The 245,673-nt window shown below is 41.4% G+C and overlaps 5 protein-coding genes across 9 annotated transcripts; 1 reads left to right on the plus strand and 4 right to left on the minus strand.

Annotated features, from left to right (window-relative positions):
- Window positions 1–6,126: 6,126 nt before the first annotated feature.
- Window positions 6,127–47,545, minus strand: tmem68 (transmembrane protein 68). Of its 4 annotated transcripts, none has more exons than XM_072363579.1 (9): window positions 47,428–47,545; window positions 46,850–47,004; window positions 45,946–46,119; window positions 34,193–34,292; window positions 32,408–32,575; window positions 24,282–24,475; window positions 24,138–24,198; window positions 21,192–21,331; window positions 6,127–6,694 (listed from the first exon to the last, which is right to left on the minus strand). In XM_072363579.1, the coding sequence occupies exons 2-9, from the start codon at window positions 46,907–46,909 to the stop codon at window positions 6,590–6,592; spliced, it is 1,002 nt and encodes a 333-aa protein (XP_072219680.1). In that variant the 5' UTR covers window positions 46,910–47,004; window positions 47,428–47,545; the 3' UTR covers window positions 6,127–6,589. The 4 variants fall into 4 exon arrangements, with proteins under 4 accessions (XP_072219680.1, XP_072219678.1, XP_072219679.1 ...); XM_072363577.1 differs by having other exon boundaries at window positions 46,850–47,019; XM_072363578.1 differs by having other exon boundaries at window positions 46,850–47,049.
- Window positions 47,546–47,839: 294 nt separating this feature from the next.
- Window positions 47,840–93,218, plus strand: tgs1 (trimethylguanosine synthase 1). Its single transcript, XM_072363576.1, has 15 exons — window positions 47,840–48,053; window positions 48,687–48,754; window positions 54,071–54,177; window positions 54,317–54,407; window positions 63,138–63,218; window positions 63,433–63,984; window positions 65,433–65,553; window positions 69,203–69,289; window positions 70,727–70,850; window positions 75,966–76,338; window positions 76,455–76,616; window positions 86,289–86,435; window positions 91,088–91,304; window positions 91,990–92,068; window positions 92,557–93,218. The coding sequence occupies exons 1-15, from the start codon at window positions 47,941–47,943 to the stop codon at window positions 92,671–92,673; spliced, it is 2,439 nt and encodes an 812-aa protein (XP_072219677.1). The 5' UTR covers window positions 47,840–47,940; the 3' UTR covers window positions 92,674–93,218.
- A 2,530-nt stretch (window positions 93,219–95,748) lies between these two features.
- cntnap2b (contactin associated protein 2b) lies at window positions 95,749–172,296 on the minus strand. 2 transcript variants are annotated; one of them, XM_072363714.1, is made up of 26 exons: window positions 171,844–172,296; window positions 155,279–155,389; window positions 153,055–153,248; window positions 147,112–147,259; window positions 138,188–138,391; window positions 137,857–138,041; window positions 131,371–131,514; window positions 126,103–126,361; window positions 125,292–125,441; window positions 124,279–124,441; window positions 119,803–119,909; window positions 109,725–109,844; window positions 109,357–109,472; window positions 108,708–108,792; window positions 107,426–107,582; window positions 107,161–107,288; window positions 106,850–107,020; window positions 105,945–106,163; window positions 102,874–103,110; window positions 102,523–102,756; window positions 102,307–102,440; window positions 100,733–100,826; window positions 99,731–99,961; window positions 99,570–99,644; window positions 97,246–97,471; window positions 95,749–97,161 (listed from the first exon to the last, which is right to left on the minus strand). In XM_072363714.1, exons 1-25 carry the CDS (start codon window positions 171,923–171,925, stop codon window positions 97,272–97,274), a joined length of 3,948 nt encoding a protein of 1,315 aa, XP_072219815.1. In that variant the 5' UTR covers window positions 171,926–172,296; the 3' UTR covers window positions 95,749–97,161; window positions 97,246–97,271. The 2 variants fall into 2 exon arrangements, with proteins under 2 accessions (XP_072219815.1, XP_072219814.1); XM_072363713.1 differs by having other exon boundaries at window positions 95,749–97,471.
- A 27,858-nt stretch (window positions 172,297–200,154) lies between these two features.
- ccr12a (chemokine (C-C motif) receptor 12a) lies at window positions 200,155–209,983 on the minus strand. The gene is made up of 2 exons (XM_072364200.1): window positions 208,884–209,983; window positions 200,155–203,069 (listed from the first exon to the last, which is right to left on the minus strand). Exon 2 carries the CDS (start codon window positions 203,053–203,055, stop codon window positions 201,967–201,969), a length of 1,089 nt encoding a protein of 362 aa, XP_072220301.1. The 5' UTR covers window positions 203,056–203,069; window positions 208,884–209,983; the 3' UTR covers window positions 200,155–201,966.
- Window positions 209,984–223,790: 13,807 nt separating this feature from the next.
- Window positions 223,791–243,407, minus strand: coa1 (cytochrome C oxidase assembly factor 1). The gene is made up of 5 exons (XM_072363581.1): window positions 243,324–243,407; window positions 232,972–233,079; window positions 230,797–230,948; window positions 230,374–230,450; window positions 223,791–226,661 (listed from the first exon to the last, which is right to left on the minus strand). The coding sequence occupies exons 2-5, from the start codon at window positions 233,063–233,065 to the stop codon at window positions 226,559–226,561; spliced, it is 426 nt and encodes a 141-aa protein (XP_072219682.1). The 5' UTR covers window positions 233,066–233,079; window positions 243,324–243,407; the 3' UTR covers window positions 223,791–226,558.
- Between the last annotated feature and the right edge of the window lie 2,266 nt (window positions 243,408–245,673).

Raw genomic sequence — 245,673 nt, forward strand, 5'->3', positions numbered from 1 at the left:
ACCTGGAACCCAAATTCACGGAGCTCAGCGGTCCGCTACTGAGAGCCTGTGGGGGGGACAAACTAAGCCTGCACAAGGCCGAAAAAAATACTTTATATATGAACTGTGTGAAAAGCATCCACAAAACAAAACTGTGCAATAGAGCTGAGAGCGTGTGGACAGAAAGGCTGAGTGGACTGAGCCCGCAGTGGAGAACTCTTTATAAACCTCCCTTAAAAAAGAGAACTGGAGCTCTCCAGTGGAGGATTTTACATGGTGCAATTGCCACCAATGCTTATTTATCTGTTTTTACTCAAAGTGTTTTAAATGAGTGACCTTTCTGTTGTTTGGCCGAAAACAAAAGTAGTAAGTTTTTTTATTGTTTTAACTCGTGTTTTTAACCTATTTGGTGCTACTTTTACTGTCTCTGGTTTTATCTGTGGTGTCAGATACAAAAAGACAAAAAAGCAAAAGGGTCAACTCCTAAATTTTCTTGTAGGAGAGGCAAAACTGTCAATTTATCTGACCCGCAGAGACAGACTGCGGGGAGGGTCGACCCTTGATGCTGTGACTCTGTGGAGTTAAAGCCAGACTGAGGCTGGAGTTTTGCTTCCACAGAGTCACCGGCAACATAACTGACTTTGCACATCACTGGGCTCATGAGGGGCTTTTGTGCCAGGTGGCTGGCGAAGAACTGCAATTTGCACCTTTTTTATACTAATTGATTGATCCTTTTTTTTATTAAGTAAATTGTGTGATATGTTTTGATACAAAGTGTAAATAAAGTGCTGTTAAAAATAAAAAAAATCTTCTACTTCTTCTTCTTCTTATTATTATTATTATTGTCTAATGTACAATCATTGTAAATATTTATAATCTTTTTATAACTTTTTTGAGCTACTTGACAAATTTAAATTTCCCACACTGGGGCATGAATAAAGTATTTTTCTATTCTGTTCTATAGACACATCCTGAATACTTTTTTCTATTTTTTTTCTACTTTTTTCTTTTTTTACTATTTTCAACTACATAATCACTACTTTTTGTCACAAAAAAGTATGACCTTTGTAAGATGATGAGTGGAGACACACACCGCTGATAGCAGCCAATTAATTCAATCAAGCAAACCTTTATAACCAAAAGATAAAGTAATGGCATGAGAAACATCAGTAAATCAGTAGTGTAGGATGTGGATGGGAATGAAGATTAGTGCTCGAGTGTTGTAGTGTGCAAACGAAACAGAAAATCAAACGGAAAGCACCAAAACCAACATTACCACAGGTCTGCCTCCTGCAGGGAGAGAAAGACAAGAGAGGTTAAAAGCAGCCAGGCTACATAGACTTGGAACACTTGAACCCAGGTGTTCCTAATCAACACCTGATGGACCCACCTAATACCAACCCAAACCAAACAGTCATTACAGGATGGCAAGGGCCGTCACATGAACAAGATTCTGAGATATTTCAATTCTGTTACTTTAGGCCCATCTCCAGCATGTAAGGAGCACTCCACCCTGCTAAGAACCATGGCCTCAGACTTGGACAGGCTCAGTCTTATCCCAGTCAAATCACATTCAGTTGCAAACAGCCATAATGCCTGCTGAAGGTCATGGTTTGAAGAAGCCAACTGAACTCATAATGAGTACAGATGCAGCCCTGAGGTTCCCAAACCAGACACCCTATTCTCCCTTACTACACCTTGAGATCATGTCAATGAAAACTGCAAACAGAACCGATGATAAGTGGCAGCCTTGGCTAAGTCCAACATGCACAGTAAACAAGATTGTGTTGAGGATGGGGACACTTTTCTTGCGTTGATTATCCAGAAACCTAATAGCCTGCAACAGCACTTCCGGTACCCTGTACTCCAACGGCACGCTTTATCCACACAGCTGCAGGCTGTCTGATGTACAGAATGTAATTGCTCAATTAGAAAGCATTCAAAGAAAGTAGGGGGTTGATAATAATATTAAAAAGTAACAGAAACTCCTTAGAAGTTTGTGTATGTCATTATAGTGACACATGTAGCGTGATGTAATAAGATATAAGGATTTACCAGAATGTTCTCACTATCTAAATAAGCCTTTCTGATCCAGGCACATGGACCACCTCTGAGCAGTCTGGATACAAAGGATGTATGCGCCTTCTCGCATGTCCTTGTTAAATGTTCTCATTTTCTGGACAGCTTGTTTCAGTACATCGGTTGCTCCCTCTTGGTCTACAAATAACAGGTGTTTTCCCTCTTAAAGGTTTTAAATCACTTCCATTTGGCATCATCAATCCAATTTGTATCTAATAAAATGACAAAGATCAGATTATTTTCATGTATTAAACATAGGCAAAATGAAAGACTAGAAATCTCTGTTTCCCATTAATTATGGACAATGTGGTGTCCCTGCATCGTCTGTGCCACCACAGTTTCATAGTGAGCCGAACATGTCTTTGTCACTCTCCAAATCGTTAGTTTGCCTAAATACTTTTTAGCAAAGCATCTCGCCCTGTACAAGCTTTTCTATGAGCTTTTGATACAGATCAATTTCTGAGTTACCTCGAGCCAGAAAGTGGAGTATTGATAAGCCAACACAGTCAGTACAACTTTCCTGGAGGTGTTTTCATTCTGTAGCCCGATGTCTTCCTCTGGGCCCGTAGTTAAAAGACTGACGCTCTTTAGTCTTTGAGCTTCTGTACTCCAGGAACTATTTATATGATGGGCAAGGTTTTTCTGCTGAAATGAACAAAGCTCCATTTCAAAATAAAAAATTAGCGGCCTTTAACCAGTGTTGCTATTCACTTTCATTCACATACTTCAGATAGCGAGGGTTATGCTGCACTTACTTTGTTTAGCATTTGTCATGTCGTGTTTTCAGGTTTTAGGTTTTGCTATGCTTTTCCTTGTCACGTCATTAGGTTAATTTAAGTCACCTGTCTTTGTTTCCACAGCTGAACCCCATTACCAATCGCCTCACCACAGTATTTTAGTTTCCAGGTTCCCTCAGTTCCTTGCAAAATCCTCACCTTTCCTCACCTCACTTCATGCCACGAGTTTCACGTTCTTCAGTATTTTTCAGGTCAGGTTTTTGCCTCTCGTTTTTCCACGGCCATAGTCTTGTTTTGTTTGTTCCACAGTTTAGATGTCTTGTTATCCGGCTCCGCCGCGCTTTTGTTTCTTGTGTTAATAAATCAAGTTTATTCCTTTATATCTGCATCTGGGTTCTCCCTCCACCACGTCACGAACAACCCCCATACACCGGTTGTGACAGCATTATCCGACTGTTGAGATGCCCCCTGTGCCTTTTGTCCTTCTGTCTGGCCTTCTGTTTTTGTCATTTCGCGTCTTGTTAATTTGTTTCCTTCAATGTTAATTTCTTTTCCGAAATAATCATTTTAAATGTTACATTTTTTTTTTATGTAACTTGGTCTTTTTTTAATTTAAATTTGTTTTCTGAAATGTAAATTTGTTTTCTGAATTTTTTTTAATGTAACTTTGTTTTTGTTTTTTTAATGTAACTTAGTCTTTTTTAAATTTGTTTTCTGAAATGTCTCTTCATGGCAGCACTATAGCTTCAATGCGTACAACACTGGACAATGTTGCCCCTCTGAAAAGGAAGGTAATCAGTCAGAAGAGGTTGGCTCCTTGGTATAATTCACAGCTGCTTTAAAGCAGACTGCAAGAAAGCTGGAGAGACAGTGGCGTTCCTCTAATTTAGAAGAGTCTCAATTAGTCTGGAAAGATAGTTTAATAACATATAAGAAAGCCCTTCGTAAAGCTAGAACTGCTTATCATTCATTATTGATAGAAGAGAATAAGAATAATCCCAGGTTTCTTTTCAGCACTGTTGCCAGGCTGACAAAGAGTCCGAGCTCTGTTGAGCCATGTATTCCTTTAACTCAGTTGTGATGATTTCATGAGATTCTTTATCAACAAAATTGTTTCTATCAGAGAGAAGATTAATGGAATCCTTCCCACTATTATCACTGATGTATAATCAAGTAGAGCAGCTTTAGAAGTATCTTTCGAACCTGAATTGTATTTAGACGGCTTCTGCCCAGTTGATCTCTCTGAGCTAACAACAGCAATAGTCTCTTCTAAACCATCAACTTGTATTTTAGACCCAATCCCAACCAGACTGTTCAAGGAGGTTTTCCCCTTAATTGACACTTCCATATTGGATTTGATCAATCGGTCTTTGTTGACAGGATATGTACCTCAGACTTTTAAGGTTGCTGTAATTAAACCTTTACTTAAAAAACCTACTCTTGATTCAGAAGTGTTGGCTAATTATCTACCTATATCCAATCTCCCTTTTTTGTCTAAAGTTCTTGTAAAAATAGTTGCAGCTCAACTTTGTGATCATTTACAAAGAAATAATCTGTTTGAAGAGTTTCAGTCAGGAGTCAGGAGTTCTGTTCTTGGACCAATTCTTTTTACTTTGTACATGTATTTCCTTGGCTTCTAGTTCTACAGTGAGGAACCTTGGAGTTATTTTTGACCAGAATTTATCATTTGACGCACATATAAAACTGGTTTCTAGGACTGCCTTCTTTCACCTTCGTAATATTGCTAAAATCAGGAACATCCTGTCTCAGGGTGATGCAGAGAAACTAGTCCATGCATTTGTTACTTCAAGATTGGACTACTGTAATTCCTTATTATTGGGCTGTCCCACATATTCTCTGAAAAGCCTCCAGCTGATCCAAAATGCTGCGGCCAGAGTTCTGATGAGAACTAACAAGAGAGATCGTGTTTCTCCAGTTTTAGCTTCTCTTCATTGGCTCCCTGTTAAATTCAGAATAGAATTTAAGATTCTTCTCCTCACATATAAAGCTCTTAATGACCGAGCTCCATCATATCTTAAAGATCTCATTGTAAGATATTTTCCTAACAGCGCACTTCGCTCCCAAACTGCAGGTTTACTTGTTGTTCCCAGAGTTTCTAAAAGTAGAATGGGAGGCAGAGCCTTCAGTTATCAGGCCCCTCTCTTGTGGAATAAGCTGCCAGTAAATGTCCGGGAAGCAGACACCCTTTCCACTTTTAAGATTAGGCTTAAACTTTCCTTTTTGATAAAGCTTATAGTTAGGGATGGCTCAGGTGATACTGAAACATCCCATAGTAAAGCTGCTATAGGCTTAGACTGCTGGGGGACCTCATCTGTCACACCTTTCCTCACTTTGCTCTCTTTTTCCCCCTGTTTAATTTCTCAAATGATATTATGTACATGTGACATTATTGTGGTTATTAACTTGTGTTTCCCTGTTCCAACAGATATCCTTTGAATGGTGTTATGGTGTTTTCCCCCCTCTTTTCTGTCTTCTCGAACCCTAGCTGGTCGAGGCGGATGGCCACCCTTCCTGAGTCTGGTTCTGCCAGAGGTTTCTTCCTGTTAAAAGGGAGTCGTTCCTTTCCACAGTCGCCACAGGCACGCTCAGGACGGGAGATTGGACTGAAGACAAGTTTCGGTGCAATCTGTTGGTTTCCTTAGCTAGGATCTTGTTTTTTTAATTGGCTCTATATGAATGAATTGGATTGTGATTACAATGAATTGAATTCCAATTGGCTTGAATTGGACTATATTACTTAAGTGCCTTGAGATGACAATTGTTGTAAATTGGCGCTATATAAATAAAACTGAATTGAATTGAATTAAAATTTGTTTTTTTAAATGTAAATCTAATTTAAGGTTGTATTTCCCTAATTTTAAGACTTGGTAAGGACCAGATTATCTTTTATAATACATAAAACCTTAGAATTGAAAGGGAGTCCCTTTTTTTTGACAAGACATTACATATTGAAAGTCGTTTTGTGTCAGTGAACGTTAACTGAGGCATTTCATGTGGTCATATTTGCCTTTTCATAGTTATTAATTGTTCTAATGAAAAAGTTCCTATATACTTTTTTTGCATTTACAATGAGAGACTCTCTCCATCTCCACACACTCAAAAACACACGTACTGAGTTGAGGATGAATTTGATTGACAATATTATTTTCAAATGTTTGATAATATTGTCATAATGAATTCTTTTCAGCATATATGTGTTGTAAGATAATCACATCAAACACTGTTTGCTCCTAATTTACTGAAACATATAAAGATGATTAAGTTACAATTAAAAAAGCTGTTACTTATAATCATAATCATTTCAATTAAAAACTGGACAATAAAGCAAATTTATTGATTAGCCAACATGAATCTCTTGCATGATCTTATGTTTCATAAATAAACTGCATACAAAGCACTTTTTCAGAATAACTCCAATAACTTATCTGATGACATGAGAATAGTTTGTGCAAGTGTGTACAAAAAAGTATTTTCCTTTCCATCCTCTTTGAGGTATAATAACTGTTAAGTCCAAAATCACTTCATAAAGTCAGAGTGGATGAAAAAGGGAGTGAACATACACAAAATTACATATCAGATGAGCAGTACAAAACAATACATTTAGAGGGAACTTTAGTTGGAGCCAGTGGTGTTTGGGGGTAGTGAAAAAAGACTGACTGTGCAAGCACTTCAGCATGTTAGGCCACCAATCCTTTACATACTGGTGTCATCTGGGCCAATTTAACATGCTGACTTGGTCACAAAATGGACATTTGTTTTCTGTACTGCCGATGTTAATGGTCTTTGTGTTTGGTGTGGAATCTCTCCAACAAGGCTCTCAGGATACTCCCTGGTATCTTCTGGTGCTTGTCAATCAGAGACTGGACTGCCTGCTGCACCTGCAAAATAAAAAACAGAATTAACAAGGCAGCATTTTGTACATTATAAAAGACTGATGCTTTACGGAACGATTTACATAAATGCAAACATGTATAACAACTCAGAAACTTGCATTATTCAATTCAGTTTATTTATATAGCGCCAATCACAACAAATGTCACATCAAGGCACTTCGGGGTCTACATTACAGTAGTTCTTGAGATAGGTGACTTGCACTCACAGAACAGGTTATTGGGATGTTTGGTTGTGCTCCATGTAAAATGACTTGCAATCACTTTTGGTAGTGATTTTCTCTACAAAATAAAAGTATGTAACCTGTACACCTGGCATTAAACGTAAAATCCTGCAGACACATATCAGAGCTTTCAGACTGGATCTTTAGCTGATGCTGAAATCAAAAAATGCATTTCTAATGAATGATAGCTGCACACAGACTGACGTGAGTGTTTCTAAAACTGCTGATCTGCTGGATTTCTAGACATTGGACTTTTAAAAAAAACATCCCTATCCCTGTTCGGACCAGACAAGTGGGAGAAAACAAGCAAGAGCAAGAGCAAAACAGTCAGTTAGAGACAAGAGGTGATGTTACACTGAACAAATGCTGTAACGGAGTAAAGTTTGTTAAACATAATATGCCTCAAGTGCTTTCAAATTGCAGAAAACAGAACAGAAACAAAAAGAAAAGCATTATAAAAAATGGCCAAGAATTATGTCTGAGCTATGGCACAGTAAAAGAGCCAAAATTGGGACTACAAAGCAGCCACTATTCTAAACCATTTCAACTGTATATTGCAGAGACATCAAATTATGCCAATAGCACCTGTAGACAACTAATAGCTTACTATAGTGCCAAATTGCTAAATAGTCAAAAGACTATTTTGAAAATGACCACGGGACATCCAATTAAACCTTGTATTAAATACATGCCATGCTCACGAGCCTTCACCTTGTTTTAAAGAAAGTCAGAAATCAGGCTATGAAGTAATATTTTCAGCAATTGGGTTAACTATTCAAAGGTTCAGCTCAATTAAACCAGCAGTGTGAATGGTGTTACCAGCTGAAGGTCGCCTCGTGACTCCAGACAACAGATGGTTCATGTGTGAGAACACGGAATAATGCAGGCTATGCTATGAAACAGTTAAGTACAAAAAACATTTACTGAGAGAGTTAGGGAGATCTAATTTACTAACTTTTTCAGCCATGAGCTGCACAGCTTGGAGAAATAAAGGCCTTCAAAGCTGTCAGCAGGCTAGAAAATGGAAAACATTTAACAGAGTAAAGGTGGTACAGTGTAGAATGCAGTAGATCTACATATGCTGTTTGCCAGCCATGCCGGTTGATATGTCTTACATGAAGAAAAGTAGTTTTTTGTTCTATAGCAAAATGTAAATTACCTTAATATCAAACCACCTTTTTAGAACTGTAATGAGAAGAGTGTCCTAAATGAGTCCTCCTCTGCATTTCCTGTAGAGGTAATAGCTGTTATCTCCGCTGGTTCTTTACCTGACATCAACCCCATATCATTAATGATGGTGATGAAATGTGCTTCTTTTATTAAAGCAGTCATCTTTTTATTGTTTCAGTGGTCCTGCAGTTCCAGCATCATCTCCTTGTCCAAAGCAGATTGATGAATCATCACTGATAGTCACTTTCATCCAACCATCCACAGTCCACGACTGCTTCTCTTTAGCCCACAGTAGACTTGTTTAGGTGTAAATGATGGTTTGGCTTTTGAAAATTCATAGGGGGAGCTAAAGAGCCATTTTGCTCCAGCAACACACGATATTCTTCACATACGTACAAGGTCGTCAGTGTGGACGTGAGTGCCAAGTTTCATGACCTTGCCATGACAACATGGCTTTCAATCCACAAACACCATCAACGATCTTCACCGCCTGGCCACGCCCACACCGTTTAGACTTTGGAAAACATTCTCGTAACTTTTAATCCCCCATGGCAGAAGAGTAATCTGACCAAGTTTAAAGCCGTTAACATTAAATCTGTAAGAGGACTTCGATCGTATGCGAGGTGTGGAAACAGAGGGACGTTTCCAGCCACCAGCAGGTGGCGCTATAGATGAGTGTCACTATGCATATATGTACGCAGTCAGGGCAGAGTCCCCGGCAATGTATAGAGAAGTCATAAGTGATAATTATATAATTGTTTAGTTATAATTGTGCAGTTTCCCCCCACGACTGGTGCCCCTGGCAAAACTGGCATGGTTTCATAAACAACTGCTGTTTCACAGCTCGGGCCCTAAAAAGTATGACAGCTAACTTAAAGTTAAGACTTCTTTTATTTTCATCAAGCCTCTGCCTCGAGTGTGCTGTTCATTTTTCTTTACTATAAACGCAAGATGTACAACAGGTCCCAAGACACTCCTGCAGCAAACTCAAGTGTGGAATTTAATACAAACTTAAGACTTTAAATGACTGCAACATTCTTTTGTGGGGATGGTCAGTGTGGAAACGGATCCTCTCAGGAGAGTATTGTGGAAAACCAGAACAGGACACTTTCGACCTTATCTGGACAAAGTAAACAATGGTGACATTCGCCCTGACTCTGATTCAAGCCAGAGACAGTCGCTGCATGGACCTTTCAAAAGGATCTCACCCAGAATCACTTTTTAGCTGAATCTTGAAACTGTATTAAATGTGCTCTATATCTTTGTACAAGTTCTTTCATGTTCTCAGTGATATCACAAGCTGCATTTTAATACCTTTTTCATGACCGTACGTGGAAGAATAACGAAGAAATCTTTATTTTGGAAAATGAGTAATCGGTCCCCGAGTGGTCCGTAGTACTGAATAGTTAAACCCAAAATGAAGTCTACAACTTTTATATGACATGTGACATTTATATGAAATAATGCAACTGTTAACCAATGCTTCCTGTTGTTTCTTACTGTATTCCATGTTGTTAGAAAAATGATAAAATTATATAGTTATACTATGAGAAAAGCTGCAAGAATAAGAGTTTCTGTGATGTGGGGAGGCCTCCTCCTGTCTTTTGGTTCTCATAATACTATGTAGCAAGCAAAAGTGTTTTGAACTCCATCCATCCATCCATCATCTGCCGCTTATCCGGGGGTCGGGTCGCGGGGGCAGCAGCTTGAGCAGAGAAACCCAGACGTCTCTGTCCCCGGCCACTTCCTCCAGCTCTTCCGGGGGGACCCCGAGGCGTTCCCAGGCCAGCCGAGAGACATAGTCTCTCCAACGTGTCCTGGGTCTCCCCCGGGGTCTCCTCCCAGTGGGACGTGCCCGGAACACCTCCCCAGGGAGGCGCCCAGGGGGCATCCTAACCAGATGCCCGAGCCACCTCATCTGACTCCTCTCAATGCGGAGGAGCAGCGGTTCTACTCCGAGCCCCTCCCGGATGACTGAGCTTCTCACCCTATCTCTAAGGGAGAGCCCAGACACCCTGCGGAGGAAACCCATTTCGGCCGCTTGTATTCGCGATCTTGTTCTTTCGGTTACTACCCACAACTCGTGACCATAGGTGAGGATGGGAACGTAGATTGACCAGTAAGTAGAGAGCTTCGCCTTCTGGCTCAGCTCCCTCTTCACAACGACGGGTCGGTGCAGAGCCCGCAACACTGCAGAAGCCGCACCGATCCGCCCGTCAATCTCCCGCTCCATTCGTCCCTCACTCGTGAACAAGACCCCGAGATACTTGAACTCCTCAACTTGGGGAAGGATCTCATTCCCGACCCGGAGAGAGCATTCCACCCTTTTCCGGCTGAGAACCATAGTCTCGGATTTGGAGGTGCTGATTCTCATCCCAGCCGCTTCACACTCGGCTGCGAATCGCTCCAGTGAGAGCTGAAGGTCACGGCCTGACGACGCTAACAGAACCACATCATCTGCAAAAAGCAGAGACCCGATTCTGAGGTCGCCAAATCGGACACCCTCAACGCCCTGGCTGCGCCTAGAAATTCTGTCCATAAAAGTTAGGAACAGAATCGGTGACAAAGGGCAGCCCTGACGGAGTCCAACTCTCACCGGAAACGTATCCGACTTACTGCCGGCAATGCGGACCAAACTCTGGCACCGGTCATACAGAGACCGAACGGCCCCTATCAAGGGGTCCGGCACTCCATATTCCCGGAGCACCCCCCACAGGACTCCACGAGGGACACGGTCGAACGCTTTCTCCAAGTCCACAAAACACATGTAGACTGGTTGGGCGAACTCCCATGCACCCTCCAGGATCCTGCCGAGGGTATAGAGCTGGTCCACTGTTCCACGGCCAGGACGAAAGCCACACTGCATCTCCTGAATCCGAGGCTCGATTATCCGACGGATCCTCCTCTCCAATACCCCCGAATAGACCTTACCAGGGAGGCTGAGGAGTGTGATACCCCTATAGTTGGAACACACCCTCCGGTCCCCCTTTTTAAAGAGGGGGACCACCACCCCAATCTGCCAGTCCAGAGGCACTGTCCCCGATGTCCACGCGATGCTGCAGAGGCGTGTCAGCCAAGACAGCCCTACAACATCCAGAGCCTTGAGAAACTCAGGACGGACCTCATCCACCCCCGGGGCCTTGCCACCGAGGAGCTTTTTGACCACCTCGGCAACCTCAGCCCCAGAAATGGGAGGCCCCGTCTCCGAGCTCTCCGACTCTGCCTCTTCCGAGCACGTGTTGGTAGGATTGAGGAGTTCCTCGAAGTACTCCCCCCACCGACTCACAACATCCCTAGTTGAGGTCAGCAAAGCCCCGTCCCCACTGTAAACAGTGTTGACTGTGAGCCGCTTCCCCCCCCTGAGACGCCGGATGGTGGACCAGAATCTCTTCGAGGCCGTCCGGAAATCGTTCTCCATGGTCTCACCGAACTCCTCCCAGGCCCGAGTTTTTGCCTCAGCAACCGCCGAAGCCGCAGCCCGTCTGGCCCGTCGGTACCTATCAGCTGCTTCCAGGGTCCCACTGGCCAAAAAGGCCCGATAGGACTCCTCCTTCAGCTTGACGGCTTCCCTCACCACTGGTGTCCACCAGCAGGTTCGAGGGTTGCCGCCACGACAGGCACCGACCACCTTACGGCCACAACTCCGATCAGCTGCCTCGGCAATGGAGTCACGGAACATTGCCCATTCGGACTCAATGTCCCCCACCTCCCCCGGGATATGGTTGAAGCTCTGCCGGAGGTGGGAGTTAAAGCTCCTTCTGACGGGGGATTCTGACAAACGCTCCCAGCAGACCCTCACAATACGTTTGGGCCTGCCAGGTCTGATCGGCATCCTCCCCCACCAGCGGAGCCAACTCACCACCAGGTGGTGATCAGTTGACAGCTCCGCCCCTCTCTTCACCCGAGTGTCCAGGACATACGGCCGCAAGTCCGATGATACAACCACAAAGTCGATCATCGAACTGCGGCCAAGGGTGTCCTGGTGCCAAGTGCACATATGGACACCCTTATGTCTGAACATGGTGTTCGTTATGGACAGTCCATGACCAGCACAGAAGTCCAACAACATAACACCACTCTGGTTCAGATCGGGGGGGCCGTTCCTCCCAATCACACCCCTCCAGGTCTCACTGTCATTGCCCACGTGAGCATTGAAGTCCCCCAGCAGAACGAGGGAGTCTCCGGTAGGAGCATTCTCCAGTGCCTCCCCCAGAGACTCCAAAAAGGGTGGGTACTCTGAACTGCTGTTTGGCGCATAGGCACAAACAACAGTCAGGACTCGTCCCCCCACCCGAAGGCGGAGGGAGGCTACCCTCTCGTTCACTGGGGTAAACCCCAATGTACTGGCACACAGCCGGGGGGCAATAAGTATGCCCACACCTGCTCTGCGCCTCTCACCACGGGCAACTCCAGAGTGGAAGAGAGTCCAACCCCTCTCAAGAGGACTGGTTCCAGAGCCCAAGCCGTGCGTCGAGGTGAGTCCGACTATATCTAGCCGGAACCGCTCAGCCTCGCGCACCAGCTCCGGCTCCTTCCCCAACAGAGAGGTGACATTCCACGTGCCAAGAGCTAGTTTCAGTAGCCGAGGATCAGACCGCCAAGGCCTCTGCCTTCGGCTGCTACCCAGCTCACATCGCACCCGACCCCCTTGGCCCCTCCCACGGGTGGTGAGCCCGTCGGAAGGGGGACCCACGTCATCATTTCGGGCTATGCCCGACCGAGCCCCATGGGCACAGACCCGGCCACCAGGCGTCCGCTGCCGGGCCCCACCCCCGGGCCTCGCTCCGGGGGGAGGCCCCGGTGTCCCATATCCGGGCAAGGGATCACGAGGTCCAAATTTTTTGTTCATCATAAGGAGTCTTTTGAGCTGTTCTTTGTCTGGTCCCTCATCTAGGATCTGTTTGCCTTGGGTGACCCTACCAGGGGCTTAAAGCCCCGGGCAACATAGCTCCCAGACTCATTGGGGCACGCAAACTCCCCCACCACGATAAGGTGACAGCTCAGGGGGGAGGTTTTGAACTCGTCTTCCCATAACATTAAATGGCTAGTAATGCCTTTTCCCATAACAATGAATGTCCCTTTTCCATAACATTGTGTGGCTAGCAAGCATAAACAATATAAATAGCAGTAGTACCATTTTGTTAGCAGACAACTCTGAGCCAGCTTCCTGACAGGTTGTGCGGACTTGTCTCTTTCTTACAAGAAATAAATGTTTAGTGTTAATCGTATCCAGCGACTCTGAGCCTGATTTTGAGAGAATTTTTCTGACACGGTTAACACAGGAAAATAACATTGTTTGGTTCGTTATTCATACGTCATAACTTTACAGATATCCATCTGAATTTTGAGACTCATAATCATTACCTATGTTATGTTATTTTTGATGTCTTTATATCCTAAGTTTATGCTATATCTTTAACCTTTATATCTTAACAAGTTATGGTGTTTTTAGAATCCTCTGAACAAATGTTTATGAAACAGAGGAATGAAGAAAACAAATTCCTTTGTTTAATCCAAAGTCTTTTACAGATGGGATTAGCTCGTATTACAAAAGACGCCCAGGCAGACGTCACAACAGGCTCAGACATACCATTGGCTGAAAGAGTAGCGTAAGCCTACGTCATGCCCCGTCTCCGCTAGTCAAAATACGGAACCCGCGAGGAAAAGTCAGAAGAGGATAGTTTTGCAGAGTTAAGAAATGAAGTAACCAGAAAGATGGCAGGAGGGGGTGATGACAAGGAAGAACAAGATCCGAACAAAGAAAGAACAGGGTGAAAGAACAGAAAGGCAGACGCTTTTGTGTTTGTCGTTCGTCCGTCATCATCCTGTCTCCTGTTTATGTCGCACGTTTTTTTCCCCTCCACTCCTCCTCATAAGCAACCGGTTGGTAAGCAACCAAAACCAATTCCAACACTTCCACAATTTTTGTCACTTTGTGGTGAATTCCTCTACACCCCGTCCCGCCCCCTTTGCATGGAGAAGCAGCGACCTGCCTCAGACAGCTTGAATGTCCCTAAAGTCACCCACGACAAAAGAAGGCTGTGAGACGTGGAGCTGAGAGGGACCCACTCGGACCCGCTGCCAATCACCTGGTGTTGAGCTGGCTTAACGGGACGGAGGTGTCAACCAAGTAAGATCTGCGCTGTTCTTACATTTCAGACGGTATGCGGTGGGTGTCGAGAGAATTCACTGTTAAAATGATAAATTAACCCGAGCTGTCAGCCTTTAAATTCAAATAGTAACAAAGCTCGACTATTTGAATGATTTCTGTCTCCATCCATCCCCTCCCCTTAGTTCTTTTCAATTCACTAAGTGTTTCTTATATAATCATCCATATTCAAAGCATTTCTCCTGTTGTCTTAAGGTTCATGTCTTTGGTCATATCATTGTAATAAATGGTTCATATATATATATATATATATATAAAAAATCAACTGATTTTTGTGTATGTGTTCTTTATGTATGTGTGAGTCCAACAAAACGAGAATTCACGAGTAGCGACTATATGAGACTGGAATGTATTAGTTATTAATTAATAATTGATTATTAATTTAACATACCAGAATGGTAAGATTCTGTCTTTTTCCTTCGATTGAAGGTGGTGCCCTAAAACAAGGTTAAATAAGGCTTATTCAGATAGTGAGACCTTTCGGATAAATCCTTATATCTGATATATATTTAAATATTTTGATGGTAAACTGATGTAAAACGCACATTCAGTTCTATACATTACAATGTTTTTATTGAATAACTTCTCACGTTATCCAGAAAGAAATTTCAGCAGAACATCATAATATAGCAGAACTGAAGAAACAAACAACAGCACAACACATGAACAGAAGCCCCATGAACACCACACACACACAACACAGAGGGAGCAACCGCACCCCAAGGCCGACAGGACCATGGCCAGGACCCACAACTTTCACTCGTCGTTCCCTAAATTCCGTAATTTTTTACTATTTTGATGCACTCTCCTCCAGCATCCGCTTCTGCTTCATTCTGGCTTTTTCGGCCCCTCCTTTCTCTTCTTTCCCTCCATCAGGTGTAACACAGAGCAAAACTAACACGCAAATCCGATTCCTCTTCAACCGTTTTGTTTTTGTTTATCTGGACGACATTTTAGTTTTTTCTAGCACACTGGAGGAACATAGCAAGCACGTCAGATTAGTTCTCCAAAGATTGCTTGAGAACAGATTATTTGTCAAGGCTGAGAAATGCGAGTTTCATGTCCAGTCAGTCTCTTTTTTGGGCTTTGTCATTGAAAGAGTTCAGATTCGCTCTGATCCAGCCAAGGTAAGGGCGGTGGTTGAGTGGGCAGCACCTGAGAACCGCAAGCAACTTCAGCATTTCCTTGGTTTTGCTAATTTTTACGGGCGCTTTATTAGGAATTTTAGTAAGGTGGCTGCACCACTCACCCAACTTACCTCCACCTCCAGCCCTTTTACCTGGACCTCTGAAGCTGCCCAGGCATTCTCAAGACTTAAAGAGCTGTTTTCCTCTGCGCCTGTTCTCATCCACCCTGATGCCTCTAAGCAGTTCGTAGTGGAGGTGGATGCCTCTGACAGTGGTGTGGGAGCCGTGCTTTCGCAGGTCTCACAACAGAAGTTGCATCCGTGTGCTTATTTTTCTCGCTGGCTTTCTCCGGCTGAGCGCAACTATGACGTGGGTAACCGGGAGCTTTTAGCAGTCGTTCTGGCATTAGAGGAGTGGAGACACTGGCTGGAGGGAGCAGAAATTCCATTTGTGGTTTGGACGGACCATAAGAACTTGGCCTACCTTCAGCAAGCCAAACGTCTCAATTCTCGACAGGCCAGATGGGCACTTTTTTTAGGCAGATTTAATTTTATAGACCTGGTTCCCGTAATTTAAAGCCTGATGCCCTTTCCCGTCAGACAGAGAGACAACCATTGACTGATCCTTCTGAGCCTGTGCTCCCTCCAAGCTGTTTTGTGGGAGCGGCCCATTGGGAGGTTGAGCAGCAGGTTAAGAGGGCCCTTTCCCGTTGTCCCCGTCCAGAGATCGGACCACCTAACTCTTTGTTCGTTCCAGAGGACGTTAGGTCTCAGGTGCTGCAGTGGGGGCACTCCTCTAGATTGGCCTGCCATCCTGGGGCGGCACGCACACTTGAGCTTATTCGACAGCGGTTCTGGTGGCCCACGCTGGTCCGTGACACCAATCAGTTTGTGGCAGCGTGCTCCGTCTGTGCCCGAGGGAAGGCCTCGCACCAACGGCCCGCTGGCTTGCTGAACCCTCTCCCCATTCCCTCAAGGCCGTGGTCTCACATCGCGGTGGATTTTGTCTCTAGTCTGCCTCCTTCTGCAGGTAACTCTGTCATCCTTATTGTCGATCGTTTTTCTAAGGCTGTGCATTTTGTACCACTGTCGAAGCTCCCTTCTGCTCTGGAGACTGCTGAGCTCTTGGTTCATCATGTTTTTCGTCTCCATGGTATCCCCATGGACATCGTTTCTGATCGGGGACCCCAGTTTTCTTCCCAGGTTTGGCGAGCGTTCTGTGGCGCATTGGGGGCGAGGGTTAGTCTATCGTCTGGGTACCATCCTCAGTCGAACGGCCAGACAGAACGGGCCAACCAGGACCTGGAGGCCACTTTAAGATGTGTGTGTGCACGTAACCCATCCTCCTGGAGTGTTCAGCTACCGTGGGTGGAGTATGCTCACAACAGTCTCTCCACATCTGCTACTGGTATGTCGCCATTCATGGTAATGTATGGTTTTCAACCCCCTTTGTTCCCTTCCCATGATGTGTCCGTCCCTTCTGTTCAGGAACACTTGCGACGAGTTCGCAGAGTGTGGCTGGAGGCTCGGGCTGCTTTAGTTAGGTCCGCTGCCCGGAACCGACTGTTGGCGGACCGTCGGCGTTCGCCCGCTCCTAATTATCAGCCTGGGCAGATGGTGTGGTTATCCACCAGGGACCTGCCTTTGCAGGTAGATTCCCGTAAGCTGGCCCCTCGTTTCATTGGTCCTTTTCCAGTGGTCAGAATCATTAATCCCTCGGCTGTGCGCCTTAAGCTCCCAGACTCCCTTAACGTACACCCCACGTTTCATGTGTCCCTCTTAAAGCCAGTCACCTCTTGTGCACTTGGTCCTCCAGCTGAACCTCCTCCTCCCCCCTGGTCGTGGATGGCCATCCTGCTTTCTCAGTTGATTGGATTCTGAATGTCAGACGTTGTGGCAGGGGTTTCCAGTATTTGGTTGACTGGGAGGGTTATGGGCCGGAGGAGCGTTCTTGGGTTCCACGTCGGTTTATTCTGGACCATGCCCTCATCACAGACTTCTACAGAACCCACCCTAACAAGCCTGGTGGGCCGCCTAAAGGCGGTCGTCGGAGGGGGGGTACTGTCACACCTGGTTCGTAACTCACCTGTGTTCCATCTTCCCTTGATTGCCCCGTTAGTTTAAATACCTGGTCTTCTCCGCCTTTCTTTGCTCGTGTGTTAATGTATTTGTTATGCCTGTTTGGTTCACTACCTGGATCCTGACCCTTGGTGTTTTGTGGATTATTTTCAGTTCTTGGATTACCTTGGTTTTTTGTTCCGGTTCTGCAGGCCGACTTCCCTGCTCACCAGGCCAGGTTTTTCCTCTGTGTGAGATTTTCTGTTAACCAATAAACTTTTGTTTGAACTAAGAGTTCTTGTTCTCCTGACTCTGTGACCGCACCGGGGCCCGCACTTCATTACGGTGTGACACCATGTATCACAAGATAGCAGACATTTACAAAGGCTGCAAATTTCTGAGACTTTGATGTTGACTTTGGAAAAAACTTTATCAAACTTGAGAAAAACTCATTTCTGTTGGTGTGACACTGAACTGAAGTGACTAACTGAAGCTTCATCTGTGAGGCAGAGATTATAATGATAAGGCTATCACTTTCATTTCAACCTTTGATATATAGCATAACACAGATTAACCTGATGCTGTTGCAAGCTTGTGTATTTCCAATTAGTCTATACTCACTAAAGTAAATGTCTCAAATACATAAACATGTTTAATTTGGCCTGATGATGGACTGGCGACCTGTCCAGGGTGTACCCTGCCTGTCGCCCAAAGACAGCTGGGATAGGCTTCAGCCCACTGCAACCCTGAATTGGATTACGTGGGTATAGAAAATGGATGGATGGATGTTTAGTTAGTTTTGTTACAGGAATCAACCACAGCTTCAATGTCCTCTGATTTACTGTATAAACAGATTAGAAAAAGTAATGATCAACTTCACTGACAGAGCCAAGAAAATCAAACTAACTAAAAAGTAAAATCAAGCTAACTCTGCATTCATCTTCCTTTTTTTTTTTACTAGGAGCATTCTGCAGCAGTAAAATCCAATGATGCGACAGTGTCTCTTGTTATTTTTTCATATTGCTCATTGTGGAAAAAGTGTGTTGTTATTTAGTTGCTCGTGCATCACGTGGTACCATAAAGGAAAACAGTGTTTGTTTGGTAGCAAAGCAAAGTTGTGAGGTGCAGTATCCCAGAAATGAGTATAAAAAGGTTGGGGTATGTTAAAGTGGGTTACAAGTACACAGTTTAAGGTTCACTGACTTTTCTAGTGTTGCTTTATAAGACATTTATTCATAGAGCAGCTGCATGCTTGATTACCGTAAAGAATAGATTTATCATAGCTAAAAAAGAAATAGGAGATTAACATTTAAATAACTTGAATTAAAACACCAGAGCACAGAGAATATGGGACTGATTTAACAAACCTGAAAGAAAATAAGTGGGATGTTAGTTGCTATGTTCTTGCTGATTACCACTGTGGTTTCCTGTTGAATATCTAGTATGGTCCAAATTAGGGTTAGCTAATCACACAAAATGGTGACAGGCCAGATTTCCCCGAAGGAATGTAATGAGGTGGAAGTTATGATTACACATTAAGTAAGGGTACTCCCATGTCCTCAAATTATTATGTCTATGCTGATACAGATGACAATGTTTATGGATTCATATCTTAAGCTGCCTTTCACTCTTTACTGGCCTTTGTTGATGTCACCTTTGCATTGTTGATTACAGGATGTTTAATTGATTATTACTGTGCTCTGCTTGAATCATGCAAATCCCAAGATGGGTCTGATCAAAGCATTTGGTCTTAGTGCCTTAAAACAAAAGAAAAAAGAAAGAAAAATGTATTCAAGAAAAGAAAAAAAAAGGGAAAATCTGCACAAGCTACTACGAGTGCCACAGCCATGAAGGTGGCCACCTGACAGAGGCTCAGTTTTAGTTTTTGTGTCTTGTTGATTGACAGTTGTAGCAGAAAACTCTTGGTTTTATGGAGACCTAGACTGTTGAATTTATGGTCCTCATAGTTAAGGGACACTGGAGCAGAGCCTACGCATCCTACAGTCAAGAGCTGAGCGGACCCCCAAGAGTAGACTTTCAGTTCCTGCCATTCCCCCATCAGTGATGGGTCCTCCATGTAGGGTACAACCAGCCATGCACAAGTGGTATCCACCTATTGTCTAACTAATGCATGCGGATGGAGGACCAGGACCAACAGGACCAGTGGTTTGAGGTGGCTTTTTCCTTGCCTTAGGTCTGGGTGCCCGGCCATGTCTCTGTCTGTGTGTGTGCATGTGTGTGTGTGTTTGTCTCCATGTCTCTCTGGGTATTTATGGGGGTGGGTGGGTGGGTTGGTATTTGTGTTTCTTTTAAAGTATGAAAGGTGCCATATAAATAAAATTTAATTTGATTTGATGATTTGAGGGCCAGACAGATCGCAACAGATGAATCAATGCCCAGGACCCCTTTGCTACATCATGCCAGGACAGATGAGATCCAGTGGAGTTACCAGCATAAACCTAAGTCCATAAAGATGCAAACTGCCATCTCATCTACTTTGAGAACGGACAACCCACATTTGACACCCGAACACTCATGCAGGTAATATCTATAGGACACAGACATATAAACGCACACACAAAACCATTTATATGTGAGAAAATCTGTTCGTTGAGCTTCACCTTTGCCACCCACATCAAATTCAAGTCACTGATGTTAGCCTACAAAGTGCCTCTACTTGAATGCTCTGGTAAAGTCACTCCGGTCGTAAAATGATTGTCGTCTGGCAGTGCCTATACCACGCTAAAGACAATCCAGACTCTTCATGTATCGTTCCCATGGTGGTGGAAAGACCTACCAAGTGCTACAAGAACAGCGGTGTCCCTGTCTATCTTCAAGAAACTCTTGAAGACCCAGCTCTTCTGAAAGCATCTCCTACCCTAGTACTTACCCTGAACTTCCCTACCCCCTCTACTGCACTTTCTCTTTCTGTTTGATTAAGTAATAAAGACAATAAAAATAGGCTACATCATAGGCCTGATACTGTATGACAAGACAGCTAAACAGTTATTGCAATATTTCCAGAGAGAACCAGGGTGTTTTCTGAAAAAAAACAAAACAGGTAAAGCCCACAATAAGCTCATCCTAGTTGAATTTTATAGAAAGGGGAGCTTGAGAGCACCGTGTTCAGTCTCTCTCCAAAGAAGATTGTGATTTTTCTCTGTGTGGAATAAGCTATACTACTATTGGTAGCCTGATCACCTCCAACTACCTTTTCTCAAATACTTTGAAGAAACTCTCCTTTTATGATTCCAAATGTTTTTTTAAGGAGCTTTTTGATAAATATGTTTATATAGGACTGCAGAGTCCTTTCCTGGCCCTGACTTGGTTATTTTACTTAACATTTAACTGGTGTAACGCCAGCCAGGAGAGAGGAACACAACTGAGGATTCTGTCAGGGGGGAAAAGCATACGTCTCAGAAACATTTGTGACCACGATAATGTGGTTAAGCAGAGATATTTCATTCTGATGAGTGAATGTACCGACGAATCACACAGAAAAGAGACCAATTACATAAAAAACCACACCTATGTAAGATAATAGCTGCAATAGTTATTGCAGGATGAAACACACAAAAATCATTACTTCATATTCAAATTACAAGTCATGATTAGATTTCGATTAAATAATTTTGATTATATGAATTTTGCTTTCGGCAGATGTTTGATCATTGTCTCGTGTTTGATCTTTGTCCCTAAGAAAGAAAAAGAAAGAATGAAAGGTCAACGCAAACTCACTCTCTCTGCTAGTTCTGCAGCATTTAAGTCAGGGTCATATGGAATGGGATCACCAAGGAAGGTACGAAATTTCACAGGAAATCCACCATAAACAGGAGCAAAAGGAAGACGAAACCTTTCATACAGCCAGCGGAACAATCCTGGACAAAAAGAGACAAAAAAAGATGAGAATTACCAAAAAAAGTTCAATTGAAAACTCAATGACAACTATGTAAGTCATAATCAGATATACACTAACTGGAATTAGCACAGTTCAATAGAAAAGTCACTATAGGGATGGTGATCATTTCAATTCAATGAGACAAACCAACACAAACTATGCCTATACTGACTGTATGTATAAAAGTCCCTTTTTGTCAGAAGACTCTACCACAGTCTAAAAACTATTATAAGAACATCTGCGATCCACACTTAAGCATGGAGTAATATGTATATCCACTCCTATGAATACTCACTTTTCATTCTGACTCAATCCAACTTCAAAATGAACACAACTGAATTTGTCTTCGTTAGGTGGATTTCTTTTTAAAATTTCATTGAATATGTTAACAGTGCAGTGAGTGTAGAAATTATTTAAAATATAGTGTGTATGGAATGGCCTGTGCTGAGTGACTGTGTCTTCTAAGTGTGTTCCACGAGTGTTAAAAACAAAGGCTGCACACGTTTAAATGCTTCAAAACACACTTCATGCTCACATTTATGCTAATAGTAGTTAATTTAATTAATTTTTTTACAGAAAGGGAAAATGTAGAGATGTCCGATATAAATACATACATAAGTAGGCCATCTTATAGATAAGGAGATTTAACTATTTCAAAGTACAGTATGAGAAGACATTTGAACAATATTTTCCAAAAACCTTTTGATAAAGAGAAGGTTTTTTTTTTTTAATAAATAAATCCACGGTATCAAAACCATTCTGTAAAACAATGTAAATACTCCTCCTAGATACATACATACATATATAGTGTATATATATATATCCATATATGGTCCATCTTCATTCCAACCCTCACCTTCAAGATTTGGGGAGTGACTAAAAGAATGAGATCGTAGATACAAGTGGCTGAAATTACTTTTCCTCTGAGGCTGACTGGGCTCAGCCTTAAAGAAAGGGTGAGGATCTCGAGCACTTGGATGGAGCTTGGACAAGAGCCACTTCTCCTCCACATCCAAAGGAGTTACCAGAGGTGGTTTGGGCATCTGATTAGATAAGCCGCCTCAGATAAGCAGTAGAAAATGCATGTAGAGATGAAAGACAGCCAATCTCAACAAATGTGGTAAATGGTCTACTCTCACATAGTGTTTTTTAACCTTGTTTAGGTTGTACAAAGACCTTTACCATATGTTACTCTTTAAGGAGTTCACATTGATACACTGGCTCCAAAGGGGCAAAATGCAGGACTTTTATTCGCCATTATTTTTATGGTGACTTTGCATACTGAATTTCTGTAAAGAAAGTGTTGTCCTGATGTCCTTTGATGTATCACCTTTGAAAATTTCACTGTACTGATGTGGTATTTCTTACTTCATTTGATGTTATCAGACAAGATCTAAATTATCTTAGTAACACAAATAATGCCATTACTAATAAGATGCAGGTGTAATATTTGCAATGCGAGCAATGTGACACTCAAGTTGGTATGAGTCAGCTCTTCTTGTTGCCATGCTTTATTTAAACCTTACCTTGTTGGTGGCTATTTTTATACTTAGTAAAGTGAAAGCTGTACATATCGTGTGGGCTTTGTATAACTCTTATAACTCTGCATTTATGGCAATTTTTTTTTTTTTTTTTTTTTTTTTTTAAAAATCGGTGCTTTTGAGATATGTTGTGTTGTGTCACCATTTACGTTCTGTTTCATGTCTTGTCTCGTCCTGTTTTATTTTGAAGAATCACTGACCTTCTCCTCTCGTTTCAGGTATCTTGCCCTTCCTCCCGTGTCAAGCGTCTGATTGTCTTCCCTGATTCCCAAGTGTTTTCACCTGTTCCCCTTGGTCCCTCATGTGTTCAAATAGTCTGCGTTTCCCTTGTCTTGTGCCAGTATGTTGTCTCTGTCCATTACCAGCCATCTCCTGAATCACAGTCATAGTCTTGCCTCGAGCCTGCAGTCGAGCGACTCTCCTGCAGAGCGTATTTATTTTATTTATTTTAATTTTTTATATTCAATTTATCCATATTCCTAGTTTATGTATTTATTAAACAACGGTAAGTTTCATAGCTTTGCTTTGTTCCTCCGTCTCTGGAGAGTTATTGATTTGTAACGTTTCATAGTCATCTCCGATTAGCGGAGCTCTACGTTCGGTTAAAATAATGTTTCATAGTTTCTCCTCTAGTGGAGTGTTTTCGTTTTCTTGTAAGATCTGTCACGTCTCCGTTAAAGGAGTGCTTTAAGATTATAGTTTTAGTTTCATAGTGCCTCTGTCTTTTGTTTAAATCCGCCTCATCAGGAGAGCGTGAGTTTATGTTTGCTATTGTCCTTAGCTTTTCTGTTTTCCTCCTGGCGAGAACTTGTTTAACTTTCATAGCTGCACTCATCCTCAGCCATAGTTACTGAAGAGAGCGCTTAGGATCTTCACAGCCTGTTCTTTTGCTCTGTGAGGAGATCCTCATCCTGCCTTGCTGTGCTGTGTTTACAAAAAAAAAACCTCTTTGCTTTTGAACTGACCCTGCATCTGTGTCCTGAGGCCCTGACATATTGATCTTTGACATATCAGTGGATGTTTCTTTGTCTGAGATAGGAAACTTTAAACAAAATTTAACTTAATTTAACTAAATTAAAATTTAATTTAAGGAACATTTAATTTTGAATTTTTTTTTAAAGTTCCTATGATGTCATAACTCAAATATCTTGAATGCATTAGCATCAGAGTGCAGCCTTCATTTTTAAGATGATGTATTTAAGTGACTAAAATACATATGTATGTTATCCAATCTTCTACACTTACTGAGTGTTCCCAGAGATCTGAAGCCTTCCCGAACATTCTGAGTAAACATGGGAATTACTGGCTGAAAGAAATGAGAGACAGAGCAAGATAAATATAGATATATATATATATATATATATATATATATTAACTGAAACAACGCACCACTTGAGAGTCAATGGCAACCTGTGCGAAGCCTCTACGTTTGCCCCACAGAAGAGGGTAGGTCTCGTCACTAAAAAGAGCTTCCCGCACTCCTCCTGGAGAAATTCCGAGCAAGTGACCATTCTTCAGAGCCCGCACACATTCCTCTTGAGGACCATGGATTACACTGAACACCTCCAAAAGCAATTTGAAACCTGAAAGAACAGGAAGGGTTAAGATAAAGCAGGAATATGAGAGGAAAAGACAACAGGTAGGAAAAGCGATCACTTCAAATGAGACAAAAAGATGATCTACACCAGTTACCTAAAACAATGTACTTCATACTGTAGGTATGACAATATGTCAGATAAAACTTTTAACATGAAAAAAGTTTTCAAAAGGTTCTGAGAGAAACTCAATTTCTACTGACAATATGACTGCAGTTGCTTTTAGCTTCATGATCTCAACAGAAAAACTATTTCGTAGCCTCCTCAAAATAAGCAAATTTCAGTGAGCATGTATACTGGCGTTTACTGAAACTAGGCTTTTGCATAGAGTCTCAAATGCTGAAATATCCATTGATGGATTTGGTGCACCGGTCTGCCTGGACTGGGATGCCAGCCTCACTGGCAAATCACAGGGCGGGGGCGTGTGCCTGTATATTAATGAGAATTGGTGCAAAACGGTCACTATCAGAGAAAAACTGTGCACTAAATACATTGAATTGCTGTCCGTGTCCCTGCGTCCCCACCAGATATTCGTCCCTGTTGTGTATATCCACCCGAGAGCCAACAAGGAGGAAGCCTCAGTGTCTATACTTAAGGTGACCAGAAGTTGCAGTCTCTATCTCCCGCTGCTCCTGTCTTTCAACCACTGCTCTTTAAAAAGAACTCAACTTTTTTTTTTTTTTTTTTTTTTTAATAACAATAAGTCACCTGCCCCACCAGGCATAACAAGATTCTGGACCCGTGTTGTGGTTCTGTCAAATGAGCATCTAAGTCCCTCCCCCTTCCTCCATTGGGTGGGGTTGATTATAACTGCAGTTTATGCCAGCTTATCGCTCGGCCCTCAGGAGAGGTAAAATCATCACCAAACAGATCCCCAACTGGACTGATGATTTCAAACTGATCTTAAAGGGTTTCTTTGATAAAACTGATTGGGCCATGTTCAAGGAATCATGCAGCGATATTGATGAGTTGACTGACGTTGTTAGCAGCTATGTGACTTTTTGTGAAGACTGTGTGATTCCAAAAAAGTCCATAAAAATATTTCCTAATAGCAAACCCTAGGTGTCAAACTCTTTGAAAAACTTGTTAAACAAAAAGAGAGAGGCATTCTGAGAGGATGACCTTATGGAGGAGAACCTGCTTAAAAGTGAGATTAAGTATGAAATAAAGAGGGCAAAATTATATTACAAGAAGAAGCTGGAAGGAGAACTTGCCAACAACAGATTGGGCCCTGTTTGGAACGGTTTAAAAACAATTGTTGGTTCAGAGATCAAGCGCAACAAAAAGGTGGCTCTTCCTGGTTTTAATTCTAGTAACCAATTGGCACACAAGTTTTACCTTAGGTTTGACTGCCTTGATTTTAGCAATGAGATTTTAAATGTGAAGAACAAACTTTTCTGTTCTGGTCATACTCCTTTTGATGTTCCAAATCTTTTAAATACTCTAAAGTTGGAAAAAGCCCAGGTCCTGATAATATAAGTGGTCAACTGCTCTCCTCCTGTGCAGAACAGTTCGCTCTCATCCATCCATCCATCTTCTATACCGTCAATCGGGTAGCGGGTGGGCTGGAGCCTATCCCAGCAGTCATCGGGCGAAAGCCGGGGTACACCCTGGACAGGTCGCCAGTCCATCACAGGGCCACATAGAGACAAACAAACATGCATGCTCACACTCACTCCTAAGGACAATTTAGAGTCACCAATTAACCTGACATGCATGTTTTTGGATGGTGGGAGGAAGCCGGAGTACCCGGAGAGAACCCACGCATACACGGGGAGAACATGCAAACTCCACACAGAAAGGCCCTAGGCAGGGATCAAACCTGGAACCCTCTTGCTGTGAGGTGACGGTGCTAACCACCACACCACCGTGCAGTTAGCTCTCATTTTTTTTGTTATTTCTTCCAGCTGTCATTTAACCAACAGAAGGGGCCAAGGTGCTGGAAGCAGTCCATAGTGATACTTGTGGCTAAGACCAACCACCCTAAAGCTTTTAATGATTTTAGACCTGTGGCACTGACTTCCCTTGTCATGAAATCCTTTGCAAAAATGATGAGAGATCTTCTTATGAACTGCTTTGTATGGGCTGCTACTGATGTTATTTCAGCACACTCTATCCCTCCCTCTTAGACTTTTAATCATATGTCTTTTCTTTTTTACTTGCTGCAACACTAATTTCCCTACGGGAACACAAATAAAGTTGAATCTGAATCTGAAACTAAAAGCAGCTCTCAAGTCTAACAATAATTAAAGCTGCAAGCAGCGATGATTGGGCTCGAGTATGTGCACCTCAGGGAAGGCGCTGGATGCCGGGCAACGTGCAACTCACAGCATAGCTGTCCATCAAGTGTGGACGTGTGTGCCAAGTTTCATGACCTTGCAATGATGATATGGCTTTCAACCCACAAACACCATTGCACAACATTCACTGCCATGCCACAACCTTCAGACTTTGGAAAAGATGCACAATTTTGAATCCCCCATGGTTGAAGAGTAATCTGACCAAGTATGAAACCGTTACCGAAACATCTGTAGGAGGACTTCGATCATATGCGAGGTGTGGAAACAAAGTGTAGTTTCAAGCAGGTGGGTGGCGCTATAGGTAAGTGTCAGTATGCGCATATGTACGCGGTCAGGGCAGAGTCCCGGGCAAGCCTATGAAGTTTGGTGAAGATCGGACAATGTATGCACAAGTTATAAGTGACTTTGTGTTTTGTTGCGAGCAGTAGAGACTCCTCGAAGACACCCTTCAGACTTTGGAAAAGTTGATCACAAATTTTAATCCCCCATGGCAGAAGAGTAACCCTGAGTAACCCAAGTTTGAAGCCGTTAGCATTAAATTTGTAAGAGGAGTTCGATCATGTGCGAGGTGTGGAAACATTTTCCATTCAAAATGGCCGACTTCTTGTGGACCTTGCACCATGACGTCAAGAGGATTTTTTGTGTGCCCGGGCATGACGAAGGCATGTACCAAATTTCATCCACCAACGCAAAACTAACCCCAATGGCAGGGGTATCTAGTAAATTTCTAGGGGGCACTACAGAGTAATTTTGAAGAAACTCCACTAAAACATAAAGGCCACCATGCCTGACACACCTGGCAAAATTGGTGAGTTTTGGCGCACGGGAAACCAACGAAAAGTGTGAAAAATGTGGAAAGCAGGGACCTTCCCAGGTTATGCTTGACCTGGGAGGAGAACTGCTGACTCGAACTGAGGATATTGTCGTACGGTGGAAGGAGCACTTTGAGGATTGCTTCAATGCGGCTGGCATGTCCTCCATTGAGGAAGCAGAGTCTGAGAACTTAGAGGAACGCTTGTCCTCAAAAAACTTCCTGGTGGCAAAGCGGGATCGTCTTGGCTGACATGCCTCTTCAATGTTGCACAGAGGTTTGGGTCAACGTCAATGTCAATGGAGTGGAAGGCGGAGGTGGTGGTTCCCATTTTTAAGAAAGGGACTGGAGAGTGTGTTTCAACTACAGGGGGATCACACTACTCTGCCTCCCCAGAGGGGATCATGGGAGATTGATAATCCAGTCTACATGTGTTTTGTAGACTTGGAAAAGGCTTACGACCATTTTCACTGAGGGATTGTTTGCAGGGTGCTGTGGGAGTATGGGGTACTCATCAGGTCCCTGTATAACGAAAGCCAGAGCTGTGTCCGAATGCTTGGCCCTAAGTCGAATTTTTGTTTACAGTGCATGCCAGAACTGCTGCTTGTCAGCGATCCTGTTTGTGATTTTCATGGACAGGATCTCAAGGTGTAGTTGTGGAGAGGATGGCTTCTGGTTTGGGAACTTCAGGATCGCATCTCTGCTTTTTGTGGCTGATGTGGTTCTGTTGGCTTCTTCAAGCCAAGACCTTTAGCACACACTGGAGTGGTTCATAGCTGAGTGTGAAGCGGCCGGGATGAGGACCAGCTCTTGCAAATCTGAAGCCATGTTTCTCAACTGGAAAAAGGTGGCATGCTTTCTCCGGGTTGAGGATGACTCGTTGCCTCAGGCGGAGAAGTTTAAGTATCTGGATATCCTGATCATGAGTGATGTCAGGTTAGAGCAAGAGATTGACTGACAGATCGTGGCTTTGTCAGTGATAATGAGGGCGCTGCTCCAGTCCATCGTGGTAAAGTAGGAGCTGAGCCGGAAGGCAAAGCTTTACGATTTATCTGTCCATCTTTGTTCCAACCTTCACCTACAGTCATGAAATCTGGATAGTAACCGAAAGAACAAGATCGTGGATACAAGCAGCTGAAATGGGTTTCCTTCGGAGTGTGGCTGAGCTCAACCATAGAGATAGGGTGAGGAGCTCAGCCATTCAGAGGGAACTCAAGGTAGATCCGCTGGTCCTCTGCATCGAAAGGAGCCAGGTGAGGTGGTTTGGGCATCTGGCTAGGATGCCTTGTGGTCCAGCAGGTCCTACTGGGGGACTCCAGGGCAGATCCAGGACTTGCTGAAGGGATTATATTTTATATGTCCCTTCTGGCCTGAGAATGCTAAGGGATCCCGCAGGAGGAGCTTGAGTGTGTCGCTGTGGAGAGGGATATCTGGGCTTCTGTCCTGGACCAGTTGCCTCCGTGACCCAACCTCGGATAAACGGACGGACGGACGGACGGATGGATGGATGGATGCATGCATGCCGGGGTGGAAAAAAGAGCAACTGTGAGTGATAGGGTTACGAGACTGCCATACATCTTCAATACCATGTGTTTCAAGGTACACAAGAAAAAATGGACCAGACTCAGTGAATAATTCCCAATAATCCCTATATAGACCAGTGAGCAGTGCTGACCAACATGTCATTGGGGTCATCAGATGGTAACCTCCTTTCATCAGTGTTTCATCTGGTTGGGCCCACGACACCCCCAGGAGGCTAGACAGTGGTCACTGGCGTCCCAGAGTCACTCCCCTATTCCCAGCCATCACTGCTCCTCACAGCACAACAACCATCTTCTTTTCTTTTTCCCACAACCACAAGCTACCCCAGCCTCCCACCAACTGCACACCAGTCATAGCAGGATGGGGATACAAACCCTGGTTCGGGTAGGGTGTAGAAATAGAAGAGGTAAAGAAAAGTAGGAATGGGATTCAAACCCTGCTTAGGGGGTAATGAAAGTATAGATGGTGCGAGAGGTGGAGGCAGGACCAGACATACTAGCAGATTAAGCAGACAAACTCACCTAAACAGTCCTACAATCATTAAAAATGCCATCAAAAATAAGGCCATACAGGCCAACTCACCTAAAATGGCTGCCTGGTTTCAAAAGGCTCACATGGGCCACATCCTCCTTAAATACCCTGGATTTCTTCATTGTTCTTCCAAGAGTCTGTTTACTCTAAGTGCTCCCCCTGCTGGGCCCCCAGCTACTATTGCTTCTTCTAATCCAAATCCTAGACTAGACTTTACTGCCTCATCTGACACTTCCATCACTAATTTCCTCACACTCAGTCCACTTACACCCAACTCCCTCAACAATGAGACAACAGACTTTGCAACAAATCCTCTACATCCTACTTCCACTGGACAGATCCTAACTTTCCATCCTTGCTACTCTGCTTCTGCCCCTAACTATACAGACCTAAGCTTTTTCCTTTCATATGCTTCTGCTATTAATTCCTCCCAAGGAACAGTCTGCTCTATGAAATAGACTCTCATTCTACTCCACAAGACTATATCAGGCCTTAGTTTTGTAGAGACTATTTCTTGGGGAACAACAAGCTTTCCTCCTAAATCTACCTGCATTTCCCAATCACAAGCATCCTCTAAGCTGCCTTGCCTCCTTATTATTAACTTTCTCCCCCTCTTGAACAAACTGAATTGCCACTCTCTTCACCTTAGACCCTCCTAAATTTACCTGCCTTTGTTTATCTTCAATACCTGTGGGTTCTGTGCTTGGTCCGATTCTTTTTACTTTATACATGCTTTCATTAGGTAACATTATTAGACAGCATATGGCATAAATTTCCATTGAAATCAGCTGAACATCCTGTCTCAGGGTGATGCGGAGAAACTAGCCCATGCATTTGTTACTTCAAGATTGGACTACTGTAATTCTTTAATATTGGGCTGTCCCACATATTCTCTGAAAAGCCTCCAGCTGATCCAAAATGCCAGAGTTCTGATCAGATCTAACAGCAGAAATCATGTTACTCCAGTTTTAGCTTCTCTTCATTGGCTCCCTGTTAAATTCAGAATAGAATTTAAGATTCTTCTCCTCACATATAAAGCTCTTAATGACCGACCTCCATCATATCTTAAAGATCTCATTGTAAGATATTTTCCTAACAGAGCACTTCGCTCCCAAACTGCAGGTTTACTTGTTGTTCCCAGAGTTTCTAAAAGTAGAATGGGAGGTAGAGCCTTCAGTTATCAGGCCCCTCTCTTGTGGAATAAGCTGCCAGTAAATGTCCGGGAAGCAGACACCCTTTCCACTTTTAAGATTAGGCTTAAAACTTAGTTAGGGATGACTCAGGTGATCCTGAAACATCCCACTTTGCTCTCTTTTTCCTCTGTTTAATTTCTCAATTGATTTTATGTACATGTGACATTATTGTGGTTATTAACTTGTGTTTCCCTGTTCCAACAGGTATCCTTTGAATGGTGTTATGGTGTTTTTCCCTCTTTTCTGTCTTCTCAAACCCCAGCTGGTCGAGGCTGATGGTCACCCTTCCTGAGTCTGGTTCTGCCAGAGGTTTCTTCCTGTTAAAAGGGAGTCGTTCCTTTCCACAGTCGCTACAGGCACGCTCAGGACGGGAGATTGGACTGAAGACACGTTTCGGTGCAATCTGTTGGTTTCCTTAGCTAGAATATTGTTCTTAAATTGGCTCTATATGAATGAATTGGATTATTTTTAAATTAATTAATTGGATTTAATTGGATTATGATTACAATGAATTGAATTCCAATTGGCTTGAATTGGACTATGTTATTTAAGTGTCTTGAGATGACAATTGTTGTAATAATTTGGTGCAATATGAATAAAAAAATTAATTGGGAAAGCAGACATGGGACTCAGCTCGTGACTTGAGGAGCTGTAGCATTTGTTCCCGTACTTTGCAGCCTAAACTGTACATTCGCTGCCAGGCAGACTGTCTGTCACTGCTAACCTTCGCTGATCCGAGCACATGCGCAGTTCTAAGCAGGACATGCACGCATACTTCATTACTATGTGACTCCCTCCCACACACAGTTACTCCACTAGCCCTCACAGAAAGCACTCACTCTGAAAGGGCCCATTCCATTCTCGTAATGCTTATAAGTATCAGAAAAGTCTCAAGCAAACATAAAAAACGTGCAAATTTCTGATATTTCCATATCCTCACAATCCTTTCCTTTGATCATGAAAATGAATAACGACGCAATAACAGCAAAAATAACAGAAAGAGTGAGCAGCCCTGTCAATAACTTAATACCTCCAGAGGAAATAAAAGTTATTCTAATAATGTGTCTATTTTAATGCCAATGTGAATGTTGTAGTAAAAGTATAAAAGCAGGTCAAATATCTACTATGGGCAGTCTCTTTGTTGAAATGTTGCGAGACTTATAATGTAGATGTATGTCTGTATATCATATAGAAACAGAAGAAGATCATACCATATCCAGTCTTTCTGTTTATTAACATTAACCCTTTTATATCCTGCACCACAATTTGGTAGAGCAAATCTCACAAATACTGTATCTTATCAAATATCTTATCAAGTTTGTAAAAGAAAACCTGCATGAGACATCGCTAGGTATAGGTATGTAATGCTAACAATTCAAGTTTAAATTTTTTTAAATTTATTTAAACTTGCAGCCTATGTATTTGAGCAAAAGATAGTACTGAAATAAGACAGCACAGCATATACTGCATATATTGCAAAACAATCAGTACAAACTGTAGTGTGTCTTCTAGTGATTGTGCATGTGTTAAACAGTGCAGGTACCAGGGATCTTGAAGATGAAGTGGTCAGCTACAGAGTGGCAGGTACGTCCTTTCTGGATAATAACATTGGCCAGGAAGTAGTAGTAGTCAATTGGAATGGCTCCATGATAGTACACTATCAGGGCTGGTCCTTTGTTAGGGATCTTCTCCATTCCATGGATTTCATATCCTGGCACACAGGTCAGAGTACATGAGGCATTAATCTATGAGATACTAAACATGCTGGTGCATGCAATGTTTTGCTTGTTTGGGGAAAACATTGCTTCCTTTCACCATAACACAACTGCTGCTGTAAAACAGCTCACATCATCCTATATGAACCATTGCACACTGATAAAGTTAAAACTTAACCTTCATGTTTGAGGTTCAATAACAATATCAATGATAAATGTCAAAAGCCCACCCCAATAATAGACAATAAAATGTCAAACAGTCTCATATGTAAAACCAATCAGTCATACCATTATGACCACTGATAGGTTAAGGGAAATCATTAATTATCTTGTTACAGAGGCACCTGGTAGTGGGTGGCACTCAAAAGGCAGCAAGTGAACATTCTGTCTTTGAAGTTGATGAGTTGGATGCAAAAAAAAAAGGTAATTTTGATCGCTGTGTCACAGTATCTTATGAGACGTTCCTGGTCTGAAATGGTCAGGACCTTTTAAAAGTGGTCCAAGGTAGAAAAAAAACGGTAAACGGGTGACAGGGTAAAAAGGACACTGATGGATGTGAAAAGCGAAGAACAGATCAGTTAGGGTGCTAATGCTAACCCATGTCTACTGCAATGGGTGTGTAAGGATAATGTCACGATCGTGCTTGGCTGTGTTGTTTAGCTGTGGTTTCTGAGTCTTAGGTGGGGCTGTGCAGGTTTCCTGGGAGCCCAGGGCGGACTCTGGATTGCTCCTGCTTCCACACCTGTTCCTCATCAGGACCCTCTTTTTGGAGCTACAGGAGCAACCAGTCTTCGCCAGATTGTCTCACCACTCTAGTGGAACCTCAGTAATCATCTCCCTCCTTTCTCAGAGTTCCACATCAACATGGATCCTCCCTTTCGACTTTCAACACCCACTACTTGTAAATAAACTCTGTCTAACTCTGATTCTCCCTGAGTCTTGTGTCTGCTCTTGGATTCGTTTTTGTGAGGTAGCTGGACACCTAGCCGTGACAGATAAGAACTGGACACTTGAGAAATATAAGGAGGTGGTTGATAAATCTTTTCTTTTACACCATGTGTTGCCTTCCTGAGAAAGACATGGCAACAGCATGCATTCAGGAACAAGGGAAGCCAGCAGGGGTAGTGCAACATTTTGGTAACTATTCCGCTTGTAAATTTGGTCCAATCAATATATGTAGATATTATTTTGACAAGTATTATTTATCTAAACTTACCAAGAACTCCCCTTCAAGAAAAAGATATTTCCTGATGGCAGAAGCCTCTTTCAGCAGGATAATGTGTTCTGCCATACAATAAAAATGGGATGATGATGGTTTTAGGAACACAGGTTTGGGGTGTTGACTTAGCCTCAAATTCTTAAAATCTCAAACCAATTGAGTGTTTGTGGGAAGTGTTGGAAAACCAAGTCTGAAACATGCAGGTCCAACCTCGTAACATACAGGACTAAAAGGATCTGCAACCAGATATCAAAGCATACCTTCAGAAGTCTAGTGGTGTCCATGCCTTGATGGGTCAGGGCTGTTTTGACAGAAAAAGGGGGACCTACTCAGTATGAGATGGGTTGTCATAATGTTATGACTGATCGGAGTATGAGGGATTATGCAATCTTACCATGCCATATGGCTCCATGTCCATCCCACAGAGTAGCCAATGTCTTCCTGGCTCCATCCCACAGGTTGTTGCAGTATGCTTCCCTCAGCTGATTTTTCCTCTAATCGCAGAAAGCATTAAACAAGCTAAATATTGGGTCACACTTCAATTTTTGTCCAAAACTCAAATGCTAAACATTTCTGTATGAATCACAAATGGGCATGATTAATACACATGTAATATATAATGGTAAAAGAGACATTTAGATCATGAAAAATAGCATAACTATAATGTAAGCATCATCATTTACAAATAAGCAAAACATATATGATATGCATGTTTGGCAGACTTACTAATTGTGTACACAACTTGATGTAACCAGCCTTTAAAATGTGCTCACTTCTGGCCAAATCCATACTTTCGTACCACTCTTGGTTGTACCTCATCTGCATTTCTTTCACTAAGTCATCAGCAGTGTTAAAATCTACGCATAGAACACTTGGCACTCGTCTCTTGAAGTGCCTTCTTTGACCTGGTCATGTGTCCGTAATGTTTGGAGTCTTATGTTCTGCATTTTTTGTCATGTTCTGTGTTTTTGCCTCAGTCTTTCTCCTGCCCTGCCATCAGCTTCACTCCCTTCACCTGAATTCATTGTCATCAGCTGCACTCACTCACCAATCAACCTACTCAGTATTTAGTCTCCCAGTTGGTTCATGTTCATTCTCAGATCCTCACCGTCATTCATGTCGTATCTGGTTGGTCCTTGTTCATGTCAGGTTTAGTCGAAGTTATAGTAAGGTTTTTTGTTTGTTCCTTAAGTTTTGTTTTGTCAGTTTAGGTTTTTGGTATTCCGGCTCAGCCGTGGTTTTGTTAAAGACTTCGGAATAAATCAAGTTTTCATGAATATGTCTGCATTCAGTTCCTCTCTCATCACGTCCACACCACACTTTGTGACAGACTTATGCAATTTGTTAAAAATTAGAAAATAAAAAGATCCAGAAAAAGTAGTTTTTTACAGTAATTCTTTATTTGTGCCGATATGTGTTTCGTTTTTCTCAAAACATGCTGCTGTGCATTATGACTAAACATATCTATGTTGGTCTGGTCTGTCCAAAGGACATTGTTTCAGTCTTTCAAACAAGTTACTGGGCTCATTTTGTCAGAATGATTGGTTTAGTATTTGTACTGTTTGTACATTAAAGTTGGGATAAGGCAAGGGATGGGGACTCTCCTACATGAAGGCATGTTTTTGATTTGTAATCTGTAGTGAACTGAGTGTGGAATAAATAGATCCTGCACCGAGAGACGCACTAAAAATGTATTTGTTGGATTATTTACTCAGACCTGTCCACAAGTTTATACAGATGGCCATAGACTCCAGTGGCCAGGAAACAACAAAACTCACTACTCTTAAACTGGCAGTTGTAGAAGAAGAAGTTGATGAAATGGATCATTCTAACATGGAAATACATTGTCATCTAGTGGTCAAAATCAGTGAGCATTAGTCTAAATGAATGATTAATTGACTAGTACTTTTCACTTAGTTAGTAATCTGTTTTTATGTCATCATATATGTTTCTTCAGTTTTGATATGACAAGATAATGTACATGATTTTTTTTCATCTATATACCTTCCTTTACAGGAATTTGGTACAACCTAAATTTAGGATGTGTATCATTTGCTATATTTTGATGATATCTACATTTGAAACATGATAAATTTACTCGACAGATTTACATACACACAAAACTGTTCATTTAATGTAATACTGTTCCTATTATCTATTTTAACACCATAGCTATAATCGTGACAATGGCTGCCGGTATTGTTCTTTGGATTGTGAGTATATTTTACGGACATCTGAATCAAGTTGTGTTTCTAGAAAAAAAAAATGGAAAAACAGGTGTCATTTACTTTAATTCAGTTTATCACTTGGGAAAATATTGAGCTGAAGCATTGTGTTTCTCAGACAAAAGTAATAAAACTTCAATCATTCCTATTGGCTGAAACTGGAGGAACTACGTACACCCCGCATCCAGCCATAATGAGATCAAAACTGCCCAGAGCTCAGTTCTGAAGGAAAATTAAATTACCTTGTAAAACCATGAACACAGTGGCCTCCTCGCTCTCCATATTAGCTTCTTGGTGGTGTTGTTTTCTTCTCTCCTTACTTTTCTCGGGTTTTGTTTTGTTGTTGTTTGTGGCACTAAAGTAACACGTCTGTCGCAGACGGTTGCGTCACATCAGTCCCTGACTCATGTGCAAATGTAAAATAAAACAGTTCCCCTAGGGAATGGCAGTTCTTATCACGAAATTTGAGGCAGACAGTTCTTAGAACTGCGTTCTTAGAACGTTTCTGTCCGAATGTGGCTAATGCAGAGTAGTAAGGCACCTGGCCCAGATGGCTACCCGATGGAGTTATTTCAAAATTCTTGAAACAACTATCTACCCTTTGTTTCTACCCTTCACTGCCATGAACACTGACTGAAGCAGTAATAGTCCTTCTGCCGAAGCCGGGTAATTCAAAGTAAACACAAGAAATCTGTGCTACAAAAGAAAATGGACCCAGTGAATAATTCCCTAAATTCAACAATTAATCTTCTAATACTGGCTCAGGACCTAATGAAGAACCTCATGATCCCTATAATCCCTGTATAGACCAGTGAGCAGTGCTGACCAACATGTCATTGGAGTCATCAGGTGGGAATCTCTTTTAATCAGTATGTCTTGTTGGGCCCACGACACCTCCAGGAGGCTAGACAGTGATGACTGGCGTCCCAGAGTCACTCCTCTACTGCCAGCCAACACTGCACCTCACACCACAACAACCATCTTTTCTTCCACAACCACAAGCTACCCCAGCCTCTCACTAACTGCACATCAGTCATAGCGGGGTGAGGATACAAACCCTGGTTCGGGTAGGGGGTAATGAAAGTATAGAGGGTGCCAGAGATGGAGGCAGGACAAGGCACACTAGCAGATTCAGAAGACAAACTCACCTAAACAGTCCTACAGTCTCTAAAAATGCCTGTAAATACAAGGCCATACAGGCCAACTCACCTAAAATGGCCACCTGGTTTCAAAAGGCTCACATGGGCCACACCCTCCACTTAAATACAGCCTGGATCTCTTTACCCTAAGTGCTCCCCCTGCTGGGCCCCCAGCTACTATTGCTTCTTCTAATCCAAATCCACTGACTGGACTTTACTGCCTCATTTGACATTTCCTTCACTATTTTCCTCACATTCAGTCCACTTAAACCAACTCCCTCAACAATGAAACAACAGACTATGCAACAAATCCTCTACATCTTACTTCCACTGGACATATTCTAACTTTCCATCCTTGCTACGCTGCTTCTGCTTAACTCTACATACCTAAGCTTTTTCCTTTCATATGCTTCATACCTGAACATAACGAGTCTCCATTTACCCAGAGTTTTAGGTTGGCAATACATCATATGTTGCCCCTATCAAAAATCTAATACTCCTTCCCTCCATACTCCACAGCTCTTTCCAACTAAGCTTTTTCTTCTCTACACTTTCCCAATTCAACCACTGTCCCTGCTTAGCCTGAGCCGCTGCCTTTGTACCCCTTAACATTTCCTCCTGTCTTTGAACCTGCTCAACAACTAGCTTTCTATTCTCCTTGGGCATCTAGGAACGTCGAGCCACTTCCTAATGTAAAACTAATCTTTCCATTTTTTCTGCAACAGACATTGGAATCTCATACACAGACAGTGGCCACATCAACCTAGTAAACAATCCAAACAGCAGACACCACAGCTTCAACTTTCCTGGAAGCCCTGATTTATCTATTCTATCCAGTACCTCAGCAACATCTTTGCAAAACTGCACAGTCTGCTCTCCATCATTTAAGTCTGTCTGGTACCACCTACTTAAACTCTTTACTGCCTTTTCCCTAATTATTGGAATTTTTCTTCATCTATTACAAACTTTCTATCACTTCATTTCCCTCTACTTATTGAGATACTTCTAGACTTTGTAGGTTTGATTTTCATACCAGCCCACTTTAGATTTTTATTAAGTCTCTCAATTATTCTCTTCATACATGGTACTGTTGTAGTAACCAACGTCATCATCATCCATGTAGGCCCTAACTGGTGTAAGGCACATGCCATCCTGACGTCTCTCCATTTACAACCCACTTGGAAACTCTAATAATTATCTCCATCGCCACTGTAAATGCTAATGGAGAAATTGTACGCCATAATGCCCATTTCTCGCCTCTGCCCACCTGTTGTGAAACCTGCTGTACTTGTGGGAGAGCAGAGCCTTAACACTGCTCGATCTGCATATTACGTCTTGACACTGCTCAAATAACATGTTGTTTAAGGTCAGAATGAAGCCTGTCTAGATAATGACAAAGATGCAGTAGCGTCCTCAGACAGCAGACGCCGAATAGAGATTGGGTTTGGGCCACGTACACACTGAATGATATAGAAAGGTATAAAGAGGATGTCACAAACTGAGGTCACTGGGAATTTCCAAGCATGTTGAAATACACAGGTCTCTGTGCCAGTCTGTTCAATAAATTCTCAATAAGAGGCTGACCACGACAAGTCCGACTACTCTTTTCTCCACAACATAATGGTGACCCCAACATCCAACCACTTCACATCCAGAACCATAAATAGCTACATCAAGCAGACACGAAGCACCCCAGCCAGACTCAGAGAGACAGGGAGAGAGACAGCCACCACAGTATCAAAAATCACCAGTTCAAAAGGCATCTTTTGAGGAGGCAGAGAGACAGCCCACACAGTATCAAAAATCACCAGTTCAAAAGGCATCTTTTGAGGAGGCAGAGAGACAGCCCACACAGTGTCAAAAATCACCAGTTCAAAAGATCATTGAAGATCCTGAGAGTGCTACAGCTTCAGCAACAGCACATTCCTCAGATCAACAAAAGTCACATCACACCAAAGTTTTAGACTGCTATGCAGGATTTAACAATAAACTACTAGGAGATTCGTACTGGGTAGAGCTTGAGCATCCTATGCTTGATTTGCAGCAAGAAATAAACCAAGCAGAGAAGCATGATTTGAAACAAAAATCAGAGACACAACATGAAGATGTCAAAACCAGTAAAGATAAAAGTTATGATCTGAGATACAGACCCAATATTCACCCACCAGATAGATATACTGATCCAGGGCAGTATCCAATTTTGATAAAAATGGACCCAAGGACATTATGTGCCATGGCAGACGCTCGACCTTGCAAGGCTGGTTGCTAGATTGCCTGATATTCACGAAGGTGCAAGCAAATGGATAAGAGCTTTCGAAGAAGAAACTGTGGGCAAACTGTTAGCTGTGGGAGACATTAAAGCAGTGTCAGCACAGTGTTTTGGAGCCTCTTCCATGGAGAACATTTTGAGACAATGAGAATGGTTGGATGTTGAGTCACCGAGCAGATGGAACTGAGTTTAATGCAAATCGAGCTGCATTGTGGGAAGCACTGCGGGCTGAGTATCCTGCAAGAGTGGACCTGAAAGCATTAAAGGGTGAGCCACTGTTAGATACGGAGAGTCCAACTGCTTATGTTGCGCGCCAATTGAGAAAATGGACACAAGAAACGCAGGAAGAAATTGAAAAATTCCTAGTGTTAAAGACATTGTTCAGAGACTGCATTCAAGAGGCTCTGCCCAACCCAGTTCGGAGGAGGCTGGAGGATGTGGTAGGATTGAAGTCAATGCCACATGGGGTATTCCTGGATTATGTGGTGCATGCAGTTGAACAATACAGACAAGATGAACGGAAACTGAAGGAGAAGGACAATGACATCCAAAGGAAACTTGCACAGTTGCAGTTGGGAGAACTGCAAGGGAAGCAAAAGGTAAAAGGTCAGGCCTTGCTGATGCCAGGGGCCACTGAACAGGTACTTCCACCCTCAACTGCAATGAACCTCGCACCTTACACACCAGATGTCATAACACAACCACCTTACACACGTTCAGGGGGACAAGTCCCATATTGACAACGTTGAGGGTTCAGGAGAGGCCCACCGGGAGAACAAAGGTCCATGGGAGCGTGTTGGGGTTGTGGCGAGCTTGGACACTTTGCTGACAGATGTTCCAGAGCACAAGGAAACCCAAATTTCAGCATGATCATGACCAGTCCTGCGGGGTGGAGTAAGGGGCCCGGCAGATCCATGGGTGAGTCCAAATTTTGGTTATTAGGGGTGCCCACAGAATCCTAAAGGGGAGGGTCAGTTCCCGGTTGTAATTGTGGGAGCTGATGAAGAACCGATGCTGCAGGTTCTAATTGAGGATGAGCCAACTCCGATGTTGGTAGACACTGGAGCCACATACACTTGTGTAAGTCAAGAATATGCTACATACCTCCCCATGTCAAACAAATTTGTTGAGACCATAGAATTCTTGGGAATTTAGTAGCTAGTACAAATTACTGCCTCAGTGCGTCTGTCCACAGGAGGAAGCGAAATTAGAATACCAATCGGGGTATCTTATCAGATTCCCCTTAACTTGCTGGGGAGAGAGGCTTTGTGTAAACTAAAAGTTAAGATTAGGTGTTGCCCACAAGGCATCATTATGGATAAAGAAGGTCTGGAGTTTCAAGAGTTAACACAGACAGACACAGCAAGAATCTAGTGGTTGGGGGACATTTCTGAGACAGTAACAGTTGCATTTAACAAATGGGAAAAATACATTCGAGTGAGTAGTAGTGAGTAGTAGTAGTGACTGAGTGTGTAGCAGAAACTATGAGGTACACTAACCTAAGACCTGACTTAGAACCAACTCCACTTGTACAGGCCAATGATACCTATTTTGTGGATGGATCATGTTTGAGAGATCATTTGGGTAACCATGCAGGTTATGCAGTTGTTAAACAAGAAGGTGGAGACTTTGTGACAGCGAAAGCCGAGAAGTGTGAACAACTATGTTTGGCGCAGTTGGCTGAACTGAAGGCATTAACGGAAACATGTATACTGGCAAAAGGTAAGGTTGCAAATGTGTACACAGATTCTGCATATGCTCATGGTATTTGCTATTTGTTTGGAGCAGTTTGGAAGCAGAGAGGGTTCAGAAGGGCAGACGGAAGTCCAGTGCGACAAGAGGACCAAATAAAGGAGTTGATTGCAGCCATGACGCTCCTCTCGAAACTTGCAGTGATAAAGTGTCAAGCTCAGCGTAAAGGTAATGAGATGGTCAATCAAGGTAACAACGCAGCTGATGAAGCAGCAAAAGTAGCATTGCCAGCTGAGGTGCCAGCTGACTGTTCTGGCGCCAATGATGTCACTGGAGCCAGCTGTCACTCCAGAAGACATCATTTTAATGCAACAGGAAGCAGGTGTGAGAGGGCATAATGTGTGGACGCAGAAAGGTGGCACAAAGAACGAAAAGGGATTGTGGAGATAACATGATGATCTTCTGGTGGCACCGGTGGCTCTGTTGACAATGCTGATTTCTGATGTTGACAGTGTGCATGACTGTGCCAGGGGACAGGTACTGAAAAAGGTAAAACAACAAGGACATTGGTCACCGTACATGCATGCAATGGTTGATGAAGTACTGGGTCATTGTGAAATCTGTGCACAGAACAATGTGCGAAAGGGTGTGAAGACACCAGTGGGACACATTCCGGTGCCAGAAGGACCCTTTAAATCATTGGTCATAGACTATGTAGACATGATTAAAACAGTACAGGGCAAAAGATACATGCTTGTGGTGATTGATCGTTTCAGCTGACGGCTAAAAGCAACTCCATCCAAGGATTTGGGAGCTGAGACAGTGGTAAAGTTTTTGGTAAGGGAAGTGATTCACAGGTTTGGCATTCTATCAGTGATTAGCTCAGATAATGGCTCAGCGTTTGCGCAGAAAGTTGCAAAGGGCATTTTGCAGCAGCTGCGGATCAAGCAGCGCTGTGGGGCCATTTATCATCCACAAAGTCAGGGGATGGTTGAGAGAATCAATAGAACCTTGATAGTAAAACTGAATAAAATCTGTACTTCAACTAAACTAAACTGGGTGGATGCTTTGCTGCTTGCACTAATGAGCTATTGTATGCAGACCCATAGAGTCATGCAGCAAACTCCGCATGAAATGCTAACGGGTCGACCCATGCCGGCACCTCAGTTGAGGGGGCCCTTTAAAGGGCCCCCACTTGAGCAGTTGCAAACAGAGTTGAAAGCTTGTATGAGACAACTAACTGCTATCCATAGAACAATCTATGTGCAGGAGAAAGCCAGAGATTTGGATCTCGAACAGCTGGTTGAGAAACCTGTGGTACCAGGCAACCAGGTGTACATCAAAGTGTTCCGGAGGAAGTTGCACGAGACGAGACGAGAAGGACCGTACACAGTGGTGCGAGCAACGCCAACGACAGTTCAAGTGGAAGTTTTGCAAAACATGGTACCACTTGAATCACTGCACTAAGGTTCGGACTAAAAACACAGACAAGGTTAAGTCCGAGGGAAAGGATGAACATAATGAATGTGTTAAGATCTCGGACACTGATGAGCATCCAGGTGTGGGTGTTGGCAAACAGCATTCGTCCAAGAGAGCAGAGTCTGGAGATGATGGACAGGATCCCACAAACAGGAGGGTCTGGAAGGGGTCCCGTGATGAAGCCACCCCGGAGGGGAAGTAGCCAGACTGGGTCAGATGAGTATGATGCAACAATACACCCCCACTCCGACCATGACACACCAGAAACTTTGCCAGCAACACAAACTAGAATTAAATGTGAACATGCATATGAAAAGTTTAAATCACTGTACATTGATGGGGAGGAGATGACCAAACGACTGCCTCTGGACACCACTACAAAGGTGCAATCTGGTAAGACCATGTTGTCCTCAAGTCAGAGAGCGTTTGATCAGAATGGATGTAAAGAGGGAAAGTTGTGTCAGGATAGTCAAGGGGGACTTGATACCATTATCACTGCAGGACAGAACAGTCACGTTAACCCAAGAACATATGGAGCTTACATGCACATGTATAGACAGAAAGACTGTAACTGTGGAAGATCGTTTATGGGGGAAGGCAGCACAGAATATGTGGTATAGATGGGCATGGTACACTACAAGAGAACTGACATCGACAGAGTGTCTTATATGCACAGACGCTCCAGGAGCATTGCCTATTGTTGTTCCAGAACGACACACTTTCAGGTTTTAGGACTGTGCTGCGGTCCAGCAACGGGAATGCAGATTAGGTAGGTTCACATTGCAAAAGGATAAAGGGTCAGTGTTTGAGCTTCCTATGTGTGGTATTAAGTTCAGATTACATTACATCATTTTTTCGAGAAAGAAATTTTTTTCTTCCTGTGCTGAATTTAATCTTAGTACAACACAGGATGAGCCTCCTACTGATTATAGAATCAGAAAATACTTTCTTAATCCCCTGAGGGGGAAATTCATTTTGCAACAGACAGCTTGCAGCTAACGCACATGCGCACAATTAAAGAGTTGCAACGGGGGGTGGGGGGCAAGAGGAGAGGAGAGGGGAAAAAAACACAGCCACCAGACTATGCTCCTTGGGGAGTACAATGTGGCGCCGGGGAAAAACCTCAGTAACATCAAGAATAGCAAACATAAGCTCACCATCTAACATAGAACTCAAAACATAAGAAAACATTTGCTCGCTTCACACATAAAACACAAAACAACTTGAAGGCGTGGGATAGGGGTAAGCCAAGAGATTTGCTACGTCTGGCTCTCAACCAATGACTCAGTTCACAGGATGTCATCGTGATACCACATCAGGATGCCATGGAGAAGTCCTTGATTGGGTGCCGTAGTAGTCGTATTTCAATGGACACGACTTACTCTGTAAGAAAAAAAAAATCCATACGCCTTTGCAAAGCCACAAGCATCTCCAAGATGTTTTCCATATTGCGGTTAATGACCACGTAGTGAATCGCTTTGAGTGGTCAGTTAGACTAGAAAAGCGCTATACAAGTACAAGTCCATTTACCATTTACCACAATCTGAGCGCCAACTGCTCTGCCCACTGCTTCAATCATGTCGGACAGCTTGTGGCCTTTGACCGCTGTCTCCGACTTCCGTCTTTGTGCACTTGTGAGGATGAAGACATCAGTAGTGTTAGTGTGTGACAAAGTAAACAAGATGCTAGGATTGGATGTTGAGAAAGGGAGAGTTAAAAGATTTGGATGCAATGGCGCAGCCAAGAGGGATTCCTTTTGAGTTCAAAGCACGCAGTGAGATTGCAGCAGGGTTTGAGTCTATTTTGCCATGGATCACAATTAACAAAAATGTGGGTTGGATTAACTACATATACTACAACCAACAGAGAATTCTTAACTACACGAGTGAACGACTTGTAGCCTTTGGAGAACAACTGCATGAGACAAGTAGTATGGCTTGGCAGAAGAGAAAAGCCTTAGATTGAATATTAGGAGAGAAAGGTGGTGTTTGCCACATGCTTGGGGAAAAATGTTGTACATTTATACCTGGAAACACTGCATCTGATGGGACTTTTACAACGGCTATGAGTAAAATCAGAAATTTGAAAGGGAAGCTGAAGGGGAATGCTGGTGCAAGTGACTAGTGGTGGAATGATCTGGATGGGATTTGGGGAGCGATGGCATTTGAGATGGGAATGACTGCATTGGTAATACTGATAATGATCTCCCTATTGGTGTGTTGCATTATACCCATTCTGAGGAGGTGGGTGCTGCAATTGATGTACAGACAGAGAGTGGAAGCAGCCAGGCAACAGCTGTCCTATGCACTGTGAACAGTAGACAAATTTAATGGTAATGTTTAAGGATTTAAATGATGATTGTAGGATTCAGTATTATTGGTACAAAATGATGAGCTTTTACAGTGTTTAATTTATTGATTCAAGGTGAAAAACTCACACTGTATACGTTTTTCAGTTTAATTTCTAGTGGAGTCATTTTATTATTCATTCATTTTATTATTCATTCATTATTAGTGTGTTACTGTGAATTCAGTGAGCTCTCATAATCTTAACCTTCATGTCCGCAGCCACAGGGAACCATTCGGGCAGAGAGCGCATGAGAGATTGAACGGCACTGGCACCTTCCAGTACCTCTTTCAGTCCAATAATGCGAATATTACACTGCCTTTTTCTGTCCACAATATCCACTAACTTCATCTCCAGTTCTTGAGAGACGTGACCGTGACTCTCTAGAGTACTTGTGTTGCTTTCTGTCGTGGTTTTAAGCTTATCCACATCAGGTCTTATCGATGCGAGGCTAGTAGTTATCGATGCTAGTTGTGTATGGTTAGCACTTGCTTCTTATCATTGCCGAGCTCCACCTGTTGAATCCAGATGAAACGCGGTACAAGGTAGCTTCGCTGTTTTTCCACTAAAGTCTCTGCAATGGCATCAATGTCTTTGCCTTTGCCCAACATACTGCATTAACGGTCTTTCCCAAGCACAAAAAAGTAAAGTTGAAACTAGTAACTTTAATAAATCAACTATTTGGCAAGGATGGGCTGGGAGCTGAAAACTTGAGCTGCCGTCTTCGTCCAGTTGATCACATCACTCCTGGAGGTAGCCTTTTATTAAGTGTCTTTATGTCTCCCTCAAACCTTCTAGATGCTCAGTTAGCACACCCTTTGCTTGACAATTGTGCTATGAAATTACTAATACTATTGTTATATGAAAATGTTAATAGTGAGAAATATATAACTATCAACCTCTGAATTCAGCTATTACTACCAACAATATTGCCTGAAAACATGAACTACAGTTCACTGTTCACAGAGTGCAGAATGTTGACAGATTGCTTACATACCTTATAGACGTGAAGAAACAGTATTGAGAGATAGAGCAGGATTACAATGAGGAACGGCACAATGAAGACGATAACTAGAGGGGTGAAGACCCACAACAGGTACTCCAAAACACTGAGGTAGTCCTCCACCTGACCGAGGCCTGCCCATTCTTCCCACACATGAAACAAGCACACCTGTGGACAAGGCCAAACAGGTCAATAAGTATGCCCAACATTTTGGCACAGCATTAAACTTCTCAACACATACAATTTAGGGGATTAAGTCAATAAAAATAGTAAGAGTCCGATTTCAGTATAGTATAGTTATATAAGTTGACATACAGAGAAGAGCAGAATTATTGGTATCCTGAATTTAAAGCAGACAATTCTGAATAAATTCAGAAATAAATGCAAATTAACCAGTTTAGCAAATAGGACTCTTGCAAACTTACTAAAGACTGAACACTCACAAATGGAGGCAGGGCAACAACTACCTACACTCAAACACGTTAAGCCTGCCAACAGCCCATAATGGGGATTACGAAAACAACTTGATTAATTATTTATTAATACCTGCTGAGCACCAAACACTTGTCTTAAAACTTCACACAAAATACAAACACAAATCTGTGCCAGAGGTCTCACTCGTATTCCCTGGATTTTGATTGCTAGAGGGACAGGTGTGCAACCATTATCCTAAAGATAAGCATATTGAACCACTACCCATGCACTTTCAAACATTACAAAATACTCTGACACTAGAACCATACTGGAAAAGCTGGAAAAGAAAGATGTGTCTCCCTCAGAAAATCTCAGAACATATGATTGCATGTTTTCCTTATAATTTATATATCATATTATATATAAATTGCACCCCCCACACACATGGTTGTAAATGCCAGAAGGAAGTGGAAAGGATGCATACCAAAAAGGAGACAGTGTCCTCTGATCCCATTAGACAAGACTGGTTCCCGCTGTCTGCCATCCTGCTCTGCTGTAACCAGCAGCAGCTGTAATTCCACCAGTTGATGACAGGATTAAGCAGACAGCCAGCCTCCGCAGGAAAGAGAGCATCTGCTGCTACACACAGGGGGACTAATGGAGAGGAGAGCACCCACTTAGCATCTAATTAGGACAAAATACAGAGAGATAAGGATACACTTGTTCAAGTGACTGTCAGTAATATTTGGTTTACCGACAGTTTAAAGAAGTATTGTTCAGAAAAAAACGTACGTATCTTCAGAGTGACATCATCCCTTTCTGTTGCACTGAATGAATGATCCTTAAAGTTTGACCTAACCTTACAATCTAGTTTTGTGGAGCAAGAAGAAACTAAACGCGGCAATCATTATCATCTTAACAATAGACCAGAGATGCAGTCTAACTCGATTAACTTGTGATGAATTAGCAGAACTCCAAAATCTGACAGTTGACGGTACGCGTCAGCAGCTAAGGTCAGAGTCGAACAGAAATCTACAACATATTAAATGGAGAAGACGTTACCTTGAAGTTCTAATGGCTACGTCGTGAAAATGGTGGCTTAAAACACACCACTGTATATTCTATGTGTCACGAGCACGACATGTAAATCTGACAGCTAACATCTGTACTGTCCCCCGGAACACTTCTGTCCCCTGGAACAATTTCAGTGTGACACAATCAATGTCAGCGATGTTCATTGCCCCCGGAAACTACTGAAAGGAGAGGACGTTCCCCTGATTGGCAAAACTATTAGTGTTACTTTTAGTTACTGTTGCAAATAAAAGAGATATATGCATATAACAGCTTATATATAAGCTTATATCATCTCGTCCCGTTTCCCATTTTCGCATGTGGGAAATGGGAAACGGGAAATTTAAGCAGCTTTTATTCTGAAAGAAAATAAATGAGCGGAAGCTACAGTGGTTTCCTTTTCACGCAGAACCCCGGAAGAGTGTGTGTCGTTAAAGTGAACCTGTGGCGTTACTGTGACATGAGCATGTGTCTTTGTGTTGCAGTGTTCCTGAACTAACCGTCATGATGGTGGAGAGGGACAGAGTGGCCGTAGTGGCTGAAATCACCTTCAGTAGGAGACAGCCGCCTGAGACAGAGGAGATCATTCATTGTTGCTGCTCCAGAGCCTTCGTAAAGTGAGCCAAGAGTGAACTTGAATGTTTTCCTAAATGTTCTAGTATATTTTCAATTCAACTTGTCGCACACTGATCGCGCAATATTGCAAATTAAATCATACATTATTTATATAAATCTATCTGACATTGCTCTTATATATATGTATATATTTATGTAATTTGTCCAGTTCATATTTATTTCGAATACAAAGCGTATTTTTTTCATGTTTCATTTGTAGTTTCCAGGCTTTATGGATTGAAATGTTGTCAAATGGAGATCAGGTTCAAACAGTTGAAAGATATGATAAATTCATTTTACTGTAAAATATTAGCTGCTGTTGGACTTGTAGGCTTTCCTTCAGAGTCACCTGTAGGTACATCTTGAATGACCACTAATGTAACTTTTGGATTGTAGTAGTGGAAAATATTTAAAAACAAACCCCTTCCATTCATTCCCTTTTTTTTTTTTAATGGTTGGAGAAAAAAATGTACTTGATAATTCATGTTCCACATTTTCTCCGGCATCAGTCAAATTTATGGACATTCAGTAGCACATACTGGCCCTGGTGTGTGATGAGACAGGACTCTTGGTAAAGCTTTGGACTACTTGGTGCTCATCTGCTGTTTCTGTTTGTGCCTTCTGCATTTGAACAGGGATAGAGAGCTGTATCGATCTGACAACAGAATGCTTTCTTCTAACACAGCAAACACGGAAGTCCTAGGTACTGTATGGTACACATTTCATTATATTATTATTTTATATTATATTATATTTTTTCTTTAGCACAAGTTTCTTGTGTATACCTTAAATTCAGATCTAGTCTAGCTAGTGACTGCTGTGGATAGCGCAGCTGACAACAAGGGAAAGACCATGTGACAGATTGGAAAGACAGCTGACAGGAGGCAAAGACCCCAAAGGTGCTGCCATGGTCTAGCAATTCATGGTAGCAGTAGTGAGGCCTAGCAACTTTGTTACAACCAGCATAAACTACAAGTAAATTAAGGAGAATACCCCTAGGGTCAGCGAGAGCAGGGGCGGAAGATGACCCACAGGCAGACTACATGGCAACTTACACTGGAACGAACATGACTATGAGGTGGAGATGTGACTCAGTGAAGAATAGGGGCACAGACCTATTCTCTAGGGCTAGAGCTGGGCAGAATAGTTCTCAGAGGAAAAATAGCGTACCTGGAGAAAATAAAAGTGATAGACTACAGGGAAATAAGCTCCAGGTTTGTCTTTGTGGCTGTCAGAAAGTAACGTCAGTTAGAGGCCTTATAATGCATCAGAGAAGAAAGAGATGTGTGCTAAAAGCAGGGCAGGGTGGCCGCATCGATCAGTACTTTTTACGAAGTCAGTCGAGTAAGTCGGATGAATTCCAGCGGCAGGTAGAAAACCACAGTCCGAAGGATATCAATAACACAGCTACGGAGGTGGAGGAGGAGGTTCTAAGAAGGGATGCAGCTGATACTGAGGTGAATAGGCCAGTTAGAGAGAGAAATCTGGAGCAGAAAGCTAGAGTTAAGTGGCCTAGGGCAAATAGCAACAAAGAAGTCGATAAAGATTTGTCAGCAATATTAAGTAAGTTATGAGGAAATGCAAGCGATAGGCTAAAGAAGATGGGAGATATAATTTACTCCTATGGTGCAGAAAGAATTGGGGTGCAAGATAGGAAGAAGGTTGAAAGAATACAATTAGTTAAGTCTAGACGGCAAAGAGAGATGGAGAAATTGCTTCAGGAAGAAATTTAAGAAAGCAGTGGAAAAGATCTACAGAAGAAGAGGGAGGGAATTAATGTTTTGCAGGAAGACTTGAGAAGCAGGCTATCAATACTCAGAAGGGCTGGATATCTTAGGAAAAAGAGAAAGAAGAAAGAATATGTAAGGACTACATTTTACAGGGACCCGTTCAAGTTTGTTAAAGGGTTGTTTAAACAGGAAAGGGGAGGGCAGCTGAAAGCAACAAAGTTAGAGGTGGCAAAGTATCTAAGAAATATATATTCAGATCTTGAGCAGTGTATAGTAGTAGGCCTGCCACCTGACATGCCACCATTAGGAGAGTTAGCTCATAAGATGGATGTTAGACCACCTAGCTGGAAAGAGGTTGAGGCGGTAGGTAAGGCTTCGTCAGCCCCAGGGCCAGATGGAGTCCCCAACCGTGTTTATAAAAGTACACCTGATGTCCTAAAGTTTTTATGGAGGCAATTAAGAATAGTTTCAGAGAAACGGTTTAATCCTACAGCATAGCATAGGGCAGGAGGCGTTCTTACTCCAAAGGAGAAAGAGTCCTCGAACCTAAGTCAGTTCCGGATGTGGAACTCTCCTAAATGTAGAGGGGAAGATTTTCTGTAGTGTAGTTGCACAGAGATTAGCGAGTTATTTAGAAAATAATAGCTTGATAGATACTACTGTGCAGAGGGCAGGAATACCAGGTTTCATAGGGTGTTTAAATCTAGTGTGCTTCAAACACACAATTTGGCATCAGATTCAGGCAGCCAAGATTGAGAAAAAAGACTTGCATGTTATATTTCTGGATCTAGCAAATGCATTTGGTTCAGTGCTACATAGCCTTATTTGGAAAGCGTTTGAGTGCCTGTAGTAGTTGTTAACTTAGTAAGAGCATATTTTCAGGATATTAGACTGTGCCTATCTACAGCAGGTTTCACAACAGGTTGGCAGAGGCTAGAAACAGGCATTATGGCAGGGTGTACGATTTCACCATTAGCATTTACAATGGCGATGGAGACAATTATTAGAGCTTCCAAGTGGGTTGTAGGTGGAGAGAGACGTCAGGATAGCATGCACCTTACACCAATTAGGACCTACATGGATGATATGACGTTGGTGACTATGTATGAAGAGAATAATTGAGAGACTTAATAAAAATCTAAAGTGAGCTTTTATGAAAATCAAACCTACAAAGTCTAGAAGTATCTCAATAAGTAGAGGGAAATTAAATGATAGAAAGTTTGTAATAGATGAAGAAAAATTCCAATAATTAGGGAAAAGGCAGTAAAGAGTTTAAGTAGGTGGTACCAGACAGACTTAAATGATGGAGAGCAGGCTGTGCAGTTTTGCAAAGATGTTGCTGAGGTACTGGATAGAATAGATAAATCGGGGCTTCCAGGAAAGTTGAAGCTGTGGTGTCAGCAGTTTAGATTGTTTCCTCGGTTGATGTTGCCACCGTCTGTGTATGAGATTCCAATGTCTGTTGCAGAAAAAATGGAAAGATTAGTTAGCTTTTACATTAGGAAGTGGCTAGGTGTTCCTAGATGTTTAAGTACTGTGGCACTGTATGGGAAAGGCATACTTCAGGTCCCAGTATCTAGTCTGGTAGAGGAGTTTAAATGTACTAAAGTTAGGACAGAGCTCCTGTTAGCTGGGAGTAAAGATGTGGTAGTTAGTAAGGTGGTTCCAAACCCAACAAAGGGGCGGATATGTAATCCAAGAATGGCAGCTCAGGAGGCAGAAGCAGCTCTGAGACATACAGAGATTGTGGGTAATGTTCAAATAGGCCGGGGAGGCTTGGGGCTTGGCCCAGGCAAACCGGTGTGGAGAAGAGAAAGCTAGTTGTTGAGCAGGTTCATAGACAGGAGGAAATGTTAAGGGGTACAAAGGCAGTGGCTCAGGCTAAGCAGGGACTGTTGAATTGGGAAGGTGTAGAGAAGAAAAAACTTAGTTAGAAAGAGCTGTGGAGTATGGAGGAAAGGATTATTAGATTTTTGATAGGGGCAACATATGATGTATTACCAACTCACCAGAACCTAAAACTCTGGGGAAATGGAGACTCGTTATGTTCAGGTACTGCAACTCTGAAGCATATTTTGTCAGGCTGTAAGGTTAGTCTGTCACAAGGCCAGTATACATAGCGACGTAACCAAGTATTAAGAAGCTTAGCTGCAGGTATTGAAGATAAACAAAGGCAGGTAAATTTAGGAGGGTCCAAGGTGAAGAGAGTCGCAATTCAGTTTGTTCAAGAAAGAGAAAGTTAATAAGACAATAAGGAGGCAAGGCAGCTTAGAAGATGCTTGTGATTGGGAGATGCAGGTAGATTTTGTTGTTCTCCAGGAGATAACCTCTACAAATCTAAGACGTGATATAGTCTTGTGGTCAAGGAGTAGAATGAGAGTCTATTTCACAGAGCTGACTGTTTCTTGGGAGGACTTAGTAGCAGAAGCATGTGAAAGGAAAAAGCTTAGGTATGTGGAGTTGGAGGCAGAAGCAGAGCAGCGAGGATGGAAAGTTAGGATCTGTTCAGTGGAAGTAGGATGTAGAGGATAGGGATATAACGATTTGGAAAATTTGATGTCTTGATTATAGTGACCAAATTGTCACGGTTAACGATATTATCGCAGTATTCTTAATTGCTGTACAAATGTCCAAAAAACACATACATTGAAATAATTTCATGAAATCTTGTGATTCTCTTATCATACTAAAACATTTAATGCCAAAATCTTATCAAAATTAAACTTTCACATTAAAGGGGCAAACAACTGGCACAGAAAGAGTTTATTTTGTGATTTGTATCTAATTAATTACAGAGTTGCTGTGAATTAGTTTTAATTAATTGCATTCCTAAATATCGATGAAAATTTCACATTTTCTGTGTATTGTTGTTATAACAGAAAGATAAATGACAAGAAGCGGATATAACATGTCTTTTTTTAATAAGATTCAGAAAAAAAATAAATTCAATTCTGAGCAATTTTGGCGATTTACTCATTGCTCTTTTTCTTTGTAAATACCGAATAAGTGAATGGAACTTTTTTTGAGCAAACACCTCTGCAAAGTGACGCTCTTCTGTTTTCATTACGGTTAAAGCAAATGACTTAAGTTCCCAGTTAGTGATGTGGTGTGCCGTCACACCCAGATAATTGTTATTACTCACAAAGGTCCAGTGGTCTCCTGTCAAAGCAACATATTCCGCTGAAGCCATGCATTTTAAGAGGATAGATATTGCTCGAAGCTTGGCAGACTTGGATGAGGCTGTTATGACATATCCCGATAATCCACCGTGATAATGAGATCAATTTAAACATAAATGTAATCTTTATCGCGTAAACTTTCACCGCTCTTTACCGTAACACCTGTAACCGTTACATCCCTAGTAGAGGATTTGTTGCAAAGTCTGTTGTCTCATTGGATGTAAGTAGACAGAGTGTGAGGAAAATAGTGAAGGAAGATGAGGCAGTAAAGTCCAGTGAGTGGATTTGGATTAGAAGAAGCAGTAGTAGCTGGGGGCCCAGCAGGGGGAGCACTTAGAGTAAACAGACTCTTGGAAGAAGCAAGGAAGAAATCCAGGATGTATTTAAGTGGAGGATGTGGCCCATGGGAGTCTTTTGAAACCAGTTGGCCATTTTAGATGAGTTGGTCTGCATGCCCTTGTTTTTGGTGGCATTTTTAGCGACTATAGGACTGTTTAGGTGAATTTGTCTTCTGAATCTGCTCGTGTGTCTTGTCCTGCCTCCATCTCTGGCACCCTCTATACTTTCATTACCCCCTACCTGAACCAGGGTTTGTATCCCCACCCCGCTATGACTGGTGTGCAGTTGGTGAGAGACTGGGGTAGCTTGTGGTTGTGGAAGAAAAGATGGTTGTTGTGGTGTGAGGAGCAGTGATGGCTGGCATTAGGGGAGTGATTCTGGGACACCAGTGATCACTGTCTAGCCTCCTGGAGGTGTTGTGGGCCCAACTAGACGAAACACTGATGAAAGGAGATTCCCACCTATCCCCAATGACATGTTGGTCAGCACTGCTCACTGGTCTATACAGGGATTATTGGGAATTATTCCCTAAATCTGGTCAATTTTTTTCTTAAGCACAAGTTTCTTGTGTTTATTTTGAATTTACCACTCTGCGCTGGGAATGAGTTGAGTTCAGAATGATCCTGGATAGTATATGTTGTTCAAATTCCCTAGCTGCCGCTGAAGAGTTTTCTGACTCTGTGACATATTCATACCATAGGGCTACCTGCACACTTCTTATAGAGTGTGAAATCAAAGACTTTTTGAGATATATTTTCCTTAAACTCACAGAAACGGAGGATGAAGAAGAGGAGGAGATCTTGGATGTAGAGACTCAGCTGATGGCTAGCATGGGTCTGCCTTTGACTTTTGTCTGCTCCTCTGACCAGAGGCGAGCGGTAAGTAAGGCTTGTTGGTGGGCATTCTCTTCAGCGTCAAATCTTGTAGTGCCCTGCTGCTTCTGTCATCTTAATGAATTAATAAAGTCAACTGAAACATTTAGAGCACTTTCTGCTGCTACTTTTGATTATGTGACAGAGAAGGAGCTCACACAGGAAGCCTGTCACATACTGGGAAGACCAACCTGGAGAGGATAAGGGAGAAAAAAATCGACACATTTACAACAAAGGTAATAAAATGAACTTATTGTCATTATTGTTATTATTAATTATAGGAATTTGTACAAATGGTTACTGAGGACAAATATCAGGGCTTGTCTAAAACAAAAATTGTACTAAACTGTGTAGTTTATCAAGAATTCCTTAGTGCTGATCAGGTTGGGGCTTATTTCACAAAAATCTTCTCTACTCTGTGAAACACAAATGAATTACACATGGTGATTGTAGATCAACATGAGTTGGGCTGTCCTGGTGTACAGCTTCATGCTGTGGTGTCTTAGGCAGAAATAATGTTTGAAATTGTTTTTTGGATTTTATACACAAGGCACATTGAACATTAGTAAAGCAGCAAACAACATTCTTAGGAAAGTATGTCACAGTCCAGCCGTGTGTGTTTTTCTTTCTTTTTTTTTGGTAGCTAGCCCAGCCAGACATGCATGTTTGTCCATGTGAGTCTGTACTTTCGAAACATTTGTCCCTCCTATCATTCATAAAGGTGAAGGGTAAAATTGCATTATAAGGGCATGGTGACAGAGAGGAACAAAATAACATTCCAGATTTATTTTTTTTCTCAGTAGTACACATTTTCCAGAATATTTACTGACACATTACATTGTCTCACATGCTACTGTTCTAAGGACTTTTCTTGGAAGCAAATGATGTAGACATTTTGTTTTCTCATATGCCTCTTCTGAAATGGAAAGTCTAACTCCTCATCCTCAGGGTAGCTATACTCAGCCCACGTAACGCTCACATTAATATGCTGCAGATATGCCTCAGTACCATAGCTTTCCTCGTCTAGGGAGAATCCACATGAGTCCCAGTCCCACTATGATAGCACAGGATCCATCTGCATCACACATTCCAGCTACGATGGTTCCTCTCTCTCAACATCAGGGCACAGGTGCTGCCTTATCAATGTACGCTGCATCCTCTGCATCGCTGGCTGATGATGTGGACCAAGCTTCTTCTGCATCGCTGGCTGATGATGTGGACCAAGCTTCAGATGCTGAATCGACACAATCTGCTCCCATTTCACAGATAAGACATGTGGATTCTGTAACCTCTCTTCCATCAGAAGCTACTGACCAGGTACCCACTGTATCATTGGCCCCGCCTGCACAACCAGTGCCTCCGGTCAGCATGACGACCAAATCCTACTACCTCACTGGTGCCACCTGCAGTTTCTGCAGTTCCAGTCTGGCTGGTCCAGACTACACCTGCTCCATCACCACCAGCATACAGTGCACCCAGTTATTGGCAGCCTCCTCATCAACAACATCCCACTCCTCCTGTCCTGCACTACTATCTGCAGCAGCCCTTTGCACCTGTGCGGCCACCAGATAACTCCAATGCGCCAGGTGTTTTGGAGATGGTTATTGCTTCATCATTTGGCATTCCCAAGCCCAAATTGACTGTTTTTAGCTCAGGGAGGGAAAGTGACTTCCTACTGCTTAAAAGGGACCTGGTCAGCGTTCTTGGTCTCCACAGACACTTAAGCGAAAATTACAAATACCAAATCCTCCTCGACCACCTCAGATTCTCAGCTGCACTCCAAATAGCCAACGGGTTAATCAACAGTCTAACGCCATACACTACTGCCATGCAAGCTCTCATGCAAAGATATGGTCAGCCCAGACAGCTTGTGCAGGGAGAACTCAATGCCATCCTGAACGCTCTACCTGTTAAGGCCAGAGGTATTGAAGATTTTTCAGCATCAGTTGGAACATTCATGGGCATGTTAAGCACAATGCAAGACCCCTCATCTCTAGAGCTACTATGTGGTTCTCACATCGACACACTGCTCACTAAGCTGCCTGCTAACTTCAGAGATTTATTTGCTGAATACTGCTTCACAAGGGGAATCATCCAGAGTGGCAGTGACAGAACATATACTCTTCCAGATCTTGCTGAATGGCTTGAGATGAAAGTCCAGACACCGCAGGTATCCCGTCAGATAAGTACATGTCCACCAGAACCTACACACACTGACAGCCGGGAGCGCAGATCAAAGCAACCAAGAGTGAAGTCTGCAACTATTCTACTAGGTAACCAGCAGGGGGCTCGGCTATCTAATCCAGCTCCTGGATCAACCCCCCTCCTTCAGTCTAAGAAGCGTGACAGGTTTAAGCCCTATTGCCCTCACTTTAACAACCAAGAACATTACCTCAATGCCTGCGATGACTTTGCTAAACTCACAAGCAATGCAAAGGCTGACTGGATAAAGGAGAAGAAAAGATGCTGAATGTGTGGGAGAGGACACATATCTGACAATTGCACTTTAAAGAAGCCCTGTCCAACTTGTGGAGAACAACACCTATCTGTGCTCCACGATGTGACACAAACAGAGACTGTCCTGACTGTGTGTGCATCCCCTAACATAATATACATGGACCAAGTTAGCCATGGACCAGTGATGCTGAAAGTTGTCCCCGTACAATTGCACAATGGGAAGAGTACACTCAGTACTGACGCTGTTCTGGATGACGGATCTGAAAAATCATACTACCAGCTGCTGTGCATCACCTCGGTCTCAAGGGAAATTAAGAAATCTTGTCCCTGAGGACAATCAGGACAAGGCACAGGTAAAGGGAGCCACAGTCTCACTCAAAGTGTCACCCCTGATTAACAAAGGGATGAAACATGACATAAAACATGCCTTCACTGCAGCAGAGCTGGATCTGGCTGAACAATCATGTGCTGCTGAAACCCTGAAACAAAGTTACCAACACTTGAGACATTCCATTGCACTCCTACAGTAGAGTTCAGCCTATGCTACTCATCGGTTCTGACAACCCTCACTTGATAACACCAGTATGCCCAGTCCGGTCTGGCCCAATCGGCGGACGTGTAGCTGTGTGCTCGGTTCTGGGATGGGCTGTGCAGGGACCTGCAACCTTCCTATAGCATGCATCAGGTGAGAACAACTGTCTTCATTCTTCATTTCCTCTCCCCTGCTGAAGAGCTACACCAAAATGTTGAAAGACTCTAGAAGCTAGACACGTTGCCATTCAGAAACAGTAAGGAGGTGATCCACTCTGGTGAGGATAAAGCAGCTATGGAACAACTGGAGCAGAAGACCATCAGAGTCACAGTTGATGGTGTGTCCCGCAATGCTACTCCATTGTTGCATAAATCAAATGCACCCACTCTCCATGCTCCATCCACGACTGTGATGGCTCTCCTCAGAGCAACAAAGCGCGGCCTTGCTACCAACCATGTACAATCTGCAGTGTACAACGAGGAGATACATAAATTAGAGAAAGCTGGATATGCTGTCAAGATTAACGCTGATGAGGTGAGTCGATCAAAGGAATCATGGTTCCTCCCTCACCAGCTTGCGTGTCATAATGGTAAAGCCAGAGTTGTCTTCAACTGCTCATTCAACTATCAACAAGACAGCCTTAATAACAACCTGCTGCTTGGCCCTACCTTGAGTGCACCACTGCTTGGTGTCCTACTGAGGGTCAGGGAACACGCTGTAGCCATCAGTGGAGTTATCCGTGGCATGTTTCACCAGGTGCGCATCCTCCCTGAAGACCAGCCACTTCTCCGATTCCTGTGGTGTGATGGTGAGCAAGAGCGCAGCCCAGATGTCTACGAGTGGCGTGTTTTGCCATTTGGGACTACCTGCAGCCCATGCTGTGCAACCTATGCTTGGCAGCGTCACGTACAAGAACACAGTAAGGACAATAATTCAATCTGTGCTGCAAGCGTTTTATGTAGACAATTGTCTCCAGCCTCTGCAGTTCCAGGATCAAGCCAGACAGCTCATTGACAAGATGAGAGCTCTCCTTGCCAGTGGAGGCTTTGATATGAGACAGTGGTCCAGCGACATGCCTCAGGTTATTACCCATCTACCCTTCGAAGCCAAATCAACAGGATGTGAGTTATGGCTGACTGCAAATAAGACTGACCCACAGGAGTCAATACTGCAGACATGACACTCTTGGCTACAAAACGAGAACCATCCCAGTGACTGAACCGACTATGAGATATGTCCAGTGTGTCCAGCCAGTCAATACGACCCTCTTGGCTACCGTATACCACGTGCCAAGGTTCCGGTTCAAGCCCTGTGGAGGAAAGAGAGGATGAGCCCATTGCAGACGGTCTCCTCTCTGTATGGCAAATGTGGGAGAGTGAGCTCTCACAGCTGCAACACATCAAACTACCACATTGTTACACCGCTAATGTTCCTACTGATACTCCTGTTGAACTACACATCTTCTGTGACGCCTCAGAGAGAGCCTATGGTGCTGTAGCTTACATGAGGATAGAAGACAGGCATTTCTGATGGCAAGCTCTCATGTAGCACCAAAGAAACAACTTTCAATACCTCGCCTGGAGCTATGTGCAGCCCTGGCAGGTGCACAGTTAGCTAAGGTCCTACACACAGAGCTGACACTGCTGGTAAAGAAAACAACACTGTGGACAGATTCCACAACTGTTCTGCACTGGATCCAGTCCGAATCTCAGCAGTACAAGGTGTTTGTGGCGACACGGATAGCAGAGGTTCAAGAGCTAGTTGGATCAGACAACTGGAGACACATTCCCTCCGAAGAGAATCCTGCTGATGATATCACCCATGGGAAATCTCTGGCAGATCTGGTGGTGCCCAACTGCTGGACATGCGGCCCGACTTTCCTCCTCCAGCCTCCAGCAGAGTGGCCAACGAATCCTGCTGTAACGTCCAGACCTACACCAGCTGAAGAAACCCGTGATACCTTCTTCTGCGGAAACATCACAGTGAGCAGCCTTCCAGTCACAGATGCAACCCAGTTCAAATCATGGTCAGAACTAGTAGATGCGACATTCCAGTCGCTACACGGGACGGCTGCTCTTCCCATGACTGCAGCCGACAGAGTTAATACAGAAGTTGTCATCTTGAAAAAAAGCACAACAGGAGAGTTTCCCAGCTGAGTTTACTGCACTACAAGCAGGTAAACCTCTCTGCTCTAATAGCAGCGTGCTGTCTCTATCCCACATACACGACAAAGATACGGAGTTGATAAGGGTCGGAGGTCGCCTTCGAAAGGCAGAGAATATAGAAGAGGACACCATCCATCCTATCATCCTGATGCCAAACCACCATGTCACGCAGTTGCTCATAAAGGACTGTGACAACCGATTGCTTCATGCAGGTCCTGGATTTGCCAAAATAAGGACGACATACTGGATCGTCAAGCCGTCAGGAAACATCAGCATATCTGCCCAGAGTATTGCAAATGGCACAGCAAACCTGTCATTCCTCGACCTGCCTGCTGCATGGTTGCGCATCAACCAACCACTGGTCTACAGGAGTAGGTTGTTTTGGCCCATACACCATCAAGATGGGTCGCAGACATGAGAAAAGGTGGGTTATTATCTTTAAGTGCCTCACCACTCGGTGTGTGCATCTGGACCTTTTGTACAGCATGGACACCGACTCCTTCTTGTTTGCCTTACGTTTCGTAGCAATAAGAAGAAAGCCTTTTGAGATCCTTCGTGACCGAGGCACTAATTTCCAGGGAGGAGACAGAGACCTTCAAAAAGCCTTTGCTGCACTTGAGCCAGCATTAAAGGACCAGCTAGCTGAGCAGAGTATCAGCTTCAGATTCAATCCACCACTTGCACCTCATTTTGGTGGGGTTTGGGACAGAAAGATTAAATCCGTTAAAGCTCCAATTGCAAGTAGTCCGAGAGGAAGTCCTCATGACAGTCATGATAGAAGTTGAGGGGATTCTCAACTCAAAGCCCCTCGGTTATGCCACATCAGACATCGCAGATCCTGACCCCATAACACCAAATCTCCTACTCATGGGACGGCGGGATGCATCACTACCACAAGCCATGTATTACAACAGTGACCTGCTTGGACGTCGCCGCTGGAAACACATCCAGGTATTGACAGGTCACTTCTGGCTCCAGTTCACCAAGAACTATCTCCCCAACCTTCAACACTGTCGGAAGTGGCATAGTTCTACTGTGGACCTCACTCCAGATCAGATGGTCATGATCATTGACCCACAACTGCCAAGAGCACTGTGGCCATTTGGACGAGTCACCAAAGTGATCCCCAGCCAAAAAGGCCAGAGGAATGAGACTGATCATACAGGACAGCAGGGACCTTTGTGATAATGGAAATACATCATGTGTATTTGGGGGCAGTTGTGCAAACTTCCCTGCTCTGCCATGCTCTGAAGAAGCGTGACGTCACCGGAAGGACCCGAGTAGCCGAGAAAACATGAAAACGGTGGCAGTTAAGCTATGAGCACACCTGTGGAGTACTGTACACCTCTACGGTTATGATAGTGTTAAGTGGCGTACTGCCATAATTGCCCACGATCATAACCATCCACGTCGTCACTTTGTGTCTGTTGTACGTGAGTGCAAAGTAAGTCAACATCGGGTGTGTGTTGTTCCGTTTTTCCTGTGTGCTTGGCGTGGAGCCTAACGACCATGTTGTGATCCAAACTTGTTTCTTTATATCTCCAGAGATTGGTGATATGTTTGTATTTCTTTATATACGTTTTAACATATAATACCTTTTGAGTGTGATGCTGGTATTGGTGATATTCACGTTTATTTACAGTCTTTGTGTGTTACATAATGATGTAGTCTGAGGCGCCCCTGCACGGTCATTTCAGTGTATTGCTCTGACCTCAGATGTTTATTATATTATTCGTGCAGTATCACATGTTTGTTTATGTCACAGTGATATGACTTTATTTTTACGCAATAAAGAAGGGTAAAGAAGGGTAAAAGAAACCTCTGGAGTCGCTGCAGTTTTTCTGACAGAAAACTAAGGCCAGACTGTGTACACCTGCATCCAAAAGATAATTTACAGTTTCCATTTTTAGGAAGGGCGACCAGAGAGTGTCTTCCAACTATGGGGATCACACTACTCAGGCTCCCCTTGAAAGTTTACTCCTGAGTGTTGGAGAGGAGGCTCAACTATCGAACCTCAGATTCAGGTGGATCAGTGTGGTTTTTGCCCAGTTTGTGGACCAGATCTTCTGGACCAGAGCTACTGAGGGGGTCATGGGAGTTTAACCATTCTGTCTACTTCTGTTTTTATGGACTTAGAGAAGACTTACCGTCATATCCCCCAAGAGATTCTTTAGGAGATGCTGTTGGAGTATGGGGTACTGGTGTGGCTTTTGTGGGCTACTCCACCCCTGTATAACCAAAGTAAGAGCTGTGTTCGCATTTTTGTCTCAAACTCAAGACTCTGCCAGAAGTGCCCCTTGTCACTGATCCTGTTTGTGATTTTCATGGACAGGAACTCGAGGCTTAATTGTGGAGAGGAGGTGGTCTGGTTTGGGAACCTCAAGGTTGCATCTCTGCTTTTTGCAGATGATGCGATTCTGTTGGCTTCTTCAAGTCATGACCTTTAGCACTTACTGAAGCGGTTCGCAGTTGACTTTAAAGCCAGCAGGATGAGCCCATGGTTTTCAACTGAAAGACAATTTAATGCTCTCTTTAGATCAGGAACTAGTCTCTGCCGCAAGCAAAGGAGTTGATGCATCTCATGATCTTGTTCACGAGTGATGGAAAACTTAAGCAAGAGATAGACAGGTGGATTGGGTCTTCGTCAGCGGTAGTGAGGGTGCTGCTTTTCAATTTACTACAGAATCTTCCTTCCAACCCTCACTTATGGTCATAGATCTGGGTAGTGACTGATAGCATGAGGTCGCAGATATGACGCAGATGCTGAGAGGACGCTGGCGTGTGTGTTGCTACTTCTCAGATCCAAACTACAGGTTACCACTACTCAGTTTGAACTGGCTGGTCTAGTTGAACTTTAAACAGTTGTGACTGTATTTAGTCATTTTAATAACAATGATCTCAATGGTTTGTTTGCCATTCTGCGTAATCTGCAACAGTATAGCCTCATCATTTTATGCTGCCATCAGCTGTTAAGAAACTGATTTTTGTGGAATACTTACCCTGACCCCAGTGCTCTGGACGTTCTGAACTACTCCATCTGACCCCTGCCTACTCAGAAACACAGGAACTGCACTGGATATGCAGATCTGCCTATTCCTTAGTCTTGCCGTGGGCTTTCATGTCTGTAAACTAGCAGGCAAGCTAGAGTGCTCTTAGCTTGTCTTCTGCTGTAAATTTCAAAAAGTGTTCCATGGCTTAACTCTCAAAGCTCAGCATGTTCATCTCCCCTAGTTGCCTGGAGGTGATAAAAATCTCTTTGTCTTCTGCGTCGCCTGACCCCTATGTGCACAGGGCTGTCTGTCATAGATTATTTTTTACATTGACATGGCTCTGGCTGTTCCAGCGGTTAGGGGCCATACCTGCGGCACAGTCATTAAAACGAAACAATGCTCGCAACCTGTCAATTTGCGACCCCTGGCCTGTGTGGATATCACAGCTTCTGTCTCTGCACTCAGTTCAGTTCAATTCAATTTCAATTCAGTTTTCTTCAGTTATAGCCCTAAATCACAACAAATGTTATCTCAAGGCTCTTCAATGATGCATTTGAATTCAAACCAATTCGAGTCCAATTCATTATAATCATAATCCAATCAAATCAAATTTATTGAATTCAATATTTGTCCAATTCATACATGCAGTTTCCTAGCTGAATTCACTGGGAAGCTTTTCACATGCACCTGAAAGGGCTTAATGCTTCCTAGCTCACCAAGCTCTGGCAATGGTCTCATTGGGGTGGCACAGAATATGGTATGTTATTATAATTTATATATGTTCATTCTATTTGGCAGACTAATGTATTGTTTTTGCTTTAGGTGACGGAACTGAGAGGGAAGTGTCTAACGCATTGGATGTTGAAGATGGGACTCAGAATGCTGGCTGGGAAACCTACTGGGGTAAGAAATGGCCCACAAAAAGTACATTCCTTTTCTTGTACAGTTTTATCGGCCGCTTGTTTAGTTTTTATGATACTGGTCAGTGTTTAGCCCGTTTATGGAACTTGACTTGAAATCAGATCACTAAATGAGTGGGAACAAACCATTCAATACATCAAGCTGTTTTCCTTCAATCTTTTTTTCTTTTTTTTTTTCTTTTTTGTATACACTAAAGCTCAACACGGAGAAGTTCTGCTGTGGAGCAGCTGGGTGGAGAAACATCCCGAGACTTGCCTGCTTTCTGCAGAGGAACCTGAAACAGTTACTGCTCCTTGGGATAACCAAGATACAAAGGTTGCTTGGGACAAGCATGCTACAGAGACCTACTACTCATATTGGGAGCGGTACACTTATTGGTCAGCACAGGGCTGGACTACTGACCATTCCGAGCATATTGGGAACACTGGTGGAGAAAAAGCAGATGGGATGATTGACAGAGACTTACTGATGGTCTCAAAGGAACAGAGCAAGGGAAAAACTAGAGCTGAGAACCATGAGAGAGAAAACAACTTTGAGGCTTTCAGTGATCTGTTTGGACAGAGCTGCACATTACAGACAGGTTGGAGGTGTGGGACAGGTTCAGAGGGAGGCACAAGCTGTGGTAGTGTAACTGACATTGGAGGGCCGTTAGAGGGAGAGTTCTGTGGTTCTGAAGGCCCCTCTGATGGTGGGAATGATCATAAGAGTCCTGCTGCCACCTCACCACAGGACACTGCTAAACAAACAGGTAATATACGTCACTGTCAATATTGCAGATTGCTACTAGCTCATGCAGACTGCTTCTTACAAAAATGGTATGAAAATTGGTCAATATTTTTGTAATATGCCCTCATTCAATAATGGCAACCTATGTTCAAAATTAGGTTCTTGAGTATGAGGGAATCCTCAATCTGGCACACTTTACAATGCTAATATTTATGATAAGAAATAATAATCAATACAAAGAGATGCATGAGGTCCTTCATGCCTGCAGCAACAAATGTTCATAAGAAAAGCTTATGATTTATTAATTGAAAACAAATTAACAAATTACTGTAAAAATATAAATTCCCGTTGGGATACAGTATTTTTTCATTTAATTTCATAACTGATGATGAGGCTTTATGGTGTACAAGAGCTTCCAACTAAAATCAATATACTTCCTAAATTAAAAAAGAAAAATTCTACCACTGAATGTGGTCAGTGTGAGACAGAAATTTAGCTCCAAACCACTGCTGACTTGTACTAACACCAGCTCTTCTTAGATTACTTCACATACCTAAGATGCTCTGAGGCAGTCTAGTTAGCTGTCCTTTATTGGGCACTAAATGTATGTGATAGAACATACTGACCCTGTGTGTTCTCTCTACTCAGTGAGCACCGAGCATGAAGAAGTGATGATAGATTGATGTCAATATCTACACGAACCACCCCCAGTAGCCTACTAGCAATTTGATGTGATGTGCTGCCCACTACACAGAGGTCTAGCATCCCATCCTAGTAAACCAAAAAGAATTCCATAACAAAGTATTTATTGGCTGGAACAATTCAAACCCTTAACTCTATATGGAGATGGCTGGATGAGCTTCAGAACAGCAACAGTACAGAGACGGGATGTGCCTCTTTAGGTCCTGATGTAGCTATGAATGATTTCCCCACCTAATCGCCAGTAGAACATAATTCCCATCATCATTTCCACCTGCCAATGCAGTCTGAGCAGGAGCAGTGAGACTTTGGACATGAACAGTTTTCCAAAAAAAAGAAACGGTATGTGTGCGTCACGTGCAGCTGCACTGTATCATTGCAAGAAATACATCCTCCTTGACCCGCTGCTTCTCCTTTGTTAATTAACACTTTCCAGGCAGAGGAGATTCAGTTTACTTAAACATATCAAACCAGTGTCGCAAAATCAATTGAGTGATGGCAGCATTGTGCGTTAGAGGGACATATTCCACTATGCCAGCTCTCTCTTACACACAATACCTAGGTGCCAGCTCAGACGCGTACTAGCAGTGGATCCATTTTTGCCAGGGGTTATTTCTATATGTATGTATATATTCTGGATGGACGGATGTATGTATGTACGTAAAGATGTTAGCGTTTTACTGATGTGGTCAAATGTAGAGTTAATGCTAAGTGAATTTCTGTTTGGTATTAATTGTCCTATAATCTTTAATATCTATTTTTTTTTCTCAGATTTTCAGCAAGCTACTGACATAATCACCAAAGGTCATAGTTCAAGAAATAAGATGTCAGAAAGAGAAGATGATGACAATGAAGACGAACACCCAAAACGACGAGTTAAAGTCAAGCGCAGGTCAGTTTATCCAACATATGGGTTGATTGTCAACAAGTTTTGGGTTCCTACAAACATTCTCTTCAGGGAATTTTCTTCCCTTTATTGAAATACAGGAGTCTGACAATGAGTTGCAGCCTGCTGAAGTTTTTATTTTAACATAAATTTAGAATTCTGAAATCCCAGCAAGTGATGTTCCATGCACAACTGAGCACTTCAGATCTTATGAATAAATCCGATCTTATTTTATTAATTGTGAGAATGCTTTAAGGCATTCAACTCTTCCTCCTCTTTCCAACCTAACTACTCCTGCATACTTTCAGCCAGAGACACCATTCAAACTTTAAACGGGTCACAAGATACTCAGCTATTACCAAATGGTTCAGCTTCTTCAAATATTAAGCCAATTTTGAAATATCAAAAACATGAACATTTTTGCTCCTTCTTGATTTTTATGAGTGAGCAGCCAGCAGACATACTTATTTCCATTTTTTTCTGATATTCAAACAAATTCCTCTAACTTTCATTTAGTTCAACTCATTACTCATTACTTTAACAAATTATACTTTAAAATGTAGGAAAAGTTGTCCTCTTTCAGCCGATGTAACTACTAAAGAGCTCACATTTACACAATTTCAGCTATGAGCCTTGAAGCCAGAGAAACTTTAAAAAATCTCTCACGAACTCCGATGAAAAGTTTGGTATGACACCAGAGACGGGTTCAACTGTGTTCAACTCGCTGACACATTCATGGTCATCTGTGGAGTTTCCAACAATGTTTCCCTTTCTTCTAAATTTGAATTTTCTAGCTCCGCTACAGAAAATAAAAAGGTTGATAAATTGTAAGAGATGCATAAAGTTCCTCTGCCTATCCTTTGGGAATATCAGACTGGTGTCTGGTTCATCTCACTTCCAACCATACACCCACTGTTCAGTGGCAACCTGTGATCCATAAAGAGTTTAAGGAAAGCTAAAGAACTCTCAAGCAATGCTTTGCTGAAACAAACTGGTATGAACTCTGTGAGCCACATGGAGGTGACATTAATATTATGATTGAATGTTGTCAGGCTATATCAACTTTTGTACAGAGATTATCATTCCCCACAAAGACAAATTCTTTGCCAATACTGCACCCTGGATCACAAGGCAAAAGTGGCTGAACATAAATAAGAATACCTTCAGAGAGGGAGACACTGAATTTTTGATGCATCTTTGGAAACAGTTGGAAATAAAGAGAAAAGAAGGAGGTGTACAGAAAAAAGCAAGAGAGCAAAATCCAGCAGAGCAGCATGAAAGATATGTGGTCGGGAATGAAACGTATTGCTGGGGGAATCGGACTGGTAGAAGTCTGGACTGAGTCAATGAACTGAGCATGGGTTTAGCTCTGAACAGTGGTCAGCATTCTCCTGCTGTGGAAGACCTCCTGCCTTGTTGTAATGCTTAAAAAAAAATCTGATCCATCGAACCTCAATCACTGCAGAAAAAATGCCACATCAAGAAAGTCCTAGAGCTACAGTTATTTGCTCACCTCAATAACCAAGTAAACATCTTTTAGGACCCCAAGAATTTGCTTATCATCCAGGGATTTGATGTAGAAGGTGACACAATCAACATGCCTTAATAAGCTCACTGTTGTCTGGATAAAACAAGCATCACTATGTTCTTAGATTTCTTCAGTACACTGCACTGTTATATGAAAAGCTCCAGAAAACAGAGGTCCACGCCTCTGCAATTGCCTGGATTACTAACTACCTGACAAACAGATCAGTTTGGTCGAATGTAGGGGATCAAGCAGGAGCTTGCTTAGTTATTAGCAAAAAAATGTGCCCAAGGACAGCTATTGATATTCAATAAAATCGATAATTACACTTACGAGGCTACGAGGCACCTCTGATAGAAGTCTGATGCTAATAACTAAAACCCAGTATCAGTCAAAATACTGTATATTGGTCTTTACTTGTCAATCTGGAACAGATATGACATGTGATAGAATGTTCAGACCTGCAAATACCTGGGAGTGGTGCTGGATAATAAACTGGAGTGGTCTGCCAACATAGAAGCAGTGTACAGAGGGGCCAGAGCCGTCTCTTCTTCCTGAGACGACACAGGTCCTGCAATGTCTGCAGTGAAATGATGAGCATGTTTTATCACACTATCACTGAGAGTGCACTGTTCTATGCTGTTGTCTGCTGGGGGAGTTGCTCTACAGACAAAAACTGTAGATGTCTGGACAAACTGGTAAAAAAGGCCAGTTCGGTTGTAGGCAGAAGACTGGACCCTCTCAGTGCTGTGGTGGAGCAACGGGTGAGGAGGAAATTATTTTCTGTTTTGGAGAATAATAGACATTTGGCCCAATGTTTAGATCAATGCTACTTTCATGAATAAACACTGTTGTCTAAACTACGGCACTTTGTACAAAATAAACACGCAATGGGAGACAGACCATTAGTCTGTGCACGTGTGTGGATTTATGTATGGGAGAAGAGGAGAGGGACCATGAGACAAAGTGTCGGTTGATTGTGTGATGGTAAGGGCACAAGGTGGTGGCCGTGACCATCTGCTCAGTATAGTGTTAGCCAGAGAAGCTACAACAATGGCAGAAATGTAGCACACATGTTAGCTAAAGCTCTCTGGGCTTTTTGTGCGTAAGCATGTGAAAGTGAGCAGCGGATGTGGTACAGCATGACAGAAAGCATGCAAAGTGGGGACTTCTAATCTCTGTCTGTATGTCTAGTTCTGGTTAACAAAGTCTTCAGGTGTTAGTGTGTGACTTACATTTAAGGTGCCAGGTTAAACAAAAGGATAGTTTACATGCAAGATCACAACTATCATCAGCTTGACTCAAATTAGCCTTACTGTAAACATTATCACAACAAAACTTAAAAAAGACAACTCAATACAATACACTTTCGGTACAAAGGATTCCCTATACTTAGTCAGGTGGTGCTAACGTTAATGCGAATGCCCAGTATGTTCTGTTGGTCCATGGAAACTCTTTAGTCCTTGAAGGTCTAGTTTAGATTTGGGCTGTCTTGTAAAGAGAATCCTTTACAAATATTCGCTTCAAACACTACACACTGTAACATTAAACTGTATTCTATACTGCAGGTCAAACAGGTAATTGAAATGGTAATAAATAATATAATACATATGAAATATAAAAATATACATATGATATTAATATATTGAGCTCACTGGAAGAACGTTTGTGGTCGCTTCTTCTAGTCTTGGTGGAGTTGGCACTCAAGCATACACTTGCCTTGGGTGGGTCAACTGAGGAGGGGTGGTCCATGCAGGCTTTGTGTGGCTGCGAGCGAGAGAGGGATCGGGGCCACTGGCAGGCAACACCAGTCCTGAAAGCATTGACAGCACATCCACATGTAGTACTGGGAAGCCATGAATTGAACCACTGATCTTCGGATTGGCAGACTGCTACTGCTTCCCCTGAGCTACAGCCCTCCTTGTGTGTTATAGGGTGGTCAGCAGCAAAGAAGCACCATAAGGAACTGTGTTCTTATCTTTTCACTTCACTCTGTACACCTCAAACTTACAGTAAAACTGGAAATAAAAGACAATAAAAAATCTCACTTAATATTAAGGCTTAATGAAGATGAAGAATTGTAGAAATGAGATATGAAAATGATATAAATTATTATGTGTTTGCCTACAGTCATGAGCTGGATGTAGAAGAGTTCCCACAGCTTACACCTGAGGAAGCTTGGTGTGAACTTGGACTCAAACGCAACCTGAAGCCCCAGTAAGTCTGGTCAATAAAAAACTTTCTATTTGATTTATTTCTATATTTCTCTATCTATATATATATATATATATGTATAATGTATTATTTTGTATTATATATGTTATATATTTGATGAAATATACTTTTTTTTCCAAAATTGAAACAAAAACATGGAAGTTGCCTAGGCCCATTTGAGTCTACTAGAGTCTATACATGCAGGAGTGATTCAGTCCCAAACCTCATTATCTGGGTGTGTTGGTCTGCATTGTAGAAGCAATATTTTGTACAACTATGGTCAGACTCTTCCTCCAAATTAAAATTTAACTGTGATTATTTGTAAAAATAATCACACTTTTTCTATATGCCCTAAATGCACCCTAAAGGGACATTTCTAAATACTTAAGTTTTTATTGAACTTTTAATTTTGTTTTCACTTGTCGTCTAGACAGATAGCCGCTTCCCCTCTGTCCCGCTGTGTGGGGCTAGCGTACTTGGTTCAAGTAGAAGTATAAAACTAGCCCTTAAAGGTAATAGGTAACACAGTGTAAAGGATACAAAGTCATCGTTTAGTTGTTGGACTGCTGATGATTAGCTAGTTTTTGCACATAATGGGAAAGGCCTCCATTGGCATGTTTTTGCAGGTAAACCGACATTTAGAAAAAGCAGTGAAACACTCCAGTTTGTGTGTTAAAGCTGTACTGTACACATCTCGGTCAGTGGGGTTACATGAGTGCCATCAGATTGGATTAATGGCCAAATTACAATAAGATTGAGTTATTCAGTTCATGTAGACACCTTAATCTGACAAAAAAAAATAATCGGATCGGGTTACTTGCAATCGGATTAAGACCCCAAGATAACTCGATCCAAACGTGCATGTAGACGGCAGAAGCACTTTGTGGATTGGATTGAGCATTCTGCGCATGCTCGAGATTTTTTCCCAGGATTGTCACACGGAAGTCGAAGGAGACGATATTACTGTTGTCGCCGCCGTCAGAAAGAAAGAAAGAAACAACATGATGGAGAATGCGCCGTTGTGCATCGTCTGTGCCATAACCAGCTCATCACAGATGGAGAGGGACGCAGCTTCATCTCGCTCTGCGTTCGCCATCTTTCTGAATGCCTGAGTTTGTTGTTGTTGGTGGTGAAGACGTCAACAGGAAGTGGCTCTATTAGCGATAGCTGAAATGGGGACAGCGCCACCTATGGTACCGGGGTATGACATGCTTTGTGCCAGTGATTCGATTCATTCACCGCCATATAGCCAAGGATAATTACCCTCAGATAAGGAGCAGAACCCAACTGTAGCTATAATCCAGTTAATCCCATCATGTAGACCCACTGATAGTAACACAGCACAGGCCAACCGCAGAACCTATATTTCCCAAACTCTTTTACCATTACAACCATTAATGTACATTTGTGTTTTGTTTTTTGTTTTTTTTTTCTACTTAGGTTTGACTGTGTGTTAAGCTTTAAAGGCAGTGCAGGTTCAAAGCAGAAACGACATTGGACGAAGAGGGCAGTCTGCAGCACTAACAAACATACTCAGCCACAGATCAACACCTCCCTTCACAAGGTACCCCCTATAAACTGTTGATAGGTTCACGCTGTCTGTAAGAGTGGGACAGGGATACCTGCTGAGAAAGAGAAACACAAGTTAATGACATTTTCTGCTTCCTGAACCCAAACTAGCAGCTGGTTACACAGAGAGAGGCCTGATAACTGAAGGCTCTGCCTCCCATTCTGCTTTTAGAAACTCTGGGAACCACAAGGAAACCTGCAGTTTGGGAGCAAAGTGCTCTGTTGGGAAAATATCCAACTATGAGATCTTTAAGATATGATGGAGCTCGGTCATTAAGAGCTTTATATCTGAGGAGAAGAGTCTTAAATTCCATTCTGAATTTATCAGGAAGCCGTTTCTAATTTTGGCAATATTACGAAGGTGAAATAAGGCAGTCCTAGAAACCCATTTTAATGCGAGTCAAAGGACAAATTCTGTTTTTAAAAAAAAAAAAAAAAAAAAAAAAAGCTTCAAGGTTCCTCACTGTAGTACTAGAAGCCAAGGAAATACCATCTAGAGTCAAGCTATATAATTGCTTGACAGTGTATATCTTAGGCACTTTGGTCAAGAAGACAACCACCTCACTTTTGTCTGACAGGCAGATATCTTCATATCCTTCTACATGCAGTGCAGGTTTGAACATGTCACCTCTCTCAGCTTTGAATTTGTGATTCTGTTCCTCATCCATGCATTCATTCTCAGCCTGTAGAAGCTTGAATATGTTTGGTGAAAAGTTTTTGTCATACTGAGTGGGGATCACAGAATATGATGTACAGAGAAGTACATTGGTTGCCAAGGGCTTATGCATTTTATGGTATTGCTTGAAATTAGATAATTCTAGAAAGAGCATTACTGTAACCGTATACAAGGAGCTGACTTATGAGTTTTCTGTTTGAATGCCACACTTTGCTCACACCTGCACCTAAAATGAAACCAACAAGATGAATCAGGCTCATCAATCATCAACATTGTGAAGTCCAGAGATACTCTTCACATGCAAAGTAGAGTACAGAGATTTAAAAAAGAAAAAAAAAGCAAGAACCATTTCAACTGCAGAGGAAATGGTCAGTAACACTGCACACATTTACTTTGCACTGATTCATACACCCATTTACTTAGCATATGAACATTCGTCAGTTGAAATTAGGCGTTGTTTTATCATTGTTGACAGAGGTAAAAATTATTTTTGAAAGACAATGATCTATGCAGAACAAATCTACCCTTATAGTGCCACATCATAAATTAAAAGGAAAATAAAAGATACAATAGGAATTTATATTTTCCTGGTGTTTATCTTCATTAAATGCAAAAATCTGCAAGTACATCACAGCAAAGATGTGATCATTTATGGTTATTAATTGGTGGATACATAAAATGTAATCACAGAAAATTGGCTTATTCTCATTGTAACAGCCGTGAAAGGTATCTGGCCTCTATAAACACAACAGTAACAGTGATTCATAGAATGACTTGATTATTTCATCATCATTAATTTGACAGACTTCTGTGTTGTCTTATCAGATAGATAAGTTTCTCGGTTTGAATTAAGAACTTTTAGCTTGTGAAGTTACTAAACATGATCTTGCCCAGTCAGCAGAGTTTATAAATTCTGAGAAGCTAGACAATTTAAAAAAAAAAAAAAAAACTGCTTCAAAAAAGGTTTGTTTTGAGAAAACACTGCTTTAATGTAGTCATTGCACTTAGAATATACAAACAATGAGGATACGAGACATATATTGACACTGCTTACATCAAAAGACTCGTCCATCACCTTGGTGGAAGTCGTTAGAGTACTGAAAAATCTTCCTGCCGGTAAAGCACCGAGGGTGGACGAGATTCACCCTGAGATGCAAAATGCTCTGGACATGGTGAGGCTGTCGTGGCTGACACACCTCTTCAATATCGCGTTAATGAAGGTCTGGGTTAATGCCTGTGGAGTGGCACATGGGGTGCTGGTTCCCATTTTTAAGAAAGAGGTACTCCAAGAGTTTACTCCAGGGTGTTTGAGATGAGGCCTCTACTGATTGTCGAACCTTGTTTTCAGAAGGAGCAGTGTGGTTTTTGCCCAGGTCATGGAACAGCGGACCCTTGCAGGGTTACTGAGGGGATTCATGATCATCCAGTCTACATGTATTTTGTGGACTTAGAAAAGGCTTGTGACCGTGTATCCCGAAGGATTCTGTGGGCATTGTTGTAAGAGTGTAGGGTATCGGAATTGCTTTTGCAAGCTATTTAGTCCCCGTACAACCAAAGTAAGAGGTGTGTCCACATTCTTGGCACTAGGTCGAGCTAATTTACAATATGTTTTAAACTCCATCAGGGCTGCCCCTTGTCACTGAACTTGTTAGTGATTGTCATGGACAGGATCTTGAGGCATAGTCATGGAAAAGAGAGCATCTGGTTTGAGAACCTCAGGGTCAAATCTCTGCTTTTTGCAGATGATATGGTTCTGTCGACTTTGTTAAGCCAAGACCTTCAGCGTGTGCTGGAGCGGTTTTTTCGCTACAGTGTGAAGGCCAGGATGAGAGTCAGAGTCAGACCAGCCATGGAACCTCAAGCAGAAAAAGCTGGAACACTCCCTCTGGGTCAGAGATGAATGTCTCTGTCTCAGGTGGAGGAGTTTAAGTAACACTGCTCCTGCCTGTTTTGGTAGAGAGTGAGCTGAGCTAGAATACAAGTGGCTGAAATTGGTTTCCCCTAGAGGGTGGCTGGGCTCAGCCTTAGAGATAAGGTGAGGTGTTAGGTCATCCTGAGGGAACTAGGAGTAGAGCCGCTGCTCCTCTGCATCAAAAGGAGTCAGTTGATGTTTTTTCCAGGCATCTGGTTTGGTTGCCTCCTGGTCGCCTCCCTTTGGAGGTTTTGTGGGCACGTGCAATTGGAAGGAGGCCCCGGGGCAGATTAAGAATACACTGGCGGGATTACATATCACACCAGTATTTATAGTAGTGTGATAACCCCTTTGTCCAGTTAGTCCAGTTCATACAATGGCAATTGAAAACAGAAAGAATAAGAACAAGAAAAAAACCTAGCTAAAGCTAAATAGCTAAAGAAACCAACAGATTAAATATAAACTTGTCTTCTGTTCAATATCACATTGTCCTAAGCATGTATGAGGTGACTCCCTCTTAACAGGAAGAAACCTCCATCAGAACTAGAACCAGGAAAGGTGGCCATTGGCCTCGACCAGCTGGGGGCTGAGAGAACAGGAAAGAGGGGACAACAAGCACCGTAACACCAGGCCAGAGATACCTGCTGAGAGAGAGAAACACAAGTTAATGACAACAATGATGTCATATGTACATGGAGAGTAAAGAGAGCAGAGGGAGGAGAAGTGCATCATGGGAGGTCCCCCAGCAATCTGGGCCTAAAGCAACATAACGATGGGATGTTTCAGGGTCACCTGAGTCATCCCTAACTATAAGCTTTATCAGAAAGGAAAGTTTCAGCCTGATCTTAAAGGTATAGAGGCTGCTTCCTGAACCCATACAATCCTCTTGTATTTCTGATTTATTGAATTTGGGTGGTCTGGGGGCAGATAAAGTCATAAAGCTGCAGATGGGAAGCTGCAGAGAAGACTGAAATTCTGCATCCTGGTCTCAACTCTGGATTGTCACGTTTTTTAATGAAACTTTGAGACTTTGCTAAATCTGGGTTCAGGTGCAAACATGATGCTTATGCACAGAAACTGTGTGAAGGCACTCTGTTGTCTCTCCTCTTCAGGCCAGGTTTTCTCCAGAAAGATTGCCAATTATCTATGTAGCCCACGTAGTTTGCTGGACACCATCTAGACAACCAGCGATTGAAGGACGACATGCAACTAAACATGTCATCACTGGTCAGATTTGGCAGGGGTCCAGAGAAAACTACGGAGTCCCACATTGTTTTGTCAAAATTACAGACAGATGCAACATTAATTTTAGTGACCTCTGATTGGCGTAACCGGGTGTCATCACCGCTGACGTGAATAAGTTATCAGGGCCTTCAGTTATCAGGCCCCTCACTTGTGGAATAAGCTGCCAGTAAATGTCCGGGAAGCAGACACCCTTTCCACTTTTAAGATTAGGCTTAAAACTTTCCTTTTTGATAAAGCTTATAGTTAGGGATGGCTCAGGTAATCCTGAAATATCCCATAGTTAAGCTGCTATAGGCTTAGACTGCTGGGGGACCTCATCTGTCACACCTTTCCTCACTTTGCTCTCTTTTTCCCCCTGTTTCATTTCTCAAATGATTTTATGTACATGTGACATTATTGTGGTTATTAACGTATGTTTCCCTGTTCCAACAGATATCCTTTGAATGGTGTTATGGTGTTTTTCCCCCCTCTTTTCCCTCTTTTCTGTCTTCTCAAACCCCAGCTGGTCGAGGCAGATGGCCACCCTTCCTGAGTCTGGTTCTGCCAGAGGTTTCTTCCTGTTAAAAGGGAGTCGTTCCTTTCCACAGTCGCCACAGGCTCAGGACGGGAGATTGGACTGAAGACAAGTTTCGGTGCAATCTGTTGGTTTCCTTAGCTAGGATATTGTTTTTTAATTGGCTCTACACGAATGAATTGGATTATTTTTAAATTAATTAATCGGATTTCATTGGATTATGATAACAATTAATTAAATTCCAATTGGCTTGAATTGGACTATATTATTTAAGTGCCTTGAGATGACAATTGTTGTAATTTGGCAGTATATAAATAACAATGAATTGAATAGTGAATACACAATTCATGCATTCACACTATAGGTTGGAAAAAGAAAGTAAACCTATTGATTAAATTTATTGCTTAAACTGAAAAAAAAAACGGATGCGGTAAACGAGAATATGTTTGCACTCATTTACTAAGGTTTAAATCCGCTCACCCTCTTTATAAGTGTAATGATTATTTCACCTTATGGGTAGGTAACTTCTATACTGACCACAAGGACATCTTAATTTTAATATGAGCACTGTTAGTAGTTTCATTTGTTTTTCTTTTCCAAGTGCAGTTATTTTATGATTCATGTTCTTGGAAAAATGTAATAAAAAACAATAAAATAAAAAAAATCTTCCTATCAGATGCCAGCTGCAGAAGGAAATTGAAAGTAGCATGAGAGACCATTGATTTTTGGAATGCTAAATAGAACTCTAAAACTCTGTTTCAAGGTACAAAATTTCCTTGAGAAGGTTCAGAAGGATACACAGATGAGTCAGTTTGACCAATGTGAGGAGGGAGGAGGAAGCATAATGGCAGAAGAGCCCGGATTTCTGGCAGAAATGACACGAGACCAAGAGAAGAAGAAAAGTAAGGAGTTGAAGAGCACTAAGAGAGAAAATGAAGAGGCTGTGGAAGAAGAGAGTTCTAAATCTGGGTCCAGTTTAGATGCAACAGCGATGATGAACACTGATTTTAAAAATACCTGCACCTTTGCCACTACGTCTGTGGAAGGTGAGAGGGAAGAGGCACAAGAAGAGCTTCCAGGGAGAGCGCTAACATGTCTACAGATACCAGACTTTCTCTTATCTGAAACACCCGAAGGTAAGAGTGCCCGTCACATGATAATGATGTAATGTGCTTTTGTTTGCAGAAAATGAGACTACACTGAAATTTGGTTCACTCAATAATAATAATCAATAATGTGTATTTCTGTGAAGGATTGAATGTGAATCACGTGAAGAAGCCAAAAAAAAACATTAAGAGAAGAAAGAAACAGCAAGTACCAGCAGAGATGACAGCTGACTCTGAACTTGCTAAATATTGGGCTCAACGCTACAGACTATTCTCTCGCTTTGATGAAGGGATCAGACTGGATCGAGGTCAGTCTACATGCTATGTTCACAGAAGAGTCTTTGTAATGTTATAAAAAACGAATAAATACATTTGATGCATGAATGCAGACCTCAGCCTTCAGGTCTTGATGGGGTTTATTTTCAGCATTTCTGACTTTTTTGGCCCAATACTATTCCCCCCTTTGCCCCTACCACTGAGCCCTATCCCTTTGTTTTACATGTTTACGCACAGGGCTGTAATGTCCCAAATCTTTATGGGACTGAGTGGGATGATTAGGTGACTCCCTGGGCCAATGAACAGTTTTTCAGATTTTTGCCACACCAGAAAAGAGTGTTATCAGAACTTTCATCACACTATTAGCACACAATTCAGTCAAGTGAACGTGTGTGTATAACAAAGTGTTGATCCAACAAAAGAACACTTAAGTTGGTAACTTTCATGTGGCTAACTCCAACAAAATTTGTTTGCTGTCTACCATATAAGCATATTGAGGATATTATGGTCATTAATTCGATTTGCTGCCTATAGCCGACAAGAGATCACAAAGACGCCTGCTTACATCAAAGGAATCTGCAACAACTGATGTTGTATTGGCTGCTTGAAAGGGTGTCACATTCTGTGTGGAAATGTTTCAAACATCATGCCCTGTAACTCAGTTTCATGATGTAAGGGGACACTCAAAATGAAGAGGTAGCCCTTACAAAGACCTAGTTGAGCCTTATTATTGACAAGTGGCAGAAATGCTCTGATAAGTCTTTGTAAGTAAAACTGTTAATACCTCATTGTAGAAATATTTTAAGAGAAAGATGTCTTTAATACATACAATACAGTCCACGCCAAACTTCAGACTTCTCTAATTCATGTTCTTGTTTGTACCATATCCTTTAAGCATCTTATTAGTATTTGCTTTTCAAAATGTCTTGAAAGAACATACTCTTGAAATACTTATAATCTTAGTTCAACAAACTGCTGAAAAACAATTATAGCATTAATTTTAGTTTGATAAAACTCTCTTGTCTGGGCTGCACGGTGGTGTGGTGGTTAGCACCGTCACCTCACAGCAAGAGGGTTCCAGGTTTGATCCCTGCCTGGGGCCTTTCTGTGTGGAGTCTGCATGTTCTCCCCGTGTATGCGTGGGTTCTCTCCGGGTACTCCGGCTTCCTCCCACCATCCAAAAACATGCATGTCAGGTTAATTGTCCGTAGGAGTGAGTGTGAGCGTGCATGTTTGTTTGTCTCTATGTGGCCCTGTGATGGACTGGCGACCTGTCCAGGGTGTACCCTGCCTTTCGCCCGATGACTGCTGGGATAGGCTCCAGCCCACCCGCTACCCGATTAACGGACTGTCGGTATAGAAAATGGAAAACTCTCTTGTCTTTGCCATTAGGGATAAGAAACTTTTATAGAGGGACACTCCCGCGCTTTGTTTAATTTAGTTCATGTCAACTCTATTATTAAGCATCTGTGACTTGTGACTTGGTTGTGTTTTTGAATCTTGATGATTTTCGTTTCTCCCAGTGAGCTTATACATAATAGTGGTGCTGTCAGAGTGAACATGACATATGCTGCGCTGGGTTCGGCACGCTGCTGGTAGCTAGTCATTTGTTGGTGAAGACCTCCCACCTTGTATAGAGTGTAAATGTAAAAAAAATCTCTCTTGTATGCCATTCTGCTTTGCAAAGCACAGCAGAACTGTGACAACAGAAAGATGTCCTGTGGGAACAAGGAGGATCACAGAGTTATGTCGTACAGTACAGACATTTCAAACACATAATCAGTTGTCCTGCATTTTGGGTTCTGTGCCTGGGTGGATCCCTCTTCTTTATTGGCTCTGAGCATTACATTCCCACTGAGCGCACGCTGCACATGTGCTTTGCTTGGTGCGGCAGCAAATAATTATTGTGTTCTCCAAGACATTGACATGAAAGATATCAAAGAGCCAGGATAGAGTAGACATAAAGCAAGACAAATACAAGAAAGCTTAATATTGTCAAATCCTTGTTTTTTTTTAGGCATCCATGTTTACGTCATGGTATATTACCATGGTATATTGTCAAAAGTATTCACTCACCAATCCAAATAATTAAATTCAGGTGTTCCAGTCACTTCCATGGCCACAGGTGTATAAATTCGAGTAACAAGGCATGCAGACAGCTTCTTCAAATATCTGTGAAAGAATGGTTTGCTCTCAGGAGCTCAGTGAATTCCAGCGTGGTGCCCTGATAGGATGCCACCTGTGCAACAAGTCCAGTCCTGAAAATGCCTCACAACTAAATATTCCACAGTCAGTGGTATTATAACAAAGTGGAAGCGATTGGGAACGACAGCAGCTCAGCCAGGAAGTGGTAGACCACTTAAAATGACAGAGTGGGGTCAGAGGATGCTGAGGCACATAGTGCACAGAGGTCGCCAACTTTCTGCAGTCAATCTTTACAGACCTCCAAACTTCATGTGGCCTTCAGATTAGATCAAGAACAGTGCGTAGAGAGCTTCATGGAATGGGTTTCCTTGGTAACTGCATCCAAGCCATACATCACCAAGTGCAACGCAAAGCGTCGGATGCAGTGGTGTAAAGCACGCCGCCACTGGATTCTAGAGCAGTGGAGACGCGTTGTCTGGAGTGAGGAATCACGCTTCTGCATCTGGCAATCTGATGAATGAGTCTAGGTTTGGCTGTTGCCAGGGGAACGGTACTTGTCTGACAGCATTGTGCCAAGTGTAAAGTTTGGTGGAGGGGGGATTATGGTGTGGGGTTGTTCTTCAGGAGCTGGGCTTGGCCCCTTAGTTCCAGTGAAAGGAACTTTGAATGCTTCAGCAAACCAAGAGATTTTGGACAATTTCATGCTCCCAACTTTGTGGAAACAGTTTGGGGATGGCCCCTTCCTGCTCCAACATGACTGCGCACCAGTGCACAAAGCAAGGTCCATAATAGAATAGAATAGAAATGACTTTATTCATCCCTCAGTGAGGGAAATTCAAAGTAGTGGAGTAGCTCAAAAAATTATAAATATTTACAATGAGTCCAAACGTTTGGTGGCTACTTGGTGGGATGAACTCTTCAAATCAGCTTTTCATTCAGTTGGGGTGGAGCGCTTAGCTTCGCCGTCCACCCTTTTGTACACATGTGGATAAAAATTTGTTTTTGTTCCACCATCATCTTGGCATGATGGGCCCCCTTCCAGAATTCCAGAAACCTGGTCAGTTACCTGACTTTGAGTCCTGTAGTGGTTCTGCTGCTGATGCAGTTAATTTAACCAGTGGATGAATGTTAGCAGGAAAAAGCAACATATCATCTTTACAATGTTCTACATTCAGGAATTGCCTTTTAATAGGTCCAATTCCCATGTTCATTGCTCTTTCATATGAACTCAAAAATAATCATGAAATAACTCATTGAGAATTCACTCGGGGTCATGCAAGGTACTTTGAACTTTAAATGTTATCTGTATCCTCGTCTCCATCATCTACGTGTAGCTCGTTGTCATCATCACCCTCTACCTGTTGATACATTATGCTGGTAAGGATGGTTTTAATCGGTTTTTGGGACAGTTCTCTCAAACATGTGATACAACAAGAAGCAGAGATGACTACTATGGCTGTTACAACAGACAAAGACCAAACCACTTCTCCATCATGTCAGTGAAGGGGTCGTTGATCCCGGAGTTCTCTGTCAGCTCTGCAGAGAGTGATGCGAGTCCCTCTGGGGCCTTTGTGATGCTGCCATCTGGGGAAGTATTGTTAGGAATAAAGGTGCAACAAAAAGTTCCAAACATTTTACACACCCCTCATTTTTCTGCCAGCAACATATCCAAAGTCATCCTATTTTGCCATGCCATAAGGGACATGGCATGGCAGACACAGCAGCTGCTTCACCACCACTTCAACTAAATCTGAACTAGTCAGTGAAACATTACTCGTGTCGTTACCAGCAACATCAACACACCAGCAGCTGCTTCACCACCACTTCAACTCAATCTGAACTAGTCAGTGAAACATTACTCGTGTCGTTACCAGCAACATCAACACACCAGCAGCTGTTTCACCACCACTTCAACTCAATCTGAACTAGTCAGTGAAACATTACTCGTGTCGTTACCAGCAATATCAACACACCAGCAGCTGTTTCACCACCACTTCAACTCAATCTGAACTAGTCAGTGAAACATTACTCGTGTCGTTACCAGCAACATCAACACACCAGCAGCTGTTTCACCACCACTTCAACTCAATCTGAACTAGTCAGTGAAACATTACTCGTGTCGTTACCAGCAACATCAATACACCAGCAGCTGTTTCACCACCACTTCAACTCAATCTGAACTAGTCAGTGAAACATTACTCGTGTCGTTACCAGCAACATCAACACACCAGCAGCTGCTTCACCACCACTTCAACTAAATCTGAACTAGTCAGTGAAACATTACTCGTGTCGTTACCAGCAACATCAACACACCAGCAGCTGCTTCACCACCACTTCAACTCAATCTGAACTAGTCAGTGAAACATTACTCGTGTCGTTACCAGCAACATCAACCACACCAGCAGCTGTTTCACCACCACTTCAACTCAATCTGAACTAGTCAGTGAAACATTACTCGTGTCGTTACCAGCAACATCAACCACACCAGCAGCTGTTTCACCACCACTTCAACTCAATCTGAACTAGTCAGTGAAACATTACTCGTGTCGTTACCAGCAACATCAACACACCAGCAGCTGCTTCACCACCACTTCAACTCAATCTGAACTAGTCAGTGAAACATTACTCGTGTCGTTACCAGCAACATCAACACACCAGCAGCTGTTTCACCACCACTTCAACTCAATCTGAACTAGTCAGTGAAACATTACTCGTGTCGTTACCAGCAACCTCAACACACCAGCAGCTGTTTCACCACCACTTCAACTCAATCTGAACTAGTCGGTGAAACATTATTCGTGTCGTTACCAGCAACATCAACACACCAGCAGCTGTTTCACCACCACTTCAACTCAATCTGAACTAGTCAGTGAAACATTACTCGTGTCGTTACCAGCAACATCAACACACCAGCAGCTGTTTCACCACCACTTCAACTCAATCTGAACTAGTCAGTGAAACATTACTCGTGTCGTTACCAGCAACATCAACACACCAGCAGCTGTTTCACCACCACTTCAACTCAATCTGAACTAGTCAGTGAAACATTACTCGTGTCGTTACCAGCAACATCAACACACCAGCAGCTGTTTCACCACCACTTCAACTCAATCTGAACTAGTCAGTGAAACATTACTCGTGTCGTTACCAGCAACATCAACACACCAGCAGCTGTTTCACCACCACTTCAACTCAATCTGAACTAGTCAGTGAAACATTACTCGTGTCGTTACCAGCAACATCAACACACCAGCAGCTGTTTCACCACCACTTCAACTCAATCTGAACTAGTCAGTGAAACATTACTCGTGTCGTTACCAGCAACATCAACACACCAGCAGCTGTTTCACCACCACTTCAACTCAATCTGAACTAGTCAGTGAAACATTACTCGTGTCGTTACCAGCAACATCAACACACCAGCAGCTGCTTCACCACCACTTCAACTCAATCTGAACTAGTCAGTGAAACATTACTCGTGTCGTTACCAGCAACATCAACCACACCAGCAGCTGTTTCACCACCACTTCAACTCAATCTGAACTAGTCAGTGAAACATTACTCGTGTCGTTACCAGCAATATCAACACACCAGCAGCTGCTTCACCACCACTTCAACTCAATCTGAACTAGTCAGTGAAACATTACTCGTGTCGTTACCAGCAACATCAACACACCAGCAGCTGCTTCACCACCACTTCAACTCAATCTGAACTAGTCAGTGAAACATTACTCGTGTCGTTACCAGCAACATCAACACACCAGCAGCTGTTTCACCACCACTTCAACTCAATCTGAACTAGTCAGTGAAACATTACTCGTGTCGTTACCAGCAACATCAACACACCAGCAGCTGTTTCACCACCACTTCAACTCAATCTGAACTAGTCAGTGAAACATTACTCGTGTCGTTACCAGCAACATCAACACACCAGCAGCTGTTTCACCACCACTTCAACTCAATCTGAACTAGTCAGTGAAACATTACTCGTGTCGTTACCAGCAACATCAACACACCAGCAGCTGCTTCACCACCACTTCAACTCAATCTGAACTAGTCAGTGAAACATTACTCGTGTCGTTACCAGCAATATCAACACACCAGCAGCTGCTTCACCACCACTTCAACTCAATCTGAACTAGTCAGTGAAACATTACTCGTGTCGTTACCAGCAATATCAACACACCAGCAGCTGCTTCACCACCACTTCAACTCAATCTGAACTAGTCAGTGAAACATTACTCGTGTCGTTACCAGCAACATCAACACACCAGCAGCTGTTTCACCACCACTTCAACTCAATCTGAACTAGTCAGTGAAACATTACTCGTGTCGTTACCAGCAACATCAACACACCAGCAGCTGCTTCACCACCACTTCAACTCAATCTGAACTAGTCAGTGAAACATTACTCGTGTCGTTACCAGCAACATCAACCACACCAGCAGCTGTTTCACCACCACTTCAACTCAATCTGAACTAGTCAGTGAAACATTACTCGTGTCGTTACCAGCAACATCAACCACACCAGCAGCTGTTTCACCACCACTTCAACTCAATCTGAACTAGTCAGTGAAACATTACTCGTGTCGTTACCAGCAACATCAACACACCAGCAGCTGTTTCACCACCACTTCAACTCAATCTGAACTAGTCAGTGAAACATTACTCGTGTCGTTACCAGCAACATCAACACACCAGCAGCTGTTTCACCACCACTTCAACTAAATCTGAACTAGTCAGTGAAACATTACTCGTGTCGTTACCAGCAACATCAACACACCAGCAGCTGCTTCACCACCACTTCAACTCAATCTGAACTAGTCAGTGAAACATTACTCGTGTCGTTACCAGCAACATCAACCACACCAGCAGCTGTTTCACCACCACTTCAACTCAATCTGAACTAGTCAGTGAAACATTACTCGTGTCGTTACCAGCAACATCAACACACCAGCAGCTGCTTCACCACCACTTCAACTCAATCTGAACTAGTCAGTGAAACATTACTCGTGTCGTTACCAGCAACATCAACACACCAGCAGCTGCTTCACCACCACTTCAACTCAATCTGAACTAGTCAGTGAAACATTACTCGTGTCGTTACCAGCAACATCAACCACACCAGCAGCTGTTTCACCACCACTTCAACTCAATCTGAACTAGTCAGTGAAACATTACTCGTGTCGTTACCAGCAATATCAACACACCAGCAGCTGCTTCACCACCACTTCAACTCAATCTGAACTAGTCAGTGAAACATTACTCGTGTCGTTACCAGCAATATCAACACACCAGCAGCTGCTTCACCACCACTTCAACTCAATCTGAACTAGTCAGTGAAACATTACTCGTGTCGTTACCAGCAACATCAACACACCAGCAGCTGTTTCACCACCACTTCAACTCAATCTGAACTAGTCAGTGAAACATTACTCGTGTCGTTACCAGCAACATCAACACACCAGCAGCTGTTTCACCACCACTTCAACTCAATCTGAACTAGTCAGTGAAACATTACTCGTGTCGTTACCAGCAACATCAACACACCAGCAACTGCTTCACCACCACTTCAACTCAATCTGAACTAGTCAGTGAAACATTACTCGTGTCGTTACCAGCAATATCAACACACCAGCAGCTGCTTCACCACCACTTCAACTCAATCTGAACTAGTCAGTGAAACATTACTCGTGTCGTTACCAGCAATATCAACACACCAGCAACTGCTTCACCACCACTTCAACTCAATCTGAACTAGTCAGTGAAACATTACTCGTGTCGTTACCAGCAACATCAACACACCAGCAGCTGCTTCACCACCACTTCAACTCAATCTGAACTAGTCAGGGAGGGGCAAATGGCTGATCAAATCTATTGAAGAACATGTTCAGGTAATTTGCCCACATTTGGTCCCCCACCACTTGGGAGTTGGGTTTCTTGTAGCCAGATATGGTTTTCAGGCCTCTCCAGACTCCACTGGTGTTTTTCTGCTGCAGCTGATCCTCCATCTTCCTCTTGTAGGAGTTTTTCCCCTCTCTGATCTTCTCTGAGCTTCTTGGCAGTCTTTGCACAGGCTTCAGCTCATCCTTATGTCCTGACTTAAAGATTCAGATTCATATTATTTTTATTGTCATTCAACATAACATCAGAGATACACCGCTAAACTAAATTACTTAAATAGAATAATAATTAGAACTAAATTACGATGCATTTTGGCCACGACAAAACAGTTGGATAAATACCCTAAGGGAATATAAAGAATAAAAAATAAAGATATAAAATAAAAAATGAATATATAAATTAATAAAAAACAGGTCAGAGAAAGGAGGCAGTATAAATATAAATATATTTGTGCAAAAATGTCTGTGCAAAGAGTAATGTGCAAATAGATAATAGAGGTAGATAAAATAATGTTAGAATCTGAGGTTATTTGCAGGTGTTCAAAAGTCTAAAGGCAGATGGGTAGAAGCTGTAAAATGCCCTCTTCTTCTCCTTTAGTAGGTCCTTTAGTTCAGGTTTAATCCAGGGTTTGATGTTGTAAAAACACTGTTCTGTTGTTAGCCCGATTCTATCATTGAAAGCCCAAGAACAAGCTGGAGAAATCTTAAGTTAAAAAAAGTATTTATTAGTGGTCACATGTAAAGTATATGGCAGCGCTGGACTCGGAGTCCATTCTTCACATTTATCTCACAGAGGTTGTACTTACACTCGATCAGGTATAATTGGCCAGTTATTAGTGATGTGAGCAGGCCAACCACTGTCCTTTTCATGTTCTTTGGATGTGATAAACAACGTGTGTGTGTGTGTGTGTGTGTGTTGTTTTAGGCGTGTATCTAATGTACCAAGATAGTGAAGCTTCATCTGACCCAGTTATTTAGTCTAGTTATGTTATCTTAAAGTCTTGGACCAATCAAGGACATACATTGTGTGGAATGAGTGGAGTGGAAAAATACAAACTAGGAACATAGATTGTTTAGTGAACTACAGAATATGAATACATAATGTATAAGAACAAAGCCAATTATAACATTGTCCTGGTGGTTACGGTGTTTTCCACAAAGAAGTTAATGTAGTCGGTTACAGTTTGTTAGACTGTTAATGTCCTCAATATCTCAATACTTTTGAAGATGTAGTGTATCATCCATAACATCCTGACTTCAGACCCTTGACTGTGATGAAAAAGAATTCCATTAATTGGAAAAATGGAAGCATGGATGTAATGAGAAATTGACTGAAGGTTGCTGGAATTCAAGTTTAAATTTGACTGAAACGGGACATTTTTTAATTGTTTATAATGTCACGATTGAAACTAATGAAAAATGAAATCACGAGTTTATGCTCCTGATTCTGTTGTTATATTCTTTCAATATTCAAATGTATGATTTATAATTTGTTAGCATGGTGACTGCTTTTCATGAAGGTGATGTGGTATGCATGTAGTTTCCACAAACTTCTAAATGCTTTTGTTTGAAAAATGTGCACTTCCTTTTGTCAACCACACATTACTTAATATTTATGTTGTACTTTTCATCCACAAAATTCTCACACTGTTTCAGAGGGCTGGTTCTCTGTGACACCGGAGAGGATCGCTGAGCACATTGCTCTCAGAGTGGAACGCAACTTTTCTGACTCTCAGCTGGTCATAGATGCCTTCTGTGGAGTGGGAGGAAACGCGATCCAATTTGCCCTCACTGGAAAAAGAGGTACAAAAAATGAGTGTGCGTGAAGGTGAGAGTTTCTGCACTTTCATTCACTTCTTAAGAGTGTAATAAATCAGGAGGCTGACACCTTTTTCATTTTGTGTATTGAGTCAAGAATGGCAAATCAAATGCAGCGTATCAAGGGCCTTGTGTACAAAAAGTGGCGTACGCATTTTTTCACATCAACGATCAGATGTATCAATACTGAAATGACCGTGGAAATGTGCGGTGCCTCACGCCAACTTTAGGGCTGTCGTACGCATTTTTCTACAGCTGTTGATTCTTTGGCAACACTTAGAGGTGATGTTGGGAAACTGTTATAATAAATAAATGTGAACACAATTTCTCCTCAGACTAAGCGATGTGCACATCTGAGACACATGAACAATTAACACTGATTAACAATTAATACACCCATGTGTCTGCAATTACAGTTAGAGTGAATATAAAAGCATGTGCAAAGTGTTGCAATGCATTCCATTGAAAACAATGGCTGCTCTAGCGGTGTTGGAAGACATAGGAAATGGTGCAATTGGAAGAAAGTGTGTGTTCAGAGACAGACAGGATTTGCTGGCACATGATGACAACTGGCTCATCAGCCGTTTTGTGAGCAATCCTCCTGGAACTCTGCGCAGAGCAGCGGCTGCTGCTGGAGCGCAACCCAGCGAGGAGCCATGCGCTGCTTGTGCCACAGGTGACGTGCACACTGGGGTTTAAGCAACCGGCGCATTCCAGAGGGAGCTGGCCAACCGATTGGGACTGTGCCAGTCGACCCTGAGCCGAGCCATGCCAGCCGAGTGGGACGGAATTATCTGCATCTCAGCAGGTATATCAAATTGCCACAATGCAGTTGAACAGGCCAACATTGAAGCATAATTTGCAGCGAGAGACGGTTTTCTTAATTTAAACGGAGCTATCAACTGCGCACACATTGCTATAAAAGCGCCATCACGTGATGAATTTATATATCAATAGGAAACATTTTCAGTCCATCAATGTACAGATTGTATGTGATGCGCAAATGCTTTGTGGGGGGGGCCTGGTTCAACGCACAATTCATACATTCAGTAACAGAAATGTTGGGAACAGACTACAAGCTGGTTCTGTGTGCGATGGGTGGCTTCTTGGTGAGTAACTTTATTCATGTAATTGTCCTAATATTATTCCCCGTGACGTGCATTGAGCATGTGCGCCCCCAATTTCTATCCCGTCTTCACAGCATCACAGTTGGTGGTTAAAGTTAGTAACTTCCTGGTTAAACTACAGCTTAAGATCTTTATAACAAGCCCCTGATCGTCTCTGTGTGTAAATGTTAATAACCCTGTGCGTAAAGTGTTAAATGTCTTAATCAGCCTCACTTTTTCCCCGGCGCACTTCTGCACTGGTTACTGTATGAACAGTTTGTTGTGAGTTACACAAATACAGGTATTTACCTTTTAATCAGAGTCACCCACACTCCCACACCCACCACCCCTGAGAGAGCAGTGTCACCCATAGTTGTGCCGACTCTCTGTTCAAACAGCCCCCCCCCTCCCCCGCCTGTTTTGGCCACACTTCGGCGGTGGGCAGCCAGTCTCCGCTTCACATCCACCTTAATATCGGACCACTTCTTCTTCAACTCTGCTTGTGTGAGCTTCTCAGACCTCACAACATTAAAGGCCTCGCTCACGCTCTCCCACACACTGCTCTTATGTTTGCTGCTTATATCGTAGGACAGCGTGCCAAAGAGCACATTTTTACAGGCCTCCACTTCAGAAAGTAGCACCTCCATCTTGTTTTCTGTTAAGTTCTTCTTTTTCCCGTCTTACTCATTCTTTTTCTTTTCAAAAAATAATATCCTAGCTAAAGAAACCAACAGATTGCACCGAAACTTGTCTTCAGTCCAATCTCCCGTCCTGAGCGTGCCTGTAGCGACTGTGGAAAGGAACGACTTCCTTTTAGCAGGAAGAAACCTCTGGCAGAACCAGACTCAGGAAGAAACCTCTGGCAGAACCAGAACCAGGAAGGGTGGCCATCCGCCTCGACCAGCTGGGTTTTAAGAAGACAGAAAAGAGGGAAAAGAGGGGGGAAAAACACCATAACACCATTCAAAGGATACCTGTTGGAACAGGGAAGCACAAGTTAATAACCACAATAATGTCACATGTTCATAATATCATTTGAGAAATTAAACAGGGGGAAAAAGAGAGCAAAGTGAGGAAAGGTGTGACAGATGAGGTCCCCCAGCAGTCTAAGCCTATAGCAGCTTAACTATGGAATGTTTCAGGATTACCTGAGCCATCCCTAACTATAAGCTTTATCAAAAAGGAAAGTTTTAAGCCTAATCTTAAAAGTGGAAAGGGTGTCTGCTTCCCGGACATTTACTGGCAGCTTATTCCACAAGAGAGGGGCCTGATAACTGAAGGCTCTGCCTCCCATTCTACTTTTAGAAACTCTGGGAACAACAAGTAAACCTGCAGTTTGGGAGCGAAGTGCTCTGTTAGGAAAATATCTTACAATGAGATCTTTAAGATATGATGGAGGTCGGTCATTAAGAACTTTATATGTGAGAAGAAGAGTCTTAAATTCTATTCTGAATTTAACAGGGAGCCAATGAAGAGAAGCTAAAACTGGAGAAACATGATATCTCCTGTTAGTTCTCATCAGAACTCTGGCTGCAGCATTTTGGATCAGCTGGAGGCTTTTCAGAGAATATGTGGGACAGCCCAATAATAAGGAATTACAGTAGTCCAATCTTGAAGTAACAAATGCATGAACTAGTTTCTCTGCATCACCCTGAGACAGGATGTTCCTGATTTTAGCAATATTACGAAGGTGAAAGAAGGCAGTCCTAGAAACCAGTTTTATATGTGCATCAAATGATAAATTCTGGTCAAAAATAACTCCAAGGTTCCTCACTGTAGAACTAGAAGCCAAGGAAATACCATCTAGAGTAACTATATAACTAGACAATTTCTCCCTGAAGCGCTCAGGTCCAAAGAGAACAACTTCAGTTTTGTCTGAATTTAAAAGCAGACAGTTCTGAGTCATCCAGGTCTTTATGTCTTGAAGACAGGCTTGTAGTCTGACCAACCTATTGGTTTCATCTGGTTTCATAGATAAGTACAGCTGAGTATCATCAGCATAACAATGGAAATTTATGCCATGCTGTCTAATAATGTTACCTAATGGAAGCATGTATAAAGTAAAATAAATCGGTCCAAGCACAGAACCCTGAGGAACTCCATGACTTACTCTGGTGTGTGAGGAAGATTCTTCATTTACAAGAACACACTGGAATATATCAGATAAATATGACTTAAACCAGCCTAATGCAGTTCCTTTAATCCCAATAACATGTTCAAGTCTCTGTAACAGAATGCTGTGATCGATCGTATCAAATGCAGCACTGAGATCCAACAGGACAAGCACAGAAACAAGTCCGCTATCAGAGGCTAAGAGGAGATCATTGGTAACTTTCACCAGTGCGGTTTCTGTGCTATGATGCACTCTGAATCCTGACTGAAACAGATTATTTCTATGTAAATGATCGCAAAGTTGAACTGCAACTATTTTTTCAAGAACTTTAGACAAAAAAGGGAGATTGGATATAGGTCGATAATTAGCCAACACTTCTGAACCAAGAGTAGGTTTTTTTAACTAAAGGTTTAATTACAGCAACCTTAAAAGTCTGAGGTACATATCCTATCAACAAAGACCGATTGATCAAATCCAATATGGAAGTGTCAATTAAGGGGAAAACCTCCTTGAACAGTCTGGTTGGGATTGGGTCTAACATACAAGTTGATGGTTTAGAAGAGACTATTGCTGTTGTTAGCTCAGAAAGATCAACTGGACAGAAGCTGTCTAAATACAAATCAGGTTCTAAAGATACTTCTAAAGCTGCTCTGCTTGATGATACATCAGTGATAATAGTGGGAAGGATTCCATTAATCTTCTCTCTGATAGAAACTATTTTATTGATAAAGAATCTCATGAAATCATCACTGCTGAGAGTTAAAGGAATACATGGCTCAACAGAGCTCGGACTCTTTGTCAGCCTGGCAACAGTGCTGAAAAGAAACCTGGGATTATTCCTATTCTCTTCTATCAATAATGAATAATAAGCAGTTCTAGCTTTACGAAGGGCTTTCTTATACGTTATTAAACTATCTTTCCAGACTAATTGAGACTCTTCTAAATTAGAGGAACGCCACTGTCTCTCCAGCTTTCTTGCAGTCTGCTTTAACGCACGCAGCTGTGAATTATACCAAGGAGCCAACCTCTTCTGACTGATTACCTTCCTTTTCAGAGGGGCAACATTGTCCAGTGTTGTACGCATTGAAGCTATAGTGCTGTCAACAAGAGAGTCAAGTTCTACTGGAGTAATATTTAGCCGTTCTCTGTCATATCTGACACTGAGAGGCGATACTGAAAGATACTGAACCCCACATTGCTTTTGATGCATACAGCACTGTGTGAAAGTGTGGCATAGATAAAGCTCTGCGTAGCCTGTAACACTGTGTAGACTAAGAAGTACTGTGTGTGAGACCCTCATGTTTCTGAACTGCACTAACATGTATACAAATACATGTTTTTCCTGACCTTTCAGTCAGTCCAAGTTTATAAGTGTATTCACAGGCTCTCCCCTGTGTCCTGTTCTGTGATGCTCTCAGTCCTGGCCATTGATATAGATGCAGTGCGGCTGGACATGGCTCGACACAATGCTGCGGTTTACAGTGTCGCCGAACAGATCGACTTCGTGCAAGGGGACTTCCTTCAGCTGGCACCCTGTCTTCGTGGTGATGTAGTCTTCCTGTCGCCCCCATGGGGAGGACCAGACTACCTGAACGCTGACGTGTTTGACATTAGGACCATGATGGAACCTGATGGATATCCTTTTACAGAGCAGCATTTCAGATACATGAGTTACATGTGAGAGCTAAAGAAAAAAGAGAAGACTTGTTGCATGTCTGAGCAACTAAACTCAAACTGTGTCATTAAAATGTACATATATATATATGTTCAAACCTTTAATGAGTGTTCTCTCTTCCCTCCCTCATTTGATAGAATCATTATAATATATAATATAATATATATATATATATATATATATATATATGTATATGTATATATGTATATGTATATATGTATATGTATATATGTATATATGTATATATATATATGTATATATGTATATATATATATGTATATATATATATATATATATATATGTATATGTATATATATATATGTATATATATATATGTATATATATATATATATATATATATGTATATGTATATATGTATATGTATATATGTATATATATATATGTATATATATATATGTATATATATATATGTATATATATATATGTATATATATATATGTATATATATATATGTATATATATATGTTTGACAACGTCTTTTGATAGTTGTTCTAGGGTCTTTAGACGCATCTCTCACTAGTTTTATTTCCAGAGTCTTTGAAATCTTTCGCTTCCTACCTCTGCCAGACTTGTTCTGTACTGTGTGGCTCTCTTTGAATTTGTTTCATCCTTAACTGTATTCACATTTGATATTTTCAGCAAGGCCAAACAGATCTCGGAAAATATAGTGTTCTTCCTGCCTCGTAACGCCGATGTGGATCAGGTATGTATGGACACACGAGTGCTTTACAATCTAACAGTAGTACCATAAATCTGTTTCCAGTAGATGTTGGGGCTCTGACTCAGTATGGATTTTGTAAATATGAACAGAATTTAATTCTTTTGAAGATAATTTTATGTAAAGTAATTCTATTTATAACTGAAAAATATCATGAAGCTGAAAGTTCTTTATTTTAATGTTATTTTTTTCATTTGTATGTATAGTTTCCCAGTCCCTGTGGTTGCCGAAGCAACCAAAGAAAATTTGCTGTCTACTTGAGGCCAGGAGATTTCCGAAAAAAGATCAGACATATTTTTTGTACCGTTAGTCTTCACAAATGCAGTCAAAGCTGCTTCAGAGTTTTTGAGTCGCCCTCAATAAATCCCTGGCTTCCTAAATTGTCCCGCTTAGTCAGGTTATGGAACACAAACATTTCATAGAAAAGTGATTATAAGGAAAATGAACTTTTCTCTGTGTCCTCTTTGACACAGATCGCCTCTCTGGCAGGTCCGGGAGGGAAAGTGGAGGTGGAGCAGAACTTCCTCAACAACAAGCTGAAGACGGTGACTGCTTATTTCGGCAACTTGATAAAGTCAGACGGTTACTAAGCGTGGAAGAAGCAGATTTTTTTTTTTTTGGACCACAAATCTGCATTTACCCAAATTCTCTATTTCTTTGAATTCATCTTTGCAAGGATTCAAGAAATTCAAGTGTTTTTAAGTTTGGTGTATGTTGGTTGTTTCACTGTTGATATTTGATCTTTTTTATTGTACCTCTGGACTCAATGAAGGTTTTTAGGATGATGTTTTAGACAGATCACTCATTGTGTTGAGGTTTCTTTGCAGTTTGATATTCATTGTTCATAATGATGTCTAGATTTGTGACAAATTAAATGGGGAAAAAAAATTGTGTCTGTTACTCTCCTCCACATCCTTCACTGTCTTCTGTGGTGTTGCAAAAGTGTTAAGGTACTGATGAGGACTTATGGAAAGATGACTGCGCTACACTCATCTGACCAGGATGGGATTTAGGTCCGCAGCACTGAAACTACAGATGTTTCTCTTTGCTCTCCATGTACAGTGTCTTCCAGAAGTATTCACCCCCCTTGGCATTTTTCATGTTTTGTTGCCTCACAATCTGGAATTAAAATTGATTATTTGACAGTTTGCACCATTTCCTTTACAGAACATGCCTAAAACTTTGAAGATGTATTATTTTGTTACTGTGAAGCAAACACCAAATAGGACAAAATAACAGAAAACTTTAGCGTGCATAACTATTCACCCCCCCTAAAGTCAGTACTTTGTAGAGTCACCTTTTGTGGCAATTACAGCTGCAAGTCGCTTTGGATAAGTCTCCAAGAGCTTGCCACAGGGATTTTTGCCCATTCCTCAAGGCAAAACTGCTGCAGCTCCTTCATGTTGGATGGTTTTCACTTGGGGACAGCAATCTTCAAGTCTAACCACAGATTCTCAATTGGATTGAAGTCGGCCATTCCAGCTCATTTAAATGTTTCCCCTTAAACCACTCGAGTGTTGCTTTAGCAGTATTCTTCAGGTCACCGTCCTGCTGGAAGGTGAACCTCCATCCCAGTCTCAAATCACAGGCAGACTGACACAGGTTTTGTTGAAGAATATCCCTGTATTTAGCACCATCCATCTTTCCCTCAACTCAGACCAGTTTCCCAGTCCCTGCTGCTAAAAAACATCCCCACAGCATGATGCTGACACCACCATGTTGAAGCTCATCGAGAGAATGCCAAGAGTGGGCAAAGCAGTAATCAGAGCAAAGGGTGGCTATTTTGAAGAAACATGTAAAAATATAAATAATATTCGCTCCCAAACTGCAGGTTATAATATAATATAAAAATATAAAACATGTTTTCAGCTATTTCACCTTTTTTTTCTTAAGTACATAACTCCATGTGTTCATTAATAATTTTGATTACTTCAGTGAGAATCTACAATGTAAATAGTCATGAAAATAAAGAGTGCATTGAATGAGGTGTGTCCAAACTTTTGGCCTGTACCATATGTTAAATTCTCTTTAATCCGAGATGTGTGCCAATAAGATGGATGAAGAAGAAAAAGAAAGAAACTTACAATGCAAAAAAAGTTACTTTTCATGTATACTTTTACTTTGTAAAGTTTTATTGTGGTAGGAATAAAGGAAAAAATTAAGCCCATTTGGGGCATTTTCGATTAGTGTATATCATTCCCGTATTCAAATTAATTTTCAAAGAAACGTGTAATACAAAAAATGTTACTTTTCATGGGTACGTTCATTGTATAAAGTTTAATTTTGATAGGAGTAAAGGAAAAAAAATAGCCCCACTGGGGTGTATTGTTGTCTGGCCACACATCTCGGAATAATGAGAATTTAACATATTTCCTCAACTAGGATTTCTTAAGACTTTTAGTATGTTGTTCTGGACACCTCACAGAAATGATCTAAGCTGAAAGAATTATTTTACAATTATTCTGTGGTAAAACGCTACTTTGCCTGGACTATAATGGTACAGCTTTATTATCAATCGTTCAGATTTTGCTTCAGTTTCCTTTGGTTGGCTGAACTTTTACTGTCATGATATCATTAAAGAAATTAGTTTTTGCTGAACACGATTTTGTATGACTGGCGACCTGTCCAGGGTGAACCCCGCCTCTCACCTGATGACCGCTGGGATAGGCTCCAGCCCCCCCGCGGCCCGACCGATGAATTAAGCGGGTACAAAAGATGGATGGATGGATGATTTTGTGTGAATTTGCCTGATCCTTATCCTCCTGCAGGTCTTTTGTGAGGGATTCTCCTGTATGACAATTTACTCACCGTGTTTGTTTCAATCACTAATTTCACCTCTTGCTTGGCAAAGCCTCGATGAGGAGGTCTGGCTGTTTCTTATTGGAATTAATATATTTGATCAAGACAGAAAAAGAAGAGAAAATAAATAATCCTTCACCAAAGATTCACCTCGTGCGACCGAAACAGGAGTTGCAGGTCCACAGAACGTGCTTTATTCTGCTAGATGAAACTTGCAGGCTGCATACAGCTAAGAAATGTTTAAATATTATCAAGTCATTGGTAATACGCTGATAAATGGATCATTTTTTGCTTGAATCTTTTCTCAGACTATGACTGAGGATAATTCTCAGGTGAAAATTTAAAAAAAAAAGAAAAAGTGCTTCACATCTAGCCAAAATATTCTAATATAGCATATAGCTAATTCCTCAAAGTATCATCATGCAAATGTCTTTTTCTGTCATAACCTGGTGGCATTTCTCCCATTTTCTTTCTTCCAACACCTCATCTTCCTTTCAATCTCTCTGTAGTTTCTTAAAAATGAAACATCACTCAGTGTAGGATTGGTACTTCTCTTTTACTGGTCTTTCATTAAAGAGGCATATTTTTCAGATAATGACACAAGCACAAAGAATGAGAAATCAGCTATTAAAAGAACAGTTTGGCCAAGTTTTCTACATAGAACATAAAGAAAAAGCAATGTGATGCTACGATGGCTCATCAAACAGTAAGATCTTTGTCATTCAGTGTCAAACAGCATGCCATTGCTCAGTAGTGTAATCAAACTAATACAAATGCAGTACAATCAAATGTCAGGAAGTAAGCTATAAGTGAGTATGTTGGTAACAAACATTCTTTTGAAGAAACATCTTCATTAAATTCAGGCATTTTTACAAGAGTCTTTTATGTACATCTGAAAGATATTAAATGTGTTTGACAAGAGTCTCATTTTCAGTCAACAGTTTATGCACAATTTGATTTTCCTGGGAGGTTTATGCTACCGGTAACATTAAAAAAAATTCTCAAGATGATGGTTTAAACATTTGGACAGTTAGTTTCAGATTAACTTGACAGATGTAAGACATCAGGTAAAACCTGGTCCAACACGAGCAAACAGTGCTGTTATGCTAACGTCAAACAAGGGGAAGAGAAAGACTACGTTACATAAAAATAAGAGATGCTCTGTAAGTGGGGGGACTAACCCTTGGTGTGGTTCCATCCATTTGGAAAGCTAATCTGAAATTAACTTTTAAAAGTCCGCTGAATAGAAATTGTGCATCTGTAAAAACTCAATCAACTGCTTTGAATAGTCTAAGAAGTAGGTGTAGACTATGTTATGAAATAAAAACAGAAGTAGCCACGAACTTTGAGAAAGAACTAAAGAAAATGAGAAATTAGGTATTCTGTGATTATTTTTTCATGTGAGCTCCATGTGTAGCCACAATTTCTTTGGGAAAACCATAAAATCCCCTCTAGTGAGGGTAGAAACATTTCTTACTCCCTGTGCTAAGCCGTGCTGAACTTCTCCCTACCCGTGTTCCTGTTCTAGTCTCGGTTAGAAGACACATGAGAACATACCCAACATGTTCCTGTGTTTATGTTGAAAGGGTATTTTTGAAAAGCGGATGTGTAAACTAGGGTTGTGTTACCAGTGGCAGAAAGTCATTAACAACTGACAACCTGAGATAAGAACTTGAAGGACGCCGCTGATTCCTAAGCAGAATTCACCCCCGAACCCCTAAATTTGTCAGGAAAACAGTGAAAAGAGCCAATCATGAAGACTTTCAGTTCTATAGATTCAAGAATAAAAAGAAGACTGACACGGAAAGTCATGTCCTACCAGCAAACCAGTGCACACACACACAAAATGCTAAATGTCAGCCAGAAATATTAAAATGAGGCAGATGATCAAACAGAATTTCAACAGAAAAAGTCAATCATGCACATTGCTACACACAAATTTCATCATTCATTATTATCAATCATTGGCGTCATAATTTAAAAACACAAGCATATCACACTAAACCATAAAGACATTAATGTATGAAAATAGAAATAAAAAAAGGGTTTTTATGAAAATACATTAAAAATGAATAAATTGAGTTCAACGGAAATTGTATTCACAACGATATGCACAAAATTCTGAATTGTGAGCTGCTGAACACGACTCATCCAAGCCTATAACATTATGGCACCGTCTCTCGAAGGTTGTCGCTGCTTCCTCAAATCAGCAGAACACACTCCACGTCATGACATGAGCTCTGCCAGGTAGCCCTGTGCCTTGTGCTATCACACCCTCTCTGTAAAATAAGTTGCTCATACATCATCGAGGCTCCACGGCCTCACTAATACTCCCTAAGCATAAAAAACTACAAATATCTCACCGCCGACTCGTCGTCTTTTCCAGGGTTCAGATGAACCACTCTTTCTTGCTCTCGTCAATGGTTTCGGTGAAGGCTGGGTCATTGACAATGATTGCAGCGTCGGCACAGTCTGCCGACTCTGCTCCCTTGGCCTCATTAGTGTGGTACGAGCCTTTATGACGGAACATGTGACGGATCACAATCACCATGATGCACAGGACAGTGAAGATCACCATGGAGATGATGCCTGAAAAAGTAGGTCAGTAAAGTCAGTAGGAGTACAGTGAGATGCTGTTTCATGACCCATAACAAATCATATTGTCATTTATCACCTGTCCCCATCTTATAGTTAAAGTAGCCAGAAACTGGAAGTCCTGCTGTAAATAAAGTGAACAATCGACATCAGATCTCTGATTCTTCGTATTAACTCTGCCACAGGTATTACTGTGGAGTTGAACCTGCTTTTTGGTTCCGGGTGTCCCTGCTGCTGCAGCAATTCAGCTTTATTTGAGATGAAACAGTCTCTTTGGCCTGCCTGAAGAAGTGTTAACCTAACTGATCGGAGTGAATTCTTTTTATTCAGGATTAACTTTGTCATCAGTTACTGAAATGCTATTATTCCTATGAAGTTGTTAGCTTTCAGATGTTTAATGTCCATTCAGTGTTCAAACTGGTCAAGTACTGATGTAACAACAACACAATAAGCATGGAGTATGGAAGATTTAGTTTGGGGCGTGAAGAAGGTGACTCCTGGAAGGCGACAGCTGCCAGGAGATGCTGGAGGTTTCAGGCTGACGCAGCTCTCCTCCACGGTTTCATCCTGTAGTAATTCAGCTTTTGTCTGGTCTCTGAGTAAACAGATGATTGATGTTGGTAGTTTCCGTCTTTCAGTAGTTTTGTTTTTAACTTGTTCAGGCAAATTCCATCTGTCTGTCTGACACCAAGAAGCTGTGCCAGAAAGGATGAATGATCAAAAGTTCCACCTCAGTTAAACACCTCAGCCTTTACAGAGCAAACTGTTTTTAAAAAAGAAATGAAGATAAGACTGGATGTGCAGCCAGACAAAACTGAAGTTGTTCTCTTTGGACCTGAGCGCTTCAGGGAGAAATTGTCTAGTTATATAGTTACTCTAGATAGTATTTCCTTGGCTTCTAGTTCTACAGTGAGGAACCTTGGAGTTATTTTTGACCAGAATTTATCATTTGACGCACATATAAAACTGGTTTCTAGGACTGCCTTCTTTCACCTTCGTAATATTGCCAAAATCAGGAACATCCTGTCTCAGGGTAAAACTTTCCTTTTCGATAAAGCTTATAGTTAGGGATGGCTCAGGTAATCCTGAAACATCCCATAGTTAAGCTGCTATAGGCTTAGACTGCTGGGGGACCTCATCTGTCACACCTTTCCTCACTTTGCTCTCTTTTCCCCCTGTTTAATTTCTCAAATGATTTTATGTACATGTGACATTATTGTGGTTAATAACTTGTGTTTCCCTGTTCCAACAGGTATCCTTTGAATGGCGTTATGGTGTTTTTCCCCCCTCTTTTCCCTCTTTTCTGTCTTCTCAAACCCCAGCTGGTCGAGGCGGATGGCCACCCTTCCTGAGTCTGGTTCTGCCAGAGGTTTCTTCCTGTTAAAAGGGAGCCGTTCCTTTCCACAGTCGCCACAGGCACGCTCAGGACGGGAGATTGGACTGAAGACAAGTTTCGGTGCAATCTGTTGGTTTCCTTAGCTAGGATATTATTTTTTGAATTGGCTCTATATGAATTAATTGGATTATGATTACAATTAATTGAATTCCTATTGGCTTGAATTGGACTATATTACTTAAGTGCCTTGAGATGACAATTGTTGTAATCTGGCGCTATATAAATAAAACTGAATTGAATTGAACTGAATATCTGGTGTGATAAATGTCCTTGGGAAAGCAGACCACTTTGTGCTCCTGCCGCTTCCATCTTTTACAGCTAAATCACCCAGAATTAAAGTCTGAGGCCAAGTCAGCATCTTTCCCTGCAGCCCTTACTGCCTGATTTCCTCTCTCATCTCACTCTCTGGCTTGATGCTGAATGGCCACTCAGGTCATCAGACAAGATTTCAGTGGAAAAACCCTGAAAATGTTGCTTTCTCAACAAAAGATTAGTCCCAGTGAGTTATAAGTTTCCAGAGGTCAATACTAACAGGCCAACATAAAAGAAAAAGCAAAAAAAGAAAGGCTTGGCCTGAGAGCAAGTCTCTAACTGCAGATCAGCTTAGTAGCATCACAGTAGATAATGAATCAAAGATTCAAAGTTGTTTCCCCAACACCATTCTTTCAACATGGAGAACCTTTAAATCATATTTACCTCCGATTACGGCCGAGTTGCGATCGACACCATCATCACTTGCCTTTTCTTCTTTGAAGGGGAAAACAGCTCCAGCTGTGGACAAAGTGAATATATGTTATTCATATGACCTCTGAGAGGCACTGTTTTTTTAAAACGTGTGTGTGTGTGTGTGTGTTTACCAGCTTCTATGTGCCAGGGGTCATTGACAGAGGCCAAGGGTGAGATGGTCAGGGGTGAGGCGCCACAGTTGGACGGGACCAGTATTCCATGGGTGCTGACGGGAGCCGTCATGCTCGAGCGCAGTGCAGCTTTCAGTGGTGCCACACTGTTCAACTGAACTCTGGACAGGCAGCCCACAAAACCCGGTGTGTTGTAGCGTTCAATTAGGATGGGGTCGATCTGTCCCGTTTCTACAAGAAAAAAGACACATTCAGACCAACTCATTTCAAAATTGTACAAAAGCAACATCTCAAATGTTAAATGTATTTTCATTTTGAAATGGATGTAGGCAGCGATGGGCGAAACATAACACTTCAAAAGTTGTGTCAGTAAAATGATCAATAAATGATCTAAATGCATGAGCAGCAGGTCAGTAACATCAAAGTGCCCCACAGGTGCTGAGTAGGAACAACTGTCTGTGAACATGGCTCATTGCTTCGCTGCATTAATGTCAGCTCAAACTCTACGGAGCAAAGAGAACACCATATCAATAGGATCAAATTGCTGCCACAAACTCCATTCTAAATGGATCCAAGCACAATTCAAATGCACTGAGAATTATTTGAAATGCTCTGACAAATCAAATTTTGACTGTTTTGGCAAAAAAAGTTGAAAATAAAATGAAATCATAACTAAGGCCAAATGATAATCAGAATTAATTTTTTTTATTATTTAAAGTAGATATATGTAGAATAGTATCTGGTTTACATCCACAGTGAGGGCTGTCTGACCAAGAAGAAGTGTGATGAAGTGCTCCAGCAACTCAACTGCTTCTGTGCCTTTTCAGCACATCTACATACAGAACATTGTTCTAGTTTAATGGTTCTGAAAAACAGGAAGGTTTTGTTCATCACTGGCTTTTCAGTTCTCACACATATGATTTACAATACAGCTGTCACGTGGTAATTAATCACAAAACAATGTGCACACACACCCACTACTCATCTACTTTACATGCTTACCAAAGACTTTTCCAAGAAAGATACTTTTGACCAAGTTGAAGTGAGTGTCAGAGGCCTCGGGCAGGGTGTACGTGAATAAGGGGTAGTGATCAAGCTGAAGAACATAGACAGAAGAAAGAAAAAGTTCAATATTTCATTTCCATCAGTGTCGCTCAAACTGAAGCTGAGGAGCGGCTTGTTGGTTTCACTGAGCCTGAATCCAACTTGATTTAGAAATAGATGGAGTAAGATGGACACAAGCTAAGCTAGTTATACCTAAATGCAAAAGAAAAGAAAGTTTCTATGTTCTCATGTCTGTGTACGTTTGATCAAAGCTTTGCATTTAGTGGCTCGGATATTTATAATATCTTCATATTTTATCTTCTATACTGTGCTTCTAGTCTTGGGAGTGCAGTTAGAAATGAGCCAGTAGTTCTGGTAGAAGTGTATCTGTTATCTAATAAGATTAATGTTGTTGTTGTTCACGTCCCTTATAAATAACACAACAAACAGTGATACATATCAAGTCCTTTTCACATATGCAACATTAATAGCTTCATCAATCTGCTATACCATTTTTTTGCCACATGATGAGGCAATGTAGTCTCCGGTTGCCACCAGAAGAAGAGGAAGCAGTTTTCTGTTGCAGGAAGACGATTCAGCTCAGGAGTGAAGCACGAAAATTAATTCAACTGTCAGTGTTGTAGTGCGGAGCCCAGTAAGGAGGTCCTTACGCTGTTTTTTTCAGTCCCATTCACATTTAGCTTAAAGGGGAAGTTCGCTTTTTTTAAACCTGGAGCTTATTTCTGGCATGAAATACGTTCATCTACTCACCGACAACAGTTTGGTGAAAGTCGGATTTTATGCCAGAAGTTTAAAAAACAAACTTTCCCTTTAAATAATGCTCAATAAAGTATATCACATGTAGAATAGATACAGTAACACGTTTTTTCCCAAATTATTTTATGTAACAGTTCCCCACAAAATATTCCAAATAGTTTCTAAAAAAGATAAACAAAGTAATGTGTGTTCATCCCTTTTGCTTTTAAGTCCTAAATAATTACTTGGTGCAAAGAACTACCTTCAGAAGTAAAAGTCACGATTAGTGTCACGATCTCAGCATATATATATATATATATATATATATATATATATATACACACCTGTTGTGAAAGAGTTGGTACAGCACATTGAAGACCAAAGAGGTCTCAAAAAAGATCAGGGACAAAGCTTTGGAGAGTTTAGGGTTTGGTTAAAAGCAATATCAAAACTCAAATTATCCCTTAGATCGTGCCGATCAAAAGTATTACTCGAAAATGGAAAGAATCTGGCATTACAGCCAACTTGACAAGAAAGGCCAGATCGCCAAAAGACACCAATAAGGCAAGTAGAGCGTTAATCACAGAGGCACTCTACAAGAAAAACTGGAGTGTTTGTACATGGGACCACTTTAAAGCACTTCATGAAGGGCTTCTCTAGCCTTGTTGAAGCCTCATTCACATAGATTCAGATCAGATACCTTCACTCAGACACAATTTTCAGCATAGATTCTTATTATACAGATATTAAGCACAGAACGAGCTGGGGGCACTAACCTGCAGTCTTATCTCCCTTAAGTTCCTAGTTATATTGACAGAGTGTGGCTGTCCATTCGCCATGTTACGATGATCAACATCTATGGTGTAAGGTTCTGTCAGTCCCCCAAGACTGTAGCGAATCTGGAGAGTGCCTACTCGAACACACACACACTTACATTATATATATATATATTTATTTGAAAATTGAATAAGATACAATGCAGATGACGTCACCATTGTGTCTGAGCACCACAGCTACATAGTCCTGGGTCCTAGCACTAATGTAGACCAGGATGCTAGGAGCACTGTAGGTGCTGAAGCTGAACACCAGCACCTCCTGAGTAAGGTTGGCTTCACTTGGAATACCAACACCAGATGAGCTTTTCACACCCCCCAGCAAAGATGGTCCTGCATCTGGCAGGAAGTCATAACGCACAAGGGTTCCCGTTTCAAAATAGCCTCCAACATCTGGCACACATAAGCATCCATATGTGCACACCCACAGCAGCAGGAAAAGAAGAAAGAAGAACAATTACTAACCATGCAACTGAACTTGATGTAATCAAATTTACTCATACTCCATACCATCGGTGCAGAAGGGTCCATCATATGCAGTGAGGGAGCAGTCACAGGAGTATCCATTATATTGCTCCACACACTTCCCTCCATTTCTGCAGTGCATCCTGTAACTGCTGCAGTGGCCCTGACAGCCTGGATTCACCCCTGGAGTCATCTTTGCTCTCTCTTCCAGGTCATAGATTGCACCATTTATCTTGAGAGCCCGCATGCAGCCCAAGACACCTCTCTGACCACTGGAAGCACCTGGCACACAAGGCATGAAGCATATTTTCAGTTTTTAGTAATCAGACCTCACCTGTATCATGGAATCTTTATAAACACATATATATGTACAATATAAATACAGACTCATTAGGAACCATGTGCGAATCATATTCATGCTGGTGAACAGCGCAGACATAGCTCACCCATGCCATGTCTGAGCTGATTTGACTCAAACCCAATGCTCATGTACATTTGTGAAAGGCCATGGCCATTTCATAGAAGTATGTCTCAGGAAATTAGAAGGAAAAGTTTTTTCTGTAACAAACCTGTTGCTGACGATACAGTTGCTGTTTCACCTCGTGTTCACGTTAGCAACCATCTCCATTCTCCAGTGAACGCAGGATACGTGAGGTAGCCATGATAAACCCATGTACACGTAATAATAATAATACACTTTATTTATAACGCACTACATTTACAACAAAATCTCAAAGTGCTACAGTGGGATAAAAGGAAACTAATAAAAATATAAACCGGGACAGTAAAATGCAAATAAAATGCACAAATTAAAGTAGTGAGGCCATTAAATAGAAAAAGAAATAAAATCAGAACAGAGCATTTAAAAGGGAGATCATTACAAACATTGGGTGAAAAGAAAGGGTTTCAGGCCTGTGGAGGCAGCGTGTTCCACAGCCGAGGGGCAGCGCAACAAAAGGCCCGGTCGTAGTGAACAGCAACTGTATTTGACGCTTAAGTTGCAGCAATTGCATCATCTGACTGAGCACACAAAAGGTCAGCACAGTGTGGAGTCAAAGGATCATGAAAAGTCACACACACATAGAACAATGGCGGTAGAAGAGGCCTCAGGAGCTTCTGTGATGTGCGTCTGAATATGGCTTGACTTCACATCTGGAAATTTACAGGAGGTTTGCATCTGTATATAATGGGCAAAATGGGAGCATCTAGATTATTTGTGGATTGGGTGGTCGTGGTGGTCCAATCCCCGGCTGCTTGAACTAGTTTTTGGGACATTAAACATCACTTCACTGGTGGGGAAGAAGCCCAAGCTTGTGTGGCAGGTTGAGAGATACCAGCTAGATATAGTTGGGCTCACCTCGATGCACACCAGAGGTTCTAGAACCAATCTTCTGAAGAGAGGCTGGACGTTATTCCACTCTGAAGTTGCCCTGGGTGAGAGGTGGTGGCTTACTTAAAGCCCCATGTCTCTGCTCAAATGTTGGAGTTTTCCCTGGTGGACAAGAGGGTGGTCTTCCTGTGCTTCCGGTCAGGGAAAGGGCTCCGACTCTTATTTGTTTTGAGAATGACACGTGGATTGGGGCAGCGTCTGCAGTGCTATGGATGTTGTTCGTAGTGGTGGAAAGAGAGCTGAGTCGGAAGGCAAAGCCGTCATTTACCAGTCCATCTATGTACCAGCACTCACTTGTGGTCACAAACGGTTGAGTAGTGACAGAAAGAATGAGACTGCGCATACAAGAGGTGGAAACAAACTTCCTCTGAAGGGTCGCTGGGCTCACCTTTAGGGATTAAGGTGAGGAGCTTGGTCATCTTTGAGGGGCTTGGAGGAGCGTTACAGTTCTTCTGCATCAAAAGGAGCCAGCTGAAGTGGTTCAGGCGTGTGGTCAGGATGCCTTCTGGACACCACCCTGATGAGGTATTTTGGACATGTCCTACTGGGAGGAGGTCATGGGGAAAACCCAGGACCTGCTGCAGAAACTATATTTCTCAGCTGGCTTGAGAATTTCTCAGTGTTCCCCCGCAAAAGAGCTGGAGGAGGTGGCTGGGGAGAGGGAGGTCAGGGGACTTCTGCTTAGACTGTTGTCCCCACGACCTGGATAAGTGGCAGAAAATGGATGGATCTAGATTCCACCATTTTAATAATGAGGCAGTGTACATGAAGGCACAAAAATAAATTATACCTCTTGAGGATGCCCAAGCTCTTATGTCAAAGTGTTCTTGGGAAAAAGACTGAACCCTACTTTACCCCCATAATACTCATCATTGTGTGACGTAGAGCTAGAGTTCTGCATGTATAGAAAATCAGATATACAGTATGTTTAAAATAAGAATTCCTGTATGACTGTGTGTGTGTGAATTGGTGATTGACAAACACTGTAAAGCACCTCGAAGAACCTAATCAAGGTTTAAAGGCACTAAGTAACCATGGACTATAAAGTGTGAACCATTCCTTCAATGTTTACAGCTAGATGTTGCATATCATCTATAGGGCTGGGTATCAATCAAATTTCGATTTTTATCTTCACTTCGATACCGGTTCCTGAACTATACTTTTTTCAATACCTATTTTATAATATCAATTCTAACAAAAAGGAAATTACATTACACATAACAGCACAAATCTTCAGTTTTATTTTTCAGCTCAGTATTTCAATTTCAATTTCCTGGAGGGAACCTGCCAAAGGGATTAATAAAGTCTATTTTTCCAGTCCAAGCAATTTTCTTACAGAAAAAATGAACAACAAATAATTTCCAGTGCCAAACAGTTGCAAACAGGTGACAGGTTGGTGTCGAACACTACCCTACATACTGATGATACTTTTTAACTGAGCAGTTTTTCTTTAGAAACATCAACATGTCTGCTTTCTACCGTATTAAGCTGCAGTAACATTGAGATTACTCCTGGATTTCTCTGAACATTAATTTACCTAGTAAAATATGGGGCAGCAGCATCAGAGACTCAAAAAAAACCCAAAAACAAACTGATAAAGAAGGCTGGCTCTGTGCTAGGAACTACTTAAGAACTCCTGGAGCAGATTGTGGAAAGAAAAATGCTGCACACGTTGCTAAACACAATGGACAACATCTACAAAAATAGTGTAAAATGTGTTGCTTACCAACATATAAATCACTGTAGAAGTCCAATTTTGCATGTCCTTGTGGTGGCATGGGTCTGACCTCTCTGTACTGACCATTAAGCTGCAGCACGGCCTCTTTGACGTTCTTCTCAGCCTCCACACGATGCCACTGATCATTATTCAGAGGTTCTGGTGAGCGGACACTGAGCTCTACTCGCTCACTGCCCACGTCAAAGGAGAACAGGACCATTGAGCCTCCTGTGGAAACCAGGATAAAAATTCAACATTGGTAGTGCTTTTCAGATTTTCCATTCTCCATCGTTGATTTTGCATTTAGTTTAAATAAAAACTTAACTTTGGAGTCTTGAACTAGCTCTATATCACATAGTGTACTCGTGTGAAAAATGTATAATTATACGTCAACGTTTAACATATGGGGTTCTCTTACAGTGAGTTTGAAACAGAGGTTATTGCAGTTTAAGGAGACACTACAAGAACACATTTTCTTTTTCTTTTTATGTAGTGCAAGATTTTTGGCTAATTTGCTTCCATAACTCGCTACCGTCCCTGTTCGGGACTGGGGGAGCTGCAACCTCTGCTGGCTAACACTGGGCAACAGGCAGGGTACACATAAAGCAGAGCATCTCAAGATTCAGGGATAACAGAGAAACCCCAACAAAAGGTTGAAACCAGGAGCAGGAGCACAGCTGTGAGGCAACCCATTGATCTTTTATGAGGTTAGGGTTAGGGTCTTTTAATCTTACCTGTAGTCGCATCATCTGTGATAAAAATGTTGTTCAATATGGCAGGAACATATACACGGATTATATGTTTCCTCACAAGCAGAATGGAAACGATAGTACATCTAAGACTCTTAATAAAGCCCTTTAACTTACTTTATGATTTGGAGGGGGGGACAAAACCTTATGCACACAAGCACACACCTCTGAGTTCGATGTGAAGGAGGTTGGTGGTTCCCAGGTTCTCCAGGAAGACTCCATGGTTGGAGGATGTCTTAAAGTAGAAGGAGATGTCAGTGCTGGTTTCTCCTCTAAAGGACTGGAAGTGGACGTAGGAAGCAGGGCTGGTAAAGGAGGCTGCATTCCAGTAGTTCCCTTTGGAAAACAGCATTGCACGGATTGAAATAGCAACATACATAATCTTGTGATAGCACACGTGTATGTGTGAAAGAAAGTGAGTGAGAGTGAGAGTGAGAGTGAGTGAGAGAGAGAGAGAGAGAGAGAGAAACACTCACGGTCTCCGTGGCATTTGAGAGGCCCTACTGTCAATTTGGCCTCAGATCCAGCTCTGGTTGTATCACCAACTACAACCTGAGTGACTGGCAAATGGTCTTTATAGACCAACAGACCTGCGTCCTCCTTCCTGCACATGTGCATATACCATTTCAATTCAGTTTAAATCGCAATTACTGAAAAGAGAATTACAAATATGGACATTTCAATCGAAGCTTCTGATTGGGTTTGTGAGACAACTATAAAAGAAAGCAGCGGCGCACTCACCAGGTTCGCAGGTCAGCATCACAGTTACAGTAGTGTTTGGTGTCAGAGCAATTGTTTTCAATACCACAGGCACACTTCTGTATGCCAGGTCCTGATCCTCCCCAGTAAGAATGCCTCTGATTGGCTCTTCCCATCCACCAGGTAAAGGGATCGCCATCTGTGAGCAAACCAACAAGGTTGCATTGGATTCATTCTTTTTTCAGTAACTACACAACTTCCTTTGAGGTTATCCTGCTCAATAATCTACCAGACTTGTTTAGATTATTGCTGGTGTCTTTCAAGTTGTGCCTCTACTGGATTTTCCATTTGGGAGGCACATGCTTTGTTTATTCATCACCCGATTCCTTCAACTACACAGCTGTTGGGTGGCAACAGACAGTCTCACATTTAGAGGATGGCAGATGGAGTTGCATAGGGGAAATAAAAACAGAAACAGTTGCTCAACATAATGGAAAACTGCACACCTTCTGTACAACATAGTAATTGGCAGGAGAATGTGTTTAGTCAGAGGCTTCTTCAGCTCCGCTGCCACAAAGAATGGTCCAGGATGTAATTCCTGCCCACAGCAACAGCCCTACACAATGACTGCTTATTAAGACTTATGACTATTACTCCTTTAGTTATACTGCAACAATTTAATTTCCATTTAGTAATTAATTACATTCCACTTAGTTCATTTTAATTCAGTTCAAGAAATGAAGATAAAAGAGAAAAATGTTGGAGAAAAGTAAATGGACTTGTACTTGTATAGCGCTTTTCTAACTGACCACTTCATTACATGCCGCATTCACCCCACTCACACACACTCATACAGATACACATAACTACGTGCTTTTTCTAATCATTCACACACATTCATACCCCCAATGATACACTGGGGGGGCAACGTGGGGTTCAGTGTCTTGCCCAAGGACGCTTCGACATGTAGCCCGGGGAAGCCAGAGTCGAACCACGACCTTCCGATTGGTGGCGACTGCTCTTCCTCCTGAGCTATGACCTGTCATGGTCTGTGAGATCACTGAGCTATGGACAAGCTAACCTCTGTTAGTGTAGAACAATATAATGTTTTACAGAGTAATGCCTTTACGGATCAGTCCAGATTCTACTGTTATCACTGACATCTTTTGGGGGGTAAGGGAAAATTTACATTAGGTTTTAGAATGTGTTTTCAAACGTCACCTTCCGTCTAAGCCAATGATGAACACAGACAAACAAAGCTTCAACTGTATGACATCAAAATCAAATGTTTTGAGGATGACGGCAGCTGTGATGAATACTTCACCTGGACCGTTAAGCAGACGAGACATTCGGCAGGCATAGGCTACATACTGTTCACAGTTTTTTGCTCTTCTGATGACTGACAACATCTGACACAAAAGGGGACAAACAGAGAAGGACAACCTATTAGTAACATTGTAACTTTATATCTTGTGTTGTTCTTATTACATCTCTCGTACTCAACTTCTCTTCTTTTTATTGATTAGTTCCTAATGTTATATAACTCTACAATTCCATTATGAAATGACTATCATGATTCATCTGTGTGGAACTGAACCTTATTAGGTCTTTAGGATTATAGATCAGACCCATCCTGGGCAGAATAAATAGTAATAAAAACAAACAGAAATAAGCGGCTGTAAGGAACTTGTGAATGGACAGCCTTGGCACTTCAAAAGAAACTAAGTCCAGAACAATGAATATATAATTAATCTTGCAGTGGTGTGGACATCACGCAGAATGCATCCTTTGTGTGCAATAAAATAGGCTTCACAAATGAAGGAGCTTGTTCCGGTAGCCCAATTCTGAATATCATTATGTTAGTGTAGTATTACAGAAAGCAAAAGACCTCTGTTTGTAGCTGTATCACTTAACTATTACTTGCAATCCAAAAAAAAAAAAGATGTACCAGTCAGTAAGTGCTCATTATATACCTGTTCATTAGTGACATTGTAAGTGATCTGCAGCACTGCTTTCCCGTCCTGTCCTGCACTTGAGACTGATGTCTGAGGAGAAAGGTTGTTCCTCAGTGTGGTCCAAACCATTTCCTCTAAAAGTTCAAAACAAACGAAAAACACACTACCTCAATGATATCAAGACCTTTATCAGATATGTTTCACCTACATTACAAAGGGTATTAGCTGCTGAATATCAACTCATACAACAAAGCATATATGACCAATTTCTGCTTTCCTACGTCCCTAAAAAATTCCTGATTGTTTTACAAACAAACTGTGGAAGATAAAGTAAGTCAAGTAAGTCAAAGGCATTAACTCTGTTTTTTTTAACAGTGGTGCCTTACCTGTCATGTAACAGCTGACTCTGAAGGGAGCAATAGAGCCACTGCCATCTGGATCAATCCAGTAGCCTCCTGAACTCTTCCCCTTAGCCTTATACTCCTCACAGGACTGCTGATACAATGCTACAGAGGAGATGCAAGTCAAATCTGAGCAAACACAAAGTAATGTGTGCACATAAATGGGTTTATGATAGACAGACAGGGAGGGCGTCACCTGTATGCTCAGAACTGTATGTTTGTGAGTCTGTGTGTAGTTGGTACAACTCATACGTGTGCATACGGGTGTATCAGGTGCAGCCACAGGATGTTTTGGTGCATATCCTGTGACTGCACCTGATATTGACTGCTAAAACTAAAACAGATTTTCCTCATATATTCTGGCCAGCTTCCAGAAATAACATGTAGATACCACCGCATATGACACTGAGACTCTACGTCTGTGTTTAGGGTCTATACTGGACCTAAAGCATAGAGCACACGCACATGGCAAAATTGTGTCTCTTTTCTATTTTGTTGAAGAACAAGCTGGAATTTGAATGCATGCTTTGAGATTTCATGTAAAGGACTTACACACAAAAGTCTAAACACATGAAATGAAATAAAAAAAATAATTCAAACAAAGACAAATTAAAATTGATTGGTCACCCCTAAGATCCACTTCCCTTCAGAAATGACATAACGTGATACACATGATCTCATTTATAACTGTTGGAGAAGACGCTAAAAGACTTTGGCAAGGAGCACCACCAGGTAAGGAGAACAGTGAAGAACAAGGAGCACCACCGGGTAAGGAGAACAGTGAAGAACAAGGAGCACCACCAGGTTAGGAGAACAGTGAAGAACAAGGAGCACCACCAGGTAAGGAGAACAGTGAAGAACAAGGAGCACCACCAGGTAAGGAGAACAGTGAAGAACAAGGAGCACCACCAGGTAAGGAGAACAGTGAAGAACAAGGAGCACCACCGGGTAAGGAGAACAGTGAAGAACAAGGAGCACCACCAGGTAAGGAGAACAGTGAAGAACAAGGAGCACCACCAGGTAAGGAGAACAGTGAAGAACAAGGAGCACCACCAGGTTAAGAGAACAGTGAAGAACAAGGAGCACCACCAGGTAAGGAGAACAGTGAAGAACAAGGAGCACCACCAGGTAAGGAGAACAGTGAAGAACAAGGAGCACCACCAGGTAAGGAGAACAGTGAAGAACAAGGAGCACCACCAGGTAAGGAGAACAGTGAAGAACAAGGAGCACCACCGGGTAAGGAGAACAGTGAAGAACAAGGAGCACCACCGGGTAAGGAGAACAGTGAAGAACAAGGAGCACCACCGGGTAAGGAGAACAGTGAAGAACAAGGAGCACCACCGGGTAAGGAGAACAGTGAAGAACAAGGAGCACCACCAGGTAAGGAGAACAGTGAAGAACAAGGAGCACCACCAGGTAAGGAGAACAGTGAAGAACAAGGAGCACCACCGGGTAAGGAGAACAGTGAAGAACAAGGAGCACCACCAGGTAAGGAGAACAGTGAAGAACAAGGAGCACCACCAGGTAAGGAGAACAGTGAAGAACAAGGAGCACCACCAGGTAAGGAGAACAGTGAAGAACAAGGAGCACCACCAGGTTAAGAGAACAGTGAAGAACAAGGAGCACCACCAGGTAAGGAGAACAGTGAAGAACAAGGAGCACCACCAGGTAAGGAGAACAGTGAAGAACAAGGAGCACCACCAGGTAAGGAGAACAGTGAAGAACAAGGAGCACCACCAGGTTAGGAGAACAGTGAAGAACAAGGAGCACCACCAGGTAAGGAGAACAGTGAAGAACAAGGAGCACCACCAGGTAAGGAGAACAGTGAAGAACAAGGAGCACCACCGGGTAAGGAGAACAGTGAAGAACAAGGAGCACCACCGGGTAAGGAGAACAGTGAAGAACAAGGAGCACCACCAGGTAAGGAGAACAGTGAAGAACAAGGAGCACCACCAGGTTAAGAGAACAGTGAAGAACAAGGAGCACCACCAGGTAAGGAGAACAGTGAAGAACAAGGAGCACCACCAGGTAAGGAGAACAGTGAAGAACAAGGAGCACCACCGGGTAAGGAGAACAGTGAAGAACAAGGAGCACCACCAGGTAAGGAGAACAGTGAAGAACAAGGAGCACCACCAGGTAAGGAGAACAGTGAAGAACAAGGAGCACCACCAGGTAAGGAGAACAGTGAAGAACAAGGAGCACCACCGGGTAAGGAGAACAGTGAAGAACAAGGAGCACCACCAGGTAAGGAGAACAGTGAAGAACAAGGAGCACCACCGGGTAAGGAGAACAGTGAAGAACAAGGAGCACCACCGGGTAAGGAGAACAGTGAAGAACAAGGAGCACCACCAGGTAAGGAGAACAGTGAAGAATAAGGAGCACCACCAGGTTAAGAGAACAGTGAAGAACAAGGAGCACCACCAGGTAAGGAGAACAGTGAAGAACAAGGAGCACCACCAGGTAAGGAGAACAGTGAAGAACAAGGAGCACCACCAGGTTAAGAGAACAGTGAAGAACAAGGAGCACCACCAGGTAAGGAGAACAGTGAAGAACAAGGAGCACCACCAGGTAAGGAGAACAGTGAAGAACAAGGAGCACCACCGGGTAAGGAGAACAGTGAAGAACAAGGAGCACCACCAGGTAAGGAGAACAGTGAAGAACAAGGAGCACCACCAGGTAAGGAGAACAGTGAAGAACAAGGAGCACCACCGGGTAAGGAGAACAGTGAAGAACAAGGAGCACCACCAGGTAAGGAGAACAGTGAAGAACAAGGAGCACCACCAGGTAAGGAGAACAGTGAAGAACAAGGAGCACCACCGGGTAAGGAGAACAGTGAAGAACAAGGAGCACCACCAGGTAAGGAGAACAGTGAAGAACAAGGAGCACCACCGGGTAAGGAGAACAGTGAAGAACAAGGAGCACCACCAGGTTAGGAGAACAGTGAAGAACAAGGAGCACCACCAGGTTAGGAGAACAGTGAAGAACAAGGAGCACCACCAGGTAAGGAGAAAAGTGAAGAACAAGGAGCACCACCAGGTAAGGAGAACAGTGAAGAACAAGGAGCACCACCAGGTTAGGAGAACAGTGAAGAACAAGGAGCACCACCAGGTTAGGAGAACAGTGAAGAACAAGGAGCACCACCAGGTAAGGAGAACAGTAAAGAACAAGGAGCACCACCAGGTAAGGAGAACAGTGAAGAACAAGGAGCACCACCAGGTAAGGAGAACAGTGAAGAACAAGGAGCACCACCGGGTAAGGAGAACAGTGAAGAACAAGGAGCACCACCAGGTAAGGAGAACAGTGAAGAACAAGGAGCACCACCAGGTAAGGAGAACAGTGAAGAACAAGGAGCACCACCAGGTAAGGAGAACAGTGAAGAACAAGGAGCACCACCAGGTAAGGAGAACAGTGAAGAACAAGGAGCACCACCAGGTAAGGAGAACAGTAAAGAACAAGGAGCACCACCAGGTAAGGAGAACAGTGAAGAACAAGGAGCACCACCAGGTAAGGAGAACAGTAAAGAACAAGGAGCACCACCAGGTAAGGAGAACAGTGAAGAACAAGGAGCACCACCAGGTAAGGAGAACAGTAAAGAACAAGGAGCACCACCAGGTTAGGAGAACAGTGAAGAACAAGGAGCACCACCGGGTAAGGAGAAAAGTGAAGAACAAGGAGCACCACCAGGTAAGGAGAACAGTGAAGAACAAGGAGCACCACCGGGTAAGGAGAACAGTGAAGAACAAGGAGCACCACCAGGTAAGGAGAACAGTGAAGAACAAGGAGCACCACCAGGTAAGGAGAACAGTGAAGAACAAGGAGCACCACCGGGTAAGGAGAACAGTGAAGAACAAGGAGCACCACCAGGTAAGGAGAACAGTGAAGAACAAGGAGCACCACCAGGTAAGGAGAACAGTGAAGAACAAGGAGCACCACCAGGTAAGGAGAACAGTGAAGAACAAGGAGCACCACCGGGTAAGGAGAACAGTGAAGAACAAGGAGCACCACCGGGTAAGGAGAACAGTGAAGAACAAGGAGCACCACCAGGTAAGGAGAACAGTGAAGAACAAGGAGCACCACCAGGTAAGGAGAACAGTGAAGAACAAGGAGCACCACCAGGTAAGGAGAACAGTGAAGAACAAGGAGCACCACCAGGTAAGGAGAACAGTGAAGAACAAGGAGCACCACCAGGTAAGGAGAACAGTGAAGAACAAGGAGCACCACCAGGTTAGGAGAACAGTAAAGAACAAGGAGCACCACCAGGTAAGGAGAACAGTGAAGAACAAGGAGCACCACCAGGTTAGGAGAACAGTGAAGAACAAGGAGCACCACCAGGTAAGGAGAAAAGTGAAGAACAAGGAGCACCACCAGGTAAGGAGAACAGTGAAGAACAAGGAGCACCACCAGGTTAGGAGAACAGTGAAGAACAAGGAGCACCACCAGGTTAGGAGAACAGTGAAGAACAAGGAGCACCACCAGGTAAGGAGAACAGTGAAGAACAAGGAGCACCACCGGGTAAGGAGAACAGTGAAGAACAAGGAGCACCACCAGGTAAGGAGAACAGTGAAGAACAAGGAGCACCACCAGGTTAGGAGAACAGTGAAGAACAAGGAGCACCACCAGGTAAGGAGAACAGTGAAGAACAAGGAGCACCACCAGGTTAGGAGAACAGTGAAGAACAAGGAGCACCACCGGGTAAGGAGAACAGTGAAGAACAAGGAGCACCACCAGGTAAGGAGAACAGTGAAGAACAAGGAGCACCACCAGGTTAGGAGAACAGTGAAGAACAAGGAGCACCACCAGGTTAGGAGAACAGTGAAGAACAAGGAGCACCACCAGGTAAGGAGAACAGTGAAGAACAAGGAGCACCACCAGGTAAGGAGAACAGTGAAGAACAAGGAGCACCACCAGGTTAGGAGAACAGTGAAGAACAAGGAGCACCACCAGGTTAGGAGAACAGTGAAGAACAAGGAGCACCACCAGGTAAGGAGAACAGTGAAGAACAAGGAGCACCACCAGGTAAGGAGAACAGTGAAGAACAAGGAGCACCACCAGGTAAGGAGAACAGTGAAGAACAAGGAGCACCACCAGGTAAGGAGAACAGTGAAGAACAAGGAGCACCACCAGGTTAGGAGAACAGTGAAGAACAAGGAGCACCACCAGGTAAGGAGAACAGTGAAGAACAAGGAGCACCACCAGGTTAGGAGAACAGTGAAGAACAAGGAGCACCACCAGGTAAGGAGAACAGTGAAGAACAAGGAGCACCACCAGGTTAGGAGAACAGTGAAGAACAAGGAGCACCACCAGGTTAGGAGAACAGTGAAGAACAAGGAGCACCACCAGGTTAGGAGAACAGTGAAGAACAAGGAGCACCACCAGGTTAGGAGAACAGTGAAGAACAAGGAGCACCACCAGGTTAGGAGAACAGTGAAGAACAAGGAGCACCACCGGGTAAGGAGAACAGTGAAGAACAAGGAGCACCACCAGGTTAGGAGAACAGTGAAGAACAAGGAGCACCACCGGGTAAGGAGAACAGTGAAGAACAAGGAGCACCACCAGGTAAGGAGAACAGTGAAGAACAAGGAGCACCACCAGGTAAGGAGAACAGTGAAGAACAAGGAGCACCACCAGGTTAGGAGAACAGTGAAGAACAAGGAGCACCACCAGGTAAGGAGAACAGTGAAGAACAAGGAGCACCACCAGGTTAGGAGAACAGTGAAGAACAAGGAGCACCACCAGGTAAGGAGAACAGTGAAGAACAAGGAGCACCACCAGGTTAGGAGAACAGTGAAGAACAAGGAGCACAACCAGGTAAGGAGAACCGTGAAGAACAAGGAGCACCACCAGGTAAGGAGAACAGTGAAGAACAAGGAGCACCACCAGGTTAGGAGAACAGTGAAGAACAAGGAGCACCACCAGGTTAGGAGAACAGTGAAGAACAAGGAGCACCACCAGGTTAGGAGAACAGTGAAGAACAAGGAGCACCACCAGGTAAGGAGAAAAGTGAAGAACAAGGAGCACCACCAGGTAAGGAGAACAGTGAAGAACAAGGAGCACCACCAGGTTAGGAGAACAGTGAAGAACAAGGAGCACCACCAGGTTAGGAGAACAGTGAAGAACAAGGAGCACCACCAGGTAAGGAGAACAGTAAAGAACAAGGAGCACCACCAGGTAAGGAGAACAGTGAAGAACAAGGAGCACCACCAGGTAAGGAGAACAGTGAAGAACAAGGAGCACCACCGGGTAAGGAGAACAGTGAAGAACAAGGAGCACCACCAGGTAAGGAGAACAGTGAAGAACAAGGAGCACCACCAGGTAAGGAGAACAGTGAAGAACAAGGAGCACCACCAGGTAAGGAGAACAGTGAAGAACAAGGAGCACCACCAGGTAAGGAGAACAGTGAAGAACAAGGAGCACCACCAGGTAAGGAGAACAGTGAAGAACAAGGAGCACCACCAGGTTAGGAGAACAGTGAAGAACAAGGAGCTCTCCAAACTGGTCATATACCAAGCTCCAGAGAAGTGAATAAAAGAAAAACATGTCAAGCTCCTTTACCAAATGTTAATAAAAAGTACTGTGGTCAGATGAAAGCTGAAATTTTTGGTTATCAAGGAAAACTGCATAATCCAGGATACAATCCAGGATACAATCAGAACTATGGACACAGTAAACACTTATGTCAAACCAGTCGCAAATAAAAAAAAATGTCAAAGTCACCTATAAAGCCTCACATTATTCTAAGAAAAGATAAATCTACAACAAAAACAGTCCTGATACGTTGGCAAGGGTCCAGTAAATGTACCCCAGTAAAATTTCTGCCTTTTGAAATGTAATAATTTGTGTGCTGGACATATTTTGATACGATTTTTCTTTTAGGTCCTTTTAGGTACATGGGGGGAGTTGACCTATCAAATGACCTGATAAAATACAACAAGGTGTTGCACAAAACACAGAAGTAGAGTTTATTCTCCCACTTCATGGACATTGCTTTTGTGAATGCATTTTGTACAAAGAACATGGGAGAAACAGAGGTGAGGTTCCTTTGCACCAGAAGGCATACAGGGAGACCTTAGTCTTGGAGTTGGCAGAGACGGGGTCTAACACATCAGTTGAACCTGGGCCATTTCTTGCCAGTCATCACAAACCTGTGCACATATCAGGACAGGGCACAGCTGGGTGCTGGAGGTGCAGACACTGCCATACAAAAACTCCTGTGAAGTGCGCCACATGTAATGTGCCCCTATGCTTTGTGCTAGACAGAGACTGCTACAATGATTGGCAAGTTGCCAACAGCAAATAATGTCGATACAAATTGTGAATAGTGTTCAGTGTTGTTTGCTATGTCATTATTAATGGATATAAACTAATTGAATTTACCGTATTTTCCGCAGCATAAGGCGCACCTAAAAGCCGTAAATTTTCACAAAAAACAGCTGTGCGCCATATAATCCGGTGCGCTCTATGTGTACACCGGATTCCAAAATCTGTCACTGATACCGTGATTTTGAATTTACCGCGGGGAGCGCAGAGCATTCATCGGGGCATTAAGCCCCCTCCGCATTACTCATCGCTCTCCCTTTGCGCCGTCACGTTCACTTTTGCCGCGCCTCTTTGCTCTCGTACATTGGAAAAGAACGGCAACTGGCCACTTCTGTCGCTCGCTTTGCATTCGGTGTGAATCCAGGATCAGGGCGAAGATTGTACCGAGCTCGTACTTAGCGATTGAATCGTGTCATTAATGCTTTTGCCCATGTCCCAGTCAGAGCCTGTTCTTCAGTCTGAGATGGGTGATGCAGACCGATGTGCAGTTTATAAGGTTATAAGTGTATATAGCAAGTGTTATAAGCACCCAAGCCGTCAGGTGCTGCTTTTAGAAAGCAAAGGAAGGAGGAGGAAAAACTGGCCCAAAGCAGAGGTATGTAACTTTAATTAACTTTGAAAGCATTAGGTGTGGATTTCTTCATTTTGTCCAACAGCTAGTGCAAAGCTAAGCTAGCTGTGTTAAATAGTAGCACTATACTGTCGTTACTATTACTAAAGTTACTACTCATAGACAGGTTCCCTAGCTATTATACATTTACAATATACTATTGTAAATGTCTTGCAAACGGCTGCCAAGCTGACATTGTCTGAACTTGTGCAGTAAATAGAGGGTAAAAGCTTCAGAATAAAGCCTAAAGCCTAAACAGGCTCTCCAAATAACACAGTTTTGGCACTGCTTTGGCAGGCCTGGTCCTATCCTTAGAAAAACCTGTACAAAAATACTCGTTTTTTGTTGTATTACAGTCAAATTTGAACTAGGTACGACTTCAGGCTATAGTCCCATTGTGTTTTTCAGTCCGCAGCCCTTTGCTAAAGTCAGTTTTAAAACATATTTGGGAAGAAAAATTATGCAGACATACATTTTTTTTTTTAAAAAAAAGTAGTTTTCCCCCCGCTGTATCGAGACATACCCACCTGGCCTTCAGCTCAGTGCGCTCCACAACGGCACAGGTGCTTTGATGCGTATATGTGTGCAGTCTATTGCTCCGATTATGTTCGGCAGTCCAGCCATGGCATGAAAATCCCTCTTAATTTGTACTTGTTGGACAGCGGTGGATGGGAATTTGATGCACCATGGGTGATGAACTGATGAGAGCTTTGATGACCAAGGGGAGCGCACGACTCACAGGACTGGGACACACCCGATCTGTCTCCAATCTTCCTCTGAAAGGTTCCCGTGGCCAAAAATCCAAGGGTGGCGAGGACCTGGACGTGTGGTGGGATTGGGTTTGATCGGCGTGTTTCTTTGGAGTTGTGGCTCTAGCAAGCTGCAGATTTTCAGCAGCACAGTCCTTGGCAATCTAAATTGCGATGTCAGTCATTTGTCTGTCTCTGCAAGGATATCTACACGGTCTCGGAACACACACTCTCTTCCAAGAGCCTGGCGCACTAAGGCATCCAAAAGTAAGTTGTCAGCCCCTGGTTACACTTCCCATTGACCTTGTTATATCCAGAGTCAAATTAATCAATTAGTGCATAATTTAAGTCAAAAAGAATAATGTCAGCATGATTATGGGGTATAATGTATATATTTATGCACGATATCTTCAAAGTAATTAAATATACAATCCATTTGTCAAATCCATTAGTCACGCAAACTTGATTCGAATAACAGCGGACTATTTTACGTGACTCCTACGACAGGTCTGGATCACTGAAAGAAAACTCAAAATACGAAAACATTGGTGAATGTGCAAGTTCTCTTAAATCACTCTTAAGAACAAGAACAAATCTGTTTGTACGAACGGTTCTTGAATGAGGCCCAATGTCCTTTGGACAGACCAGACCAAAGTGGAGATGTTTGGTCCTAATGCACAGCAGCACGTTTGGAGGAAACCAAACCCAGCATATCAGCACAAACACCTCATACCAGCTGTCAAGCACGGTGGTGGAGGGCTGATGGTCTGGGCTTGTTCTGCAGCCACAGGACCTGGGCACCTTGCAGTCATTGAGTCCACCATGAACTCCTCTGGATACCAAAGTATTCTAGAGTCAGATGTGAGGCCATCTGTCCCACAGCTAAAGCTGGGCTGAAACTGGCTCATCAACAGGACAAAGATCCCAAACACAGCAGCAGATCTACAGCAGAATGTGTGAAAAAGAAAAGAATCAAGGTGTTGCAATGGTCCAGTCAGAGTCCAGACCTCAGCCTGACTGAAATGCTGTGGTGGGACCTTAAGAGAGCTGTGCAGAAACCAATGCTGCAAACCTCAATGAGCTGAAACAACGCTAGAGAGAAGAGTGGCCAAGATTCCTCCACAACCATGAGAGAGACTGATAACGTCCCACAGGAAACCATCACTGCAGCTCACTGCTGCTGAAGCTGGTGGATCAGGGGTTCACTTAGTTTTTCACACACTGATTTTGCATTGTGACTTAGCCTTTGTTAAATAAATAAAGATGTAGTGTAATACTCAATGTGATTTTATTCATCTGAGGTTGTGTTTCAGACCTGGTAAGAAACAGACTTTTTTTGTTCTGTTAAGGCAAAGTGTGGAGTTGCCACCAAAAAAAATGGACTTACAGGTGTGGCAGGTAGCTCCAGTGTAGCCAGTGCCAGTACAGTTGCAGCTGAATGAATCCCACGTCTGGGAACATTGACCATCATGCTCGCAGTGATTTGGAACACATCTGTCATCACAAACAGATAAACAGAAGCAGGTTAACCCATGTGAACAGATAACTTCCATCTGCAAACAACAAGATTAGCTGTGAGGCTTCGGAACCACCCGTTGTGATTTAAGAGAATACAATACATAAGAAGATAAGTTTAGAATTCTGAGCTCAACTTTATTCATATAGCGCATTTTGGGTTGCATAAGAGGAACATTCATGAAAGCAATTAAAATAGCAATAAAAGCAAGAGATAAAGAAAAAATAAATGAATGAACTGGTAAATAAATTGTTGTAAGTGAACAAAAGAAAAGCAGAAAGATATATTCAAACAAATAGATCACAGGCATATCAATGATTTAAGAATAGGCTCTTTCAAAGAAGTTAGTTTTAAACTTTAATTTAAAAGTGAAGGGGGTGTCAGTGTTCTGCATCCAAGCAGGTAGCTGGTTCTACAGGAGGGGAGCCTGGAAATGAAAGACTGTCTCCCATTCTAGTCCTGGTAATTCTGGGAGCTACAGGTAGACCAGAATGCTGAGAGCAGAGTGATGGGGCGATTGGAAATAAAGAAATCTTTCAAATAATTAGTTTGTGAGAATGTCGTGAGAAGGATTTTTAAAGTCCAACAAAGACTGTAAAGGGAGTCAGTGTAAAGAGACCAAGACTGGAGAGATGTTATCTGTTTTGGCAGTACCGGTTAGTACTCTGGCTGCAGCATTTCGAAACAACTGCAATAGACAGCTAAAGTGGTATACAAGTAGTCCAGACTACATGCTATGAATGCATGAACCAGCTTTTCAGCATCTGTTTGGGACAAGATACTCCTTATTTTTGTGATGTTACGCAGACGAAAGAAGGCAGCCCTGGAGACCTATTTGACATGGGCATTAAAGGACAAATCCTAGTTAAAAAAATACTCCAGGTTTCCTCACAGCAGAATGAGAAATCAAGCCAATACCAAATCAGGGGCCATAAAAATGCAGTATCAGATCCCAAGCTGATCCCTTTCCAAGTCTCTGTTAGTGAATGATTTGATCTGTGATCATCATATTGATATATTTAGTCTTACAGAAACCTGGCTGCAGCAGGAGGATCATGTTAGCATTAATGAATCAACTCCCTCTGACTATTTAAATGTTCATGTTCCTAGAACCACAGGCAGAGGAGGAGGAGTGGCAGCTATCTTCAGATCAGGGTTACTAATCAGTCCGAGACCCAAGATTAGTTTTAGCTCTTTTGAATCTCTGATTCTCAGTTTTTCCCAAAGTGGAAATCACAAAAACCTCTTGTGTTTGTTGTTGTGTATCGTCCACCTGGCCCTTATTCTGAGTTTCTGTCTGAATTCTCAGAGTTTTTATCCCAGTTAGTGCTGAGTACAGATAAAGTCACTGTAGTGGTGACTTTAATATTCATGTAGATGTTGAAAATGACAGCCTAAATATTAACTTTAATTCTATATTAGACTCTATTGGATTTTCTCAAAGTGTTCACAGACCTACTCACTGCCTTAATCATACCCTTGACCTTGTGCTGACTTATGGCATTGAGAGTAAACAGTTAACAGTGTTCCCTCATAACTCTGTCTTGTCTGACCATTTTTTAATAACTTTTGAATTTACATTACTTGACTACACGGTTTCTGAGAAGAATTCTACATATAGAAGGTGTCTGTCAGAGAATGCTGTAACCAGATTTAAAGAGTTGATGTCATCATCCTTTTCTTCACTGCCATGTGCAGATATGACAGAGGACGGCTACCTAAATTTTACTCCAGTAGAACTTGACTCTCTTGTTGACAGCACTATAGCTTCAATGCGTACAACACTGGACAATGATGCCCCTCTGAAAAGGAAGGTAATCAGTCAGAAGAGGTTGGCTCCTTGGTATAATTCACAGCTGCTTTAAAGCAGACTGCAAGAAAGCTGGAGAGACAGTGGCGTTCATCTAATTTAGAAGAGTCTCAATTAGTCTGGAAAGATAGTTTAATAACGTATAAGAAAGCACTTCGTAAAGCTAGAACTGCTTATTATTCATTATTGATAGAATAGAATAAGAACAATCCCAGGTTTCTTTTCAGCACTGTTGCCAGGCTGACAAAGAGTCCGAGCTCTGTTGAGCCATGTATTCCTTTAACTCTCAGCAGTGATGATTTCATGAGATTCTTCAGCAATAAAATTGTTTCTATCAGAGAGAAGATTAATGGAATCCTTCCCACTATTATCACTGATGTATCATCAAGCAGAGCAGCTTTAGAAGTATCTTTAGAACCTGATTTGTATTTAGACGGCTTCTTCCCAGTTGATCTTTCTGAGCTAACAACAGCAATAGTCTCTTCTAAACCATCAACTTGTATGTTAGACCTAATCCCAACCAGACTGTTCAAGGAGGTTTTCCCCTTAATTGACACTTCCATATTGGATTTGATCAATCGGTCTTTGTTGATAGGATATGTACCTCAGACTTTTAAGGTTGCTGTAATTAAACCTTTACTTAAAAAAACCTACTCTTGGTTCAGAAGTGTTGGCTAATTATCGACCTATATCCAATCTCCCTTTTTTGTCTAAAGTTCTTGTAAAAATAGTTGCAGCTCAACTTTGTGATAATTTATATAGAAATAATCTGTTTGAAGAGTTTCAGTCAGGATTCAGAGTGCATCATAGCACAGAAACGGCACTGGTGAAAGTTACCAATGATCTCCTGTTAGCTTCTGATAGCGGACTTGTTTCTGTGCTTGTCCTGTTGGATCTCAGTGCTGCATTTGATACGATCGATCACAGCATTCTGTTACAGAGACTTGAACATGTTATTGGGATTAAAGGAACTGCATTAGGCTGGTTTAAGTCATATTTATCTGATAGATTCCAGTTTGTTCTTGTAAATGAAGAATCTTCCTCACACGTTGGAGTAAGTCATGGAGTTCCTCAGGGTTCTGTGCTTGGACCGATTCTTTTTACTTTATACATGCTTCCATTAGGTAACATTATCAGACAGCATGGCATAAATTTCCATTGTTATGCTGATGATACTCAGCTGTACTTATCTATGAAACCAGATGAAACCAATAGGTTGGTCAGGCTACAAGCCTGTCTTAAAGACATAAAGACCTGGATGACTCAGAACTGTCTGCTTTTAAATTCAGACAAAACTGAAGTTGTTCTCTTTGGACCTGAGCGCTTTAGGGAGAAATTGTCTAGTTATATAGTTACTCTAGATGGTATTTCCTTGGCTTCTAGTTCTACAGTGAGGAACCTTGGAGTTATTTTTGACCAGAATTTATCATTTGACTCACATATAAAACAGGTTTCTAGGACTGCCTTCTTTCACCTTCGTTTTATTGCTAAAATCAGGAACATCCTGTCTCAGGGTGATGCAGAGAAACTAGTTCATGCATTTGTTACTTCAAGATTGGACTACTGTAATTCCTTATTATTGGGCTGTCCCACATATTCACTGAAAAGCCTCCAGCTGATCCAAAATGCTGCAGCCAGAGTTCTGATGAGAACTAACAGGAGAGATCATGTTTCTCCAGTTTTAGCTTCTCTTCATTGGCTCCCTGTTAAATTCAGAATAGAATTTAAGATTCTTCTTCTCACGTATAAAGCTCTTAATGACCGAGCTCCATCATATCTTAAAGATTTAATTGTAAGATATTTTCCTAACAGAGCACTTCGCTCCCAAACTGCAGGTTTACTTGTTGTTCCCAGAGTTTCTAAAAGTAGAATGGGAGGCAGAGCCTTCAGTTATCAGGCCCCTCTCTAGTGGAATAAGCTGCCAGTAAATGTCCGGGAAGCAGACACCCTTTCCACTTTTAAGATTGGGCTTAAAACTTTCCTTTTTGATAAAGCTTATAGTTAGGGATGGCTCAGGTAATCCTGAAACATCCCATAGTTAAGCTGCTATAGGCTTAGACTGCTGGGGGACCTCATCTGTCACACCTTTCCTCACTTTCTCTCTTTTTCCCCCTGTTTAATTTCTCAATTGATTTTATGTACATGTGACATTATTGTGGTTATTAACTTGTGTTTCCCTGTTCCAACAGGTATCCTTTGAATGGTGTTTGAATGCTTTGAATTGGCTCTATATGAATGAATTGTATTTTTTTAAATTAAATAATTGGATTTCATTGGATCATGATTACAATGAACTGAATTCCAATTGGCTTGAATTGGACTACATTATTTAAGTGCCTTGAGATGACAATTGTTGTAATTTGGCACTATATAAATAAAACTGAATTGAATTGCTATGGTGTACTCTAATATATATATATATATATATATATATATATATATAAAAATATATATAAAATCTGTTGTTTTTCAAATGTGTAATAAGTTGCCGAAGGACCACTTTTTCAAGAGGTATGTAGGTCTGAAATTGGATGTACCTGTCTATAATTGCACACATGTCCAGGCTGACATTTTCAAAGGTTCCAATGAGACCCTGCTCCACAGCCCTGAGGTCAATCAGATGGTCATCTATGTGGATCATCTGCATGCAGCCCTGGAAGGACCGCTGAAGTGATCGGCTATTAGTGTGTAGGAAGTAGCCTGAGGACAAGTAAAGGAGGTGGAAAGTTATCATTGCAAGCCTAGAGAAGTACTAACAAGAAGAACCCTGATGAAATTCAACAATTTGTTTGTGGTGAATCTCTCCGAAACTCCCTGTAATGTCTGTCCATCCATTCATTTTATACACCCATTTATTTTTAAATGATTTTTTCAAACAGGTAATTTCCTCAGGTGTTTAACCGACCAAATTATTAACATACTCATGGATCCACTGTTCAAGCACAAAGAAGAGATAGCCATGTCTCACGTTTTGCAAATCATGCTCATAGAGTTGTAAATTAAGCAAACTGATTTCTTCAGAGAACAAGGGAGTGTGCTGTTGTGTATGGGACTTCAGAACTGCTGTAAAGACAATAAGTACGTTTAAACTCGAAAAAAAAAAAAATTTTGTGTTAGCTTGACGAAAACTGGACTTTTAAAGCGCACGTAAACACGTTTATCCAGCTAAGATCAAGCTTCTGGAAACTGTTCTAACACACCCATATAATGAGGTTGGGGACTGAATCACTCCTGCATATGTACACTCGACTAGACTCAAACTAACCTAGATGCACTGTACATGCTTTAAAGCTCCATAATGTTTCCATTTGTAAAAACAGTAAAGAGTAAGTGTATGTGAATACTGTCGAAATTCCATTTCAGTCAGTCAATAAAATCTAGATTTTGTAATTGCAGCATCATCTGACAAAATCAACATGCATGTGACTTATAGATGTATTTGTAGTGAATTCAGCTCACATGAATGATGATCTCCCACAGAAACCTCCCCCCAAAAACCCAAAACAGTTGCATATGGCACAATGAGAAAAGTTGTGTTTTGATCAACCACCTCCAAAGAAGTATGTTCCCCCTGTTTGTATCTGGATTGGAATAGCCGTCCGGACTGTGGATGCCTCGTCTCCATCGACTGTCAGCATTGCGTGGTTTTCTAGGGCGTTTAAATGGACAATGTGCCACTGGCCATCATTCAGACCTGAACCTGTGCAGGCCGAAAGGACATCATATTATTAATGATAGACAAACACACACAAACATATAGCATATATAAATATATATATATATATATATATATGTACACACAGACATAGATTTGATTTTACAACAGTGGTGTTACATCCCACAAATGTAGGGGGAGCCAAAGAGCCCAAAAATAGCCACATTCTCTTGTCATAGTATGTATAGTAATAGTTTGGGTTTTTGGGAAGCACTGAAGAATTCTCATGTTGGAGCCAAACTAACAGCTACTGAGAGCAGGGACAGCAGAAGAGCAAATTTTTCTATCATCTAATACAACTCCAACCTAAAAAAGATTCACAGCAGTTCAGTGAACATTACATTGTAGTTTTTATACACGTCACAACAGATTGGTGATTACTTTGTCACTATTTTTTTCAACTGAACAGAATTGCTCCACATCACTACATGCCCTGTGATGTGTCTAGTGTATTTTGGCTCTAACTTCCCATAAATACTTTACACAACCCCACTTAAAAACCTAAACTATCCCTTTAATGGGTTAACATGATAAAATTGGCAAGTCGAAAAATTCCAAACAGAAACAAGATGTAAACAAGAAGCTATAATTGATAAATATTTGAACAACAGAGATCCTGAACTGCATTCTAAAAACATCAGCTCACCTGATGAGATCTCAATTCGTGTGTTCTTCTTCTGTGTCACATTCATATACACAATGACCTTGCCTTCCATCAGTCCCAGCTCCACCCAACCATCAACCAGTCTGGTGAACATCAACAGCCCGTTAGGGTTCCACGTCCTGAAAGACAGACTTACTGACAGAGTGTCGCTATCACTCTGACCCGGCAGCCGCAGGAAGGATGTGGAATTAAAGAAGACAGGGAAGGAGTTGGACTCGGCACAGGAGAATGTCAGGTTACGCTGGAGAGGAGGAAAGACAAAGATGGAGAAATTAAAGCTTCAGTAATGGATCCCAGATGACAAAGTAAACCATGGACTGCTTGCTCATTTGCTTTTCATCAAAATAAGACCCTTGTGAGTGAACCCATTCAACCTTCTCAGGTATGGTGACACTTAGTTAAGGTGTGCCATCTTACCAGAGCCTTAAAGATTATACAACATATCCAGGGTCTCTGCAGGTTTCAACAAGTCAAATTTCACAACCATACTGGTAAAAAAGTACAAAAGGCCTGAAGGAAACTGAGGTCTGGAATTACTTGCAAAGTATAGGATTATTTTTTACAGCTCTTTCACATTGGAATACAAAATGCTGAACCTAACTAAAAACACCACAAGCCTCTCTATTGTGAACTAATATTTGTTCTACTGTTAACTCGCCCCCACCCCCCATTTTTGAATTGCAACACTTGTATGTAAACGAAGTGAGGAAGAAGTGGATTGTTAAGGGCCACATTAATGGAGACATAAAAACACAGTAATTACAGTAACATTAGGGGACGTGGTGCACAGTAACGCCATTTAAATTGTGTACTAACATCATCGCGTTAGGGTTTCTCATCACTTCCATGCGTGTGTCAGTGCACGTAACGTTAGACTGCTGTCGTTTCCTGAGCGGAATCCAGAGGAAAATACGCCGTTAACGGGACGTGGCTCATATGCAACAGCAGCTTGCCGCTATGACAGAGAACATATGTGGTCAGGTCTGAGTTTAGGTGTGTCGGTAACGGTGCACACGGACGAGAGACACGTGCCTGGGTGTGAACACATGCCGAGTGCGCCGTGCTGCCGGTTTTGTTGTTATGTTGTAGCTTCTCAAAAATCGATACAATTAAAAGCAAGACTGAAGCTTATGCATTTGTTTTAAATACAAGTAACGTTAATACATTTTTAAGACCTTTCAAAATCATATTTGAGACATTTTATGACATTTTAAGATAAATTTAGACATTTTAAGGCCTTAAATTCAAATGATTGAATTTTAGACGTTTTAAGACTTTTTAATACCCATCGGATACCCTGAAATCTTCATGTATTGTTCAATTCTGGGGCTCAAGTGGCATATTCTGCATGATTTGTAGTACAGTAACATTTTAAAAAGGGCACCTCTCAGCCTATGGTTGGCAACAAAGCCAATTATCATCAAAACAAGCTCTGTTTGTGTATCATTTAAGCTGATGTGAGATCTGTATTAGTGGAAGCACCCCCAGCTGAGAGCAGAGAGCAATGCTAATATTCTTATCATTATTAAATCTAATTTCATTGACTTAATGATTTTTTTTTTAATCATTCATGTTTGGTGAGTGGCTAATAGCAAATTATTCTGTAATGTGTTAAATCCAGATCGTAGATTTATTCCTACTTGACTCAGGCTTTAAATTTGTACCAACCATTTTAATCAGTTTAGTAACTGACAGAAGACAATGTGAAAAGCATACAAAGAAACAAATCACAAACTGCTGCTCTCCTTTATTTTAGCTTTTACTGTCATCTACATCATTTCCCACAGCAGCAGGCAGCTGAATAAGCTCTGAAACACTTCACACTACTAGCCCAGCACCCAAACAAACAAAAGGACAAGCTGGTGAACACCAGGGAGCACACTGCAAGTGTAAAGTGCAACAGAGAAAGATGGTGCAGACCATCCATCCACTTTCTATACCCGCCTAATGCAAGTTAGGGTCGCAGGGGGGACTGGAGCTTATCCCAACGGTCATTGGGCGAGAGGCGGGGTACACCCTGAACAGGTCGCCAGTCCATCACAGGGCCACACAGACACCGTTTGTCTCTGTGTGGCCCTGTGATGGACTGGCGACCATGATGGACACCCAACCATCTACGCTCACACTCACTCCTCGGGACAATTTAGAGTTGCCAGTGAGCCTAACATGCATGTTTTTGGGTGGTGGGAGGAAGCCGGAGTACCTGGAGAGAACCCACGCATACACGGGGAGAACATGCAGACTCCACACAGGAATCGAACCTGGAACCCCCTTAAAGGGAAGTGACCTTGGTTTGAGGCAGCCTTGGGGCAGACCAAACCAGAGCTAAAACACAGTGAGTATTTAGTTTACTAGGCAAAAGTTTTATTACTTTATTGTAACCGAAAATTTTGCACAAAATCATTTAGATGCTACTCCCCATAGAAAATGATAGTAAAATATAAACATCACACATCATACAATAGATGTAAAACATAAGATCTAAAATTCATATCATAATAAATAAAAAAAGTTAAAGGTCACATAAGTGCTGACGAAAATTCATCTCAAATATGTGTCTTCAAGAAATTGAAGCCCCCTCCTTATAATTGCAACCTTAAGGCCCCTGGTAGGGTCTCTCGTGGGAAATTGGTCTCAGAAGAGTGGTCAGACTAAAGGCGATTCAAAAACCTTGATGGAGCAGCACCAAAAAAAACAACAGTTACCTCGCCTGGAGAAGGGAAACTGGGGCACCTCCCAGAAGCCAGGCCTGGGGGGTAGCTCGCTGCCAAGCGCCTGGTAGCCGAGCCTTGGCTCCTGGGGCTCGGTCGATCTTAGCCAGAAGAAGAATCAGGAGGCCACCTCCACGTGGGCCCACCACTGGCGGGGAGGAAATTTGAGGTTTTGGGTGCATTGTGAGCTGGGCGGCAGGAGAGAGCCTGGATGTACCAAACTCTGACTTTGCAAACTGGCTCGAGAGATGTGGAATGTCACCTCGCTGATGGGGAAAGAGCCTGAGCTAGTGTATAAGGTGAAGCGTTACCAACTAGATATAGTTGGGCTCACCTCCACAGACTCTGTGAACTCTGGAACCAAATTCCTGGAAAGGGGCTGAACTCTCTTGTGTTGCCCATGGAGAGAGGTGTCGGGCGGGTGTGGCTATACTCACAGCTGAGCTTCTCTGTGTTGGAGTTGTCTCCGGTGAGCGACAGGGTCGCCTCATTGTGGCTTAAAATCACAGGAGCGAAGGTCTGAGTGTTGTTTGTGTGTATGCACCAAAAAGCAGTTCAAATTACCAGACCTTCTTGGAGTCTCTGGTTGGTGTCCTGGAGGGGTGCACCTGGGGTTTCCATTGTTTTTCTGGGAGACTTCAAAACCCAGGTTGGCAATAATGGAGAGACCTGGAGAGGTGTGATTGGGGGGTGGTGTTACGACCCATGGTCTGCTGTTTTAGTTTTTTTTTGTTTTAGCGGCTGTGTGGTCACCCATCTGGTTCATTCCCTATTGATGGGAGGCTGTGCCGTTGCCTGTCCGGGATGGTCCAATCCCCTCCAGCCCCTCTACGGATGCACCAATCCTGGAGCTAGCCAGGATTATTTAAACCCGATTGTTTCTGGTGTTCAGCGGGGCAGCTGAAAAGACTCTGTGGTGGTAGCAGCTGGCCCCCAGTGCTCTGCTCATGTATGATATTTGTTGGTAGGTACTTGGTTTGTTGGTAGATATTATATGCGTCTTACTTGTTAAGTAAGTGTCTCACTTTGTGTGAATTGTTTTGTTTTCTTTTGTTTGATCCCTCTTAATTTTGGTTGTTAAGTCTGGGACAAGAAGAGAGGAGAGGGAGAAAAAAAACACAGCCACCAGACTATACTCTAAGGGGAGTACAATGCATGTCCGGGAAAAAAAACTCAGCAACATCAGAACAGTAAACATCAGCTCACCATTCAACATAGAACTCAAAAACATAAACAAACATTTGCTCGCTTTACACATAAAAACGCAAGACAACTCGAAGGCGTGGGATGGGGGTAAGCCCAGAGAGTTGCTATGTCTGGCTCTCAACCAATGTTTCAGTTCACAAGATGTCATTGCAATACCACAGGTTGCAGGAAGTCCTTGATTGGGTCCCAGTCGGAGTCAACAATCACCAGGTGTCCAAAGAAGTAACCAAATCCTGGTTACTTTTCTGAATCATTGTTTTTTATATTCCTTTATGTTAACTCCCCTTTTTCCCGAGAGAGCTGGTGGTGTAACATAAGTGGGGGCTCGTCCAGGGTGTTCCCTGGGGAACTCCGGTATTTTTAAACCTAGACCTCATTTCTGGAATGAAATACATTTATCTGCACACCGAGAACAGTTTGGCGAAAGCTGCTGTCCTTCAGAAGATATTTAGCTAACTCGCGATCAGCATATATCCATATAACGGAGTGAACGGGGCTTAGACGATGCAGCCTCTAAATAAGGCATTATCTGTCTTTATTTCACCAATACTTTAAGACGAATGAATGAATGAACGTGTGCTATAGCTCTGTTAGCTCATAGCTGCTGTTATGTGGCTACTTGCAGCTATAGGAGAGCTAACGGATAATTAATAAACTGGAACAGTGGTTTGCAGGCAAAGTTATATTGCCTTACCTATTTCATCGTCCTCATTTGACGTTACAAAGTTAAGTTTACTTAGTTAAACCTCATAAACAGTTAGTCTTGTCTTCCGTTTCTTGCTCTATCTTCTGCTCATTAGCGCCTCTGTCTCACCTGTGTTCAATTATCCTCAGCTGCACTCATTCACCAAATACACACACACACACACACACACACACACACACACACACACACACACACACACACACACACACACACACACACACACACACACACACACACACACACACACACACACACACACACACACACACACACACACACACACACACACACACACACACACACACACACACACACACACACACACACACACACACACACACACACACACACACACACACACACACACACACACACACACACACACACACACACACACACACACACACACACACACACACACACACACACACACACACACACACACACACACACACACACACACACACACACACACACACACGCGTATGTATCTTGTGTTGGCCATTAAGTAATTCAATCAACCTCTATTCTACATCTTCAATATTCTATTGTGCTTTAATTCTCTACTTTCACAGATTTTGATCTAAAGAGCTGTTAAAAAATGTAATATTTGCAGAATTGTCTTACAAAGCTTGACGTGTCGACTTTCTTCCTGCGCACCAAGCTCGTGATGTTCTCCCCGTTGTAAAATATTCCCTCCATGCAGCCCACAAAGTTCTCTTTGCCTCCTGAGCTCTGCTTTGCAGATATAGGAAGTCCTCCAAAGCCAATCTGAGGACACACAGAACACACACACACACACACATTAGGTCTGTGAATAAACTCAGGTAATTGAACATTGAGCAGGTAGTGTTCAGTGTGTACAGAAAATGGGGAAATATGGAATTTACAGAAAACATCGATACACTTAAGCAAGTTTAACCATTTTATTGCTGTTCAGGTGTTTCACTGTGACTTGAGCTGAAAAAGACTAAATCGAATAAATACATTCAGACAGTTTTCTTAAGATTGACAGTCATTAGCATTGACTTCACAGCAGTGTTGGTGAACATCCTGCTCATAAATACCACCAAGTGAATTCAAGAATTGCTAAATAAGAGGGAATAAATGCAAAAAAATTCCAATCTAAAGTTCTTTTCAGCATGGTGTGCCTCTATTACATAGCTAGTAGATTAGGTAAAAATAAAATCAACATGGACTTCCGGGTATGGCGACAATCTGGATGGTGGAGCTCCCAGAGCAGTCTGGTATTTCCCCTGCTTTAGAGTTATTAATGTGATCAGAACTATGAAATTCTTATGGAGAAATAGACCATAACGACTCCAGACAGTGAGGAAAACGAGGGATTGGCGACAGGAGACGTCGATACAAGTGAAGCTAAAAAGCAGGACATCTGGACATGAAAAAAAAAGAAAAAAAAGAACTGAGCGGATTCTGTGTGACAATTAAAAAAAATATGAAGGAAGAGCTCTGAAACTTTAAAGAAGAAGTTAATCACAAACTGAGTGAGATTCGGGAAGAACTCTAGAACACAGAGGCAAGGGTGGAGAGGGTGGAGACCCGAGTGGCCGAGGTGGAGGAGTGGAGTGTTATCGCTAAGGACGCGCTTCTCCAGGCCCTGAAGGAGCAAGAGCGCTTTGTGTCAAAGTTAACACGCTGCCGCAGAAATAACCTTTGCATCTTCGGGATTCCCGAGGGACAAGAGGAGGACAACGCATGTGAGATTCTGGAGAAATTCATTTAGTTGAAGTTGAAACTCCTTGACATTGGCCTCAAAATACAACGCTGTCACCGGTCACTCGGACCAAAACCACCACCACAAGCCGCCCCGAGATCCATGGTCGCTTATTTCCTCGTGTACAAAACCAAGGAGTACTGCATGGAAAAAGAAAGAAATACACCTCAACGGGAAAAGAGTGTACTTCGATCACGATCATCCAGCAGAAGTGATGAAAAAGAGAGGAATACGCGCCATTGAGGAAGGTGTTAAAAGAACGAGGACTCAGATTCCAAACACCTGCAAAACTCTTTTATGAAGGAGGACTCAACACATACAGCAACGCAGACGAGGCGACGGAGGATATGCTGAAGAGGGGGATCTTAACAGCTGACGAAGGAACCGACGGAAACACACAGCCTGACGCATCCCGGTCAGCTGTGACAGCGCAAGGAGCTGGAAAGAAATGCATGGCAGACCACAGGGTCCCCAGAGAAGCTCCCGAGGTTTCAGCGAGCCATACATATGACATATCAGAGGGAAGTAAAATGATTAATGGTGATAATTATCTCAAAGACTGAAACCGCTTTTTCTTTCTTTCCCCAGAATGGTACTTTCTTTTTCCCCTTTTTGATTAATCACCGCTCGGATGTAATGGCTCTTTAGCTCATAATATTATGAAAATGCCAACAGGACTGTTTCTCCGGGTGACAGAAACCACACCGAAAAAGCTGTGTACTGAAATGGCCAACAGAACGATGCTAGGATGCATCTGGAGGGGTCCTTCCTTTGGAGGCCTCCCCTCCCTGTTCAGAAGTTGTCACTTTACTTCACCGTTTTGTTTGGTTATGTTCAGCACAGATGGTTTTGATTTACATGTTTAGATTAATGGAGGGGAAAATATGTGCATTTGCATTAAGAGGTAGAATGTTAAACCAGGAATACAAAATAATTACTTTAAACGTTAATGGTCTGTTAAATCCTATCAAAAGGAGCAAATTGATAACTAAGATGAAAAGAGAAAAACAACATTCTTTTTTGGCAGGAAAAAGAACATGAAAAGTTTAAACCCCTGGGCTTTAAGAATGCATATTATTCATCTTACAAACATGGTCAAAAGAGAGGAGTTCTAATACTAATTTCTAACAAAGTTGTATTCCAGATCTCAAAACAAATAAAGGATACCGAGGAGAGATTCGGTTTAGTGAAGGCTTACATTGATCACAAGCAGGCAACACTACTGAATGTGTATAGACCCCCTGGTAATGACAAAGTATTTACAAAGAACATATTTGATATGATTGCTGAAGAGATTGGAATATTCAGCTACAACCACCCCTTGACTCCTCTAATGTAACAAAAAGAATGAACTTTGAGACAGTCACTGTTAAGAAACTTCTCCATGAAGCAGGTATGATGGATGTTTGGGGGGGGAACTGAACCCAGTTTAGCTTCTTCTCCCATCCCCATAATGTTCATTCACGAATTGATTATTTTTTTATGTTCAATTCAGAAAGACACAGAATTTTGAAGTGTCAAATAGGGGTTAAAGATATCTCAGACCACGCAGGTGTACCTCTGTCCCTACAACTAGATACTGAAAGGAAAAGCACAACATGGAGGCTTAACACAAGCCTACTAAATGAACCTTTGTTTGAACAATATATTCATAAGGAATTTAAAGAATAGATCAAAATGATACTGGTGAAGTGTCTCCTGGTATTGTATGGGATGCTGCTAAGGTAGTAATAAGGGGAAAACTTATGTGGTCTTCAATTAAAAAGAGGGATAAACAGAAGTGAATAAAAGACTTATTACAGGAACTACAAAACCTAGAAATGAAACACACAGAAGACGCATACTTTGCAGAACGGTACAAAACATTTAGAGAGTTACTATCACCAACATTATTGAAATGCTTTCATTTTACACTTAATGGGGGACAAACACCAGCATCTTGGAAGTGTGCTATCATTTCAGTAATTCCTAAGGTGGGCAAGGATAAATCTGAGTGTGGTTCACACAGACCGATATCAATTTCAAACTTAGATTACAAATTAAATGCCCCAATAATCGCAAAAAGATTAGAAAATATTCCAGACATAATAGACCAGACAGGTTTCCTCCTTAAATCCAGACAGACACAAGATAACGTAAGACGGGCTTTACATCTGATGGAGCACATGAGTAAAGATAAGGATAAATCCATTGTTCTCAGACCAGGAAAGCTCCCGAAAAGGCATTCCATTCAGTTAGTTGGGAATATCTATTTTTAACATTAGAAAAATTTGGCTTTGATATTAAAGTTATCTCATATTTAAAAAAACTTATATAATTCTGCCTCAGCCAGAATCAAAATGAACGGTAGTTTGACTGACTCAGTGCTACTTGAAAGAGGCTGTCGGCACGGATGTCCCTTAAATCCGGCCTTGTTTGCTTTATTTATCGAACCTTTGGCTCAGACTCTTAGAGAAGACCAGGACAGAAAAGGAATTTGGAGTATAAGACCTGCCTTTATGCAGATGACATATACATAATCACTCTTTCACAACCAGATTTGAGTTTACCAAAATTAATGTCTTCCCTGAAAACATTTGGCCATTATTCAAGTTATAAGTTAAACATTCACAAAACACAAGTTATTTCATTTAATTATATTCCCCCACCTCAAATAAATAACCTGTGCAATTTTAAATGGGAGAATAATATCATTAAATATCTAGGAATAAAAATCCCAAAGGACTTATCTACCATCTACGCAACTATCTACCAATTACAAAAGAGATAAAGGCAGATTTAAACAAGTGGAGTTTACTACCACTAGACTTGCATAACCGAATACTTATAGTTAAAATGAACATCTTACCACGATTGCTTTTTATTTTTCTGTCAATACCAATAGAAATACCTGAAAAACAATTAATAGAGTGGAAGAGAATGCTATCTGGGTTTATATGGAGAGGCCTTAAACCAAGGATTAGACAGAAAACATTGCAATTGTCTAAGAAAAAAGGAAGTTTGGCCCTCCCGAACATAGAGAGTTACTACAAATCTGCACAGCTTAGATGCTTGATTTACGCGATTTATGCGACCCATATGACAATGCCAAATGTAAAAATGTAGAATTAAGTCAACTGGACATTCTCCTCCAGAGCTTACTTGGAGTCAGAAATCTATACACACTGCACAAACAAAACGTAAGTGGTTGGACAAAAACACCCCTAAACATTTGGTTTAGTGAATGCTGTAAAAACAAACTGGAAAACCACATTAAAATGTTACAATGGGTGGCACATTATAAAGATTTTAAACGCTTCAAACAATGGCTCTCCAAAGGTATCACAACACACTCACAGCACGTCTCATTTCTGATACAGGGAGATGAGACTGAAAGACAATTATGACTATTATGATTTAATAAACATTGTGATTGGTGCATACAGATCTAAATTAAACCGGAAACTGATTTCCAGCATCTATTCCTGTTTACAATCTTCTAGTGGTTCTTCCACTCTCCATGTTAAATCCAACTGGGAAAAAGAAGTAAGAATAACCATTTGAGAAGATGGATGGTTGAAGAGTTGTAAAACTCAAATGAGCACCTCTAGCTCTGGTTATTGGAGGGAATTTTCATCTAAGACTATAATCCGTTTTTTATCACTCCCAAAATTACACAGCTTCAGAAAGGTCAGACAAGTTATGGAAAATGTTGGAGGGAGTGTGGAAACGCTCAGGCGGATCATTTCCATGTCTTCTGGGACTGTCCGATTATACATTCCTACTGGCGGGTTGTACTGGAGAAAATTATTTAAATAGTAGGCTTTGAGATTAATCATGATTTTTGCACAATTCATCTTGGTAATATTTCAGTGCTACTGATAAATATCTGATTAAAATAATGTTGGTAGCCAGTAAAAAAGCTATTACAAGAAGATGGCTATCGAAAGAGTCCCCATCTAAAGAGGTGTGGATTGCAATTGTGAAAGAAATCTATGACATGGAAAAACTGACTTTTTCCTTGAAGCTGTGCTTGGACAAATTCACCACGTTCTGGAGGAAATGAATAGCTCATCTTGAATAAGTGACTTTTTACCACAACAGGAGGCAGTTAATAACAATAATGTGCTCGGTTTAATTTCTCTTTATTCGTTTATGCTTGAGTACAGTGCCCCCTACTGTCCTATATGATATGCTTTCTCAGTGTTGTTGGGCACCAGCGCGAGAATGTTTCTGTCCCGTCTTCATATGAAGAGAATGAAGATATGAAGACAAAAATGACTGAAATATCTCCAACCCCTGGACCTACCTCTTGGAAGGTACTCTTTGTTAATATGATTCTTCTCTCCTCATGTAATAATATATAATTGTATGTATAATTTTCCATCTGCGCCTTTTCCTTCTTGTTCTTTTCCTTTCTTTCTCTTTGTATGTATTCTGAAAACTGATTGTCTCTATAAAAATAAAAATATGAAGAATATTATGGATATGTATCATATACCTGGAATCTACACATCTTCTCCTGAACCCATATATACAATAGTTTAAAAAGGACAATAATATTGTATGAAATGCTAACAAGTAGTCTACAGTAGGTTTAACCCACATTACCGTGTGTTGACTGTTTCCACCAGCACTGTGCTCAGGACGAGGGATTGGATGGATGTGATCTGTTGTTCTTTTTTACCAAGGCAACTTTTTTTTCCCCCCAACTGGATTTTCATGAGTTGGACTAATTTAGATCTTAATGAGGCAGATTTCATTGGATTATTATTGTAATTGGCTTGAATTGGAGTGTATCTTTGAAGTGTCTCATTTGTTGTGATGTGGCGCTATATAAATAAAAGTGAATCGAATAGTAGCAAAAGAAAAACGCTAGTAAGCCATTAAACCACCTGACTAACATTGTGTGATGCTAAAATCAGATCCATCAAGAGATGATGTTAATGGGTTTATGAGCTTGCTTTTACAGCAACATTCAGGCTGGGTTGTATCCAAGGTTTACTGGTAGAACCCTACATTGTTACGTGATCGTCATTTTATACTTTTTATACTTTTATACTTATGGGTGTGACTCCCCATCGTCATCATCACAGCTATGTCCACACAGCCATAAGGCTTTTCAACAGTGACTGCTGACATGTTCTTCTCAAATGTATTCATTTCTTTAGTCATTGAGTATTACTATTAGTAGTAGCATTATTATTATTGTTGTCTAATATACAATCATTGTAAATATTTATATATTTTTTGAGCTACTTGACAAATTTGAATTTCCCCAACTGGGGGATGAATAAAGTATTTTTATGTTCTATCATCTGAAGTGGGAAAGAAAAGATTGTCACATGACACTAAGATGAAGAAAATGCCTGACAGCATGACTCACACAGAGAATTTACCTCATAATCAAGGTCCAGGTGATCAAACTCTCCATTGGTCCGGAACTGCTGAGTGTGGTGGTCCACACTGAAATTGACATTCCTGCGGTAACGCTCAATGACAACTGAATGCCAGTGGTCATCATCCAGCAAACTCCCACTGGTCACAGACGTGTGACCTTGTATGGAACCATACTGACTACTGCCTGGAGAGAAATAATCAAATCCCACGAACACAACAGTTCTTAAATGTCCATGAGCTCATTTCTGATAACAGTGAGTAAGACAGTCCTTCAAAACAAATTCTAAACAACAAGCTGTCTCTGGAGAAGGAGACAGTATGGCAAACTACCCAAGTTGATGCTTAGCTGCAGTCTGGCCTTGTGGAGCTCCAGGGAAATGTAGTCTCCTTGCTGTCCCTCTCCATGGAGCAGCACGCCGTCCCTGGCCACGGTTTTAAACTTCAGAGAGATGACATCCTTAACCATCTTCATCTTCTTGTTTCTGAAGCGATAGGGAATGATGCTGTGGCCATCAAAACTGATCACATCAGCCCCTGCAGGACACAAAAAAAGAAAGGAAACTCTACTGTATATTCTGTCAAGAGAACAAATCCGGGATCAAAAGCTGCCACGTGCTTAGTGTCCAAACTTTCTTTATTAACTCATGTAATGATATTTGATTCCAGCTGCAAGCCCTGCATAAAACATAGAACTGAGGACATTCTTTTGTTTCCAAATCAAACCCTTTTTCCCCCCATTGTAACTTATTGTTTTCTCTACAATACTTGACACAGCTTTTTCCCTTCTTATTGTTTTTCAACTGACTTTTTATATAATTTTCTTTAGATCATTTCCTTGTCCTCTTCCTTGTGTCGACATGCAGTCGTGATGTATGCAATTTCCCTTGGGATTAATGAAGTCACCGGATTCTGAAATTTGTCACACATTCCTAGCAGAAAGGACTGCACAATATGACCAAATGTGACACCAACAAATATTTTACAGACAATTGTTAGAACACTTTGTTCTAACAACATCTTTGACAGATTGGTCTTCAGTTAGTCTCTTGTAAAGTCGTCCTACATTGAGTCTAAATTGATGCGGGCTCATAAATCACACTCCTTGTCAGGAGTGGAAGTATCTCCACACATCTATACAGAAGAGTCCAATGCGTCCACTTCAAGACCTTCTCAATAAAAGATCAAATCAAATTAAATATTTTGGTTCCGTGTGGAATTGGAAGCTGTGTGGACAATCACAGCAAACACAGACGGAAAACGAAAAAATGCATCAAAACACACATTTCAAGAGAGCTCACAGTAAGGTAGGGAGTTCAGAATTAATTAACTTCAGAGATTCAGATAAACGATCTGATTCTTCGGGAAGAACTTCCAACTTTCCTGTGTAGCTATCCTGACAGACTTCAGAGCAGAAATGTCTACTCTAAGTCGGTCAGGGCACAGAAAAGGGAGTGCCGGAGACTCAAAGCTCCAGGTTCATGATGAGATTTACAGAGAAAAGCTATATGTGTTTAACCAGACTTTGCGTAGAACAAGGGAGAGTTATTTTTCTGAAATCATCAAAAACTGCAGTAATAGCTCTCGTGTCCTGTTTGCTACAGTAAACAGATTAACAAACCCTCCACTTTCACTGCCTTTAGAACTCATTTCTACATCTAAGTGTAATGAGTTTGCAATATTCTTCAATGACAAAGTTCAAGGCATTAAAAATGCAATAATTTCCACAACAAAAATAACTACTCACATTTCTCACCTGTTTCTCACCTGTTACTGACAAAACAGTCAAAGAGATCATCTGCAGTTCATCGACATGCTGCCTTGATGAACTGTCCACTAGATTTCTAAAGTCTGTGCTGAGCAGTTTGTTACCACAACTCACTCATCTAGTTAACATCTCACTCTAGACTGGAACATTTCCAAAGGCCTTAAAAACTGCTGTCATTAAGCGTCTTCTAAAGAAGAGCAGTCTTGATGCCACAGTACTGAACACCTACAGGCCCATATCAAACCTGCCATTCTTAGGCAAAGTCCAAGAAAAAGTTGTATACCAACAGCTTTCCGACTTTCTCCTGTCTAACAATGCTTTTGATACTTTCCAATCAGGCTTTAGGCCCCACCACAGCACTGAGACACCTCTGATCAAGGTGACAAACGATATCCGCCTGAACACAGACGCAGGCAAAGTCTGTGGTTAGAAGACTGGGTGGGAATCTCTGGTAGTGCTTTAAACTGGTTCAAGTCCTATCTCGAGGACAAGAAATATTTTGTTGAAATTGGTAACTGTGTGTCAGACTAAATAGCTTTGACATGTGGGGTACCCCAGGGGTCCATCCGGGGACCCCTATTGTTCAATCTGTACCCATGCTCCCATTAGGCAAGCTAATACGCAGCTATAATGTGTCCTACCACAACTATGCAGATGACGCTCAGATCTACGCGTCACTGATGACAGGAGAACACGGGCCTGTAGATACATTGTGTCACTGCAACGAACAGATCAGTGTGTGGATTCCAGCTAAACTCAGACAAAACTGAAATCATTGTCTGTGGCCCACAGAAACAAAGAGAAAGGGTTATCAGTCCCCTTGAGACTCTCCAAAATTTTCATCTCCAAAACCTAATAATCAAGATAGAAATCTAGGGGTAATATTGGACCTGAACTTTAACAGCCACATTAAATCAATATCATCATCAGCTTTTTACCATCTGAAAAACATTGCCAGAATCAAAGGAATAGTGTCTAAACCAGACTTGGAAAGACTAATCCATGCATTTGTCTCCAGCACGTTAGACTACTGTAACGGCTGCTCACTGGGCTCTAAGCAGGCTGTAAGACAGCTGCAGTACATCCAGAATGCTGCTGCTCGAATCCTGACTAGAACCAGGAAATACGACCATATTAGTCCAGTCCTCAGGTCTCTGCACTGGCTTCCTGTCACTCAGAGAATAGACTTTAAAACATCTCTGTCTAGCACCAAAGTACATCTCTGACATGTTAGAGCCATATGAACCAACTGGGACTCTGAGAATTTCAGGGAGGGGTCTCCTGCTGGTGCCCAGAGTCAGGACTACACAAGATGAGGCTGCATTTCAGTTTTATGCTCCTAAAATCTGGAACAGTCCTCCAGAAGATGTGAGACAGGCCTCAACTCTGACAATGTCTAAATCCAGGCTGAAAACAGTTATTTAGCTGTGCATATGACAACTGAAAGTATTTTATCTGCACTCTAAGCTTTTAATTTAATCAATTCATGATTATTTCTTATTACATTATGTTTTATGGAATGATTTTATTTGCCTTCTTGTGATTTTTTAATTGCCTTGTGTACGAATTGTTCTCTACAAATAAACTTGCCTTGCCTTATGTTCACTTGTTTACCCATGCTCTTTTTTTCTTTTCTTTTCTGGTTTACTCTGACACGGAATGCTAGTATTTGTATATCCATGCATATGCTTTATTAACCTGACTGTATAAGTGTGAATGGCTAGCAGTGTTAACTTGATATATTTGTTTATATTGTTCGTATTAGATTGAGCTGACAGTTGGTGATATATTCATGTCACTTCATGTGTCACTCCACACACAAGGGATGACCTATGTTTAGATTATAGTGTGTTGGGAAATGTGGAACAATTATTTCTTATGTTCAAGGGTGCTAAATTTAGGAAACTCCAGCTGATTAGTTCAGCAGAGCAGTGATGTAGCATTAGGTTAGGTTTGAAATGTTTTTTTTTGCACCTTTCATTTGGGGAAAGGTAAGGGAGGGAAGGTGGGGTATTTTTTCTTGTTTGTATTGTTTCCTTGTTTCTATGGCAGTTATAGCTATTCGTACGAGTTTTGTGATGAGGCTTTGTCAGCATAACTGAACCTGAAATTATATGACTAACATGCATACGAGTGAGGAGAGTTTGGTTCAACTTGTTACCTGGAACACAAAGGGTATGAACAATGCTGTAAAAAGGGAAAGGATTTTGGCGCAGCTTAAAAAAAATCAAAGGCAGACATAGCATTTCTACAGGAGACCCACTTGAGATCTCAGGACCACGTCTTTTTGCGCAGACACTGGGTGGGCTAGGTGTATCACTCCTGCTTCCTGTTTAAATCCAGGGGAGCAGCAATTTTAATAAGAAAGCATACTCCAATTATTTGTTCCCGGTCTTTTTCTGATAGTCAGGGTAGGTATGTAATGGTGGAGGGAGAGCTGTACAACGTCCCACTAATTCTGATCTATATATATGCTCCCAACTGCGATGATGATCAATGTTTATTGTCTTCAATTCCTAGTTTAAATTTTCACAGTGTAATTATGGGCGGAAATTTCAATTGTGTTTTAAACCCAAAGCTGGACAGATCCTTCAAAACCTCTCAGCCACTTTCAGCAAAGCGTATAGAGTCTTTTCTCCCTATAATTTACACATCTTGCATAGTTAACTCTATCCCATACTTGTTATATTCTAACGCTCACTCTTACAGATCTTTAGTCTTTATTTTTCACTTTATAGCGGTGTGTCTGGTTCTTTAGCTTAGCATGGCTACCAGTTCTCTTCCTCTATCTCCTGCTTTCACCTGCTCCGTGTGTCAGATGTTTAGTTACTCCTCTGGCTCCTTTAGTGGTAATGGTACATGTAACAAATGTAGTCTTTTTGTAGTTTTGGAGGCAAGGTTATCTGAATTGGAAGCTCGGCTCTGCACTGTTGAAAACCACCCGATAGCGAGCCAGGCCCCTTTAGTCGGTGCGGAGCCACCTAGCGTAGCTAGCTCTGTTAGTCGTCCCCGAGCAAATCCCGAGCAGCCGGGACTTAAGAGTGGCTGGGTGACTGTCAGGAAGAGGAGTCATAGTCCTAAAGTCAAGCCCGTGGTTCACCATCGACCTGTCCACGTTTCAAATAGATTTTCCCCACTCAGCGACACAGCCGCTGAGGAGAAAACCCTGGTAATTGGCAGCTCTATAGTCAGAAACGTGGCATTAGAGACACCAGCGACCATAGTCAAATGTATTCCAGGGGCCAGAGCGGGCGACATAGAATCCTATTTAAAACTGCTGGCTAAGGATAAACGCAAATACGGCAAAATAGTTATTCGCGTCGGCGGTAATGACACCCGGTTACGCCAATCGGAGGTCACTAAAATTAATGTTGCATCGGTGTGTAATTTTGCCAAAACAATGTCGGACTCCGTAGTTTTCTCTGGACCCCTGCCAAATCTGACCAGTGATGACATGTTTAGCCGCATGTCCTCATTCAATCGCTGGTTGTCTAGATGGTGTCCAGCAAACAACGTGGGCTACATAGATAATTGGCAATCTTTCTGGAGAAAACTTGGTCTGATGAGGAGAGACGGCATCCATCCCACTTTGGAAGGAGCGGCTCTCATTTCTAGAAATATGGACGAATTTATTAGTCATCCAAAAACATGACATCCCAGGGTTGAGACCAGGATGCAGAGTTGTAGTCTAACACACTTCTCTGCGGCTTCCCACCGGATGCTGCCCCCCCCCCTCAATCAAAAAACACAAAAGGAGCAAATTCTCTTAATTTAAAACAAAAACTTTAACTGAACAAAAACATCAAACTATTAAATGATTCTCTGTTAGTGAATGATTTGATTTGTGATCATCATATTGATATATTTTGTCTTACAGAAACCTGGCTGCAGCAGGAGGATCATGTTAGCATTAATGAATCAACTCACTCTGACTGTTTAAATGTTCACGTTCCTCCAACCACAGGTAGAGGAGGAGGAGTGGCAGCTATCTTCAGATCAGGGTTACTAATCAGTCCGAGACCCAAGATTAGTTTTAGCTCCTTTGAATCTCTGATTCTCAGTTTTTCCCACCCAAAGTGGAAATCACAAAAACCTCTTGTGTTTGTTGTTGTGTATCGTCCACCTGGCCCTTATTCTGAGTTTCTGTCTGAATTCTCAGAGTTTTTATCCCAGTTAGTTCCGAGTACAGATAAAGTCATTGTAGTGGGTGACTTTAATATTCATGTAGATGTTGAAAATGACAGCCTAAATATTAACTTTAATTCTATATTAGACTCTATTGGATTTTCTCAAAGTGTTCACAGACCTACTCACTGCCTTAATCATACCCTTGACCTTGTGCTGACTTATGGCATTGAGAGTGAACAGTTAACAGTGTTCCCTCATAACCCTGTCTTGTCTGACCATTTTTTTAATAACTTTTGAATTTTCTGAGAAGAATTCTACATATAGAAGGTGTCTGTCAGAGAATGCTGTAACCAGATTTAAAGAGTTGATTTCATCATCCTTTTCTTCACTGCCATGTGCTGATATGACAGAGGACGGCTACCTAAATTTTACTCCAGTAGAACTTGACTCTCTTGTTGACAGCACTATAGCTTCAATGCGTACAACACTGGACAATGTTGCCCCTCTGAAAAGGAAGGTAATCAGTCAGAAGAGGTTGGCTCCTTGGTATAATTCACAGCTGCGTGCGTTAAAGCAGACTGCAAGAAAGCAGGAGAGACAGTGGCGTTCATCTAATTTAGAAGAGTCTCAATTAGTCTGGAAAGATAGTTTAATAACGTATAAGAAAGCACTTCGTAAAGCTAGAACTGCGTATTATTCATTATTGATAGAAGAGAACAAGAATAATCCCAGGTTTCTTTTCAGCACTGTTGCCAGGCTGACAAAGAGTCCGAGCTCTGTTGAGCCATGTATTCCTTTAACTCTCAGCAGTGATGATTTCATGAGATTCTTTATCAATAAAATTGTTTCTATCAGAGAGAAGATTAATGGAATCCTTCCCATTATTATCACTGATGTATCATCAAGTAGAGCAGCTTTAGAAGTATCTTTCGAACCTGAATTGTATTTAGACAGCTTCTGTCCAGTTGATCTCTCTGAGCTAACAACAGCAATAGTCTCTTCTAAACCATCAACTTGTATTTCAGACCCAATCCCAACCAGACTGTTCAAGGAGGTTTTCCCCTTAATTGACACTTCCATATTGGATTTGATCAATCGGTCTTTGTTGATAGGATATGTACCTCAGACTTTTAAGGTTGCTGTAATTAAACCTTTACTTAAAAAACCTACTCTTGGTTCAGAAGTGTTGGCTAATCATCGACCTATATCCAATCTCCCTTTTTTGTCTAAAGTTCTTGAAAAAATAGTTGCAGTTCAACTTTGTGATCATTTACATAGAAATAATCTGTTTGAAGAGTTTCAGTCAGGATTCAGAGTGCATCATAGCACAGAAACGGCACTGGTGAAAGTTACCAATGATCTCCTGTTAGCTTCTGATAGCGGACTTGTTTCTGTGCTTGTCCTGTTGGATCTCAGTGCTGCATTTGATACGATCGATCACAGCATTCTGTTACAGAGACTTGAACATGTTATTGGGATTAAATGAACTGCATTAGGCTGGTTTAAGTCATATTTATCTGATAGATTCCAGTTTGTTCTTGTAAATGAAGAATCTTCCTCACACGTTGGAGTAAGTCATGGAGTTCCTCAGGGTTCTGTGCTTGGACCGATTCTTTTTACTTTATACATGCTTCCATTAGGTAACATTATTAGACAGCATGGCATAAATTTTCCATTGCTATGCTGATGATACTCAGCTGTACTTATCTATGAAACCAGATGAAAGCAACAGGTTGGTCAGACTACAAGCCTGTCTTAAAGACATAAAGACCTGGATGACTCAGAACTGTCTGCTTTTAAATTCAGACAAAACTGAAGTTGTTCTCTTTGGACCTGAGCGCTTCAGGGAGAAATTGTCTAGTTATATAGTTACTCTAGATGGTATTTCCTTGGCTTCTAGTTCTACAGTGAGGAACCTTGGAGTTATTTTTGACCAGAATTTATCATTTGACGCACATATAAAACTGGTTTCTAGGACTGCCTTCTTTCACCTTCGTAATATTGCTAAAATCAGGAACATCCTGTCTCAGGGTGATGCAGAGAAACTAGTTCATGCATTTGTTACTTCAAGATTGGACTACTGTAATTCTTTATTATTGGGCTGTCCCACATATTCTCTGAAAAGCCTCCAGCTGATCCAAAATGCTGCAGCCAGAGTTCTGATGAGAACTAACAGGAGAGATCATGTTTCTCCAGTTTTAGCTTCTCTTCATTGGCTCCCTGTTAGATTCAGAATAGAATTTAAGATTCTTCTTCTCACGTATAAAACTCTTAATGACCGAGCTCCATCATATCTTAAAGATCTAATTGTAAGGTATTTTCCTAACAGAGCACTTTGCTCCCAAACTGCAGGTTTACTTGTTGTTCCCAGAGTTTCTAAAAGTAGAATGGGAGGTAGAGCCTTCAGTTATCAGGCCCCTCTCTTGTGGAATAAGCTGCCAGTAAATGTCCGGGAAGCAGACACCCTTTCCACTTTTAAGATTGGGCTTAAAACTTTCCTTTTTGATAAAGCTTATAGTTAGGGATGGCTCAGGTGACCCTGAAACATCCCATAGTTGAGCTGCTATAGGCTTAGACTGCTGGGGGACCTCATCTGTCACACCTTTCCTCACTTTGCTCTCTTTTTCCCCCTGTTTAATTTCAAAATTGATTTTATGTCCATGTGACATTATTGTGGTTATTAACTTGTGTTTCCCTGTTCCAACAGATATCCTTTGAATGGTGTTATGGTGTTTTTCCCCCCTCTTTTCCCTCTTTTCTGTCTTCTCAAACCCCAGCTGGTCGAGGCGGATGGCCACCCTTCCTGAGTCTGGTTCTGCCAGAGGTTTCTTCCTGTTAAAAGGGAGTCGTTCCTTTCCACAGTCGCCACAGGCACGCTCAGGACGGGAGATTGGACTGAAGACAAGTTTCGGTGCAATCTGTTGGTTTCCTTAGCTAGGATATTATTTTTTTGAATTGGCTCTATATGAATTAATTGGATTATGATTACAATGAATTGAATTCCAATTGGCTTGAATTGGACTATATTACTTAAGTGCCTTGAGATGACAATTGTTGTAATCTGGCGCTATATAAATAAAATTGAATTGAATTGAATTTTAAAACAACTAAACAGTTAAAAGTTTGGGCAAAAACAAAAATGAGCTTGGTGAGTAACAGCACATTAGGTATGCTTCATATCTACATCTTGACCGGTGTAGTCGATGCACCACCCCTGAAGAGGGGCGAGACAACTCGTACAGGAAACCTCTGCATCTCACACACAAGAGACTTTTAATATGACATTTTCTGTTTGTATCTATACAACAGATCGGATTTGGCTACTTTATCTGAATTTCCTTTATTGTTCATTTGTACTCACAATATGAGCAGCCGTAGAGCTCTAGACGTACTCCAATGCGTCCGTCCTTGTTCCAGTCCAGTGGGATGAAGCGGATGTAGCGGGCCAGTATGGGGTGTTGTAGCTCTTGGCGAACCACATCCTCATTGTTCACGTTCCCCTCAAATGTCTGAAACGTGGAACACAAGTGATCTTTGTGACAAGTACCAGGAAAAAAGTTTTAAAAGATTAAATACTTATTTTTTTATTTCAACAATTATTTTATCTTTGTTTCATTTTGGCACATTTATTTCCAAGATATTTTAATTCCCATCTGTGATCTTCAAATAAAGAGCAAAGCCCGTCAGAACACAGCACACTGTTAATAAGTATATAGAGATGATCCAATGATGGACATTGTTTCGCCACAGCAAATGACATAGTGAGATCAGAAAAATAACATGCATGGTATAACAACTACAAAAGCAGCATTTATGTATGAGGTCTGAATGACTCTTAACTGTTAGAAATACAGAAGGAAGACACTGCCCAGCCATATAATTATTCTGGGTGGCATTACCTCAACTTCTACTACTACCATGAGGAGCCTTGGAGGTACTCTTATGTTATGTTACTCTTGTGCTGACTTATGGCATTGAGAGTGAACAGTTAACAGTGTTCCCTCATAACCCTGTCTTGTCTGACCATTTTTTAATAACTTTTGAATTTATATTACTTGACTACACGGTTTCTGAGAAGAATTCTACATATAGAAGGTGTCTGTCAGAGAATGCTGTAACCAGATTTAAAGAGTTGATTTCATCATCCTTTTCTTCACTGCCATGTGCTGATATGACAGAGGACGGCTACCTAAATTTTACTCCAGTAGAACTTGACTCTCTTGTTGACAGCACTATAGCTTCAATGCGTACAACACTGGACAATGATGCCCCTCTGAAAAGGAAGGTAATCAGTCAGAAGAGGTTGGCTCCTTGGTATAATTCACAGCTGCGTGCGTTAAAGCAGACTGCAAGAAAGCTGGAGAGACAGTGGCGTTCCTCTAATTTAGAAGAGTCTCAATTAGTCTGGAAAGATAGTTTAATAACGTATAAGAAAGCACTTCGTAAAGCTAGAACTGCTTATTATTCATCATTGATAGAAGAGAATAAGAATAATCCCAGGTTTCTTTTCAGCACTGTTGCCAGGCTGACAAAGAGTCCGAGCTCTGTTGAGCCATGTATTCCTTTAACTCTCAGCAGTGATGATTTCATGAGATTCTTCATCAATAAAATTGTTTCTATCAGAGAGAAGATTAATGGAATCCTTCCCATTATTATCACTGATGTATCATCAAGTAGAGCAGCTTTAGAAGTATCTTTAGAACCTGATTTGTATTTAGACAGCTTCTGCCCAGTTGATCTTTCTGAGCTAACAACAGCAATAGTCTCTTCTAAACCATCAACTTGTATGTTAGACCCAATCCCAACCAGACTGTTCAAGGAGGTTTTCCCCTTAACTGACACTTCCATATTGGATTTGATCAATCGGTCTTTGTTGACAGGATATGTATCTCAGACAGTAAGGAACCTCTGAGTTATTTTTGACCAGAATTTATCATTTGACGCACATATAAAACTGGTTTCTAGGACTGCCTTCTTTCACCTTCGTAATATTGCTAAAATCAGGAACATCCTGTCTCAGGGTGATGCAGAGAAACTAGTTCATGCATTTGTTACTTCAAGATTGGACTACTGTAATTCCTTATTATTGGGCTGTCCCACATATTCTCTGAAAAGCCTCCAGCTGATCCAAAATGCTGCAGCCAGAGTTCTGATGAGAACTAACAAGAGATCATGTTTCTCCAGTTTTAGCTTCTCTTCATTGGCTCCCTGTTAAATTCAGAATAGAATTTAAGATTCTTCTCCACACATATAAAGCTCTTAATGACCGAGCTCCATCTTAAAGATCTCATTGTAAGATAATTTCCTAACAGAGCACTTCGCTCCCAAACTGCAGGTTTACTTGTTGTTCCCAGAGTTTCTAAAAGTAGAATGGGAGGTAGAGCCTTCAGTTATCAGGCCCCTCTCTTGTGGAATAAGCTGCCAGTAAATGTGCAGGAAGCAGACACCCTTTCCACTTTTAAGATTAGGCTTAAAACTTTCCTTTTTGATAAAGCTTATAGGAAGGGATGGCTCAGGTAAAACATCCCATAATTAAGCTGCTATAGGCTTAGACTGCTGGGGGACCTCATCTGTCACACCTTTCCTCACTTTGCTCTCTTTTTCCCCCTGTTTAATTTCTCAAATGATATTATGTACATGTGACATTATTTTGGTTATTAACTTGTGTTTCCCTGTTCCAACAGATATCCTTTGAATGGTGTTATGGTGTTTTTCCCCCCTCTTTTCCCTCTTTTCTGTCTTCTCAAATCCCAGCTGGTCGAGGCGGATGGCCACCCTTCCTGAGTCTGGTTCTGCCAGAGGTTTCTTGAAGGAATTGGATTATGATTACTATTGAATTCCAATTGGCTTTAAGTGCCTTGAGATGACAATTGTTGTAATTTGGCGCTATATAAATACAATTTAATTGAATTATGTTTTACTGTAATTCCTTATTATTGGGCTGTCCCACATATTCTCTGAAAAGCCTCCAGCTGATCCAAAATGCTGCAGCCAGAGTTCTGATGAGAACTAACAGGAGAGATCGTGTTTCTCCAGTTTTAGCTTCTCTTCATTGGCTCCCTGTTAAATTCAGAATAGAATTTAAGATTCTTCTCCTCACATATAAAGCTCTTAATGGCCGAGCTCCATCATATCTTAAAGATCTCATATTTGGATATTTTCCCAACAGAGCACTCTGGGAACCACAAGTAAACCTGCAGTCTGAGAGCAGAGTTTCTAAAAGCAGAATGGGAGGCAGAGCCTTCAGTTATCAGGCCCCTCTCTGTGGATCCAGCTGCCAGTTTGGCTTCAGGAAGCAGACACCCTCTCTACCTTTAAGATTGGGCTGACAAAGCTTGTAGATAGGGATGGCTCAGGTGACCAATCCTTCAACTCTTCTTAGCTGCTAGTGTGGACATTTCCCCTTATAAATGTGATGCAACTTAAATAGTTAAATTATTTCAACTGTGAAAATCATCATCTGAACATGAATCAATTGATTAAATCTACATTTCACATTTTAATGTAGGAACAGGTTTGATAGTTGCAAAGCTGGCACGTGCTGTAAGAATAATGTAATGTGCAGTGTGCATGTGATCAAGCTGTCATGACACATCAAAGTAATTTGCAATAAACTCGGTTGCTATGCGCCGGTCTTATCTGCAGAAAGTCTGTGTAGCTCTTAATTTTATTTGTCGTTTATATAATTATATATTATTTTTGGTTTAATCTAAACATTTTCAGGGATTTTTAGCAATCTCCTTTTTAAATACATTTTGTTTTATTCAAATTTTTTTGACAATGTGCACTGCTACCAGTAGAGCAGCGTGTAACGTCATCCATGACGCCGTTGCTAGAATACAGACCCATCACCCTGAGGCATTCATTGCAATTACAAGGGAATTTCAACCACGTCTCTTTGTCCTGCCTGACTGGCTTTGTACAGCATGTGCACTGTCCAACACGTGGAGAAAGGACAATAGATCTGTTCTATGCTAACGCAAAGGAGACTTACAGGGCAGTGTCTCTTCCACCACTGGGTAGATCTGATCACAGCATGGTCTACAACCCACATACAGGCCTTGTGTACAAAGACTTCCTGTTACTACCAGATCTTTCAGGAAGTGGTCACCAGAGGTGAGTGATGCATTGAGAGACTGCTTTGATGTTACAGACTGGGCTGTACTGCTAGAGGAAGAAGAAATGGACATTGACATGGACAGGAGGGTCAGCACTAGTGGTGGGTCAAAATATTGATTCAGCAATGCATCGCGATTCTTTTCCCTGCAATTAAATATCAATTCAGCAATCTTCTAAATCGATTCAAGCCCCTGGCCAGTGGGGGGTGTTGTGAGCAACCCCCTCGTGTGATTCGTGTTGTACGGACAGGGGCTGCATGACACCAAACCATAACAATATGGCGTCCGGAGTGAGTAGCAGCAGCGTTAAGCCAGTGCCTTCAAACCTGAAAGCAGATGTGTGGATTAATTTTGTATTCCCGTGTAAACCTGGAACATAGGAAAGTGATAAAAGTAAGGTGTTGTGCAAACTTTGCCAGGGGGTTCTGAAATACTGTAGCAACACGACAAACCTGCGAAACCACCATGCAGACGTTCTGCAGCAACCCATCACTAAATCCACAGATTCAAAACAAACGCAACTCGACAGATCCTACAAACTGGCGCCAGGTTCTGTCCGCGCATTGTATATCGAATAGAATTGTGAGATTCGTGAGGCATTCTGAGTCAAACAACACCTCCACCTCTGCAGAAGCTTCCACCGCCAGGCCTCCTGAGTCAAACAACACCTCCACCTCTGCAGCAGCTTCCACCGCCAGGCCTCCTGAGTCAAACAACACCTCCACCTCTGCAGCAGCTTCCACCGCCAGGCCTGCTGAGCCAAGCTACACCTCCACATCTGTGGCTGCTGCTGCCACCACCTGGCCTCCTCTGTCCAGCTGCACCCCCACCCCATCTGTAAAATTGATAGCAACATCACTCCTGTCTTCATCCCTCGGCGACAATCTCTTTGTCTAACTATAGAGGAAGTTGGAGCTGAGCTCAGGAGACTTCAGTCAGGGAGGGCTGCAGGCCCAGATGGAGTCTGTCCAAGGCTTCTGAGGGACTGTGCTGGTCAACTAGCAGTCCCTCTTCATAGGCTCTTCAATATGAGCCTTCAGATTGAAAAAGTCAATGACTATAGACTATAGGCTTTGACATCTCAAATCATGAAAACCTTGGAGAGACTCCTTGTTCTCCGCATGAGATTGCAGGTTGCTGAGGATCTTGACCCCCTCCAGTTTGCCTACCAGAAACACATAGGAATGGAAGAATCGATTCTGTAGATGCTGCATCAGGCATAAGTTTATCTGGATGTGTCTGGTTCACATGTGAGAATCATGTTCTTTGACTTCTCCAGTGCCTTCAACACCATTCGACCTCCCATACTGAAAGAGAAGCTTTTGGGTATGGGAGTGGCCCCGTCCCTGACATTGTGGATTATAGACTATTTGACTGCCAGACCACAGTATGTCAGGATGGGGAGATGTGTTTCTGGAAAACTGGAATGCAGTACTGGGGCTCTACAGGGTACTGTTTTGGCTCCTTTTCTTTTCACCCTGTACACATCGGACTTCAGATACAACTCAGAGTCCTGCCACATACAGAAGTATTCTGATGATACGGCTGTTGTGGCATGTGTGCGCGGTGGACAGGAGAAGGAGTACAGGGACCTTGTGGAGTCCCTTCTATGACTGGACCAAAAATAACTTTGTTCCTGAACACCACCAAGACCAAAGAGCTGGTGGTGGACTTCGTCAGTCTGCATTGATGGAGGGGAGATAGAGACTGTTCAGACCTGCAAATAACCTGGGGGTGGTGCTGGATAATAAACTGGAGTGGTCTGTCAACATAGAAGCAGTGTACAGAAGGGGCCAGAGCCAGCTCAGGTATTTCAGTGTCTGTCGTGATATGATGTGCATGTTTTATCACACTATCATTGAGAGTGCTCTGTTCTATGCTGTTGTCTGCTGGGGGAGTTGCTCTACAGACAAAAACTGTAGACGCCTGGACAAACTGGTGAAAAAGGCTGTTTCTGTTGTCGGCAGAAGACTAGACCCTCAGTGCTGTGGTGGAGCAACGGATGAGGAGGAAATTATATTCTGTTTTAGAGAATAATAAACATCCTTGAATTTCCCCCACTGGGGGATGAACAAAGTGTTTCTGTTCTATTCTTCTATTCTATTAAATGTTTAACAGTCAAGAATTTTTGTATGGAACTGGTTAAGTTGATTTTTGATGCAGATCTCATTTCATAGTCTTCTTACCCAAATGTTCCCATCCTGCAAGTATGACCTCCAGTTTTTCTGTGTGTCACTGTAAAGAAGCCAATACTGGCTGATCCAATCAGAGCTACTGTAGCGACCCTGTGTCGCTATGGCAACCACTTGCTTCCTGGAACCCAGGTCTACCTGTAACCACTGGTAACGGTCTGTATCCAAAGGTGACCATCCTCCAGCACCTACATTTATGGGGGAAAGAGGAGAGGCAACAAAAAAAAGCAGAAGAGCAAAAACACACAAAGAATCATATACTTTTCTACTGAGAGAATTGAGTTGGTCAGATTGGGGGTTCCCTATCTTGTGTGGCCTGATGCGAGCCCGGGATGTGGCATGGATTCTGTGACAACCTTACATGATGATAGCAAAACACAACTGCACAAAGATTGACAGTTTTAATTTGCTCACATTCAATTCCAAAACAATTTTGATGAAATTTTCTATTAAATTATTTCAAACCACCATCTTAAAGGGGAACTCTGTTTTTTTTAAACTTAGACCTTATTTCTGGCATGAAATACGTTCATCTACTCACCGAGAACAGTTTGGTGAAAGTCCTTTGGAAGATATTTGGATCACTCGAGATTCGCGTATATCCATATAACGGAATGAACAGGGCATTGACAATACAGCCTCTAAATAAGGCATTATCTGTCTTTATTTCACCAATATTTTAAGACGAATGAATGAATGAACGCGTACTATTGGTCTGTTAGCTCATAGTTGCTGTGATTGGCGGCTATCGGGGGGGGGCTTACAGAGGCTTTCTACACACTCGTCTCCTGGAATGACGTCATCGACGCCCGCTGCTGCAGCACAGCTTATTCACTCCGTGCTCTGTGAAAGTCGGCCAACTTCACACGTAGTTTGCTGCTGATAGTTTTGTGCAACATGGCAGGATATTTATCAGATTTTGACGACATGGACGACAACAATGAGTATGGTCGACGTCCTTACCAGAGTAAATGAGCTGTGCTGCAGCGGCGGGTGTCGATGTCGCAGTAGACGAGTGTGTAGAAAGCCCTCTATAAGCCTCCCGATAGCTGCCAATAACAGCACCACAGCAGCTATGAGCTAACAGAGCTATAGTACAGTTCATTCATTAATTCATCTTAAAGTATTGGTGAAATAAAGACAGATTTTCTGACTACTCAAAACTGTGGCATTTGTTTCGCTCAACAACAGCTGGGATAGGCTCCAGCACCGTTACAGAGAATGGATGGATGGATTTGAGAGACTTTTATCATGCGAGAATTTAACCAGAACCTCAGTCTGGGTATTGAACGACATGCATTACATTAACTGATTTCATCAAGTGCTGGACTATTATATTGTCTTGACCTTAGTATATAAAGAGTCCTGAGATGTATCATGTTGGCACTAAATAAACAAAACTGCAAGCAGGCAGTTAGCAAAATATGCTCAATATTTCATTTTGAATGTCTAGGTGAAAAAAAAAATGCTGTTGTAGCAACTAGTACAGCCACATTAGTAAATTGTACAGCCACATACAGATAGTATGGGTTCTTCATGCAGTTTCAAAATTCACATTTCATACAGTACGTATACATGTCTGTACCCTTTAGTTTAAGAGATGAACCTTGGTTGTGTCATGTTCACATGAGGTGTTCATATGCATTAAAACAATGTTTGTGAATCAGGCAGGTGCAGGAAAATAATTCTAATCAACTATTCAGCATGCTCATAGTATTTTATAGAAGAAAATGGATCATTGTATGGTGTTCTTTCATGTTTTACCCTCCTTCCAATCAGCATATTCAATGCAGTGACAGCCAGCATTCATATCTATTCATTTATACAAAATTCAATACACATATCAAAGTTCCAGCATGTATCCTGTATCCTATACTGACCAAAATGTTATTAATAACATTTTTTGTGAATAGGATCACATAATTAAAAGAAAGGTTTTCATTATCCTCAATGGCTTCATCAAAATCAAACAATGGTTCTAGAAAGGGCCTTTTGTGTCGTTTGAAGCTGCCACAATTTCTCTTACATGTCTGGAAGAGGAGGCTGAGGGAGCAGGTACTAATCTAGCTGATACGTAATTAACCAGAAGCCCACTTTCTTGTGAGAGTTACCAGAGAACAATGACAAATTATTTATCATCATTAAATCAATGTGATTTAGGTTATGACCAAATGTCCATTAACATAGCAGGAACTGTACTTTAATTACAAAAGCATACCTTGGTTCCTGTTGAGTTTGGCATAGCCAGCTCCATATCCTCTGGCAAATACTGATGAACTGGAGAAGGAGCTATAAGGAAGAGGGGTGGCCAAGCTGTCCTCACACTTCCCTATACCAGACAGACAAAAGACAAACAGAACTAAATTTTCCCTCTAACGACAACAACAGATGAAAGTCTAACCAATCTTTTGGTCAGTCTGAATAACAAATTGGTTAAATGAACTAAGAGACGATACCAAGAAAAATCAATGACATTCCCTCAGTTGAATGGGCTGACAACACTGAAAATAATTGCTTCAAATTTACAGTGGATTTTCAACAGCATCTTACTGTATTCAATAATAATTTGAAGTTACCAGCAAATTTAAATTGATCATATTTTAGTATGCAGTTAATGTTATCAGTTAACAAATAACAGTAAATTATAGTAATTTATCAGAGTATAACTGTAGTTTGTGACAAATAAATCCCACCCACTCTTACTCATGCAATGAGTGTCATGGGTTGCTGAATTAATGGCAGTTAACAGATGTGGAGCAATGCTGGGCTAACAAGCAATGCTAGTGCATACATTTTACAATATTCATTCTTAGATAGTTCTGACAGATGCAGAGTTAGCTTTATTGTTACTATCAGTACGTAAGTTCTCTCCGATTTGCTTTGCTCTGTCGGTGAAGTTTTTTGCCAGGATTCAGAGGCACAGCCATCAGCAAAGCCAAAAGCCCACAGTGCCAGTGTTCTCATTACAGTTTACAGCACCACTGGTTTTTTTTAGTTTTTTTTTTTTAAAAGAGAGATTAAAGTAAGAGAGGGAGTGAATAGAGAGGGAAGGGGAGAGCTTGAAAAGATAGACACCAACATCCAAAAACCAGGTAACCAAGTGCTGCATCTGTGGAGAGGAAAGAAAGCAAACTGTGGCCAGACACAGGATTGTCAGGAGCATCTGCAGAAGCATAGATGAAAAGAAACAACTAACAAACAAACAGCAACAACATCACCAGCAGCAAGTATATGAGCAGGAAAGTCACTGTAGTTAATGATTATCATCAAAGCCAAAAGTCACACTGTAAGAGCGGGGTGAGCATGTGAGTGAATGAAAGCTTGTGCATATGTGTGTGTGTCAATTATATGCCAAAGGCTCCACATGAATTGTGTATAGTGATGGGGGAAGGGGGCCTGCTTCAGGGATCATGAGCAGACAAGAAATGCCCCTGGGCCCGGGCAACCAGTAACCCCCATGATGTAAGGAAGCGAGAAACCAGACAGCCCATCACAAGAAAGCCATGCTCCAGCCCAGTGGACAACAAAGGAAGGCCCCAGGTAGAGCCCCCACAGCTTTGGAGTGAAGGAGCCAGGAAACCAGGGGCGATGGCCAGGCCCCCATGTACCCTGTTTCAGACTAACATGAAAATAAGTGCTGTCTCTATTGATGCCCTAAGTGCTGCAAGAATTCTTTTTTAACAGCACACACATTTACACTTATTATTTCTTTTGGAAATACAGATTACAAGGTGATTCCATAATCTTTTTTTCTACTTAATCTGAATAAAAAAAATAGCTAAAAACGACAATTGCATTTAATTTTTATCTAGGCTATAATGTTCAGCTCTTAAATAAATTAGTTTTGTGTCATATCATCATTTACTTTTGATGATATGATGATATAAACATCCTTAAAGTGTGGTGGCGTAACATTTTTTGACAGGTTGAAAAAATGTTCAATAAAAACATCCATACCATTCTACCCCCAATAAAAATGTGAGTCCGTGTGTGTGTGTGTGTGTGGGTCAGTGAGTGAGAGAGAGAAACAGGTGCAGGACATTGTAATGAGCTCCCTCATATACATTACAAAACAACACCCTACTCATTCTTTGGCCAGTTAAAATCAGCATGAAAAAGATTATCTGTTCAAAAGACGACCTTGGAAAGGTTCATCTTTCTAAGGAAAATTTGTATAGGATTATGTCAACATGATTTTGAGGTCTTTTTGCTGAGACCTGATATATGGCTTCTTCCTCATCTAATTCCATTTAAGGTTACATTTCTGGGAGCTGCACTGCGCTTCGTTTCATAAAAATGATTGTCCAAGGTACTCCCAAGTCCATGCGGCTGTACACATGATGGTGACACATAATGGCATGTAGCACTGCATGTGGTTCTAAGCCTTGGACTTCATGCACTGAAATCTCTACTTCTTAAATAGTTTCACAATATCACGCTATCCTCTAATTCATGCCCCCAATGAATATGAGGATTGCATAATCTTCCAGAAGGCTTCTACTTTTCCATATAAAATGCTTTTCTGCCTTTCTTTGCCTCTCACAACTTGTTTAATAGTGTGTTGCTGTATCAGTTTCTAGATTTGTTTATGTTTTCTGAATATAATCTTATTTACATGTGAAAAAAATAAATGCAAGCAGTCTTTCTTATTCTAAATTAATCACATTTTTGGGGGACTGCACATGTACCAAAACTCATGAGCTTTTGCGTATGCCTCCAAGGGATGCTGTCCCTCCTCGACTATTTAAAGAGGTATTCCCTAATATATAATAACATTCTGTGTTAGCTTTGGTGAATTTTCATCTTTCTTTGCTGCCTCCTCATGTGGGGTCCCGCAGGGCTGAGTTTTAGGTCCCCTCCTCTTCCCTCTCCATCTACTACCATTTGTCTCAATTCTTAGACAACATGGTATTTCATTCTACTGTTATGCAGATGACAGTCAGATTAATGTATAGAATGAAGGCTGACTTCTGGGTATGGCAGCGAGGCGAGCAGAAGCGTAATTTCAGAGCTCCCAGAAAGGTCCTGTATTTTCCCCAGTTTAGAGAACTCTTTATGCTATAAATTATTATAGAACTTATGGCGAAATACAAACTAAAGAATGCTAAGACCACAGTAAGACTAAACAGCAAAAAAGTCGAGTAAATGGCGACAGGGAGAGCTGGTGAAGTTGTCGGCACAAATGTAGCTAACGAACATGAGTCCATGGACGGATAGCATCAGCACTAAATAAAGGCATGATGAAAGAATTAAACGGTTTCCGCAAGACAATTAAACAGGACATGAAGGAAGAGCTTGGTAACTTTAAATAAGAAATTAACCCGGCACTGAGTGAAATTGGAACAGAATTGAAAAACGCGAAGCCAGAATGGATGAAATGGAGAAACGAGTGTCTAAGGTTGAAGAGTGGAACGTTAATGCAAATTGAAATTTATCAAGTCTGAGCTGCAGCTCCCAGACATGGACCTTAAAATACAACGCTGCCACAGATCGCTTGGACCTAGACCACCACCTCAAGCTGCTCCGAGATGCACGATCGCCTGCTTCCTCCTCTATAAACCAAGAAGCGTTTATAATATTATGCTTCATATTTATTATTCTAGGACAGTAATATTCAGGTTGGGATGCAGAGCTGGCGGGGGGGAATATGTGGGCTGTCTGAGGGAAGTGCCTACAGTTCAACCACTCCTCATTAGTGTGGATTGGTTTTTGCCCTTATCTCGTTTAATTTGAGTAAAGGTTAAGTCTTTTTGTATGTCTAATTAAGTTGTTACTGCTGTCATTTATTTTACTCCTTTATTTTTTGTCACACTCAACATGGTCATGTATCTCACTGCACTTGTAATAACATGGAAAGTTCAAAACTGTCTGATTTAAGGTTTTCAAGCTGGAAGGTCAGGGGACTCAATAAGCTAACCAAACTGAAACAGGTAATGAACACTTATGAATGACAATGAATGACTTAAAAACCTACATTCTAAAATATTTTTTCTTCAGGAAATTCATTTAACAGTTACTGAAATTAAACAAGTACAACATAGGTGACCTGGTCAAGTTATACATGCCACATATAACAATTGCACTAGGGGGGGGTTCTAATTCTTATCCACAAAACAATTCCTTTTCGACTTACTAATACAATCCAGGAACCCCAAGGGAGGTTTGTAATCACCCAGTGTAGGATCATGTCTCTGGCATTGAATTTGGTCAGCCTATATGGTCCTAATGAGGACAAACCTAAATTTTTTGAAAATTTCTTCTTACCTTTGTCTTCATTGTATGGCCTAAACATTATTGGTGGGGATTTCAATTGCACTTTGAACCTGGCGGTAGACCGCTCTACAAAAAGTTATCCCCACAAAAAACAATCTAGAAAAACAATTTTAAAATATATGACAGACTTAAACCTGAAATCTGTAGAAAACCTAACCCAGATAATGCTATTATTATCATGCTATTCAGGAATACATAAGTCCAGGTCACGCATTGATTATTTTTTAGTATCACAAGAACTGGTATCCAAAATTAAGAATTGTTGGTATGACTGTATAGTCATTAGCAATCACTCCCCCATTTCCATGTCTGTACAATTGGAGAAACTTTAAAAGTCTCCTCCTAATGGGCGTCTACAAGTGAGGTGGCTTAAAAATCCTGAATTTGTTAAATATCTAGAAGATAAGATTGACGTCTACTTTCAGACTAACACTAACGAAACTAACGCATGCATAAGATGGGAAGCCTTCAAGGCGTATATTAGAGGGGCAAATAATTAGTTTTACTAGTACTTACAAGAAACAAAAAAGCAGATCTTAATGAATTAGAGAAGCAAATAAAATCTTTGGAAATAGATATAAATAATAAAGATGATCCTGAAAAACAAAAACGGTTACTAATTTTAAGAACTGAATACAATAAACTAACATCTGATAAAGCAGCAAAAAGCTTACTCTGGTTGAACCAAGTCTTTTATGACCAGGGGGAAAAGGCTGGCAAATTGTTAGCTTGGAGAATTAAAACAATACAATCTGAAAGAGCCATTAATGGCATAACTACTCAATCAGGGAAGATATCAAACGATCCTCAAGTTATTAATAATACATTTAAGGAATTTTATCAATCCCTGTACAGGTCAGAATGCTCCCCCACGCCCACTTATAGAGATACCTTTCTTAATCAGCTTCAGTTTAAAACGCTCACAGAAGAGGTTAAAGAGGACCTGGATAGGGACATAACAATGGAAGAGCTATTGCAGGCCACTAAAAGTATTAACTCAGGCAAAGCTCCAGGGCCTGATGGCCTACCAATAGAGTTCTATGAAACCTTCCAGAAGCAATTGTTGACCCCACTTTTGAATATGTTTAACGAGTCATTTAATAATAGTATATTACCACCGACTTTAAGACTCGCTACACTAATCCTTATTTCGAAACCTGGGAAAATACCGACTGATTGTTCCTCATACAGGCCTTTTTTGGTGCATAGTGATCAGAATGGGTTCGTACAGACTCATCAGGGATTTCATAACATAAGAAGGGCTCACAACATAATCCACTCTAAAATAATACCGCTGTTATCTCTAGATGCTAGACAAGCATTTGATAGAATTGAGTGGCATTATTTGTTCAATTTGTTACCAAGATATGGACTTGGGGAAAATTTTTTTAAATGGATAGAATTATTATATACCAACCCTACAGCACGAGTAACGACGAATAACAACTTATCAAGCCCGTTAACGTTAGAGAGGTCAACTTGTCAGAGCTGCCCTCTCTCCCCACTTTTGTTAATTTTGGCCATTGAGCCTGTAGCCATGTCCATTAGAGCCGAAGCCAATTTGTCAGGAGTAACAATCGGTGATCATGAACACAAGATATCGTTATATGCAGATGATGCGATTCTCTTTTTGTCAAACTTATCAAACAGTGTCCAGACATTATTAATCTATTTTGCTATCTATTATGCAAAATCTTCTAACTTTTCCTGAGTAAAGACGAAAGAACTAATCCAGTTATAACAACACCTTTTTCTAATGCGAGGGAAGGCTTTACCTATCTTGGAATTAAGATTATCCCCCAAATTAATACAGTTGTTCAAGCAAACTGTGACCCGTTAATGAGAGAGGTACAAGAATTACTTGAAAAATGGGCAACAATGACAATATCACTGATTGGCCAGATCAACATAATTAAGATGACTATCTTGCCGAAATTCTTATATTTGTTTCAATAACTTCCAATGCCACTGCCAAAATCCTTTTTTTAAAGAACTCAATAATGCATTCTGTAGGTTTATCTGGAACAACCGAAAACCTAGATTAAGACTCAGATTATTGTATTTGCCATATGATAGGGGTGGACTACAGATGCCCAGTTTACAGTGGTATCACTGGGTCGCTCAGCTGCACAGTACCATGTTTTATTTTGTCACACATTCCCCTCCAGCATGGGTTTGTATTGAGCAAGCATCAATATCTAAGCTGCCACTAAGCCTATATTTATATTCAGCAGATTTTAAAACTAAAGGAAAAAAACTACAAATCCCTTCCTTAAAAACTCAGACATGTTGGTGATACACTTCCCATCTCTCAATTTTCACCCATTTGGAGTAATGCGCATTTCACTCCTGGCTGAGCAGATGGTGGTTTTCAGGTTTTGGTCGACAAGGGGGTGAAAAAAACTGGAGACTTATATGTTCAGGGCACTTTACTAACATTTAACAACCTTTTTTGAAATATTCAATTCCAAAAAAAAACAAAGACTTTTTTAAATACTTACAATTGAAGCACTTAATTTCATCAAAGTGTCATCAGGACACACAAGAACCGCCGCTGTCCTGCCTTGAGGATTGTGTTAAAAGACATGAATGGGAAACGCCAAATCTCTACATTATATACAGTACTTGTCACACATGATTAGGAATCTAGTCATGACAAAAGGAGGGCATGGAGTTTAGATATTAAGGAAGATATTGAAGAAACTGAGTGGGCGACAGCTTGTATAAAAGCTCAAACACAAACCATTAATACTCGCATGAAACTTCTACAACATAAGTGGTTAATAAGGAAATACATAACCCCTGAAAAACTTAATAAGTGGTCCCCTGGCAGTCCAGATACTTGTAAGGAATGTTTGACTGAGAAAGGTACTTTGATCCATTGTGTATGGGAATGTCCTAAACTGGTAGCTTTTTGGAAAATGGTTGTTCAAACCGAGTAAAATCACAGGTATTCAGATAACCTGCGTAGCAAAACTTTGTATTTTAGGGCTATACCCATATTGCTTTTCTGCCAACCCCAAGTGTAAGACTCTGATCAACTTTGGCCTCCTGCAGTCCAGGAGGATAGTTGCTTTATCTTGCAGTGAGACTGAAATATCGTCTACACAATCCTGGATTAGAGAGATGGCAAGGTGTGTTACATTAGAAAAGTTAACCTATGTAATCAAGGGTAAAGCACAGGAATTTGAAGAGGTGTGGGTACCCTTAATGGACTTTCTCAGGCAACAGTAGATAATATCTATCTGTAGGGCTATTGAGTGAGGCATTTTTATTTCATTTTATTTGATTTATTCTTATTTTACGTGGGTATGTATGTTTGTGTGCGTGTTTATCTTTATTTTTGTATGTATGTGTATGCATGGAGGTTTGCCTGCATTTCACTGTGCAACTTGTGAGGTATGTGTCGGTGTGTTTTGTTGTGTCTTCTAATGGGAAATTAATAAAAAAAACATTGTTAAAAAAAAATAATAATAATAATTACGCTAGGTGGCACACGATAAATACTTTAAACCGGCCTATATAATTACTGATCCTTTAAAGGCGTAACATCATATTGTCTCATTTCTGATGGGGGAGGAATAGATAGTTTCCAAGAACTGCAGGATAAACATCACTTAGAAAAACAAGGTTTTTACCGATTCCTCCAGGTTAGAGCTTCTTTTAACAGTAATAGAAAAACAACTGAAGAATGCAACACAGATTTAATTAAGATCCTGATTGATGCATACAAATCCAAACCTAACAGGAAACTGATTGCCAGAATCTATTCATGTTTGCAATCACACAACGGGGCGTCTGTATTCTATGTTGAAACTAAATAGGTAAAGGAAGCTAAAATAACAATTTCAGACGAGGATTGGCTAAACATTTGAAAAATCCCAACTGAGCATTTCAAGTTCAGGTTGTTGGAAGGAATTAACGTAAAAAAATATGATTAGATTTTTTTTATTCCCCCAAAAATTAAACGAGTTCAGAAAGCTCAGCCGAAATATGGACAATGCTGGAGGGAGTGTGGAGACCACGAGGCAGATTCTTTTCACATCTTCTGGGACTGAACAACAATCCAACCTTACAACCAAAACTAAGATTTCTGTACAATATATCTCGGAAATATTTCCCTCACACTCATTAAAAGTTTTAAGTATGTGATTAACATAATGTTGTCAGCTCATAAAAAAGTGATAACAAGGAGGAGGCTAACTAAACAGCCCCCAACAAAAGAGAAATGGATTGGTATTATAAAAGAAATATAGAACATGGAAAAGCTAACCTTCTCCCTGAATCTATGTTTGAACAAATTTACAAGCTACTGGAGAAAGTGAACATCTCATTCGGACACGGATGTACATATGAGTGGGTGCATATACAGATATAAGTATAAACAAACATGTAAAGTGGTTACAAATGTTTTTTGCATCTGTACGTGTGTATATACAGTATATGTGCGGGTAGGTACACCCTCATATGTGTGAATATATACAGACGTGTTAATATCCGTAAGTATGAAGAAGTAATTATTAATGTAAGCTTCTGAAGTGGAACAGCTCCTCTGGTGTGGGCCGTGAATAGCAACGGATGGACATGGGACCTATACTTTGAACTTTTATTGAAAGTACATTTCTAGTGCTCATCGTATGGTTATTCAAACAGCAACTGTAAAGACACAAAGCAGCTCAACAGAGAAAACACACTAATGGTACAGAAATGGACTGGAGTGAACTTAATTCCTTCTCTGAATCAATGATACTCATGTAACCCATGGACCTGAACTGTTTTTTGTTTGTTTATCTAGTTGGTCGTCTGTGTTTTTGTTTGTTTTTTTCTTTCCTCTCAATTACGGTGTTTTTTTTATTTTATTGTTGATGTTTCCCTCCGTAAAGTATAGAAATAAAAAAAAAATTAAGCTAAAAAAAAGGCTATTCTGTAAAAGTGTTGTTCAAGTGCCGAGATGACATAAAGGCCTGGATGGCCCTTGACTTCTTAAACTTTAATGAAAAAAAGACGGAAGTGCTTGTTTTTTGGCCACTCCACTGAGACCCCTCTGTTGGATTTGAGTAGTTTGACTCAGTATATCACACCAACTATTACCAGCCTGGGGATTAAAGTGGATGCTGATCTTAAGCTTGACAGTCAGATCAGAGCAGTTGTCAAATCAAGCTTTTTCTATTTGAGGCAACTTACCAAAATAAAGCCATTTCTGTCTAGGCAGCCATTGGAGACAGTAATCCACCTTTTGTCACAACTCAGCAAGATTATTGTAATGCAGTTTATGGTGGGGTTAACGTTTCCATTACTCTCCTCCAAATGGTTCAAAATGCTGCTACGTCTTTCAACTGGCACGCAAAAATATGAGCACATTTCCATCTATTTTAGCCTCGCTCCACTGGCTGCCAAGACATTTTAGGATTAATTTTAAAGTCCTCTTATTTGCCTTTAAAGCTCTCAATGGTCTTTCCCCACCCTACCTCTCTGAGCTTTGCCCTTATAAATCTACTCTGTCTCTTAGGTCAGCTGGTCAACTGCTCCTGAATGTCCCAAAAACTAAGAGTAAGCTCAGAGGGGACCGAGCTTTCACTGTGGTTGCACCAAAATTGTGGAATGAGCTTCCTTTGCACATTAGACAGGCCTCTTTTAAGTCTCTTATTAAAACCCATCTCTTCTCCTTGGCTTTGACACCATTTGAGTTGTTGACTTTCTAAATCTTATTATTGTTTCTCTATTATGTCTTTTAGCACTTATTAAGTATTTTAGTACTTATCATCACATCTTCTTGTACTCATTAGGTTTTTTACTGTTTATTCATCTTGTCTTTTATACTCTTCTGTACAGCACTTTGGTCCACTGTGGTTATTTTAAAGTGCTTTATATATAAAGCTGGATTGGATTACTCCCCGTTCAGCCTCATGCCATCTGGGAGAAGGTACTGCAGCTTTTGGGCTAGTCCCATCAGACAGGCACTCTACTGTTTACAGTCTGATATATAAAGCTGTTCCTCTGTGTAGAAATCCCTCCGTTAGCTCTCCTTTAGCTGCAAGTAGCCACAGCAGCTATGAGCTAACAGAGCTATAGCACACGTTCATTCATTAATTCGTCTTAAATTATTGGTGAAATAAAGACAGATAATGCCTTATTTAGAGGCTGCATCGTCTTTGCCCCGTTCACTCCGTTATATGGATCGTGAGTTATCTAAATAGCTTCCGAAGAATGCCAACTTTCGTCAAACTGTTCTCAGTGAGTAGAGAGAGAGAGTAGAGGTTTTCATATCAAAATAAGGTCTAGGTTTAAAAATACCGGAGTTCCCCCTTAATAATGTATAAGAAAGCCCTTCGTAAAGCTAGAACTGCTTATTATTCATCATTGATAGAAGAGAATAAGAACAATCCCAGGTTTTTTTTCAGCACTGTTGCCAGGCTGACAAAGAGTCCGAGCTCTGTTGAGCCATGTATTCCTTTAACTCTCAGCAGTGATGATTTCATGAGATTCTTCATCAATAAAATTGTTTCTATCAGAGAGAAGATTAATGGAATCCTTCCCACTATTATCACTGATGTATCATCAAGTAGAGCAGCTTTAGAAGTATCTTTAGAACCTGATTTGTATTTAGACAGCTTCTGCCCAGTTGATCTTTCTGAGCTAACAACAGCAATAGTCTCTTCTAAACCATCAACTTGTATGTTAGACCCAATCCCAACCAGACTGTTCAAGGAGGTTTTCCCCTTAATTGACACTTCCGTATTGGATTTGATCAATCGGTCTGAAGGGTGCAGACTCCGCTTCCTCCTGCTGCTTACTGCTTTATTTGCTTTTAAATCATTCTACTTCTTTCCACTGGATATAATTTTATTATTTTACTGGTATTCTTTTTCTTTTAAGTGTATATTTGTAACCGGTATTAGCCCTCCTGTTTGCAAAGAGAATCGAACAGAACAATGTCTCCTAACCCCGCATTATCAGTGAGCTGCACAGAGTGTGAGCGACTCTCTGTGAGGATAACACAGCTCGAGAAGAGGATTGAAACACTGCAAGACATCCGTGCGAGTGAGGACTTTATAGACTCTATTATAGCTCCTGTACAGGCTGTGGAGCCTTCATGTGCTAAAGGACTAACTCAGATCTTTCTACACGGGATAACAGCTGATGTGGAGCCTCACACTGCAGACCTGGCTGACACACTTCCCTAGATGTGTCCAAATGACACTGAAATATCTGGTGAAGCTCCCAAACCGACTGACATCTCTTACTGGAACAGTGTTGATGCCAAACCAAAGTCATCAACCCCAGCCAGGACCTGGTCTCATGTTGTCCGTGGCAGAGGTAAACCCAGCATGAAACCTAAACCTCCAGCACTCGCGCCACCACCTGAAGTCCCATTACATAATAGATACGATCCGTTGACTCCACATACAATTTGCAATGATGAATGTAATGCAAAAAAATAATAAAAACAAGAGAAATGGCCCCAAAACTCAGTTAAGGGCGAACCAGAATACCAGAAGAAGCCCAAATGCCACAACCAAGGTGAGGACTACAGAAGCAATCGACACCTCCACACAAAATGGAATAGATACCGTTCTAATTGGGGACTCTGTTACACAACCTGTCAGAATGGCAAAGACAAAAAATATAACTTTTTCTGTCTTGCCGACCATTCTGTCTACACAGCCAGATGGCATGAGGATCATTATCCACACAGGGTCTTTTGATATTCTGAGAAGGAAGACTGGCTCTGAGATCCTCAAGAAAGACTTTTCTCTGCTGTTGGAGAAACTGTGTCACTATGGGGCACACTGTGTCTCCATTTCAGGCCCCATTCCTACTGTGGGTAAAGGAATTGAACTTTTCAGCAGACTTCTTGGTCTGAACACATGGTTATCAAATGCATACATCTCCCATGGGATTAAATTCATTGATAACTTTGATATCTTTTGGAACTGTAAGGAGCGTTTCAGACCTGATGGCATGCATCCAAATCGAACTGGATGCAGATTAAATGGTAAATGGACTTGTACTTGTATAGCGCTTTTCTAGTCTAACTGACCACTCAAAGCGCTTCACTACATGCCGCATTCACCCCACTCACACACACTCATACAGCACGTCTTAAGATACACATAACTACGTGCTTTCTAATCATTCACACACATTCATACCCCCAATGATACACTGGGGGGGCAACAGTGTCTTGCCCAAGGACGCTTCGACATGTAGCCTGGGGAAGTTGAACCACCGACCTTCCGATTGGTGGGCGACTGCTCTTCCTCCTGAGCTACAGCCGCCATTTTACTAGGTGCACACTTACGTCATGCTGTTGGGACGGCAAACCCAAACATGACTGTACAGATTAGGGTGAAGGACACAGCAGCGAGGCAAACAACCCCCAGCCCTCCCTCCTCACCAGACCCATTGCTCCACATCACCTAAGGTCTCCAAAGGACGTCTCTATCCCAGCCAGGACTCCAGCGACCACCATCTACCAGGAAACGCAGGGCACCCCCTCCTCTTACATCACCTGTCCTGGCAGAGCAGGGCACAGGGGGATGTGCAGGATGTTCAAGGAGCAGCAGCAGAGTTCTAAACAAAGATAACATGCCATGATGCGTTCAGGGTCCCTGCTATAGTAGTCTTACTACTAACAGCTGTTCTGAGAACAAGCTGGGACCCAGTAGGATTCCTGTGTTAGTTAGTAAAAGAAGGAATCTAAAACAGTCAACTTGCTGGGTGAATCATTCTAATCTGTTAACGGTACCACGTACAACTCAGAATACAACAGAGACCAGTGTAAACCCCACAAAGCTCGCTTTGCTTAATATTAGATCTTTGTCCAATAAGGCACTGTTAGTTAATGACTTCATAATTTCACACAATTTAGATTTTCTTTACCTGATAGAAACACGGTTAACAGAAAGCACAAGTGCTACTGTTCTTAATGAAACAGCACCCACAAATTTTAGTTTTATGGATAAATGCTGAAATGGGAGGAACGGTGGGGGAGAAGCTGTCTTATTTAAAGATACATTCCAGTGTAAAGAGATCTCATTTGGTGATTTCACTTCTTTTGAACAGCTTAGTTTTATTTTAAAGGGTGTAATATCAGCATCAGCCCCTGGTCATTTCTAAAGGTGCTGATATTTCTTCTGTTGTGGTTATTGATTTGGCCTTGTCTGACCATTTCTGTATTTTATTTAATTTATTGATCACTCAGAATGTTCAAACAACAGCTTCTCAGTTAAGAAGAGGTACATTAATGAGAGAACAAGTGCTCAGTTTCAGGAGGCCATAGTTATGTCACCAACAGCGTCTGACGGAATGCTGGATTATTTCAACTTGAAAATTTTGAATATAGGTGGAGGAAAACAGTGCTTCAGCTTCACAATGAGCTGTACAAACAAAGCGTGCAAAGTTATAACAATGAGCTGTGCAAGGCCCGACGGCTGCATTTATCTGAAGTGATTAATAAGAATGCCAACAATTCTCCAACTCTGTTTGCTATGGTTGAAAAACTCACAAATCCTCCTAAACAGTTAAACCCAGACCTCCTCTCCACTGAGAAATGCAACAAATTTGCCAACTTTTTTTCGCCAAAAAATCTAAACAATTAGACAAAACATTCACGCCACACCAACAAGGAAACTAATCTGTGTCTAAAACCTAGAACTAACTCAGACGTTATGTCACAATTTAATATTGTTGATTTAAAAATCCTGTAGGAAACAGTTCGGCATCTAAAATCAACAACTTGCACTCTGGACATAATACCATCTTTTTAAAAACTGTTTTTACCTCAGTAGAAAGTGATCTCCTACAAATAGTTAACAGCTCACTGGCAACAGGCATTTTTCCCAAGTCACTAAAGACAGCTGCCATTAAGCCACTCCTAAAGAAGAGAACTCTAGATGCTTCTATGATGAACAACCACAGACCTGTCTCTAACCTCTATTTTATATCCAAGATTATTGAGAAAGTTGTATTTAACCAGCTCAATGACTTTCTGAATGAAAGTGGAAGTCTCGAAAACTTTCAATCAGGCTTCCGACATCATCACAGCACTGAAACAGCTCTGGTCAAAGTGTTAAACGATATCAGGTTGAATACTGATTCTGGTTATGTTTCAGTCCTGGTTCTGTTGGATCTCAGTGCTGCATTTGATACTGTAGATCACAGAATCCTGTTGCACAGGAAAACAGGGTTTGACTTTCTGGAGCGGTCCTTAACTGGTTCAGGTCCGATTTAGAAGGCCGGAGTTATTTTGTTACAATTGGCAGCTATGAATCTGAGCGAGTGGCCATGGAGTCCCCCATGGGTCAATTCTTGGACCTCTTCTGTTTAACTTGTATATGCTCCCTTTGGGTCAGATATTACAGAACTTTAACATCAATTATCACAGTTATGCAGACGATACACAACTTTATGTGTCTCTGGCACCAGACAACTGCAGCCCAGCAAACGTACTGTGTCAGTGTCTGAAGGAAATAAACACCTGGATGAGAGAGAATTTTCTACTATTAAATGAAGACAAAACTGAGATAATTCTGTTTGGTAGCAAAGAGAAGAGGGTCAGCATTGGTAAATATCTTGAGACTCGGGCCCTTACAATCACTGACCAAGTTTGTAACCTTAAAGTGTTGATGGACTCAGATCTGACTTTCAGCAGCCACATCAAAGCTGTCAACGAGGCAGCTTTCTACCAACTCAGAAAAATCAACAGGATTAAAGGTTTTCTCTCCCAAAAAGACCAGGAGAAACTCATCCATGCATTCATCTCCAGTAGAGTCGATTATTGTAATGGTCTTTTAACTGGACTTCCCAAAAAGAGCATTAAACATCTGCAGCTCATCCAGAACGCTGCTGCCAGAGTTTTAACCAGGACTAAGAGATCTGAACACGTCACAGCAGTTTTAAAGTCTTTACACTGGCTTCCAGTCAGTCACAGAATCGACTTTAAAAGCCTGCCGATGGTTTACAAATCCCAGAACGATTAAGGCCCAAAATACATCCGTGATATGTTCAGAGAATATAAACCCAGCAGAGCTCTTAGATCCAAGGACTCAGGTCAGCTGGTCCAGTCCAGAGTCCAGACTAAACATGGAGAAGCAGCATTTAGCTGTTATGCTGCAAACAAGTGGAACAAACTGCCAGAGGAGATTAAACTGTCATCTAAACTGTTGCTTGTTTTCATTCATTTTAATTTTTTTTTTTCTTTCGATTTATATTCTTTTACATATTTTTAATGCTTTTTCTGCTCCCTTCTGCAAAGCTTTTATTTTATGTAAAGCACTTTGAATTGTTTTGTACATGAAATGTGCTATACGAATAAATTTGACTTGACTTGACATCATTGTTGTCATTAACTTGTGTTTCTCTCTCTCAGCAGGTGTCTCTGGCCTGGTGTTACGGTGCTTGTTGTCCCCTCTTTCCTGTCCTCTCAAACCCCAGCTGGTCGAGGCAGACGACTGCCCTTCCTGGTTCTGATGGAGGTTTCTTCTTGTTAAAAGGGAGTTTTTTTTCTTTCAAGCATCAACCTTGTGCATGCTCAAGATGGAAGATCGAATCATCAAGAAGTTTCGATGCAATCTGTTTGTTTCCTAAGCAAAGCAAATTGATCTATTTTTCATTTTATTAATTTGGAATTGTAGGTATTTGACTACGTTATGGTTGTATTACAGTGAACTGGATTGTAACTGGCTTGAATTGGACTGTATCTTTGAAATGCCCTTTGTTGTGTTTAGGCGCTTTATAAATAAAACTGAACTGAATTGAATTCATCTGTTAAGTGTTACCCTTACATAAATGGAAATGGTAAATGGACTTGTACTTGTATAGCGCTTTTCTAACTGACCACTCAAAGCGCTTCATTACATGCCGCATTCACCCCACTCACACAGATACACATAACTACGTGCTTTTTCTAATCATTCACACACACATTCATACCCCCAATGATACACTGGGGGGGCAACGTGGGGTTCAGTGTCTTGCCCAAGGACACTTCGACATGTATCCTGGGGAAGCCAGAGTCGAACCACCGACCTTCCGATTGGTGGGAAACTGCTCTTCCTCCTGAAGCATTAAAACCCAATGAGGTAAACGTGGAAAGCATCTGTTCTTTATGTAGGAGGCATGAATGTGGTCAGAGTGAGAGGTTATGCAGATTTAAGGTTTTTACTCCACAGCCTTCATGTTGCTGGCACGCTGCTTACACACATTTGGAGAGTGTTTCCCATAAGTTCCTGACAGAATTCTGTTCCTGCCTTAAAAACACCTCTCTGGTTTCCTCCTCAGAAGGCTACTATGGATGTACTGATAACATAGTCTGTCTTTATTTTCTATATCAACGAGCACGTGTCGTCATAACATGCCGCTGCTGACACTGTTGGTTCGGCCTTGTTCTCATCTTCGACTCTAGTCCACATCACTGGGAGCTACTCTGGCCCCAGCGAGAAAAAGCCTCCAAATTAGCCAGATTGCTAGTGAGAGAGAGTGTGTATGTGTGCGTGTTAGCTTACTTACGAGATAATGAAGATGCGGCACCGGAGGTGTTGATGATGCTGCTCATGACTTGCAGCAATAGCATCGCGGTCAGAGAAGACATCTTCACTCAAAATGCACACAAAAGGGCAAGGTGAATAAAGCGTGTGCAGCAGGATGTCAGCCCCCAATTGAACACTGTGCTGTTACAGGAACACACAGCCGAGACGCAGCTTTCTTTATTAGATGCCAGAAGCAATGGCTGTCCGCCCCGCTGCGTCCTGTGCTTATTGTCTTCTCCTGTCCGAAACAGCGGCCCGACGACGCTCCGAGACGCTCTGACTTCCAACCTGCGGCATCAGTCTGTGAACAGGACGCCTGGCCTCGAGCTCCGGTTGCTGTTTAATAAGACAGGTTGGCAAAAAGACACATATCCAACCACCGACAAATCGACCCACCCCCAGCCTCTCACGTTTTTGGTATGGCCCGTTATGTACAACAATACCGGGCTTCTTCTTCAGAAGAGGAGGAGGAGGAGAAACGGTTGGAGAGAAACGTAAAGGTGTGTTTGCAATACGGGACGGAAAACGAGAACCGGCTCAAGACTGCACGGTTCAAAGCAAAGTCATTTAAAAGTTCCACGACCGAGTAACACAATCGGAACGCGTTTCAAAAGAAAATAGACTAGAAACAGCGTAATATTAGTTCATTGTCCACGGTTTTACATAACAAGACAAGTCATCCCCCAGAAAGAAATGTATTGAATTGAAAACACATTTCCTCCAGTTTTACTCGTCACCACTGATAGAATCAGTCACTAGCTAGTCTGAACTGGTTAGACAGAAGGTGTTCTGGAAAAAAAGAACCCAGCAAAGGTCCCTATGGTGACCTGGAGATTTTACAATGCTCAATTTAAAAAAAATTCACATTTTTATTAGACTGCTCATATCATTATATATCATGGAAACCACACACAATCAGTCACACATGCACAAAAAAACACGTGCACACACACTGATGAACACTGCTTTGAACTGTTTCCGACCACTTAAGCCAGGCAAAACTTTTCAGAGACTAACAGACTGAAGCAGCTCACTGGGAGGCTCAGATGTTCACAGCTTCAGCTTTCTGTGCTTTGCTTTTACGTCATGTTAAACTGGTTTTCCCTTAACCTTGAAGTAAAATATGAGCCCATTTCATTCCAGGCCATTGTTCAAATGAGCTGCTTCGAATTGCACCAAGCTTTGATTTTTTTCATGAGCACAGTTCATATCTGTGTTGAAATGGCATTGAGCTGTCACTTTTGCTCTTTAACAATTCAGTTTTTCACTTAAGCTGGCAAATACATGACATTCACCCATTTAGAATGACTCAGTAAAACCTCAACAATTCACACTCATTTTCATTCTGCTTGAAATCCTTCACTTCAGCTTTTTCTGTTAAGACTTGAGAATTTGAACCATTTGAAAACTTCTTGAACCCTTTCCACTGATTTTCCTTAGCGTCAACTTCTTCTACTACAGCTTTCAGACTTCAAATTACTACAGATAAGACCTTTGCACTTATTTCTTTTTTTTTACATTTTCAAGTATTTGGCTTTTTTCAGATGCTCTTTGCTTTTATTCAGGTCCTTCTGCAAATATGTTGCAGCCACTGGTTTTCCTCTTACTTTTCGCAGTTTTAGTGTCAGAACATTAAGTTTTGACACCCTTAAAATTACAGCACAATAAGTTTACATTAAATATGTAAGAGTTTTAAAACTGATAGAAAGTGGCATGTTGTCTTTACAAAAGATATTTGAAGGTGGAAGTTATGATCATTCTAAATTTGTTCAATGATTTTATTGTATGAAAGTGCACATTGTTGTATTTTCAAAATAACATTGTGTTTGAGTCGAGACTTAAAAGTAGTGAGAGATTTCCAGTTTGGGGATTTAACCAACACTTGCACTTACACAGTCACTGTAATAGTGACTTTTCCAAGTGCCCCTGAACATGTCTTCATTTGATCTGCTTCACTGTTAACCTGTCATCTTCTATCTTCAATTATGTTTTATCGGATTAAAGGCTGTTGAGCTCAGTTTGTCGTAAATGAAAACTTTATGTAACAGATATTAATTTGATGAATGTAAATGTTTAGAGACAAACAGCTGATAAGGCAAGGCAAGTTTGTTTGTAGAGCACAATTTGTACACAAGGTAATTCAAAGTGTTTTACAGCTACATAAAATCCCAAGAAGGCAAATAAAATCATTCCATAATTAATTAAATTACAAGCGAAGAGTGCAGATAAAATACTTTCAGCTGTCATATGCACAGCTAAAAATAAGTTTTCAGCCTGGATTTAAAGATGCAATATGTAAGATATTTACTGTAATAAATCATAAAATGAGTATGCTATGTCAACAGTTGTTAAGGAAATATCCATCCATCCATTTTCTATACCGACAGTCCGTTAATCGGGTAGCGGGGGGGCTGGAGCCTGTCCCAGCAGTCATCGGGCGAAAGGCGGGGTACACCCTGGACAGGTCGCCAGTCCATCACAGGGCCACACAGAGACAAACGAGACAAACAACCATGCACACTCACACTCACTCCTACGGACAATTTGGAGTCACCAATTAACCTGACATGCATGTTTTTGGATGGTGGGAGGAAGCCGGAGTACCCGGAGAGAACCCACGCATACACGGGGAGAACATGCAGACTCCACACAGAAAGGAAATATGCTAAACTGAAATACTTGCTTGTTGACAAAAACCCGACAGCCAAAATGACTCCACACAGAAAGGCCCCAGGCAGGGATCGAACCTGGAACCCTCTTGCTGGGAGGTGACGATACTGAAATTGAATTTGAATTGGCTCTATATGAATTAATTGGATTATAATTACAATGAATTGAATTCCAATTGGCTTGAATTGGACTATATTACTTAAGTGCCTTGAGATGACAATTGTTGTAATCTGGCGCTATATAAATAAAATTGAATTGAATTGAATTTAATTGAAATACTTGCTTGTTGACAAAAACCCGACAGCCAAAATGACTCCACACAGAAAGGCCCCAGGCAGGGATCAAACCTGGAACCCTCTTGCTGTGAGGTGACGGTGCTAACCACCACACCACCGCGCAACCCTGATAAGGAAAATATGTTAAACTCAAATACTTGCTTGTTGACAAAAACCCGACAGCCAAAATGATCTTATTTTCTTAATTTACCGCCGGCCCATCTCTTTGTTTATGTTTTGATCTTTGGAATGCTGATCAATTAGTTCTGTGTTCGATATCTGGGGTTGCCAGGTTTGAAACAAATTTGCAGCAAACACAGCACACTACAACGATGGAAGAAAGCGAGCGCAGCAGATGGTCAGAGATGGACTCTACCAGACCTAAGAAGCCTAATCCTTTTCCATAGAAGATTAATGAAGATCAGCTCAAGAACACGGATTAATATTGGAGATACATTTGAAAGATGAAGACTGCTTCGGACCCTAAAGGGTTTTAAGACCGATGCCATATTGGCTATTTTTCTTCTGAACAGGTAAGCATTGAGCTTTGGCTAATGTCAAATAATCTAATGTAAGACGGTGGTCCGACCGAGGGCAAATGTGGCGGTTGTTTTGGGTTATCTGACCTTTCCACGGTACAGTACAAACAAACTGGCCATAAATGAATTCATTCTGATGAAAAACGTATTATTCGCACTTCAGTGACACGAACGGACCTCGGTGCTTAAAGCACACCCTCTCATGTCATAACACATTGCAATTGTACACATCGATAGGTACATAGTTCACTCACTAAGATTGATCTGGCCTCTAGCATGGGTGCTATGGGCAGATTTAGCCACAAAAAAATCCTTCTGTATGTCTACGATGGTAACACGATTACCCTTCCTGGTAGTTGTAGTCAACTGAGGTCAGTGATTAACGTTATGTCTTGTGTATTGAACACCAATTCCTCGCGGTCGCAGCTTCGCGCTCTGTCCCATGCGGCTGGGTTGGCACAGGTACACAGTGGCTAACGTTACTCCCACGAGCCAACAAACATGAAGAAATGTTTTCAACCTGTTCGCATTGAGAACACAAAACGAACTAAAGACATTCCGGACGACGCAGACAACAACGTAAATTAAGTTAACGGGGACCCACCAACACCGACTGAAAACGTGCCAACGACAAAAGTGAAAGCTAAAACGTATAGCTACAGCACCAAGTGGGAGCAGGAGTTAGCCTGGCTTAGGCCTGGGGTGGCTAATCGAGACGACCGGGACAAGAATCGCAGAAGGCTGGAATTAAAAAGAAGAAAGCTCTGGAAACTAACGCAGCTAAATATGCAAATATTGGCAACTTTTTCACTAAAACGAGCTTGCGGTTTGTAACGTCAAATGAGAGGACGATGAAACGGGTGAGGCAATATGTTGAACCTTGTCTGCAAACCACTGTTCAAGTTAATTAATCATCAAGCCAATGAATTGTGTGGTATATAACGTAACGTTATATAATTTAAATAATAGTATGATGCAACACCACATAACTGGGAAACTTTGTCTTGTAGCCCCTCAGAGTCAGAAGATACAGAACCAAGCACCAGCCATGAGCACACAAGTCCAGAGTGGACAGGATTACTCATTGAGTGAATATTATTGTGAGAATGCTGTAAAGGAAAAAAAGTGCCCAGAGATGCTAGATGATTCAGCACTACATTAATTAAACTCACCTGAATTGATCAGAAGGCTTTGTAAAAAGGGGAGAATTATGACCATTTTTAAAATGTGATTTAGTATCAGAATCAGAGCCAGGAGCAATGAGGGGGACTGTGTGTGTGGACAAGCAAGCATTAGTTCCAATATAACCACTTTCTATGCCCAAACGATAGTAGTGACCCGTTATACTTTCATCATTAAAAGTAAGATAGTAAATACACAAAGTCCACAATTCAAAGGGAATAGGATGAAAGTAATATGAAATAAACCTGCATATTTTGCCATTGAAAATATCTTAATTTGTTAAGTCAAAATGTGTTTTCCATATCAAATGTAAGGTTATAATTACATGATTTTAATAATGGGTTGTGATCTAAAGTGGGCTGGTCTGAGACATGAAACTCCAGGGCTGAAAACGAGTCCCACTCCGGCCCTAGCCTGGCCAAAGTTCCATGCGACAAAGCTGTAGAGGTGACAGGCATTTTTAGGGTGTGCCACAACTCTCTCTGGCCCTGTGCTAAAAAGCTGTCAGCCTCTGTAGCATGAGTGCTATGTGCTGAAAAAGTTAAAGTTACAGCCCTGGTCCTGCGTTAGTGAAGGTTCAGCAACATCAACCTGGCACCCTGCGAGAGCATTGTTAGGGGAAGGGTGATGACACGCTCCACTATTTGGAATTTGAGCTTGGAATTCTATCTTACATATTGCACTTTTAAACACTGTCAGAGGAGGCCTGTCTCATATCTTATAGAATATAATAAAATAGAAAAATACTTTATTCATCCCCCAGTGGGGAAAATTCAAAATTAGTCAAATAGCTGGAAAAAATTTTTTTTTTTTACAATGATTGTATATTAGAACATTAACAACAACAGCAATAATAATAATAAATGAATACATAAATAAATTAATTTGAGAAAAACATCAAAGTCAGCATCCATCCATCCATCCATCATCTGCCGCTTATCCGGGGGTCGGGTCGCGGGGGCAGCAGCTTGAGTAGAGAAACCCAGACGTCTCTGTCCCCGGCCACTTCCTCCAGCTCTTCCGGGGGGACCGCGAGGCGTTCCCAGGCCAGCCGAGAGACATAGTCTCTCCAGCGTGTCCTGGGTCTTCCCCGGGGTCTCCTCCCAGTGGGACGTGCCCGGAACACCTCCCCAGGAAGGCGCCCAGGGGGCATCCTAACCAGATGCCTGAGCCACCTTATCTGACTCCTCTCAATGCGGAGGAGCAGCGGTTCTACTCTGAGCCCCTCCCGGATGACTGAGCTTCTCACCCTCTCTCTAAGGGAGAGCCCAGACACCCTGCGGAGGAAACCCATTTCGGCCGCTTGTATTCGCGATCTTGTTCTTTCGGTCACTACTACTATCAAAGTCAGCAGTCACTGCTAAAAAGCCTTATGGCTGTGGGGACAAAGGACCTCCTGAACCTATCAGTCCTGCAGCGCAGTGAGATGAGCCTCTCACTGCAGCTGCTCCTCTGTCCTGTCAGGACGCTGTGGAGAGGATGTTTATTGTTCTCCAAAACAGAAAATAACTTCCTCCTCATTTGTTGCTCCACCAAAGCACTGAGAGGGTCTATCCTTCTGCCTACCACAGAACTGGCCTTTTTCACCAGTTTGTCCAGGCGTCTACAGTTTTTATCTGTAGTGCAACTCCCCCAGCAGACAACAGCATAGAACAGTGCACTCTCAATTACAATGTGATAAAACATGCATATCATATCACTACAGACATTGAAATACCTGAGACATCTCAGGAAGAAGAGACAACTCTGGCCCCTCCTGTACACTGCTTCTATGTTGGCAGACTACTCCAGTTTAATATCCAGCACCACCCCAAGGTATTTGCAGGTCTGAACAGTCTCTATCTCCCCTCCATCAATGCAGACTAACTGGCGTGGAGTTTTAGATCTCCTGAAATCCACCAGCAGCTCCTTGGTATTGGTAGTGTTCAGGAGCAGACAGTTCTTTTTTGTCGAGCCATTGAAGCTGTCCACTCCACACACATGCCACAACAACTTATCATCAGAATACATCTGTATGTTTCAGTATTCCGAGTTGTATTTGAAGTCTGATGTGAAGGGTGAAAAGAAAAGGAGCCAAAACAGTACCCTGCGGAGCCCCAGTACTGCATTCCAGTGTTCCAGAAACACATGTCCCCATCCTGACATACTGTGGTCTGGCAGTCAGTCTATAATCCACAATGTCAGGGATGGCCATACCCATTCCTTGAAGCTTGTCTTTCAGTATGGGAGGCCATATGGTGTTGAAGGCACTGGAGAAGTCAAAGAACATGATTCTCACATATGAACCAGGCACATCCAGATAAGCATTTGCCCAATGCAGCATGAGTTTAGCTGGAGAAAATTGTTTTGCATCCACACACTGATCTGTTTGATGCAGTGACCCAATGTATCTACAGGCCTGTGTTCTCCTGCCGTCAGTGACACTTAGATCTGAGTTTCATCTGCATAGTTGTGGTAGGACACATTATAGCTACGTATTAGCTAGCCTAATGGAAGCATGTACAGATTGAACAATAGGGGTCCCAGGATTGACCCCTGGGGCACCCCACAGGTCATAGCTATTTGGTCTGAGAGACCGTTACCAATTTCAACAAAGTACCTTCTGTCCTCCAGATAGGATTGGAATCAGTTTGAAGTGCTACCAGAGATTCCCACCCAGTCTACTAACCTCTGTAATAGATTGCATGGTCAACTGTGTCAAGGACAGCGCTCTATCACAGGTGTCAGCCAAACCAGAGATTGGGCTCAAACGCAGCATTCAAAAAGGGGGATTGAGATTGCCTATCTGTGAGCCGGTGAAAAGGCAGACACAGACTGGCTGGAGGGTGTTTTCCAGAGTAGCAGCGGGTGAGCAGGCAGGTGGTGAGGTGAACGAGGAAGATCCAGGTAAGGCAAAGATGTTGAAGAGTCGAGAAAAGAAGCCAGGGAATCCGTCAGTCTCGGGATGAACGTGGCTGGAACGAGGAGACAAAGTAAGTGCACACAAGAAACTCTTTGTTTATAACTCAGAGTGAATTGCTGGCCTGATTACCACGGGAATGGTAAAACGATCTGGTGAAGACTGATGCTCCTGCTGCTCCTTAAGTATGGTTCTTGATGATGGTAGATGATGAAAAGGCGTGACAGCAGGCAGCAACCAGACTCCGCCCCGGTATCCCAGGAAACCTGCTCACCCAGCCTGAAATTCAGGAAACACACCTCCAAGCCAAGTCAGATCATGACACACTCAGATCCAGCAGAACTAAGACTGAGACTTTGCCTGCGTCTGTGTTCAGGCGGATATCGTTTGTCACCTTGATCAGAGCTGTCTCAGGCCTAAAGCCTGATTGGAAAGTATCAAAAACATTGTTAGACATGAGAAGGTCAGAAAGCTGTTGGTATACAACTTTTTCTAGGAATTTGCCTAAGAATGGCAGGTTTGATATGGGCCTGTAGTTGTTCAGTACTGTGGCATCAAGACTGCTCTTCTTTAGAAGAGGCTTAATGACAGCAGTTTTTAAGGCCTTTGGAAATGTTCCAGTCTGAAGTGAGATGTTAACTAGATGAGTGAGTTGTGGTAACAAACTGCTCAGCACAGACTTTAGAAATCTAGTGGACAGTTCATCAAAGCAGCATGTCGATGAACTGCAGATGATCTCTTTGACTGTTTTGTCAGTAACAGGTGAGAAATGTGTCAGCTCTAGGTGTCTGACTGGCTGCAGAGTAGTTATTTTTGTTGTGGAAATTATTGCATTTTTAATGCCTTGAACTTTGTCATTAAAGAATATTGCAAACTCATTACACTTAGATGTAGAAATGAGTTCTAAAGGCAGTGAAAGTGGAGGGTTTGTTAATCTGTTTACTGTGACAAACAGGACACGAGAGCTATTACTGCAGTTTTTGATGATTTGTTCTATGCAAAGTCTGGTTGAACACATATAGCTTTTCTTTGTAAATCTCATAATGAACCTGGAGCTTTGACTTGCGCCTTTTCCATTCCTGTGCCCTGACCGACTCTTCTTTTCTCCATGGCGCCCTTTGCCTACTTTTAACCATTCCATCCTTGACAGGAGCAATGGTATCCAAAACATTTAAGAGACTTGATGTGGAAGAGTTCAACAGATCATCAACAGTAGAACACGGCGTATTCTCAAACCTAATCATTTCCATAAACTGTGTCCCTGTTCTGTCATTTATGAGTCTTCCCCAAACAACTGCTGGTTATGACTAAATAGTAAAAAGCAGTCCACACAATTGAAAGTAATTCAGTAAAATCATCAATAACACAATTCTGTGGTGGTTTGTAAATGGTGATGTAAAGTATGGAAGATTGTTTTATTTCCATTTTGAATGGCACATACTCAAACGAGGAAAAAACCCCAAATGACCATTTGTGGGTGGGTTTATTGTCCCTGAATATAAATGTATAAAATAATTCATAAATAATATATGAATATATCAAATTGAAGTGAGGTGGACTAGACTCAACCAGGACTGCATTAGCCGGGTTTTTGTCGAGCCATGTCTCAGTTAAAAACATAAAATCAAGATTGTGAGAGGATATAAAACTATTAATCAAGAATGATTTGTTACTTAAAGATCTGACATTGAGTACTGCGTGTTTGAGATTAGCTGGAGTTGAACTGGACGCTGTGTTCTTGCGAGGGATATGGATAAGATTTCTCTGATTGGACAGTCTGTCTTTCCCTCTCTTCACTCCTTCCCTGGACCTCTGGTTGAGATGGTCTTTACCAACACAGAGGCCCTTAGAGTCCTAGACAACAGCATTGACACTGTTGGAAATAACAGCTGTGGGCACCAATGGTGGGGGGGCTTGTGTCGGTGGAGTAGGCTGAGGAGGGATAGGGGCTCGATGCTTCTTTGAGGATAGAATTCTTGATCTTGCCATGTTTGGCGTGAGAGGAACCATTTTAATCCCTGATTTCACCTTTCACCAAGCTTTCAAGGTGACCAGGAAATCTCATGGGTGACAGTGGAGAAGAGAACGATAGTGAAACATTTCTGGAGGGTGTAGATGCAGCAGGTGGGTCCCAGGCCTTTGGTGAGGGCCGTGGAGAAGGCGATGGAGGAGCTGCTGAATCCTGTGTTCGGGATGCTGGAGGTGCTGCAGTGGTTGAATCCTTTGCTGGGTCCTTGGGTGGCGAGGCAGGAGCTCTTCTCTCACTCCTCTTCTTTCTCAGCAGCAGCACGGGACCCGGTCCTGGCCCATTCTGATGCCTCAGAGATTATCTGTCAGTTGCCTCACTCCACCTCTGTTCAGGTGTGGGCCTTTTCCTTTAAACAGATCATCTCTTTGTCAGAAAAGATTAAAGTTCTCAATGAAATGCAGTCCTCTGGACTCACAGACTTTGGACAGCCATGTGTTCAACTGAAGCAGCCGGCTGAATTTGTTTATCCTCCTGTCGATGTTTGGGAGAGGTCCACTAATGAGCGTTGGTATCGCCACTTTATCAAGACTCTCAAATAGTTTCTCAAAGTCTTTTTTTAAGATTTCAGATTGATTCTCTCTGATGTCCACTGCACCCACGTGCCCAATCAGCTGTTTCACCCCTTGGTTTTTTGCCAGTACCTCAGGTAATATTTTTGTGATGTCAGAGACGGTGGCACTTGGATAGCTGCACGTAACTGCTCTGTTTATGTTTATGTTAGATATGACTCCGTCTCCAATTTAGCTTTAAGTTGTAACGAGCAGTTTTTCCACCCTTTCCTTTGGAAGTAAACATGGACTTCTTACCACTGGATTCCATTGGGAGCGTTTCATGAAGTCCCATTTCAGTTTCTAAGGGAAAAATCCTTTCTTGTAGCGCACAAATTTCTTGTTGATATATCCAATAGCTTTCACCGGTCATATAAGTTGTAGAAAGTATAAAAATTATTCAAAAAGTCTTGGTTCACTTATAAGAAAAAGAATAAAATTATATCCAAGACTTGTGGAAAGAAGTAAAATTATTTAAAAGTAAACAAAGCAATAAGCAGCAGGAGGAAGCAGAGACACGTCTGCACTCTTCAAAAGCAGAAGGAGGATAATGAGCAGCACTTTCCCTCTGTGTTCTGTGGTTCAGGTCGATTCAGTCTTCATACTGAGATAACTGTGTGTCTTTTCTCAGACTGAGAGAGAAAATTATTTCCAGATCCCTGCTTTGGCTGGTAAGTACAGAGTTAATCTGTTCTGTTTTCAAAAATAATAACTTTGATTAGATTAACTTTATTTGAGATACATCAGAGTTTGTAACAGTTTACTCCTGAAAAACATTTAATGAACATAGAAATATTCTGTACACACTTACTGAAGCTTTTAGAAAACATCTTCACTTTGTTGGAAGATTTAATAACACTACATCTATATTCAAATACTGTTACCTGGAAATACCGTATTAATATGTGGAATATATGATTATATTGTGTGTATTTATGCATATTTTACATAAAAAGAGTCTCCACGGAAGAACTGGGACATAAAGATGGACCACTCGCACCACAAACTCAATGCTGGACTACCAGGTGACATCGCTAAACTATACTATGATGTCAATGCTGCAAAGATCTCGAGGAAAGCCCAAGATTGAGCCCCACTGATGTATTGGATTGCCATTTGCTTCATAGTCGACATTGTTAAATATGTTCCCAGTAAGGCTCTTATACCTTCTGTCAGCCATACCTGTTTTTTTTGGTTTTCCTTTTTATTTTATTTTTCTTCTCTTCCTAACCATGTCTCCCCCATTATTGGAGGAAACTAATAATACTTTTTACTGAAACTGATCTTGGAGTATTCTAAATAGATATATAATCTCAAGGAGCTTTTGGATTGAGATGTTGTGGGTTCTGCAGGAGCCTAAATATAAATGTTAATCTTAACTCATCTATCTAAATTTTCCTATTTTGGCGCACTCAAAGCACAGTCAAACTCAATCTAGGCTGCGCACTTCTACTACTTGCCTGTTGTTCTGATCCCTATGTAGCCCGGGGATCCTGTGTTAAACCAAAGTACAACAAGGTCATCACATATTATCATTTCTCACATCCTGGTTGCTCCCATTGAAGGCAAATTTACAGCTGTAGTTATTATCTGTGGTTACTCCACTCTGTCTGGTTTTGCAATCCACCAGCAATTCTTAAAATCTACATAGTTATAGCTATAGTCTATGCACAGGTTGGCTGTTTCCACTTCCCGTCTCTTTCCTTTTACTGCAAGCTGCAGGGAATTTAAGTATAAATTACATACTATTTTAAGATATAATGTTAAAGGTCTTCATAACCCTGTTAAGAAAAAGAAAATATTACTCCAATTCTAACAATTTAACTGTCAGATAGCATTCCTATATCAAACTCGCCTATCTGACATGGAACATGAAGAGCTAAAGACATCATGGGCAGGCAAAGTATATTATTCCTCTCACCACACAGAGAGAGAAGGGAGTCTCTATACTTATACAAAGACAAATTAATTTCACACAAACATCGATACAGATAAACACAGAGGGAAGATATATTTTGGTCAACAAATTAATTGATGGTACTGACGTGTTTTTAATAAATGTTTACACACCGAACGAAGATGAGCCTGAATTTATTAAAACACTATTTAATATGGTACTGAAGCATAGGGCGGGCCTGTTGTTAATTGGAGGGGACTCTAAGTGTGTAATGTCTCAGGTAATGGATCGACAACCTGCCTCTAAACCCCCCTTATCAAGAAGGAGTAAAATGCTTAATTGAGATTCACGAAGCAAAAATATTTTGAATATGGAAACAAGGCAAGCAGACTATTCGCTTTTTGACAGAGAAAACAACAATCCTCTAATATAGTACATAGAATAAAATCCCAAGAAACCACTTTCACAAAACCACACAGCTGCAACAATGCAGAACTTACGGAGTTCTTAAATCACATAGAACTAACTAAACTGACAGATTCAACAGCCAAAGACCTGGATAAAACCGTTTAGGAATGGGAGCTCAAGCAGGTGATCTCATCAATAAAGAATAATAAAAGCCCAGGACTAGATGGATATGTGAATGCATTTTATAAAACTATAAAAGACCTTGTGGATCCAGTTATTAAAAGCACATGATCATGCCCTAGAACCTAAAACTATGGCACCATCTTGGACAGCGGCTATCATAGTGGTAATACATAAAGAGGTTAAGGACCCAGTCAAAAGTCAGTCTGATTGACCAATATCATTGCTGATTGGGGATCTGCGTATACTGCCAACAATTCTGGGTAGAAGAGTTAGTTGAATAATCACCCAAATTATGCATCCTGACCAGACTGGATTTATTAATAGAAGGTTTTATGAGACAATGTACATCTATTAAACACATTATCTCAACGCTCAAAAAGCATTTGATCGTGTGTCATGACAATATTTATTTAAAAAACATTAAAACATTTTAAATTCAGTCCTAACTTTATAAACTGGGTACAAACACTTTACTCATCACCACAAGCTGCTGTCAAAGTGAATGTATATACACTATATTGCCAAAAGTGTTTGCTCATCTGCATTTACACGCATATGAACTGAAATGACATCCCATTCTTAATCCATAGGGTTTAGTATGACGTCGGCCCACCCTCTGCAGCTATAATGGTTTCAACTCTTCTGGGTAAGCTTTCCATTTCAGAAGCAAATTTGTGGGGTCAGACACTGATGTTGGACAGAAGGCCTGGCTCTCAGTATCTGCTCTAATTCATCCCAAAGGTGTTCTATCGGGTTGTGGTCAGGACTCTGTGCAGGCCGGTCAAGTTCCCATCAAACTTTCTCATCCATGTCTTTATGGACCTTGCTTTGTGCACTGGTGCGTAGCCATGTTGCAACAGGAAGGCGCCATCCCCAAGGTGTTTCCACAAAGTGTGGAAAAATTGTCCAAAATCTCTTGGTATGCTGAAGCATTCAGAGTTCCTTTCACTGGAACTAAGGGGCCAAGCCCAGCTCCTGAAGAACAACCCCATACCATAATTCCCCCTTCACCAAATTTTACATTTGGTACAATGCTGTCAGACAAGTACCATTCTCCTGACAACCGCCAAACCCAGATTGCCAGATGAAGAAGCGTGATTCGTCACTCTAGAGTGCAGTGGCGGTGTGCTTTACACCACTGCATCCAACGCTTTGAATTGCACTTGGTGATGTATGGCTTGGATGCAGCTGCTCAACCATGGAAACCCATTCCATGAAGCTCTCTACTGGTGATGGGAATTGAGAACCGGCTGGTTGTTCAATTCCATGGAATCGATAATCCGCCTGCCTAACGATCCTGTTTATAGATTCTGCTAATGTCTGGTGCATTTACACGATGATGCCATGCACACGCTTTGTATTTTGTCTCAGAATGTTTCCAACATGGCACTGAGGCAGAAGCACTCCAAAGTTTGGTTATATTTCACTAAAAAGGACAATACTAGGGCCGGTTGCAACACGTGCAGAGCTTTGATCACATTAAAGGGGGTAAATAGCTCCAACATGCTGAAACATTTGACCACACAGCATGAAATAAAGTCTTTGACACAGGGGTGTCACTCTTGTCTGCTTTCAAAACTTGAGAGCCCTGTAACGTAAAACTTTCAGGTCCTGTTGATTGTAATAATGTTAGCGACATACTGTTTGAATAATTTCCATCTGATATTAACATTTAGTTAACGAAGACTGAAAGAGTGAGGCAGGATCAGGGGCAGGCTCCCACATACCTCCTGTATACCTTTCATCGAGGCAGGGAAGAGTAAAATGACAGAAAATGGATAAAATGTTGGTGCATACTTGAAATTAAAGTGTTACTGCAACCAAAGCCATTTGTACTATATATAACTGGATGAGAATCAATAAGCGATATCAATAATGGAACAATTCCCATCCCTACTCTCTACACACTGTTCTTGAGCTAATCTGAAGGCCACATAAAGTTTGGAGGTCTGTAGCGATAGACTGCAGAAAGTTGGCGACGTCTGGGCACTGTGCGCCTCAGCATCCGCTGACCCCGCTCTGTCATTTTACGTAGCCTACCACTTTGTAGATGGGTTTCTGTTGTTCCCAATCATTTCCACTTTGTTATAATACCACTGACAGTTGTCTGTGGAATATTTAGTAGCGAGGAAATGTCCCGACAGGACTTGTTGCACAGGTGGTATCCTATCACGGTACCACAGTGGAATTTGCTGAGCTCCTGAGATCGACCCATTCTTTCACAAATGTTGGTAGAAGGAGTCTGCATGCCGAGGTGCTTGGATTAATACATGTCAGAAAAATTCTCTCAAAATGAGGCTCAGAGTGTCTGGATACGATTAACACAAAACATTTATTTCTTGCAAGAAGGAGACAAGTCTCTGGAAGCTGGCTCAGAGTTGTCTGACGCACAAAATGGTACTATTGCTATTTATATTATTTATGTTTATTGGCCACACAGTGTTATGGGAAACTAACATTACTAGCCATTCAATGTTATGGGAAAACGAGTTCAGACAGTCATGTTATGAGACATTGAGTTCAGACAGTAAAAAACTGTCATGAAGGGGAACTCTTGAGGAGGACTCAGACGCAGAGAATAGGTTCAGCTGATAATATTTATTTTCAAACCAAAAAACACAGGTAAATCCCTGGAAATAAAAAACACCTTTTAAAGAGGGAAAAACGGGAACAGGCTCTGATATTACTAACAGAGCCGAAAATACAAAAAGGCGAGAAACAAACAAAAACCTCTCTTAGCGAGGAAATAAGAAAATAACAAGCAGAACTAAAAGCTCTGATTTAACTCGAAGAGCTGCTAAGATAAACGGCAAAAGGCCAAACCAAAATCTCTCTTTTTGAAGAAGTTAGGAAATTTACAAATAAATCTAAATGCTCTGGGAAACAAACAAAAACCTCTCTTAGCAAGGAAATAAGAAAATAGGTGTTCACTAACAGAAAATACTCTGATATTACTTGAAAAGCTGTGATGACAAAAACGGCGCACAAGGCCACACTAAGAATCTCTCTTTAACGAGGGATGTACAAACAATACTATTCTATGACAACAAAAAACAAAAAGACTCTAAACGTGGTACGGGACAGACAATACTATGACTTGACTTGACTTGACTGTGACAAAGAGGCTGGTGTGCAAGACGAAAGGACATGGCACACTGGCACGGGACAAGGGGAGATACAGACTATAAGTACACACGAGGGAAATGGGGGGACAGGTGGACACAATCAGGAATCAGGGAAGACAATCAGACTGGTGACACATGAGGAGGGGCAAGGAACCTGAAACGAGAGGGGAGTTTATTTTCAAAATAAAACAGGAAGTCACAAAACAAACGTGGAGACAGGACAAAAACTCAACTTGACCAACAGGTGTGACAAAAAACAGTCTCACTAGCTACACAGTGTTATGAGAACCAAAAAGTAGGAGGAAGCCTCCCCCCATCACAAAAACCTTTATTCTTGCAGCTTTTTTTATAGTATAACTCCATGATTTTTCTATCATTTCCCTCCTGTTTGTGCCATGAGAAAATAAAGACTAAACACTGTAAAATGCATCATCCTGTACAAATAATATTAAACCATTTTAAATCTTTAACATTAAAATCGTCCACTGTTCGCAGTGCATAGGAGCGAAAAACCAACTTGCTGTAACTCATTTACGGGAAAATTCTCCTATGGCTCCATCCCTACTTGGCGACCGACCACTTAATTACTCACTCTATATCAAAGGTCACGCTCCGAACAGTTGATACAGATGAATGGCAATGGACATATGTGTGATTAAGAAACACAAAATGAAAATTAGTATAAATGAAATAAATTAATAATACTTGAAAATGAGATTAATACAGCTCATTCAGTCCAGTCCCGTCACCAACTCTGCAATCGTCTGCTTCTGGGCGAACATCAGTCCGGCTGGGTCTGGAACTGCTAAGCTATCTTGGAAGGAGAGGTTACGAGCACTTCACTTCCAGGAAGAGGTCTTTACCACCTCCACTCCCTGTTAGTCTATATTTGGATATATGTTTTTTTTCCCCCTTTCACATTCTTTACATAAGCCTGTAGATCTTCTACATCATTGTTCAACACTTCAAAAAGATTTTCATTAAACAAATCATTGAGAATTCACTCGGGGTCATGCATGTATCCACATGTAGCTCGTTGTCATCATCATCCTCTACCTGTTGATACATTATGCAGTAAGGGTGGTTTCAATCAGTCTTTGGGACAGTCCTCTCAAGCATGTGATACAATGATAAGTACAGGTGACTACTATGGCTGTTACAACAGACAGAGACCAAACCACTTCTCCATCATGTCAGTGAAGGGGTCGTTGATCCCGGAGTTCTCTGTCAGCTCTGCAGAGAGTGATGCGAGTCCCTCTGGGGCCTTTGTGATGCTGCCCTCTGGGGAAGTATTGTTAGGAATAAAGGTGCAACAAAAAGTTCCAAACATTTTACACACCCCTCATTTTTCTGCCAGCAACATATCCAAAGTCATCCTATTTTGCCATGCCATAAGGGAAGTTGGACCTAATGGTTCAGCAATCCCTTGTAGATGTAATTTTTCCAATTAAATAATTTTCCTTATTAATTGTTGCCCACCAGAAAATAAAATAATCAAAACCTGACGTTACTTGATTTCTAGCTTTAAATTCATCTGGGACTCAGAACTCCAATGCTATCCAGGTACACTCTGTTGTCAAATGACCCTTCAGACACAGTCGAACGCTTGAGACGTTGCAGCTTCTCCAGAGAGAGCTTCTCACCCAAGGCCTTAAAGTGTCATGCCAGGTCTATGTGTGTGTGTGTGTTCTTTGTTCCTGCTTTATTTTGGTAGTCACTTCCTGTCACAGTCTTATTGTCATTATCCTAATTCTTTTCACCTGTGCATCATTGTCTTCTCCTCTGTTAGTGTATTTATACCCCAGCATTTGTCTTGTTCGTTGTGTGTTCGTCTTGTCATTTCAGTATTTGTTCAAGCATTTATTTCAAGTTTAGCTCTCACGTTATTTGACCCCTTTGCATGTTTTTTGACCAAGGATTTTGCAAGCCGATTTTGTACTTCTGCCTATCTTCTCTTGCCTGCCCGTGTACCAGACCTTGGAATTAATAAACGGAGACATTTTGGAATACCATTTGTCTGAGTCGTGCATTGTAGTCCACCAGTTCGGAGCATGATATGAAGTCCCCCACAGGGAACAGACGGAGAGGCATCAGTAGTTGGTTCCCTGTGCAGCTGCCAGTTAGGCGGAAGGACAGGTCTCAGTTTCATATCCCCATACAGACACCAGAGGTCTGCTCACATGGAAGTCTGGTTCCGAAACCAAGATGCTGAGTAGTTACCTGCATCCTGAGTGACATTGATGGATTCTTGACAATAATGTGACATGAGTGTACCCACATTCTTACCTGTACCCCTGTGGATGAAACATGTATAATTACCCTTATAAGCCAACGCTGAGGTTAGTACATCTCTTTTCTTAACTGCTGGGAACAACAAAGAGAAAGGTTTACATTGCTCTGTGTTGGGCACAAAAGATTCATTATACAATTGTAATGCACATTTTAAACCATTTGGGTCAGAGTGATTGTTTAATTTTTAAATGTGATCTGGTTTTAGCACATTCAATACAATTAGATTGAATATTTTGTCGTGCTGTATACATCATCCATTCCAGCCATTTATTCTGATCACTATAACCTGTTATGGACTATTCGTTCTTTCGAAATTCCATCTGATACACCGGCGATCCTTCAGAAATCTTGTACCAACAAATGTCTCACATATGTACTTCTCAGAATACACATGGGCTTTTTGGCTGTCTTCACATAAAATAATTGAGCATAAGTCAATCTCAGCCACCACATCTATTCTTGTAACAAAAAATAGGTTGACAAGTTGTCTGTTGGACCTGAGCTACTACCTTTGTGGTCCGCCCTTGTCAAGGAAGTGGGAGATGGAAGAGTGATATTTCCATGTGATACATCATCTTTAGTTTTATTAATCTGTGCTTAATCCCATAGAATTAGCAATATGATAATAAGAATAATGATTAACAATACACAGCTGCTTCCTTTTAACCTACAAAATCCTGGTAATCTGAATGGATGCCACGGCTGCTGTCTGTCTGTCTGTCCCTGTCTTATTTTATCCACACCCTATGTTCTCGTTTTAGCCGTTGTTTTCTTCACTGAGGTTGAGACGAACCCCCTCCTGTTGAGAGAATTCCCCTTTGTAGTCAGACTCATGCCTCAGAGAACAGTGGTGGGTAACTAATCTTTCCCTACTTCTGCAGGTCGTGGCCTTACTAGTTTACAGTGTGATAAGTGAATCCAGGATATATTATTTTAGCTGCTGTGGCTGCTGTAAGCAGTACCTGATATGACTGTGGTAGTAAAAATGGTCATACATTATACATTATCTCAAATGGAGTTAATCCTGTGCTAGTTGGAGTAATATGAATGTTTAAGACTACTAGTGGTAAACAGTAAACCCAATTCTTCCCATTTCTTCCATGATTTTCTTCGACCTTGACTTAATTATTCCATTGCGTCTCTCCACCAAACCTGCTGATTGTGGATGATATGCACAGTGGTTTCTAAGGTTTATTCTTAAGTTCTTTGTCATCAGGGAGATCTTTCACTGTATCACTGTAGAGCTTTTCAGGAATTCCAAATCTACGAATTATTTCTTTTACCAGTGCTTTTGCTACTGAGAGTGCATCTGCCTGTGCACATGGAAATACTTCAACCCACTTGGAAAAAACATCTATTTTGACCAAACAGAACCATTTTCCTTCACATTTATTTAGTTCAATGAAATCCATACAAATGTGTTGAAAAGGATAAGTTGGCTTCGGGAATTGTCCTTGTCTTGGTCTTAGATTACCCTGTGGATTGCGTTTTGCACAGATGCACAGACATGTTAGACAAAAATTCTTTGAGTAATTAATAAAAGCATAAGATGTAAAAACCTTGTTCATTCTTGCTACCATCCCTCCTGTAGAGACATGACATGGTCTGTGGCTCAATACTGCAGCATATTTAAACAAACTCTTTGGCAGTATGGGTTTTAATTCAGGTCACTCAAATAAGTTCAACTGTGCATAGTAAATTTATTTCTATGTGAGATTCCTCTTTGGAGAGGTTTTCTAACTGAGCAGCTTTTTTCTCTTCTTCATCTGCTTTTCTATTACAGTTTGAGACAGGATCAGTGTTTGTAATATGTGCAGCACATTTATACATTTCTACTTAATCTAGCAGTTGAATAGCATCTAATAATGCTAAAATCAAGTCTTTATGATTTATAGATTTACCTGTGATGTTGTCATCCCTCCACATTGAAAGAGTACATTAGTATGAGACAGGCATGACATAAAGGAAACATTGACAGTGTCCACATGATAACATGACTTTTGATGATAGTGAGTGAGGTGGAGGTGCGGCCGGGCAGAGGAGGCCCGGTGGTGGAAGTAGCCGCAGAGGTGGAGGTGCGGCCGGGCAGAGGAGGCCCGGTGGTGGAAGCAGCCGCAGAGGTGGAGGTGTGGCCGGGCAGAGGAGGCCCGGTGGTGGAAGTAGCAGCAGAGGTGGAGGTGCGGCCGGGCAGAGGAGGCCCGGTGGTGGAAGCAGCCGCAGAGGTGGAGGTGCGGCCGGGCAGAGGAGGCCCGGTGGTGGAAGTAGCAGCAGAGGTGGAGGTGCGGCCGGGCAGAGGAGGCCCGGTGGTGGAAGTAGCCGCAGAGGTGGAGGTGTGGCCGGGCAGAGGAGGCCTGGTGGTGGAGGTGCAGCCGGCCAGAGGAGGCCTGACGGTGAGAGATACATAAGGAGTCTTACAAGAAAACTTACAACACCCACTCTTGTAGAAAAATTTCGAATAGAAATTCAAATGGGGAATGAAGATAATAAAATAATTAATGAATAATATATTATATTCTTATCTATGGATAGGCATAATTCCCTAGGAATAAAGCAGAGATGGGAGGTGGACATGAATGAAGATATTTCAAGGATACTTGGAATTAAATGAGCACTGAAGCACATTTGGCCACAAACTCAAACACATGGAGAGAATTTGAATCGAAAATAATCACTAGATTCTTCAGAACACCGCATATAACAGCCAAAATGGCGCCAACACACTCCAGTTCATGTTGGAGAAACTGTGGAACAAATACTGCTAATCATACTCATAGATTTGGGCTGTGCCCTAAGCTTAGCTAAGCTAAGTTCATATTTTGAGGTTTAAGAATGTATATATAACTATGTATGTACTGTACATATTAGGACTGTCAATCGATAAAAAACCCAACTAATTAATCGCACAAATTTCTGTAATTAATCGTCATTATTTTATCAATGAATTAATTGCATTTTTCTACTTAAGACTGATGCTTATAATGAATATTTATTTATGTAAAATCATTAAATGAATGTAGAATAAACACAGAGAAAGTATATTTGAAATTAAAAAACATTTAATGGCTTAAGGTGCACATATGCAAAGTGCAAATACAAAAAAGATACTGTTGAAAGTTCAGAACATTGAAAAATTTTCACTCCATAGACACAATTTACTTAGTCCTTCTTTGCACTCAGCCAGTTACTAAGCCGTCCAGTTTGTTTACCTTATCAGGGGACAAAGAAGCTCGCCTCTTTTGAATGATGTGGCCTGAGAGTGAGAACAGCCTCTCACAAGGCGCTGTGGTTGCAGAGGTTGACAGGTACTTGAGTGCAATGGGTTCCAGCCTGGCATGCGCTCCCTCTCTCTTTGACCACCATTGTAGTGGACACCCCTCAATGTCCATTTTTGGCACTCCTTTGTAGCGATCCAGGCAATGCTCTATGGACTCCTCCTCGTCATCTGTATCTGAATCAGAAGAACCCAGCAAGATGGACGTCCTCCTCTTCTTAGGTTGAAGGCTCCTCTGTTGTCTCAGCAGGTGGTTGTTGTGCACGTGTCTCTCTTATCATCAGGTCACGTACTAAAGCCAACACCTCACTTCTTTCATCTTTTGGAAGGCACTTAAGATCTTTACACCTAGGGTCAAGGGCAGTAGTGATCTTCCGCCATTTGAGGTTGGTGCTATCCTTCCGTTGAGCTAGGTCTGTGGTAAAGGCCTTCTTGAACCTCAGAACATAAACTGGATCATCGTCTGAGGGCTCCATAACTCTGAAAAAGTGGCGTAAGGCTGGCAAGACCATTGTACAGGAGGCATACTGCTCTCCCCCCAGCAGTTCAGTCACATATCTGCAATGGAAAGCACAAGGTGTTAAACATTTCAGTAAATCTTTATTAACAACAGAGAGAACCAGTGCGCATTCACACACAGGTGAAAGAGAGAGGGAGAGAGGGAACAACATACACACACAAGATGGAGAGAGAGAGAGAACAGCACACGCACACAGATACCCTAACCCCAGACTTCAGCAGCCCTCATCGGACAGGAACCCACCGCTTCTCCCCACCTCCAGGAGCCAGGTTCACATTTCCCAGCCCGCACACATACACACACACACACGTGACAGAGAGAAAACGGTAACCATATACTGTACACAGGAGATAGGGAGAAGGAAAGATAGGGAGGAGAAACGAGATGTAAATAACTCACCTGCAAGGTTCAAGTAGTTCCTCCAGCTTTTGCAGTTTGGCAAGCTCCAGGGGCCTCATGTACAAAGGGTGTGTACACACAAAAAAGTGGCGTACACACTTTTTCCCGTCAACAATCAGATGTATCAAGAGTGAAATGATCGTGGAAATGTTTGGTGCCTCACGCCAACTTCAGGGCTGGCGTATGCACTTTTCTACAGCTGTTGATTCTTTGGCGACGCTTCGAGGTGATGTTGGGAAACTGTCATAATAAATAAATGTGAACACAATTTGTCCTCAGACTGAGTGATGTGCACATCTGAGACACAGGAACAATTAACACTGATGAACAATTAACATACGTGTCTACAATTACACAAGTGGATATAAAAGCATGTGCAAAGTGTTGCAATGCATACCATTAAAAACAATGGCTGCTTTAGCGGTGTTGGAAGACATAGGAAATGGTGCAATTGGAAGAGAGCGTGTGTTCAGAGACTGAGAAGATTTGCTGGCACATGATGACAACTGGTTCATCAGCTGTTTTGAGGGCAATCCTCCTGGAACTGTGCACAGAGCTGCGGCCGGCGCTGGAGCGCAACCCAGCGAGGGGCCATGCGCTGTTCGTGCCACAGGTGACGTGCACACTGGGGTTTAACCCTCTGAGGTCTATGATCACGCCGGCGTGATCAGATTGCATGACGTCATTGCGGCGTCATAGAAAACAAACTAGGTCACCTGGAGCACTGTCATCAACTTTATTCAAAAGTGCAGATTTGAAACTATCTCCTAGTTTTTATTTGAATTTGATACACCACGTAAAACCGGAGATATGATAGTTTCAATTTGGTCGAGAAAAAATATTTATCCGATCGTTAAAAAAGGGCGGGATGGGAGGGGCAGGGGTTGCATTTCTTTCCATATCTTCGTCATTTTTTGTGATTTTAGAAAACGGGAAAAAGTGGTCGAATCTGTTAATACTACTCTACATAACCAATGTCCCAGAGACATCTTACATCGATCACGGGATGCGGGGAACCGGAAGCCAACCGCGGTAGTTGGCGGCGGACGTTTTTGAGGAGAAGACGAGTGTTTTTGGAAGAAGAAAGAAGACAGAAGAACAAGATAACTGAGTTTTTTAGAGAGAAATGAAGCTGTCATTGGATGTCAATCAGGCCTTCAGGCTGTTGTATTTAGAGGACGACAACGAAGATGATGTAATTTCCTTTTCATCGTCCGAGGAGGAGGAGAGCAGCGATGAGGATGATGAGGTGACAGACCCGTCTTTTGTCAACAGCGACGTCGTCGGTGATGAGAGATAAGTCATACTAATCATGAATATTTGTAGCTTTTGTTTTGTTTACTGCTGTATTGTAAACGTTATAAAACGTTTATATATATATATATGTATATAACGTTATATATTTGTTGTATATGTGTACAGAAGAGCACGGCTGAAATAATAAATACAGAGTTGGGTAAATGTCCGTCATTTTGTTGTCCTCTTTATCTGAATTTTCATTCTTATTCAATTCAATTCAATTCAATTTTATTTATATAGCGCCAGATTACAACAATTGTCATCTCAAGGCACTTAAGTAATATAGTCCAATTCAAGCCAATTGGAATTCAATTCATTGTAATCATAATCCAATTAATTCATATAGAGCCAATTAAAAAAATTAATATCCTAGCTAAGGAAACCAACAGATTGCACCGAAACGTGTCTTCAGTCCAATCTCCCGTCCTGAGCATGCCTGAGGCGACTGTGGAAAGGAACGACTCCCTTTTAACAGGAAGAAACCTCTGGCAGAACCAGACTCAGGAAGGGTGGCCATCCGCCTCGACCAGCTGGGGTTTGAGAAGACAGAAAAGAGGGAAAAGAGGCGGGAAAAACACCATAACACCATTCAAAGGATATCTGTTGGAACAGGGAAACATACTTATCTCAAGGAGATGAATATTCTGATTTTACTAGTGTGTATTTTGAGTTATATTTAATGTTATCTATGTTTATTTCTAGTTGTAGGTATTTATTTATACCTGTAAGTTTTTTTTGTAAACTGAGTATTCACATTGTTGTAAGGAGCCAGAGAATCACAACGTTAGTGCCCACATTTGCATGGTGGTAACAGATTGTGGCATTGTACACATTCTGTGGGAACAGATGCCAGCCTGAAAGCCACAGAAGTTGCCTACATTGCCACCAGGTCGACAAAAAAATACATCTCACTCCCTGGAAGTGCCAGTTTTGTGATGTGGCGCTGTGTGTTGTTGTGGACAGAAACTGCTTTGCAGAGTGGCACAAATAAAATAAAAAAAAACTTTGTCCCATTGTTTGTATATTGTTTGAAATATTTGTATATAGTTTGATTGCATCTCAATTTTACCTCTAATATTACATTTTCACTATTTGGAACTCTGGGAGTAGCTATTTGAGACTCTGGGAATACAAAGCACTGGTGTAGCTCTCTGTATTACTTTGCACTTACTTTGTTTTGAAGGTGATAAGGTAAAAAACGCCTGGAATTATACATGCTTTCTATGGTAAATATTTGTATAATGTATAACTTTATTTAAATTTTACATATATTTGTTCATATTTGCAACCTATGTTACCCTTTTCAAGTTCCAAAACAGTTCATTGAGCATGTTTGTGTTTTTTATTGTAATAAACAGTATGTTTTTTAAATTCGGATTTGATCATTTCTGTGTATTTTTGGGCTCAATGTGTTAATAAAGTAAGTCAAAGTGAAAAAATAACTATTAGATCATATAGATGAAGTTGTGTTGAAAAAAAAGATACCAAGCATGGGTATGCCAAACAATTTTTTTGTGGTATACAAAAAGGCAAAAGCAAAAGTATTCAAAAACGACCAAAGTGAGCTCAGACCCCGGAGGGTTAAGCAACCGGCGCATTCCAGAGGGAGCTGGCCAACCGATTGGGACTGTGCCAGTCGACCCTGAGCCGAGCCATGCCAGCCGAGTGGGACGGAATTATCTGCATCTCAGCAGGTATATCACAGGTAAACCACAATGCAGTTGAACTGGCCAACATTGAAGCACAATTTGAAGCAGAGCCTGTTTTCCTAATGTAATAAAAGCGCCATCACATGATGAATTTGTGTGTCAACAGGAAACATTTTCATTCGATCAATGTACAGATCATATGTGATGCGCAAATGCAATTAACCAACATTGTGGCAGGTGGCCTGGTTCAACGCACGATTCATACATTCAGTAACAGAATTGTTGGGAACAGACTACAAGCTGGCACTGTGCGAGTAATTGTCCTAATCTTATTCCCCATGACGTGCATTGAGCATGTGCACCCCCAATTTCTATCTCATCTTCACAGCATCATTACTAGTCAGTGGTTTAAGTTAGTGACAGTGTGCTAAGTAAGTGACATACTCATGTTAATAACCCCATGTGTAAAGTGTGAAATGTCTTAATCAGCCTCACCTTTTCCCTGGCGCACTTCTGCACAAACTCTGGAACGCCTTACCTCTTTCACTAAGGTACTCTGAATCTGTGGACTCTTTTAAGAAGCAGCTGAAAACATTTTTATTTAAGCAAGCTTTTAGTTAGACAGATGTGAACTTACCTATGTCTCCACCTATATTTTATTTATTTTTATCTTGTTATGGTCTTTTTCGTCTTTTATGATTTTTTATTCATTTATATTGGTGGTGTTTTCTTATAATTATTTTTATGTATTTTATTGTAAAGCACTTTGTGATTTTTTTATCTGTGAAAGCTGATAGATAAATAAAGTTTACTTACTTAGATTACTATATGAACACGTTTGTTGTGAGATACACAAAAACATTGGTATTTACCTTGGGGGTAATCAGAGTCACCCACATGTGCTCCCACCACCCCTGAGAGAGCAGTGTCACCCATAATTGCACCGACTCTCTGTTCACACACGCTCTCCCACACTTATGTTTGCTGCTTATGCCGGAGTACAACGTGCCTAAGAGCATATTTTTGCAGGCCTCCACTTCAGAAAGTTGCACCTCCATCTCGCTTTCAGTGAAGTTCTTCTTTTTTCCCCGTCTCACTCATTATTTTTTCTTTATTTTCTGATTGTGCAGAGAGGGGGACTCGCAGGTTCAGGGCTCATTTAAATATGATTTGCATATTTAAGTATGGGCATGGACAGGGAGGAGTCAGGTACTCCGACATGTGCGCTCAATTCCACTTTGATTGGGATGTACAAAGGAAATGTGCTTTGATTCATGTGTACACACAGATTCATACATCCAGATTTTTTAGTGCGTAGGAGAGCATTTGGGTTTGAGTGTACCCCATGTTTTAGTAGGAAATCCATGCAAGTCTTTGTACATGAGGCCCTTGGTCAGTCAACTTGGCAACCTTGCTCCTTTGCTGTGCCAGTAGTGGTCAGTGGAGATTTGTTTCTCTGGATCTCATGGTCAGTGTGCATGTGTGCAACATGTTCCTAAAGCAACACCTGAACACTGAGTTACCCCTTAAGTGATACCCCTCTGATTCAATTAAAGTCAGCATTTAATAAACTTTTCCACAGCTGGAAAATGATCACCATCACCTGCATGAATCAGCAGTTTAGTCAGAGAGGCACCATGTACGTTCCCATGAGAACAGGGTGCACCCAAGTGATTTGGCAACTAAAGACTTAGAAAAACTTATCTGGAGATAATGGTAGGTCACTCTTTCAGCAGGGTCAGGTTCTCAGCTGTCACCCTGAGAACTACGAATATTTGATTCCATCTTTCATGAATTTCCAGTTATACATTTATATTAGACATGTATAACAGATAGTTAGATGTTAGATATAGTCATATCCCGCATTTGCTGCTACTGGGAAGCTGTTAACTCAAATTTTGATGTAAATGCTCAGAAGCAAGCGGAAAACGTTCAGTATTTCTAAATGACACATCACTTGATAGCTTATTGAGGGGTAGAAACCCATTGGATGTGCTAACAGAAAACAATGTTTTCAGGTCATGTGGGAATTTGGATTGAAAAGGCCAGTAAATTTTCTCAGCAGCAAAAGACTGCAGTGCGCACACTGAAATGTAGTCCAGAGTTATCTCTCCACAAAGCCTTTTAGGGGTGCAATGCAATGGTCCAACCAGGAACTGTAGAAAATAAGCCAACTTTCTGATGAATTACTCTGAAGTGGTGCCAGTGTGAAGTATTTTACAAGTAATGCTGCACTGTACAAACATGTTTAGTGTGATAAGTTAAAGGTGAAAGTGGATAACATTAGACTCTTCAAAGCTTCTGTAAGCCAGTTCACACATATTCCTAATAAAATAATGTTAACAATGCAGCATTCCAAAATATTGGACCATTCTAGCTAAGCTGCTAATCAGCAAACAATGCCTGAGTTTAAGAAGTTGGTTTCCAAAAGATTTCAATTTATTCAGTGTAATCTGTTGGTTTCCTCAGCTATTGAACTTTTTTTTTTAAATGTGCATTTTATGAATTGGATAACTTTGGATTCTGATCAATTTCATTTGATTGGATTGTAATTGTATTACAATGAATTGGAATATAATTGGCTTGAATTTGACTGTCTTTGAAGAGCCTTGAGATGATATTTCATTGTATAAATCAAACCACAAGCCTGCACTAATAACTAAGCAGCCAAACGGATAGAAGTCTAGACAGAGCCAATTACGTGAACATGTCTTTTAATAGGTTCAGCTCAAGAGGACGTTTGGCATTGTCCTCCCATCTTCAGTTTTCAACCTCACACCCTCCCTGGACCCTCAGCTTTTCTGTCACACCTAAGAAATGTCATCCTGCACTTCAGTTATAAGCTTTAGCACAGCTTCACCAACATCTCCTCTCCCCTCACGAAACATCGGCTATGTTTATGTGCACCGCAATTCAGATGATAACCTGATTAAGAGCTTACATTGAATAAGATAAGGCCATGTAAACACCATTTTCTTATTACCTTCACCTGATTAAGGTCAAATTCAGAGAAACCCTTCATCAACTTAGGCTATGTGTTTTACTTGCATTATACACCTTTCTGTTTTGTTTGTTTGTCTGAGAGAAGAAATGCAAACTCCAAGTCTAGCTCAGAATTTATTCAATGGTTGAAGGATGAAGTTACACAGCACTGTGGACCTCTCTCTTTCAGGCAGTCTGATCAGAAAAAGGGTACCACTCTTTAGCAAAATATGCTTTTATATTGCCATACAAACATGATGTGAATTTTATCAGTCCAAAAGTTGGGGAGAAGCCGTGGTTTAGACTTGGCTTTCCCTGACTGGTCCTTGATCCAATATCAGCCTCGTACCCCATCTCTGCTCCATTCAGATGTCTTCTCCCTGTGTGGGAAAACTCCTCCCTATCTCCCTGTGTTCGGTACTTTTCCACTATAGGCCTCATCCCACCTGTTTGGACTCCCCCTGTAAGCTTGTAGCAGTTTCTCTCAACACTCAACTCAGTCTCTTTCCTGTTTGAACCCTTCACACCGTGGGGTCAATGCTTGTTCCCATCAAGAACAGTGGCACTTCCCGGTGGCAGCCACAAATTGAGCCAGCCCCTACTGGGAAAAAGAATGCTCAAGTAAAAAGAGAACATTCTTTTGGGAAAGTGAGAAACTGGGGTAGGCTAATGCTCCATGTTTTGTATGATAAGGATATAATTGAGTTTTGGATATGCAAAATATGCAAAAAAAAAAAAAAAGAAAAAGAAATTGTAATTGCATAGAGGAATTGTTGGCCAGAGTATGTTCAGCATCAAGTAAATTGGACTGTAAATGTTGAAATAAATATGTGCTTATGCAAATTGCATGTAAGATCCCCTCTTCCTCCCCCTCCAGCCTGTGTATTTCCACTTGTTTGGTAGGGCCAATACACAACCACAAGTGCTTTCTCTTACCCCTACAGCCAATTTTAGCACCTTTAATTAACCAGACATGTATGTTTCTGGATTCTGCAGCGAGCTGAAGTATCCGAAGAACACCTAAGCAGACATGGGAAGAGCATGTAACCCCCCCCCCCCCCTCCATTTAAAGGCCTGACCTCCTTTTATGATGAATTAATTCAGGATTCTTGGTAAATTCGTTGTTCCCAAACACATTCATTCAACTATGTTTTTTTTTATTTTTTAGATAGTGATTTCTGATACGTCTAACCATAAATTACTGTTATTGAAATCAACAACCACCTATAGTGCTTTCATTGCTTAAGCTGTAGGATGGGGTATTTCATAAAACAGTCATATCCTCTTGTTTGTATTTGGCAATAACTGACATTTTGTGCATAAGGCTTTTTAAAATTTTCATTGCAACACCACAGTGTGGTATGTATGTTGTTTCTCCAGATTTGACCAATTTTGATTGACTAAGCTAAAGTGTGCTACTGCCAGGAAACAACTCCAGATGCTCTGTCAGTAAAGGGAAAATGGTTTTATTACTGTGTTTTTAAATGACTCCTTAACCCGAGACAAAGCTGTCCACATCACAGCTTTACAAACATCTAGACACAAAATTCACTATAAAGAGCAGAACACCTGTGTCTTGGGACTGGTTTATGAAAATTAGTTGTCACATTGCTTCTGCTTTCAATGATAATAATCTTAACTCTTCAATATAATCCATATTTAGAACTCACTGATCTTTTTGAAAAGTATGTGAATATGGGTGTGAGTGAAGGAGAGAGGGGGGGAATGAGGTCCTTTTAGCAGTTCATGAGAACCTCATGGGATTGTTTGACAGTTTAGACCTGATTTAGAGGCTTAGAATAGAAACCTGTTTCTGTTAGAATTTAGTTAAAGATTAGGATTTAGTTCTACGAATTAAGATTGGTTAGAGGGCAAAAAAAATAGTTATATCAATGCATGTCTTTACAAGAATCAAGAAATAAACTTGAATGTGAGTTTAGTACTCATAAACAGAGTGTGGTGTTCTCTGTGATGTGGTTCTGGTGCTCTGGCTGTTGAGGCTAATGTGTTTCTTCAGACAGGGGAACTTCTTAGCCATCAGCCTTTTGAAATGGCTCTGAAACTTCTTTCCAAGAAATGTGTAAAACACAGGACTAATACAGCAATACAAGTAAGCAATGTTCCGGGTCACATACAGCGCAAAGTCTAATTTATCTGAGTCAGAACAGGACTCCTCATCCAAGCTGGTGTGGGAGATTTGAATAGCTCGCATGAGGATGACAAAATTGTAGGGTGTCCAGCAGGCAAAGAAGGTGAAGATAATGACAAATATGAGCTTAATGGCACGACACTTCTCCTTCATGCGGGTGGATAGGATGCGCACAGTGATGCTTATATAGCAGTACAATACCATGATCAGCGGGAGGAGGAAGAACAGCAGGAACTGTTGATAGTAAGTGACCATACGCCAGTACTCCATGGTGCTCTGTGGCAACCCTGACTCCTCACACATAAGTCCATTTAATGGATGCATCCACACATTTCGAAGCACCAGCTCTTTCACACTTGCTGCAATACTGATGACCCAAACTATCACAGAAGCAATGATGGCATACACTTTTTTTCTGCTCTTAGCCGCTGCCACTGCATGCACTACTGCTAGGTATCGGTCAAATGTCATGAGTGTGAGGAAGAGGATGGAGCTGTAGAAACCAATGAAATAAGCACTACTGACCATCTTACATAGTGCAATGCCAAAAATCCACTCAGACAAATGGTATGTGGCCCAGAAAGGCAGACTAGAGGCAAAGAGAATATTCGAGAGGACTAAATTCTGGAGGAAGACATTTGTCACAGTGTTGAGCTTTTCGTACTTGTAGATGACCAGTAGGACAAGCCCGTTTCCAAGGTAACTCAAGAGGAAGTTAACAGTGTAGAAGACTGGGATGAATTTTGCACCAAACTGATTGACGGTCTTCTTTGCACAGAGCTGAACATTTTTACTGACCACATAGCTTGGGTCAGTTGTGTCATAGGTCTCATTGAACAGATCCAGGAAGAGCTGGTATTGACTTTCATCATCCATGGTTCATGTTTGTCCTGTGGCAGAAGACACATTAAAATCCACATTAGTCAGACAGTTCTTAGTTAAAACCAGTTGTTCAGACTGATTAAATCTCAACTCACCCTATTCTCAAGCCATACAAGACTTTAGCTGAACATTCTTACACAATAAACTAAACATATTTACAATTAGGTCCAGAAATATTTGGATGCAGACACAATTTTTATCTTAATTGTCCACAAATATATATTCCAGATTGTTAACCCAATGAGTTTGAGGTTTAAGACTAGATTGTGTCACGATTCGTTGGAGAGGTAGGACCCTGATGTAGTTCTTTCAAACAGAACAAGGTTTATTAACAAAAAGGGGACAAGGAGCAAGAACAAAAAGCACGGCTGAGCCGGATTATCAAAAACACTAAACTATGAAATAACAAAACCATGAGAAACAAAACAAGACTGAGATCTGCAAAACAAGACTTATCTGTGTGGCAAGACATGAAGTGAGGTAAGGATTCTGCAGTGACTGAAAGGAAACCAGGAAGCTAAATACTGTGGAGGGAGTGATCAGTGAATGAGGTGCAGCTGTGAACAATGAGCCAGGTGACGTGAGTGAACCGAGGTGGCAGGGGAAAAACAGGACTAGAACATAACTGAAACCATATTAAACATAAACTGTGACAGAGTCGACTGTGACAGATTGTCAGCATTCATTTGACATTCACTTCATTCAAGTGAAGAAGAAAGTGCTTTAGCGGAATAGCACTTCTCTGACCCCTATTGAAACACCTCTCCTGACACTTTCAATATGTAGAACACTTTTTTTTTTTAGGGCTCATTGTTGCACAATTGACTCAACAGTTGTTTAATGGATAAGTGTAGGCTATTTCTTCGTAATGTAGCAACGCCTGTGTCAGGCTGCCTCCCATTTGATCTGTTTCACAGTCTACATGCCACACATGCGCTCCAATTTGAGCAGTCTGTTTAAGCTGCAAAGCTCATGCTTGCTGTTGCTGTTCCTAGTGTCTTCTTTATATTCTGGTCATTCTAATCCGTTCAAGGTTACTCAGTGTTTTGATTTTGTTTTCCATGTTTTAGTTTGATGTATTTCTGGCTTTGCCGTGCCTTACTTTTAGAATAAAAAGTTATTTTCATTTTGCCTCCTGGCTCTCGGTCTTTGAAGATTCTTTGAAGACCAAATTCCAAATTAGAACTGCAAAATTAGTGAATCAACCTCTTCCTTCCATTTAAAACATGTCACACTACCATGTGCTGATATGACAGAGGATGGCTACCTAAATTTTACTCCAGTAGAACTTGACTCTCTTGTTGACAGCACTATAGCTTCAATGCGTACAACACTGGACAATGTTGCCCCTCTGAAAAGGAAGGTAATCAGTCAGAAGAGGTTGGCTCCTTGGTATAATTCACAGCTGCGTGCGTTAAAGCAGACTGCAAGAAAGCTGGAGAGACAGTGGCGTTCCTCTAATTTAGAAGAGTCTCAATTAGTCTGGAAAGATAGTTTAATAACGTATAAGAAAGCACTTCGTAAAGCTAGAACTGCTTATTATTCATTATTGATAGAAGAGAATAAGAATAATCCCAGGTTTCTTTTCAGCACTGTTGCCAGGCTGACAAAGAGTCTGAGCTCTGTTGAGCCATGTATTCCTTTAACTCTCAGCAGTGATGATTTCATGAGATTCTTTATCAATAAAATTGTTTCTATCAGAGAGAAGATTAATGGAATCCTTCCCACTATTATCACTGATGTATCATCAAGTAGAGCAGCTTTAGAAGTATCTTTCGAACCTGAATTGTATTTAGACAGCTTCTGTCCAGTTGATCTTTCTGAGCTAACAACAGCAATAGTCTCTTCTAAACCATCAACTTGTATGTTAGACCCAATCCCAACCAGACTGTTCAAGGAGGTTTTCCGCTTAATTGACACTTCCATATTGGATTTGATCAATCGGTCTTTGTTGATAGGATATGTACCTCAGACTTTTAAGGTTGCTGTAATTAAACCTTTACTTAAAAAACCTACTCTTGATTCAGAAGTGTTGGCTAATTATCGACCTATATCCAATCTCCCTTTTTTGTCCAAAGTTCTTGAAAAAATAGTTGCAGTTCAACTTTGTGATCATTTACATAGAAATAATCTGTTTGAAGAGTTTCAGTCAGGATTCAGAGTGCATCATAGCACAGAAACAGCACTGGTGAAAGTTACCAATGATCTCCTGTTAGCTTCTGATAGCGGACTTGTTTCTGTGCTTGTCCTGTTGGGTATCAGTGCTGTATTTGATACGATCGATCACAGCATTCTGTTACAGAGATTTGAACATGTTATTGGGATTAAAGAAACTGCATTAGGCTGGTTTAAGTCATATTTATCTGATAGATTCCAGTTTGTTCTTGTAAATGAAGAATCTTCCTCACACGTTGGAGTAAGTCATGGAGTTCCTCAGGGTTCTGTGCTTGGACCCATTCTTTTTACTTTATACATGCTTCCATTAGGTAACATTATCAGACAGCATGGCATAAATTTCCATTGTTATGCTGATGATACTCAGCTGTACTTATCTATGAAACCAGATGAAACCTACAGGTTGGTCAGGCTACAAGCCTGTCTTAAAGACATAAAGACCTGGATGACTCAGAACTGTCTGCTTTTAAATTCAGACAAAACTGAAGTTGTTCTCTTTGGACCTGAGCGCTTCAGGGAGAAATTGTCTAGTTATATAGTTACTCTAGATGGTATTTCCTTGGCTTCTAGTTCTACAGTGAGGAACCTTTGAGTTATTTTTGACCAGAATTTATCATTTGACGCACATATAAAACTGGTTTCTAGGACTGCCTTCTTTCACCTTCGTAATATTGCCAAAATCAGGAACATCCTGTCTCAAGGTGATGCAGAGAAACTAGTTCATGCATTTGTTACTTTAAGATTGGACTACTGTAATTCTTTATTATTGGGCTGTCCCACATATTCTCTGAAAAGCCTCCAGCTGATCCAAAATGCTGCAGCCAGAGTTCTGATGAGAACTAACAGGAGAGATCATGTTTCTCCAGTTTTAGCTTCTCTTCATTGGCTCCCTGTTAAATTCAGAATAGAATTTAAGATTCTTCTTCTCACATATAAAGTTCTTAATGACCGAGCTCCATCATATCTTAAAGATCTAATTGTAAGATATTTTCCTAACAGAGCACTTCGCTCCCAAACTGCAGGTTTACTTGTTGTTCCCAGAGTTTCTAAAAGTAGAATGGGAGGTAGAGCCTTCAGTTATCAGGCCCCTCTCTTGTGGAATAAGCTGCCAGTAAATGTCCGGGAAGCAGACACCCTTTCCACTTTTAAGATTAGGCTTAAAACTTTTCTTTTCGATAAAGCTTATAGTTAGGGATGGCTCAGGTAATCCTGAAACATCCCATAGTTAAGCTGCTATAGGCTTAGACTGCTGGGGGACCTCATCTGTCACACCTTTCCTCACTTTGCTCTCTTTTTCCCCCTGTTTAATTTCAAAATTGATTTTATGTACATGTGACATTATTGTGGTTATTAACGTATGTTTCCCTGTTCCAACAGGTATCCTTTGAATGGTGTTATGGTGTTTTTCCCCCCTCTTTTCCCTCTTTTCTGTCTTCTCAAACCCCAGCTGGTCGAGGCGGATGGCCACCCTTCCTGAGTCTGTTTCTGCCAGAGGTTTCTTCCTGTTAAAAGGGAGTCGTTCCTTTCCACAGTTGCCACAGGCACGCTCAGGACGGGAGATTGGACTGAAGACACATTTCGGTGCAATCTGTTGGTTTCCTTAGCTAGGATATTAATTTTTTGAATTGGCTCTATATGAATTAATTGGATTATGATTACAATGAATTGAATTCCAATTGGCTTGAATTGGACTATATTACTTAAGTGCCTTGAGATGACAATTGTTGTAATCTGGCGCTATATAAATAAAATTGAATTGAATTGAATTGAATATCTGTGTCAGCAACCTGAAATAATGATATAGCAAATGATAGTCATTGACTTTAACTATTCAACCTACTTAATAATACAGGAACACACTCTGGAACTGGTGATACTGGAAACTGAATAGTAGCTTCATAACTGTCCACCACCATACAAAGTTTAAAACAGGAAACACAAAGAGTCAAAATTTACAACATGACTGGATTAAATCTGCTGGGGGGCATATATTTTTTCTTTAAAGTTAACCCTTTAACACCTAAGCCTGGACTTTTTTGCTTATTGTAACCATTAAAGAGACAGAAAATGTCCTGTGAGCAAGTGCTTTTGTCAGAATACTTTTAATATCTGGCATAATATCTCTGTGTTAACAGTTTAATCTGAAGAGAAAATTTAAAAACTGAATTTGATTTTAGAATTTTAGTGAGAAAAAACACTGCAGTCATACAGTTATATGTACAAAATGTTAAATTTGAAAGGTATTAAATATATTTGCAATGAAAAGCTTTTTAATATTTGTCTTTGAATGTGCCAAAAAGTAGAAATTATGTACAGGCATGTTTTCCAACTCAGTCCTTTCTGGCTGCAGACACAGTCCCTTCACATTTAGAGGTCTTGGTGGTACCGCCAGTGACAGTTCCTGTCTGGCTACAGACTCAAGCACATATCGCAGTCCTCACATTTCACTCATGTGCAGATCAGTTAAAATAGCCATGAAGCGTTTTCGGGGCATGATGGTGGTGGGGAATGCCACATGGAAATTGGTTTCCCTACTCCAAAAGTCACTAATCTTCAGCAGGTGGAAGACTGCCATGTACAGCAACAAGCCTATGAACTTTTTAATTTCTTCTGGAGTTATTTCAGTCCAGATAAACTTTCTTCCTTTCTCCAGATTTTTGGTTGCATCGTTGCATAATACTGATAATGCAAACACACTCTGTTATGAGATTTAACCATATTATAGCTTTTAGAAGGTTAAGTAACATCATAAGGCCACCAAAATCTCTAGAAACAGTGCCATCCATGGTTTCGAAAAAAAAAAACAGAACTATATCAGTTACAGCTGTATAATCTTTGGCCAATACTTTTACTGGTCCTAATATGCGTCTTATTAGGCCAAATTACCACCTTGCTTCTGGCACTGTAATGATGCTCCTAACTTTTTTCAGTCATAAAAGTCCAGTTAAGAGTAGTTACGAAATAGCTGACGGCTAACAGTTATTCTTGGAAATTCTGTCACATTGTGTTGATCTTTGTGCCTCTCAAAAGAGAGAACAGAAACTGCTGACCGATGCAGTCAAGTCTTGACTCAGTGAACTGTTGTGTAATACTTGTTCCCAAAAATGTTTCATTATCAAATAAACAGACTTAAGGTTTACATATTTTTTTTTACATTATTTAGCTCGTAAAATATTCTAGTTTTTATCTTCTATTTGAATATTTCCTAAGATATCAACCCTGATTTGCATTGGTCGAAATGTTCTTTTACATTTATGTAATTTAATATTATACCCAAGCTTTAACTGGAATGTTGCTGCAGCATTTTGCCATGACCTACAGCAAAGAACAACATCAAAAGAACAATTTTTCATCTTTCCATCAACACAACTTTTTATCATCAGTTTTAATAAAAAAATTAATCAGTCCCTACTTATCCTTGTTTTTATTAGAATAGATCTTACTTTCATGCTAACATTCCATAAAAAAAATTAAGAGAATGAAAAACTAGTGTCATTTGTGTATTTGCTGAGACTTTGGCCTTGACATTGAGCAGTCTTTCCACACAGTGAGTATTATTTTAAGTTTAAAGTAAAGTAAAGCTCTTAGTAATAGCTGTTCCAAAATAAATCATCATTCATTTTTGTGGATCCTTAGTTCATACTCACCAGTGTAGCTCTGTAGATATGTAGTGGAGGGAGGACAGCACACCCGACAACCCTGGGCCCTGACTCTGAGTGGTCAGTGATGCTGAATGAGCTCTGGTGACAATGAGACCAGCATCTGTGAGGGCTGTCTTACAACAGATACATCACAGAAAGGCGTATCAGCAGCTGATCAACTTCGATGCCGAATCCCTCAACATTTCTGTACTTTCACACATACCCATCAGTTCCAGCTTGAAAACCATGTGTGAAAAGCCTTGTAAAAAAATTATGCCTCATAATTAAGTTATGTAGAAAAAATAGAAACATGTTTCCCTGCACCCCAACCCCACATTTCCTGGTTAAAAGAGGTAATTTCCATCGGAAAGTCCCCCACTATGAAGCACATATGCAAAGAACAAATGTGTAAAAGGGTGAAATTGTCTACTTATTCTCCTGAGAGTCTTTTGTGTTGATACGTGAAAATAACTTAACAGTCAACTCGTATGGAAACTACTAACTTGAGACTGCTTGCACCAAAGCAACCATATTGTGATGTTTGCAGATGGCATGGTTGAAGTGGCTTTAATCTCATACTACGATGACTCAGAGTACAGAGGAGGTAGAGAAACTGTAGTGCTGCTACAGAGCAAATAACCTCAACATCAATGTGGCAAAAACAAAGGAGATGATTGTAGGGTTCAGTAAAAGAGGCTATAAACCCCATATGCAGAGATACTTAGATAAATGGATGCAGAGGCCAGGCGTTCTGTATCATTAAGAAAACACATGGGCTGTTTCACTCCACCTCAGGCGGAGGGTTGTAACGTGTCAAAAGTAGGATATCAAGGCTTAAAGGAGACATATTATGGCATCTTTTAACAAGTTGTCAGTTTGCAAAGACCTTACAGACATTTTTGAGACGGTCTTTGGTCAAGATTCCCTTTGCTTAAGCACAATAGCACTTCTCTGACCCACATTGAAACGCCTCCCCTGAGACCAGACTGATTTTGGGGACGGACAAAGTGGAGTGTGGCTGACTGAAGTTTATATTATATGGTCTGTTTATGTACGTTACCTGCCATCAAAACCTTGGCATCTAGTATGCAACTCAATGCAGTAAACACGAAAATAATTAAACAATTTCTCCAGTCATACCAAAAACACTATGGCTCTCTATATAGATGCTCATGGGATCATGGGGATCTGCGGGTGATCTGCAGAGGTGAGATGGACGAAGGTGATGTTGTATGTTGATAGCAGTCACAACATAGGAATGTCCAGTAGCCACAACTGAAGCACATCTACCTGCCCAGTTTGCTGGAAGGCCTAAATTAAAAAAATAACCATATAACCAGTAAATATCTTGTTGGGGCAGTGTGCCAAGCACGTCTGGCACCTGGTAATAAGGAACACCTGGAAGGGTGTGCAGTGAACAAAAATCTCCTGACTGTGGATGCGTGATATTTCTCCCAGAAAAGTGGGAGTGACATCAAACAACTTCATTAGGTTAGAGTAACATGTAAACCTAACATGTGCTGGAATGTGGATAGGTCCCAGGAACGGTTGGTCAAATGAAGCATTTAACACATTAAGATATTTTGTGAAACCTCTACTCGTTCCTCCCTCAGATGCAGGACGGGGGTGTGCGATGACACTTTGTGAACTAACAGTTAGATTAAGGACATCATCATGATAGGAAGAGCGCAAAATGTCAGGAAACAGATCAGAAGCGTTTTGATAAGGCTGAGGCCTAACCAAAGAAGTGTGTACGGCTAAAAGCATGTGAGAGCAAATATAGCAGTTGGATCGGTTATCAGCAATGTACTTAGCATAACGATACCACAGGTTCAGGGCATATGGAGTGGAATGGTTAAACTGTGACTGTAGAGTGGTCAGCCAGCGAACATCACGTCGCTCAACATGGGTGGAATTGTTCACCTGTATCTTTTTTCTTTGGTGTCAGAGGTCACCAGTACTTGACACAACGGTGGAGTACAGCTTTTACTGCTGACTCGTGCCTTTGTTCTCCAGGGCCTGCTGATGAGGCTGATGTCTGTCGGGGTGGAAGTCATCTATTGGTTCAGGCACACTCTTACAGTGGGTGGCATGAATCCAGTTTGCTCTTTCTGTGACTTTAACAGCTATGAGAGTGACCAGTAGCACCTGGAACGGACCTTGCCAGCATTTGTACTCCCAGTGTTTCCTGTGAAGCTCCTTCACCACCACCCAATCACCTGGTTTGAGTGGGTGCAGAGGTGTGTCAGCAGGGGATGGAAGTACTCCCTTCACTGTCTGTGAAACTTGAGAGAGAACAGTTGAGAGGTTCTGACAGTAAGACAACATAGCATCATCACAAATAGATGTGGAAGGGAGGGGTCTGTTTATAGGTCCCATTCCCAAGGTTGGAGGTCTGCCAAACACGATTTCTAAGATTTACTCGAGCTCTCTATCTCATTCTTATGTAGGTGAACACAAATCATACATGACTGATAGTATTTCTGTGCATATGAGCTGAAACCTTTTGTGAACCAATAAGCAGTGAGTGAATTCAGCATCCCCCTTTTTAACAGAAAATAATGGAGAGCACACAGGTTTTTTACAGGGAACAATGATGCCTGTTTTCTGAAGATATTGAAAAGCAGGCTTAATCCCTTTAACTGCTTCAGGCTTTTTGTTTTACACGGGCAATAGTCCGATTTAGGGGTGACAAATACCAGTTCACAGCCTTTTATCAGACCTTTTAGCCCAAAGATCATTGGGCACTTCAGCCAACATGGGTAGTGAAGACAGATCTGTTTCAGATAAAAAGCATGCTTCAAAATTCTTCTGTTTCTGTAGTGGGGACCAGTTCTACAGTTCTTTGACAATGAACTGGGCTCTAAAATGTATTTTTGTATGCAGACAGTCGTTTAGAAAACATTACATTTGGTTCAGCAGGTGAAACAGTCCAATTAGTTTACTTTCTGCATGTAGAAACAAACCCACCCACATCCTCCCAATGCCAATCTTTAGGTTTGGCCAGTGAGCTGTGGGGATAAGAGCCAGGAACATCAAAAAGATGCATCTGCATGGGGGTGAGGGACACAGCCAATGCAGCAGTTTGTGAGTTCCAAAACAAAGTGGATGCAGAAAACCTTTCAAAAGGAGTGCGGAAACATTTCCTCTCATAGTTATTGTCAGGCCCCAGTGAAATGTGTAATGTGCAGTGCAGATCAGTAGGCTGCATGAAATCAGCAGAGGGTGAAGCTAATTGTTTAGCCTCTTGAACAAGTTGATGCAAGCATATGCTGATGAGTCAGACTGTGACGTGACTCTGTGGTGGAGTTGAAATGAGAATAATGCCTAACTTACACATTAAGTCACGGCCCATGAGTTAATGGGACACAGTTCTGACAACAAAATTAATGTTTGAAGGAGAACTCATTGGGAGTGACACACTCAATAGGGGAAGGGACGATTTTACCTGGTTCCAAAGAAATCTCTGCCTTCTTTCACCTTCGTAACATTGCTAAAATCAGGAACATCCTGTCTCAGGGTGATGCAGAGAAACTAGTTCATGCATTTGTTACTTCAAGATTGGACTACTGTAATTCCTTATTATTGGGCTGTCCCACATATTCTCTGAAAAGCCTCCAGCTGATCCAAAATGCTGCAGCCAGAGTTCTGATGAGAACTAACAGGAGAGATCATGTTTCTCCAGTTTTGGCTTCTCTTCATTGGCTCCCTGTTAAATTTAGAATAGAATTTAAGATTCTTCTCCTCACATATAAAGCTCTAAATGACCGAGCTCCATCATATCTTAAAGATCTCATTGCAAGATATTTTCCTAACAGCGCACTTCGCTCCCAAACTGCAGGTTTACTTGTTGTTCCCAGAGTTTCTAAAAGTAGAATGGTAGCTTTTTGATAAAGTTTATAGTTAGGGATGGCTCAGGTAATCCTGAAACATCCCATAGTTAAGCTGCTATAGGCTTAGACTGCTGGGGGACCTCATCTGTCACACCTTTCCTCACTTCGCTCTCTTTTTCCTCCCGTTTAATTTCTCAAATGATTTTATGTACATGTGACATTATTGTGGTTAATAACTTGTGTTTCCCTGTTCCAACAGGTATCATTTGAATGGCGTTATGGTGTTTTTCCCCCCTCTTTTCCCTCTTTTCTGTCTTCTCAAACCCCAGCTGGTCGAGGCAGATGGCCACCCTTCCTGAGTCTGGTTCTGCCAGAGGTTTCTTCCTGTTAAAAGGGAGTCGTTCCTTTCCACAGTCGCCTCAGGCACGCTCAGGACGGGAGATTGGACTGAAGACAAGTTTCGGTGCAATCTGTTGGTTTCCTTAGGATATTATTTTTTGAATTGGCTCTATATGAATTAATTGGATTAGGATTACAATTAATTGAATTCCAATTGGCTTGAATTGGACTATATTACTTAAGTGCCTTGAGATGACAATTGTTGTAATCTGGCGCTATATAAATAAAATTGAATTGAATTGAATTGAATCCAGATGGGTCTGAAAGGTTCATAGTGGGTCAGGAGGTCACTGATGTATTTTGGTCCTTGACCATTCAGAGCTTTATAGACCAACATCAGAACTTCAAAGTCTATCCTCTGATGGACAGGCAGCCAGTGTAAAGACCTCAGAGCTGGACTGATGTGGTTCACTTTTTTGGTCCATTAGTGAGGAGTCGAGCAGCTGAGTTCTGAATGAGCTGCAGTTGTCTAACTGACTTTTAGGTAGACTTGTAAAGATGCTGTTACAATAATCAAGCCTACCAAAAATGAATGCATGGACTAGTTTTTCCAGGTCCTGCTGAGACATCAGATCTTTTAACCTTGATATATTCTTAAGGTGATCGTAGGCTGACTTTGTTATTGCCTTAATGTGTTTTTTCAAATTTAGGTCCGAGTCCATCACTAGACCCAGATTTCTGGCCTGGTTGGTAGTTTTTACGTGTATAGATTGAAGCTCTGTGGTGACCTGTAATCGTTTCTCTTTGGCTCCAAAGACAATTACATCAGTTTTGTTTTTGTTTAGCTGGAGAAAGTTGTGGCACATCCAGTCATTAATCCCCACAATGCATTTACCAAGGGCCTGTACAGGGCCTCAGTCTCCTGGAGGCATTGTAATATATATCTGCGTGTCATCTGCATAGCTATGGTAGTTTATTTGGTTGTTTTTTATAATCTGTGTCCCATGTAGATGTGAAACAGAAGTGGTCCCAGAATGGAACCTTGAGGATCTCCACATGTGATTCTTGTCTGCTCAGATGTAAAGTTACCTATTGACACAAAGTACTTCCTATTGTCGAAGTATGCTTTGAAGCAGTTTTGTACAGTTCTGGAAATACTCGCCCAGTTCTCCAGTTGTTTGAGTATAATATTGTGGTCAACTGTATCAAAAGCAGCACTGAGATCCAGCAAAACTAGGACTGACATTTTTGCACCGTCTGTATTCAGACATGTCATTAAACACTTTGGTCAGAGCAGTCTCAGTGCTGTGGTACTGTCTAAAACCTGATTGGAAGGTATCATAGCAGTTATTTTTCTGTTAAAAAGCAATTAAGCTGTTGAAAAACCGCTTTTTCAATGATCTTACTTAGAAATGAGAGATTTGAGATGGGCCAGTAGATGTTCATTTGTGTCTTGTCAAGATTGTCCTTTTTCAGCAGAGGTTTAATTACAGCTGTTTTTAGTGGCTCTGGAAACACACCTGACATTAAAGACAAACAGTAACAGGTCTGACTCCAAAATCTTTGAGAAACCAGGGGGAGCACTTAAGGTAAACAGACTCTTGGGAGAAGCAAGGAAGAAATCCAGAATATATTTAAGTGGAGGGTGTGGCCCATGTGAGCCTTTTGGAACCCGGTGGCCATTTCAGGTGAGTTGGCCTGTATGGCCTAGTTTTTGCTGGCATTTTTAGCAATTATAGGACTGTTTAGGTGAGTTTGTCTGCTGAATCTGCTAGTGTGTCTTGTACTGCCTCCACCTCTGGCACCCTCTTTACTTTCATTACCCCCTACCCGAACCAGGGTTTGAATCCCATTCTTACTTATCTTTACCTCCTCTATTTCTACCCCCTACCTAAACTAGGGTTTGTATCCCCATCCCGCTGTGACTGGTGTGCAGTTGGTGAGAGGCTGGGCTAGCTGAAAATAATGCTGCTTGCGGAAGAAAATATGGTTGTTGTGGTCTGAGGAGCAGTGATGGCTGGCATTAGGGGAGTGACTCTGGCATGCCAGTGATCACTGTCTAGCCTCCTGGAGGTGTTGTGGGCCCAACTAGACGAAACACTGATGAAAGGAGGTTCCCACCTGATGACCCCAATGACATGCTGGTCAGCACTGCTCACTGGTCTATATAGAGATTATAGGGAATTATTCACTGAGTCTGGTCCATTTTTTCTTAAGCACAAGTTTCTTGTGTTTTCCTTGAATCATGGGTTATGGAACTGCTTAATCCTGTATAGTACTTTGCTATACAGCTATACAGTTAAAAGAAGTTGAGTAGATTTTGTTAGAGTTTTTAATTGTTATCTCATGATATACCCTGTTTTACAATTATATTCCTGTGCTTTAATTGCACTTATATGCTATACCATAAAAATCATATGTGTGATGTATGGATCTTATACTACATTAGTTCTAATCATGTGATGATGAAATGTGTGTGTGAGTATGAACAAAGGGAGATGCTTCAGGACAGAGCCTTCCGGAGGTCAACTGAGTTTAACTGAGTTCAAACTACAACGCACAATGCCTGATTCAAACTAATTTGTAGATGTATCTCTTTGAATGATTATCGTCAAGGTCTCACACTCTGAAGTTACAGATGTGTCTCCATACCTAAATGTTAGACAGAGTCACACGCTCTGAAATTTCTATGCAGCCTTTTGTTTTGTAAAACTCTTCCCCTTTTCTAATCTTTGAATAAAACCAGGCTGCTGCAAGGAGAGAGTCGGAGATTGTTGTAGGTTGCTTAGACACATACACCTGTGGCTGAAGCAGCGACGGCTCTCCCCTTTTGCAAAAGCTGAACTTTATATTGATCTCTTGTGTGGTTCTTTCTGTTTAAGGTGGGACTTCGTTAGTAAGAACGAAAAACCCCATCAGATTTATTTAAGCCCTGTTACATTATACAGGCTGTTTTTTTTAATACCCTGGACTCTGAATTGAATTGGATTCTCTCCCTGATGAGGGGGATGGCAAGCCATCTTTGTGAGCATGTGGATTGAAGAGGTTTTCTATTCTTCATCTATTGTTCTGTCAGTGTGGTGGGACTGTGGAAAAAGATTTTCAAAGAGGATTAAAGTGAACTATTTGCAATGTTTTAGGAAGAGAACATTTTATTTTTATTAAGGGTGAACCCAGTTCAAAAACATTTAAAAAGGGCACAAGATTGTAAGCCGGCAGTATTGTAAAATGTTATTTTTCTTTGCATGTTCAATACAGTGTTTTGCTTGACCTTACCTCAACGTTATCTTACTCATTGTGGTGTGTAAATCCATTGTCATAACTCCTCCCTAAGAGATACCGGTCCAGTGTCTACTTACCTGCCAGGTGGGTTACACACACAGACCTACTCACTATCTTAATTATGCCCTTGATCTTTTGCTGACTTATGACATTGAGAGTGAACAATTAACAGTATTTCCTCAAAACCCTATCTTATCACTTTTGCGTTTAATTTAAAAAATGTTAAAATGAGAAATGTATTTATAGGTGTGTATCAGAAAATGCTGCAACCATATTTTAAAAAAAGTAATTCCATCATCATTTTCTTCACTGCCATGTGCAAATATTATAGAAGACAACTACCTAAACTTTACTCCCACAGAACTTGAATGACTGGTGACAGAACTACATTTTTAATGCGTACAACACTGGACAATGTTGCCCCTCTAAAAAGGAAGTTAAGAAGTTGGCTCCTTGATATAATTCACAGCTGCGTGCTTTAAAGAAGAATGCAAGAACGTTAGAAAGACAATGGTGTTCCTTTTTTCTCAATTAGTCTAGTAGAATAGTTTAATAACATATAAGAAAGCCCTTCATAAAGCAAGAACTGCTTATCATTCATCATTGATAGAAGAGAATAAGAACTAGAAAAAGCTGCTCCTGCGAAACAGCAGTGAGAATGGTGAAAAGCTGAATGGGTATAACTGACCATGCTAAAAAGCTGAAAATAGTGAAAATTTAGCAGAAAGTTATTAGCTGAAGCTTCAAAAATGCCTGAAGAGTATTTTTGAAAGGATTGGCAGTTTGAAGGTACTGCCGTAGTTCAGAGTCTTCTAATTCAAAAAGTAAAGTTTGAAGGCTGAAAGAGGACAAATTGACCTATGTTTTAATGCTAAAATTATTTCTGTGGCTTAAAGATTTTGGAAACAGTGACAGGTTAAAAAAAGCTTCATCTGCATTCAGTAATAGCTGAATGTCTTGTGAACATTTTAAAGTTTGAATGGTGTTTCTAGCTTAACGTATGCAGAAGTAGTTAAGTTTGAAAGAGAAGGAGCTTTTTTAATGATTTGATAAGATTTACCCTGACTTTTAAAGAGAGAAAAATGTACACAAAAACCTTAATATTTAAAAAAAAACTAGAACAGTTAGAAACACCAAAAGATATGGCCATCATGTCCAGAAAGAGCTGAATGTTTTGTGCAAAAATTGTTTAATTTGCTTAAAGTATGCAGAAGTAGTTGAACGTCAAAAAACATACGAAAGAACTAAGAACATGGAATAGTAACTAGAAAAAGCTGTTCCTACGAAACAGCAGTGAGAAGCTGAAAAGCTGAATGGGGATAACTGACCATGCTAAAAAAAAGCTGAAAATAGTGAAAATTTAGCATAAACTTATTAGCTGAAGCTTCAAAACGCTTGAAAGGTAGTTTTGAAAGGAGCTGGGTGAAGGCAGAAAACCACAGAAAAGAGAAAAAAGTGAAAAATTCAGAAAGAGGAGAAACAATGGAGAACTATTTGAAAATTTTATAGAAAGTAATTTTCTGAGGTTTCAAAAGGCCTTAAAGGTATTTTTTAAAGGAGTTGGAGCTGGATAAAGGCAGAAAACTACAGAAAAGAGAAGAAAAATGCAAAACAAAAAGGGAAAAAATTCGGAAAGAAGAGAAACAATGCAGAAGAATTTGAAAATGTAGTAGAAAGTCATTTTCGGGAGTTTCAAAAGGACTGAAAGGTATTTTCGAAAGGATCTGGAGCTGGTTGAAGGTAGAAAAGTACATATATATATATATACATATATACATATATATACATACATATATATATGTGTATATATATATATATGTATATGTATATATATATATATGTATATGTATATATATATATATATACATATACATATATATACATATATATATATATACATATACATATATGTATATATATATATATGTATATGTATATATATATATATATACATATACATATATATACATATATATATATATACATATACATATATACATATATATATATATATATATATACATATATATATATATACATATACATATATATATATATACACATATATATATATTATGGCATGCCGTTCAGGAAATTAATCTTTGAATATATTGAATGAAACTCTGAATATATTGAATGAACCTTGAATATATTGAATGAAACTCTGAATATATGGAATGAAACTCTGAATATATTGAATGAAACTCTGAATATATGGAATGAAACTCTGAATATATTGAATGAACCTTGAATATATGGAATGAAACTCTGAATATATTGAATGAACCTTGAATATATGGAATGAAACTTTGAATATATTGAATGAAACTCTGAATATATTGAATGAACCTTGAATATATGGAATGAACCTTTGAATATATTGAATGAAACTCTGAATATATTGAATGAAACTTGACTGACGTCAGACTTCACGGAAGTGCCTGCAGCCATCTTGTCTAAGGTGTGGATACTGTGGCGAAAAGCGAATGACAATTAGTCAGTCCGCTCGGAATTTTGTAGGATGAATATTAAAGTATGAGAACATCATTAACACACTGGCGAATGCATGTACGGGCCAAAATCCTCCCGATAACCCTGCCCGTTCTTCTAACGAAGAAGTCGTGGCAGACTTACGACATCAGGCCAACCTCAGCATGCCTTCAACCTCTCAGGAGTGCCCCAAAACGCTAATGCAAGCTATATATTGTTTAGATACAATAAGAATCACCCACATTCATAGACCAATGTAGGCTGAATATTTAGTTTAGTATTGAACGTATTTGATGATCCGCGACACAGCTTTGTTCACGTTACTCACAGCAGATTGCGGACAGACAAATGCATCGTGCCCAAAGTGGACATTGTGTCACGGATCATCATAGACGTTCATTACTTAACTAAATATTCAGCCTGCATTGCCGTTTTGGGGCACTCCTGAGAGGTTGAAGGCATGCTGAGGTTGGCCTGATAAACAGCTGCCTGCCCGTTCTTCTCGTTAGAAGAACGGGCAGGGTTATCGGGAGGATTTTGGCCCGTACATGCATTCGCCAGTGTGTTAATGATGTCCTCATACTTTAATATTCATCCTGCAAAATTCCGAGCGGACTGACTAATTGTCATTCGCTTTTCGCCACAGTATCCACACCTTAGACAAGATGGCTGCAGGCACTTCCGTGAAGTCTGACGTCAGTCAAGTTTCATTCAATATATTCAGAGTTTCATTCAATATATTCAAAGGTTCATTCCATATATTCAAGGTTCATTCCATATATTCAAGGTTTCATTCAATATATTCAAAGTTTCATTCCATATATTCAAGGTTCATTCAATATATTCAGAGTTTCATTCAATATATTCAAGGTTCATTCAATATATTCAGAGTTTCATTCAATATATTCAAGGTTCATTCAATATATTCAGAGTTTCATTCCATATATTCAGAGTTTCATTCCATATATTCAAGGTTCATTCAATATATTCAGAGTTTCATTCCATATATTCAGAGTTTCATTCAATATATTCAGAGTTTCATTCCATATATTCAGAGTTTCATTCAATATATTCAAGGTTCATTCAATATATTCAGAGTTTCATTCAATATATTCAAAGATTAATTTCCTGAACGGCATGCCATAATATACATATACATATATACATATATATATATATATATATATATATATATATAAGCTGTATAATTCAGTTATAGCTGAATGTCTTGTGAACATTTTACAGTTTGAATGGTGTCTCTAGCTGAAAGTATGTTGAAGTAGTTTAGTTTGAAAGAGGAGGAAGCTTTTTAGGGATTTGAAAGGATTTACCATTACTTTTAAAGGGAGGAAAGGTTGCACAAAAATCTTTTCAAAACCATAAAAGTTAGAAACAACAAAAGATATAGCCATCATGTCCAGAAAGAGCTGAACGTGTTGAGCTCCTTTTGAAAGCAGCTGGAGCTCGATGAAGGCAGAAAAGTACAGAAAAGAGAAGAAAATTGCAAAAAGGACTGGCAGTTGGAAGGTACTGCTGTGAAAGGTATTTTTGAAAGGAGCTGGATCTAGAAGGCAGAAAACTGGAGAAAATAGGCAATGGGTGTGGATGAAATGGGCTCACATTTTACTTCAAGGTTGAAGTAAAGAAGATACCTGAAGTTGAATTTTAGTAAAGAAAAATAGTTGCTGAATTGTCAGTTGAAGGAATTTGAAGTTGAAATGATAATAGTGGAATGATTTAAACCTATTGGGGAAAAAATGGCAGAAGTCTCAGTTGAAGACATTGAAAGGTTAAAAACTATAGAAGGATTTAAAGGAGAATGAAAATAAGTGAAAAGTCTTGAAATTTTGCTGAGTCATTCTAAAAGAGTTAAATGGAATGAATATGTCAGCTTAATTGGAACCTTAAATTGAATTTTAAAAGTGCATAAGTGACAGATGAAGACTATCTCACCACAGAGATGAACAGTTCAAAAAAGGTCAAAGGTTAAATGGATCAGCAGAACACTGATGTTAAATGGGAAACAGAGAAACACACAAAGAAGAAAGAAATAAATGGTTTAATTCAAAGCAGCTGATTTGAACAACGGACTGGAATGAAATGGGCTTACATTTTACTTCAAGATCGAAGTACTGAAGACACCTGAAGACACCTGAAGATGCCAAAGTAGCAAAAGAAAAGTTAAATTTTAGTAAAAGAATTAACTATTTCTGAATGAAGGGTTGAAGGACTTTGAATGTTGAAAGATAACATTGGAATGATTTCAAGCTATTGGAAGAGCTGAAGAATTGATTAAACAGTTGAAAAAAATGCAGAAGTCTCAGCAGTAAAAGGTGAAGGGTTAAAAACAACAGAAGGAGAAGAAAAGAAGGGAAATGCAAAACCAAAAGTGAAAATTTAGCAGGAAGAAGAGAAAAAAAATGCAGAAATATGTGAAAATGTAGCAGAAGGTTTCAAAAGGCCTTAAAGGAGCTGGAGCTAGATAAAGGCAGAAAACTTCAGAAAAGAGACAATGAGCTTGAATCAAATAAGTTGATGTAATGAAGACAGCTGAAGATGCCAAAGTAGCAAAAGAAAAGTTGAATTTTACTAGAAAAGCATTTGCTGGATTCTTAATTAGCACAATATTCTATATAGAAGGTCAAAGGTCAAGTAAGTAATAGTTAAAATGGCTGCAATGTAATATGTAGCAGAGTAGTGGACGAAAGATGTCCTCACAGTTATAGGAATGTGTGTAAGCAGCTGCGGCTTAACAAGTAGAACGAGCAGAAATGGCTGAATGGATACTATGACCTCCTGTAAGAGCAAGGAAAATAATTTGAAGAACGTCAGCACCAGAAGGGTTAGAGGAACGCAGTAATGTAGTTTTTATTTAAATGGTGAGAAAGATTATGAAATGACAGCGAGTTGAACACAGTTGAACCTGTCTCTGGTGTTATACCAAACTTTTCATTGGAGTTAGTGAAAGAATTAGAAAGGTTTCTCTCGCTTCAAGGCTCATAGCTGAAATTCTGTAAATGTGAGCTATTTAGGAGTTCCATCAGCTGAATGAGTGTTCCTACATTTTAAGGTAATTTAAAAAAAAATTTTTTCCTTTGTACAAACAGATTTGCTTTGTCATTGATGTCCATAAACTGCGTATTTATTAATTTTTTTTACAATATTTAACATGTAATAGTACTGTACTGAACCGGGGGACAGGGAAAGAGGAAGAGCAAAGAAGAAGAAAGAAAAACCAGCTGCTACACCTGTAAACCAAAACAGACAACAATCCACGGCCTCTGTTGGGAATCCAGCCTTAGCGCCACCAGGAGCACCTGAAAGCAGACAAGAAGAGAAAAAACAAACAAACAAACAAAAACAAGCACAAGTAGCAGCAATCGCATACAACACAGCTGTGGATATAGATGACCTGAGACGACATGATAATACATCAACTGCTTAGCGACCATGCTACTGGACTAATGAATGTGTGTGTGTGTGTGAACATGCAATACCCATGGCACAGGACCTACATGATAACCGTGCTTAGTTATGAGTGTACAGGGCCACAACCAGACCCCCCGGTAGAGGCCCCACCCAATACCCAAAATTTCCATTTTGGATTATATGTTCCAGATGTTTGATTCCTTTGATCTTCCACAGAGTAAAGTTTAGCATTTTTTTGTTTTGTAGGATGTCAGGATTGTTCCAGATGGGTGTAAGCTTACACGGGACAAGTGAAGACTTTGTTATTTTAAGAAATTCCCACCAGGCTGTCAGAGAGGTGCTGATGTTAATGCTTTTAAAACATTTGTGATTTTTTACGTTTTGACTAATAAGTGGCAGGTCAGAGATTTCCAGATTATCACACAATGCTTGTTCTATATTTATCCATGGTTCATCTGGTGGGCTAGGTTTAAACCATTTTGATATATACTGTAACCTATTGGCTAAGGAATAGTGCTGAAAATGAGGTAAATCTAATCCACCACTTTCCTTGGTTTTCTGTAGAGTTTTTAAACTAATACGTGGTGGTTTGTTTTTCCACAGAAATTTGGAGATACATGAATCTAGTGACTTAAACCAAGTAGCGGATGGTTTTGTGGGTATCATTGAGAACAAATAGTTAACTTTTGGTAGTATCATCATTTTAATGGTTGCAACTCTCCCCAAAAATTAGTTTCTGTTTTTTTCCCCTCAGGGTTCTGTGCTTGGACCGATTCTTTTTACTTTATACATGCTTCCATTAGGTAACATTATCAGACAGCATGGCATAAATTTCCATTGTTATGCTGATGATACTCAGCTGTACCTGTCTATGAAACCAGATGAAACCAATAGGTTGATCAGACTACAAGCCTGTCTTATAGACATAAAGACCTGGATGACTCAGAACTGTCTGATTCTAAATTCAGACAAACTGAAGTTGTTGCCTTTGGACCGGAGCGATTCAGGGAGAGACAATTGTTGGGAGAGCAGGGACTTGATATGGCTCAAACCACATATTGTTTAGGACCAGAATTGTCTAGACAATGACGAAGACGTAGTAGCATTCTCAGACAGCAGGTGCCAGACAGAGATTGGGTTTGGGCCACATACAGACAGAATGATATCAAGAGGTATAAGAATGTCTAACAAACTAAGGTCATTGGGAATTTCCGTGCATGCTGTCATGTACTCTGTGTCGTTTTGATCAATAAATTCCCCATAAGAGGCTGGAAGGGTGAGTCCAACTACTCTTTTCTCCACTCTCTAGGTATATTCTTGCTCTAGAATGGTATTTCCTTGGCTTCTAGTTCTACAGTGAGGAACAAGTTATTTTTAACCAGAATCTGTCCCTTGACACGCATAAAACTGGTTCCCACTTAATGTTTTGCACAAAAGAGCAGAGATAACATTGCAAACAGTGAGGGCCGGCAATGTAAAATGACACCAGCAAGCTGGAGCAGAGGCAGAATCAGACGCAGGTGCCATCTTACTCGTCGTTTTAATTAAATGTTGCAAACACATAACAGGAGAAAAGATGCAAATACACAAACTATTGGAGCACTGTCACAATAATATAGCATCTTTACAGACTTTACAGACAGATTTTCACAACAGACTAAGCTGCGATTGTGCAGATAATCTGTAAACATTTACAGATGACAGCCAGACATCACAAACATGACTCGTGGACACGTTTTCTCCACATTCACAGAGGAAGCTGTGGTTCATAAAGTCAAAGAAATTCCAGATTTGTGTTATTCACTCGGATTCACATTGACTAACACAGCTTCTGCCTCTCAGTTTGAAATTAAAATTAAATGGACTAGTTAAAAGATGATTCAGATTACAACATCAAACAGATTTTTTTATCAATTGCACCTGTCGAACTTGATGAAACTGAAGTCATTTAGTTATAAGTGAAGTTAACAACAAGACTGTCAGCTTATCAAAATGCCAGCATTGTGCTACACAATGAAATCAACAGCAAAGTAATCCAGGTGTCCTTTAAGATCAGTAACTCTCTATGAGCTCTCTCTCCCTTCAAATCCCAATGTTGAAGTAAAGAATTTGCAATCTGGTAAATATACACTGCTCAAAAAAAAAGAAAAGAAAAAAGGGAACGCCTAAACAACACAATGTAACTCCAAGTCAGTCACGCTTCTGTGAAATCAACCTGTCCAGTTAGGAAGCAGCACTGACTGTGAATCAGTTTCACCTGCTGCTGTGCAAATGGAACAGACAACAGGTGGAAATGAGAGGCAGTTAGCAAGACAACCCTATAAAGGACTGGTTCTGCAGGTGGTGACCACAGACCGTGTTCATCCTTTCTGGCTGATGTTTCGGTCTCTTTTGCATTTTGTCAGAGCTCTCACCCCTAGAGGTAGCATGAGGCGGTGTCTACAACCCACAGAAGTTGCTGAGGTAGTGCAGCTCATCCAGGATGGCACATCATTGCATCTGTGGCAAGAAGAGCATGGAGGAGATACCAGGAGACAGGCCAGTACACCAGGAGACAGGCCAGTACACCAGGAGACAGGCCAGTACACCAGGAGACAGGCAAGAACACCAGGAGACAGGCAAGAACACCAGGAGACAGGCAAGAACACCAGGAGACGGGCCAGTACACCAGGAGACGGGCCAGTACACCAGGAGACAGGCCAGAACACCAGGAGACAGGCCAGAACACCAGGAGACAGGCCAGAACACCAGGAGACAGGCCAGTACACCAGGAGACGGGCAAGAACACCAGGAGACGGGCAAGAACACCAGGAGACGGGCCAGTACACCAGGAGACAGGCAAGAACACCAGGAGACAGGCCAGTACACCAGGAGACAGGCCAGAACACCAGGAGACAGGCCAGAACACCAGGAGACAGGCCAGTACACCAGGAGACAGGCAAGAACACCAGGAGACAGGCCAGTACACCAGGAGACAGGCAAGTACACCAGGAGACAGGCCAGTACACCAGGAGACAGGCAAGTACACCAGGAGACAGGCCAGTACACCAGGAGACAGGCCAGAACACCAGGAGACAGGCCAGAACACCAGGAGACAGGCCAGAACACCAGGAGACAGGCCAGAACACCAGGAGACAGGCCAGAACACCAGGACACAGGCCAGTACACCAGGAGACATGGAGGGGGCCGTAGGAGGGCAACAACCCAGCAGCAGCTACCTCCTTTGTGTAAGGAGGAACAGGAGGAGCTCTGCCAGAGCCCTGCAAAATTACCTCCAGCAGGCCACTAATATGAATGTTTCTGTTCAAACTGTCAGAAACAGACTCCATGAGGGTGGTATGAGGGCCCGACGTCTACAAGTGAGGCTTGTGCTGACAGCCCAACACCATGCAGGGCGACTGGCGTTTGCCAGAGAACACAAAGATTGGCAGATTCGCCATTGGCGCCCTGTGTTCTTCACGGATAGGAGCAGGTTCACACTGAGCACATGTGACAGATGTGTCAGAGTCTGGAGACGCCGTGGAGAACGCTCTGCTGCCTGCAACATCCTCCAGCAGGACTGGTTTGGCGTGGGTCAGTAATGGTGTGGGGAGGCATTTCTTTGGAGGGCTGCAGTGAGGTACCCTGACTGCCATTAGGTACCGGGATGAGATCCTCAGACCCGTTGTGAGACCATATCCTGGTGCAGTGGGCCCTGGGTTCCTTCTGATGCATGACAATGCTAACCTTCATGTGGCTGAAGTGTGTCAGCAGTTCCTGCATGATGAAGGCACTGATGCTGTGGACTGGCCTGCCTGTTCCCCAGACCTGACTCGTTCCATCCACCAACACCACGGACTGTCCAGGAGTTGACTGACGCTGTAATCCAGGTCTGGGAGGAGATCCCTCAGGAGAACATCTGCCGCCTCATCAGGAGCATGCCCAGGCGTTGTAGGGAGGTCCTACAGGCAGGTGGAGGCCACACACACTACTGAGCCTCATTTTGACTTGTCTTGAGGAATTTCCACTCAAGTTGGATCAGCCTGTAATGTGATTTTCCACTTTTATTTTGAGTAGGATTCCAAATCCAGACCTCCATGGGATAATAATTTAGATTTACATTGATCACTTTGTTATTTTGTTCTCAACGCATTCCACTATGTAATGAAACATGAATTTCAACTGGAATATTTCATTCATTGAGAGATAGGAAGTGTTATTTTAGTGTTCCCTTCATTTTTTTGAGCAGTATACATTCATATCATGCTCATAATCTGTTTTGGTGTGGCAACTTTAATTTTTATTGTTCTTATTAGATCTTGGACCTGCTCATTGCCAATGGCCTATTTGTGTGTGCTCAGATGGTGGTGGATTTAACAGATCAATGGTCTGCCCCTCCCGAAGCTTTAGTACTGCCTGTTTCAGACTCCACCTGCAGGGAGAGACAAAAAGGTCGGCAGGGGTGCATAAAAAGCACTGAAAATGAAGGTCAGCAGAATCTGATACACTTAAACATCCTAAATGTGGACCTACTTGGGCATGACATTACAATCTTTGATTGTTTTACCTTTTTATAAAAACATTTTTAAGTAACAGGTATATACTGAATGTGGGCTTACAGTGCAGAAGGGTATTGACAGCCAAATGGGAGGGAAGAGTATTGAAAGGTAATGGCGTCAAAAATGCTGATTCATGATAACGTGCCTGCTGATGACGAATTGTGTCAAGAAACAAGAGGAAGACCAAGAAAAATAAAAGGATTCCTAACAGATGTTTTGCTTATGGCCCCTAAAACATTTATGCTCAATTACAATTCTTCCATTCATGTTTTACGTTCCAACAGTACCATCATGCAGCATTACGCACAATTGTAACTGCATTTTTTAAATGATTACAGCCACCAGAGATCCCCTCACACCCTATCAAATTATTGCTACAGTACAAACGCGCACTCTGATATATCATTTGAAAAGGGGAGTTTGATGGCTAATTCAGACTATAATGATAATATAAAGCATAATAATTGTGTGAGTTCTGACATTTGATTTCTTGCACAATCAATATAATTACGTGGTGTAGATGTGGTGTGTGAGAAGACAGAGTGTGTGTGGCGGTGTGTGCACAATGTCACTCTGAGTGTGCCTTGGTCCACAGTTCACTACATTCAATAAACTAAAACCATACTAAGTTAAAAATGTAGTCTTCGAAGATTATGCTGACAAGTATCTAAAACTGGCAGCCTATTTGATCTTTAGTCAGATTTCTAAAACTGATGACAATAATACTAGCTGTTAGTCATGTTAACATGGTTAACAGATTACATTCATAACTTTTATTAGGGGAAGACTGTCCTCTACATTCTGTCCTTGTCTGTCATATCTTCCTGTTTCTGCGGTCAACGCATGAATATGTAGATTTATTTTTTGTGTCTATACTAATATCTAAAACTACAGGATGATTTACAAAAATGTATCATTTGTCCTGTAAACATTTTTACATTTGGGTATCCACTTGTATGTGTGGACAATCCTTTGCATATTTTTGGGAACCCTTGAACATAATTGTGGATTATCTTTGCAGATTTCAAATATTGTTTGCAGATTAGCTGTGTTTAGACAAAAATAGAGGAAAGGCAGTAATTAGATAAAAAGTGTTAATCTTGGGTGTGTGCTACTTCTATAACAGAATTTGCAGCTGTTTTCTTTGCAGTTTTCTGTTGTCCAGAATTTTCTCCAGTTCCTATTGCGTCATAACTATTTTTAACTACATCATGTCATATTTTTTTTAAAATTTTTTTTTAATGTTTTATTCCTTATGGTTGCACCCAAACCCTCAGATGCTAATGTTAGCTCAGCACTAGCCCACTTATACTCCACCATAAATAAAAAGCTACAGGCTAAACTTGATGGGGCTCACACCATAGCAGGAAATTTCAACCAAGCATGCCTAAAGACTGTGCTACTGGAATTCCCGCAATATGTGAAAAGTGCTACCAGGGGGCAAAATACATTAGATTATGTTTATTGAAACATAAGCATGCAGACAGAGTAGTTCCCTTTCTACACCTGGGATTTTCAGACCACATGTCATCTCTCCTCATTCAGCCTATACTCCCCTCAGGAGGAAAACAAGCCTGACATAAAGTCTATTACAACCTGGCCAGAGGGGGCTCTTGCACAGCTACAGCAATGCTTCACAAGCACTGATTGAGACATTTTTGCACATCCGGACTGAATACACCCAAACTGTACTGTTTTACTTCACAGTTTGTATAGACAGTTACTGTGAATACGAATGTCAGGGTTTTTCCAAATCAGAAACCTTTGATGAACAAAGCAGAGCAGACTCGTCTCAAAACCTAAGACGCTGGATCCGGCCCAGTACAGCTCAGCCAGAACCTACCTGAAGAAATCAATCAGGTAGGTTAAATTAGAGAAAAACCTAAAGGATAAAAGACAACTTCATTGACAACGATCCTAGGGTTAGGGTTAGGGTTATGGCAGGGAAAAAAGCACATAAGGGTGGTAACTCCACGCTCACCAACACAGATAGCAAAGGGACTCAACTGTTTCTCTGCTAACTTCAAGGTCAAAAGACCAACATCGGATGTGCTTTTTCCAGCCTCCTTCCACCCTCTCACAATGCAGTAGTGGGAGGTAAGGCAGGTGCCCAGATCAATGAACACAAGACAGGTTGACGGCCCAGACAGAGCCGCACGCCTTAAAGCCTGTGATTTTTTTCATCTCTTTCTCAACAGGGATCCCTGGCGTGGTGGTGCTCGTTGTCCCCTCTTTTCTGTCCTTTCAACTCCAGATGGTCACCCTTCCTGAGTATGGTTCTGCCAGAGGTTCCTTTCTGTTAAAAGGGAGTATTTTCTTCCTATTGTTGAGGCAATAATAGTGCATGCTCAGGTTGGGGTTTGAATCGAAAAAAACATTTCGATGAAATCTGTACCTGGAAAAGTACTCAAAGAATGTGCTGACCATCTTGCAGCTGTATTCACAAACATCTTCAACCTATCCCCTGCCCAAGATGTCAATCCATCCTATTTGAAGACCTCCATCATCATCCTGGTCCAAAGAGCCCCCCCCCAAGCAGTCTAAATGACTATCTGCTGGTGACACTCACCCCTGTAATTATGAAGTGCTTTGATTGACAGGTTTGATGGATGACACCATCGCCATAGCTCTGCATATGGTCTTGAACCACCTAGAAAGCAGTGGAGGATATGTGAGGATGTTCTTTGTTTATTACAGCTCAGTATTTAGTGCAATTATTCCAGACATCCTCACCAGAAAGCTATCTGACCTTGAACTTGCCTCTTACAAACCGACCACAGATAGTGAAGCTTGGTCCCCACACATCCTCAACTCTCACCCCCCGCGCTGGCTCCCCACAGGGTAGTGTGTTGAGTCCTCTACTCTTCTCACTGTATACCCACAACTGCACCACTAAACACCCCTGTAACACCATCATAAAGTTTGTGACAGATTGTGAAACATTGTTCTCACCCTGGTCACTCACTGTTTAAACTGATGCACTCAGGGAGATGTTACAGGTAGCTAAAGTCAAGGACTAACACATACAGGAACAGCTTCTTCCCCCAAGTGATAACAGTTTTAAATGATTAAGCTAAATTTTCCTAATTATTATACAGATTATTCTGATGCACAGCAGTCATCTGTATTATTTAACGCTTTATCATTCACTTAAGAATGGGATTTATTGATATAGCATGCATCTTTGCAGAAAGGATGTGTGAATGGTTGCAATGATAAAGAGTGAGATGCATTAATGTATAAGTGAGGGCATATCTGTGTTTGAAAAGAATGATGTGTGAGATGTGCTTTTATTGAATGGGGGTGTTTGCAATGAGGCACCATTCTGGAGCAGCTCTCCCATGTTGTTGTATTTAAATGCAATGAAGATAAAGGTATTTTATTCTATTTTCTAACCAACTAAACCACCAAAGTTCAGAAGAAATCTTATGGTGGCTATTTACTGGAGCAGGTCGACAGCTAATCTGGTCCAACAACTACAAAAAGTAGTACTTGTCTTGAACTCTTGTTTTAAAATGCCCCATGAAAATATCTAGTTCACAATAATCACATCAGGATCAAAAATCAAGAATAGAATGTACTAACTTGTGGGTATCTGGTTCTCTAAGTGAAGAAGTATACAGGTAACCTCCAGTTTTTGACCCTGTGACAGGTATCTTTATCTGCAATTCAAACATATATACACACAATCAGAAAGGGAGGCATGAATACTTTACAAAACTTTATTATTACCGAGATAGGAAACTGGCTTCATCACTCATCCAGAATTACAAAAGAAAGAAGTCACACAGCATAAAGTAGGCAATAAAAGACTGTTACAACCACAGCAACCCTAACAAATACTGCAAAAGGTTTAGTTCATGGCCACTAACTTAAAATGCAATGGGAGATATAATTTAGTCCCCTGAGCCTATGCAGAAAATAAACACTGGTATAACCCACAGGAGATAGAGTTGTAAGCAGCTGATGAACAGAACAACTCATTTTGAGGATTTTCAGAAACAGCACCTGTGCAGTATGCTGATTTACAAGGTTGTGTCTGTCAGTCAGATGGATATTGTGGACTTTTAAAGGTGGAGCTCCGAGGCTCTCCATGGCAAATGGACATGCTTCCAACTCCTGCACAGCCAGTCTGTGGTAGTCAGACTCAGCAAATTTCTCTGATTGAACAGCAGACAGAAAGGTATCAGTAAGTGTGTCGAAAAATAACTGCATAAAAATATGTATAGTAATAATAATAATAATAATTAGAATAGGAAAAAGAAGAAAAAAATTTAAATGTAGTAGTACAATATGAGAGCATCTAATGTAATGATAGGAGTGGTCCATTAAATAATAAATCTGTAAAAGAATAAATGAATGAGAAAATCCAAAGAACAATTACAAGAATAAATATTTGATAAACATCTGTATAACTCCATTCTTTTTAGGATTTAATTTTTTGCTTTTGGCATTTATCAGTAATTCTGCTTGCCATTGTATATTGGATTAGCTTTGTAGTTAGTCAGCACTGCTTTTACTATTTACCTACTCTGCACTACTCTGAAAAATTGTAGTGCAAGTGTAATTGTCAGGTCCTGGTCTTTAACTTGATCCGGCCTTCCTGCCGGTTTCGTCCACGCCTGATGCCTCGCCCACCCACCCCTTTTCGTTCACGCCTGATGCCTAGCCCACCCACCCCATTTTTGGAACGTCTGGCAGCCGTTTCTTGAGGAGGGGGCTATGGGCGTCGTCAGGGGTGGGCGGGGTGGGGAAAGCCTTGACCTTTCCGCCTATGGAAGCCCAGGTGGGCTCATCACTGTCCGGGCCCATGGAGGCTCAGGTAACCTCACGCCGTCGCCGGTGGGAGCCCAGGCGGACTCACCGCTACTTGTTGCCAGTGGGGACCCTGGTTAACCCACGGCGGACTCCACCTCGGCTCATTGCCCTGAAGGGGCGGCCGGGTTGCCGGAGATCAGGCCGTCCACCAGACAGTCTCCGGCGCTGGGGATCGGGACCCGGCTTTAGGTCCTTCAGAGCCCCTCCCTCCCACCCTCGTTGGATGTCTGGGAGCCATCCTTGAGGGGGGGGGGGGGGGGGGGGGGGGGGGGGGGGGGGGGGGGGCTCTGTCACAGTCTGCTATAGAAGTTTATGTTATGTCACAGTTTGTTTAATCATGGTTTCAGTTATGTTCTAGTCCTGTTTTTCCCCTGCCACCTCGGTTCACTCAAGTCGCCTGGCTCATTGTTCACAGCTGCACCTCATTCACTGATCACTCCCTCCACAGTATTTAGTCTTCTGGTTTCCTTTCAGTCACTGCAGAATCCTTACCTCACTATCCCTTCATGCTTCCATGAAAAAGATTAGTTTGATTGCCAGCCTCATAGCCGTTTAAGATAGCCATAGTCAGTGTTTTTTCATAGCCTGGTTTTGTTAGTGTCTTTTTTTTTATGTTAAGTATTTTTGATAATCCGGCTCTGCCGCGCCTTTTGTTCCTGCTCCCCGTTTTGGAAATAAACCTTCTGATTTTTGGAAAAGAACTGCATCTGGGTCCCTTCTCGCACCACGCACCGTGACAGTACAGATGCAGACCGGGATACATATTGATCTCCACACAGCAAGTCTGACAAGTTCCTTAATTAAGCCATTCAAACTGCAGCTGTGATGTGCTGTTTACACCTCGCAATATCACACACTGTGGATGATTTGCTCACAAGCAGACAGCTCAGAGCATATCAGTTCACATCTGGCACATTAGAACACATTTTCACATGCATCTTGAGTGACCAGTTACATGGGGAGGCCATGGCACAGCCGTTAAATGTCATCCAGAATGTTGGTGGTTCACTCTTTCCTTTGAGCTACAGCCATGCCATTCGGGGCAATGAGAGTCCTCAGTATCCCAAAGAAAATTTGACATGTGGAGGGTGGGGATCAAAATACCAACTTTCTGATTGGAGGAAGATCACTTTAGAAACAAAGAGCACTTTAATCACCGGTTCCATTGCTGCCACATTAAATGATTTCAGTCATTTAAGGACTTAGGAATACTAATGCGGCCCATACACAACATCGCTGGTTTGGTTGTTGAGTAATTTAAGAATGATTTAAGAGTAAGCAATGCTAGTTGTTACAAAACAAAACTTCTGCTGAACTAGAAGCATCGGTTAACTAAACACACACACGCACAACATTTGTACTCACTCTGCAGCAGACAGTACATGGTGCCAATCCCCCCACCGGTCAGCACAGTAGTGAAGATGGTGAGCTTTTGCAGCTGACTTGTAGAAACCCTCATTGTTGTGTTTGTCCCTGCAAAGAGTGACACAGATCTGTTTAGTGTGTTGGAAAGCATGAAAGTGTATACATTTTTAAATAGAGGTGAAACGTTCATTTAGAAAATCAAAATCAGAAATCATAACAGGAACTAGAAATATCTCTTTTCTTGACCCCCATATTAAAGGCCTTACTTAATAGTAGACAGTAGAGATTGACTGATATGGGCTTCAAATTTTGTTGTTAAATTTCAACAATTTAACACAAAAAAGACAAAATGCTTAATTTAAATTCAGAGTAATTACGTATGCAAAAACTGAGTGTACAGGGACCCCGTATAAAAAGACTACTCGTACAGTCTGATAAATCAGAACAGATTGAGTAAGCAGGTTATATGATTATTTCTCACTGTCTGGAATACAAATGTTCCTCACTGATGCCATGGCATGCGTTTCCATTTTTTTCTGGCTTATCTGCAGTCTTAAAATGATGTGTTACGACCACATACTTATAAGAGGTATACACGTTTCAGTCGTTTTATGCTGAGGGAACTAATTTTATCTAGTAGTCTCAAATCCTCGCTTGTGACACTTCTTTCAACCCCCTTTTTACTCACATGCCACAGTTAAGAATTTACTTTCATGGTTAATTTCTCTAGGCAGTAAGCATCAATAGGAGCTAGAGCGTGCATGCTATCCACTGTGAACATTTTAAAATTAAATCAAATTAAATTAAAAAAAGAATACTTCATTGATCCCGAAGGGAAATTATATTGTTCCAGTATTCTTTTAAAGTTCATTAAGGAATCATTATAAGCTTTCATTATGAACAGTTATTGCTTCTGGCAGGAAGGACCTCCTGTATCTTTCTGTATTGCAGCAGAGCTGTCACTAACATGATGTTATGATGAGGATGGTCAGTGTGTTTCTTATGTTCACCAACTTGTGCAGCATTCTTCTTTTAACACTTAGGTCTGGGGCTCCTGAGCAGTCCCCAGCACAGAGCCAGCCTTCTTTATCAGTTTGTTCAGTTTCTTTCAGTCTCTGGTTTTGATGCTGCTGCCCCAACAGATGCTGCAAAGCAGACTGCACTCTCCACAACAAACTTGTAGAAGATATACAACATATTGGTGCAGACATTGAAGGACCTTAGCTTCCTCAAGAAGTACAGTCCATTATGTCCATTCCTGTAGACAGCCTCAATGTTCCATTTCCAGTCTAATCTGCTGTCCAGGTAAACCCCCAGCTAGCTATGTTCTTTACACACCTGTCCATAGACCGCTTTTGGCTGATTCTTGGTCCTCATAAAATCCAATCTTCTCCTCTTTTGTTTATTTGTTTAAGATGAGAGGATTGTTCTCACACCATGTCAAAAAGTGACACAAAGTTACTTAATTATCATACTGCAGTCACCTAGTGCAAAAGCATGAGATTTTTTAGGTACTAGAACAACGCAGGATATCTTCCACAGCACTGTCTCCGTTGGCTTGCATTACGTTAATGCCACAAGTAACACGGTGGGTCCAGACTTGTAACAAATGTTAGTGTGTTACAAGTCTTCGCTAACCAGAACTGGACACCCAGACAGGGATTTGAACATCCCACCCCTTAGGTTCTCTCTGTCATGTTCTTTAATTTTAGCCATTTCCTTTGAAATGTTGGCAAACCTGCTAACATAGACAAAGAGCCCAGAGATGTCTAGTTAACATATGGGCTACATATTCCCCATTGTTGTAGCTTCTCTGGCTAACACATGACTTATTGAGCACATGGTCACAGCCGCCATCTTGTGCTCTCACCATCACATGATCACAGTTGTCATTTTGTGTCATGTTCCTCCCCTCTTCTCCCACACCCATACATGCTCACACACACACACGTCCACACAAACACAGAGACTAATGGTCTGTCTCCCATCTTCTGTTTAATTTGTACATAGTATTAACCAAGTAGACAAAAGATTTCATTGATGAAAGAACCAATGATTTAATCATTGTGCCAATTTTAATTAATTATATTGTACCATTTTAAAGGAGAAGGGGTCTGTGGTTATTATGTATGTTCACTGTATTTAACGAGTGGTTCGCGCTCAAATTCTTAGCCTTCATATCGCATTTGTACGTGTCATATGTGTCTGATACTGATACTGGGTTTTGGTTATTCGCTTCCGACTTGTGTCAGTGGTACCCTATAGGTCATTACTATTGTTAATAATTTTGCTGAATTAAGTGTTTTTGGGCACTTATAACTATTTGCTAATAACTAATCCAGTTCCTGATTGATCCTCAACACTGCATTCTCAATATTCTTTTCATGTGCTTCTGAAAGGTCCAAGCTCGTCTTTTTTGTTTACTAGTAGTTTCATATTTCACACCAATATCAAATGAAGACCTGATCTGTATGTCTTTCACTCGTTTTTCCATCTTACTCATGTCTAACAGCTACGCTGTTCCCTCGTCAAATCATCAGGGATTTGGGATCTTATTTCAGGCTTTGGTTGGCATTTGGAAAGTTCAATTAACTCATAACTGGTTTTCACTGTAAGACATATTATATCACTTCCCGCTAGCACTATATTTCTTCTTATAGTAACATATCTCATTGCAAAATCCATGATTAACTTTTTCTTGATCTTGTTTTTCGACATGTTTGTACTTTTCTAGCGATGTGTCTAAATGACTACCAGCTCTCCTGCTTTCACTTTCCATTAACCAGATTTTTAGCTACTCCTCTGCCTCCTTTAGCAATAATGGTACCTTGCATAGCTAATCCCGCTAGCTGTGCCTTAGCAGGCCTCACGCAGACGAGACCCCAGTCCGGCTGGGTGACGACCAGGAAGAGGAGGTATAGCCTTAAAGTCAAGCCTGTGGTTCACCACCATCCTGTCCACGTTTCTAATAGATTTTCACCAGCTCCATTGTCAGCTCCATAGCCAGAAACATGGCATTAGAGACTCCAGCAACCATAGTCAAATGTATTTCAGGGACCAGAGTGGTCAGCAAACTGCTGGCTAAGGATAAATGTATACAGTAAGATTGTTACTCATGTCAGCAGCAATGACACCTGATTACATCAATGAGAGGTCACTAAAATGAATGTTACATCAATGTATAACAATGCCAAAACAACACTTCCTCTGGACCCCTGCCAAATCTGACCAGTGATGGCATGTTTACCGGCATATCAGTCTTCTACAGCTGGCTGTCTCGGTAGTGTCCAGCAAACAATGTGGGCTACAAAGATAATTGGCAATCTTTCTTAGGAAACCTGGTCTGATTATCCACCCCACATTGACAGGGGTGACTCCTATATCTAGAAATATGGTCAGATTTATTAGTCATCCAAAAACATGACAACCCAGGGTTGAGACCAGGATGCAGAGTTGTAGTCTAACACACTTCTCTGCGGCTTCCCATCTGATGCTGCCCCCCAATCAAAAAACACAAAAGGAGCAAATCCTCTTGTGCAAAATTTTTTTTAAACAAAAACGACACGGACACAACCGGCGCATGTTTAATAAGTTAAACTTACAAGTAGTCTCCTTTGTCTGCGGCGCTCTGCTCTCCTTCATGAAACAAAGAAGTATCGATTTTTCGCCTCCTGACTCTCTTAATATCACCGTCATGCAGACCATGAACACGATGGCCTCCTCGCTCTCCATATTAGCTTCTTGGTGGTGTTGTTTTCTTCTCTCCTTACTTTTCGCAGGGTTTTATTTTCTTGTTGTGTGTGGCGCTAAAGTAACACGTCTGTCGCAGACGGTTGCGTCACATCAGTCCCTGTCAAGGTCCCCGATTCAATTGCGAATGCAAAATGAAGGGCAGTTCTGAAACAAAATTCAAGGTTCTTAGAACGTCTCTGTCCGAATGCCGTTTCACGGAAGTCACATCTGTAGGAACACTGTTAGGTTACAAGGCAACAGTGATTGCCTATTAACCTAACGGCGTTTCCGTCTGGTCTAGTTAGGAAAAAACTGATAAGAAAGGCTTCTATGGTACAGAAACGGATTTTAGATTTTTTTGGAAAATCACCGCCCGCCTAAAAAACGTCAACTTTACCGGCAGCTCCAGCCCCAACCTGGTGTGACTGGATAACACAAGCCTTTCCAGCCCACATCCAATTTCAAATTCCCTGCATGCGTTGTGGTAATGAAACTTTCTCAAGTTCTGTGACACCAGCTTGGTTTTCTAGATGGAAGTGGCTTCATTATGTGGAAGAGACTGACCACGTTTTGTGTTTTCTCTGCCTAAAGGCAGTCGAAAAAAACTCATACCTAGAGACAAATCTAAGAAGGGCAACCCCTTTGTAAATGGCGGCTTTTCAAACTGGCGTAAAACCACTGAAAAATTTTGTGATCACGGGAAATCAGAGCTGCACACTGTGGCAATACAAAAGTTGGCTGCTTTGGATGACATTCCCATAGATGCTCGCTTAACTAGCATTTTTGACAGAAAGCAGGAAACAGCTGAACACTGTTTGGAGCTCCTCTTCAGGACCATCCGATTCCTTGGAAGCAAGGGACTTGCCTTCCGGGATTACACAACTCGGGACGGAATACTATATGAGCCGATGCTGGAAAGCAGTTATGATCTCCCAGAGGAAAGGAAGTGGATAGAGGGAAGAGACAACTGGATGTCAGACATTATACAAAATTAAATAATTCAAATGTTTGCCCATGCTATCCAGAGAGTTGTTGTGCGATCATCCCACTGTCGATTTTAAGGTCTCACAGCTGATGCTACGACTGACATCAGCACCACTGAGCGGTTCTCTGGCAGTCTGAAATATGTTGACAGCAACTTGGAGCCTCACTGTCTTTTTAGAATTTTATAACGCCCCAGACAGAACTGGAGAAACTCTTTTCAGTTGCATTAAGGATGTTTTTCTAAGATTAAACATCCTATTGAAAGCATCGCAGGATTTTGTTTTGATGGAGCAGCAAATATGTCTGGGTATTTTTTCAGGTGTGCAAGCTGGGCTTAAAGAAGCAAACCTGCAGTCACTTCATGCACATTGCAGCAACCACTCACTGGACTTGGTTCTCCAAGAAGCGGCACGTGAAGTGAGTCTTGTGGCAGATACTTTGAACTTTGTTAAAGGTGTCTCCACAGTGATAAGAGAGTCGTTAAAGTGAAAACAGCCCAACTAATTGCTTCTTGGTTGTGATGAGGTTACTGTGAACATCTAGGGCCTTTGACCGATGAGGTGGTGTATCTGTCCATCAGACGCGTCACTGCATTCCATGAGCTGAAGGATGACAAGAGTGCCCATGTCACAAAAGGGTGTGTTATAGTCCAAGATGTGGCATCATGTTTGACAAAGCTCCAGACACAAACACAGAGGCAGAAAACCTGATGGATTATATGTCTGTGCCTACCCATCTCCGTAGCCTCATCGGAGCGCACTCTCCTCCTTGTGTCAGTTAAAAACATGGGTACGCAGCACCCAAAGACGGACACACCTTTCCCTGATGTATGCCCACATGGACATAATGATCTCTCTGGACATTCGCCCCCTAATGAGAGATTTTATCCAGGACCCCAGAGTGCGCCTCAACTTTTGGACACATTTGATTTCATTTATGCCATGTAAGCAAGCTAATATGTTTGTAGAAGTATGTTGGTGGTAGGGATGAAGATTGAAAGGTTCGGAGTTTCTGTGCTCTGCTCAATGACGTGAGGAGTTTCTGTGTTCTGCTCAATGACGTGAGGAGTTTCTGTGTTCTGCTCAATGACGTGAGGAGTTTCTGTGCTCTGCTCAATGACGTGAGGAGTTTCTGTGTTCTGCTCAATGACGTGAGGAGTTTCTGTGTTCTGCTCAATGACGTGAGGAGTTTCTGTGTTCTGCTCAATGACGTGAGGAGTTTCTGTGTTCTGCTCAATGACGTGAGGAGTTTCTGTGCTCTGCTCAATGACGTGAGGAGTTTCTGTGCTCTGCTCAATGACGTGAGGAGTTTCTGTGTTCTGCTCAATGACGTGAGGAGTTTCTGTGTTCTGCTCAATGACGTGAGGAGTTTCTGTGTTCTGCTCAATGACGTGAGGAGTTTCTGTGTTCTGCTCAATGACGTGAGGAGTTTCTGTGCTCTGCTCAATGACGTGAGGAGTTTCTGTGTTCTGCTCAATGACGTGAGGAGTTTCTGTGTTCTGCTCAATGACGTGAGGAGTTTCTGTGTTCTGCTCAATGACGTGAGGAGTTTCTGTGCTCTGCTCAATGACGTGAGGAGTTTCTGTGTTCTGCTCAATGACGTGAGGAGTTTCTGTGCTCTGCTCAATGACGTGAGGAGTTTCTGTGCTCTGCTCAATGACGTGAGGAGTTTCTGTGCTCTGCTCAATGACGTGAGGAGTTTCTGTGCTCTGCTCAATGACGTGAGGAGTTTCTGTGTTCTGCTCAATGACGTGAGGAGTTTCTGTGTTCTGCTCAATGACGTGAGGAGTTTCTGTGTTCTGCTCAATGACGTGAGGAGTTTCTGTGTTCTGCTCAATGACGTGAGGAGTTTCTGTGCTCTGCTCAATGACGTGAGGAGTTTCTGTGCTCTGCTCAATGACGTGAGGAGTTTCTGTGCTCTGCTCAATGACGTGAGGAGTTTCTGTGTTCTGCTCAATGACGTGAGGAGTTTCTGTGTTCTGCTCAATGACGTGAGGAGTTTCTGTGTTCTGCTCAATGACGTGAGGAGTTTCTGTGTTCTGCTCAATGACGTGAGGAGTTTCTGTGCTCTGCTCAATGACGTGAGGAGTTTCTGTGTTCTGCTCAATGACGTGAGGAGTTTCTGTGTTCTGCTCAATGACGTGAGGAGTTTGTGCTCTGCTCAATGACGTGAGGAGTTTCTGTGCTCTGCTCAATGACGTGAGGAGTTTCTGTGTTCTGCTCAATGACGTGAGGAGTTTCTGTGTTCTGCTCAATGACGTGAGGAGTTTCTGTGCTCTGCTCAATGACGTGAGGAGTTTCTGTGTTCTGCTCAATGACGTGAGGAGTTTCTGTGCTCTGCTCAATGACGTGAGGAGTTTCTGTGCTCTGCTCAATGACGTGAGGAGTTTCTGTGTTCTGCTCAATGACGTGAGGAGTTTCTGTGTTCTGCTCAATGACGTGAGGAGTTTCTGTGCTCTGCTCAATGACGTGAGGAGTTTCTGTGCTCTGCTCAATGACGTGAGGAGTTTCTGTGCTCTGCTCAATGACGTGAGGAGTTTCTGTGCTCTGCTCAATGACGTGAGGAGTTTCTGTGCTCTGCTCAATGACGTGAGGAGTTTCTGTGCTCTGCTCAATGACGTGAGGAGTTTCTGTGCTCTGCTCAATGACGTGAGGAGTTTCTGTGCTGGCAAGGCTACATGGTGAGAAGGAACCTGTGTGGGTATCTCTTGCCTCACTAAACACAGACATAACTCCACTTACAGCTGATGAGATTACCATTATAGGAGAAACATTTCTTGTGCTCGCTCCTTTCCATCAAGCTACAGTGGAGTTGTCTGAGGAGAAAAGAATTTCAGGATCAAACGTCATCCCCATGATGAAAATGCTAAATCATGCACTTGCACACAGGCATACACTTTCATGAACGCCTTCGGCGACGACTCACATACACTGCTTCCAATCTGGAGTCATTAAGTGTGTTGACCCTATCAACACTTCTGGACCCCAGATTTAAAACACTTCGTCCAAGTGGGGGAAGCAGTCAATAGGCTGAAAATGGAATGTGCAGCCGTAATTGAGGTCCAGAGACACCTGGCTGAAACCAACATACCAATATCCCAGGATCCTTTACAGTAGTGGTCTAACCAACAGTACACATACCCAAACCTCTTCTTGCTGTCCCTTCAATTTTATTCTCTTTTCAAAAGCTGGAGAAGTTGTATCCAAAAGACGTAATCGTTTGAATGCAAACACTCTCGGAGCAATGTTTTTCCTGACTCAAAAGACAAGTACATAAGCATCATCACATTTTCACGTTATGACACACGTTCACGTCATTTATTGACAGTATATTTTAATCTTAAATAATACTAGAAAAAAAACTGTGAACAGCAGTGAACATGCTGAAAAGCTGAATGGGGTTAGCTGACCAAAAAAATAAAAAATGCTGAAAAATAGTGAAAATTTAGCAGAAGTCAAGTGAATAATAGTTCAAATGGCTTCAGTGTAATATACAGCAGGGAGTGGAAGAGTGATGTCATCAGTGACAGCAATGTTTGTCAACAGCTGCAGCTTAAAGAGTTCTCTCCCAGTCAAACCAGCAGAAATGGCTGAATGGCTACTATGACCTCATGTGAGAAAACTGTACGAGTGAGGAAATTTTAAGAATGTAAGAACCTATCTCTGGTGTCATACTACACTTTCCATTGGAGTTAGTGAGAGAATTTGAAACATTTCTCTTGCTTCAAGGCTCATAGCTGAAATTCTGTAAATGTGAGCTATTTAGTAGTTACATCAGCTGAAAGAGGACAAGTGTACCTACATTTTAAGGTAGAATTTGTTTGTCTGAGTTAAACAGTATGAAAGTTAGAGGAATTTATTTGAATATCAGAAAAAGCTGAAAATGATCAGTCTGCCACTCTAATCTTCTCATTCATCAAAATCAAGAAGGAGCAAAAATGTTCATGTTTTTTTAAACTGTCATATTTCAAAATTGGCTTAATATTTGAAAATGCTGAACCATTTGGTAATAGCTGAATGTCTTGTGACCCGTTTAAAGTTTGAATTGTGTGTCCAGCTGAAAGTATGCAGAAGTAGTTAAGTTAAAAAGAGACGGAAGAGTTGAAAGCATTTCCCATTCATTTGAATGACGGGAAAATTTGAATAAAAGGTCAACATTTTTAAAAGTATAAACACCAAAAGATATAGCATAAATCTCCTGAACGAGCTGAAGGTTTTGAGAGCAAAACCGTTTAAATCACTGAAAGTATGCAGGAGTGGTTAAAGTCCCAAACATGTACGGAAGAACTAAGATGTTGGAATAATAATAAATTAATCAGCATTCTCACAATTATTGTATACTCATTGAATCAGTATATCAGTTCAGTCTCTCAACTAGGTTGCCTGCAATGATGTTTAAGATCCAGCAGGTGTCAGCACTGAGCAACACAGTGACACAGTACCAACACGGTATCAATACACTTTGGGTAATGTGCCGCTTCACGAGGCCTCATCTACCCATCACTACTGGTCATATTAAAACCTGTATCACATGTGCTCTCTTCCATTCAGTTTAGACACACTGAAACACATGAGTACACATTAAAACATACTGTAGTGTGTTATGTCCCTGTCACTTAGACAGCTTAGCTCATACCCAGGGTGCAAACAGTTGGGACTGAGGGATGAAATTAAGAATGTGGGCCAGCTACATCAGTGAGTGATGCGTTATAAACCTCACTGTGTATTCCCATCCATCCCTCTTTCCACTCGGACCACAATTATGCTTTGTCTGCTTCTCCCACTGTTCTAAAGGCCAGACTTAGTGAAGCTCTGGCTCGAATGGAGAGTCTGGAGCGCGAGAAGAGTAGTAGCACGCGAAGGGTCAACAAAACTGTGCACGCTCTTCTCCAGGATGTGAGGGAGAAAAACCTCATAAATGAAGAGCTGAAAGACAGGCTTGAATTTAAATAAAGATCTGAATACACCTGAACGTTTTCTGGGTTCTTTTCGTTTAATCTATGTCTGTCTGTCTGACGTTTGACAAACAAACCTCGTGAAAAGAGCTTTACAACTGAGTGATTTATGATCACTTTTATTGTGTAGAAACACCGTTCCTCCATCGATGTAATGTAGGAGCGAGTGTCTCTGTACCAAGATGACCGCCCTGTAGACACACACCTCTGGTGAGCAGAAGCAGTCAATGTGGCGTCTGTGTATGTCTATGGTGCTGACGACGAAACTCTTACATTCATCTGTAATTTGCTGCAACTTCTCATGGAATGTTCGTGCGAAAACGTGCGTACTAAAATGTAAAAAGGTGAACATCAAATACTAAGGGTGACTGAGCATACTTTGACAGTATCATTGAACTTTGGGAGCTTTTAATCTTCCAATTCAAATGACGTGATAAAGTTAAATTCCATATAGTTTGCTCATAATATGTTTTTGTATAAAAGCCTGTTTTCAACAGCGTTTGGACTTCTGCTGCAGCTTCTTTTTGTTATGGTCGAACGTGCGTTGTATCGCGTCTTTACAAATACACCTTACAATCATCTTTCCTTAACGTTGTGACTTCTTTCTTTAGATCGATTAAGAGTGGATTTGCGAAAACTTTTCGAATATCCCACCGCACCCCGTGTCTGAAAACGGTCTCACCTTATACCGTTGGTCATGGATCATTTAGTATCGGCTGTGGGACAGAACGCTTCTGTCTGCCTCTTCTGCCTGACTCTTCTTCTTCTTCTTTGATTTTTAATGGCAGCTGGCATCCTTGGTGTTGCATATGCCGCCATCTACTGGACTAAATTTCTTTTTTTTCTATTTCTTCTTTTCTATATTCTTTTAATTATTCCAGTAGTTACCAGGAATCTTATTGTTATTCTCCTGCCTTCTTTAGACTTAGCAGATTCTACTATATTTTTAAAATTACATTCTCCTATTCCTGCCTTCTGCAGCCCTATCTTCATTACTTCCCTCTCCCTTCCATATCTGGGACATGCTATCATCACATGTTCCACTGTCTCCCTCTCCCCACAGCTACACTGCCCAGTTGGATGTTTCCCCATTATCTTAAGTGTTTTATTAAATTTACAATGTCCTATTCTTATTCTGCTAATAATGACTTGTTCTCTCTGTTCTGTCCATAACACCCTGCCTCTCTTGCTACACTTTGTAATTTATATAAATGTCTTCCTTTTTCCTTCCTGATTCTTCCAATATTGATTCCACTGATTGTTTATTTCTTTCCATACTAAAATTTTAACTTCTGTTTTTGATAATTTTACTTTCATTTCCACCACCTCTTTCTTTACTGCATCCTTAGCAGCTTTGTCTGCTTTTTCATTTCCTTTTATTCCTACATGAGCTGGTACCCACATGAACACTCTTTCCCTCCCCTGTTGCATTAACCTGGATGTTTTTAACTGTATTTCATAGAAAATTTCCTGATGTGTTTTTGCTGTTCCGCTTTTAATACTTAAGAGTGATGAAAATGAATCGCTACATATAACTATTCTCCTATCCCTCACATCCTCCATCCATTCTATTGCTATCAATATTGCACATAATTCTACTGCATATATACTTAAATGATCTGATGTTCTTCTTGAAATTGTCTTATTATAAATGGGAACCACCATTGCTGCTGCTGTTACTCCTGTTGCCTGTTCTTTGGACCCATCTGTATATATATACACATATTCTCCATATTTTTCCTCCACATAGTTATAAAATTCCTGCACTAGATCTGCTGTTTTATTTCTTTCCTTGATGTTCCACATGTTTAAGTCTACATTTGTTTCTTGTAACATCCATTTTGGTATTACTGTCCACAGAACTGTTGGGCTGAATTCCACATGTTGTATTTTTAGTTGTTCTGCTAAACCCTCACTGACCCACCCCAAAACTCGTTTTTTCCTCCTTCCCCTTTTCCCAGCACATCTCCAGAACTCTCTTTGCTGGATGTTCTTCTTTGTGTCCTTTTAAATTTATCCAATAGTTGGCTATCAGCTGTTTTCTTCTGAGCCATAGTGGCATTTCTCCTGCTTCAACCTGTAGTGAACATATTGGTGCTGTTTTTATTGCTCCGAGACAAGTTCTTAATGCTCTGGCTTGGATTATGTCTAATTGCGAGAGGACTGATTTTGCTGCCGATCCATATCCTACACTGCCGTAATCTATTCTAGACCTTATTAATGCGATGTATATATATTTTAATGCTGTAAAATCCGCACCCCACTCTAACCCAGCCAAACATCTCATAATATTCAATACTCCCTTACTTTTCTCCACTATTCCCTTAACATGCTCCCTCCATGTTAATCTAGAATCCATTATCATTCCTAAGAATCGAAAGCTGTTTACTCTCTCTGATTTCTTTCTATACAAGTTTAACTTTTTATTTTCACTAATTTTCTTTTTTGAGAAGAACATTACTTTACTTTTCTCCACTGAAAATTTAAAACCCCACTCTTCTCCCCATTTCTCCACTTGATCTATCCCTTCCTGTAGTTTCTTAACTATGTGATCTATGTTGCCTCCCCTCTTCCATAATGCCCCATCATCTGCAAACAAAGATCTTCCCATTCCTACTGGTATACTGTCGAATATATCATTTATCATTATTGTAAATAACGTTGGACTTATCACACTCCCCTGCGGTGTGCCATTCTCTACCACATAGCTCTCTGACACCTCCGACCCTATTTTAACTTGTATAACTCTTTCATTTAAAAAAATCCATAGTCCAGTTAAACATGTTTCGCTCAATTCCTATTCGATGCATTTTAATTAGCAATCCCTCTCTCCACAACATGTCATATGCCTTTTCCACATCAAAAAACACTGCTGCCACTGTTTCTTTATTTACTTGTGCTTTTCTTATATAATTTTCAATGCATACTACTGGATCCATCCACTGGATCCTGTTCCGACCTCTTCAAAACCCACTCTGATATCTCGTCACCAATCCCCTTATTTCTATATAATACATCAGCCTTTCATTTAC

The sequence above is a fragment of the Leuresthes tenuis genome, unplaced genomic scaffold (genome assembly GCF_036924035.1).
Source record: "Leuresthes tenuis unplaced genomic scaffold, fLeuTen1.0.hap1 SCAF_14, whole genome shotgun sequence".
NCBI classification, from domain to species: Eukaryota; Metazoa; Chordata; class Actinopteri; order Atheriniformes; family Atherinopsidae; genus Leuresthes; species Leuresthes tenuis.

Bases quoted from the DNA above. Each gene is read 5' to 3' on its own strand.
- tgs1 (XM_072363576.1), top strand. From the start codon at position 47,941: ATGATGGTGGAGAGGGACAGAGTGGCCGTAGTGGCTGAAATCACCTTC. The intron at 63,219-63,432 runs GTAAGAAATGGC...TATACACTAAAG, and splicing joins TGGCTGGGAAACCTACTGGG to CTCAACACGGAGAAGTTCTG. The intron at 76,339-76,454 runs GTAAGAGTGCCC...ATTTCTGTGAAG, and splicing joins CTTATCTGAAACACCCGAAG to GATTGAATGTGAATCACGTG.
- tmem68 (XM_072363579.1), bottom strand. From the start codon at position 46,909: ATGGCAGACAGCGGGAACCAGTCTTGTCTAATGGGATCAGAGGACACT. The intron at 24,476-32,407 runs GTACCTGCACTG...CTGTTCTTTCAG, and splicing joins CTTCATCTTCAAGATCCCTG to GTTTCAAATTGCTTTTGGAG. The intron at 21,332-24,137 runs GTAAGTGTAGAA...CTTTTTGTCCAG, and splicing joins CAGATCTCTGGGAACACTCA to GATTGTTCCGCTGGCTGTAT.
- cntnap2b (XM_072363714.1), bottom strand. From the start codon at position 171,925: ATGTCTTCTCTGACCGCGATGCTATTGCTGCAAGTCATGAGCAGCATC. The intron at 153,249-155,278 runs GTATGCTTTTGT...CCATAAATGTAG, and splicing joins CAAACTCAACAGGAACCAAG to GTGCTGGAGGATGGTCACCT. The intron at 107,021-107,160 runs GTGAGTGTTTCT...TGTTTTCCAAAG, and splicing joins TCTCAAATGCCACGGAGACC to GGAACTACTGGAATGCAGCC.
- coa1 (XM_072363581.1), bottom strand. From the start codon at position 233,065: ATGAGGGTTTCTACAAGTCAGCTGCAAAAGCTCACCATCTTCACTACT. The intron at 230,949-232,971 runs GTGAGTACAAAT...CTGTTCAATCAG, and splicing joins CATGTACTGTCTGCTGCAGA to AGAAATTTGCTGAGTCTGAC. The intron at 230,451-230,796 runs GTGCTGTTTCTG...TTTGAATTGCAG, and splicing joins TAAATCAGCATACTGCACAG to ATAAAGATACCTGTCACAGG.
- ccr12a (XM_072364200.1), bottom strand. From the start codon at position 203,055: ATGGATGATGAAAGTCAATACCAGCTCTTCCTGGATCTGTTCAATGAG.